Here is a 275,682-nt window from a genome sequence, read left to right as displayed (position 1 = left end):
GGAAACAGGTGCAGAGGCACAAGAATGGAGCTTCGGAGAAAGAAAGCCAAGGTACACGCCTGGGGAAGGGGCGGGGCCAGGCACAGGTGTGCTCCAGAGGGAGAGAGCCACGCTGGGTCCTTCCTCTTCAGGGCTTTTATCTGAGGTCTCAGGGAAGGTCTCAATAGAACAGTGGTTCTCAAACTTGGCTGCACATCAGAATCACCTGGGAATCTTTTTAAAATCCTGATTTCTGGGCCTCATCCTCTGGAAATTCTGTTTCTTTGTTATGGGGCGGGGCCACAACATTAGTAACAAAGAAACAGAATTTCCGGAGGATGAGGCCCAGAAATCAGGATTTTAAAAAGATTCCCAGGTGATTCTGATGTGCAGCCAAGGTTGAGAACCGCTGTCATAGAACGTTCATCAGCTTCCAGGTGTGTCTCCTCAGGGTCGTGGTCTCCCCTGATTGGCCGGTGCTTGGGCCGGCACTGATGCCCATCAGTCAGTGCAGCTGGGCCTGATGCCGGCCACGGCCTCGCCTTGTCTGGTTCCGCTGCTCTTCTGGGCCTGGAGCTGAGACACACTGAGGTCTAGATGTTACCTCTCGTTTGACCAAAACCCCGTCTCTGTGGTCAGCAGACCCGCAGCTCTGTTCCTCTGATGATGTGATGTGGGTCAGAACCTCACTGTCCCGAGGGCTCAGTGCTCAGGGGAGGGTCCTACAGGGGCTTGTGTGGGAGTCTGTGAGGCTGTTCCCGGCCCCCTGTCCTCCTCGAAGGGGTCTACCACATGGCCAGAGACATGCCAGGGGAGGGAAGGCCACCTGGGCTAAGGTCCTAGCCTGTGATTCATGTTTTCCCATTTTGCCCGTTGCTAGGCACCCAGGACTTCCTGCCCCGCGGACACTCCTCCTGGGCCCATTGTGCCTGCCGTGCGCATGCCTGTCCAACTGCCCCCTCTGCCCACTAACACTCCCATGGAGACCTGGCAGACCGGTTTACAGATGATTGCAGGCGTGCTTTACAGTCGAGGGCGCTTTTGAGTGAGGAAAACAGTATGAAAATGTCACACTTTCACTTGGGTTTTCTTAACTCCACACAGGCCTCCTAATGAGCGTGTTCGGTCGCCACTAAGCGTCCTGTTCGCCGGCTTGGACCCTGCGGTCAGGCGCTGCTCGGGCAGGGTGTCTGTCTGCACTGGGCTTGCTGGGTTCTTCCTGCCCGGGTCCCGCGCCGGCCCGCTGCCGTCTTAGCGCCCCTCTGCAGTCTTCAGTCTTCGCAGTGGCTGTGGGAAAGTGCCACCGGGGGTGATTCTCAGGTCCTCACCCAGGGCAGCCACCGCTCCCGACCCATCTGTCCGCCCTGAGACCCGCGGTCCTCCGCGGGCAGAAGCCAGGAGGGCCGCGCAGAGCCAGTCAGACCGCACTGTGCAGGTCACCTATGAGTCCTGCTCGGAAGTCTCCCCGGGGTTTGCTCGGGGCCTGTGTGCTCCACAGTGTCATTCGGAGGCAGACGCCAGGGTAATGGTCCTCCCCCGGGGACAGTGCTGTTGCGGAGGGAGGGTGTGGGCCGCGTGCTGTGCTAACGGCTGCTTCTCCTGCTCCCGGAGCCGGGATGTGCATGGCTGTGCACGGTCCCTGCTGCCACCGGCCTCACCTGGAGCCCGCTCCCCGGGGAGGCGATGCTAATGGCGTCTCTGCAAATCCTCTCCGCCCCACCCCCGCCCTGAGGGATTGTGGAGCCAGTGCCCTGAGCCGTGTGTGTTCTGCTGTCTCGTCCGGCAGCTGCTGCCAGCCCTCCTGTGCTGAGGGTCGGGGACAGCGGAGAGCAGGTCATATGCCTCCCTCCACCCGCCTCCCACACCCAGGCGCTCAGGCCCTCAGCGGCCCTTGGCTTTGCCCTTCGGGAGCCTGAGGGCTCCTAGCCTGACCGCCCCCCTGTGGCCTCTCCAGGCTGCAGGTGGGAAACAGGCTCCCGGAGGACACGCCGCCGCCACCCGGTGGTGGAGCCAGGCCGGGCTCTGGTAGCCCGATCCCCAGAGTTCACGCACCCTGGCCCCACGCTGTGCTGCGTGCTGACCCCATGACCCCCCTCAGTGCAGGCTTCTCTGGGCTTCAGTTTCCCCAGCTCCATGGTCGGCAAACTGCGGCTCGCGAGCCACATGCGGCTCTTTGGCCCCTTGAGTGTGGCCCTTCCTAAGCCTTAGGGGTACCCTAATTAAGTTAATAACAATGTACCTACCTATAGAGTTTAAGTTTAAAAAATTTGGCTCTCAAAAGAAATTTCAATCTTTGTACTGTTGACATTTGGCTCTGTTGACTAATGAGTTTGCCGACCACTGGCCCAGCTGATCTCCACAGAGTCCTCACCTGTCAGCGTTCAGGTTTGGGGGCAAGCCCCTGCCTTCCCGTATCTGGAGTCCCCATGAGACCGAGGGGAGCACAGTGGCTGTGTGTGCTCTGGGGGGCTCTGCACGGTCCAGTGACCGGGACTGTGCCGCCCTCAGGGGCAGAGGGAGGGCGGGTGCACTGCGGGACCAGGACGTGAGAGGAGGGAGGGAGTGGAGAGCCTGGGATGGTCCCTGGGACCCAGGGAGAGAGAGGGAGCGGAGTTGGCGGTGGGAGCGAGCCTCCTGCGCCATCTGGGCCACACTGGTGCCCAGGGAGTGGTGCTGGCAGGGGAGAGGCTCGGTTGCTGAGTGTTAAACAAAAATTACCAGCAATCTGGCTCACTCTTCCTGGCTGTCTCGGGGGCGGAACAACGCCTCATTCACTCCCCCCTATTCTCTCTTGGTCACGCGGAGGTGTGGCTCCAGGAGGAGGTGTCCTATAACTGGTGCTGAGCCAAGAGTCGGCTCCTGAGGACACCCCTTCTGTCCTCACCGTGACCCCTCAGAGGCGAGGCATAGGGTGTGTGTGTGTGTCTGTGTCTGTGTCTGTGCCATTCTGTCCTGGCTGGGAGGGGGGGCACGGCTCGCGCCCTCCCTGGCGGTGAAGTCCCTGCAGGCAGGTGCACAGTTTTCTGGAAGATTTAAGTCTGGGAGCATGCACTCTGAGAGCACAGGGGCTGGGGCTGGGGCGGGGACAAGAGACCCTTAACTGTGAGTTGCTTCTGGGCCCTGAGAGCAGAGCAGCTCCTCTGCCCCTGCCCTGGCCTCCCCGCAGGACACGAGGGCATGTCTCACGTCTCTGAGGGCCCGGTGGGCCAGGCTCAGGGCGTGGCTGTGCACGACCCACACCCGAAGGCCCTGCTCCATCACCCCCAGGCCTGCGAGGTCAGTGAGGCGGCGTGAGGGGAGAGAGGTGCCAGGTTGTGCCAGGTTGTGTTGGGATGGAGGGACGCCAGGGGGCCGCCCTGGCCCGGACGAAGGTTAGCTTGAATGACGGAGCAAGCTCGCGGCTCAAGGGCTCTGGAAGCGCAAGGTTAGGGTGTGATAATGACATAGAGATACTAGCGCCTCCCGTTTCATTTCCCATCGGTTAGCAGAGACCCGCCGCCTTCCCATGGGATCGCGCCCGCTCGTGAAGTGAGCAGAGCGCACAGCGGAGGGTAACGCTCCTCCAGACGTCCTTTCCCCGAATCGGCAGCGCGTTTTGTTCCCATTTCCCAGAGGTGCCTGAGAAGTAGCCCCAAACAGAGGAATACACACTGACACTTAAAATAAACAGCCACACGCCCGTAAAACACCAGAACGTTCAGGGCTCTTTAGTAAATTCGGGCACTTTAAACGCCCAGATGGACACACTCATTTCAAGGGCGTTTTATGAAATAATTGACTCTCAGGCTGGTTTGAATAATTGTACCAAAATAGTCCATAAACACAGTACATCAGCGTCCATCCCCCGCCAGCCGTCCTGAAGGCCCCCCTGGAGCGTGTCCTGCATGGGCGCGTCCTCCGTGGGCGCATCTTGCATAGGCGTGTCCTCTATGGGCATGCCCTGCATGGGCGTGTCCTCCGTGGGCGTGTCCTCCGTGGGCGTGTCCTCCGTGGGCGTGTCCTGCATGGATGTGTCTGTCAGTTCAGTCGCCGTCGCCGGGCAGACGCTCTTGGCGCAGTTACTGGGCAGAAGGCCCGCGCCTCTCCCTGTGATGGCCGCGTCCCTTTTGGAGAAGCGGCGCCCTCAGACACCGCACTGCACGCAGCATTACCAATGATTACAGCCGACGCACTGGCCCACCTTCCATTCCTTCACCTCACACATTAGCATCTTAAACGGCGCTCGCTCCGTGTTTGTACGCAGACGCTGGAATAGAAGGGACCGTGTGCCACGCTCCCACCCGAGCCGGAGCTCCAGCGCCCACTGGGCGCCCGTGGGGGGAGGTGTGTCCCCTGTTCCAGGAAGCGCCTCATCTCTCCTGCTGTCGGACCTGGTTTCTCTCTGGGAGCCAGTGTCCCCCGGGGTCTGAGTCCTGGCGTAACTCGTCCCCGGGGGAGGGAGTGCAGGGTTAGGCCGAGGAGGTGGCGTGGGGTCTGAGTGGACAGCTTGGGTCCCAGCCCCTCACCTGCCTGAGCTGTGAGCTTCCGCCTGCCTCTCTGTCCCACTGGAAGGGGTGGCGCGAGGGGACTGCGGGTTGGAGGAGAGGAGGCGCCGGAGGGATGCTGGTCCGAGGGACCCGCTGCGTCCGGTTCCTGAGCTGCTCAGGAGGATGGAGTCAGGACAAACAGCAGCGTCCTCGGGCTCTGGTGTGGACGTGGCGGGAACCTGCACGGTGTGGCTGCCGTGTGCGACCCTGGCCCTGACCGAACCCCCGGCCTTCGGGTTCCTGTTTAAAGATGGAAGCCGTGACACCTGCCTCGTAGGACCTTCTCCCGGCAGCGCCCTCGGCCTGTGGTGAGATCCATAAATTCTGTGAGGGTCTACGTCGGCGGTTCTCAGCCTGTGGGTCGCGACCCCTTTGGGGGTTGAACGACCCTTTCACAGGGGTCACCTAAGACCATCGGAAAACACATGTATAATTACATAGTGTTTTTGTGATGAATCACTATGCTTTCATTATGTTCCATTTGTAACAATGGAATTGGGGGTCACCACAACATGAGGAACTGTATTAAAGGGTCGCGGCGTTAGGAAGGCTGAGAACCACTGCTCTACATGCTCCTGAAGGCCTCCCGTCTGCCCCCGTCCCTGCGGAGCCACCGTCCCTGGGATGGAGACCTGCGTTCCCGTCTCCCCACAGGTTTGCTCACCTTACCCCAGTCTCCCTGTGCCCGGTCCCCCCGCCGGCCGCCCCACCGCATGCGATTTCTGTTCCCAGAGGTTATTGCTACCTGCGCATGGAACTCCGCCTGAGGGGAGGAACACAGCATTTCCTCTTTGGTGCCTGGCTGCTCTCACCCAGCCTCGTACCTGCGAGATTCTCTAGTGTAGTTACGAGAATCACCTGTTCCTCTATGTTGCTGAATATCCACGCGGGTCAGCACACGGGTGGCGTCCAGCTAATGAAGACGGCTGCTGTGCGTGTTGGTGTCAGGTCTTCTGTGGCGTGCGTGTCTGTGACTCTTGAATAAACGCGGGCGGGGGTCGCTGGGCTGCATGCAGAGTGCACGCTTCACTTTCTAAGAAACTACCCGAGTGTTCCCACCGGGCCATAGACAGCATCAGAGCTAAGACACGAAAATCCTAGAAGGAAACAGGGGAAAGTCCTCACGACCTTGGACTAGAAGGTTTCTCAGACAGTTATGCTGTCGCACAAAGTAGCTTTTAAACCTTGCAGTTGGAGTTCACAAAAACTTAAAATGCTTTTCAAACAAAAAAACCTGGGAAATGTACCAAGGCGAGTCACAGATTGGGAGAAAATAGATGTGAAGTGTACTTGGGGAATTACTTGCATCCAGAATAGATCAGGAACTCTTAGAACTCAACAATAAGGAAACATCTAAAAAAAAAGCCAAATATTTGAATAGGACTACAAAGGAATGACCATAAAGCCGGAAAACATGCTGCCAGCCACTGGCCCTGAGGGAAATGCGGATTAAACGCTGGTGAGCTCCCTCTTCACACCCACTGGCAGGTGGTAAAGAGAGGAAGCCCCAAGGGTCCCCGAGACCGCAGAGCCTGGAGCAGTGACGCTGGAGAAGAGTGGGCAGCTCTGTGTCAGCTAAACACGCACTTACACGCCACCAGCAGGGCCTCTCCCGGTAACTGCGCGGAGAAACGCAGGCGTGCGTCCCACAGAGCCGTGGGCACGCGTGCTCTCAGCAGCTTCGTCTGTCATCATCCACACCAGGAGGGACCCCGGTGTCCGTTAACCCCCCGCGGGGCAGACAGCGTGTTCCACGCCGTGGGGCATCAGTACTCAGCAGGAGGGAGGCACAGACGTCATGCTACAGACACGGGAATGTGTGTGCCAGGCTCCACTGATGTAAAACCCTAACAGACCGCCCGCCCGTGTGGCTCAGTGGTTCAACATCGTCCATGAACCAGGAGGTCTCGGTTGGATTCCCGGTCAAGGCACATGTCCAGGTTGCGGGCGCGATCCCAGTAGGGGGCGCCCAGGAGGCAGCCGATCCATGATGTTTCTCTCATTGATGTTTCTCTCTCTCCCTCTCCCTCTCCCTCTCCCTCTCTGAAATGGTAAGAACATATTAGAAAGATAAGGAAATGTCTGCAGTGGAGTTCCGTGCAGCGGGAGAGGTCATTGGTGGAATTGGGAGCCACCTAATAACGAGGCGATGGTGAGCGCGGGCCCCAAAGACAACTGTGCCAGCATCTCCCGGCAGGTGGGGACACGCCTGCCTTTCTGGCCACATTCAGGTCACCATGGTCACAACACCGGAGGTGGCGCCCTGGAACCTGTATTGCAAACCAGATCCCCGGGAAGGTTTATCTGGACGAGATTACTGCCATCTGGGAAAGTCGGATCGGCGCCAGGGACCAGGAGCTCCCATTCCAGTTCCCTGGGAGTGAGAGCTCTCGGCCCCCTGAGGCTGTGTCAGTCCTGTGCTGGCAGAGGATCAGCGGAGGCATGGAGAGCTTGAGTGATTGCCCAGTCACCTCCCGGGAAGTGGGGAGGCTGGGTGGGAGCCCTGCCTGCCTGCCTCCAGATTCCCTGAGCCCTGTCTTGTCTTCTCTCGTCTGCTTTGCACACAGAACATACTTTACGCAGCCTTTTTGGAACACAGTTTGACAAAATCTATTTTTTAAAAAAATAGATATTTTATTGATTTTTTTACAGAGAGGAAGGGAGAGGGATAGAGAGAAACATCATGAGAGAGAAACATCAATCAGCTGCCTCCTGCACGCCCCCTACTGGGGATGTGCCTGCAACCAAGGTACATGCCCTTGACTGGAATTGAACCTGGGACCCTTCAGTCCGCAGGCCGACGCTCTATCCACTGAGCCAGACTGGTCAGGGCTTGACAAAATCTGTTGAGTGCAACACGCCTGTTCCCTGCAGCCAGCACTTCCATTGCAAGGAGGCGCCCTGCAGAAATCTCAGGCCTTAGCACAGAGACACGCAGACGTGAACACTCGCCGCAGCGCAGCTGTCGCCCAGCAAGGAGGGAAGGTCAGCGATGCTGCGTCCATCCCAGGCGCAGCTGCAGCGGTGAGGAGGGTGCTGCGTGTCTCCAGAGCAGCCTGGAGTGCTCTCGGACACATGGTCACGCGGAAAGGCGGTCCAAGTGAAGGAGTGGAGAAGCAGTTTACGGGACAAAGAAGACTCTGTGCGTCTGTGTTACAAATCGGAAGGCGTAGAAAATACCCAGGAAGTCATATACTAACTTGCAAATGGTGTGATTTTTCCGGAGGTGAGAGGTAGGTATGTCAAGTGGATGCGGTGGCGATGTAGTCATTCATTGTTTATTCATTGAGTATTGAGTCTTACATCTGCGCCGTATTAAATTTTACTGCGAGAATTCAGGCGTGAAGGGAAATTCTAAAATTTTTTTTAAAAGGGCCAAGCGTATAGCCAAGTGCTCCCCGCTCGCTGGGGCTGGCGCACGGCTGCGGGCTGCAGGTCCGCGGAGCAGACCGCTCACACGAAGCGCCGCAGTTTCTCGCTGTGCGTTACGTTCCCTGCCTAGTGGGGAGCTGGTGTGCGTGTTTTTTAATCTCAAATCAGAGCTGTGAAGTATAAAATTATAACTCGGCACAACTGACAAGTGCAGCCCGTGCTGTGAAACATCCCCGTGCCCGGTGGTGCCGGGCTGGTTGTAAACGAGTCATATTTCATTTTATGCTCAGTTGCTCCCAAGTTTTAATAAAGACCCTTTATGAACGGGCTCTTCCCAAGGGAATTTCGGAATCTCATCAGAACGTGTACAAAAGAACGAAGACGAGTGGCACGCCGCGAGCTGCCCTCCTCCCTGGCGCAGCGCCGGGCACGGCAGCCCCTGAGCACGCGCTCCCCTGTGTCCTGTTTGAGACGCTCAGGCGGCTCACGCTGGGCGTCCCAGAGCCACCTTCCCGAGGGGCTGTCGCTACAGGTTTGCGCTGTAAATGACTTAGACCTCCACCAAGAGCCTGTGCCCGCGGACACGCCCCGATGCGGCCTCGGGCGGCGGGAGGGCAGCTCCCCACCACGCCCTGGCCAGCGGTGGGACGGCCATAGTCCTTCTCGGCGCCGGGGCTCTGCTTACCCTCAATGGGCTGTCTCACTGGTTTCATGCTCTTATTTCTGGTTTTTTAGAAGCTGTATTGTTGAAAGTATTACATCTGCCCCCTCCCCCCCATTGACCCCTCTAGCCCGCCCCGCCCCCGCCCCAGGCCCCCACCACCCTGCTGTCTGGCCATGGGTTAGGCATGTGTGCACACAAGGTCTTTGGTGGTGTTAGTCCTTTTCCGTGCTGTGTGGCTCTGTCCCCGCCGAGCTGGCTGACCTTGTCGTAAGTCACCCGTCCGCTCTGAACCCCATTTCTGGAAGGAAGGAGCTGCCCAAGGTAACCACGCATGTCCTCACTCTGGAACTCAGAATTTATAACTTCTCCCATAGAAAGGCCACTGGGGCCCTGGCCAGGTTGCTCAGTGGGTTGGAGCATCGTCCCGTACACCGGAAGGTTGCGGGTTCGGTTCTCAGGGCACGGACCTACATTTTGGTTTGATCCCCGGTCGGGGCCTGTGCAGGAGGCGGCCGATGGATGTTTCTCTCTCTGGAACAATGCAGGCTTCAGCAGATGGTTCCCAGCCAGGAGCACCCTTCCCTCCCTCCTCACCCCGAGCTCCAGCCCTTGCTGAGTCTGGGAGTCTGCTCTGTTCCGGGAGCTCTGCCTCCTGCTCGCAGAGGCGCGGGGGGACCAGAAGTTAGTCACACAAGCCTGGCGTAGCGTTTGGAATCTGTCACTTGACCTTCAGCCTTCTGTCTGCGGCGCCTGGCAAGTTCCCTTCACGTGGAGACAAGCGCTTTCCTGAAGGGCGCTGGGGGGGGGGGCGGGGGGGGGAGGGGCCCAGCGTCACCTGCTCCTGCAGGGAGGGAGGGAGCCACTGGGAAGCACAGCAGGGCCCCTGTTTACATGAGGACCTGCCTCAGCTCCTGGGGGTAAAACTCACAAAACCGTGCCGCCCGCCCCCTCCGCCCCGCCCCTGCCCTGTGCCTGGGTCCCGGCCGTGTAACTCAGACCGGCCCACTCTGAGCCCAGGAATGTGTTGGAACCGTTCAGCCCCCCCCCCCCCCCCGCTGCTTCCGAGGGAGGCCCTGCTTGTGAGCAGTGCAGTGTCCGGCCACGCCTGCCCGTGACCTCTTCTTGAGCTGTTGCCGCTTCACTAGGCCCAGCTCCATACCTGTCCCTGGGCGCAGGGACAGCTTAGGCGCTGGACCCACAGAACGCGGTCTGTTTGCAACGAGTGCCTTTATTTAGGTGAAAAGGGAGCCCGAGTCACAGGACGTTATTGGGTAACAGAACAATCGCTGTTCTAACAGCTTCAGCTTAGAAAGCATGTCTGGGCCACGGTCAGAGGGGCCGGACCACCTTCTTGTTGGTCTCAGCTCTTAGATGAATGGCCGCCAGGATGCCGAGGCGGCTCCCAGCCACAGCGTCCACCCCCGGGCTCGGCACCGGCTCTGGCGGGGCCGGCCCCTGCTGGCTCACACACCGAGGGCAGCCTGTCTGGTGTCCTGGCTTCCTGGGAGCACGTGTCCCTGAGGTCACTGTGCAGACCCTCACCCAGGCCTGCCCTTCTGTGCCCTCCCCGCCGCTTCAACCCCAGCACCCCTCCTGCTCCCTCTGGGGGAGCTTCCTTCCCCTCCCCGCCCAGCCCACAAAGCCTCCCTGCACATCCCTGAGGCCCACCTGGGCACCCTGGTCCCGTCCACTTCCCTTTGGCGCCTCTGCCTGCCACCCCTCCCAGCGATGTTCCGGAGTCTGACCTGGGAGGGTGGGAGAGGAGGGCCTGGGTCAACGGACATGGATTCCAGTCCTCAGTGCTGCTCCTGATGGGAGTGTGTGTGTGAGTGTGTGTGAGGGTGTAGGAGACACACTGTACATCCCTGTGTTCCCTGGAGTGACCCTCTGGACTTGAGGCTGTTCTGAATCAAACGCCCTTTGCCCTGTCACCACCTGGCCTCCATCTGGGAAGTGCCCACTGTGCTCTTCTGAAGAAGGGCACCTCCCATCAAGTGGGGCAGAGCCCAAGCCCTGTCCCAGGACTGTGGCTCCCACAGCTCGGCTCAGTGGGCTGCTTCCCGCTCACCCCTGGATGCAGGCGCAGCTGCAGCGCAGGCCCGCTCTCGGCAGCTTAGCCTCCCAGCGAGGGACCCTCCCCCGGTGCCCAGAGCCTGCCTGGGCCTGACTTGCTGCAGGCCGTGCCCCGGCCAGTCAGGGAAAGACCTCAAACTGGAGGGCCTCAGCCTGGGCCGCGTCACCACAGCCTGTAGCTTTGGGTGCGTGCCTCCCCCAGGGAAGGCGGGAGGGCTGGGCGCCCTGTCCCCTCCGTGGCCTCCTCGCTGCCTCACCCGGCCCAGCTGCGCTCTGCTGGCATCTGGAGGAGGGGGAGCAGGAGATGCACGTTACATTTCCCATTGGAGCCCCTTCTTGCTCTGGGAGCCTCTGTGTTCCCTGAGGGCCAGGGCTGTCTCTTCCCTTTGCCCCTCTCCTCGCCCTCAGTGACGTGCACGTAGGAGATGCTCAGGAAGACCGGCTGAACTTGATGGCAGAAGGAGAAGCCTGAAGGAGAAAGTGAAGGAGCAGGGCGGGCCCTCCTCTCAGCACTGCGTCGTCTCACACGAGCCCGTGGTGGGCACCATGGGGTGGAGGGAAGCAGAAGATGGGACCATGGGTGCTGGGCTGGGCTGAGGGCTGAGAGCAGAGACGATGCTCCATCTTGCACCCTGCCGGGCGGTGGGCAGGTCCAAAGCCCTGTACCCCCTCCTCCTCAGCGAGGCCCTCCCTGCACCCCCTCCTCCTCAGCGAGGCCCTCCCTGCACCCCCTCCTCCTCAGCGAGGCCCTCCCTGCACCCCCTCCTTCTCAGCGAGGCCCTCCCTGCACCCCCTCCTTCTCAGCGAGGCCCTCCCTGCACCCCCTCCTTCTCAGCGAGGCCTGGGCTGCGGAGGGGCTGCCGGTGTTAATTAGGCAGAACTTCCCTTTACGTGATGGCATCGGCGCGGCTGTGACCATCCGTACAGCGTGGGCTGTTCAGACGCGGTGTGCTGTGTCGCAGCTCCATCTTAATCATATTAATTGCAGCCTCAGAGCAGATGGGGTTCCTCTTCCAGCGCTTTATTACATTTCATTAGAGTCATGTGAATGGCAGGCGCTCTGGGCACCACGGCCATTTCTGACGGCTCCTCTGGGCTTCCTGTGCCGGTAACGCGAGTGCTCACCGGCCGGTCCGGTTTCCCGCGGGCGAGTACGCCTTCCCCGTGTCCGGAGAAAGTTCCCGACCTCAGATGATGTTACAAGCCCACCGTCTTCCTGGCTTCCAGGGCCCTCGGTCTAGAGACCTGGCTGGTCCTAGATCCCAAATTGTCTCCCCTCCCTCTCTGCCTCCCTCCCTCCCCGGCTATTCCAGATGGATTTGAAGGGCTTATAAGTCACATACGACAGGGTAACGGTAGGTAAGATGGGTGCAAAGGGACCCTTGAATTCAGATCCTGGCCCCGTGGCTTCCTACAGCAAACCCCTCGGGGCCCTCGTCTGGAAGACGTCCGAGTTCTGTCCTGATGGGCTGCTGTGAGGTTCAGTGCCGGTGCTGGGTGGCCTGCGGGCTGTGGGGGGAAGGTGGGGAGGAGCTGGGCAGCTCGGTGCGTCCCTGAGGCCCACAGTGGCCCTGGCTTTATCCCCGCGGGGTGCGGTGGCCCTGGGGCTAGGGGGGCTGTGAGCATCACCCACAGGGGGCCCGGCCGGACCTACGCTGTGAAGACCCCCTGGTTGTGGTGTGCAGAGTAGCTGTGCACAGGCGGGGGCAGGGGCCAGGGAGGAGGCTGTCATGGCGGATGGCGGGGCTTGGACCAGGGAGGTAGTGTGGGTGGGATCCATTGTAAAGGGGAAGCCACCAGGGTTTGCTGCGACACAGGTGGGGACGGCGGGAGAGCGAGGAGCCCCGGGGGTGGGATGAGGACGGACGAGCTCAATAGGCATCGCCTGGTCGCCAGCCTGTCTGCCCCGCGCCTGCTCTGTCCTGAGAAGATGCAACCCCAGCTTCTCATGGGCAGGGCCTGGGCCACCCGGGCGTGTGAGAGGGCAGGCTGCAGCCGGCACCCCAGTCGGTGGGGCATGGAACTGACTAATAGCTTGTGTTGGGTATTGCTTTTCTTCTTTCCAATGCTTTCCCTCAGCTTCCCGCACTGTTCTCGTGCACTAGATAGAGGTTACATTATCCCATTTCACAGGTGAGCAAACTGAGGCTGGGGAAGATAGGGATACACGCCCGAGGGCACACACCTAGCCGTTCCCATGTGAGGACCGATGAAATTCAGCTGTCCCCCCTTATCCGTGGTTCTAGTTACCCACGGTCAACCACAGTCCGAAAGTAGTAAATGGGGAACTCCAGAAATGAACAAGTCACGACATCGACATTTTGCGCCGTTCTGAGGAACCTGATGAAATCTTGTGCGTCCAACTCTGACCCCCCAGGACCTGAATCGTCCCGTCCAGCGTCCCCACACGGTGGACGCTCCTGCCGGTGGTCCCGGAGCAGCCTCCGGTCATCAGGTCTCCTGCCCCGGGACCGCAGCACGGCTCTCGGACATGTGGCCAAAGCACCACTTTCCATCTTGGGCGCAGCGTGTGTTAGGCAGCCTGCGCGGCTGGTGGAGGCGGCCAGCGCTCCCCGGGGCTCCCCCGAGGATCCTGCAGCTGGGAACGCATCCCAGTTGTCAAGCCTCCGCCTTGTCATTTGTCAGGCGAGCAGGCGATGTCACAGTAGATGATGCTGGTGTCGAAGAGAACATCCCGCTGGAAACGCCTGAGGAATGCTGCTCCTCAGAACGAGGAGTGAGTTGGAGGAGCGAGTGTGCTGGGGAGGCCTGGTCGGCAGGCGGGGAGGTCAGTGTCCTCCCCTGGTGACACGGGCGGTGCTCTGTGCCTTGGTCACGGCATGGGCTTCTCGAAAGACGCCCGGTGACTGCACCAGGGACAGCCTGGGACGTCCTGTGCGCCAGGGACTAGCCAGAGACGAGAGGCTTGAATCCGAGGCCGCACACCAGCCTCCCTCGACGGGACGTGGCCCACTGATGGATGGGGTTGGTTTTTCTGGGACGGGCTCAGTGTCTTAAAAAATATTTAAATTGTGACCTAAATAGGAATTACCAACAAAATTTTAGAATTTTGGCTTTTCTGCGAGGATCGGGAGATCTGGCGAGTCTGGGCCGTTTTCAAATGGGGCTGGCGGAGCCGCATGCAGCTGGCCCTGTAGCCAGAGAGCGGGCCCTCCAGAGGTTAGCGATTCACTCGTTCATTTAACCACCTGCCCAGCGCTGTTGGCGCTCCAGCTGGCCGTCCTGATGTAAGTGTGGGGTCCCAGTCCCGATCGTTAAAGGCGCTCCCTAGTCGCTCCTTCCTTTTAAAAAAATGTTTTTTAATTGACTTTAGAAAGAGGAAGGATAGAGAATCATGGATCGGCTGCCTCCTGCACGCCCCCTACTGGGGATCGAGCCCACAACTCAGGCATGTGCCCTGACAGGGTAATGGAACCGTGACCTTCTGATTCGTAGGTCGATGCTCAGCCCCTGAGCCACACCAGCCAGGCATCGCCCCTTCCTTTTGTAACTGTCCCTCCCCCCTCCCCCCCAATACCACCCGGGGGCACACCCCTGAGGGTCAGCTTTTCATCTCCCCAGAGGAGAATTTCCCCCACCCCAGTGGCTTTATAAACAAGAATAACAGTTTTCAAAAGGTCCCCATGAGTACAGCAGAGACCCCCCCCCCCCCATTTCTTCGCCTTCTTAGCTGATCCTGAATGAGAGGGGAAATAATTTTGAAATGTGAAGAGAAGCTGTTTCGTATTTGTTTTGAACTGCGGCTATGGGAGAAGCACCCCCGCCCGGGCTTTCTGCTTGCTCCGTTCTAATAGCAGGGAAGGCGGCTCTGTAATAATATCTCCCTGGAATGGCTTTTTCATGCACGACTTCCTTCTCATTTAAAGGGCTTGGGAGACGCGCTTCATCTCTTTTTTCCTGCTGTGGGAATGATGACTGTTTTCATTGCCAGACACGTTGCTGTCAGAACTCACGAGCTGATGGTCAGGCCGGTTCTCCCGCCGAGTCCCGCCACGTCCCTGAAACACCGGCTCTTGTCAAGGCAGCCACGGTGGCTGGTGGCAGGTGCCGGCTGTCCTGGAGTGAAGAGGGGTGAAGGCTGGGCCGACTCTCTCCCTCATTTGATCCTCACAAAAACCTTCTGGGCCCGGCCGGCGCGGCTCAGTGGTGGAGCATCGACCTATGAACCAGGAGGTCACGGTTCAATTCCCGGTCAGGGCACAGGCCCAGGTTGCGGGCTCCATCCCAGTGTGCGACGTGCAGGAGGCCGATCCATGATTCTCTCTCATCCATGTTTCGATCCCCCCCCCCCCCAAGGGACCCCTGTCCTTCCTCCGTGGCGGGTGAGGCGTTCACTGGCTATCTCAAAGCGGGAGGCAGGCACTCTTAGTCCCGGACGTGGTGAGAACTGGGCGTGAACCTTATAAAGAATCTCCGAACACACGGGGAAGGGAGCATGCCCCACAGGGAGCCCCTGCGCGCCCCAGTGCGGTGGCAGCGGCAGCACCCGGATCTGGGAGGAGGGGCTCAGGCTCCCGTCCACAGAATGTGTCTGTGCAGGCTCTCCCCGGCCTTGCTCCGCACAGGCTGCCCGGCTCACCGGGCTATTCTGAGCTGCCACCCCAGCCACCCCAGGCTCCTCTTTCACTCTCAGCTCCTCTGTTCTTCAAACGGACCTCTGTTCTGTAAAAATGTGTTCCGTCCTCAACGTAATGGGCTGAGGCTGGGCTCCTGCCGTCCGTCCTCCGGGTCGCCTGCGCCGAGCTGGCGTTCCCACCCCCTCACGGAGCTTTGATGTCCGTGCGCGAGGAAGCCCTCCCGGCCTTCATCCCACGCTTGAAAGGACAGAGCGGCCGGTCCCAGCTGCGCGGCGGCAGGGCAGCTCAGCCCGAGCAGATGGGCTTTTCATTAGGTGCGCACACTCCCCCACCCCCTCCCCGGGAGCCCACCTCCTCGCTTGAGAGAGAGCTTTGATTTCTGCAGATAATTACTCCCTTTCTTGTTTGGAGCCTTGGATCCAAGGGGACCCACACATTCAGATCCTCTGTGCTCGCCTCCCGTGCTGGGCTGGAGCGCCGGCACAGGGCGGATGGCAGCTTTCCCTCCAGCAGCCTGGCGTGGCCTCCAGGCGAGACTGAGGTTTCTGGTGTTTGGCGGGGACTGCCATGCAGAGCGGCTGGTATTCCTGCCCATGAACCACCGATGGCAACAGATTCATTCCTGCCCATGAACCACCGATGGCAACAGATTCATTCCTGCCCATGAACCACCGATGGCAACAGATTCATTCCTGCCCATGAAACCACCCTGGCAACAGATTCATTCCTGCCCATGAAACCACCCTGGCAACAGATGCCCTTTCTATTGCTCTTGGCAGCCTGCGCAGCAGGGCTCCCGGAGGCCCCGGTGACCCCACACTGACATCCCTTAACACGCTCCCTTCCTGGTTGCGGTTTCCTTCCCCCCGAGCATCATGCCTCTCCTTTCCCAGGTGTGTCTTGGCCTTTAAATTGCGAGGAAGCCCAGGGGTAGTCCAGCCCGTCTTCCCTGCCCATTCTTTAATCTCTTCTTGTGAATTCCACCCACGTCCAGGCTGTGGGCTGGAACCCCAGTGTGGGGCGTGCAGGAGGCAGCCCATCAATGATTCTCTCTCATCGTTAATGTTTTTATCTCTCGCTCCCTCTCCCTTCCTCTCTGACATCAATAAAAAATATATTTAAAAAAAGACAGCCATTGAGGCAGAGGAGGGTCAGCCCGTGTCACCTGGGAGGCACAGAGGTCAGGGAACTACCCTGTGGACCCATGCAGCGGGGCCGCCCGAGTGACCGCTGCACGGGCTGCTCTGGGAACGGGCAGTGACGCCTGGGGACACCCAGCCTCGGCCCCGTGTGCCCTGAGCACTCGGCACCGCCGGCCGGTCTCTCCCGTTGGAGTGTGTGTAGCTCAGTCACTTATCACACACTGTTCCTGGCTGTTCCAGGCGTTGCCCTTGTCATCTGAGGACAGTGGGAGGTAGATTCCTTTACAAAGGAAGGGGTGTGGCTGTCTGTGTTCCTCTTGCAGCTTTCACAGCGCCCGCCGCTCCCCACTGGAAATGTTAAGAAATGAACTGACTGCATGCTCGCTCGCTGGCTAAATGAAGGATTTAATTTTTAAAAGCAACCGTGGAACACGGTTGATTGGCTCCTATGGCTTCTCATTCCTTCTCCCCCGCTGAATTCTAAAAGAGGACCTGAGGAGGATCGCAGCAACATGAACGATTCAACAGGGTGAGAGCAGGCGAGCGAGAAAGCGGCAGGGAGGGGATGCATAAGCCCAGGCTGCGGCGTCCTGGCATTTCTTGACGGGCGCTTGTCAGCAGAGAGCCGAGTGAGACCCAGAGCCTTGGCCAAGAACGGCGTCTTATTTCTGTGAATGTCCCCGGGCTCCGAGGGGACACAGCTTGGATCTCGAGGGAGGGGGTGGGGGGAGAACAGGGGGGATCTGGGGCGTTCTCTGGCCGGTGCCTAGGAGAGCGCTGCTGGGCCTTCCTGGGACCCAGGCCCCCGACCTCACTGTACAGAGTCCTGCTCTCCGAGTGGAGGGCCCCGCCCTGCGGCTCAGACCGCGCCCTTTCTGGGTCTGCCTCGCCCCTGAGCTCCGAGCTCTGCCAGCATGTCTGGGCGGCTTGGCGGAGCCTGTCACCCCTCTGCTCCCCTGGACTTGGGGCACATGAACAAGGGGCACAGGGTCCTCGGGAAACGGGGTGGCAGCACGAGGTTACAGGGCTGCCCGTGGGGCTGCCCGCCCTCCCGTCGAGCTTGGCCTCTGGGTACAGTGACCTCGGGGAGCAGGCCTCTGCCAGGCCGCACGCACCCGTGCAGCGCCTGGCGCACTTGATCTGGGCGGGGCCAGGCATCCTTATTGACAAAAACTCCTAAAACGACATAGATAACGTGGGAAGGTGGGGCTTGTGGGACGTGGGGTATCAGAGGGCTTTGTTCACCTTGAGAGGAAGTTGTGTTTGAGAGGGAAGTACAGTGGGGCCTTGACTTACGAGTGTCCCGACTAACGAGTTTTTCGAGATACGAGCCGTCTCTCGGCCGATGTTTTGCTTTGAGTTGCGAGCTAAAAGTCGGGTTACGAGCCAGCTTCAGATACCCCACCGCTAGTTGGCGCAGCGGACGTCACAGTGAACGCCACCACATCAGCCTAGGCCCTAGCATCACGTGTCTCCCTCGTTCACTTTTTGATTTGACAGACGAGTAATTTGAGTTACGAGCTCCCTCACGGAACGAATTAAACTCGTAAGTCAAGGCCCCACTGTACTTGGAAACACGGAGGTGAATAGAGGACAGGCGGCTGAAAGGGTTGAAGGCAGTTCCTCTCAGAACCCAGTGCGGGGGGGTCACAGGGCGGGGGAAGTAGGCCTGCCCTGGCTCACAGGGGAGCGCAGGGAGCGATTAGTAAATCCTGACACAACAGTGAGCTCTGCTTCCTGCGCTCACAGCTGTCACCCCTTCCTGCCCTGCCCCGGGGCTGCTGCTTTTCCTTAGAGGCTGTTCAGCACTGATGTGAGTTGCCTCCTTGGGAAGTGAGAGCGAGGGAAGGCACGTGCTTGTCTGTGGAATTTACGAGTTGGCTTGTGGGAGGCGGGGGGGTTGGTCCGCAGCCAGAGGAGCCCAGCGCTTCCTGGTTGGGGGGGGAGGGGGGCGGGCTCTGGGCTCCGCTCCAGGAGCCAGGTCTCCACGTGGGTTCATGCAGCCGGATTCTCGGGGACCCGGTGCCGACCCGCCCTGGCAGCGGGGTCCGCGTGATGAGTCACCTGCACCGTTGGTGAGAGTCTCCTAGCCATCATTTCAGCCAGGAAAGTGCGAGTGCCTGCTCTGTTGCCATAGAAACAGTGCTGTGCTGGTCTCTCTGTTGCTTTGGTAACCCACCCCCAGCTCCTCCCATCACTACCCTTGGGTATTTTGCTACCAAGATAATGGTCTCTATTGTGGATTGAATGTTAATGGGGTGGCCTCTGCCCCCGTTTTGGAAGGCCTGGTCCAAGTGCGTCTCAGCGCGATGAGGAGCACACTCCAATCCGACAGAGAGGGGCTGGTGTTTGTGGTGGCGGGTTCCTTCTGAAGGAGGAAGAGGAGTTCAGCTCCTGATTGTGAGCAGGGAGGGCGGTGGCTAGAGGCCTCGCTGTGGGCTGAAGGGCCTCAGGTCGGTAAGGGAGGGTGATCCTGAGTAAAGCTTCCTGGCGATGACTGCTGGGCGCTGGGCTGTGCCGGACGCTCACTCAGTCCCCATTTTGCAGAAGCGGAAAGGGGTGCGGGGCCTATTCCCGACCCACAGGTTCAGAACGCCAGCCCAGAGGCGCATCTCTGCTGAGCTGCTCCCACTGAAGGCTGCACAGGACCGGCTGTCAGAGTCCTTGCACCCAGAGCTCACGCTTCCACTGGGAAAAGAAAGGCCTCCCTCCAGGATATTTTTCCATTGATTTTATTTTAAGAGAGAGATTGGAGGGGAGGAAGAGGGGGGGGGGGAGAGAGAGAGAGAGAGAGAGAGAGAGAAACATCGATTGGTTGCCTCCTGCACACACCCTGACTGGGCCGGGGATTGAACCTGCCCAGGTATATGCCCTTGACCAGAATCGAACCTGAGATCCTTTGGTCTGCAGGCCGACGCTCTAACCACTGAGCAACCAGCCAGGGCTGGAAAAAGAAATTTAACACAGAAAAAATGAGAGGGTAACGCCTCACAGGGTGTGGTACGTGTGAGGTTGGGCCCTGGTCTGCCAGCAGGCTGGGGCGAGCACATAAGTCACAGCAGACTCTCCAGGGACGGACCGGGAAAGGGAGCCGATGCGGGAGGCACAGGAGAGAATGCTGTGCCACAGGCCACAGGGCCAGGTCCCGCTCCAGCCCCAGGCGGCGCTTAACCCGCGTCACCTCCCTCTTCCTTCCTTGTCCTCAAGCCGCAGGAGATTCACACTCTGGGTCTTTTACTTTGACACACACACAAAAAGGAAGTTTCATATAAAATTGTTTTAAATTTTATGGTTCTCAATTTCACAAGCCAATAATTCTATGTGCTTTCCAAGTAAAAATTTTGTTAGCCATCTCGAGTCCTCATGGCATTAAGTGGAGTATAAATCTTAAGAAATAGAGTTTTTATGGTGTCTTGATTTTTTAAAAATCAGAATTATAACACTTAGACTCGTCCCCGCGTGTCTTCTGATTGGCCCCACCCCCTCCCTTCCACCCCCCAGGCGGCGGCCGGCGCCTGCAGGCTGGAGGGGCCCCCCTGCCCCACAGAGCCCGAATGAATGCACGGAGTCTCCAAGGCGAACTCAAGGGCAGGCGTCCACCTCCCCGTCTGTGGGGCCTTTTAGGCCCAAAGCAATTGAGTGATTCTCAGTCCAGAGCTCTCTCCAGTCATCTCAGAGGACATAAGAAATGCTCCGCTACCAAGGCCAAATGAATATAAACTTGTTTTTAATTTTAACACATGTGGGGTGTGTGTGTGGTCAGGAAGTCTTAGAGGGGAAGGTAGGAAAGGCTCACCCCGCTCCCCCCTCCCCCCTCCCCTCTCCCCTCTCCCCTCCCTCCCAGCAGCTGTGTGCCCTGAGGCAAGTCACTTCTTAGTCTTACGCCTCGCCTAGGTGTCTCATGTGCAACATGGAAAGTGTTGGCAGTCCTTTCTGTGCAGATGAAATGAGGCGCCTGGCCCATGGGCTTAGCGGACTGAACAGCTTCCATGCCTGGGAGAGGCAGGTGTCGAAGGTCTGGAGGAAGAGGCCTCCCGCGCAGGGCGGGAGGGCGTCTTCCCAGCGGCCGTAGCGTTGTGGCGTGTGAAGCTGGGAACTGTGGAGTCCTGCCCCCACAGACGCCCACAGTTATGCCAGTAGTTCCGTGGGGGCAGGACATCTGGGTGCAGTCCCTGCCCGGAGCCCTAGGCTGCCCTGGGCCCCAGGAGAGTCCCGGGTTGGCTTCCTCCCTCCGTGGTCCTGAGCCTCCCTCTGCGAGTGCTCCTCCCTCCCGGGGAAGAGGGCGGTAAACAGGAGCAGTAATTTGTCAGATGCTCTTGCTGGCGCCTGAAGTGATGTTTTTGCCGTGGCCTGTGAGGCCTTGTGACTTTCCAGAAATGGGTTTGGGTAATGACTTGCCATTATGAGTAATTAGCATTTGGGGGATCTGAGGAGACCTGTTGTTTTTTAGGCTTTGGGATCTTTATTCCCCTCGGGCGCTCCTGTGAGGGTGCACATTGGTAAGGGTGAGGTGGAAGCTGGTTGCCCATCTGTGAACCTTCACCACCCGGAAAGGAATGAGCGTCGCATTTCCCGGTGTATTCCAACTCGACCAGCTTCCCTTTAGACCCTTCCAGGTAGAGCCAGAAACTAGAAGTCGGTATTTGGAAGCAAAGAAGAGCTGCAAGTTTTATTTATCGTTCAACGTGTGATCACGCACCAGAGGGCCGAGCGTGCTGGCTGCCCCGGGTCCTGATTTACAAGGTGTTGGAAACGGGGTGACCTGAGGTGTTTCCGTGTCCAGTCCTCTCCTTTTAGAGATGAAAAAGATGAAGTGTTTTAACCCCCAGAGTGCCGGGGAGCGCAGTCGCGCTCCTGTCTTTCGCCAAAAGTGCTGGGAGCGCTATCGAGCTCCTCCTGCAGTGCCCAGTTCTCAGTCTGCCTTGATTAGTGATGATGACATTGCTAAATATGTCACTTCTTGCCTCTGAAGATGATGATTTTGTGGAAGATATTGAATATGTAACTTCATTTACTTGCGATTCATAATTTTTTTCCTAAACTGCTGTAAAATCAGCAAAAATGCCTTGGCAATTTTAGCATAGTTCCTAGGATATTGGTTGGCACTCAAAGGGTTAACCCACAGTTCACCGTTTGGAGGTTGAGCTGGATGACCTTCCAATCTCCCCAAACACCCAAACTCCAGAGCAAAGGGTTGTAAGACTCGGCACTTGCAGGGGTTTGTGAGCTCACAACAGTGTTCTGTCCAGACAGGTCCTGGCATGTTCACCCTGGGTCGCCGCGGTGTGGACACAGGAAGCACCGTGTCTGTGCTGCTGGGCTGCGCTGCGTTGGGGTCCAGTTCTAAAAGGCGTGCTCATTTCAACAAAGGTGAGACCCTGGGCTGTCAGGCGTGCCCCTCTGACTCCGTCACCTGTAGCTACGCAGCGTGGGGAGCTCCTCTCCTCCCTCGGGGTCAGCTGCCTTCTCTGTGAAGCCGGGTAGGGCTACCTCCTGCTCAGAGATTGTTACAATCATCGCAGGAAATAGTACAAACACATTTTAAAACGTGCTCAGTAGTTTTAAAATATCAGCTCTAAGAAAGCAGAGGTTTTTGTCCGATGGTTACGGCCGAGTCCCCAGAACCTGGGACGCCGCCAGCTCACTGCAGGCCCTTGGACAGACATAGATGAATGACTTCTGGTGACTCAGTGAACTTGAGACAGCGCAGCGCGTTCAGGTGTGGCCTGGCCACGTGACGGCGCGCCCTGGCCCTCCCCCTCCTCCGGGCCGTGGGCAGGATAGCCTTGTGCAGCCACTGAGAGGTAATACATGGAAAGTTCTCGACCTTGGCTGACAGTCGAGGACAGTTACGTTATTGGCTAGAAGCTTAGAAGCTGGAGGCAGCATTGCCCATGGACACAGACAACACGGTGGCGAAGGCCTGGGGCGAGGTGGGGACCAGGTGGTGGGGGGCAAGGGGAACAAGGGGGCACATCTGTAAACTCTCAACAGAAAGATTAGAAAAAACCTGAAGGGAGAAGAAACAGGAAGCTCAGGGCTGTGTGCTGGAATCACAGACACTTCTGGTAATTGGATGGAATATGACAGACCTGCCAGAAAAAGAGCACACATGTGCGTATTACATGTAAAGTATTGGTCGGACCTCGGAGTGCATCCTCAAGCCATCTGTGGGCCTGTAGTCACTGCCTTTTTAAAGTCGTGATTAAAAAAAAATAGTACATGATTGGGGTAAAAAAATGCAAACAAGACAGAAAAGAACAAATGCTGAAGCAACAAATTAGCTAACCCACTGCCTCGAAATAGCCGACACCACTCCGCGGTGAGCGTGTCCCCACGCATCGCTGAGTGAGTGGAAATGTGGCGGCAGGGGAGAAGTCTGGAGGGGTCCGTGCTAATGGGGAGCAAATGTTTCCATTTAATTTTGCATTCATTTAATAGAAGGAAAAGAAATGGATGCAAAATTGAAGGAATTTTTGCCCGGCCGGTGTGGCTCAGCGGTTGAGGGTCAACTTATGAACCAGGAGGTCACGGTTTGGCTCCTGGTCAAGGCACATGCCCAGGTTTCGGGTTTGATCTCCAGTGGAGGACGTGCAGGAGGCAGCCAATCAGTGATTCTCTCTCATCATTGATGTTTCTAGCCCTCTCTTTCTTTCCCTTCCTCTCTCGGAAATCAATAAAAACATTTAAAAAATTGAAGGAATTTTCAAACTTGTATTAATGCTTTTATTACAGATATTGTTAATTCCCAAAAGATTCATTAATTTGCAAAAGATTCTTCTACAGCCAAGAAAGTATAAGCCTTTAAGAATTAACTCTCTTGCTCATTCTGTTTCCGTCTTAGAGGTGACTTTGGTTCCTCCTGTGGTAGACGAGTTACTGGTTCTGTGCATGTTTTTGCCTCCTTCCTCCCTTCACCACTCAGTTTTGCTGGCTTTAATTGATCAGGCTGCTGTTTATGTTCTGTGCTGGAACCATGACCCTCTCAGGAACGTAATGTTTGTTCTGTGTTCACGAATTCTTGCCGGTTTTTTATAGTGTTTATTCTGTTTTATTGCAAGTCAGGTTTTATTGGGGGGGGGTAATAGATTGGGGTGTCACATTATAGACACTGTTTTTTCAAGTGGTCTTGAGGGTGCATAATGTTAACCCAAAGTATTGGGGCCACTGGACAGGAAGTTGGGATGTCACCTGAGCCAGTGATGGAGGGATGCAGGCGAGGGGCTGGCGGCAGGCCTGCTGGGCAACCTCGTGGGCGGCTGCCAGCTCCCCGGAGAGGACCTCCCTTCGCCCCAGCCTCAGCCTCTCCTGAGCCGGGGAAAGGCTGTTCTTCATGGCTGAGGAGCCTGCGGGCTCCTCTAGTCTGGCTCACGGTCAGAGGCAGGCAGATCTCTCCTCTTTTCTGCAAATGCCGATAAGATACTTAAACGAGGCCGAGTGGCCGGTGTGGGGGTCACCGCGCCCACGGCCACGCTCCAGGGAAGCGCCTGAGGAGCCCAGGGGTGAATTTGGCAAACCACTTCCCAGGGGACGTCCCGGCTGCGTGCTCAGTCCTCCTCACTCTGCAGGATCGCAGCTGGGACGCCCACATCCTATTCGCTGTGTCCACGCAGCGCGGCTGAAGGGGCCATGCGCAGCCCCACCCAGATCCAGAGAAACGGGGAGGTGTTCCCGTTGGTCTCAGCAACTAGCAAAGGTCAAGCCTGTGGTGAAGGCTCAGCCTTGTACACACTGTGACTTAGCCAGATGGTCTGAGGTCAGGCGTGGGCCTTCCTCTGCCAGACCGAGGCCGGAGGGAGGGGGAGGGGGAGAGGGAGAAAGAGGGGGAGGGGGAAAAGGAGGGGAGGGAGAGAGAGGGAGGTGGAGGGAGAGGGAGAAGGAGGGGGAGGGCGGAAGAGAGAGAGGGAGGGGGGAGGGAGAGGGAAGGGTGGGGGAGGGGGTGGGGGAGGGAGAGGGAGAAGGAGGGGGAGGGCGGAAGAGAGAGAGGGAGGGGGAGGGGGAGGAGAGAGAGGGAGGGGAGGGAGAGGGAGGGGTGGGGGAGAGGGAGGGAGAGGGAGGGGTGGGGGAGGGGAGGGGTGGGGGAGGGGGAGGGTGAGGGAGGGGTGGGGGAGAGGGAGGGGTGGGGGAGGGGGAGGGAGAGAGGTAGAGGGGGGAGGGAGGGGGAGGAGAGGGGAGGGAGCATCTCCCTCGGCCACGTCCAGGTTCTTTAACAGCGAGCTCGTGCTGGGGAATTAGAGGAATTCCGGTTAAGCCCTTCCATTTTGATTTCTCATTAGACCCTTAGAATATCTGCGGGAAATTAAATGGAGCCGGGACCTCCAGCGGGGACTTACCTGATTTCATGTGTGAAGGAGACTTATTATCTTGTCAGGAATAATCCGAGAGTCCAAATCAGAGCAATTGAATCAGCAGAACTCAGGCCTGGAGAGAACGCTCCTGCTTACCACCGCCCGCAGCACTTAAACCGCTGACCTGCGTTTCCAGGTGCAGCTCCGAAATGGGTCCTTCCCACGCCCTTCCCCTCGTTCCCAGGGCCGAGTGGGGGCTCAGACCGGACGCCAGGAGGGGCACGCCCTTGCTACCCCGTGGGAGACACTTGTCTGAGCCTGCGGAGCCCGCGGTGACCAGGGGCAGGGCACCCGGGGGCAGTGTCCCAGCATCCCCTCCCACTGTCCTTCCCCTTCCCCCCCCCCACCCCAGGCACGGTGCCCCAAGGAGGAGCCTGCCTGTGAGCAGGGCTGAGTGTGAGAGCTCCCCGAGAAGCTGAGAGCCCGAGTCACAGAGTCCAGTGGTCCCTGACGGGCAGGAGGCCGGGCTGGCGCCCTGGGGGGCACGCGGGGACGCAGCGCTGGGAGAGGACGGCATCTGGAGAGGACTCGGGGCAGAGCAGAGGTGTTTGAAGGAAACAGGTGTGGCCTTTGGCACCGGCTGAGAAATACAGTCCCCTCCTTCCCCCACGACCTTCTGGAACGACCTTGTGGGTTTGGGCCTCATCGCTGGCGTTGGGATGGGGTCGAATCTGGCCTGTGAGGCTGAGCCCGAGGCGGGGTGGGCATGGCGTGAGGGGCGGGCTGTGCGCAGGGCCCGGCCACCCCCCCTCCATCTCCGCCTGCCGCCCCGCCTCGCACCCGAGTGACCTCAGCGGGTCATGTCTTACCCTCCGTCTCCTCTCCTTCTTCAGGGGGGCGTCGTGCTCCCTGTGAGCTGCGTTTCTTTCCTTCACGCGTATTCCCGGGCGGACAGCCCCGGCCGGCTCCCTGTGCCCGTTCCAGATGGTGTCCCTGCGAGCCCCGCTCCCCGGCCCTGTACTCCACCCTCCGCACCTGGAAATGAAAGCGGGTCTGCGCCCCCAGCCCCCCTCACAGCGAGGGAGCTAGAGACTCCGACGAGGGGGGCTGAGCTGTGCGGGCGCAGGAGGGACTGAGTCCCGCCCCAGGATTGAGTGCAGAGGCGCTGGGAGAAGAACGGCGGACTCATACCCTAGGGCGGAGGAACATGGGGGGCAGTGCGTTCCCGAGGCTGTGGAGCCCGGCGTGGAGGCAGCTCAGGTAGAGACGTTCTCACCTGATTCCGGACACGATCCTGCTGAGGCGGGTTCAGGGGACCCACACGGAGCTGGGGAGCCTGCTGGGCGCCTGAGTGCGCAGTGGAGCTCCGCGGAGAGCAGGCTGGACGCTCGGAACCCATCGTACGGAGCTGCTGCTTAAAGCCCTGGAAATGCCCATCGTTGCTTAGGGCGCGTGCAGGGGAGGAGTTCCTAGTGGTGCCAGTGAGCCGTCAGGCCCGGCCCATGTGGCTCAGTGGTTGAGCATCAACCTATGAACCAGGAAGTCAGGGTTCGATTCCTGATCAGGGCACAGGCCCGGGTTGTGGCTCCATCCCCTGTAGGGGGTGTGTAGAAGGCAGCTGATCAATGATTCTCTCTCATCATTGAAGTTTCTCTCTCCCTCTCCCTTCCTCACTGAAATCAATAAAAACACATAAAAAAGTAAATATCAGATATAAATCTTTACGAAGTAAGCACCTAAGCAGGGAAATACATATAGTAGAAATGTAGGAAGAGTTTGATGGAACTGTACTTATACTGGGAGATTTTAATCCAGTTCTCTTGAAATTTGACATAGCAATTAAACAGACCATTAAGAAGGTATAAATGATGTGAAAAACACAGTTGACAAGCTTGAACTATATTTGGTATCCTACACATTGGGAACACACGCCCCGCCTTCTGCACACATGCTCACGCGTGCACCAGTGTGCAGAGGAGTGTGTCTGCGTGGTGGACGGGATTGCTCTCCTTCGGGTTCCACTTGCAGGGAGTGTTTCCCACCCTTGGTTTCCTGCCTGCACGTCCTCAGCTCTGTAAGGAGCACAGAGTCATCCCTCGGCGTCCGTAGGGGGTGGTTCCTGGACCCTCCGCCAACGCTCCCGTCCCTGGGGTGAACGGGGCAGGTTTGCACGTAACCCACGCACAGCCCGCGCTGCTGTAAGTCATCTCTGGCTGGTGTCTAACGCCTCCTGCGCGGAAAACGCCGGGTGAGCCGCTGTGGGGAGGGGTTGTTGAGGGACTACGGGAAGAGGACGGCCTGCAGGCTCCATACGGGCGCAGCCTGGCTGCAGCGTCCGGGCCGGCAGGAGCGGGATGCCTCGGCCCCCGTGCTTTCTCCCTGAGATTGTGTGGGTCCCGGATCCCGCCCGCCCTGTGTGCTCCACGGACCCCTCGTACTGGCATGCACTGACTTCCTTTCATTTCCTTTTATGTGAACTCTTTGGATATTTCCATTGTGGTTACCGTCGTAATCACTCAAAACTCCTTAAAGTTACAGCATGCTACTGTGAACTGATAGAGACGTCATCCCAATCACATACAGAACTCTGTTTTTTATAGTTCCACCCCTCCTCTCCCACTTTATTTGTGGATGTGACAGTTCCATCTTTATATGTTGCATGGCCGTTCACATAGATTTTGCCCGCGATTCTACGCACCAGCCCTGTAATAATACAGTTTGCCGCCGTCATCCATGTGTTACCTTACCGGTTAACTTACCGTCCTTTTGTTTAAAATCCAAGGGCTGCCTTTAGCATTCCTGGCAGGACAGGTTCATGGTAATGAACTCCCTCAGCTTTTAAAAATACATGTATGTGACTGCTTTCAGAGAGGAAGGGAGGGGAGAGAAGGGAAGGCTTTTATACAGCACCGTGGAGGAGGTTTGTGTTGACAGCACGAAGAAGCGTGGCATTCATGGGCGGAGGGAGCGCACTTGACAAAGCCCCCCGCCCCCGTCAGGTGCGTGCCCCACCAGTGCCCCGCCCGCCAGCCCCGGCCTCCCACTAACATCCCGGTGGCAGAAAAATGATTTCGTTTTACCAAGTGGGAGACGCTATTAATAAACGCAGAAGTGAAATAAATCACCTTAATGAGAATGTGTCTGCCGGGCTCGGAGGGGAGGAGGTTCGCGAGCTGGCGCTGCGTGTTGAGGAGTGAGAGCGGCCCTTGTGTGTGTCGCGCACCCACTGCTGGGCCCTGCCTGTGCCGCCCTGCGCAGGTTCCGCTCGACAGCATGCTTAGCGATGGGCTTGGGCGAAGGCACGAAACAGGCTACGTCTCAGCCGTTAGCCCTCGAGCCCGCCCACATGGCCCTCCTGGGCCCCCGTGCGCTGCTCCTGGCTCGCTTTGTCCTCCGGCCTGGTCCCAAGCCCCTGCCCACCTCCCCACCTCCCCACCTCGGAGACCCCTCGTTGGCCGAAGGGATGAATAAAGACCGGAAGGGAGCGACAGAGACAAACCTGGACGCACGTGTGTGCCCCTCAGAGCCATGTGGAGGGAGATGTGCGAGACGGGCACTGGTTTAAGTGCAGTCAGTGCGTAGAGCAGCTGGGCAAGGCCGCAGGGCCTGTCATTGCCCGGTTCCTCCCGTGGACTCAGCCCTCCGTGTCATCCCCGCGAAGGGCTGCCATCGAAGGGCTGCCGTGCCTCCAAGGAAGCCAGGGCGGGGCTGTCAGCACCTTAGCCCGCTCTGGGCAGGGCTGTGAGGGCGACGGCAGGGATGGGGACGGGCATCTCAGCACAGCCTGGTCCAAGGACCCTGGGGACGTCCGACCTGAGACCTCAGGCGGTGGCTGAGCCTCGCCCGTGGGGAGCTCGCGGGTGGAGGGGAGCATCTTTCGGGCTGACGGAGTTGGGGGGTTCCCATCAAATGGGGGTGCCTCAGGCCTGGTCCACAGCAGCCTCTTTTTCAGGGCGTGACCCCCGTCAGGACTGGGCGATGCCACAACAGCCAGCAGCTCCAAAGCGGAGGGAGGGAAGAGGGGGCGTGTGGGCCTGGCCTCTGAGCTTCACTCCCGCTGGGGCCCCTCCTCTGCGTCCTGTTTTCCGAAGTGCTGAGTGGTTCTTGTGAAGAAGGACGGGAGGTGGGCGTGGAGGGGCTGGCGCTGAGAAACCCTGCTGTCTCTGATCCTCCACCCGAGGGGCGCTCCGGCAGCGACGTCCCGTGTGCCTTGATGTGTGGTGGGGGGCCCCGATGCCCAGGATCCATCTTCAGTCTCCCCCCTCCCCCTCCCCCACCTCCACCCCCGGTCTGAACCCACACAGCCCTTTCTTCATGGACCCGCCACTCAGCTTGTTACCATGGAAACGGCTGCCTGTGTCAGCACCTCAGAGAGGGTAAGAGGAGGCCTGAGCAGTTGCCATGGCAACGCACATCTCCCCAGCAGCGGCCCTTGCTGGGTGCCATCTTGATTCTCAGGAGGGAGGAGTGATCCCAGGGGATGCTCGTTGCTCCCCTGCTGGGAGTGGGACTCGAGTATCTGATCCTTCTCCGTCGTGCAGGCAGCTCTCCCTGTGGGGGAGGGGGGGCTCGGAGAAGCCCATGCCAAGTCCTGAGCGGCCCCTGGGCCAGAGCCCACTGAGCCACACTTCCCCACCAGGGCACACACTGTGCTGGTACGATACTAGTTTTGATGCTTCTGGGAACCTTGTCCTTACGACTAACCACAGAGGCCCCAGGAGGGACAGGAGGCAGCCCGGCGAATCGGCCTCCCTCCCTACGAAGGAGCACGCGAGGGTTTTGGGGGAACAGGGGACTCTTCTAGAAGCGGTGGCGCTGGTGGCCGCTTCGGCTCGGCCAGGGAGGTGGCCACGCGCCAGTTTTCCCAGCAGGAGGATGCTGGGACCCGCTGGCCTGCACACCCCTCCCTGACAGAGGGCACACGGGACCCTCCCTGCGCGGGGCTGTGACAGGAGGGGGTCTGCCCCTGCCAGAAGCCCAGCTCCAGCCACACGCCTCCGCGAACACTGTGGCGTCGGGTTCACGAACCCCTTCGTGCCTCCGCGAGGCAGGTGGCACCCGCCGCTCAGCTTGGGGAGCCAGCACCCAGCCTGTCTTCTCCGCTCTGTGCCCAGGGCCCGTCAGCTTGTCCCACGGTCCCCGCCCAGTTGGAAGAGGGGGGCAGGAGGGTGGGGGGGGGGCACGTGGTGGCTGAGATGGATCGGTTTGCTCGGCAGCTCTTCGATGGCAGCCTTCAAAGCAGAGCAGGCGGGCTCTCCCTCGGCGCTGCTCCGGGGCAGGCGCCCGGCTCCAGGTCCCAGAGCCAACACCCGCTGCCTCTGTCCGTCCTGGGCTTCCCCGGTTCCCCGCCCGCCTCCCTCTGCGAACCCTCGGTTTCCTGCTGACCTGCCCAGCAGCTGGGCTTGGGCGTGGAGCCCCTGGACTTCCGTCACTGCTGAGCTACAAGGGCCCCGCACGGCGCCCCACACCCCCCTCCCAGCGCAGATCCCTGGGGCCCTGCACAGACCTCGGCTCAGGGCCTGACTGAAGGGACATGTGCCACCGGCCGTGTTCTCCGGTCGGCGGCACAGGCTCACGTGGTGACAGCAGTCACTCACGCGCACCTCTGGCCTCTGCTTGTAGCCCCATCTGCTGCATCTCATTGGCCAGAGCAAGTCACATGGGCCAGCTCCACAGCAAGGGGCGGGAAGTTCACTCCCCCCGTGGAGATGGGTAGGGGAGGTATTTTTTAAGAGCCGTGAATCTGCCCCTTTATCTGGGCCTCCACACTGTGGGTGTCAGTGACTGCTTGGCCAAGAGTAGAAACACGTGCTTAACGGTAACACTGGGCTTATTCCTGACTTAACAGTTAATGCTCCGCCAGATGTCTCTTCTGGTTAGCTCTCTCCTCTGGTTAGCTCTCCCCTCTGGTTAGCTCTCTCCTCTGGTTAGCTCTCCCCTCTGGTTAGATCTCTCCTCTGGTTAGGTCTCCCCTCTGGTTAGCTCTCCCCTCTGGTTAGCTCTCCCCTCTGGTTAGCTCTCTCCTCTGGTTAGATCTCCCCTCTGGTTAGCTCTCTCCTCTGGTTAGCTCTCCCCTCTGGTTAGCTCTCTCCTCTGGTTAGATCCCTCCTCTGGTTAGCTCTCTCCTCTGGTTAGATCTCTCCTCTGGTTAGCTCTCCCCTCTGGTTAGCTCTCTCCTCTGGTTAGATCTCTCCTCTGGTTAGCTCTCTCCTCTGGTTAGATCTCCCCTCTGGTTAGCTCTCCCCTCTGGTTAGCTCTCCCCTCTGGTTAGCTCTCTCCTCTGGTTAGCTCTCCCCTCTGTTTAGATCTCCCCTCTGGTTAGCTCTCTCCTCTGGTTAGCTCTCTCCTCTGGTTAGCTCTCTCCTCTGGTTAGACCTCTCCTCTGGTTAGCTCTCCCCTCTGGTTAGCTCTCTCCTCTGGTTAGCTCTCCCCTCTGGTTAGCTCTCTCCTCTGGTTAGCTCTCTCCTCTGGTTAGATCTCCCCTCTGGTTAGCTCTCTCCTCTGGTTAGATCTCTCCTCTGGTTAGATCCCTCCTCTGGTTAGATCTCCCCTCTGGTTAGCTCTCTCCTCTGGTTAGATCCCTCCTCTGGTTAGATCTCCCCTCTGGTTAGCTCTCTCCTCTGGTTAGATCCCTCCTCTGGTTAGATCCCTCCTCTGGTTAGATCCCTCCTCTGGTTAGATCTCCCCTCTGGTTAGATCTCACCTCTGGTTAGATCCCTCCTCTGGTTAGATCCCTCCTCTGGTTAGATCCCTCCTCTGGTTAGATCTCCCCTCTGGTTAGATCCCTCCTCTGGTTAGATCTCCCCTCTGGTTAGATCTCCCCTCTGGTTAGATCTCTCCTCTGGTTAGATCTCCCCTCTGGTTAGATCCCTCCTCTGGTTAGATCTCCCCTCTGGTTAGATCTCTCCTCTGGTTAGATCTCTCCTCTGGTTAGATCTCTCCTCTGGTTAGATCTCCCCTCTGGTTAGATCTCCCCTCTGGTTAGATCCCTCCTCTGGTTAGATCTCTCCTCTGGTTAGATCTCCCCTCTGGTTAGATCTCTCCTCTGGTTAGATCTCTCCTCTGGTTAGATCTCCCCTCTGGTTAGATCTCCCCTCTGGTTAGATCTCCCCTCTGGTTAGATCCCTCCTCTGGTTAGATCTCTCCTCTGGTTAGATCTCCCCTCTGGTTAGATCCCTCCTCTGGTTAGATCTCTCCTCTGGTTAGATCTCCCCTCTGGTTAGATCTCTCCTCTGGTTAGATCTCCCCTCTGGTTAGATCCCTCCTCTGGTTAGATCTCCCCTCTGGTTAGATCCCTCCTCTGGTTAGATCTCTCCTCTGGTTAGATCTCTCCTCTGGTTAGATCTCCCCTCTGGTTAGATCTCCCCTCTGGTTAGATCCCTCCTCTGGTTAGATCTCTCCTCTGGTTAGATCTCCCCTCTGGTTAGATCTCCCCTCTGGTTAGATCCCTCCTCTGGTTAGATCCCTCCTCTGGTTAGATCTCCCCTCTGGTTAGATCTCTCCTCTGGTTAGCTCTCCCCTCTGGTTAGATCCCTCCTCTGGTTAGATCTCCCCTCTGGTTAGCTCTCTCCTCTGGTTAGCTCTCTCCTCTGGTTAGCTCTCCCCTCTGGTTAGCTCTCTCCTCTGGTTAGCTCTCTCCTCTGGTTAGCTCTCCCCTCTGGTTAGCTCTCCCCTCTGGTTAGCTCTCCCCTCTGGTTAGCTCTCCCCTCTGGTTAGCTCTCCCCTCTGGTTAGATCTCCCCTCTGGTTAGCTCTCTCCTCTGGTTAGATCTCCCCTCTGGTTAGCTCTCTCCTCTGGTTAGATCTCCCCTCTGGTTAGCTCTGTCCTCTGGTTAGCTCTCCCCTCTGGTTAGCTCTCTCCTCTGGTTAGATCCCTCCTCTGGTTAGCTCTCTCCTCTGGTTAGATCTCTCCTCTGGTTAGCTCTCCCCTCTGGTTAGCTCTCCCCTCTGGTTAGCTCTCTCCTCTGGTTAGCTCTCTCCTCTGGTTAGATCTCCCCTCTGGTTAGCTCTCTCCTCTGGTTAGGTCTCTCCTCTGGTTAGATCCCTCCTCTGGTTAGATCCCTCCTCTGGTTAGATCTCCCCTCTGGTTAGATCTCTCCTCTGGTTAGATCCCTCCTCTGGTTAGATCCCTCCTCTGGTTAGATCTCCCCTCTGGTTAGATCTCTCCTCTGGTTAGATCTCCCCTCTGGTTAGATCTCTCCTCTGGTTAGATCCCTCCTCTGGTTAGATCTCCCCTCTGGTTAGCTCTCTCCTCTGGTTAGATCCCTCCTCTGGTTAGATCCCTCCTCTGGTTAGATCCCTCCTCTGGTTAGATCTCCCCTCTGGTTAGATCTCCCCTCTGGTTAGATCTCTCCTCTGGTTAGATCTCCCCTCTGGTTAGATCCCTCCTCTGGTTAGATCTCCCCTCTGGTTAGATCCCTCTTCTGGTTAGCTCTCTCCTCTGGTTAGCTCTCTCCTCTGGTTAGCTCTCCCCTCTGGTTAGCTCTCTCCTCTGGTTAGCTCTCTCCTCTGGTTAGATCTCTCCTCTGGTTAGCTCTCTCCTCTGGTTAGATCTCCCCTCTGGTTAGCTCTCTCCTCTGGTTAGATCTCCCCTCTGGTTAGATCTCCCCTCTGGTTAGATCTCCCCTCTGGTTAGCTCATTATTTCCCCCACCTGCGTCTCCACAGGTCAAATCCCACCTCTGATTGGATGCCGCTGGCCAGTGTGTAAGTCCCATTTCCCTCACTGAGCTGCACCAGTCCCACTGCAACACCACAGAGTGACACTCACACAGCGCTGGGAGCGAGTGCCACGCCATTTCTCCTGGGTGAATTCGTCCTGAAAAGGGCTCCTTAGGAAATCTGTCGCTTTCCCGTGGCCTTCCAAGACCTCAGAGCTTGGTGCATTTCTAAGAGGCCGCAGGAACTCGGCTGCGTTCGGTGGTGAATGAGCTGGGCGTGTGGATCAGCCAAGTACCCATAGCCATTTAGGCACCGGCTCTGCACGGGCACTGTGGCAGGGACATGAGGACGGAGCAAGCGGTGCGAGGCAGAGCCTGCCTCCAGGAGCTGGGAGTCCGGCTGACAGGCCGGCCGCGTCCGTGTTACGGGGTGTGTGTGGTTCACGTCACGCTGTCGCCGAGAGGCTCAGCCGGGAGCCAGCACACTCGTGAACGTGCTGCTCAGGCCCCGGATCTCCGACCCCACGGGAACGGCGGTCTGACGTTACTGACCGGCCGCACTTGGGCTTCTCTGCGGTCCCTCCGGCTGAATGCCTCGCCTCCTCGCGAGTGGTGATTTTTAACATCAGTTCAGGGGAGAAGACTAAGTTTGTTTGATAAAAGTAGAAGCCCTAGATGCAGGCATTCTTCTCGCGTTCACGTCTGTGTCATTATGCATTTCCACTGCGTCGGACGCTCTCGCATTCGCAGCTCTTCAGCTCCGTCATTTTGGAGTTAAGACAGTAATTTGCCTGCAGATTTGACAGGAAGCTGGGCAGTGCCGGGGACCCACCGTGCAGCTGTAATTTGCCGCCGCTGTGACCATCTTAGTGAAGCGACCGATGATGCCCTCCCTCGAAAAGGGGAAACAGTGTCACACTGTTCACAAATGGCTAACCTTTGCTTTGTGCAGCTCAGAGCCTGGTTTCTGACAGTGAGTCCTGGGGACACTGAGCCCCTGCCCTCTAATCACTGATTCACTCAACAAATGCCCATGAACCCCCTGCCCTTTGCAAGGTGCTGGCTGAGTGTGAAGTGGAGGGAGGAGGAGAGGGGAAGGGAGGCAGACAGGAGGGTCCCAATGTGCAGGCGCCGTTCCCAGGCTGCTGACGGGGCACAGAGGGCTGGCCAACAGGAGGCCGGTGCCACGCCGACTCAGCTCCAGTCGCCTGTCACCTTTTGCAAAGGTGAGGTGATGTGGTGTGGCCTGGTCATCTGAGTTTTCTGTAGAAGCCAGAAACTGGGCATTCAGCAAAACCTCCTGGAGACCTGCCTAGGCTACTGACAGGGAGCCCAGGGAGAGGAGGCTGGCTGCACTCAGGCAGCAGAGCAGGCGGCCGTGGACACAGGTCACTTTGGCACTAAGCAGAGGGAGGCCAGTGGAGTGATGGATGTGCCTCCAAAGTACTGGAGAAGCGGGGGGGGGGGGGGGAATGGGGAGGGTGGAGCCCCGTCCCGGCCTCCGGTCCTCTTGTATGAGACATCAGTGAGCCCAGGCACGCTCTCCTTTGAAGACCTCCATCCAGGGCAAGGCCATCGTATTACAGGTCACTTAGTTCTCACACGAAATGCAATGCCATGTTGTCAACGTTTGTTTTAAGGTGTTTTTGTTTTTCAGTGTCATGTTTTTGAGCTCATTTCTTCCCCCTCCACTGCAGGTTCAAACATTGTCAGAGGCTCATGAAACCTCCTCGGGCCTGGCCGGTAAAGTCCCCGTGGGGCCAGGAACGGTGCCAGAGATCTTGAAAGAGAAGGGTGTGCCCACCAGCAGAGAGGGGCTGAAGGGCTTCCCAGAGTGTGCACGGGGGTTCTGGAAAGTACTGTCGGTGGTGCTGTCCGTGGTGCCATCCATGGTGCCGACTGTGGTACTGTCCGTGGTACTGACCGTGGCACTGACTGTGGCCCTGTCCGTGGTGCTGCAGATGGAAACCTTCGAGGAGGTGGAGCTAAATCAGGACTTGAAAGAGGGAACCTCAGCAGCGGGTGCAGCCCCCACCTGCTGCCTGCACGCACTCTGCCCCCGCTTTTCCTAGCTCCTCCTTGTCGCCTCCATTCTCAAGGCCCCTCGCTTCCCTTCCCCCAGACCGTGTCCTCTCCTCCCCCCTGCTCCCCATCCTGCCGTGGCCTTTCTCTGACCTTCCAGAGCCCACGTGCTGTCCGTGGGGAAGCCCTCTTTCTACCACAGAAGGATTGATCGCATGGACCTGCCATGCTGAGGAGCCGTTAGAGGCCATCACTCTCCCTCCCCTCAAGTCTGTCTGAAGGAAGCGGTGTAGACAGGAAAGGTGACCGTGAGGCCGCCAGGATCAGAGCCAGCACCTGCCCCACGGGCGTGACCTGGGGGCTAAAGGCCGGCTCCGCCCCAGCGACAGCAGCGTCCAGGCACCAGCAGAGACACAGTCTCTCTCACGTGTTCTCTCTGAACTCGGCTGGCGTCCTCGGAGACCGTCCGGGAACACTGGTTCCTGGGCCCTGGGCTTGCGGCCAGACCCCGTGGTCCGGGGCCAGGTAGACGGCTGTGGGTGCTCTCCACGGTTCTGCAAGGCGGTCCCTCATTTACTTGTGTTTGTGACCTTTTCTCGTCAGAGCGAGTGAAATCAGTGTTGGGGCTGACGAGCCCCCTTTCCCCGGCCCTCCAAGGGGAAACGTTTGGCCCGGAAATAGCCACTGGTCCAGGCCGCGGTCTGTCCTTGGCCGCGAGCTTCCTCAGTCCTCTAACCTGCCTGCCCCACCACGTCACCAGGGAGGGCCCTAGGCACCGGGAGCTGTGCAGGGAGTCTGTACTTGTCTCTCAGAGAGCTTTACTTCTGGAACCTTCCACGCAGCCTGTGAGCGGCAGCACAGCTGCCGGAGATGGGCTGTCGTGGGGGCAGTGGCGTGCGGCAAACGGCCGTCAATCCACCATCTGGACCTGCCTCATGCACCCTCTGCCGTGTCTCCAGGTGCCATCCCGGCCCTTCCCAGAGCCCTCCAAGCCGGGAGGCGCCACACGCTCGCCCCGTGGCCTCCCCGTGAGGCTTCCCATTGGACGTTCACCACGCTGACTCCCCAGAACTGCATCCCGCCCATATGTGTTTAGTCCTTTCCTGTCTCAGTTCCATCTCAGAAACACGCAGTGGCTGCTCCACTTTGTTCCTTATCTGCTTGCAGGCAGCCTTGTGGCTTTTGAGACGGGCCCCGAGGCCTCAGGGGTGAAGGCATCTTGGAGGGAGGGCTGCCGGGGACTCGGGGCCCAGGTGCCCGCCGGCTCGGTTCAGACAGGGCCCCTGCTCTCTGCGGGGAGCTGGCACCTGTTGCCTTGCACACCGCAAGCTTTCCCGTGTGCGAGCCTGTGCTCAAAGCTCCTAATTAAACAATAACGTTCCCTCCGCTTCCTGGAGCCGACCGCCTCTCCGTTACCTCCTCTCCTGAAGCCCAGATTACAGGTCTGTCACTTCCTGGGTAAATGCTGGCATTACATCGCACCTACACTCGCCCATTAGTAACTTCTCTTCGTGGTGGGTGTTTAAATGTCTTACCGCGATCCCTTCAACTTCCCACCCTCGCAGAATGCTAACGGATTCCACCGGGCTCTAGAGTTCCCGTCTGGTTTTTCTCCTCACTTCTTGCTGTACGAGGATCTGATGTTTGTAGAGTTCTTTCTTCCTTCTCTTTGGGAAAGGAAAAGGGAACATCTCTCTTGAGCGGAGTTACCATCTTAGTTGAAGGGGAGAACCGGGAGGGGGGCATCACCTTCCCGCTTTCAGGTTCTGCTTTGAGCAGAAGTGCAGACAGATGGGGCCCACCCTCTGGGGTTCTCCCTCTCGCCCCCCCCCCCCGGGGCTTTAATCAGTTTTGCCGCTCGGTCACACTTCAGTGACAGCACTTATGCCTTGGGTGCTTTATACATACTGACTCATTTCATCCCCACAACCTGATGTGCCCATTTTGCAGATGAGGAAACTGAGGCAAAGAGATTCCTGAACTTCCTGAAGGTCACACGGCAAGTGTCAGATGCAGATGGCAGCTGAGTGGTCCGGCCCCAGAGTGCACTGTCCGCCAGGGTTTTTCCGAGTCACAAGGGAGAGAAGCTCACCACCCAGCAGAGAGGGAGTGTAGGTTTCCTCAGAAAACTAGCCTGGGGCAGACCAGGGAGGAGGCTGCTCTCTGGGTGGCCGAGCTGAGTTCACTGCCCTGGTGACTCACTGTCCCTGCCTCCAGCTGGCTCCATAGTTGCTTCAGGCCGGCTTCTTCCCCGAGGCTGGAGGCTGGAGGCAGGGCCACCAGTTATTTCCTAGTGACTCCCTCCCAGTCTGCAAGGAAAAGAAGGTGCTGATGCCAGGACCCTGAGGGGCCGCTTTGGGCCCACTTGCCCAGTCCCTGGACCAATCGCTGTGGTCGGGAGAGTGAAGGACCAGCATCATCCAGCCAGCCAGCTTGGGCTGGGCCAGGTGCGCGTCCTGGGAGAAGTTTAGTCTCCCCAGGAATAAAGTCGCTTCCGGTAAGTCACATTTTAGAGCGAGGGAATATGAGAGAAACAAAACAGCTCCCTGAGAGAGGGGAAGTGGCGCCGCTGTGACACGGGAGTAATTGCCGCCAGTGCATGCGTCAGGAGCGACAGTTATGTTCCCTCATGTTTCCCTGGGAGTTTTATTCCTGAAACAGATGGCGCAGAACCACAGGGCGGGGCCTCCAGCCCTGCAGCCCCCCGTCAGCGGGGCTGGGGACCAGGGTCTCCAAGTGGGTGGGGTGGGCACCGTCCGCTTTGCCAACGCCGCCGCCAGCCTGCTCTGCTCCTGTCTGTGGGCCGCGGCCCCTGTAGGCCCCGGCGCTCGAGGCAGGTGGACCAGGGAGTCACCAGATAGCAGGTCCTGTCACTGGGGCGACCAGCGAGAACATCCGTGTCCCCAGCGCCTTTGGCCAGCAGCCACGAGGGCTAATGCCCGAGGAAGGCAGAGGCAAGGCAGGGGACCTGGCAGGTAGAACAGAGCTTTCTTGACAGCCCGGCTATGGGGTGTGACAGGGCTTTCCACGGCGCAGGAAAACAAGCGTGACAGCAGGCTGTAAGCGAGCTGCGGAGACAGGTCCGCACTTGCACAGCCCGCCACGCCGGCCTTTGTGCGCGCGGGGGCTGGGAGGGAGGCCTTGCTCTCCCTCCTCCTCCTCTGCCCAGAGCTCGGGCTGCCCTCTGCAGGTGGTTGAGAGAAATCAGCAAAGCCATGTCCCTCTTAGTTTAAAAAATACATTTTTATTGATGTCAGGGAGAGGGAGAGAGAGACATCAGTGATGAGAGAGAATCATGGACCGGCTGCCTCCTGCACGCCCCCCACTGGGGATCGAGCCTGCAAGCAGGGCATGTGCCCTGACCGGGAATCGAACCGTGACCTCCTGGGTCATAGGTCAACGCTCAACCACGGAGCCCTGCCGGCCGGGCCCTGTCCCTCTTGTTTCCACTCGTTCCCAGGGCCCTCTGCCTCGGCGTCCCTTCCTGAAAGGCCCAGCAGCTCCGGCAGCCGCGGCCCTGGGCTTCCTCGGTCACCGAGCCGCTCAGGCTGTGGCCCTGCGACTCCTCGCCGCCGCAGCAGGAGGTGTTTGCTGGCAGGCGCCCGCCAAGAGCCGTCTAGAGCTCAGGGAAAGGCTTCCTTTCCTGGGGCGGGGACACAGGGCGGAACATGAAGCGGGGCCTTCATCTTCGTTGTCTCCGTGTCCAGAGCTGCAGGAATGCAGCGGCCTGGTGGGAGGAGAGCAGTGTCCGGAGCCGGCTGTCAGGCAGCAGTGGCTGCTCCCGGCCCCTCTCGCTGGGCCAGGGCAGGCTCCTCGGTCCTCCTAGGAGATGGTGGGTCCATCCCTCCTGGGGTGGAAGCCCTCAGTGCTGTGACTGCCCGGCTCCCTCGGCCGTCATCCCTCCCCAACAAAACCCGTGCCTGTGCAGAGGCCTCAGTGCCCCGACTGCCTCGCTGCCCCTCTGGGCACTGCTGCCCTCCCTGCAGCCTGTGTGACATGAGTCCCAGCCCCGTTCGCTGTCCGGCTGAGACCGCCGTGTCCACCCGCATCTGGGAGTTAAGAAGTGCTGCTTTCGTCGCCGTCGGCCATCGGCCAGCAGTACAGGGAATGCATTTTAACTCTCTCTCTTTTTAACTTTATAATTAACAAGTGGTTCTCTCTCACCTCAGATTAGTCATCCACCCACCCGCCCTGCCAGCCTGCCAGCCATTTCTCATTCATCTTTTCATCACCCATCCAGCATCCATCCATCTACCCACCCACTCAGCCGTCTCTCCATCCACCCAGCCAGGCATTTAGCAAAAATTTTGAGGGGTGAAGTGTGTGCCATTTCTGAACAGGTTTATTACTTACTCTTCCCAGCAATTAACATTCAGATAAAAACATCAAATCAAAGACTCATCTCTTTTGGTTTCAAATCTGTCCCGGGACCATATGGGCTCAGACGCACCAACCACCCAGCATAGCTTGTGTCACTGATTCCCAGACCTTTAAAGGCAGTTTTTAGTTCTGGGAGAAAAGCAGGACTCTATTTCCTTAAAAGAAAAAGAGAAGGGCCGAAGCCGGTTTGGCTCAGTGGATAGAGCGTCGGCCTGCGGACTGAAGGGTCCCAGGTTCGATTCCGGTCAAGGGCATGTGCCTGGGTTGCGGGCACTTCCCCAGTGGGGGATGTGCAGGAGGCAGCTGATCGATGTTTCTCTCTCATCGATGTTTCTAACTCTCTATCTCTCTCCCTTCTCTCTGTGGGAAATCAATAAAATATATTTAAAAAAAATAAAGAAAAGAAAAAGGGAAGGAAGGAAGGGGGAGATGAATCGAGGAGAGGAGAGAGAGGTGAGAGCCCTGGCTAAGGTCCCTGTGCTCCCCAGGCCCCAACTTGGGCCCCTCCCTTCTCCCTAAGGCCACTGTTCTGAGGTGAGATCTGCAGGCCTTTGTAGGGGCATGTATAGAAATACGTGATTGTATGATGCAGTTTATATGAAAATGCACAAAATAATGCCGCATGTTTCTCCACGGGCAAGTGAAAACTCACGCGCTCTCGGACGTTTATGACAAGGAGTTTCAGAGATTGCCCATAGTTTCTGTAGGAGTGGGTGGGATACTTGCGTCATTTCTTCCTTGCTTTTTAAAAAAAGTATATGTTTTTTAAATTTACTTCAGAGAGGGAGGGAGGGAGGGAGGGAGGGAGGGAGAGAAACATCAGTGATGAGAGAGAATCATGGATCGGCTGCCTTCTGCACGCCCCACACCGGGGATCGAGCCCACAACCGGGCCTGTGCCCTGATAGGGAATCGAACCTCAACCTCCTGGTTCATAGGTTGATGCTCAACCACTGAGCCATGCCGTCCGGGCATCTTTCTTCCTTGCTTTTTTGGTCTAAATTTGAAAGGCGCTGGGCAAACACTAGTGCTGTTGATGACAGGAATAGCTGAGCTAAGGCCAGAGGTTGGCATAAATTTGGAGAATTGTAATTTGTCCAGATCAATTAAAATATAAAGGCACCCACTGTTACAGAAGGCACTGCGCCATCAGCTCTCCCGGGCGCCTTCCTGAGGAGAAACGGCCTTTCATCACCCCGGTTTCACAGGCCGCCTCCCCCCACAGCCCACCTGCTCTCGCTCACGCTCACGCTCCCTGAACTGAGCGCAGACAAATGGCCGCCCAGGGAGACATAACCTGAACGCGAGAGAGAGCCATAAAGCTCGGAGCCGTCACTAGGTCCAGCCCAGACTGGAGGCGGTGGCGGCACACGCCCCGGCCTTGTCGCAGCGCTAAGCCGGCTGTCCCCACGGAGCCTGTCCTTGCGGTCATCCTGCGTGCGTGGATTTATTGTCCACCCACATTGCCTCGCCCGGTCCTACGGAGCATCATAAATTCCTTTGCCTTTCACACAGGCGCCCACCCTTCACCCTCTGCTCCAAACATGTCACCGGCTCTGCACCCCAACGTGAGTTAAGGCAGCCTGGGCGTCATCCTTCTGCGGTGACATAGCCAGATCCGAACACACCGAGGCTTTCCAAGTTGCAAGTCTTTAAGCTTTAAAATTATGCGTCCAGCCCGGCTGGCGTGGCTCAGTGGTTGAGCGTCAACTGATGAACCAGGAGGTCAAGGTTTGATTCTCGGTCAGGGCACAGGCCCGGGTTGCGAGCTCCATCCCCAGTGGGGGGCGTGCAAGAGGCAGCCGATCTGTGATTCTCTCTCATCATTGATGTTTCTCTCCCCCCCCCTTCCTCTCTGAAATCAATAAAAATACTTTTGTGAAAATATGTATCAAGCCCTGGCCCATGTGGCTCAGTATTTAGAGTGCTGGCCTGCGCACCAAGGGGTCTCGGGTTCGGTTCCCAGTCAAGGGCGCTCACCAGGCTCCGTCCTCACACTTCCCTCCTGCTCATTGCGCCTGTCGTTGGAGAGCAAAGGATGACAGAGAGCAAGAGGTGGTTCCCGATACGTGAACCTTCCTCAGGCCGCTCCCCCGCCCCTCTGCACACAGGGCCTGACCTGGACGGACGAGGTCCACAAACCTCCCACTATCTCTGGGGGCCGGACAGACACCCAGCATGCCCAACTCCAGGCCTCCTGCCCCACGAGGAGACTCTAGCTGTGTGTCCCTCCAGCCCCTGTGCCCCGGGGAGGGCTGTGGAGCGGGTGCGGACTCCTGCCTGGCACCTGGTGCCAACCCCCGAAGGAGCGCGGAGCCCAGACCAGATTGCTGCAGCCTGGAGACCCCATGACTAACACTGCTGATCCAGGGCTTTTCAGTAGGGGAGGAATCAATTGTTTCAAATTGAAAAGAGCTGAATCGATCAGCAGCCACGCGAGTCCTTTGTGGACGATTGCTCACGCTGGCAAAATGTCCAAGATGAGAATGACGAAAACAATAATAATAGCAGGGCCACCCACGGCAACCTCTCAGCGACACCGAGAAGAGCTCTCTTCAGCGGGCCCGTTTCTGCAGGAAAGAAAGCCTGCTCCCCACCCTGCAGCCCCAGGCTTCCCCGCCCCCCCCCCCCCCCAGGTCCGCTTCCTGGAAAATTAAACGGCTGCTGCGAGCTTCGCTTTCCAAAGCCTCCCGCTCTGCCCGCCCCTGCCTCCACGTCCTTTCGGCTCACCGAGGGTTGCTGACCGAGAGGGAGGGCTCCTGCACACAGCAGGTGCCCAGTGAAGGCTGTGCGGGGTCAGAGGCCTTCATTGGCAGCTCCCTATCTTGGCCTCAGCCCCACGCAGCATTACCGAGTGTGGGGAGAAGCGCGGATCACCCCTCGCACCCCCAGCCCGGTTTGCTCCTGTCCATGTTCATCCCTCGCCGTGCACTGGGGGCCCCACCCCACTCTGAGCCTTTTCTCCCTGAGCGCTGGAGGGGGGACGGGCGGGGGGACGGGGGGGGGGGGGGGCGCAAGTCCAGTCCAGCCCGGCCGGCCACCGGGGCCTGTGCCTGTGGCTCAGAGGAGGGGACATTTAGGTGGGGCCACCCTGCAAGAGAGGAGTCGCCGACTTGCCAAGTGGAGGCCGGGGGCCAGCACCCCGCGCCCCCCTCCCCCACATCGCAGAAACACTCCGAGGTGAAAGAGCCAGGGCTTGGCCTGCTTCCTCTCTCCCTCTTGGTAAACAGCTCTCTCTGGGCTCTCCGCCCTGACCACAGCGGCCCCTGGCGGCCGTGGCGGGAGCACGCAGCCCCGAAAGGCTCCCAGAGGCCTGGACCGGGTGAGACCCCTCTCCAGGCGGCACCAGGGCCTGAACCTCCTGCCCGCCCGACCCCGGCTCACCCGCCAGCATCTGGCTTTTATTACTCGGGCCTGAGGCAGCCTTCTGGTTCTCACACACACAGATGTGCTCACACGGGGGTGGGGGGGGGGACGGGGTGTGGGGGAGGAGAGGGCGTGAGTCTCCACAGATTGCCATGGTCACTGGGCCGGTGACGCGAGACGGGCTCTGCCTTGATTTTGTCCAGAAGAGTCCGCTGTCAGGGAGGGCGAGCCGCCAGGCCTCCCCCGGGGGCACATCTGCTCTTCCTCTGGGGCAGCGCCCCGGCCCAGGTGCGGAGGGCGTCGGGGCCCCTTGAGAAGGCCCCCCCCCCTCGGGCGGACGCCTCCTCTCTCCCCCAAGCTCCCGTGGATGACAGTGTCGCCGCTCTTCTGGGAGAAAACCTCAGTGCAGACGCTTGCTGGTCGCAGCGCCCAGGGAGTCGATGCCCAGCCCCAGGGGGCTTGCCCTTAAAGGGGCCTGAGCAATTCCTCCTCCAGTCAGCCCCCTGGGGCCGGCCCCCTCCTGGCTGGTGGAGGCTGGGGGCCTGCTTCGTGCGGACCCTGCGGTGCTGATTTCACCAACAGCCCCTGGGCCCACGGAGAAGGGCGGCCGAGGAGGCTCCGGGAGGGCGGGGCTGAGCGGTCCGTCTGCAGGGGGCCTGGCAGACTGAATCGGAGCCGTGATCGTTAACACATCCCGGCAAAGCCAGCAGAAGGGCCTTTGGGTGAAGCTGAAGAGACGGGAGAGAAAAGCCAGCCCTGTGATTCCTGCTCTCAATCTGACAGCGTGGCCGGGGCCTCCCCCCGGGGACCGATCCCAGAGACTCAGGGTGCTCACCCGAAGCAGCAGCCCCGGAGGGCGCTGTGTCTGGGAGGAAAGTGTGAACGGGTCGTGAGGGGCCGGAGATCCTCTTACCCGTGTGCCAGGCCGCTTGAAGGATGCTGGGGACCTAGGGTTACCCAGGCCAAGAGCAGGAGGGAGGGAGGCCTTCCCAGAACCTGAGCTCCTCCCCTCGGGGCTCCTCCCAAGGCCCCAAATGTACCATACGAGGGCTGTCTCCCCTCTTCCCGCAGCTCACCTGCCGGGTGCCCCCCCCCGCCCCCCCTTCCGCTGGTAGCATTGCGTTGTAAGTTGGCATGATGAGCTTTGGGGTGTTTTCCGGTCCATTTCCCCTCCATCTTGGGCTGAGCTGGTGTTAGCCAGTCCTTGTTGGCTTCTGCACCCACAGCAGGGGCTCCCTGCCACGAACCCCTGCCCTCTGGTCGTGGAGGCGGGGCTCTGGTGAGAGGACCTAGCGGCTTCCCAGCCTGTGATGTCTGCGCCTGCGTCCCCCCACACTTGTGAGGAGCTTCCCCAGCTGCTCTCCGTCCTGCCTCGTACCATGCAGACATGCCAAACGAGGAAACACGTGTCCTTTAGACGTGCAAGTCCGCAGGCCTCAAACGCCACCCCTTAGGCACCTCCTCCCTCCAAGCACCCTCTCCCAGGCTCCCTGACACCGAGACAGCAGCACCCGTGGAGCTGTTGCTCTGAGCAGGGCCCGGAGAAGGCCGTGTCTCATCACCTGTCACCTTCCCGGCTACCGTGCCGAGCCAGTGCTCTGAGCCCACTCTACAGATGGGGAAGCAGATCCCAGAGTCCAGCTCACCTGAGCAGTGGGTGACAGCGTTAATGTCAGACCCGCCCTCCCAAAGCCTCCATCCTCCCCACCCTGGCCGCCTTCCCATGTGGTTAATGGCACCGCCACTCAGTCAGCCGCCGGCGGGAGCAGTCCTATCTCAGGGGCCACTAGGACCTGTTGACTCTTCCTCTGTCTTCTTCTGTCTGCGCAGCTTTGTCTTGGTCAAAGTTCTCATTCCTGAGATAACACAGCCGCCCTCTGAATGCCCTCTTTCCCCCACCCTTCCCGTCCTCTCCAGCGCCCACCACGTCTCATCACATTACAGATCCAAACCCCGGTGAACGGAAGTCAGAAATCTCAGCGCTCCTCACTCGCCTGCTCAGAAACCAAGCTCCTCCTTACCTACAGGGTGGAGGCCAAGCACTTAGCTCCGGTCAAGGCCGTTGTCTTTTCTTAAAAACCACTTTATTGAGACACAGCTGAGGTCCCGAGGCCTGCACGTTGAATGGATAGGGTCTGATGAGTTCGGCATGTGCACACCCCGTGCGACCATCACCACAGCCACATTTCCTATGCCCGCCCCCCCTATTTTTCGTGGCAAAAAATCTAACAGAAGATCTACCTCCTTAACAAATTTCCCATTTCCCAGTGCACAAGGTAACATGGCATTGCTGGCTGTAGGCTTTGTTCTCCATCGCTGCAAAGGTCAGGGACCCACAGCGAGGCAGTTCTAGAAATCTCCCACGCAGCAGGCTCCGGGCCATTGTCAGTGCAGGCCTGCTGACCCCCACTCAGTCAGTCCAGCCTGCATCCCGCCCCGCTCCTGGGAACCACAGTTCCGCCTGCCTTCCCGCAGCCGTGAGACCACTTCAGCGAACGGCCCCCCCGCTCTCTGAGTTCCTCCTCTGTTTCCAGTCTCCCCACAGAGCACTCAGCCTCCTCATGGCTCACGTCTTCTGAACTCTATCCCTTCCACTCCCCCTGCAAGTCCTCTCTCTCTCTCTCTCCCTCTCCCTCCCCCCTCCCCCTCCCTCCCTCCCCTCCCCTCCCCTCCCTCCCCCTCCCCCTCCCCCTCCCCTCCCCTCTCCCCCTCTCCCTCTCCCAGTAAGCGCTGCCCTGAAACGTCTCCTGCGCTGCTGTTTTATTTCGTCATTCCCACGGGTCGTTACTGAACTGCACTTCATCTCCCTCCCTGGGCAGCGAGTGCCTGGAGGCCAGGCCTTCCCGTTTCAATCCCCACCGTTTCCAGAACACTCCGTGCGACAGCTCTTCTGGCGCCGGCTGCACATCAGCGTCTCCGGTGGAGCTTCTTCAAAACACATGAGTGCCGGGTGCCACGGCCAGGGCTGGGGTGTAGTTGGTTTGGAAGATTAATTTCAACCAGATCTGTGGGTCCCTGAGGGGCGAGCCCCGTCTTCTGGTCTGTGAACCAAGTCTCCCCAGGGGAGCCTGCGCGCAGCCAGGCGTGAGAATTGAGGGGCCACCACCCCCGGAGCCTCGGAAGATGCTTGGCTGGCTTTTGCCGGGTTGGCCGGAATCCGGATGTGGGCCCTGGCTTCCCAGCCAGCTGCTCCAGGGTACGTGCCACGGAAGCCAGTGCCCGCCCGGCCCGCGGGCTCCGTGAACCCTGTCCGGGCGGAGCGGGAGGGGGGCTGATGGTGCGGGTGACCAGGGGGGAATCAGGGCCTGAAACAGCCGCGCTTCGTGGCGCACGGGCAGTGGCTCCGGGAAGAATTCGGGTCAGCGCACTTGGATCTTGGCAGACTCTCTCCTTCCCTACAAGGCGCCTGGTGACTTCCCAGCGGCTGCAGGCGGGGTTCTTGGCAGGACGGACGTGAGCAGAGCGCACTCTCTGGGAATAACCCAGTTCCTCCGTGTCCCAGGCCACGCTGCATAAAAGGCCCAGTTACTGTGTCGTTCTGGGGCGCTGTGGCCACAATGATTCTTTCCGTAATGAGGCCCGGCCCCCGGGGGACTGTGGGGACGCGGCCTTTGAGTCTCTGGCCTAAAACGTTGGAAGAAACGGGCTTTGCGCTGGTGGTTGGCAGCAGTTGTTGAGACTTTTGCTAATGAGGCTGGTGTCCTGGCCCCATCCCTTGGGAGTGATGAGCCTGACTGGTTCCGAGCGGAGCCCCCAGCCTCGCCAGCACCTTGCCGAGGCCCACAGAGCCTCATGTGGATGTGAGAGTGCAGGTGGCTCGTCCCTCTGGGCTGGGGAAGCATCTGTCTCCGTGACGCAGCCCACGGACGCGGCCCACAGTCACAGCCGAGCTCCAGCCCCGGGCCGTTTCTGCCATTTACGCAGCCTTGACGAAGGAGTGAGCCTGGTTAGAAGGCACAGACACCTGGGTCCAGCTTCCGCTCACAGCCGAGGCCGGCAGGGGGGGCTGAGGAGACCAGGACAGGGCCGAGGGCCGTGCTTACGTGGTGTGGGCCGAGTGGGGATCTGTGGAAGGGACGTGTGGGCCGAGTGTCAGGATCGGTGGAAGGGACGTGGTCGGAGCACAGCCCCTGGAGTCGTGACCTGTGTGCGGGCCCCCAGCGGCCGTCCGACGCATCCCCCTCTCTCGGCTCCGTGTCCATAATAATAGTAATAGTGACGACCCCAGAATGTTCTGGCTCAGGGCAGGGGGAGTCCTGGGAACTGTGGCATCGAGGGCCTCTGTGGCTTTTGTGATCGTGAGTTTGAGCCAGATCCGTGCTCCTTGCAGCCCGGCCTGGGCAGGTCGCTTCTCGTCGCAGAGGCCAGGGATCCCCAAGCCGCAGGCAGAGCACTGCTCCCATCAGGACCCGTCGGAACAGCAGGAAGCGCCAGGTCTTCCAGGCGGGAGCATGTAGCACGGGCAGGGGAACGCGGACAGTGCAGGAGCCGGGACGCCACGCAAAGGACGGAGGGAGCAGAGGGAGGAGGTCACTATCTTCTTAGGGGGTTAGGGGGGGCCTCTGCAGGGTCCGGAAGCCCGGCCTCCGGGTGGAGCGGGACCGTGGCCACTGCTGGGAAATACCTGGAACAAGGTGACGCCCTGGAGGAGCCGCAGCCCCTGTCAGAGGCAGAGGGAGAAACACTGGCTCTTCTCATCCCTCCCAGGGAGCAAGGGAGTCTGGGAAATGTAGTTTTCCGTGGCGCCGAGTGGGCTGGAACACGCAAGAAGGGGATGTGCGGGAAGCAGGAGGCCGACAGGCACAGCCTCCTGTCCTCTTCCCTGGAGCCAGTCCAGAGCTGGGACCCGGTGAACTACGTGCAGAAGGGAAGGGCGTTCTCAGCCCGGACCTGCCGGGGGCACCAGGTCCCGGGAGCACCTGCACCCGGGCTGAGGGTTGCCAGAGGGCAGGAGCGGGAATGCGGGGTTCAGCTTGCGTGGGGGCTTTTGCTTTTGTTTTTTCTTTTCTGGCAAGTGCCTCCGTTCTTTTCCCTTCTAACCTGGGGTTTTCCTTTCATGCTCTTCATGCGTCTCTGAGAGATGGATTTAAACCAAATCTGTAGGCTCCCAAGGGGCTAACCCAGGCTTCTGCTCTTTGAACAAAGGGAGAAGCTCAGCTCTGAGGAGCCCCAGGCCCTGCCCCCGCCCATCTGGAGGCTTGTGACATGGCGGGGCTTCAGCTCCAGTTCCCAGGGGCGCCCCACAGCTCACCCCCACGGCTTCCTGCCTCACTTCCCCGCTCATTCCCCACCCCTAGGAGTCGGGAGACTGTGTCAGTAAGTGCTCTTGGGAAACCCAGCCTTGACCCTGCCAACGTGCACTGCAAGTCTCCAAGCAGGGGCAGTAGTCTGAGGCCTTTCCCCGTGAATTTAACTTGCCTCCCCGTTCATCTTGAGGGACGAGGGTTCCCGAGAACACTCTTTGGGAATCACAGTTCTAATTCCTGGGCAGGCTGCACTTGGCCTCCGTCTGCCAGGAAGCAGGTGACCGGATCGTCTGCGTCACAGGACCTGCTTGGAGCCGCTGTTCTCCCACTGCAGGTGCGGCGTGTGGATAAGCCGATTCCCAGGGGATCACACCTCCCAGAGACAGTGATATGCATCGCACTGGGGGGCGCGGGGGGGGGGGGGGCTGGGGAAGGCGCCAACCTCCTCCAGCTGTGAGACCAGAGGCAGAGGCACCCAGGCCCGCAATTATGTCAGGAAACTCAGCGCTGAGATGAATGGAAAATGACAGGAGTTTTTTCTAAGGACGTGGCTTGAGCAGGATCGATTCCAGAGCAGGAGGCATTGAAGCGGCGCAATGCCTGCCGGGCTAGACAACAGGTCGTTTCGTAGGGAATCTAAGGTGCCCCGACCGCGCATCCGAGCAGGCGCTCATCAAGGGGGTGAGGATGCACCACAGGCCGGGGCGGGGGTCAGCCGTGAGCACGGGGCTGGACGTCCCAGTGGCAGAGAGGCACCTGAGAACTTGGGCCTGGGCCTGGGAGCCGTGGAATGTTCTCTCTGTCCCCATGAAGTTCCGCAGCAGGCAAGGGCCTGCCAACTGGGCCTGCCCACAGATTCCTACCGTCCAGGAAGGAAAAACCCCACTTCCCCTTCGTTCAGCTCAAGTCCTGGTTCCATTCTGGGCCCAGTGGCGTGGCTCAGTGCTTGAGTGTTGACCTATGAACCAGGAGGTCAGGGTTCGATTCCCAGTCAGGGCTACTGGTTTTGGGCTCGATCCCCAGTGTGGGGCATGCAGCAGGCAGCCGATCCGTGACTTCCCCCCTCATTGATGTTTCTCTCTCCCCCTCTCCCTTCCTCTCTGAAATCAATAACATATTTTTTAAAATGCCGCCGCAGTAGGGAAGGTGGCGAGGCGGCAGAACAGCGTTTCCCGTGCAGAGCCGTCCGCGGTGCCATGCGCAGCCTCCTTGAGAGAAAGGCGAGGCCGGAGCACAGGGCAAGGTGCCCAGTCACTCGGCGTGAGGCACACGGTCACGGCACAGCGAGGCCCTCCCATGTCCCGGGTGCCGCACAGCGGGGGACATGCTGACAACCCTCGAGGACACAGTGCTAAGGGGAGCGGCCCCGTCACGAAAAGGCAGGTGCCTGGGGCGTCCACTTCCAGGAGACAGGACGTAGAATCACCGTCCCCGGCGCCGGGGGAGGGGGGGCTCATCGTTCCCCCGCAGATGAGATGATGAGAAAGATCTGGAGATGGTGGGGGTCAGTGCGTCCCCCGCCCGACTGCGGCGCGAAGAGGGTGACCGTGGGGGGCTGTGTGTTAACATAATGAAAAGATTGTGAAGGACACGTGAGACACGGAGGTTCCCCGGGTGTGGCTCCCCGGGTGGAGGCGGCCCGGGGCCCAGAGGCGCCTGGCATTGAGGGGAAGGCCAGCCTGAAACCACGGAAACGACCTCGGTCTGGCCCTTTGATGCCGGTCCCGCCAGAGGGGCCGTTTCTCAGCGGGAGCAGGAACGTGCAGGTCACGGAGTCAGGCCTTCGTGTGCGGGTGTTAGGGCCAGATTTCGCCTCGCCCAGAGGCGGCCCTCATCCGGAAGAGAAGGGATTTCTTGGCTCAGTGCGTCTGCCCCCAGCGACCTCCTGTCCTTTTCAGTTCGTTTTAAATCCTGCTCTTCTGGCCAGTGTGATTCCAGCTCTTAGCAAAGAGCATTTTACATTTTAACCAACAATCCTGGGCCGCTTTCAGATCTGTTAACTTGAGGGCGAGTTCTTTCTGAGGCCTCCTGACCGCGGGCTGCAGGGGAGCGGGGGGAGATATTCCTCAGTGCCGTGCACCTTTGGGGAACCCTTGCTCCCCGGGAACCAGGGCTCCTTGGGCCTTCGATCCTAAGGAGAGAGACGGTCCCTGTGGCGGCCCTTGGTGAGCACGGCACAGCCCGTCCGATCTGTTTGCTTCTGTCCCAACGTCACCGTGAATTAGCGGCTCCGTCTCCCGGGCTCCTGGGAACATGTCGGCCCTGCCTCCGTCACAGCCAACCGTGAGGTGTGGGAAAGCGGTGGGGTTCCTGCGGAGCCCGTGGAGAAAGCAAGGGTCTGTGAGAGACGGGGCTGCAGACGCCGGAACCCGCAGGGAAATAATTGCAAGGCGGCATTTCGGGGTGGGTTCATTTCCTACCGCATTTTAATGACCCACAGAGAAGCCATAAAAATGTCATTTATAGAGGAACTCCAGCATCTTGTTCTCCGGGTTATTGTCATGGATCAAATGGCACATGCAATATGATTTTTTTAAAGGTTTTCTGCTAAACACTGTAATCCGTCTTTCGTGCTACAGACCCGCGTGGTTACTGCGCATCTCACACTCAGGGACGTGTGGACAGAAGTCAGACGGGAGGAAACGCCGCTTTCCCCTCCTGACAGCAAGGCAGGAACCTTTGCACACTCCCTCCCAGGAATTTGCCCGTTCTGTTTACTTTGACCAGTTTTTAACTGCAAGTGGCTATTTTTCAGGCACGGAGGGGGTGCTGATGAGGATAGTGAGGGGCCCTTGGGGTTTCAGGGTGTGAGGGGCAGTTGTTAACCCTCTAGTTTCATCTACCTCTGTTCACCACCCAACCAGCCCAGGCTGCCCAGTGAGGTCAGGAGGCGTGGGCCTCTGCTCAGCTCGGCCTGTGTCGGGGTGGGCGGGCCGTGGCCAGGGCTGCCTGCGAGGATGAGGGCCCTCCTCCCGCAGGCCCATCCAGGTCCTCCTCCTCCTCTCAGCCCACTGGGCCCTTTATGCTCGGACTTTGTTCTCCGCTGCGAGGAGCATTGCGAACGCAGAATCTGGCTTCTCAGCAAGGACTTCGGGCTTGTCGAACTCGACCACCTGGAAGTCAGGGAAGGAGAGCTGCGTATGTCAGAGAATATCCCCCCCGCCCCCCCACAAGAGCCCAAACCACTGAAGCCAGGGGATGCCAATGGCCGGCCACCGTACCTTCCCGTTTTCCATGACCAGGACGAGGTCGCAGTTGAGGACCGTGTTGAGGCGGTGGGCAATGGTCAGCACCGTGCAGTCTCTGAAGGCGTCTTTGATGGTGTTCTGCACAAGGCTGTCGGTCTTGGAGTCCATGGAGGCGGTGGCCTCATCTAGGAGAATGATCTGTTGAGGAAGAAACGTGGTAAAAGCCACAGTAAGCCAAAGCTGTACCTAGAGGTACATTCATAGTCTTATCTCGATTGATTGATTGATTGATTGATTTAGAAAGACTGAAAAGTAATGTACTACGTATCCATCTCAAAAGGTTAGCAAAGGAATGGCAAAAATAAGAGTCACATCACACCACCTTCATCTTCTTCAGAGGGACTGGCTGGGGAACAAGATTGTAGTCTTAACTCCTCGTTGGAAGTGGTTTATTCTAATCCTGCAAACCGGTAGGAAGAAGCACCCGGGACTGTCTCCCACGCTAACAGCGAGTCAGCATGCAGTTTAACAACAACACTCACATGAGCTTCCTACTATTACAAATTCACACAAACTCAGAGGCTTAACACAGCACAAATGCATTATTTCACAGCTCTGGAAATACAAAGTCCCACAGTCACGGTGTTGTCCGGCCGCGTTCCTTTTGCATGCTCTCGGGAGGAAACCGGGCCCTTGCCTCTCCAGCTTCCAGACGCAGCCCACGCTCCTTGCCCGCGGCCACTTCCCGGCACCCTTCTCACCTCCACCCCCTTGTCAGATCTCCTCCTCTCCCGCCTCTTATGAGGCCCGGGGTTGGGGGGGGGGGGGAGGGAATCCGGGAGACTCTCCGTGTCTCAGAACCCTCGACTAGTGGACTAGGCGGCGCCCCTTTCCCAGTGAGGTCACACGGTTCCGGGGGTCAGGGCGTGGGCCTCTTGGGGGCTGGGGCACGATCCTGCCTCCACGATGCCAGTCTGCCCGGCCCTGGCTACAGCACTCAGCTTCCGGGCTCTGGTGGTTTCCCTGCGTGGCGGTCGGCCCTGAGGGGCTGCCCCTCCTGCCGTTAGCGCACGTAGGGAGCACACCCAAGGCTCCACTTCGCCCAGGGCCCAGGGATGAGAGACTAAGGCACCAGCACCCCTCCTTCCGCCCGCAGGCAGGGCTGGCCCCATCCCTACGCAGAACCAGCAGGCATCTTGCCATCCTCAGACCCTCGTGCTCCTGACTGTCCCGGGCCCTGTGTACAGGCCCCGAACCTCAGGGACAAAGGGAAGACGCTGGGAGGGAGCTTTCTCAGACCCGGACAGCGGGGGACGGAGAGGGTCCCAGAGCGGGGCTCCCGGGAGCGACCGGCCGGAGGGGCAGGTGCCGTTGCGGAAATGCTGCTCTCGCCCAGTTTTCCCTCTCGACTTGGTCTTAAGAAAAAGGGGTCGGTTTTCCAAGGGCTCAGGGCTCTCTCTTCGCTGAAGGACACAGATGCCCCCCCGCCCACTCCGGGTGGAGGGCGCTGCGGCAAGTGCCTCTGACCCAACGCGACCTTCCCCCGCGGCCCCTCACTTTGGAGTCGCGGAGCAGGGCCCGGGCCATGCAGAGCAGCTGCCGCTCCCCGACGGAGAAGTTCTCGCCGTTCTCCGTGACTTCGGCCTGCAGCCCGTCCGGGAGCCGCATTATCTGTAAGACAGGGGAGGCCGTTGGCGCTGGAGACAGTGGAAGCGTCCTGTGCCGTCTGTATTGATCGCCCCTCCTCCTGCGTCCTCTGCGGCTTCATTTTACGGCGGGAAAGAAAGCGAAAAACAGCAGTCGCTCAGCACTGCAGGCGGCTCCAGGGGAAGACGGGGAGTGGGCGGACATTGATCATTAGAATCGCCACGCCTGGAGAATGCAGATGAGGCCCGATGGGCCGAGGAGCACAGACAGGATTAACTCCTTCCAGGGCTTCCGCTTCCGCGGACGGAATAGAAACGCTGACGGCCCGTGGGCTGCACAGGCGGCCACGCCAGCCTCCTGCCCGCGGCCCCTGGCGATGCCACGCCCTCTCCACCCGGGCTTACTGCTTCCCGAGGCAGGTGAGGCTACGGCCCAGCTGCTGGGCCCTCCCTTGGCTCTAAGTCAGGTGGACCTGGGTTCGAGGCTCCATTCTGCCACTCGCCAGCCTGCACCTGACCTCCCCGAGGCTTCCTTTCTGCATCCCTAGAGGAGGCGGCAGCCAGGCCCGTGTGCTGTGACAGGTGGAGGTCCTGGCTGACTCCTGGCAGAGACCTAATCTTGCCTATTGCTGCTTTTAATCGTAGCACGTCGACAAGGCGTGTATCCCTCACATGTGTGGGGCCAACAAATAAGCCTGGCCAGACGCTGGCCCAGGGCTTGTCGCGTGTCAGCCTGGGCCAGGTGCCGGGGGCGTGGGCGAAGCAGACTCGCCGGGACAGCCCGAGCCTTACCGTGTCTCGCATGAACGTTCGCTCCAGCACCTGCCAGAGCATCTCGTCCGTGTGTCTCTCGAAGGGGTCCAGGTTGAACCTGCGTGAGGAACGGAGAGGCCTGGGGAGCAGGCTCCGCAGCTGGGGTAGGGGGCAGCGGGGGGCGGGGGAGCAGGCGGCGGTCAGGGCCCAGTGGCTCTGGGGCAGGGCTCACTTAGCCCCGGGCGATGGCCCATCAAACACCAACCTCAGGCCAAGAGACCCGGGACCCACAGAGCCCACCAAGGGGGTGTGAGAGCGGCCTGGCCCCAGCCCCAGCGAGATCGACCTGCAGATTCCCGGCAGACAGGAAGGGGAGGGAACAGCGTGAGGGCCATTGCGTCCACTGCCTGCAGTCCCGGGCTGCCAGAGGCGGGCAGCCCATTTGTGGGTGGGAGTCTGTGCAGGGAAGGTGTTTCCATACAACACTAAGTGCGGCCGCTGCGCTCAGGGGGCGAGACGTCCCTCTCAGGAGAGGGTCAGCGCTCGCAGGACCGAGAGAGGGGCCGGCTGAGCCTGCACGCCGGCTGGAACCCGCAGAAGCTGCCGCCTGCTGTGCTTGTCCGGGAACTTCATTCTGACACAGTTCCGGGTGGATAACCGCTGTGTTAGTGCCCGGACCGGGACTCCTCAGAGTGGCTGTTGCCAACCCTGATAGGACGCTGAGCTGCAGGCATGAGCCAGGATTCTGCTCACCTCGTGTAAGCGTCCTGCTTGCTAGCGACGGGTCTGTAAACTACACGTCGTGTTCAGGGCCCTGGTTCGCGGCTCCTCCCAGGCCTCCCTGGGGAGCCAGTGCCAGCCCCTGGGCACGCTGCTCCCCCGGGCAGAGCAGCCTGGCCGGCCGGCCTCGCCATGGGCGCCTCCCACAGTTCCTTGCGGCCTGATTTCACTCTCGGAAAATAGGGATGCACAGCGATCCAAACAGCTACCTTACTGTACCTACAAACAGCACGGGGTCCTGGGGGATGGCGGTCAGCTTGGTCCTGAGGTCCTCCAGCCCCACCGAGCAGATGTCCACCCCGTCGATGAGGATGGTGCCGCCCGCCGGCTCCACCAGGCGGAACAGGGCCATTCCCAGCGACGACTTCCCTGGGGACGGGGACAGTAGGTCACACACCGGGTTACGCTCCCATCGTGTCCAAGTATCTAGTCTGGGCGTCTTTCAGGCAGGGAACCACCATGAGGGTGCGCAGCCAGAAACTGCCTGCGCCCGGGGCCAGCAGTGCCCCAACACGGCTGACCGCCCCGACACGGCTGACCGCCCCAACACGGCTGACCGCCCCAACACTGCTGACCCGCCCCAACACGGATAACCCGCCCCAACACGGATAACCCGCCCCAACACGGCTGACCGCCCCAACACGGCTGACCGCCCCAACACGGCTGACCGCCCCGACACAGCTGACCGCCCCGACACGGCTGACCGCCCCAACACGGCTGACCGCCCCAACACGGCTGACCCGCCCCAACACGGATAACCCGCCCCAACACGGATAACCCGCCCCAACACGGCTGACCGCCCCAACACGGCTGACCCACCCCAACACGGCTGACCGCCCCAACACGGCTGACCGCCCCAACACGGATAACCCGCCCCAACACGGATAACCCGCCCCGACACGCTGAGCGCCCCTGCCGCGGTGGCTGTGCACACGGCTCCTCCTCTGGGTCTCGTTTCTCCAGAATGGTCCTCATGTAATTAATTAAAAAACTGGTGTGTGTTGGCTTCCAACTCCACACACCCATCCAACCCGGAACCGTATTCACAGCAGAGACCTGAGGGGAACCCGGCCCGTCTGCGGCTGGGGCGCCGCCGTGCGTGCAGGGACCGACCTGGAAGCGCGGCGGAGCCTGTCCTCACCAGAGCCTGTTCTTCCCACGATGCCCACCGTCTGCCCGCTCCGGATGTGCAGGTCCAGCCCGTCGAGGACGAGGGGCGTGCCGTCCCTGTACCGCATCCGATAGTCTCGGAACGTGATCTCCCCGCGGCTGGGCCAGTCCTGGGGACAGGGCCCCGCTGGGAGGGGCTGGGCGCTTTCAGGAGCACAGGTCTGCAAAGCAGGGGACGTGACGGCTAATACACGCCTTCGCTCCTCCATTCGCTCCTCCATTCGCTCCTCCATTCGTTAGCACGGTTCCAGGTACGAGAGTTCACGGCCGACTGTCAATAAGGGCCCGGCACTCACGAAGCTCCCCTTCCCGTGGGAACGAGGTGGTGAGGAGGAAAGGACACGGCACGAAGACAGAACAGGCGTGTAATGGAGTGTAGGATGCGCGCCCCAGCAGGGGCAGGGGGCCTGAGAGCAGGGATGCTGAGAAGGCGCCGCCACGCCACACGGGGATCTGACAGGGTCTCCCGTGCACAGGCCCGGCGGCCAGGACAGACTGGGGCGCGGGGAGGAAGAGAGAGAACCGTCGTGGCTGAAGCTTGGAGAGTCGCTGGGCGACTACAGGGGACACCTCATGGGGTCCCGGGGGCCGGGGCACATGTCCGCAGCGCACCCTCACGGCCTGGAAGCTAGGTCACCCAGGGGACACGGGCCGCCTGGAGGCCTGGGAGTTCCCCCGACACAGCCTCTGCGTCTGTGAGTCCACACGGGGTCGGAGCAGGAAGGGGGCAGGAATGCAGCGTGTCGGTTCAGAGGCCGTTAGAGTCCGTGCAGTGTAAGTAGGGACAGAGCGCCCCGCCCCCGAAGCTAAGGACTTCCCGCTGGAGGTGAGAAACAGGCCCCCAGGTGCCCCCTGGGGTGGCGGCCAGCCCGAATTCCTGGTCCACGAGCAGCAGTCAGCCAAGGAGACGGCTGTGTTTCCTCACGGTGTTTGGAACCCATGGAAGATGTAGGATTAACAGTTAAAGTATTTCAGAGAAGCAGCGTGTCACAGTCATATTTTTAGTTTAAGGAATCTGAATGTTTGGTGTTTTAAGGTTTCATAATATTAGTAACATTTGGACCTGTGACTCTAACTGAAAATCATAATGGAATCGTTTCTTTAAACATGATTGTAAGTTTATATATAGCATTGGGATTGTTGGGCAAAGTCAAAGCTGTAAGTGAGTTGCCTAAATCCACATTTCTTAGCTGTGTGTAACCTCAGGGGGCGTGTTTGTTAAGTCAGATAACTGGGTACTTAAAAGGAAAGGTAATTGATTACATTTTAAAATGCAGTTTTTAAGTATTTAGTTATGTTTGTAAAGGGGCCAAATGCTGTTGAAAGGCCTTTAAAAGCGATCGCTAGACTCGACTAGCCTTCTTTTCATTTGTAAGTTGGGCATAAAAGTTTTCTTAGAAGAGTGAGTCTAAGGTAAGCCACCGACTTCTCTCTTCTACAGAAACAGCCCTGAGCAAACTGCTTTTAAGAAAGAACCTCTCTCTCCACATCAGGGACCTCGGATGGTGTTGTAAACATGGGTTTTGAGAGGTTGTGGTCCGAGTTCAGTTTTTAAAAAGATCCCTTCACGTGTAAAAAGATCAGATGAGCCCAGGAATCTGCCGGTGAACACGTTCCACCGGCCTCTTACCGAGATGTACGCCCGGAGTAGCTCCACGGAGGTGAACTTGGCCTGGGTCTCGGTCCCCGTGCGCACGCACACCTGCAGCAGCCCGCTGAGCTGAGGCGAGAGCAAGCAGCCGTCAGGCCCCGCGGCCCCCAGCCCCGCCCTCCCAGCACCTCACCCAGCAGCCTGGTTCCCAGCCAAGTGCCAGCAGTGAGGCTCGGTGGTGGGTGTGTGTGTCTTCAAACACTTCCTCTGTGTTTAGAAACATGGTGCTTGCTTTTCCCTGGCCTCCAGATGGTGACAGCCAGCCCCCCACCTTCCACCTGATCACCGCCTCCTGGTTGGAGCGGCGGGCTGGGAGCCGGATTCCCAGGCTGCAGACAGCCGGCCATGGGCCCCTAGCTGCCCCGGGGTGTCCCGTACCTCCCTGCCCTCCCTGCCGTACCACCACCACCACCACACACACACACACCCCACCCCACCCCCCACCCCCCGCAGCCCGGAGGCATCACAGGGGATCAGGTGCAAGTAAGCACCAAGCCCCGCTGCTTGCTTCCCAAGTGGGAGAATCTGGGCCCAGACTGGGGGTGTGGTTTCATAAGGTCACCCACAGGCACCCTGCCCACGGCTGACACCTGAAGGAGGCCAGCCTGCGAAGACCCCTCCAGGCCACACAAAAGCAGGGGAGCCCTGAACACCGCCTGCCCAGCCCTCCTCCTCAAGCACAAACGGATCGAGAATCCTACAAATGCAACCCACGGCACAGACGCGCAGGGACCGGGTAAAGAAAAGAACCAGCCCTGGGAGGGAGGGGCCTCTCGTTAATACACTCGGGGACATTAAACATACATAGGCAGCCGCCTAAAAGGGGGTTCTTTCAAACACTCCCTGAGAGTGGGTGGAAATTGAGCATCTGGACATATGGTTGCCATACGCACAAGTCAATGGAATGGCCGAACGGCCAGGCTAAGGCAAGTTCCCAGAGGGGAGATGAAAGACAAGAACAGGAGACTCTGATACAAGAAAGGAAACGGGAAACGGTGGAGGCCCACTCAGTCGCCAGGCCTTTGAGTGATGCGAGCCGCTAAGTGCTCTCCACTGACCCCATTCCAGCTTTGCTTTCTCTCAGGCCCGCCCGCCCTCGCGCACTCTATGCGAGAGCCTCCAGGCCAAGCCCTCCCCTACACCAGGCGGTACCTGGATGATGTAGGACAACGACAAGCCTTTGGACGCGGCGCTGACGGAGAAGAAACTCAGGGTCACCATCAGGGCCACGATGAAGGTGACGATGTTCATGAGGACGTCCATCCTCAGGGCGAACCAGCGCAGGGCGCAGTTGAAGTACAGGAGGTGGCTGGAGTTCTCGTCGTTGAGCATCTTAAACCTGAAATGAGGAGACGGGCAGACGGGGTCAGGGGGGCGGCCATGGATCAGGGTCCTGGTTTCTGGAGAAAGCAGGGCAGGCCAGGGCGTTCCTCAAGGGCGAACGCGCTTTTACAGAAACGGACATCTGTCCTCGCTCTTTGAAATCTGCTGTCGTGGGCACAGGGGTGAAGGGAGAGGGTGTGTAAGAGAACAGACCAGGTGCTTCCCAGCTGCCCTCCCCCCCTCATTCCCCCCGCCCCGCCCCCTCCGTGCCGGACACGTGCGCTCAGCACAGCCTGACCTGGCCCAGCCCTGGGGAGAGGGGGCTGTGTCTTTCATACATTCAGGAGGGAAATTTTAACCGAACTGAGCTAACCGTAACCAAGAGAGACATGGGATCCAGTTGCCACTGACGTTTCCCTGACCTGCGTGGGACAGCTGGCAGAAACTATTGGGGGGAAATGAAAGCCTTTCAACATTTATCCCCCCCCCCCCACCCAGAGCGCTACGGCCCCTCCTGTGGCTCTGCTGCTCCCTCCTGTCCAAGGCTGCTCCCTCCTGTCCTAAGGATGCTCCCTCCTGTCCAAGGCTGCTCCCTCCTGTCCAAGGCTGCTCCCTCCTGTCCTAAGGCTGCTCCCTCCTGTCCTAAGGCTGCTCCCTCCTGTCCTAAGGCTGCTCCCTCCTGTCCAAGGCTGCTCCCTCCTGTCCAAGGCTGCTCCCTCCTGTCCAAGGCTGCTCCCTCCTGTCCAAGGCTGCTCCCTCCTGTCCTAAGGCTGCTCCCTCCTGTCCAAGGCTGCTCCCTCCTGTCCAAGGCTGCTCCCTCCTGTCCTAAGGCTGCTCCCTCCTGTCCTAAGGCTGCTCCCTCCTGTCCTAAGGCTGCTCCCTCCTGTCCTAAGGCTGCTCCCTCCTGTCCAAGGCTGCTCCCTCCTGTCCTAAGGCTGCTCCCTCCTGTCCTAAGGCTGCTCCCTCCTGTCCTAAGGCTGCTCCCTCCTGTCCTAAGGCTGCTCCCTCCTGTCCTAAGGCTGCTCCCTCCTGTCCTAAGGCTGCTCCCTCCGGTCCAAGGCTGCTCCCTCCTGTCCAAGGCTGCTCCCTCCTGTCCAAGGCTGCTCCCTCCTGTCCTAAGGCTGCTCCCTCCTGTCCAAGGCTGCTCCCTCCTGTCCTAAGGCTGCTCCCTCCTGTCCTAAGGCTGCTCCCTCCTGTCCTAAGGCTGCTCCCTCCTGTCCAAGGCTGCTCCCTCCTGTCCTAAGGCTGCTCCCTCCTGTCCAAGGCTGCTCCGGGGTTCTCTTCCGAGGCCCCTCTGGCCAGCCGGGCGGGGTCCTGCGGCCCCTCCTTCTGCCGGTCCCCAGAGCTTCGGCCAGAGATGCTTGCAGACACCATGGTGTTTCTGTGGTGTCGCTATACAACCTACAGACGCCACTGACAGCTTCAGGGACTTGGCCGTCGTCACCCGGGGTCTCAGCTGTGAGGGTGGGTAGGTTTGCAGATGCAGAATCCCTGGCAGGGATCAAAGTGGAGTCTGACCCCACGCCTCTGGCCCATGCGTGGTTAGCATGTCTGTCTGTTAGCAGAAGCAGCACTTTTCCCAGAAAGGGCTCCAGAAAGTTCACGACAGGCCAGAGGGTGTTGAAAGAGGGGAGACCCGTCAGTCACGCAGGGCCCCCCCCCCCCCCCGAGCCTCGCCGAGGCCTTGAGGACGCGGGGCTGGGGCCTGTTCCGTTTGTTGGGAGTCGGGAACGGCGCCTCGGACAGACACTGGGAGGCCCCCTGTGTGGTGCGGGCTGTGGACGCATGACTCTCAGTCACGCTGGTGGCAGGACTAGCTGATGACTGAACCAAAGACGAGGATGCCAAGCCCCATGGAGATCCTGGGTGGCCAAGGGCAGGGAGGGAAAGAGAATTAGATGCAAGCGTTCAAGTGTGTGTCGGGCCTTTAGGGAAGGAAGAGATAAAAAACAAAAACTCGTCACCCAGGATCTTGTGAAGAGCTCAAGAAGGCCCTCAGTACCTGTTGGGAGTCAGAAGAAACAAAACCACCAGAGATCTAAGTGACAGAGATGGCTCTAGATTCACCAAACTCCGTTTTCTGGTCTGCCAATGGACACCATTGGACTACATTTCCCAGCCTCCTTTGCAGTTAGGTGAGCCCATGTGACTGAACTCTGGCCAGTGAATGTGCAGAAATGATGAGCATCTTCACTGGGGTTGGACCAATAAAAATGTCACCTGGGTCCTCCACCCAGATCTCTCTCCAGGACCCTGGGGACTATGCCCAGAGCCCTGGCGATGGATGGAGAAGTGCCCCTGGAAGGAGCCGGTGTATGGAGCCCGGAGCACCGCCCCTCCCCTGCATGGACCCCACTCATTGCGACTGGAGGAGGAGCAAAGCTCCGAGAACTTGGCTTTGCTGTTCCCACAGGGAGGAACCGTGATTGGCACCAGCGCTCACCTGTGATTTCCTTGTGTTTTAGAAGTTTGGCCCTGCAAGACGCCCGAGAGACTTTCTGATCGGGTGCCCCCACTTTATAAGGCAGGACACTGGTCTGCCCACTAAGTGCCTTTGAAATGACCTTGACAAGGACTGTGCCATAACATGAGAGAGGAGAGGCTGCTGGAAAATAAAAGCTGCCAAAAGTGGTCGTGAGCATTCCAGGAGGAAGAAGAGACTGGAAGGAAATGCGTGACGGTATTACCAGGATTTGGGGTGCGGGGGCCTGTGCTTGGCTTTCTATTTTTCTGTTTCCTGTTGTCTCCTGGCTTCCTGAGTTGAACACATTTTGCTTTCAGTGTGAAAATATGTCACACACCACGCCGAGGTGGTCACTGAAGGAGCTCACATCTTTGGGGCCCCAGACGCGGGGAAGAAGGGTGGGTGTCTGCCAGGGCTCCTCCTCCCTTCTGCCGCCTCTTCCTCCCCGGCGGGCCCCCAGGCGCCCAGAGCAGCCCTGCCTGCCTGGCTGTGACCTCCCGTCGGGTCAGGACTCACTTGGTGATGCAGTCCTCCCGCCTGTCGTAGGCGTGGATGATGCCCAGGCCTTGCATGGACGAGGTGATGTGTGAGAACCAGGGGGAGCGGCTCACATTCTCCACCTTCTTGATCTCCTGGACTCCTCTGTAGAAGACGCTGCGGGGAGAGCAGAGGGTGGAGGGCGGCTCAGGGGTCCCCTCATCCCACCCGGATTCCCCCCTTCTCCAGGAGGGGCCGCTCTGTGTGTGTGTGGCGGGGGTGGGGGTGGGGGGGCTCTTGTAAGTGTGGGTCCAGAAATGAGCACCATCCCCCGTGGTCTCAGTTCTGTGTGCTCCTCGGTGTGAGGCTCCCCGCACGAGAGATGCCGCTTAGTCTTAGAGAAGCATCTTTCCTACGGCGCAGCCTCTAAATATAGCCGCCAGCGAGGGCGTGAGGGAAAGGGATCTTTCCCAATTAGGGAGGAAGCGCCCTGCGCCAGCCGGTGTGTGGCTTCTGAAGGCAGCGGCGAAGGTCGTGCTGAGCAAACCTTCTGGTGGCCTTGGGAGCCGGCTTGACTTTTTATATATTTTTTAATTGATTTCAGAGAGGAAGGGAGAGAAACATCAGTGATGAGAGAGAGTCATGGACCAGCTGCCCCCTGCATACCCCCCACTGGGGATCGAGCCCACAACCTGGGCCTGTGCCCAGACCGGGAATGGAACCGTGACCTCCTGGTTCATAGGCCGATGCTCAACCCTTGAGCCACGCCAGCCGGGCAGGAGCCAACTTTAAAACTGAACCCTCCACGGGGCGCAGCTGCCCTGGGTGTGGCTCCAGGACACAGGACGCAGCACTGCCGCCCACGACGGCCGGTCGCTGTGTGGCAGGACCAGACCTGAGTGGTCGGCGTGCTCCTCCTCGGAACGCGGCGCCTCCACCTACCATAGAAGCACCAGGAAGCCCACGGCAAGGCCGGCCAGCACCAGGAGGACAGCGGGGAACACGGCGGCCAGGACCACGAGGATGAAGGCCACGAGGGAGATCTGCTGCAGGAAGCTCTCCGTGTGGAAGGGCAGCCTCACGTCCAGCTCGTCCATGTCCTTGGAGAACTGGTTCATGAGCCGGCCGCTAGGCGTCATGTCGAAGAAGCTCATCGGGCTCTGCGAGATCTGCGGGCGCCGCCGTGGGAGAGTCTGGGGCTGGGGGGCGTGTCTGTCACACCTCGCCCCCCTGCTGGGCTGGGGTGGTGAGCGCAGGGCCCCACCCTCCTTCCAGGGCCCACATGAGGCGGAGGCGTGCTGGGCAGGGGAGGGTGCCCCCTTCTGTGGCCTCCGTGTGCACGCAGCTCCCCTCCAAACCCGGCGCAGCCCGTGGCCCCTTTGGAGGAAGGAGGGATCTTGTGCTCGGGGGCACAGGAAGCTGTTCCCCTTAAACTTGCCCCGGCCAGGCCCTTCCTGGGGCTTTCGATGGACCAGGGCTCTTTGGAGCAGGAGGCGCCCTCTGGCCCTCTCGTGTCTGCTCGGTGCGGCCTCCTCGGGGATCCTCCTGGGCACCCCCAGCCTGGCTGTGGGCCCATGACACCCCCCCCCCCGAGTTCCCTGGGGTTTGCTCCCATGTTGGTAAGTAGGTCCTGGGAGGCGCTTCCCAGGCGCACGGTCAGTTCCCTGAGCCCAGCACAGCGCCCGGACCCGCCGGTGCTCGGTGAGCCCGTGGCTGACCCCGCGGTTACATAGGGGCCCCGGGCGCACCTTGTCAAACATGCGGTCGTGCAGCGAGGAGGACGCCATCAGGGTGGTCTTGGTGAAGGTGAAGCCCTTGGTGATGCCGAACGCCAGCACGGACACCATGCTGCTTGCGTACACCCACAGGTACACGCCGTGCCCGGTGTCGGCCAGCACCGTGCCGATCTCACACGGGCCGTTGCTGGTCTGCGGCCCACAGGTCGTCTTTGGAGAAAAGCGAGAAGAAAATCCCCGAGCAGCGGTGAACGGCCAGGGGCGTGGGCGTCTCCCAGAAAGCGGGGATGAAAGAGAGGCTGTTACTGTGGAGAGTGAGTCGGGGTGAAACCGAGTCCGTGCCCTTTGGGGGTGCCTGTGCTTTGCACGGGTCCCCAGGACCCCAAGGGGCACCTGGCTTAGGAGGCTGGGCACGGTCCGGGGGAAGGCAGACCAGCCTGGCAGGCTCAGGGCGGCTGTCCCAGAAGCCAGCTGAGCCTCAGGACGCCGGAGGTGACGCCGGGCCAGGAGGGGGACAGGAGCAAGGACATGTGCCCCCTCGCAGCTGCCCGGCAGGAGCCAGCAGGCCTTGGGGAGGCCCCGGCCCTGGGCAGGCAGGTCTCGGGTCCGGGTCCGGGTGTGGTAGGCCAGCGCCAGGCCCCTCCCCTTCCTGTGCTCAGGCCTCTGTCCGTCCTGAAATCCCCGGTGCATGGCCAGGGAGCCCGCGTGGCTCCATCCGCCAGGGAGAGCCCCACGTCTGCAACAGTTCTGGGGAGAGGCCATCCGTCTCTCCCTCCGGAGACACTGGCCGTCCCGCTTCTCTGCGAGCCGCGTGTGAAAGGCACGCCTGCCTTTGGGGGGCAAAGGAGCATCTTTCTCCAAAGGCTGCTCTGCGGGGGACAGCGCCTGCGGTGTAAGCCAGAGGGGCCGGCACCCCTCAAAGCAAGCGCACCCCGGGGGCTAACAAAGGAGAGGCCTCACGGTGCCTCGGCTGGGCCCCACGTGTGGGGGACGGGCAGACACGGGTCTGCTTTCTCTGCCTGCTCGGTCAGCCACTGGCACTGCCCAGGAGGAGCCTGCCCCGGGCCCGCCCCCCCCCCCCCCCGGGCTCTCCAGGGAGAGGCTCTCTAGAGCGCCAGGCCTGGGAGGGGCTGCAGGGCTGGCTTTCCAGCAGCACAGAGCGGCCTCCCCTGCTGCTCCCCTGGGAACGGCCGACTCCAGGGGCTGCCACGCCTCTCTCTGCCCGCATCCCCCAGTGCCTCCTCACTGGTTGTCACGGCAACAGGGCTGTGCCCAAATGTAACCTTGGCAGAGGAGCAGGCCACCCCATGGCGCCCCCTGGGCTCCAGGAGAGCTGGGAGGGCGTTGGCTGACAGTGGGCGAGCTGGAGCGAGAGCAGGCGTATCCGTCCTCCCCAGGAGGGGCCCGGCCCAGATGACAGCCTCGGAGGCAGAGACCCCCAGGGGCCTGCGCACCCCCAGATGGACTTTGGGGAGCAGAGCCAGGGAGGGTGGAGCCTTCTGCACGGGGCCGGGTCCACCACACGCTGCCAGTTCCCCTTCGGAGGCAGGAAGACCTGATTGAGGCTTCCAGCGCCCTCTGTGGCCCTTACAACTGAGGCTGCAGAACGGACCCTGTCCTGCACCTTCGTGACCCACCGACCTGCTGGTCTGCCTCACACCTTCTCGGCCGGTCCTTTAAAGATGGACGGTGGGCCCTGGCCGGTTTAGCTCAGTGGATAGAGCGTTGGCCTGCGGAGCGTAGAACCTCCCGGTTTCTATTCCGCTCAAGGGCACATGCCTGGGTTACGGGCTCCATCCCCAGTGGGGGGCGAGCAGGAAGCAGCCCATCCATGATTCTCTCCCACATTGATGTTTCTCTCCCTCTCTCCCTCTCCCTCTCCCTTCCTCTCTGAAACCAATAAAAATAGATTTAAAAAGGAAGACGGAAGGTGGCACACAGAACCCCGATGCCCTTTGTCTTAAAAAGTGGAAGGGGTTTCAGGTTCTGAACCGCGCGGGGTGAGCAGGAGCCACAAGCGGAGGACGAGCTCGCGTGGCGTCGGGTGGGGTCCGGCTCCCGGGAGCCACCTCCTCAGCGTCTGCCGGTGCCCGAGGGCCACTCACCTCCGAGGCCTTGTCCAGCCAGAAGCCCAGCCACCAGTTGCTGAAGGCGGTGCTGCCGATCATGAGGAGGAAGAGCGTCACGGTGAAGAGGGAGAGGAGGTAGCCTGCAGGGAGGAGAGGCCGCGGTGCCTGCCGGGCGCAGCCGGCTCCCTGGGCCCCGCCTGATGGAGATGAAGCTGCCGGGAGAGGCCCCGCCCTGGGAACCACCCTCAGGCTGGCGGACGGGTCTGGGGGTTGCACCCCTGAACCCACGTGGGGGCACCTGGCCGCCTGGTTGGAAAGTAGGTCCAAGTTGTTAACTTTTGGAAAAACCATCAATATGCACTAACATAGAAGTGACTCTGAATTCTTTAGGGACAAGCAGGGAGCGCCCCGTCTTGCTGGGAGCGAAGGGGGATGACTGTCTAAGTGCTTTGCGCCCCGAGCTGATGTGGGGAGCGCTCAGCGACGGAGAGGTGGCCACGGAGGCGCACCGCTGGGGTACACTGCCGCCCCCCATTTCCTTCCCCCAGACAGAGCCCAGCAGCCTGAACAGCCATAAAGGGCGATGCTGTGGGAAAAGCCGTATTGTCCGACTTGATATTCTTGGGGGGCGGGGGGGAGTGTGGGGGGAGCATTGATAAACAGCCTTCGCCTAACGAGTCGAATCATTAAAGAAATCGTAAACATGTGAACCCAGGCGTCTAAGAAGGAGCACTTTTAAATGCAAAGTACATCAGGAAACCTGTTTGATGCCAAACCTCCAGCCGCCTTAATGTACGTGTGATACGTCCTCCAGGTCACGGCTCCTTCCCGGGAGGGCTGGGTCTGGACAAGCTGGTGCAGAGGGGCTGTGGGGACAAACACCAGTCCTGGGCTCCCCTGGGGGAGGGGGGCTGTGGGCCAGGGGACCCTCCCGATTCCCCAGGCCTCCCCCAGGGCAGGCACCGCCCCTCCTGCCCTTTCCCTGCGCCTTCACATTCCCAAAACACTTCCGCTCCTTTGATTTTGTTTGGTAGCGCAGCCAACGTGGAGGCGCGCAGAGCTGAGGGAATGGGTGGCACGCACCTTTGACGTCTATGAATTCTGAGTACGTGTCGGATTCTTTTCCTTCCTCTTTCTCATCGGGAGCCAGAACTAGGGTGAGAAAGGGAGGGGTCTGTGCCCGCTGAGCCCCAGGTAACACCAGAGGCGTGATTCCAGCTCAGCTCGGACCGCACCTTCATCTCTGTCCGTGGGGCCCTCCTGCAGGGCCTCCACCATCGCCGCGTTGTAAATGTGCTCAGGGTCCTGGGGACAGAACCAGTGCCTTCTGCAGGCGCAGCGAGAGACCTGCCCCAGCCGGACGCCTGAGGGGAGGCCCGATCCGGGCGCCCAGGCCCCGTGCCCCAGGTCCCCGCAGGCCGCTACCTTGAACTGCAGCCCCCGGAGGTTGTGCACCAGCTTTGCGTAGCGCCCTCTCTCCTCCATTAGCTCCTTGTGGGTTCCCTTCTCACAGATCTCTCCATCTTCCAACAAAATGACCTCGTCACAGGACTCCAGGAACTGTGGGGGGGTAAAGCCACTGCAGTGAGCGCCGGCTGCCTGAGAGCAGCCACGTGTCCCTGGCCCTGCTGCCTCCCTGACTGTCCGGCTGAGGACAGCCCAGGGCTGGAGAGGAGACCGCAGCGCCGGTGCCACACCCATGCCAAGGGCGTCCGGTCACCTGCAGCTGGTGTGTCACCAGGACGACCGTCTTGCCGCGGAGCGTCTTCCGGATGCACTCCTCGAACACGTGCTGCCCCACGCGGGCGTCCACGGCCGACAGCGGGTCGTCCAGCAGGTAGACCTCGCGGTCCGAGTAGACGGCGCGGGCCAGGTTGATCCTCTGTCTCTGCCCCCCCGAGAGGTTGAGGCCCCGCTCCCCGATCTGCGGACGAGGCAGTGCTCCTGCTCATCACCATTCCCCCAGCTCCCCCCTTCCCCACAGGGACCCCAACAGCACCCAGGCGCCGGGGGTGCTGGGAGCCCGTGGGCAGAGGTGACTGGGGCACAGCTCTTCCCAGCACCGAGTGAAGGGCGCCTGGCTCACCGTCCCAGGTGCAGGCCCATCGGGAGGGGCTGCGTCTGGATCGCTCGCCCCAAGAGAGTGGAGGGCAGGAAGCTCGGGGAGGGGGGCAGGCTCCCCGGAGGGAGGCGTGGCTGGGAGCAGAGGGACCAGCATCTGGGCAGTGTCTGGAGGGGACCTGGTCGTCCTGGGCCCACAGAGGCAGTGAGGCAGAAAGGGGCCCTTGAGACCAGCCACAGACCAGCACCTGGCCCCCCTCCTCAGAGGATGGGGCTACCTGGGGAAGCGGGCAGTGTGAGATTGACGTGCTCGGCTGCCAGCAGCAGGACCCTTGGCTGCCTCTCCAGAGGAGATGGGAAGTGGTCCCAGGGGCGGCCACGCTGGAGCCAACACAGGTGGGGTTGGTGCCACCTCCGCTGTGACATCCCCCAAGCACAGGCCCAGATGAGAGTCCGAGACGGGGGACTTGACTTTCCCGCATGTCCTGGCACCGTTCTGGCCGCAGGGCATCGGGTGTGGACAGAGCTAGGCTGCCCTTTGGCCCTGGGCAGTCGGGCTGCCCGATGCCGCCGTGGGGCCGAGCCCACCCCGCTCACCTCGGTCAGGTCCCCGTAAGGCAGGCTGCTCAGGTCCTCCTGGAGGGCGCAGACTCGCACCGTGTGCTGGTACCTGTGGGCGTGAGGGTCAGAGGTCAGCGCAGTGAGGAAGACCCGCCGCCCGGGCTGCACCGGAGACACCGCTGTGGTCCCTGGGTAAGGGAGGGCGTGGCCAGCGCTTTGTCCTGAATGTCCAAGGGCAGCTGCCCCCGGACCCTGGGCCCACCTCCAGCTGATAGAGGGGATCGGACTGCCCTTTCCTCAGGGTTCCCACCACGGGAGGGGGGGGGGGTGGACGCCAGCGGCCGGCACTGCTCCTGGGAGTCAGAGGAGGGGCCTCAAGCCTCCGCTCTGCCCTTCAATAGCTTTGACCTTGGGCAGGTCAACGTTCCTCTCTGGGCCCCAGCCTCTTCCTGGGTGAGAGACGGGGATTCGCGGCCAGGATCCCCCTAAATGGGTGGTTCTGGAACTCCTGAGAGACTGGACCGGGCCGCCCCCCAGACTCGGTGAAGAACCCGGGGAAGCAGAGCTGGGAGGCCGGGGCCCCGGTGTCTGCAGAGTCAGGACTCGAAGGTTGCGCTCGTTCCCTTCGGCCGCTGTGGGACAGCAGCAGCAGCAGGTCCCGTGGCCCACGGCCAGGTCCCTGCTCAGCGCTGCTCGACTTCAAGCCACGTCGTGGGTCCTTGGCCCCACGCGGAACGGCCAGACGGACCTTCCTACAGCCGGACAGCACGTGCAGAGACGGAGCCCGGGAGCCCGGCGCCCATTCCACGTGTCCTGGAGCGCGACCCAGGCCTGCAGGGGCGCCTCCTGGACTCGGGTCAGGGAGGGGACCACCGGCGCCCGTGCGTCCAGTCCGGTCGGCTCCCGCAGCGGAGGGCCCCGAACGGGGCGGCTCCTGCCCTGCGTGAGCGTTACCTCTGGTGGTCGTACTTGGCTCCGAACAGGATATTCTCCCTCACGCTCCCGTGGAAGATCCACGCCTGCTGGGACACGTAGGCCAGGGTCCCGCTGACCGCCACCACCCCCTGCTGCAGCTGCATCTGCAGGCACAGAACCAGGGCCCTCAGAGCTGACCCGCCGACGGCTCCCGGGCCCATTGGATGCCTGCGCCCCTTCTCCCGTGAGCTTTAATCCTGAGGGCGCGAGAGGGGGACACTATCTCATCCACGGGCTGCAGAGCCCGACCGTGCAGGCCGAGGGCTTCGACGTCAAACACCCGCAGGGGGCCAGGCAGGAACGTTCTGGAAGAGGCAGCCGAGGGGCCCGCTGCTGGCTGCCAAGCACATCAGCCTCACGAGCATGACCGTTCACTCTGTGCCCGGCTGCTGGGGCCGCTGTCCTCACGGACCCAGCACACAGCAGCAGGGGCCCTGACATCGCGGCGTGCCCCCCGCATGGCTCACCTGGCCCAGCAGGGCTGCGAGGAGGGAGCTCTTCCCGCTCCCAATGTTCCCGCAGATCCCCAGGACCTTCCCCTGCAGAGAAACAGGAAAGAGACGCTGTTGCTCCCCTGTTCTCACCGGGCCTGGGGACAAAGGTGTCGCCTCCGCACTGTGCAGGTGGGGACCACGGTGGCTCCAGGTGGTGGTGGTGCAACCCTAGACCCAGCCGGACTCAGCCGGGGAGGATGCAGGGACCCGAGTGTTAGTGAAGCGCCCCCCGCCTTGCGCCCTGCCGGCGCCGGGAGGGCCTGGAGATGCCCGCTGCGGGCACTGGTGCGGAGCAGCCTCGCGCTGGCCCGGGACACACTCCCTGGACGCGCGGCTTGTCCTGCGCCCAGGCTCCAGGAGAGGAAAGCTAATCGAGGTGATGCTCGTTGGGGCGGACAGTGAACAAGCAGAGTAGGAGAGGTTCGCAGCGTGTGGGGTGCACACCACGGGAACGCGGGACGGGGAGCTGGGGAAGCCTTCCCGGAAAGACACCGGTCTCGGGGGGGGGGGGTCCTCCCGGACACGGCCCCGGCCAGAGACCCACGTGGAAGCGGGGGGTGCGGGCACCAGCGGGCCCAGGGCACCCGGCCGTTCTGTGAGTCGTGCCACCGCTTGGGGCCGTCTCAGTGCCGTTTCCTCCCTGTCCTCGGCAGAGAGCCCCTGAGGCCTGGGCTTCTGATGAGTCACTTGTTAAAAATAAAATACAGACTCCGTCTCGCAACCTACGGGCGGGCAGCGCCCCGGGCCCTGGCTGGCCTCCCAGACTGGCTGCGTGTGGGTCGCACTTTGCTTTTAAGCGGAGCAGCACTACAGGGCGGCGAAGAGCAGGCCCGGCCAGGCGCCTGGGGGCTAGCTGCCCGTGCCTCAGGCTCCTGACCATGAGCCGGGTAGCCGTGGCGCCCACCTCGCAGGGTGAGGAGGTGTCGAAAGAGTTGAGTGTGTACCTGCTCATGAACGCCAGCTGTTGTGAGCCGCCCGTGTGCCCCATGTCAAAGTAAGAGCACGACTGAGAACGCTTATGGAAGCCCGTCCGTTTGAGCCCGACCACCTGCTGGACGGTGTAGTCCACGTGGACGTGGGCTCCAGGTCCTTCAGGGTTTGCAGGTCGGCACTGACATAGCCGCCACCTTCTCTCAGCTCGGAGAGGACGACTCCGTTGTGCGGGTCCATAGTTTTAACATTTCGGGAAGTGCCCTGGCCGGTGTGGCTCAGCGGTAAGAGTGTCGGCCTACAGACTGAAGGGTCGCTGGTTCAGTTCCCGTCAAGGGCATGTACCTGGGTGGCAGGCTTGATCCCTGGGGTGTGTGCAGGAGGCAACCAATGGATGTGCCTCTCACATCAATGTGTCTCTCTGTCTCTACCCTTCGTTGTGGGGAGCGTCCACAGTGTTTGGACAGGTTCAAGCCTCGGACTGAGGAGAGGGCACAGTCCTCTCATGGCCACGTGCAAGTCCCAGCTTGGAGGGCAGGGCCCTCCCAGCACAATTACAGCCAACAGCTGTAGTTGTAAGCTTGACCGTATGGTCCAAACGAGGCCCCGTGTGCCTGAGTGATGTGGGCTTGATAGAGTTCAGGTGCATGTAATTGAGTAGGATTGAAACCACGAGAATGTTGTAAACATCTTGACCACGCCCTGACTTTGCCTCATGGGATCTGCTATAAAAAAAAGACACGGCTTGTAGCCCATGGGGCTGTCTCTCCATCGGGAGCAGCGTCCCACCCAGACCCAGCTTTCTTCTCTTGCCTGTCTTTTCTAATCCTTCACCGCCCCCTCTCAGGGCCAATGAACCAGGCTGAGCTGGCGGCACATAAGGCGCCCTGGGGCTGAGTATGCCATGGCCGTGCCAGCCCACCACACCTCCCTTCCACTCTCTCAAATCCAATAGAAAAAATATCCTCGGGTGAGGATTAACAAAACAAACCAAGAAACAATAACAACAAAAATTCAGAGAAGAAAGCCACCTGGTTAAAGACATCCCGCCCCGCCTCCAGCCCAACCTGAATGCCCCGGGGCCTTGCGAAGGCGTGGCTGTGTGTCGCCCAGCCCAGCGGAGGGACGGGCCAGCCTGGAGGTCCGGACCCACCTTCCTCACCACGAAGCTGATGTTGTGCAGGACCGACTTGCCGCCACCTCTCGGGTCCTCTGGGCCCGCGGCGCCCGCGGCCGAGGCACTCGGCCTGTACGTCTCCGACCTCTGTTTCGTGAGAAGACGCTTTTCCTGCTTCTCCGCTTTCTTTACGTCGCTTTCCCGGCCGGCCTCTTGCTCCCACGTCAGGGTGGCATTTGCTAAAAGCAAGACAGTGTCTGTGCCTTCTGGTTGGGTGATGTAGGAGGGGGGGCTTCTGGCTACGAGAATTCTCTAAGATCAAAGAAACAGAATTAACTGGGTAGACGCCATCCGTTGGCAGGAATCATCCCAGGACACCTCTAGGCACCTCCAAGCACACAGTCTCTTCGGTTCTACCCCGGACGTCCGGGGAGGGCGACTGAGGCTGCTCCCCCAGGAGGACCTGCAGCTGAAGGGGTCCCCTGGCCCTGACCACGGAGGACGGTGGCTCTTTAACCACCAGGCCTGTGGGGGTCACCCGCACGGAGAGGGCCCCTCCCAGCTGCGTTTTACCCTCGCGCACACGGTAGCAGCTTTTAAAAATATTTTTTTTTATTGATTTTAGAGAAAAAGGGAGAGGGAGAGAGAGAGAGAGACAGACACATCAATGGCCAGAGGGATGACCGACGTTGTAACAGCTCTGGGGACCTGGCGCCCTGTGACCGGGAGTGAGGAGGACAGAGTCGGGGAAGGCGCTGGTCCCTACGTCCCTGCGATAGTCCAGACGAGGTGATGAGGCATTGAGTGAAGGTGGGGGTCTGGGGGCCAGAAGGAGTCAAGAGAGAGCAGTGCCCTCTGGTCTGAGACATCCGGTATCAGCATTAACACAGGTCACGGGACGGCGTCCATTCTTTTGGTCAAAAAGGGATCATTCAACAGTGTGCCTTCTAGGCAGTCACACCCGGCGGCTTTTTAAATAGGGGACTACGTGGCCAGGAGATGGGTCAGCAGGGCCCTCGGGGGCAGATGTGGACGGTGAGGGAGAGAGGGATACGGACACGGGCACTGAGTGTGCGCAGGTGGCCTCTGGCTACAGTGAGTAAGGTCTCTCCATCCGTTTGCAGATATGTGAGCCTGCTGCGTTCTCTCTCTCTCTCTCTCTCTCTCTCTCTCTCTCTCTCTCTCTCTCGTGTCCTGGCCACCTCTTGGTTCATGGGTCACCACTCAACCACTGAGCCACCCCGACGGGTGAGCCTGCTGCTCTCTTGACCGGACGCCCTCACCTCAACACCACAGCCACCGTATCTGCCCTTCCCGTGCGCCACGCAGCCCCGCACCGTGTACGGCAGGCGCTGGGGGGCCTGGTCCTACACTAGGCCAGTCCAGACTCACTCTCCTATGTCTGTGCGTTCCCACAATGCCGTGCGTGTGGGAAGCACAGTCAGTCTTTGATGAGCAAATAAATGAGTGAATAAGGTGGCTGAGTGCTGGGTAAATAGGGTGCCCCCATCACTCCCAGCACCACACTCCTTGCAGCACAAACCAGACGGGGGGCGGGGGGGGGCGCTGTGTGCACACCCAGCCCCACTCCTGGAACCGCCTCAGGTCCACGGCTTGGACAGGAGCGGGGGCACAGTGATCGTCTCTCTGTAGAGACTCCATCTCGTTTTCCCTAAAACGGGGGCCACCTAGAAGCACGGCCCGCGCCCTCCTCCACCCGCAGGTGTGCACCCCACCTCCCTGGGGCCTTCTCCCCAGTGGCTGGGCTCGGCTTCCCTTATCTGGGAGTCTCCCCCCCAGAAAGGAGACCTCTCTCCCCTACTCACCCAGCGTGAGTTATACCTTCATTCTCCTCAGGGAGACGCTGGCTTCGGCCGCCGCCTTGACGGAGAAGGGCAGGATCGCGATGGAGAACCTCATCACGTTGAACATGGCGATCACACTGAATGCCTGACAAGCGGGGTGGGGGGACGGGGGACGGGGGGTTAGGGGGGAACCGGGGTCAGGACGGGTGTGTCCTTGGCCCGGACCGTGACGTCCCCGGGGCCCGCCTCGCTGAGGGCGGGTGAGGAGGGGGGGTCTCCGAGGAACAGCTTTTTCCATTTCGTGGCGCAGAGGTCACAGGTCGGCAGATCGGATAGCAACATCTCAATCTGTTTGCCTTTTGGGTTTTCACCAAAATGGTGGGAGCCGTGTCCCAGCCTCTGCCAGTCTACAGGGGCGGGGCGGGGGAGGGTCGCTCACTGATGCCCTGGGAACTCTCCACCCAAACACAGTCGCACTCGCCAGGACCACCCAGGTGTCCCCCTCCCCCTCCCCCTGGCTGCTGCAGGAGCCCCTACCCTTGGAGCTCCAGCCGCCTTGCCTCCAAACCCTCACAGCCCCAGTGTGGCCCCTGCCCCCTCCCCCAGCACGCCCAGCCCTCCCCCTGCCCCTGCCCCAGGCGCCTCGCCTTTACCTGCCTCCCTCCTCAGCCCCAAGGGCCTTCCTCTGCCTCAGCAACTTATTTCCTACATCGGTTCCTTCTATGAATCTCTTCCGCTACCCTGTGACTTCCTAAGTAAATGTCCTCTTACAGTTTGAGTCTTGGCTCTGAATTCTTTCCCAGCCGGAACTCAAGTTTTTAAAAGAGCGAAAGAAAGAAAAAAGAGAAAGAAGTCTCCCAGCTGGGGGTGCCCAGGCGTGCACCGGCGCCGTTCTCAGCGCCCCCGCCTCTCTCAGCGCCCTCTTCTCGTCGGTCCAACGTCTGATGGCAGCATCGTCAGTCCGTCTGTTAGGAGAGTGAGGGAGGATGCCGCCTTCCTCACATCTGGTCCTAGATCCATCCCCCCACAGTGCTCAGTGCCCCGGCCCCAAAGTGGGGTCTCGGCTCAGGAAAGGGCCTTGGCTCAGGCGACAGAGCCCCAGCCGCTGGCGGACCCCCTACGTGAGGCGCTGAGCAGGCGATTCCGATCTGCGAAGTCCAAGCTCCGCGCCCAGGGACCCGTATCGGCCTCGCTTCCTTCAGAGCCTCGTTTTAGACAAGTGAACTGGTCACTTCGCTTACAGAGTAACCTGCTTGGCGAGTTGCTGGGGGAGATGTCCTTGTTTGTTTGGGGATCATAAGGCCGCGCAATAGCGGGGGGCGTTCTCCTCAGGCCATTGGGGCTCCTGCCGGTCGAAGCCCCGAGACTGAGAGAGGAAGGTGGCCCAGAGAGCCGTCTCCCAGGGGTGCCCAGGGCGGGGCAGGTCCCCAGCCCCCGGGTGCTCCTGGGGAGCAGCCACCTGTCCATCCCCGGGTTCGGTGCCGTTCCTCCCGGCTCGCACCCTGTACTTTTTACTTTCTTTCTCTCCCTTTATCTTTCTTGCTTTTGTTGACTCCTCCCCCCACTTCCCTGGGACAGCGGCTCGTGCTGTGGCTGTTGGTGTCTGTCCCCGCCGGGCCGTCTCCCTCCGGCTGGGAGCTCCTTTGCCTCTGAGTGCACAGGCCCCTGCGGACACTGAGCACCTGGCCTGCGCCCCCTGCCCCCTCCCCGCCCCCCCCCCCCCCCCCCCCCCGTCTCCCCGTCTCGGCCGGCCTCCCAGCCACAGGGCCCCTCACCCCGTTCACAGATGATAAAACCCAGGCGTGAGGAGCTCATGATTCGGACCCACAGCTCCACCGCCCGGCGAGCACGGCAGACTCTCCGGGTGTGGGACCGGGAGTCGGTGTGAAGGAGACCCCCTCCTTCCGCACCAGCTGTGCGCGTGGCTGCCCGAGCGGGGATGCTAACGCAGAGGCGAGGCCCAGGGTCCGGTCAGGACCGAGCGGCTGCCTCAGGGGCGGGCTTACAGTGTCACCCGCACCCACTGGACACGCACAGACCACACGGGTGCAGGCACAGCCCGCCCCGCCCTGCCCTCAGGGCCCGCGCGACCGGTGAGGGAGAGAAGCCGGCCCGCCACAGCCAGTGCCACCGGCCGGGGGGGCTGTGGCAGGAACCAAAGGGAAGGGCACGAACGTGTGGCGAACTGGGAACCCCTGCTCGTGCTCGGCGGGGGGCTGAGATCGTGGGCCGCTGCAGGCAACCCCCCGGCAGTGGCATGTGCGGCCTGAGTGTGGGTTTCCAAGTGTCAGGTTGTGTGGCCACGTTAACTGTGCCCCTTGCCCCGCCGTGGGCCCAAAGGGTCGCTGTGAGCCTGCCCCCCGCCATTGGGCGGTCAGTGCCAGGGCAGGCCAAGGCGGGGGAGCCGCCCCGTGGCACCGTCCTTACCACGGGGGCCGTGAGCTTGCGCCGCAGCAGGATGTGGCCGGTGAACGTGGACACGATGGCGATGGTGGAGACGAGGGGGGCCAGCGCCGAGTTCCCGCTCTGGACAAAGCCCGCCTTCTCCAGGAGCTTCCTCTCCCTCCTCCTGATGTCTGCAGGGGGAGCACAGGCCCGAGGGCAGTGGCACGTCCAGCCCCTGCCGTCCTCCGGGCACAGGGGTGAGGGGTCCCCGCCGCGAGGTGCAGATGGAGGGAGCACCGAGTCTGGGCACAGAGCCGGCCTGGGAACTCGGTGCGGCCATGGCCGGGGGCGGTCCTGGGGGACTTCCAAGGTCACTCCCCGCCCTGCGTCTCGGTTCCCACGGGGGCCAGGCAGGCGCCGGAGTGACGGGTGTGGCACACAGGAGCCCGGAGGGAGCGTGCGGAAGGAGGGCACCCGGATGGCCTGTGTGTTTCGGTGAGAGGGGCGGCCAGGGTCGCAGGGCGTCAGCTGCTCCGAAGTCCGAGATGTGGACTGGGGTGAGCAGCAGACCGAGTCCACACACTCTGGAGTACACCCAGCAAGCTTATCTTTTAGCTGGTTTTTTTTTAGCTTAGCTCACCCTTCATCTTTTTTTTAAAGACTTTTTAAAATTGAATTTGAGAGAGAGAAGAAGGGAGAGGGAGAGAGAGAAACATCGATGTGAGAGTGAAACGCCCACCAGCTGCCTCCTGCACACCCCCTGCTGGGAATCGAGCCCGCAGCCTGGGCATGTGCCCTACGGAATCGAACCAACCACCTTTCAGTGCAGGGCATACACTCGGCCACGGAGCCATGCCAGCCGGGCTCTCCTCTGTCTGAAAGGCTGATCATGTGTGTGGTTTCGTGGCCTTCTGCACAGGAGCAGCTGGGAAATATGTGTGGACTTGACCTGACCTGACCTGTGTGGGGTTGAATCAAGGCGCATGGAACCACATTTATTCAAATCAAGGCAGTGTCTTGAAGTGAGTTCGGGGGTGAGGAAGCTTTTCTGGGTCCTCAGTGTGGGTCCCCAGGAGCAGGTCCGCAGCTGCAGGCCCAATTACACGCTGGCCGGGAGTGTAATTGTAGACCCGGGGAGTCCGCTGTAACGTGGCTCAGGTCATTAACCGGCCAAGCACCTGAGGCTCCGTCAGCAATTATGTAAATGTTCCCGCAGTTAATTTGCATTTATATTTGATCGGAATGGGTTAGTGCCGTCTTTAGGAGAGAAGCGGCCTGTGTCGCCTCTTACCTGCGTGAGGCATGTCAGCCCGAGGGCCACCCAGGGACAACGAGGCTCTGCAGGCACCGAGGGATTTATGTGTGCGTGTGGGGGGTGGGTGTATGTGAGAGAGTGTGTGCATGAGTGCATATGAGCATATGTGGGTGCAAGTGTGTGTGTGCGAGTGTATGTGAGTGTGTGCATATGAGTGTGTGTATGAGTCATTGTGGGTGTGCATGTGTGCGTGTGAGTGCTTATGAGTGTGTGTGAGTGTGCATGTCAGTGTGTGTGTGTGTGTACAAGCGTGTGTATGTGAGAGAGATGGTGTATGAGTGTGTACATGAGTGCATGAGTGTGTGCGAGTAGGTGTGTGTGAGTGTGCATATGTGTGTGTGTATGAGTCTGTGGGTGTGGGTGTGCATGTGGGTGCTTAGTGTGTGTGTGTGTGCATATGAGTGTGTGTATGAGTATGGTGGGTGTGCGTGGGTGTGTGTTTTGTGTGTGTGTGTGTGTGTGAGTGTGCATATGAGTGTGTGTATGAGTCTGTGGGTGTGGGTGTGCATGTGGGTGCTGTGTGTGTGTGTGTGTGTGTGCGCATATGAGTGTGTGTATGAGTATGGTGGGTGTGCGTGGGTGTGTGTTTTGTGTGTGTGTGTGTGTGAGTGTGCATATGAGTGTGTGTATGAGTCTGTGGGTGTGGGTGTGCATGTGGGTGCTTAGTGTGTGTGTGTGTGTGTGTGTGTGCGCATATGAGTGTGTGTATGAGTATGGTGGGTGTGCGTGGGTGTGTGTTTTGTGTGTGTGTAGAAATCTAAGGAAATAGCTTGAGGCCGCTCTTCTGCTCACCATGGTTGGTGGGTTCTCTCTGTGGAAGGGAACTGAGTGGCCAGCGCCAGCACCCACACGCCGGGCAAAGGCTAACCATACGGTGCTCGCCTGCCGCGCCCGGCTCACCAGCCAGATGCCGTTTCTATGATGAAAGCTCCTGAGCCCTTTGAAGCGCCTGCAGGGCCGCTCAGGGGGCCCGTCTGGAACGCCCGGTGCCGGGAACCTTGCGAAGCCCTTGGGAAGACCCCGTGCCCCGGGGCAAGTCTTCCCCCCCCCCCCCCCCCCGCGGCGCCCGCCTACCTCTGATGGTCTGGGTGAAGGGTTTCTCCCAGGCGTACATCTTAATCAGCTTGATGCAGGTCACAAACTCGTTCATGATCTGCACCCGCTTGTCCGTCATGGAGATCGCTGACCTTCGGAAAGCCGAGTTGAGCTTGGCCATGAACACCTGAGGGCGAGGTACCGACCTTGTGTTCCGGGTGCCCTGCGGGCAGAGCTGGCCTGAACACCCCACCCCCACCCCCTGAGGCTGGAGTTGGAGAGCAGGGACAGGGCCTAAGGGAAGCTGGCACGGTTCTCACTCGGCCAGCGTGGTCTGGGGGCACCAGGGCCAGGGCCGGCCATGGAAATACGCGGGCCACCAGACGCAAACGCGGTGTTGGCGACTTTGACAAACTGGGGAAGCGTGCCCTGCCCCCTCCCCAGGGCTTTCAAATTCAAGTTTGAAAAACCACCAGACTGTGCCCGCCCGCCGTGGCTCAGTGAACCAGGAGGTCAGGGTTCGATTCCCGGTTAGGGCACAGGCCCAGGTTAAGGGCTTGATTCCCAGTGGGGGCGTGCAGGAGGCAGCCGATTGATGGTCCTCTCCCTATCTCTTTCTATTTCTCTCTCCCTCTCCTTTCCTCTCTGAAATTAATAGAAATATATTTTTTTACAAAAACCTGACAGGGTGCCCAGAAAAGCTCGCACATGTGTGGGCGCCCCTTGGGGCCGGGCAGACAGGGTCACCTGGATGGGGACGAAGATGATGTAGACAGATATGCCGATGAGTGCTGTGGGCCCCAGGGTGAAACAGGAGAACACGGCACAGACCACCATGAGGATGGGGATGGTGGCCGGTAAGGGGCAGAACAAGGCGGCTTCGAACAGGGAGCAGCTGTCGCTGGACAGCACGTTGAGCACCTGAAAGAGAGCCCGGGGTCCGGGGGGACAGGGGGCGGCGTCACCGTCACCGCGGCTGAGGGTCTGAGCGGAGAGAGATGCCCCTCGGAGGGGCGGGGGCATCGGGAACCAGCACTGTGAGCTCCGTGGGGAAGGGGCCCGTCTGTGTGCACCGAGGCGGCCGAGGAGGAAGGCCAGCGAGAGCAGCAGCAGCACCCGGGCTCCGCTGTGCCGAGGGCGGCGGCCAGCCAGCCAGCCAAAGACCAGAACGCTCAGTGGACACCGGGTGCTCACACCGCTGGGGGTACCCGGGACGAGCGGGCTTTCCGGTGTACGTGGTGAGGACTGCGTTGTAAGGATTAAGGGCGTAAGAAAATGTCCGCTCGGGCCCTGGCTGGGCGGCTCCGTGGGTTAGAGCGTTGTCCCGCCAAGGATGGTCAGGGCACATGCCAGAACCAACCGATGGCGGCATCAGTAGGTGATAAGTGGAACCACAAATCCATCTCAATCCCTCCCTCCCTCCCTCCCTCCTTCCTCTCTCTCTAAAAATCAATCAATGAATTTTTTAAAAGAAAGAAAGTGTCAACTCTGAAGGCCCGCAGGCACAGTTTCATTATGGCTTTGGCGCCCCAAACACTACACCAGTGGAACCGCCGGGTATATGGGCCAATCAGTTTGATCCATGACCGTAGCCGGCTCTGTATCGCCTCTGTGTCCTCACTGTCAATCAAAGCGAAGGGACGAGGGGACCCCTGCGTCCAGCTGGACAGAGACGACCCCAAGTCCTCCAGCGTGAAGGGGCCTGCTGGCGCCTCCTTCCCCGATGCCTCAGCGCTCTGAGTCTCCGCTCACCCAGCGGGGAGCCCCCATGATGTCCCCACCCGGCTCCAGGAGGCAGACTTTTTCATTAATTTCAGCGGGGCGGGGGGGAGGGGGGAGGGCTGGTGGGCAGGACCGGACACAGGGAGGCGGCTGCTCCGTCCAGAGGCACGTCTGACCCACAGCGCGCTCAGGATGCGCCCGGCCCGCCCTGCCCCGCCCGCTCACCTCGCCCACAGAGATGCGCGTCAGCGTCTTGAAGGACACCAGGTTCTCGAACACCAGGGTGGACACGGCCACTTTCAGCCGGATCGCCGTGCGGTAGTTGATGGCCCAGGCCAGGGCCCAAAAGAGGACTTTGGTGAACTCGGTGGCAAAGAGGGCCACGCACAGGCCGACGCCCACCCAGACGCTGCGGGCGGCGCTCTCCGTCTGCCGGAGGATCTGGTGGATGAGGACCATCTGCAGAACAGCAAGGGGAGGGGGGAGAGGAGAGGGCCGCTGGGTGAGGATGGGCGGGCGGCCCCCATGATGTCCCCACCGGCTCCAGGAGGCAAACTTTTTAATTAATTTCGGCAGCTGCCGCTGTGCGTGGCGAGGACTCGCCTGATGGAAATTCGCCCCCAGGAGCTCAGCGATCAGGGCAATGTCGCAGAGGAAGGAGCTGACGATTCTCCCTCGGTCGGGCCCCGGGACCAGGCAGAGGGCACCACTCACCGGCCCGATGGCGGCCATGACGATGCACAGGATGTTGACCACCGTGTCCATCAGGACCCGCGTCCTCTGGAACTGCCAGACCACTCGGCCCAGGGAGGCCTTCTCGGGGCCCGCCCTCGCCACCTCCTTGTCCCAGAGCACGCGGAACCTGCGCGGGAAGAGGAGGAGGAAAGGGCCTTCGGTGTCCGCTGGCTGCCCGGAGCCTCTCCGGTGGGCGAATCTCTAAAGGGTGCGTGGCAGGCCCTGGCCAGGTGGATCAGTGGGTAGAGCACCAGTCTGCGGACTGGAGGATCCCAGGTTCAATTGTGGTCAAGGGCACATACCTCAGTTGCAGGCTCCATCCCAGGCTCATGTGGGAGGCAACCAATCAATGTGTCTCTCTCACATCGATCTCTCTCTCTCTCTCTCTCTCTCTCTTTCTCACCCCTCCCTTCCATCTAAAAATCATTGGAAAAATATCCTCGGGTGAGGATTAAAAAATAATAATAAATAAATAGAAGAAAGCGTTCATCGCAGGACCCTGCCCTGGCAGAGGTGGCTCTGGACCAGCCGCACTGACGCTCCGTCTCCCCTGACAGGGCCGCTGGGATGTGGGCGGGGCCGGAGAGAGGCCTGGGCGCCACACGCTGCCGCCTGGCATGGGGCGCCCTCCGCGCCCTGCCCCCTGCCCCCACTGCCCACGTCTGCGCACAGTCCCAGCCCTGATGAAATCCAGGGCACAGCCTTCTCCGGGGTGAGGAGGAGTTTGTCCCTGTCAAACACGAGAAAGGAGGACAGTGACGGGTGGGGAGGGAGGGGCCGGCTGGCACGGCGCCCGAGGGCGGCGCTCACGGGAAGGGGTTCAGATCTCACTCCAGGGCCAAGGACGCCGCTGAGGGCTTTGCAGCCGCCACCTGACACGAAGACAATTCGTGTCTAAAACCTGGTTCTGGCTGCCGGCGGGGGAGTGGGTGGCGGGGAAGCAAAGGCAGGCGCGGCGAGACCCGGTAAGAAAGGGGGTGTCCAGGTGAGCGTAGCTGACACTGGGAGGAGGGAAATGGGTTTGAGGGAAGATGGACGGAGAGAGGACCACAGTCCCTACTGATGAACTGACGTGAGTGTGGAGCGGGCGGGGGCCGGGGGGCGCGGTGGTGAGCGGGGCCCAAGGAGCCCAGTTTTCTGTGTTGGCCAACGGTGTGAACAGAGTTTGGGGAGATTTATCAATGGGGTCGAGGATCAAGAATGTAGCTTTGCTCCGGCCGGTGAGGCTCAGTGGTTGAGCGTCGACCTATGACCCAGGAGGTCTCAGTTCGAGTCCCAGTCAGGGCACAGCCCAGTTGCGGGCTCGATCCCCAGTGTGGGGCGTGTAGGAGGCAGCCGGTCCATGATTCTCTCTCATCATTGATGTTTCTCTCTCTCTCCCCTCTCCCTTTCTCTCTCTGAAATCAATAAAAACATATTTTTTAAAAACAGGATGCAGCTTTAGGAGGTAATTTAGACAGAAGGTCACCGTGCAGCGGCCCGATGGGGTCTCCCCAGCACAGAGCACAGCGGGATGCTGGCCGCTCTTGTCCCGAGCCAGGGCCCCTGCAGCCCTGCGGACACCCAGCCACGTGGCCGGAGCCTCGGGCCGCAGCTCCCAGGCCGTCCTGTCTCCCCACCGGCTCTCCCCAGTCCTCCCCTCCCGAGACACTGGACCGAGTCAGGCAGCGCGGCCCACGTCTCCGCCACCGAGAAGGGCCACCAGGACCCGCGGGTGCCGGTTTCCACGCCTGGGAAATGGGAACTCCCGAGGGGCTCCGGCCCCCTTCCCGGCCGCGCTCCCCTCCTGAGGTGACCCAGGGGAGTCCTGGTACCGTTGGGCGTTGGTGTCGGAGGAGTCGTACGGCGACAGTGGGGGCAGAGTGTCCACCGTCAGCGTGTGCCTGTAGCCTTTCACCATCAGTGGCGTGAACCAGGAAAACGTGGCGAAGGAGAGCAGCCCCGCGTCGTCCATGGGGTTGGGCGCCAGCCTAGGACAACAGAGGCGCCATGTTCTCGGACGCCGGGCCGGGGCCCTCAGCCCCTGGCGTACATTCCTAACAAGGGCGGTGCCCACAGCCGTGCTCAGAGCCGGTGGGCGCGCCCAGCAGTCCTCTGAGCAGCAGTGCGATCGGACCAGCTCGCGGGAGCTGATTGTGAGCCTTCCAGGAGCCATGCAGGTCGGCTGTTAAATAGACGGTATTAGAAACCACGTGACATCCATTTAGATCAGTCACCTTACAGACAAAGGCAGTGAGTACCGGGAAGGCATCACCTCCTAATCATTGTATTGGATGTTACCAGCATCTCCGCTCTTTGGATTATGTGAGTCCTGTGTGTCACAGGGAGCTGTGAGCACCTCCTGAACCGCAGCTGTGTCCCCTCTCACCCAAGGACAGGGGGGGTCAAGGAGTGAGGGCTCCACCAATGAATAACGGTGGATGCCTTGATGGGTGGATGGGAGGGTGGGTGGGCGGACGGATGATGGATGGGTGGATGATGGATGGGTGGGCAGATAGATGGGTGAGTGGATAAATGGAGGATGGATGTATGATGGATGGGTGGACAGGTAGATGGGTGAGTGGACAATTGGAGGATGGATGGATAGGTAGATGGGTGGATGGATGAATCACGGATGGATGGACGGATGGATGGATGGATGGATGGGATGGATGAGTGGATAATTGGAGGATGGATGGATGATGGATGTGTGGACAGATAGATGGATAAGTGGACAAATGGAGGATGGATAGATAGATGGATGATGGGTGAGCAGATGGATGGATGATGGATGAATGGACAGATAGATGGATGAGCGGACAATTGGAGGATAGATGGATGATGGATGGGTGGGTGGATGGATGGATGGGTGGGTGGATGGATGGGAGGATGGATGGATGGGAGGATGGATGGATGGGTGGATGGATGGGATGGATGAGTGGACAATTGGAGGATGGATGCATGATGGATGGGTGGATGATGGATGGGTGGATGGATGGGTAGATGGATGGATGGATGGGTGGGTGGATGGATGGGTGGATGGATGGGATGGATGAGTGGACAATTGGAGGATGGATGGATGATGGATGGGTGGATGATGGATGGGTGGATGGATGGGAGGATGGATGGATGGGTGGATGGATGGGATGGATGAGTGGACAATTGGAGGATGGATGCATGATGGATGGGTGGATGATGGATGGGTGGATGGATGGGTGGATGGATGGATGGGTGGGTGGATGGATGGGTGGATGGATGGGATGGGTGAGTGGACAATTGGAGGATGGATGGATGATGGATGGGTGGATGATGGATGGGTGGATGGATGGGAGGATGGATGGATGGGAGGATGGATGGGTAGATGGATGGGAGGATGGATGGATGGGAGGATGGATGGGTAGATGGATGGGAGGATGGATGGATGGATGGGAGGATGGATGGGTGGATGGATGGTGGACGGGAGGATGGATGGGGAGACAAAAGGACAAGCATACAGAGCCCAGCATGGAGAGCAGGGGCAGTGCCCACTCTCCTGATGGACCAGAAACGACTCTTGGCAGCCTGACCTGCCCTCCCCGTCCTCCTCGCTTACCTCGCGTACGGCCTCATGGGGATCATGGTCTTCAGGCTGTGGTCGTATCTCTCTGCAAAGGACCGCCGCCGCCGGCTCCGTTTGTCCAGGTCGGAGATGAGGTAGGGGCCTTCGCCCACCATCCTGCTGGCGGTCCGGAGCCCTGGGCTCGCGGCCGAGGGGCACCGTCACTGCAGAGAGACGAGAGGCTCCCTGGGACCAGGACACTCTGGGACAGCATCAGGCAGCCCCAGGCCCCCAGCCAGCTCCCTGGCCCAACCCTCCGACATGGGCTTACCCACCAGCCTTCCACATTGACGGGGGGGGGTGGCCAAAAAGACACAAAGAGGTTGAAACTAACAGGACGAAAGAAGGAACGCCACAGTAACCATCAGGATGAGGCCCCGAGAGCCTTCCCGTAGCACCTCCACTGGCTCTTCAGTTACCAGCAAGCCCTTCACAGCCCCTCCCCCAAAGTGCTGTGCCCCGGCTTCCCTGGATTCTCTGCAGGAAGGTGGGGGGCTGCCAGCGCCTGCAGGGGTGCTCAGACCCAGAAAACTAAGAAAAGTGGCCTCTCGCCCTTGGCGGGTCCTTGGCTCCCTGAACAGACACAGTCCAGCTCTGGCCAGAGGGGCAGGCGAGGGGACCTGGACCGGGCCCAGGCTGGCACCCACGGCCTCTCTCCCGCTCCCCGCCCGCCCTGTCCCTCCACGGTGTGGAGCGTGGACAGCCCAGCCGTGGCCGTGCCCTGACCTGCCTGTGGCTTCCCACTGCTTCGGGCCCTTCCCTGGCCGCAGTGCCCCGAGGGCTGCGCAGAAGGTGAGCTGAGGGAAGCAGGCGAGCAGGCTGAGAAGAAGGAGCTCATGGCAAGTTCCGAAACCCAACTGGATCCTTTAGGGGAGAGGGAACCCCAGGACCCGAGGATTCCAAGAATCCAGGAAGGCACTGCAGGGCGCACCCGGCGTCCCACGGGAGGATACCCCCTGGCCAACCAGACCAGGCTCCAGGAGCTCAGACGCGGACGAGACGGCCCTCCCGCAGGGCTCCCACCAGCGGCGGGACCTCCGTCCACTCTGAGGGAACAGCAGACAAGCCCAGAGGAGCGTCCTACAGAACACCGCCCCGCGCACCCCAGACGTGTTCGTTCCACGCAAGACACGGGGAGGAGGGGGGGGCGCATCCCACAGGAAAGGCTGCTAAAGAAACGTGACAGCTGAAGCAGCACACGGTCTGCGTTCAGTGCTGCCCCAGGAGAAACAGGAAGGATGTCATTGCAGCCCCAGCCAGTGTGGCTCAGCGGCGAGCGAAGCAGCCTGCAGACTGAAGGGCCCCGGGTTCGATTCCCAGTCAGGGCACAGGCCCGGGTTGCGGGCTCGATCCCCAGTGTGGGGCGTGCAGGAGGCCGCCGACCCATGATTCTCTTTCATCATTGATGTTTGTCTCTCTCCCTCTCCCTTCCTCTCTGAAATCAATAAAAAATATATGTAAAGGATGTCATTGCAACAGCGGGGATGTCTGCACATGGCGGCAGGTTAGGTAACCCATCCCATCCGAGTAAACTATTCATCTTCGCGGCTGTGCGGTTTGATGCTGACGCCGTAACCATCCTGTGTAAGGGAGCAGCCCGTTCTCGGGAGCCACACGGGGCAGCACGTGGAGATGATGAGCAAGGCCTGCCTCTGCTCTCACCGGTCCGGAGAGCCACGCTGCGCCCCGGGAGCGCGACAGGCCGCAGGGTCACTGCGGGTGGGTCGGAGTGGGCGCCGGTGAGGACCTCAGCGCCATTCTTGCTTCTTTCCTGTGGCTTTGGCCTCATCTCACAGCAAGAAGCTGGCGCTGTTTTAGAGAGGTGGCCCTGCAGGGCGGGTCGCTTTCCTCTGGGGATCCGCACGCCGTTTCCCCCGCTCGGTGCCAGCGGCTGCCGCTGTCTCGCCCCCGAGCTGGGCCCAGCCCCCGGAGGCGCCCCGGTCCAGCTAGCCGTCCCCGGACCCTCCATCCTGCTCCTCCCAGGCTGGGCTCCCCGTCCGGGAGGCCGCTCACCTGTGACTTCTGGTTCCCTCACTGTTTTGTGTGAATCCTCACCCCAGGATACTTCCCCCATTGCTTTTCAGAGAGAGCAGGAGGGAGGGAGGGAGGGAGGGAGGGACGGAGGAGTGAGAGGAGAGAGAAACATCCATGTGAGAGAGACACACGTCGATTGGTTGCCTTCTGCATGTGCTCAGACTCGGACCAGGGATCGAACCTGCAACCCAGGTACATGCCCTTGACCGAGAATCGAACCCACAGCCGTTTGGTATGCAGGCTGAGGCTCTAACTGCTGAGCAACACTGGCCAGGCTGATTCCCTGGCTCGTCTCCTGGCAAAGCACCCTGGCAGCAGTGGGCTGGCAGCTGCCTGGAGGGCCCGGATCCGAGATGCCTGCACAGGGGACAGCGTCCCTGGCCAGGTCCTGGAGTCGAGGCCGGACTCGCCCTCCGACACTCCCGGGGGGCTGGACCCTGTGGTGGCTGGCGGCGCGGCAGCTGGGACGCACGCGGCTAGATTCAGCAGTCCCGGGGGAAATGCAACCTTATGCCGGGAAAGCTGCTTGCGCCAACCTCTGTGCCATCTGTGTGCCAACCTCTGCCAGGAGCGAGGCGCTGCCTGGAGTGAGAGTCTGCTTCCTGCGGTCGTGGGGCGGGCGGGGGCTCCTGATGAGCTGGGGGGAGCGCCTGAGGCCCCGACCGCATCCCCAGGACCCTTCCTGGCCGGCCTCCTCCGCTGGGAGCACCTGGGCGGGGGGGAGTGGGGGGGACAGGCCCCGGCATCCTCTGCTCACCGGTGGGGTCCTCACCTGACAACAGGCTGGACAAGCAGACACGGCAAGGTCTCCGCTCAGAGCAGAGTACAAACTGGCACATCTCGGACCCCATGCAACTCCCAGTCCATGTTCTTTGGGCTGCACATATTTTTAAAATGTCTTAAATTTGAATTAGGAGATACCACAGTAACAGAAAAAACAGACCCGTGTCCTGTGTCCGACACCCGGGAGCACTGTCTGCCCCTGCCGCTGCAGGCGGCACGTGCTGGGCAGCGTCCACCCCTCTGGCAGGGCACGCAGGCTCCGGTTTGCCGCAGGCCCCACCCTTCCCTATTGTCCCCCGACGCTGGGGTCTGGGTGGCATGGCCCATCTGCCAGGGGACATTTGTCATCACGTTTGCCATACTGTCCTGAGAGCAGATTCGTTCTTCTCTTTCCTTGATTCGCTCCAAAGAGGGAGGGCCGCTGGCACCCAGAGGGCGTTGCAGGACGAGAGGCTCCCACGGCTCGGAGCTGTGCTATTTTTGCCTCTAACCCAGAAAACGGGCCGCGAGTGCTGTCGTGTTTGAGGACTGGACTCCGAGTTTCCCGCCGCCCATCGTGGACACCTTTCCAACCAAAAGCAAGTGCACTTTCCACCACAAACCTTCCTGTCCCTTTAACTAGTCTGTTCTCAATTCAGAGCCGCCCAGATTGCCAGGATCTGATGGTCTCAGGCCTTCCCCCCCTCACAGCCCCTCCCCCTTCATGGAGCCACCCCCCCCCCTGCCCCTCAGAGGGGAAGCTGTCCGAAGTCCCCGTCCTCACCGCCCCACCTCCCCTCCAGCTGTCCCCGCACCCACGTTGGCATCAGACCCCCGGGAAGGGCCCTGATGTTGGAGAGGGAGGAGGGGGAAGGAGCCAGGGGAGGCTGCAGGGGGGGACAAAGCCTGGGCTGCAGTGGGGAGGGGGCTCCACTAAAGTGCCCTCGGCCCCAGAGGCCCCCACGGTAGCAGTGATGGGTCCCCATGAGGGCACCCCTCCAGCTGGAGAGGTCGGGGCGAGACTGGAGGAGGGGAACTGCTTTAGACCTGACCCTGCGAGCCGCACAGACGTGGGGCCGCAATTCAGGATTTTTAACAATAAATCACGTGATTAAATCGGGAACAGGACAGTGTGTGAGAGTGAGTGACTGAGAGGTGTGTGTGAGTGTGAATGTGACTGTGAGGGAATGTGTGTGAGAGAGAGAGAGAGAGGGGCTGTGAGGTGTGACTGAGTGTGAGTGAATGTGTGTGAGGTGTGAGTACATATATGTGTGTGTGTGTGACTGAGGTGTGAGTGTGTGACTATGAGGTGTGTGCTGTGTGAGTGTATGTCTGTGTGAGTGTGAGTGAATGTGTGTGAGTGTGTGTGTGAGTATATGTGAGGTGTGACTGTGAGTGTGAGAGACTGGGGTGTGAGTGTGAGTGTGAGTGTGCGGTCCCAGTGGGAAGCCCGCTGGCACTGCTGCCTTTCCGTGGACGAGGCCGAGGCTGCGAGGGGAGGAGCCAGGCCATGGGCTGGAGGCGTCCCACGTCCCCCCTGGGCCAGGGCCCTGCAACGGAGGCATTACCTGGGCAGAAAGGCGGGCAGAGGGCAGAGGGCGGCGGGCAGAGCTCGGGCTCCCGGGGGGCCCGTCCCTCTCTCCACCGCTCACACTCGCTGGCCTCCGCTGCCTGGAGTCCCCTCCAACTGCCACTCAACTGCCGCCCCCAACCCCGGCGGACGGAACTCTGGGGCCCAGCATTCCTTCTGCCGCGTTAAAGGCACCATCCCCCGAGGGCCACCGGCCTGTCCCAGCCCCTGGGGGAGGAGAGGCCCTCCAGCCCCATCCTGCGCGTGAGGAGACCCCTGCCCCCTGCCCCCTGCACCTGCCCCCTGCGCCTGCCCCCTGCGCCCAGAGCAGAGGCCACCAGGTCAGGGTGCGGGGAGGCCACTCCTCAGCACAGACTCCTTCCTCCCTCCCGCTCACTGAGCCCCAAGCAAACGGCCATTTGAGCTCCAGTTTTTCTTGTGAAACGGAAGTCGGGGGCTGGGACTAACGCTAACTCTTGACCATGAGCCGGTCCTGTGGGCCTCATGTCGCCCCCTCGCCCGGGGCAGGGGCCTCTGCGGTCTCCGACCCCCACGTGCCTGCCCGGCCGCCCAGCACCTGCCCTGCTCAGAGCCGGAAAGGAGCGAAACCTCTGGATCCAGATAGAACCCGTGATCTAGTTTTAAGCACCACTTAGACCCTCGGAGGCCTCTCCCTCCCGCTCGCGGGCTGACAGCTCTTCGGGAGCGTGTAGAGCCACCCGATCCTCTCCTGCTCGCACCCTGGCCGCGGCCTCCCTGCTGGCGTTTCTGGGGATGCAGTTCCCAGGGGAGGAGGCCCGCGCCGCTTCTCTCCCGGCCCAGAGGCGGCGGGAGGGGGAGCCGGCCCTGTCCGCGTGGAGCACAGGCCGGCCAGGAGGTCCGGAGGCCTCCCGTTCTCGTGTTCTCAGAACAGCGTTTCTGACCGTAAATGAAACTCACCGGGCGGCAGAGCTCACGGTCGCCCTGAAACTGGGTCCTCAAAACAGGCATCGGAAGCAGGCGTGGGCCCCGGCTGCTGGAGTCCGCGGCTGAGCTTGGGCCCTCGGACCCAAGGGTCGGGGTTTGGTGCCGCTCAAGGGCACGTACCTGGGTTGCAGGCTGGATCCCCGGCCCTGGTCGGGGTGCGTGCAGGAGGCAGCCAGTCGATGTGTCTCTCTCACGTGGGTGTTTCTCTCTGTGTGTCTCTCCCCGTGGGAATGGGGTCCCTTTCCTGCCCTGGGCCTGGAGCGTGAGCGCGGTCCCTGGTGGATTTCCGTGGATCTCCTTCCCGCATTGTGTGGGGGGAGGCTGCCACCTGCTGGCCACTGCGAGAGCAGGTGTTTGCAGAGCGCTTTCTCCCCTGGGCAGCTCTGGGAGCGGACAGGGCAGGGGAGCAGGGGCACCTCCAACCTGCAGACCCTGCAGGGGTGAGATGAGGGGGGAGGGCCAGGCACTCCTCGGGGCCCAAGAAGGAAAGGCAGCACCGAGGGGAAGGGCTCAGCCGGCACAGGGACGGGCCCTGGGGGGGGGGGGGGGGGGCGGGGGAGCAGGTGCTGTCCCAGCAGCCGGACAGGAACAGGCGTGAGGCAGCCTGTGAGGAGCCAGGCTGGGCTTTCCCCTCGGTGGGTCCTGCTCCGCCTGGAACAGTCTTTCCTTTCCCGAGCCGTTTCATCCGAGCACAGGTCTGTTCCTCTCTCAGGTCTCAGCACCCGCAGCCTCCCCTCCGCCAGGAAGCCCGCTGGGACTGTCCTCGCCCCCCGCCCCCTCCTCGCCCCCTGCCCCTGGTTCTGTTCACTCGTTTGCTGTTGACTCACGCTCACCAGGCAGATCCCATGAGGGCAGGGACGTCTTGCACCCCAGCACCCCCTCAGTGCAAGAAGCAGAGCAGGAAATCTTTGTGTGCGGAACTGCTTTTCTCGTGGCAGAACCAGACACTGTCAGCTGAAAACAAAGAAAATAAAACACTTTGAAACCTGTGTCCCCACAATGAAGAGGTCTCCCCAGAGGTAAATTGAAAATAATTACCTTTATTGATGCATCTGTAACCGCTGTGTGGGGTCTTCTTTACAGTCATCATAGGTTATGAATGAACTCTTTACTCCACCCACCCATGCTCTCACCAGGAAACAAGCAGACAGCAGGCAGACAGCTCCTGTGTGGGGCCTGCCCCGCCTCCCATCCACGCCTCCTTTGTGTGGGCGGAGCGTTTATTTCGGAGAAGCGACCTCTTCCGTCCTCAGTGTCTGCGACTGGGGCAGCTGAGCCCATCCCGGGCCCGGGTGTGGGCGCGTGACAGGCCTGCCAGCAGCCGAGCGCGTGATGGGCTCATGGCTGAGCACGGGACCCACGTCAGCCCAGAGCTGTGGCCTGGAGCCTCTGCGGGGATCGCCGGGGGTTCCCATCGGGAGCCGGGCGGGTGGGCCTCGAGCCCAGGGCTGCTGGCAGCCACGCTGCGCCGCGAGGAGGGCGGGAGGCAGCCGTCCCGCCCGGCACCCCCTGAGCTTCCCTCCCGGGGCCGCCGAGCCCCTTTGCCGGGAGTCAGTGTGAGGCCCTCCCCGCAGCTGACGCAGAGAGCAGAACGGGGCGACTTTTTTTACTTTTATTCTTTTTTACAAAATCAGTACATCATTGGCAACACTTCGCACACAGGCCGGGAATCACAGCCTGGTGAGAGCGCGCCACACGCCCGTGAGAGACACGCGGACCCTCGCCCTCGCGGTCTCGGAGGACGCTGGGGTCTCAGGTTTGGGGGCCACAGAGCGGCCGTCCAGGCTTCGCTCCCGTCTCCTATTCCATCCCCGCTGCGCCCCTCTGCCACGTCCGCCCGGCTCTGGCTCTCTGCCGTCTCTGCCCCCGCAGGCCGCGGGCTGTCCGCTGGGGACCCGTCGCCCTCAGCCCTGCGAAGTGGCCGTCCTCAGCAGGGCTGCGAACATGGACCCCGGCTTCCGCTGCAGGGCCTCCGGCCGGTCGAACTCCACAACCTGGAGAGGAGGGAGGGAGGGACAGGGCACCGCTGAGCCCCGGCCCAAAGGGCCCGCAGGCCTCCCGGGCGCCGGCCGAGGGGCGCCCTCCCTGGGGCCCGGGACGCCCGTCACCTTCCCGTTGTCCATGACCAGGATGCGGTCGCAGCCGAGCACGGTGGTGATGCGGTGGGCGATGATGAGCACTGTGCAGCCCCGGAAGGCCTCGCGGATCGTGCGCTGGATCAGCGTGTCGGTCTCTGAGTCGATGGAGGCGGTGGCTTCGTCAATGAGGATGATCTGGTGGCGACAGAACCGGTGGCAGCAGGGCTAGGCTGGGGTGGCTCAGTGGATAGAGCGTCAGCCTACAGACCGAAGGGTCCCAGGTTTGATTCCCGGTCAGGGCACAGGCCTGGGTGCGGGCTCCATCCCCAGTGTGGGGCGGGCAGGAGGCGGCCGGTCCATGATTCTCTCTCATCATGGATGCTTCTCTCTCTCTCTCTCCCTTCCCTTCCTCTCTGAAACCAATAAAATAGATTATAAAATAAATAAAAATTAAAAAGAGCAGGTGGGGGCGGCCTCGTGGGCCCGAGACCGGGTCCGGTCCTGCGCCGGCCACCAGCTCGCCAAGACACGGAGAGCTTTGGGCTGAGTCCGGGCCCCGCTGGCTCCCGTCACTGGTGACCCCGCAGCCCCGCCCGCCGAGAGGGACATGCTTAGCGGCGGCGGCGCGCGGGCAGGTCTTGCTCTAGGAACCGCCTTCCTCTTTGCGGGATGGACGCAGAGCAGTGTCCCCCCCCCAGGCGGGCACCCCCCGGCCATTTGTTGTTCTTGCCACAGCACCGCTGTGTGTGTCTCCCCGGCACGCACGGGAGGCGCAACCAGCCCAGGGGGAGGGGCTTCCTGGGTGCCGCTGGTTACGGTCAGGCTCCGTAGAAAGAGGGCGTCGCGAGTAAACCAGCGGCCACGGGTGTGACAAAAGCCACGCATGCACGTGTGAGTGTGCAGGGTGTGCCCGTGTGTATGTGTGTCCCTGCACGTGTGTGCGTGCTTCTGTTTGCCTCTGGTTTGCTTGTGAGAGAAAGCACTCTCCCAAGAGCCCACGCAGCCGCGGTGAGGTGACGGTGACATTGTCTGGGAACAGTGATGGCGTTTCAGACCCAGGGAGCTCCCCGGACGGCTGACGCGAGTCCCCCCTAAGCAGGCCCATGTTTTAAGGGGGTCGTGTGGTGGCAGCTGCGAGGCTCTGGCCTCGGGCTTTCTGGTTCTGGGGCAGACGTACTTCAGTGTGGGTGCAGGATGTGGGGGCTGAGGGCCCGGGCTGAACCCCGCCACGCCTCCCCCCTGCCACCCCCACACACACACACACACGCACGCACACGCAGGCCATGGCGCCGGGCGCCGCACCTTGGAGTTGCGCAGGAGGGCGCGGGCGATGCAGAGCAGCTGCCTCTGCCCCACCGAGAAGTTCTCGCCGTTCTCCTCCACCTCCGCCTGCAGCCTTTGCGGAAACTTCGTGATCTGCGAGTCGGGCGGACAAGGGAGGTCACGCGGGCCTGCGGGCGCGGCGGGCGGATCGGATCGGGCGGCCCCTGTGCCTGGCGCCCCTCCTCGTCTCTGCGCCGCTCTCCTCCCCACCCACACCGGCAGGATCCCGCAGCGCCAGTGCCCTGTCCTAGAGGCCTGGCCCTGCCCCTGGAGCCGCTGCCGGTCGCAGGCCTTTGCCTTTCCCCCTCCCCCACCTCTGCTGTGTCCTCAGCCCACACTGAGCCTGCCCCCTGGTGTCCCGGTGTCGTCCCATCTCATGAGACGGGTCCTCCGTGCGGAGCGCGTCTGTAGTGCCGGGTGGAGGCGCCTGCGGGAGAGCGGCCAAGCCCGGTCCCGGCTCCGCTCACCGTCCTGCTCAGGAAGGTCCTCTCCAGGGCGCCCCAGATCTGCTCGTCCGTGTGCCGGTCAAAGGGGTCCAGGTTCAACCTGCCCAGGGAGGAGGCCGTGCTCGGTAACCACCCGACTGGGCAGCCTGTCCCGTCCCCGGCAAGGGCGAGGGCCCGGGGTTACAGACGCCACGGACCCCATGACGGGCATTTCCTGGGCCGGGTGGTACCTGTCCCTTCTGCAGGCAGCAGCCGGGTTCTGTTTGGGGCCACCTGTCCCCCAGCCCCCAAGCCCTGGGGCTTAGGTGGGGCTCTCTCTCGGGGGTGAGCAAGTCAGCACGCGGCAGCCCCCGGCCACAGGCAAATCCCGGCTGCGGGGACCAGCCGGGTGGAAGTCACCACAGAGTGTGACTTGGGATGGTTGGGGCGATCCCTGCAGAAAGGTTTGCTGCTCCTCTGACTGACAGGAGAGGCTCAGCCGTCCCCCAGGAGGGACGCGGGGAGTCCCCAAAACCCTCGCTGAGGTCCAGAGATGACTGGGCCTTGGACCAGCCTCGGCCTCCCCGGGATCGCAGCTGAAAGAGGACTTTGTAGCTTAGCCGTTGGCGGGGTGTGTGTGTGTGTGTGCGTTGGTTAAAACACACGTGACATGTTTGTCCTTGTAGCCGTCTGTGAGCCTACAATTCAGTGGCATTAAACACATTCCCCATGTGTGTGACCACCCCTGACATGCACCGTCCTCAACAAACACCCCGCCTCCGACAACTGCCCCTAAAATCTTAAAGAACGGATTTACTTCTCTCAGAAAAAGCGGGGCTGCTACCGAACGGGCGTGAGGACATGGTGTGGCCTGGTGTTTGGCGACAGGCCGCAAGCGGTGGGAGGGCAGCGCTGGGGCGTGTTCCTGCGAAAGCGTGAGACCAGGAGAGCGCCCGGCCGGCAGGCCTCGGTGGCTGAGCATCAACCCGTGAACCGGGCGGTCACAGTCCGATTCCCGGTCAGGGCACAGGCCCGGATTGCGGGCTCCATCCCCAGCAGGAGGCGCGCAGGAGGCAGCCGGTCCGTGATTCTCTCTCATCATGGATGTTTCTATCTCTCCCTCTCTCCTCCTCTCAGAAATCAATAAAAATATATTTAAAACAAACAAACAAAAAAACAACACCTTGCAAATGTTCGGGCATCGAAGTCCACCAGGTGGATACCAGGGTCTCTGGATCTTCAGACGCCGCTCATGAGGTGGGCCAGGTGGGCACGAGGGGCCCAGAAACGGACAGCCCTCCAGCCCTGACCTCCGGTCCTCTCCCCCGGGGGGCCCAGGCCAGCACACACCTGATGGTCCCCGAGAACAGGACGGGGTCCTGAGGGACGACGGACAGCTTGGACCGCAGGTCCTCCAGGCTGACGCCGCTGATGTCCACGCCGTCGATGAGGATCCGGCCCGCCGCGGCCTCCACCAGGCGGAAGAGCGCCATCCCCAAGGAGGACTTCCCTGTTGGGGCGGGAACAAGCAGGGCGTCGCTTCCTGAACCCGCCCGGGGCCGGCCCAGGGGACCCCCGGCGTGCACACCAGCGCGCTCCCGCCAGCCTCCTGGGTCCTTCGCGACGCTCCTCACCCCTGCAGTTCCCTCCTCTGTTTCCCTGTCTGATGACTCGCCCGCCACGAGTCCCTCCCCGAGGCCCACGACAGCAGGGACTCCGGGTGCTACTGGCTGGTGTCTGGGACAGGACCCAGCATGACGGGAGGGTCAGCGAACCCCTGCGGGGTGCCTGCGCGAACCCCTGCCTGAGAACAGGTGGACACCCTGAGGCCCAGATGGAGGAGGAGGTGCCCAGACAAGCCGCTCACCGGAGCCGGTCCGGCCCACGATGCCCACCACCTCCTGGCCGTGGATGGTCAGGCTGATGCCCTTGAGGACGATGGGGGTGTTGTTGCGGTATCTCATCTGATAGTCCTGGAAGCAGACCTCCCCGCGCTGCGGCCACCCGGCCGGGCAGCTCACGCCTCCCACGTGCGGCGGAGCCTCGGGGACGCACAGCTCGTGTTCGAGGAAAGAGAAAGTGGCCGGTCGTTACCACCTGCCTCTGCCCAGCCCTGCGGACCTCGGCTGCGCCCCGAGCGTGGGACCGCCCCAGCCACCCTGCCTCGGGGTCAAGCCCCCGGCTGTGTGATCAGAGGGACACCCCAGGCCATCCCTGCCCCCAGCTCTGTCCCCAAAGAGGGGGACGCCCTAGAGCTGCGTCCTTGCTGTTAACACGGAGAACTCTCTAACGCAGTGCCCGGCGTGCGAGAGAAACAGAACCAGAGCAACGCCAGCCCGGGCAGCGGGGCGTCCCCGCGGGGCGCGTCTCAGCGCGGAGCCCCGGCCCTCGCGGGCTCCCTGTCCCCGCCCTGCGAGCTGGGCTTTGTCAGACGCGTTTCACAGGCTCGGACAGCGCCAAGGACTGGCTCGCGACAGCACAGCTGGCGGGGGGACGGCGTGGACTCCGGCCCAGGCTGCCTGAGCCACGTGCCCGACGCCACGCCAAGCGCAGCGGGCGTGTTGGGAGGAAACAGCGATGGAGAAGACGCAGGGCCGCAGCTGCGAGCCACAGCGCCCGGCTGCCCGCACGGTGCCACCACAGCGCCCCTCGGGGTGAGACCCGGCTGTGCGGCTCACGCGTTCGCTCACGGAGCAGGCAGGGCACCCGGCCTCGGAGGCCTCGACCGCCCGGCGGTGTCACCGCGAGCAAGTGCTCCGCCGGCAGAGCCTCCGTGTCCTCCTCCGGGCAACGGGGCCCAGCACGCGACGGCCTCCCGCGGGGCCGCGTGACTCGTGAGATCATCTGTGCGTCGTAGCATCGAGCCTTTCCTGGGGCCGGGCCGGCCAGGAGCTGCCTGTGTCCATGTGTTAATCTCTGCAACCACCAGCGGGGGAGCTACTGTGACCCGTCCCATGTCAGAGGCCGCACAGCCGATTCGGTGGCAAAGCTTAGACCTGAACCCGGGTGATCTGGCCCCCAGGCCTGCGCCCAGCTGCTGCGGCACAAACAGACGCGGTCGCACGCCAGGCCTCGCTGTCGTCCCTGCTCTCCGACGGGGCAAGCTCCCATTTCTACGAGGGGAAGCTCCCTCCCTCCACATCCGGGATGCTGGCCCGCAGAGAGGCCGGCGGACATGAGCCGCCAGGAGTGGAGGAGCCCCCAGGAGAGAGGAGACACGGAGGGCGGGAGGGGAGGGCGGGCGGGAGGCCGGGCCCCAGGGGCCTCCCGGGAAAGCCTCGGGGCCCCGGGGACGGGCAGAGACCTCCAGGGGAGCCCGGCTCACCGGACCCGGGCCCGCGCCCACCTTCATGTACTGCAGCATCCGCTCCACCGCCGTGAAGTAGGCCTCCGTCTCCGAACCCACGCGTGTCGTGGCCTGGAAGTTGGACGCCAGCTGGAAGGGAGGAGACCGGCAGTCGGGCGACCCGCCCTGGGAACAGGAGCGCTCCAAGCTCTCGGTTCCTCTCGCAGCGGTCCGGGAGGGCTGGCGTTCGTCTGGCGTGGATTCCGCGTGTCTGACATGCACCGACCCCCACGTTCACACACGTGCCTCCCACGTCCACGCTCCATTGCCTCCCGGTGCAGACACAGTCCTGGCACAGGCGGTCACGGACTGGCCCAGAGTCGCGCCGCCCGTGTGGCAGAGCCCGGGCGACTCACGCATCCTGACCACACGTTCTTTCTTATTTTTTCAGATATTTTATTGGTTTCAGAGAGGAAGGGAGAGGGAGAGAGAGACAGAAACATCAATGATGAGAGAGAATCATCCACCGGCTGCCCCTTGCTGGGAATCAAGCCCGCAACCTGGGCCTGTGCCCTGACCGGAGAGTCGAACCCTGACCTCCTAGGGCAGTGATGGCGAACCTTCTGAGCTCGGCGTGTCAGCGTTTTGAAAAACCCTAACTTAACTCTGGGGCTGTGTCACATATAGACATTTTTTGATCTTTGCAACCATAGTAAAACAAAGATATATTTTTGACATTTATCTTATAGATTTAAATGCCATTAACAAAGAAAAATCAACCAAAAAAATGAGTTCGCGTGTCGCCTCTGACACGCGTGTCATAGGTTCGCCATCACTGTCCTAGGTCAGTGCTCAACCACTAAACTACACTGGCCAGGCCCGACCACACATTCTTAATCACTGCTGTGCCCCACGGGGCGTGGCAGGAACGCAGTGGAGCAAAGCCCAGCAGGCACCTGGCTCAGCATCGGCCCAGGCCCAGCTCCCAGTAAATCCCTCTGTGGTCGCACCGGCCCGCTGAGTGGGAGCACCACACAGCCATCCGCGTGGCCCGCGCATGGGGGCAGGTTCTGCACACAGGCCCGGATGAGGGTGCGTGCCCGCTTCGGGGCTCACCAAGGGGCCAATGGGGCCCTCTGCTTACCCGGAGGAGGCGTCAGCCTTGGGCGCACAGCTCTGAACCAGCGAGAGACAAAGCCATGCGAACACAGGGGACGGTCCATGAACCCCGGGGAGAGGCGCCCAGGCCAGCAGCCAGCGTTCCTTCGAGTCAGCCTCCCGCAGGCGTCTGTGGCCGTGAACCTGACCAGCCATCCCTTCCCCCCCGAGCCCGGGAGGGACGCTGACAGCACATCAGGACCCCCTCGACACCCTGATTCAAGCTAGATTCCCAGACCCCGTGCTCTGGAGCGGGGTCAGCGGGCTGAGGAAGCCTGCAGGAGCAGGGACCCCTCCCTCTTCAGCCGCCTCCCCACATCAGTCGGGAGAGTGACAGCTGGGTCAGGGTATGACAGCAACATGAAGCGACACCAGCCAGGCAACCGAGAGGCCAGCGTCCTTGGCCTGGCTCTGCTTCTAACGCTCTGTCCATTCAAACAACCCCTCCTCCTCTCTGGGCCTCAGTTTCCCCACCCGCGCGTAGAGGCTGGACCCTGCCGTCCGCTCGCCTTCAGTTCCTACGTCCTCTGCCTCGGGTGGTCTTTCATGCAGGCGTCCCCGCTCAGAGGGGCCAAGGAAGCCAAGCAGCAGATCCAGAAGGCCCAGCATGTGGCTCACGTCACGTGGTCTCCCGTGGCCAAGTCCCAGGCAGAACCACCATCCTGCCCGCGCTCACCACCCCGAGCCCGCTGTCCCGCCCCCGCCCGCCCCCTCACCTGCAGGATGAGGCTGATGGTCAAGGCTTGGAAGGAGTGGGAGGCCGAGGACATCCCGAGGGCCACGAACAAGGCCACGGCCAGGGTCACCAGGTTGGCCATAAGCTCCAACCTCAGCGACACCCAGCGTGTGGAGAACAGGAACATCAGCTGGTAGTTATTGTGCACGTCGTTCAGCCTGTTAAACCTCGAGGGAAGGGACACGCGGAGCCACCGTGTTGGTCTGTCCAAGAGCTTCCCAAGGTCACCCCTCGGCCGCCACTCCCACCCACCCACATAGCCTGACCTCCCTTTTTTTGTCGCCTCCCCCCCCCCCCTTGGGTATTGTTTTCATTGCTTTTCAGGGTGGAGAAGGAGGAGCGGGAGGGAGAGAGAGGAACAGCGACGTGAGAGAGACACATCGATTGGTTGCCTCCTGCGCGCACCCCGACCAGTGCCGGGATCAAACCTGCAACCCAGGCGCGTGCTCCTGATGGGGAACTGAACTGGCCACCCTTGGGCGCACGGGCCAACACTCGAAGCTCCAAGCACGCCAGCCAGGGCACAGCCTGACTTCTCTCTGGGGGATTCCCCCCTCTCCCCTTTCTCAGCCATGGAGCTGACCAGACCCCTACTCTAGGCCCTGAGCCCCTCAGGCCCACCATCTACCCCTGCTCGCGCCTTCACTGGGCCAAGGAGAGTGAATGAATAAATGTGTGAGCGGGTGGAGGCGGTGATGCCTCCCTCTGCACCTCCGCCCGGGGGCTGTGTCCCCCGTGGGTGCTGAGCATCGACGGCTCTCAGTGCTGACTACGTGCCAGCATCGCTCCCGGACCCCGCGGCCCTACCGTCCTCACTGTCCTGGGGGGCTCTCCAGGGCCACTGGAGAGCTGGTGCCGGGCTCATCCACATTCCAGCTAATGAACACACACCATCTCCCACGCCCCGTCTTACCAGGCTCCGAGGCCAGCTCAGACGCCACCTCCGCCCGAGAGCCTTCCGGGATCCCTCCCTGAACTCTGCTGGCGTTTTACCGGCTCCTCTCCCATGCCGCTTGTCACACCCCACCCCGGACTATTACACAAACATGTCATATTTCTGTGTCTCCGTCTTCCACCCGCCTACGAGCTTCTTGTCAGTCCCTGTTTGGCCCTGACAAGTCGCTAAGGTCCTCGGACACAGTTAAGTTTTGCTTGTTTTAACAAACATACAGAAGGTACACCTATGGGTGTGAATGTAATAAAAGAAAACCTGTTACTTAGAAAGTTCCTGGTCCTCATTTTATGAAAATTCGATGCCTGTTTGGAAGGGAAAGAAAAAGCAACTGCCCGGCCGGCTGGTGTGGCTCAGAGGCTGAGCGTCCACCTAGGACCCAGGAGGTCGGGGTTCGATCCCCGGTCAGGGCACAGGCCCGGGTTGTGGGCTCCATCCCCAGTGGGGGGCCTGCAGGAGGCAGCCGGTCCACAGTTCTCTGTCATCACTCATGTTTCTCTCTCTCTCCCTCTCCCTTCCTCTCTGACATCAATAAAAATATATTTTAAAAAATAAATAACGTAAAAAAAACTAATGAAAAAGTGCTGGCCCGGACGCTTCTTGCTGTGAGCTGCAGTAGCAGGTGGGTGCCCTGCCCAGGGCCCCAGCTCTGCATTTCCTGTGTCGCCTCCACTCTGTCCCCAGGGGATCGCCTTACAGAGGAGGCTCTGGGCTCCCCAGTGAGCGGAGTGAGGCCGTGTTCCCCTGGTTCCCAGCACCCTGCTCCCGCTGCCCCACGGCTCCGCCGCCCCCAGCCCCCCCCTCCTGCTCCACGGCCCCGCCGCCCCCAGTCCCCCCCCTCCTGCTCCACGGCCCCGCCACCCCCCAGCCCCCCTTCCTGCCCCAGGGCCCCGCCGCCCCCCAGTCCCCCCCCTCCTGCTCCACGGCCCCGCCGCCCCCCCCAGTCCCCCACCCCGCCCCACAACCCCGCCGCCCCCCAGTCGTCCCCCCCCCCCCATCCCGCCGCCGCCGGGCTCAGGGGACTCACTGGCGGACGAAGTCCTCGGTTTTCCCGTAGACGTGGATGGAGCTGAGCCCGCGCAGGGCGGTGAGGATGTGGGAGAAGAGCGGGGAGCGGCTGTAGTTCTCCAGCCTCTTGAACACGTTCAAGGCCCGCTTGAACTTCCTGCGCCGCCGCCGCGGAGGAGGAGAGGGTGACCGGCCGCCCCCGTCCAGGCGGGTCCCAGCCCCGCGGAGGCCGCCCTCCCGCCCGCCCGCCCGCCCGCCCGCGGGCAGAGAGACCCGCTCACACGAAGTAGAGGAGGCAGGTGGCGAACAGGACGATGCCGATGAGCAGCACGTAGGGGGACAGCACGCTGACAATGACCATGTTGATCAGCACCACCAGGACCAGCAGCAGGAACTGCTCGGCCACGATGGGCAGCAGCTGGTCCAGCTGGTCCAGGTCCCCCGTGAAGCAGTTGAGCAGCCGGCCCGTGGGCGTCGTGTCGAAGAAGCTCATGGGGCAGAGGGAGACCTGCAGGGAGCAGGCGCGGGCCTGAGGGGGCGGCGGGCCGGGCGGGGACCCTGCTCACCCCAGGCCGGGAGGGCGGGGCGCTGCGGGGGGCGGGGGGGCGTCGGGGAGGCAGCGGGCCAATGCTGGGCTCCCCAGGCTCCAGCGTGAGGACTCCTCCGCCTACTGCTGTGTGGCCCTGGGCAAGTGGCCTCCCCCCTCGGAGCCTGTCTTCTTGTCCGTCGCCCTCAGCAGATCCTGAGGCCCAGGAGACCCAGACCACACCTGCGTTGTGTGCGCGCACCATCACAAGCCCGACGCCTACCACGTGGCGCACGGGAACATGCGAGAGAGAGCCGTGACATCTCTACAACGTCATCGGCTGCCACCCCAGGGGATGGACAGCCCAGACCACTGGGTATTCTCACCGTGACACCTCGTGTCCCACGGCCACGTGAGGGAGAGACCAGGGCGCTGCCTGTGACAGGGCTTAGCCCACCGAAGCCAGCACCGATGTGACCACTGACCCTCCAGCAAGGGACAGTGAACGGCTAGGACCCCGCCTCCAGCAGCAGGTGTGACCAGCCCCCGTCCACCTGGGGGCCTGGTGACCACTTACAGCCTTGGGACACTCGGACAGGCAAAACCACGGAGACAGGAAACAGATCCGTGGTTGTGGGGTTGGGGGGAGGGAGGGGTGAACAGGGACCCCGGGGGCGGTCAAGGGCTGTGAAGATAGTCTGGTGCTAAATGGTGGGTACATGTCAGCATACATTTGTCAAAAAAATAAAAATAAACGAAGAACGCCCCAAGACGTAGCGCCCGTCCCAGCCTGCCTTGCTTCCCAGCTGGGCCTCGCCTGGGCACTTCCTGGCCCGATACCAGTAGCAGCGATCTGCAGATCTCTCCGTAGCTCCTGCCTGGTGGCCTCAGAGCCAGTGACCCCGGGGAGAGGGGGGCAAGGGGAGGGGGGAGGGCCATAGAATGTACACCACCCAGAGGGAACCTTCGTGTAACTGTGGGCGTTAGGTAACGATGATGATAAGAGACCCGTACGGGCGTCGGCTGGGACACACGCCCACACGCAGGCAGGGTGCTCACGTGGGGGCTGGTGAGGGCCGGCGAGGACGCTGTGCTCTCCACCCACTGTTCTTGACCCAAACAGCCCACAGCGCCTAGCTGTTTTCTAAAGGGGGCGCCGTCCGGCCTGGCCCGGCCCGGCCTGCGCAGGCCCCGCACCCACCTTGCTGAAGAGGTCGTTGTGCAGCGCGGTGGATGCCGTCCTGGTGACCCGGGTGAAGGCCGCCGCGGAGCAGACCCCCACGCAGGCCAGGCCCAGGGCGCTGAGGCCCAGCACCGCCTCGTAGAAGGGCAGGGCGGGGTTGTCCAGGATGTCGCCCGGGTCCGAGGCGGTTCCGTTGCTCTCGCAGCTGCTGTTGGTCTGTGAGAAAGAAGGAGGACGTGGTGTGATGATGAGGACCTCCGGCCCCTGGCCCCGGCTCCTGGCCCCGAGCCCCAGGGGTGCCCTGAGCAACGGGACTGGGAGCGTCCTCCGCTCGCACCCGTGGCCTCCGGCGCTGCTTCCAGACACTCGGGCCTCCGAGACCTGGGAGTCCCCTTGCAGCTCGTGCGGGGCAGGTGGCTGGGCCGCGAGTGACGGCTTGGAACCTCCCGCCCACCCCCATCCTGCAGGGAGAGGGCGGGGGTGACATCAGGCATTGCATGCGCCTCCGTGAGGAAGCCAGGCGCTGGCGGATTCGAGCGCTTAAGGCGTGTGCCGAGGTGGCCCCGGCCCAGGTCCACCGCCTGCCTGCAAAGCTCAGGGCTGTGCGGAGCATGTCCTGAGGGCTCAGCCCGCACCCGCTCCCTTTCTCGCTGCTCCCTAAGCGGGGCTCAGGGTGAACCCGGGCATCTCGCATGGACCTGAGAGCCCTCCCTCTGAACTGTCCTCATCACAGGACGAGTCCCTAGAGCAGCCGTGGGCAAACTACGGCCCGCGGGCCGGATCCGGCCCGTTTGAAATGAATAAAAATAAAAAAAAAAAAAAAGACCGTACCCTTTTATGTCCTTTTATGTAATGATGTTTACTTTGAATTTATATTAGTTCACACAAACACTCCATCCATGCTTTTGTTCCGGCCCTCCGGTCCAGTTTAAGAACCCATTGTGGCCCTCGAGTCAAAAAGTTTGCCCACCCCTGGACTAGAACCTGCTTCCCGCCCCCCAAGTCCAGCAGGTCTACCTTCCTGTGGCCGCCCAGCCCGGCTCCCGCCCAGCCAGGGGCATGGAAGCCTCGCGGATGTGCGGAACCCGGCATGCCTGGGCCAGAAAGAAATCTCTTGGTTTTGTCCCCAAAAGACCACAGGGTGACGGTTCAGTCTGTGAGCACCAGGTCGCGCCAGGCGGAGGCTCCCAAAGTCTGGCTCCCAGAGGGCCTCCCTGGGCTCCGTCTGTCACCAGGGCAGTGGCAGGCGCTGGGCTGGTCCCGGGGTCCCCAGCCTGGGCTCAGCCCCCAGAGAAGCCACTCCCTCCGCAGGGGCCATGGGCACGCCCCCCCCCCCATGCCTAGGGCACTCACCCCTGAGCCCTGCCCCAGCCAGTAGCTCAGCCACCAGAAGTAGAAGGCAGAGAAGGCGTTGAACAGCAACATGAGCAGGAAAACCGTGATGGCGACCGCGTACCCTGGGGAGGGAGGGGGCGTGACCGGCGCCCAGGGAGGCGCACAGCCCCTGACCACGCTGCTCGCTCCCAGGCCCTCGGGTCCCCTGCCCCCTGAGAGGACCAGGAGGAGCTGGGTTCAAACCCTGGCTCTGCTGCTGACAAACAGCGTGGCCCTGGCAGGGACCGCATTCTACTGCCTCTGCTCTGAGGTGCCCCGAGATGGCATGTGCCCAGCACCCAGCCCGGTGTCCGGCCCACGAGCAGTGGGATCTAGAGAAGTCATTCCCCTAAGCAGGGCCGGGGCCGCCGCCTGTGCTAGGGGGGCACCTGGGCGGGGGTGCCGAGCCTGGTGCTGGGGACGCGCCTTCTCGCTGAGTCAAGGACGCCTGCCCCTCGCGCTGAGTCTCCACGGGGGCCCGCCTCACCCAGGGCTAGTCCCAGCGCCAAGTAAAGGGTGGTCAGGGGTCACAGTGACTCAGACACCTCTGCAGTCACCCCCAAAGTGCAGAGATGACGTGGCGTGGGGGTTCTGCCACCGTGCAGTGATGTGCGGAGGCCACGAGGCCGAGCTGGGGAAGCTGCTACCTGCCGCCGCCCTCAGAAAGACACGCCAGCGCCGCCGCCACGACCGCTGCGCCCGAGTTCCCACGCACGGCGCTGAGTGTGCGCCCTAAGCCGCTCCTCTCGGCGCTGAGCACACGGCTCACCGAGGCCACAGCTGGGCCGTCTGGGAGCCACTCGGCTACGGCCCCGTGTGAACCGCACTTCCTGCGTCCTTTGCCCTGATGCTTGGCGTGGGGACCCTGGTCCCGCGAGACCCTCTCCCGGGGTCAGCTCATTCCCAGGGTCAGCTCATTCCCAGGGGCAGCTCATTCCCAGGGTCAGCTCATTCCAGGGCTGGCCAGTGACTGCCGTGAGCTGACACCCACCGCCGCCCGCCACCCACAGCCTGGCGGCCTCAGCAACCACACGCCCACACAAGCCCGTACTCCCTGCCCCAGTCACCCCGGGCCAGGTTCTGGGCAACTAGGAACCCCCATAGCCAGGGCCCCCGGAATCACTCCACCCACCCACCCTGAGCTTGCTCAGGGCACCCCTGCTTGCCCACTCTCTCCCAGGAAAACCCAGGAAGGGCACGCTCTCCCCTCACCGCCATCTGACCCCCCTGGCGCCTCCCCGTGGCCCTGGGGGCATGGCCTGCCCGCAGCTGGCAGGGTCTCCCTCATGGCTGTAGCGCCCGTCTGCTAGTCTGATAAGACGCATCTCGGGGGCATGGTACCGCCAGCGCCCCTGGGGACGTGGTCCCAGCACTGGCTGTGGCGGGGGAGCTGCCGTCACCGAGTGGCGGGGACAGTGCAGGGTGAGCCTCCTGTGGGGCGACCCGGGGTGCCCTGGGCCTCCCATGACCTCACACCTCCCTGGTGACCCGGGCTCGGGGCGGGGCGGGTCCTGGGGGCTCCCGGCAGGCGTGGGGCGCAGCCCGCACCTCCGGTCGCCCGGATGTACTGGTGGTAGACACGCCACATCAGGGACCCTTCTTCCATCTTCTCCTTCTGTGTGAGCTGGTTCTGCAGCCCTGGATGGGGAGGAGGAGAAGAAGGCGTTCTCCCGGCTCTTCCCGGCGCCCAGCGGCTCACGGCGAAGCTTCTGCGCCTGCCCCCCTCCCGCTCCCTCGCCTCCCAGCGGCAGCGCCCGCCCAGCCTGCCCCTAATCCACGGAAGACCCTGGGCCCCAGAGCCTGGAAAGGGGGTCCACCCCCAACTATTCAACAAGCCCCGAGGGCCTGACGTCCCACACGCTGGACGGGTCAGAGGGGCGGCTGGAGAGAAGGGGACAGAGGTGACCTAGGGCCAGGATCCTGGTTCCTAATTGTCATCACGATACTGTGCAACCTGGGGAAGTCACGCAACCTCTCTGTGTCCTCGTCGATGGACAGTGAGGTGCTCTGCAGCAACACGCTTCTGCGGCAGCTGCCCCAAAGCCGCTGGGACCCCAGCCAGGCAGGGCCGGGCCCAGCGTCCTCACCTTCACTGTCCCCAAGAGGCTCCTCCTGGAGGGGGCGCTGGGCCGGGCCGCCCACCTGCGGCTCTCTGGCCACCTGGAGTGTGTTCTGGGGGAAGCAGGGCTGTGAGCGAGGGGGTTCCTCCCCGAGGGGGAGGGGCGGGGGCGGGGGCGGATCACCTGTGTGGCCTCCCCATGCATCATCTGGATGAGGTGGGCGTATCGCCCCTTCTTCTGCATCAGCTCACTGTGAACCCCCTGCTCACAGATTTTCCCGTCTTCCAGCAAAATGACCTGGTCGCAAAACTGCAGATACTGAGGAGCCAGAAGAAATAAGATCTTCAGTGAGCACACAAAGAGCTGTTCAGCCTCACTATTCCACAGGAAACCTGAGTTCAAGTCGAGATACAATGTTATTTTATACTAGAGGCCCAGTGCTGGGCGGGGGGCGGGGGGGGGACGGGGCCCTCAGTCCAGCTTGCGCCAGGAACAGGCCTAAGCAGGCAGGCGGACATCCCCCAAGGGGTCCTTAGTGCTGCTGCGGAGGCGGGAAAGGCTCCCGTCACCACCGCAGCGCTCCCAGCCGTGAGCCCAGCTTCTGGCTGAGTGGAGCTCCCCCTGTGGGAGCGCACTGACCCCCAGGGGCCAGCTCCAGCGTTGAGCATCTGCCTCCTGGTGGTCAGTACGTGTCATAGCGACCGGTGGTTCCGCCTTCCTGTTGATTTGCATATTTAGGGTTTTATTATACAGGATTACCAGGTTGGCATAAATTAAACGATGGACAACCCCAGGTGCTGGCCGTGACTGGGAGGAAAGGGAACACTCGTAAAATGTCTGGGCGGGCGGTAGATCGGCACAACTCCTTTGGAAGGCAATTTGACAATGTCACGTAACACTAAAGGTTTCTGAAGAATTATGAACCAACAATTCAACCCCTTAAAACTCTATCCTAAAAAAAAATCTCAAACGACCATAGACGCACGCAGACTGATGTACATTGAGGCGTTTTTTGTAAAAGTGAAAAGTGAGGGGGAAGGCCCTACGTGCCCACCCTCGGGAATAAATCCTGGGGCATCGGCGATCGGAGCCCTGTGACGTGGCGGGAAAAGGCAGGTTAGCACCGGTCACGGGAAGTAAAGCAGCAGCGATGTACAGGTTAGGACATGGGGAAGGAGACTTCACTGTGTCTAAGGCAGCCGTGGGCAAACTACGGCCCGCAGGCCGGATCCGGCCCGTTTGAAATGAATAAAACTAAAAAAAAAAAGACCGTACCCTTTTATGTAATGATGTTTACTTTGAATTTATATTAGTTCACACAAACACCCCATCCATGCTTTTGTTCTGGCCCTCCGGTCCAGTTTAAGAACCCATTGTGGCCCTCGAGTCAAAAAGTTTGCCCACCCCTGGTCTAAGGAGTCACCCGGATGTGGAAGGGGAGGAAGGCGTGGGCGGGCCCCGTGCACAGCAGGGCAGGAGGGGACGGAGGGTCCACGTGTGATTGGGTCGTCGGGGTGCTGGACACTGGGTTTTCACTAGATCGCCCCCGAAACCTTGTTGTGGCTGTTAATCCTCAGCCGAGGATATTTTTCCCATTGATTTTTAGAGAGAGTGGAAGGGAGCGGGGGAGACAGAGAGAAACATCGATGTGAAAGAGACGCATCGATGGGCTGCCTCCTGCACGCACCCTGACCAGGGCCAGGGAACCTGCAACCACGGTACATGTCCTTGCCCAGAATGGAACCTGGGGCCCTGCAGTCCGTGGGCTGAATGCTCTATCCACTGAGCCACACTGGCCAGGGCCCTTCCTAAAGCTTCTTAAGCCTTTTTTAAAAATATATATTTTATTGATTTTTTACAGAGAGGAAGGGAGAGAGATAGAGAGTTAGAAACATCGATGAGAGAGAAACATCGATCAGCTGCCTCCTGCACACCTCCCACTGGGGATGTGCCCGCAACCAAGGTACATGCCCTTGACCGGAATCAAACCCGGGACCCTTCAGTCCGCAGGCTGACGTTCTAGCCACTGAGCCGCACCGGCCAGGACCCTTCCTAAAGCTTCTTATGCCTTTTCTTATACCAGAAAGATGGTGAGGCTCAGCTAGAAGAGGAGGGAGAAATAGCGACAGTGTCTGAGGCCAACGCCAAGGATGAGTGTCCAGGGGAGAGGGGAGGCCGGCAGCCCACTCCGCCCTGCTCTCAGGGGAGACTTGGGGTTTTCCTTCCAAAGCACCGGCCCCCCTGCCCTGTGGAAGGTGAAGGGGACCCTGAACTTGGGTTTGGGTGTTCGCCAGCCTGTCTCCTTCTCACAGCAAGGAGAGGAGGGCCAAGTTCTTCACCACACGCCCCGCGTGGGGGGTCTAGGCTGAAGGGAAGGGCCAGGGGAGCCCGTCTCACGGGCGTCCGGTCACCTGCAGCTGGTGCGTCACCAGAACGACCGTCTTGCCTCGGAGCGTCTTCTGGATGCACTCCTCGAAGATGTGCTGCCCCACGCGGGCGTCCACGGCCGACAGCGGGTCGTCCAGCAGGTAGACTTCGCGGTCCGAATAGACGGCGCGGGCCAGGCTGATTCTCTGCTTCTGCCCCCCCGAGAGGTTGAGGCCCCGCTCCCCGATCTGCAGGCGGACAACCAAAGGCACCGTGGCCGGAGGGTGAGCACCGCGGGAGGGCAGGGGGGGGTGGCCTGGACCCCTCAGGGCGCACCCCGAGGCACCTAAGGATGGGGCACCCCTGGCCTCAGCACTCGGTGCTCCCACGTGCGGGAGAAAGCGCCCCTCGGGGGCGGCGTGGGTAGAGCAGACGTGGCACGTGGCACCGCGAAACGCCGCTCACTGGGAAGGCTGGCCCGGGCCACCGCGGCCACGGGATCGGGCTCCAGGGCGCCGGGCTCCCGAAATAAGGGGACGGACGAGCACCGCCTGCTCCCCTCGCGCGGGTGTCAGACAGGAGCCGCGAACGAGTCAATAAAGAAGGCAGTGCGGACGCGGAGGACAGCAGGCGCCTCCCAGGAGGACGGGGCTGCCTCACCTGAAGCGAGGTGCGCGGGGCGCTAGACTGGGCTTTGCCCGTGGAACGTGGCCACGGGCTGCGCTGCGATCACAGTGAAGTGGGGACAGCACTGCCCCTTCTCTCGGGGGCCAACGACGGCGAATTATCAGAAACGCAGCCGTCAGGACGACTTCCCGTCCTGGGGCCTTGGCTATGTTCCCCCTGAAGAGGGGGTGCTGGCTAGCGAGGGACGGGAGGGGGGCGCACAGGGGCACGTGGGAGGTTCCCCCTCTCGACTTCCCTCCCTCGATGGGGGGCTGGGAGGCAGCCTCGGTGGGGGCCGCTCTGTGTGCCGGGAGGCAGCCTGGGCCCGGGGCCCACAGGGCGAGCTGCCCGCCTCCCCCTCACCTCCGTCATGTCTCCGAAGGGCAGGATCTCCAGGTCGCGGTTCAGGGAGCAGCAGTGGAGCACCTGGCGGTACCTGCAAGGTTGGGGGGCTGAGGGACACGCCGGCAGACCTGCACCCCCCAGGTGTGGAGGGGGAGCGCTCGCACTGCCGGCTAAGGAGACTGCCCGCGTCCTCCTGCCTCTTCCCTTTGGATCTCGCGCGCACGCGGTGGACATGGGAGCAGAAATGGAAGGAGACGGCGCAGCGAGAAGCGCGTCTCTGGCATCTGTGGCCCTCAGGCTTTTTGTTGTCCTTGTTCATCCTCCCCCCAAAAGGATATTTTTTCAATTGATTGTTAGAGCGAGTGGGAAAGAGGGAGAGAGAGGAGCATCAATGTGAGAGAGACGCATCGATGGGTTGCCTCTTGCAGGGTCAAACCTGCGACCCAGGTACGTGCCCTCGACCGGAAGCAAACCCTGGACTCTTCAGTCCTTGGGCCGGCGCTCTAGTCACTGAGCCACACCGGCCAGGGCCCCTCAGTGGCTTTTCTTAGGAGCAACTGCCATTACAGTTTCTTATGTATTTATTCAGGAACAACCCATTCCTGTGGGCCCGTGGGCAGCTTACATGGTTTAAGGGTCCTGAGTATCTCATCACACCCTGCCCACGGCGGCGGCGTGAGTATGTCACGTGCCCCAGGATGGACATGGGTAGTCTCTCCAGTCCGTGGCTGCTGTGACCATGTGCCGTGTGGACACTCGTGTGCACAGGTCTCCGTGTTCGGTGAGATTCTCTGTGTTGCGTGCCTAGCAGCGCCCAGCCCGTGTTTGCTTTGGACAGATATTTCGAAAGGGCCCTGAGTCCCATCGGTGTGCGGGCAGAGCGGTGGTCAGATGAGGGCTGTGTTAGGACGACGCCCCTGGGGGTGGACACGGGGAGAAGCGGGAGCCAGGGCGCCGGGGCAGGGCCAGGGAGCAGTCCCGGCCAGAGGGCGCAGCGCAGAGCTGGCCGCCAGCGGAGAAGAGAGGGGCGCAGAGATGGAAGGAGACAGCGCCGTCCAATGAGAAGGGGGCTGCGGGAGGAGGCGGCTGGCTCTGGAGAACCATCGCACCGATTGGGCAACTCGGGGACCGGCCAGCAGCTCACCAGTTGGCATTGGGCCTGGCCGGCTGGAGCTGGCCAGTGTGAACCCCTCCAGGCCTGGGCCCTCGGGGCTGTGACTCAGGGGGAGGGGCCGGTTGCAAAATCAAACAAAGTCAACAGAGGCCAAGTTCCCTGAACCGGAGCCCAGCTGTGGCCTGCGGGCACAGTTCCCCGAATCCTCTGCCCCACAGCCACTCGTGGTCACCAGGGGAATGTGTGAGCAGGTCACCCCCCCCCCCCCACGAACCCAGCTGATTCCTCCACATTGACAACCTCGTCGCCCCCTTGACCTCCCTCTGACTTTGAGGTCAGGAAGGGGTTCATACAAACACCCGTGGAGCTAACCTTTCGGAGGGGGAGGCCCATGGACCAAAGTAGTGAAACCTGGAATTGCTGACAGCCACGGGGTTCGGGCCCAGCGGCATCAATCCCACCAACTTTGGGCACGTGACTGACCCTCTTGGGGCCTCAGCCGCCTGGCCTAGAACACGGAGAGGACAGTGGCCTTCCTCTCGCAGCCAGGAGGGCGGTGCTGGTGCCTGAAGGGAGCCCGTGCGGGTGCCAGCCGCTCTCAGGTGGCCACTCGCAGCGGGGGGTGGGAGGATGGGGGAACCTTCCCCAACAACCCCCTCCCCCACGTCCTCCCTGCCCCTCCCAGAGGCTTACCGGGCCTGGTCGCATTGGCTTCCCATGAGGATGTTGTCCCTGACGCTGCCCGTGAGAAGCCAGGCCTGCTGCGGCACATAGGCCAGGCTCCCGTGCACGCCCACCGAGCCCTCCAGCAGGTGCATCTGCGGGCGTGAGTCAGCCTCAGGGCGGCGCCCAGGGGACATCCAGGGCCCCGCCGGCCTCTGGACCCCGAGGCTCGCCTATGAAATGGGTCTTAGGATGACATGCTCCTGCCCGGCCGGCGTGGCTCAGGGGTTGAGCGTCGACCTAGGAACCAGGAGGTCACAGTTCGATTCCCGGTCAGGGCACAGGCCTGGGTTGCGGTTCAGTCCCCAGTGGGGGGCGGGCAGGAGGCAGCTGATCCATGATTCTCTCTCATCATGGATGTTTCTCTCTCCTTCTCCCTTCCTCTTTCTGAAAAGCATGTTTAAAAAAAAAAAATGGAACCTCAGTTGTACAACCACAAGGACCTGAATTTAAAAAACAAAAGAACAACATGCTCCCTCCAGCCCCACCCGTGAGTCAGGGTGCGGCCCCGAGAACGCGGAGCTAAACCAGGATGTTCTCCACGGGGACGAGCAGGGCTTGCGAGGAAGACACCCATGCTTTTCCCGCTTGGTTTCCAGCCCCTTTGCGTGGATGGAATGCCCGGGCCCACCCTGACCTGCCCTGGGTATCCCAGAGCTGCTCCTAACGTGAGGACGTCGCCGTGGATGGGTGGGGCGTGGGCCTCATGTTTTGGGCGTCACTGTGGGGAGCCGCTACAGTGTTTTGGACAGATTCAAGCCTTGGACTTAGGAGAGGGCACAGTCCTCTCGTGGCCGCGTGCAAGTCCCAGCTTGGAGGGCAGAGCCCTCCCAGCACAATTAGAGCCAACAGCTGTAGTTGTGAGCTGGAACCTGTGGTCCGAACACATGGCCCCACGTGCCTGAGTGATAGAGTTCAGGTGCGTGTAATTGAGTGGGACTGAAACCCACGAGAATGTTGTAATCATCTTGGTCACGCCCTTACTTTGCCTCGTGGCATCTGCTATAAAATAAAGACACGGCTTGTGGGCGCTGGCGCTGTCTCTCAGAGAAGCAGCGTCCCACCCAGACCCGGCTTTCATTCTCTTGTCTGTCTTTTCTAAGCCTTCCAGCCGCCCCCTCTCAGGTTCACCCTTGGCCGTGCTGGCGCGGCACAGGTCACCGCCAAAGAGTTAGTGGAAAAGGGCCACCATCGCTGCCGTTTAAGGCAGCGCCACAGGAGATGGTTCTACGCAGACGCGGCCAACGGCAGCCCCTGCCGCGTCTGGTCATTGGGCCTACGGGTCCGGACCATCGATGGTTTTCTTCCTGCTTCTCAGTGAGAGAAACTTCAAAACTCACCTCCCCCAGGACGGCTGACAGCAGGCTGCTCTTGCCGCTCCCGGTGCTGCCGCAGACCCCCAGCAGGGTCCCCTGGAAAGCCCAGCACAGACAGGCGTCGGCACAGACGGCCCTCCCTCTCCCCCAGCTGTGTCCGGGGTTTGAACCCAAAATGGCCAACAGAAAACAAAACAACCACGCACACCCCACAGCCACGCGGGCAAGCGCATCTCCAGGGGAGGTCTGAGGTCGGTCTGTAGGGGGCGGCCTCCGAGGAAGGCGGGCGAGTGGCGATGGCGGAGGGGGTGTGGTGGGTGGTCCTGTTAGGAGAGAAGCCCATTCCAGACCCGCCTGTATTCCCTGCACCTGTTTCTCCATCTGTGAAATGGGCCACAGAGCAGCTTCCCAGTGTTCACGCATTCATTCGTTCGTTCGTTCGTTCGTTCGTTCGTTCATTCATTCATTCGCCCATCAGAGAGTCCTCTGAGTTTCTCCTGTGCACCAGGAATGAAGGCAAGGCCTCTCGGGCAGCTCATGCTGGTGGGGAGAGACCTTGCCATAAAGAAGCCCACACATCCTCTCAGGGTGAGGAGTCACATGCAACCAGCTACTGTATCAGAGCTGGGGGTGGACGCCGTTTTAGATGGGTTGCGTCTTAAAGGGAGGTTTGGGGAGGACAGATTTTAGCCAAGGAAACGCCAGGCCAGGCTCCCATCCTCAGGCCACACCCCCGGCCGCTGGCCCGCCCGCCTGGCAGGAGGGGGCTACCTTGGACACCGCCAGGTTGATCCTGTGCAACGCCGGGGCCAGGCCGTCCCCCGTGTCCTCGGGCCCGAGGGCGCCTGGCTGGGGCTGAGCCCCGGGCGTCCCCTCGTGAGCGTATCCGTTCCTCTCCAGCTCCAAGGCCCCGTTGACCACCCCGGGGCAGGCCCTGCGCCAGGACAAGGTGGCCTTCTCCAACACCAGCGCTCTGCTGGGGTCCGTGGCCGGCTGGACGTACAGCACGGGGCTCTCCTGCAGGAAGAACCTCTGCCCGGGCGAGAAGGGGGAGGGAGAGGCGTTCAGGCCGCCGGCCCAGGAGGAGCGTGTCCCCCTGCGGCCGGCCGGCCCCGGGTGCTGGTCTGTGAACGAATGAACAGCGAGCGTGGGAAGAGCCGCCGTCCAGCGAGGGAGGCTAGTTCTGTTGGTGGATTTCCCGAGTTCACACCCCTGGGCCCCTTTCACCTCGGACACTCCCCGTCCTATTCCTCACTCTCCAGTCTACTGTACAGTGACGACAGCCTGACCTATGCCAGCCTCATCGTCAGTGACAGCAGCTGTTGAGTCATAGTACCGACGTGTGGTTTTTCTGTTTCATTTATAACTTGTAAAGGTCAAGAGGTCTGCCCGGCCGGTGTGGCTCAGTGGTTGAACGCCGACCCATGAACCAGGAGGTCACGGTTCGGTTTGCGGTCGGGGCACCTGCCCGGGTTGCGGGCTCGATCCCCAGTGTGGGGCATGCAGGAGGCAGCCGGTTCATGATTCTCTCTCGTCATTGGTATTTTTATCTCTCTCTCTCTCTTTCTGAAATTAAGAAAAGAAATGCCTCTGACATCTATATGACTCGGCATTAAAAGAACAAAAAGAGGGTCAAAGTCTGCCCAGGTACCACCGTGTGGGAGGTGCCGTGTGGCGCCATCTACTCCTCAGTCCCTTGGCTCTGCGTCCACAGCGCCCTGTGTGTAAACTTCAGGCGTTAAACGACGTGACCTTCAGCACTAAAGGGGGGGTGGGAAGTGCATCCCTCCGCAGCGGGTCCCCGGAGACCCGCTCAGGGTGAGGGCTGGGTGGGAACTGGTCTGGACGTGGTTTCTGTCCAGGCAGCGGATGCGGAGTCATTGTTATTCCTGCGCCTGTCGGTGGCGCCTCGACTTTTTACAATGAGCACCTAGCATTTTACTAAAATAAAATAAGCCGAAGCCGGTTTGGCTCAGTGGATAGAGCGTCGGCCTGCGGACTGAAGGGTCCCAGGTTCGATTCTGGTCAAGGGCATGTACCTGGGTTGCGGGCACATCCCCAGTGGGAGTGTGCAGGAGGCAGCTGATCGATGTTTCTCTCTCATCGATGTTTCTAACTCTCTACCTCTCTACCTTCCTCTTTGTAAAAAAATCAATAAAATATATTTTAAAAATAAAAATAAAATTAAATTAAAAAGCTATTTTCAAAAGAAATGAGAGGAAGTCTGTTTCTTCATTATTTAAAAACATGGGCCGCAGGCCTGTTTCACCGGATGAATAACAACGTCAGGGCCAAGGGACACCATCGTCGTCATCGGGAACTGCACGGCCCTTTAGTTTGTGAGCTGAGTTATTTTTAGTAACATGATGAGCAGCCATGAGCCCCACCCCCAGAGCCATACCCTGTCTGTACCTGCCCATGGGTCCTTCCCCATCTCACGCTCCACGCCCTCCAGGCTCCCCCACCCACACCCGGGACCCACTGTCCGCGCCCCGGAGCCACTATCCCGCGCTCAGGAGGAACGCCCGGGGCTGGAGGCGGGTGACGCCCACTGCCAAGCGCCGGGCAGCCCGCCCTGACCGCTGACCTTGAGCCTCTCTGCCGCAGACTTGGACTCCGTGAGGCCTTTGACCGAGAAGGGAATGAAGAACACCGACAGCCGCATGGTGTTCCAGATGGCCAGGACCGTGAAGGCCTGGTGGGGACGAGAAGAGGTGGTGAGGGTGGCAGCCCGACCCCCCGCCCCCATCCCGGGAGCCCCCATCCCTGAGCCTCGAGCCACAGCGCCGGACCGTGCAGCTTCCCCCAGCAGGTCCATCCTTGGGCAGTGGCCCAGCTGGTTTGGGGGAGACCAGAGAAACCGGTGAAAAAGAGCCGCTCTTATGAGAGTCCCTGAGTCTGGAGGCCGGGTCCCTCTCGTCGCCTAGCCAACGGGGAGCTCTCGCTGTGGGCAGGCCAGCCCCCGCCCAGGCTCAGGGTCCCCAGGGGCACCGTGCCAGCCGGCCTACATGGAGGGCCTTCGGGAGCACCGGGACACGGCGGCTTTGTGCTGTCAGGTGCCGCACGGTTGTATGGCTGCTGTGGTCATCTTCCTTCTCCTTTGCCTGAGATGTTCTTTCTGTTACTGAAAAATCTCCCTCCGCATCGCCTGGCTCCCACCTCACTCCCCCCGAGAGCACGTCCCGGCTGCCAGCAGCCCACCTTCGGCCTCTGGGGTCCCGGGGTCCCGGCTTACGAGCTCCTACAGGCGCCCGGGTTGCCAGTGTGCTCCCTGTGCCCTGGCCAGGGTGCGTGTGGGAGGCAAGCAGTCCATGTGTCTCTCATGTCAATGTTTCTCTCTTTCTCGCTCTCTCTCTTTCTCTCTCTCTCTCTCTCTCTTCCTCCGCCCTTCCAATCTCTCTTTAAAAAAATCAATGGGGAAAAATATCCTCACGTAAGGATTAAAGTGTATATATCAGGGGTCCTCAAACTGTTTAAACAGGGGGCCAGTTCACTATCCCTCAGACCATTGGAGGGCCGGACTATAGTTTAAAAAAAAACTATGAACAAATTCCTATGCACACTGCACATATCTTATTTTGAAGTAAAAACACAAAACGGGAACAAATACAATATTTGTATTTGCATGTGGCCCGCGGGCCGTAGTTTGAGGACCCCTGGTATATATGATCTGACATAGACATTAGACATTAGACATTAGACATACACATACACATAGACATAGACATACACATACACATACACATAGACATACACATACACATACATATACATACACATACACATAGACATACACATACACAGACATACACATACACATAGACATACACATAGACATACACATACACATACACATACACATACACATACACATACACATAGTATATGATAAACTCCAACCAGCCGGCATGCTTTGGCCTGACTCTGCCTGCTGTCAGCACTGTGTGACCTCAAGGCCTGGGCCAGGCAGAGGAGACTGCTGCGTGGAGCACGGGTGAGCCCTTGGCTACAAACCCCCATGATGCCCTCCTGCTTTGGCCACAGCCTCGGCCTCCCCCGCTGTGAGCCCACGTCTCCAAGATCAGGCCCTGCCCTCCTCTCCTCAAAGACGGATCCATGCTCCATCCCAGGGCCAGGGTCAGGCCCCAACGGGAAAGACAGAAGGAACCATGCCTGTTATTTAAAAGTGTATTGGGGGGGCTCTATTTTGGTCACAGAGAAATGCATCCATTTAGGGTTCCCAATCACTGGGGTGTGAATGACACATTCCAGCTCCCTAAGCCCCCAGACGATGGTCACCCCTCCCTCCCACAGCTGTGGCCACAGGGATGTCTGTTCCTCACAGGGGTCGACATGGAAGGAAAACCAAAATCCAATCCTAGTACCTACTTGCAAACCATTGAAGTCTTTGAGGGGCACACGTTGGAAAAGGACAAATGAGAAAAATTCCTGTCCGTTCAGAGGGAAAAACAAAACACGCAGACACGTACCAGGGAAGCTGTGAGCTCCAGCTGGAGGCCAACGTGCGTGAGGAACATCACCAAGGTGGCCACGGTGGGGGCCACAAACAACAGCACCGTGCCCAGGCTCTGGACAAACCCATTCTTCTCCATCAGCTTCCTTTCCTTCCTTCTCAGGTCTGGGGAATAAATGAGAAGCCCACCGAAGTCAGCCACAGGAACATCCTCCACAGACAGTCCGTGGTCAGCCACGGGAACACCCTCCACAGAACACAGAACAATCCGTGGTTGGCCACAGGAACATCCTCCACAGACAGTCCGTGGTCAGCCACGGGAACACCCTCCACAGAACACAGAACAATCCGTGGTTGGCCACAGGAACATCCTCCACAGACAGTCCGTGGTCAGCCACGGGAACACCCTCCACAGAACACAGAACAATCCGTGGTTGGCCACAGGAACATCCTCCACAGACAGTCCGTGGTCAGCCACGGGAACATCCTCCACAGAACACAGAACAATCCGTGGTTGGCCACAGGAACATCCTCCACAGACAGTCCGTGGTCAGCCACGGGAACACCCTCCACAGAACACAGAACAATCCGTGGTCGGCCACGGGAACACCCTCCACAGACAATCTGTGTTCAGCCACAGGAACATCCTCCACAGAACACAGAACAATCCGTGGTCGGCCACGGGAACACCCTCCACAGACAATCTGTGTTCAGCCACAGGAACATCCTCCACAGAACACAGAACAATCCGTGGTTGGCCACGGGAACATCCTCCACAGACAGTCCGTGGTCGGCCACGGGAACATCCTCCACAGAACACAGAACAATCTGTGGTTGGCCACAGGAACATTCTCCACAGAACACAGAACAATCCATGGTTGGCCACGGGAACATTCTCCACAAACAATCCATGGTCGGCCATGGGAAAATCCTCCACGGAACACAAAACAACCCATGGTCAGCCACGGGAACAGCTTCCATGGAACACAGAACAATCCATGGTCGGCCACGGGAACATCCTTCATGGAACACAGAACAACCCGTGGTCAGCCACGGGAATATCCTCCATGGAACACAGAACAATCCATGGTCGGCCACGGGAACATTCTGCACAGAACACAGAACAATCCGTGATCTGCCACAAGAACATTCCGCACAGAACAATCCATGGTCAGCCACGGGAACATCCTCCACGGAACACAGAACAACCCGCGGAGCACGAAGGAAATGCCCAGAAGGTGGGTGGCGTGGCCCACCGGGACAGCCATAGGCTCTGAGCAGGAAGCAGTTGCTCTGTACCTTTAATTATGTGTGCGAATGGCTTCTCCCACGTGTACATTTTAATCAGCTTAATGCAGGTGAGGAATTCACTGGTCACCCGGATGCGCTGGTCGCTGACCTCAGAGGTTTGCTTCTGTCTCTTCACAAACATGAGGGTCAGGAGCGCCTGCAGCCGGAGGGGGGGCGGGGGGGGCGCGGGGAGAGGCGGTCAGAGGCGACAGGCGAGGGTTCCCATGGGAAACACCAGATGCGGACGAATCGCTGGTTAATTGCACCGGGCGGCCCATGAGACCAAGCGCTAGGTCCCTGCTGAAGGCTTTCAGAGGTGCCCCCTCTAGGTCCCTGCCTCTCGGTCCCCGCTGTCCTTCCTGGGGGCCCTTCTCTCCTGGGGCCAAGCCAGGCTGTGGCTGACACAGCAGAGTCCGACTGCTCTGCCTTTGGGAACCCAACCCTCTAACAGTCGCAGGCCCCTTTCCGGGGACCGAGGGAGGAGACCCCTCCGTTTGCATGACTCAGAGCACGTGTCATCCAAGCACCGCTTCCTGTTTTGCCCAATTTGTTTTCACCTGCAACTTAAGCAGCCAATGTGCCCCCTCCCCCCACAACCCCGAGAGGCCACGTGTCCGGTCGGAGGTACCCCCATGACGGAGCCCGGGCGCGCGGGGGAACGGCCAGCCTCACCATCAGCAGTAAGATCAGGAGGTAGAAGAGCGTGCCGATCAGCGCGGTGGGTCCGAGCGTGAGGTAGGAGGCGACGCTGCAGGTCAGCAGCGACGAGCAGCTCAGGAAGATGAGGGGGCCGTAGTACACGCCTTCAAACAGGTAGTTGGTGTCGCTGGTGAAGAAGCTGATGGCCTGGAAGACAGCGAGCCCGAGGCTCGGGGTCACCTCTCCAGTTGCCCCGGGCCTGTCTCTTTTCTTAATATTGTCATTGATTTCAGGGAGGGTGGGAGAGGGAGAGAGAGAGAGAAACAACAATGATGAGAGAGTCCTGGATCGGCTGCCTCCTGCGCGCCCCCTACTGGGGATCCAGCCAGTAATGCGGGCCTGTGCCCTCGCTGAGCATTGAACCGTGACCTCCTGGTTCATAGGTCGACTCTCAACCACAGAGCCACGCCGGCCGGGAGAAGGTCCGTGTCTTTGGAGGGGGCTCGAAGGAGGGGGCAGCCAGAAGTGTGCGTGGTGGGGACTGGTGTGGGCCGGTGCATTTGAGGGCTGGAGGCCATCTGGCCAGGCGGGCGCGGGAGGCCATCTCGGGCTGGAGGAGGCTGGAGAGGGGCTGAGGCCAGGTCCCGAGCGGGTGGCTTGATGATAAGGGGCCAAAGCAGAGCCGCCTTCCCGTCACTCTCAGTGGCCCTCAACAAAAAAGTCACCGTGAGCCCGGCCGGCGTAGCTCGGGGTGGTGTCTACCCAGGACCCAGGAGGTCAGGGTCCGCTTCCCGGTCAGGACACAGGCCTGGGCTGTGGGCTCCATCCCCAGTGTGGGGTGTGCAGGAGGCAGCCGGTCCATGATTCTCTCTCATCACTGATGTTTCTCTCTCTCTCTCCCTTTCCCTTTTGCTCTGAAATCAATAAAAATTCATTTTTTAGGAAAAAGACTTCCTTAAAAAAAAAAAAAAGTCATCCATGTTCCTCAAGCCACAGGAAAGCAGGGAGATTGGAATCCTATAGAATAAAACCTTAATATGCAAATTGACCGAACAGCAAAACGACTGGTCGCTATGACACACACTGACCACCAGGGGGCAGACGTTCAATGTAGGAGCTGCCTCCTGGTGGTCGGTGCGCTCCCCCCGTGGGAGCACCACTCAGCCAGAAGCTGGTCTCAGGGCAGGCGAGCACCGTGGTGGTGGTGCAAGCCTCTTCCGCCTCCACTGCAGGCAGGTGGTGATGAGTGAGAGGTCCCGGACTGCGAGAGGGATGTCCCACTACCAGCCGGGAGCGGGCCTAAGCTGGCAGGTGGACATCCCCCGAGGGGTCCCGGACTGCAAGAGAGTGCAGGCCCGGCTGAGGGAAATTTCATGCACTGGGTCTCTAGTTAAATATATAAAATCCCAGTGTCCCCCACGACTACGGGCCACACATTGTCACAGCCCCTCCCATCCCTGTCAGTGTCTGTGTGTCCTTATGTGGCCAGGGGAGCAAGACCAGGCCCCCCCCCCTGTCACCGAGGGGAGTGGGCACCCAGGGAGCCCTCGGGATTGCTCTTCCCTGGGGGCGTCCCTGGGCCATGAAGTCCTCCCACACCCTCCTCCCTGGCAGGCGTCCCCGGGGGCCCAAGCAGGCCGCCCCAGAGCAGGCTCAGTAACTGCAGCGGAGCAATGGAGGGACCCTCTCTCCCGGCTCAGTGCTGACCTGCCCGGGGACCCCAGCGAGGCTGCTGATGGCCATCACCCCCCTGGGAATCATTCCCTCTCCCTCCCCTGGCCCCGGGCAGCGCTGGCCGGCCGCCCCGGCACTGACCTCGCCAGTGGTGATGTGCGTCAGCGACTTAAACTGCAGCAGCTTCTGGAAGGCCAGGGAGGCGGCGGCTGCACGGAAGCGGATGCCCGTGCGCTGGCTGACGACCCAGCACGCGCACATGCTCAGGGACTTGAGGCACTCGACGGCAAACAGGGCGAGGCACAGCCCCACGGCGTACCCGACGCCCCCGGACTGCTCCCGGGAATATTCCAGGATCCTGGGGATAATCAGCGCCTGCAACAAGCGCGGGAGCCGGGCTCGCTCAGGCCTGCCGGTCCCACCGAGGCGCCATGGGCTCACTGCGAACCGGCACAGAGACAGTGGACACATTGCCCAGGGGCACCGGCCGCGAGGTTGGAACCCAAGCCCTGGCTGCGCAACTCACACTTATTATTAGCTCCCCTGCCCCCAAAGCGGGTCCTGTTCAGAGCAGCAGTGGGGAGACAATACATCCTGTGGGGACTGGTACCCATTCCCCCACAGCTCCCATGCCCACCTCTGGCCACACCCCACATCCTGCCACGCCCACCTCCCACCATGCCCCACCTCCTGCCACGCCCAACTCCCACCATGCCCCACCTCCTGCCACGCCCAACTCCCACCATGCCCCACCTCCTGCCACGCCCACCTCCCACCATGCCCCACCTCCTGCCACGCCCACCTCCCACCATGCCCCACCTCCTGCCACGCCCACCTCCCACCATGCCCCACCTCCTGCCACGCCCAACTCCCACCATGCCCCACCTCCTGCCACGCCCAACTCCCACCATGCCCCACCTCCTGCCACGCCCAACTCCCACCATGCCCCACCTCCTGCCACGCCCAACTCCCACCATGCCCCACCTCCTGCCACGCCCAACTCCCACCATGCCCCACCTCCTGCCACGCCCACCTCCCACCATGCCCCACCTCCTGCCACGCCCACCTCCCACCATGCCCCACCTCCCACCATGCCCCACCTCCTGCCACGCCCAACTCCCACCATGCCCCACCTCCTGTCACGCCCAACTCCCACCATGCCCCACCTCCTGCCACGCCCAACTCCCACCATGCCCCACTCACCGGCCCCAGCACACTCAGGATGGCGAAGCAGGCGCCCAGGATCGCGTCCGTAATGGTCCTCGTTCTCTGGAACCTCAGCATCACGCGGAACACGGAGGCCTTTTCCAACCCATGCCTCGAGACTTCTTCTTCCCAAAGCAGGCGGAGCCTGGGAAAGAGGAAAACGGCCACGTGAAATCTCTTCGCACGTGTCACCCCGACGTCCCAGGTCCTGTAGCAGCTTCATTACAGAAATTTTCAAACATAAGGAAGTGAGCAGTGTAGGCATCGCCCCCAAACACGCATTCCCCAGGTTCGAGGACCACCCACGTCTGTTTCATCTCTCCTCCCTTCACTTTTTCTCTTTTTTTCTCTATTTAAAGCAAATCCCAGACATATCATCTCATCTCTCAATGCTTTAGGGTGTATCTCTCCTAGATAAGCCTTTAGAAAAACACCACAGTAACCATAAAAACAATAGTTATTAATAATAGCTATAGTTATAAACAAGTTATTAACATAGTAACAAAAATTTCTTAATGATATGGCATATCCAGTTTGTATTCAAATCTCTCTAATTATTTCAAAAATACATGTTTATAGTTAGCTTGCCAAATCAAGGTACAAATAAGTCCATCCTATATAATAAAAAGGTAATGTGCAAATTGACCGTCACCCCCTTGCACAAGATGGCCACCCCCATGTGGTCACAAGATGACCACCACAAGATTGCCAGCAGGGGAGGCAGTTGGGGGGACCAGGCCTGCAGAGGAGAGTAGTTGGGAGCAACCAGGCTGACAGGGAAGGGCAGTCGGGGGTGACCCGGCCGGCAGGGGAGCAGTTAGGCATCGATCAAGCTGGCAGGGGAGTGATTAGGGGGTGATCAGGCTGGCAGGCAGAAGCGGTTAGGGACAATCAGGCAGGCAGGCAGGCAGGCAAGCAGTTGGGAGCCAGCAGTCCCGGATTGTGAGAGGGATGTCTGACGGGGATCGGGCCTAAACCGGCAGTCAGACATCCCCTGAGGGGTCCCAGATTGGAGAGGGTACAGGCTGGGCTGAGGGACACCCCCGCCCCCCCAGTGCACGAATTTCATGCACTGGGCTTCTACTATGTTATATATATTTATTTATTCTATTTTTATATTTATTTTTAGAAAGAGGAAGGAAGGGGGAGAGAGAGAAACATTGATGTGTGTTTCGCTTATTTATGCATTCGTTGGTTGATTCTTGTACGTGCTCTGACAGGGGTGGAACCCACAGCCTTGGTGTATAGTGTGGCTCGGTGGTTGAGTGTCAGTTTATGAAGTAGGAGGTCATGGTTCGAATCCCCAGTCAGGGAACATGCCCAGATTTCAGGCTGGATCCACAGTAGGTAACATGCAGGAGGCAGCCGATCCATGATTCTTTCCCATCATTGATGCTTCTCTCTCTCTCCCTCTCCCTCCCCCCCACCCCTGAAATCAATAAGACAATATTTAAAAAATAAAAAAGTGCTTTCAGACTAGAGGTCAGCCTCTTGCTACAGAGGAAGAGCCCGCAGTCCTTGGTTGTCTGAGGAGGGACCAACCTTCCCTTCTCTGAGCATCTCTGGTCACCATCCCCCCCACCAAGACCTGGTCTTAACCGGCCCCGCGGCTTGCCCAGCATGACGGTACCTGTGGGCACTGCGGGTGGAGGCGTCCTGCGCTGACAGCGGGGGGATGGTGTTCTCATCCAAGCGCTTCCGGAGGCCTTGCATCATGAGGGGGCTCAGCCACGACACCGTCAGGTAGGAGAACAGGCCGGCGTCATCCAGGGGCTGAGGGGACGGGAACCTGGAAGTCACAGGCAAGGTGGTCACGCGGGCACGCGGGCGCGGGAGGGGAGACGCGGGGCGGGGCAGGATTTTGAGATGATGAGTCACGGCTATGCCAAACCACAGCACCGTCAGCCAGAGGCACTGCTACGTGTGTGCGTTCGCGACTGTTACCTGTGTGATAGTCAAACGTCAGAAACAACAGCAGCGCCTATGAATAGGGGAGCAATTTTAAAAGAAAGGAAAGAGCCGGGCCGGCGGGGCTCAGGGGTTAAGCATCAGCCTGTGAACCAGGAGGTCAGGGTCCGATTCCCGGTCAGGGCACAGGCCCGGGTTGCCGGCTCCATCCCCAGGGTGGGGCGTGCAGGAGGCAGCCGGTCCATGATTCTCTCTCATCATGGATGTCTCTCTCTCTCTTTCCCTCTCCCTTCCTCTCTGAAATCAATAACAATATATTTAGAATAAAGAAAAGCAGTGCGGCCTGTCCGTTCTGTGGGAAACAGCACGGAGGTGTCCACGGTGAAGCTGCCCTTCGTTGCCCTTGGTGCCGGGTGGGTTCCGCCCTCCGCCCCGGCAGGACTCACTCGGGCTTGCGGCGGAAGGGCAGCAGCATCTTCCAGGTGTCATGCTTCCCCCGAGGCGGGGCCGCTCCGCTCCCAGGCGGCTCAGGCTCCTGAATTTGTGGGTAACCGTCTTCAGGGGTGTATGTTCTCTTGGGAAAGAAAAAACGAAAGAGCGTCCGTTTCAGACCCATAAATGCCACCGGAGCGGGCGTTAGGCCCAAGGAGGACGGATCCTTCCACATCAGCTTCCTCGCGGCTCTGGAGTCAGACAGAGAAAGACAAGTACCCCCGTCCTCACTGGCATGTGGGACCTTTTCCTATCCTCACCCCAGGATATTCCCCATTGACCTTTAGAGAGCAGCAGGGAGGGAGGAGGGGAAGAGAGAGAGAGAAACATCGATGTGAGAGAGACACATCAATGGGTTGCCTCTCGCTGGGGCCCGGATAGGGGTGGGGATGAACTTGGAACCCGGGTACATGCCCTTGACCGGGATTTGAACTCGTGACCCTTTGGTCTGAGGGCTGACGCTCTAGCCACTGAGCAAACCAACCAGGGCAACATGTGGAATCTTTTAAAAAAGAAAAGGGAACTCATAGACACAGAAAAGAGATGGGTGGTTGCCGGAGGCAAGGTGGGTGGGTGGACGGGCAAATGGGTGAAGGTCAAAAGGTACAAACTTCCAGTTACAAAGTAAAGGGGTGCTGGGGCGGCAGCCACAGCTTGGCGACTGCGCTCAGTCACGCTGGGTTATATGTTTGATCGTTACTGCGAGAGGAGATCTTAAAACGTCTCATCGTAAGGAAAAGAAAGGCGTTGCTCTGTGTGGTGACGGATGTTCCCCAGACCTAGTGTGGTGATCATTTCACAACGTATACAAATACCAAGTGGTATGCTGTGCACCTGAGACTAACATTCGGTCCATTACATCTCAGTGTAAATAAGTCAACAAACAAATGAGAGGATCCACGGGGAAAAGGTTCCACATCGTGGTGCCTTCAGGGCGAGGAGACCAACAGCTGAGTGTGATTGTCAGGGGCCAAGCTGGTGTGTTAGCGATGGGTCCAGAGGCACTTAGTCTCTATATAAAAGCCTAAGCAACCGTTCGACCGGCAGCGATGACGCACACTGACCACCAGGGGGCAGATGCTCAACGCAGGAGTGGAAACCACAGGCATGGAAACATGGAACAGACTGATGAATCTCAGAGGGAAGTGGGGAGGGGGAGAGCAGGAAGAGATTAACCAAAGACCTTATATGCCGACTAGAGGCCCGGTGCATAGATTCATGCACCGGTAGGGTCCCTCTGCCTCGCGTGCGGGGATCGGGCTGAAGCCGACTCTCTGACATCCCCCAGGGGGTCCAGGATAGCGAGAGGGCGTAGGCCAGGCCAAGGGACCCCACTGGTGCATGAATCCGTGCACTGGGCCTCTAGTGTTATTTTAAGTGCATACATAGATGAATAGGTAATAGAGAATTCATGCACATGCATGAGCCACGAAGGCGTGTCATGACCAAGGGTTATGATTCATCTAATTACAGAAGCGTGAGGTGCATTTGCAAAAGTCAAGGTTGAATAAATATGGGACAGCATTCCTTGAGCTAATAATTGGTGACCATGGGGAAGACCCTCCCCTGCAGCTCCCTGGGGCCTTGATGCGAAGGAGATGGACTCACGTAGCTAAGTCCCGAGACCATGCCGTCACCCACATCAAAGCCGAGATTCACGACGCCGCCGCCGGAAGAGCTGGGGACCCAGCATATCTTCCTCCTGGGCATTTTCAGTTGTCCTGCAGATCCTTCGTTTTCCAAAACCAGAGACTGAAAAAGCAACAGGCAGGAGCGGCTTAGACTCAGCCCCACGCGGGCAGGAGAGGAGGCCGGCCCCCTGCAGGGAGCATGCGGGGCCGGGCACGGGGTTGGGCCCTGCTCTTCCCTCTACCTGGGATGGACTTGGCTCCCTATTTTTATTTTTTAAAATAGGTTTATATTGATTTCAGAGAGGAAGGGAGGGAGAGGGAGATAGAAACATCAATGATGAGAGAGAATCATGGCTCAGCTGCCTCTTGCACGCCCCCTACTGGGGATCGACCTATGAAACAGTTCAATTCCCCGTCAGGGCACATGCGCGGGTTGAACTGTGACCTCCTGGCTCATAGGCTGATGCTCACCCACTGAGTCATGCCAATCGGGCTAGGCTCCCTACTTTTTCACGTCCTTCACTGCCCCAGCCCGACTTCATCTGGGGAAACCCTTCTCCAACTCCCCACTCCCCACCCCACCCCCGTGGGCCAGGCCAGTCTCCTTTCATATACCAAGTCTGCCCACAGAACTACGCCTCTTCTGCCCTGCCCGGTGGCTCAGGTGATTGGGCATCGTCCTGTGCACCGAAAGGTCGCCGGATCGATTCCCGGTCAGGGCACAGGCCCGGGTCGCAGGCTCGACCCATGATTCTCTCTCATCATTGATCTCTCTCTCCCTCTCCCTTCCTCTCTGAAATTAATACAAATATTTTTTTAATAATAATGATAAATAAAATAAATTTTAAAAAATCCTCAAAGGAGGATTGTGAAAAAACAAATCATGCTTCTTCTCTTATCCCAGTTTGTAATTGTACATTCACTGTTTGTTCACTGTTTGTCAATTGTTCACTGTTTAATTTGATTCACTGTTCAACTGTCGATCACTGTTTGTTCCGCGTTCATTTCCCGGCACTAAACGGAGGCCAGGGACCCGCCTGCTTTGCTCACTGTCGAGTCCCTGGGCCTGGGGCCTGGGACTAGGAGGGCAGCCAGGTGCTCGCTAAGTAAACAAGGGAAGGCACACCATGTTGCCATTTTCTGACGCCTGGTTTTCAGACTCTGGCAGTGGGTCTGGGCAGGACCTAGGGCAGTGGTTCTCAACCTTGGCTGCACATGAGAATCACCTGGGAATCTTTTTAAAATCCTGATTTCTGGGCCTCATCCTCCGGAAATTCTGTTTCTTGGTTACTAATGTTGTGGCCCCACCCCATAACAAAGAAACAGAATTCCCGGAGGATGAGGCCCGGAAATCAGGATTTTAAAAAGATTCCCAGGTGATTCTCATGTGCAGCCAAGGTTGAGAACCACTCACTTAGGGCCTTGGGTCACCAAGTGTATTTCATATGCCTTTTGCTTTCGCCTTTCTGAATGTGTGACTCACTCACTCCCAGAGCAGCCGCTGCCTGGGGTAGGAGAGGGATGGTAACGAGGAGTCTTTCTGAAGGAACGGAAAGAGAAAGTGGGCGACTCAGTGGTTCAGCGTCGACCTATGACCCAGGAGGTCACGGTCTGATTCCCGGCCAGGGCACAGGCCCAGGTTGTGGGCTCCATCCCCAGTGTGGGCCGTGCAGGAGGCAGCCGGCCCATGATCCTCTCTCATCGTGGATGTGTCTCTCTCTCTCACTCCCCCTTCCTCTCTGCAATCAATAAAAACGTATTGAAAATTGGCGTGATTCCGTAGAGAGAGGCCCTGGGGAGGCCCGCGTGTACCGCTCTTCCGTTTACTCATTACGCAAAGCTCCCGGCGGAGGGCGCGGGGGTGGGGAGCGTGGAGTCAGCAAGTTCCAGATCGCAAGTCATGCGCGCTGGCACCGGGCTGCACGGGGCGCCGACCTCTCCTGGCAGCAGAGAGGGAGGAATGTGGCCTGACAGCCTGCTCCGTGCTGACGGGGAAGAGGAGACAGAGCGGCAAAGGGGAGGCTGGTCGGACCTTCACTCATTGCCCATTTCCCGAGTACCTGTGCGGAACAGTTTGCAGATATTGAGAGAATGCTTCCTCATTTTTCTGTCTCTTCACAGCGTCGGGGCTGTGGGCACCACGCACGTGTCAATTTCACCTGCGTTATTAGCATTCCTGCACTGACTTCTTTATATATATATGCTTTTGTTGATTTCAGAGAGAGGAAGCGAGAGGGAGCGATAGAAACATCAACGATGAGAGAGAACCAGGGGTCCGCTGCCCGTTTATCCACTGTGATTAGTGGCGAGGCCATCCCTGCTGCTGGGTGGGACCAGGACTTGCCTGGGAATCAGGCCACCTGGCTGCTCCAGCCATCGCCGGGGGGCCAGCGTCATGGCGGTGAACTTGGTTCAGACCCGGGCTATTTGCAGATGGTGAAACGGCCTGGGAACTGGAGGGGGCCCTGGAGCAAGGCAAACGGTGGCCAGTGTCCAAGCCAGAGGCGCACGGAGGGCAGGGAAGGTGCCGGGGGCAGTGGGGCCAAGCCGCCTGCCAGGCCCCAAAGGCGGCTGACATCAGCCCTTTCTCTTCCGTCTCCGTCCAGGCCGCCCATTCCCCGCTGGTTAACTTCTTCCTCCTGCTGGTTTCAATAGCTTCTGGGGCCATCGCGGGCTCTTCACTGAAGGCGAACCCCCCGCGCTCTCCTGCCGGCGTCTGGCACAGCTGGCCCCTTCTCGAGACTCCCTCGGGTCTCCCTCAGCTCACACCCCACCTCCTCACTGACCTCCTGCTCTCCTCTCCAGCCCTTCGACGCCATTCCTCACACAGCAGCTTTTGAGAACGTAAGCCAGGCGATGTGATCCTGCCATTGGAAACGAGGGGCTGCGTCCTGGCCCTCTCTAGCCTGACCCCGCTGACCTCCCAGCTCCTTGGGACCGAGTAGCTCAGCAAGATCCAGGAGCTGGTCCCCAGACATCCCACCGGCATCCCAGCCACAGGGTCTTTGCAAGCGTTGCTTCTCCTGCCTGGCGTCGTGCCCTTCCCGCCCCCACCCCTGACCCCTGGCAGTGCGAAGCTCGGTTCAAGCGCAGGGCCTCCTCTGACCCTCGGAAGGACTTTCCGCTCCCCGTCCACACCCCTGTTGTGGGGAGCGGCCACAGTGTTTGGACAGGTTCGAGCCTCGGACTGAGGAGAGGGCACAGTCCTCTCGTGGCCACGTGCAAATCCCAGCTTGGAGGGCAGAGCCCTCCCAGCACAATCATAGCCAACAGCTGTAGTTGTGAGCTTGAACCTGTGGTCCGAACGCGTGGCCCCACGTGCCTGAGTGATGTGGGCTCGATAGAGTTCAGGTGCATGTAACTGAGTAGGGTCGAAACCCTCCAGAACGTTGTAAACATCTTGACCACGCCCTGACTTTGCCCCGTGGCATCTGCTATAAAATAAAGACACGGCTTGTAGCCCGTGGCGCTGTCTCTCCATCGGGAGCAGCGTCCCACCCAGACCCAGCTTTCTTCTCTTGTCTGTCTGTCCTCCGTCCTTCACCTGGGGCTGAGCATGCCATGGCCGAGCATATGGGTCCCACCCCACTAGACGGTCAGGTCCATGACAGCGGCAGCCTTGTCCACTGATGGATTGCGGGGCATTCCATAAAACAAGGCATCGAAACACCGAAAGCACCAGGCTTTAAAAAACAAACAAACAAACTGTAATAATGGAGGAGTCATCACAACTAACGGGAAAGCCGGATCCGGAGCAGAAAAAAGGGACATGAGGGAGGAAACGGGCAACTTTCAGGTCCGGCCTGTAGGTCAGGCGGCCGCGCTAACTCCGTGGCTGTCACTGAACGGATGCTGTGAGCCCCTGGGGGAAGCCGGGCGGAGGGTGGGGACCTCTCTGCCATGTCCTTGCCCCGCGTTTGCACACCTGAGCTGGTCCGCACTGCAGGTGAGAAGCATGCCAAGCAGCTGTAGTTTTCCCCATCTTCCTTCCCGACACAGCGCGGGGGGTGGGGGTCGCTGTGTGAGCGAGTCCCAGGGAAAGTTGAGGTGCTGAGCAGGCCCGGGCGCGCGGGAGCCCTGCATGTCTTTTCGCGTCATTACGGCGCGCGCCTTACCGCGCGGCTCCGCCAGGGGGCAGCGCGAAGCGGCGGCGTTTGAGCCCGGGGGCGGCCCGTCGCGCTGGACCGGAAGTGCCGGCGCGCCGGCGGCTCGGAGGTCGGGGCGGCCGCGCGGGCGGCGCACAGCGGTGAGCGCAGCTCAGTCGGACGCCGCCGCCATGTCGTCGGGCAGCCCCATCCAGATCCCCAGCCGCCTGCCGCTGCTGCTCACGCACGAGGGCGTGCTGCTGCCCGGCTCCACCATGCGCACGAGCGTGGACTCGGCCCGCAACCTGCAGCTGGTGCGCAGCCGCCTGCTCAAGGGCACGTCGCTGCAGAGCACCATCCTGGGCGTCATCCCCAACACGCCCGACCCGGCCAGCGACGCGCAGGACCTGCCGCCGCTGCACAGGTGGGCCCGGCGGGTCGCGGCGGCGGCGGGACGGGCGCGGGGGTGGGGGGGGCGCAGCCGGTTCTGCCCCTGACGCTGGGCACGGGGGGCCAGCTGTCTGCCTCTAACGCGGGACACGGGGGGCCCGGTTCTGCCTCTAACGTGGGAAATGGGGGCCGTTCAGTGGGAGGACCCAGGAGGCAGGGAGCCGGACGAACTGTCATGGTAGCGAGTTGCCCTGAACCCCCTCGGCGCCCAGGTCTGAGCTCTCCAGGCCGCTCCTCCCCGCCCCCCCCCCTTCTCCCTGTCACTCTGACCTCTTCGCTGGCCGCTGGCCACCGGCCACCCGCACATTTTAGTGTTTTTCTATCCCGCCCTGCACCGCACCCCCACCCCCGTTAGCTTTTGGGGGCCTTTCTCCCACCCCCCGCCTGCCCCTCGCCTCCCCTCGCTGCCGGTTTCCCCCCCTAAGGGCCCTTCCTGCCCCGCCTCCTGTCCCGGGGCTGCCCTGGCTCCCTCCTGGTCTCCTGCTGGTATGCGGGCCCCCGCGGGCCGAGCGCGGGATCTGGGTGAGGCCCCTGTGCCTGTCTGTCCGTCCCCTCCTGTGATCCGGGAGCTCAGCCTCCGCCTGGCAGGTGTGCCTGGAAGGCAAAGGGGGTGATAGGCAGGTGCGCCGACCAGACCGTGGCCAGGAGCCGCCTGTGGCCACGGAGCACCGGCCGGTCGCATGGAGACCCCGGAGTGGCCGATGGCCCCGGTGTGCGGGGCACCCTCCTGGTCTTGGCACTGAAAGCCCCACGTCCCAGACAAGCCCTCGCCCTGACGTGCTGCCGGGAGGGCACAACACACACGGGGTTTTGAAAACTTGGACTGAAAGTGGCTGTGCCGGTTACTGAGTGGTCACCTTTTGTGTCGGTTTTGGCTCTTTGCAGTTCAGGGAAACATTAGCGTTTTACCTGTTTCCTTTTACTCTATAACGTGGGCGCTAAGATTCCGCGTGTGGCTCGCGTTGTATTTCTGTTGGACTCTGGGTACACGGCTCGCTCTCGGCAAATGCTGTCTCAGACGCACCTCCCAACCCCTGCCTCCTACCCTTAATCCCTCGAGATGTTTTCAGCTTCGAGCCCCTCGTTCTCAGAACTGGGGGTTCCTGGCCCAGTGGATTTGGGGAGGGTTAGGAAAGCCTTGTTTTGATCCCAAACCGGGTGGCTATATACATTTTTAAAAGGAGATTCCGGCCTTAGCTGGTTTGGCTCGGTGGCTAGAGCGTCGGCCTGTGGACTGAGGGTCCTGGGTTCGATTCTGGTCAAGAGCACATGCCCAGGTTGTGCATAGGTGGGTCAGTGAAGTGGGACGGGGGGGGGAGGCAGGCAGTGGGGAGCATGCAGGAGGCAACCGGTCAGTGTTTCTCTCTCTCTCTCCCTCTCCCTTCCTCTCTGAAATCAATAAAAAGAAATGTTTGTTTTTTTTAAAAAAAAGGAGATTCCATAGCTTTCTTCAGATTCTCAAAGGAGCCTCTCCCTGCCCCTCCTAAAACAAAACAAACCAAAACCAACAACAAAAAACCCCGCCAGCCCATAGTCCACATTGCGACAGCCTGGCTTTTCTCAGCGTCTTGGCCCCCCTCCGACCGCTCTGGCTGGAGTGGAGTTGGGCACTTTCTGAGGGTCAGCGCTGACACGCTGCCCTGGGCCTGGTTTCCCTCCCCAGGACCCCCCCCCCCCCGCCCGGGGCTCCGCTCACGTCTCCCACCGCTTTTCCCGCTCTGTGCCCGGGCACTTAGCCGCCTGTTGAGCCCAGTGTGGCCATGACCAGATTTTTCCTTTTCTTCCCACCGTGCGTAGCCCTGGTGACCGCCCACAGGCAGGCTGTGCGTCTCAGGGGTTTAGTCAGCCCTGGCCTGGTGGCTCAGTTGCTCGGAGCGTTGTCCCAGTCACCAGGGGGTTGTGGGTTTGATTCCTGGTCGTGGCACCTCCCTAGGTTGTGGGTTTGTGTCGGAGCTTGGGGCAGCTGATGGATGTTTCTCTCTCCCTCTCCCTTCCTCTCTCTCTCTCTCAAATCAACAACAAACACCAAAACTACATCCTCTGGTGGGGGGTGTTTTTAAGTGGATTTAGTCCTATTTTAGGTGTGAGTGCCCCCTCATTGGCATCACGCTGGCAGATTGGCAGCGTGTTTCCTTCCCCGTGCAAATCCCTCCGAAATGACAGTGACTGTTACTCTAGCCCAGCCCAGCCGTGGGCAAACTACGGCCCGCGGGCCGGATCCGGCCTGTTTGAAATGAATAAAACTAAAAAAAAAAAAGACCGTACCCTTTTATGTAATGAATAAAATACCTGTTTACTTTGAATTTATATTAGTTCACACAAACACTCCATCCATGCTTTTGTTCCGGCCCTCCGGTCCAGTTTAAGAACCCATTGTGGCCCTCGAGTCAAAAAGTTTGCCCACCCCTGGGCTAGCCTCTCCGGCCAGAAGCACCCTTGCCATCCATTCAGGTGGTGGGTGAGCTCATCCCGAGGCTCCTGTCGCTGCCCTGGCTTCACTGAGAGCCCTGGGAAGACCTCATCGTCCGAGTTAGAAAACACAGCCCAACCATCCCCGCCCCCCCCATTCTGTTTTTAAATATGTTTTTATTGATTTCAGAGAGGAAAGGAGCGAGAAAGGGAGAGCTAGGAACATCAATGATAAGAGAGAATCATGGATCAGCTGCCTCCTGCACGCCCCCTACTGGGGATCAAGCTCGCAACCTGGACATGTGCCCTTGACCAAGATCAAACCCGGGACCCTTCAGTCCGCAGGCCGACGCTCTATCCACTGAGCCACACCGGCCAGGGCCATACACCGACCATTCTTTATAGAATCCCAGCATTCTTAGGGCCCCACCCCGGACCGTGCCGTTTTCCTAGAAATACTGTTTACTCCTTGGAAAGTCTGGGTAGCGAGACCCCCCTGCATTCCCCCAGATTAGCAGCCGGTGTCTTTTTCCTCTAATATGACCTTAAAGCGCACTTTCCTTTGAAAAATGAAAACCTCCCATAACACAGTTACCGAGTTGTTGCTAACATGACTCTGTGCTGCTACCCATATCTCCCCCGGCCAGTTACCTGCTCTTCCAGGCGGCGTGGTCTGCGGGGCAGGCGCAGGCTCTCTCTGCTGCTGTGTGTCCGTCCCACCGTCCAGGTGGCACTGCCCGGTCTTCAAGGAGCAGCCGAAGCCGGTTTGTCCCCGGGCTCCTCGCACCGCGGGAGCAGGGCCAGGTGTTGACTTCCTGCACCACCCCCTCTTTTGCATGTCAGTGCGCAAGCCTGGCCCTAGGGGCTCTCCCCGTAGGTAGAACTTGGGGTAGGTCCTGGCCCCCGGCCAGCTCAGGACACCTGCTTACCCGGCCCGCACGGGTAGTGGCTCCTGAGGGGCGCTGGTTCTCCGAGTGGCAGTGGTACTGACTCAGCCCTTCCTGGGCCCTGTCCTTCCATGCGCCCAGGCTGCTCCCCCCCCCCCCCCCCCCCCCCCCCCCGTCAGGCCATGGCTCTGTGCATGCGGCCTCAGCCCGGCGACAGCCCCCCTGTGGGCCACGTGGGCTCCTGCTGGTCCCCCCTTATCGTGTGGCGCTGCTTCATCTCCCCGGCTCCACATGCGTTTCGTTGGCGTTTGTCTAACAAAACAACACACAGTGGCATTTGTCAGCAGAAAGTGAATGTTGGTGGAGAAAGGGCCTGTGCAGTTTATAATCGGGGTCAGCGCTGTCTGTGCCGCTCCTGTCTGTTTCCATTAAAAGTGCGACCCCAGTGGACACACGGACGGTAAGAAGGGAACCAGCCCTCCTGCTGGGACGGAGAAAGTCTTAGGGGGCGGATAGGGGCTCACACCAGCCACCGCCTTCCCCGAACCCAGAGCCTAAACGTGAGCGAGGCCCTCACGCCTTCCGTTCCGTGCGGGCTGGGAGGGAGGCGGCTGCCGAGGAAGGTGAAAGCTGGCGGAGGGGGCTCCTGCGGGTCCAGGGAAGACGCCGTCTCCGTCATGAAGGTGCCGGAGGCGACAGTGACTCAGGAGCCCTGGCCGAGGTGACCCCGCGGGTGGCTGTGTCAACAGCAGGTCGTCAGTGGAGACACAGCCTTCTCTTGGAAGACGATGCCAGCCAGGACTCTGCCAGAGGGGAGAAGGCAGTGCCAGGCCTCTGTGCGCCAGGACAGGCTGCCCCTTGGGGGCTCACGCCGCTGGTGACTTTTCAGTTGAGGCCAGTGTGCGTCCACCTACCGTTCCAAGATCCCCAGGGCCCTTGAGACTCATGGCAGACCCCCTCCGCCCGTGCCCTGGGAATGCGGCCTAGCGCGGACGACAGCACCCCTGGGTGCAACCGGGGTTCGCGCCCCCTTTAAGCCCGCTGCGGGCACCTGTGACCTCATGGACAGTGCACCTCGGCACCCAGGAGGCTGATGGGCACGGCTAGCAAACCCTTCATGCCACTGACCCGCGCCCATCTGCAGCCCCGGGCCGAGGGGGCATGTCGGCCTTTACGGCTCACTGTTCAGGAACCACCTTGCGTAGATGTGGCTCCTCCGGTGGATCTGGGCAGCGTGCCTGTAAACCCTTCGGGAAGGGGTTCCCACCTGATGCCACCAGGAACCCGCCTGGGAAGAGGCCCCAATGTCAGCATTGGTGGGAGTTTGGGAGCCGGCGAGTCCCACCCTCGCGGGTGACCTTGAGGGCCTCCGTGGAGGAAGCACGAGGACTAGAGTTCCGCGTGGAGCCCGAATTGGGGGCCGAGCTGCTGCCATCTCCTGGTCAGACTGGGACCGCTGAGGACGTGCTTCTGCGGACGGCCAAGAGAGTGGCGTCTTGAGATGGAATCTGCCCGGGAAGATGCTGGGAAGATGGAGATGAGGACAGGATTTAGAATGTTCCGGAAGCAGTTGAAGCCGCGGCGGGGTCTGAGAGGACGGGCTGCAGCTCTGAGGGGCAGCGTGGCGGCTCAGGAGATGGCTCGCATTGTTATCAGGAAAGGGTTTCTAACGGAGGCCTCTGCCTTGTTTTTTAAGACCTAACGCTGCGCCGCTTAATAGACCACGGCACAGTGTGAGCGTGACGCTCGGACGCACGGGAAACCGAAACACGCGTGTGACTCTCAAGTGTCTTTCCCCAGGTGGCTTTCTGGCCCCCTGCCCCTTCCCAGGCCGTTTCCCTTTAAGGGGTGCGCTTGAGTCCACTGTAAGGGGCTCAGAGGAAGAGCCGTGACGCCCGTAAACCTTGGCAGGCTTGTCTTCCGGAGCCAGGCCCGCGCTCACCGCCTTCAGCTCGGACGCCTCCTCTCCGGTTGGCGGAGGTACGTGTTTGCTCTTCGAGAAAACTCGGCCTCACCTGTGACGGTGACGCCGCCCAGACAAATACACCTGCCGCCTCCCTCTCCTCGTCCCAGCGTGGAAACCCCTGGGCCAGGGATGCAGTCTCCGCTCCGCCATTCCCGTGGCCGGAATCATGAGCTCGTCGGGCCGGGGCGCTCAGGCCCTAGGGTGGCGCCCTGTCCCCGGCCCGAGGGGAGCGGACCTGCCCCGAGGCGGGAGGGAAGCAGCCCGTGGCTCCGCACCCCGTCCCGTTTAAGTTACTGCTCACATCGGTTTTTACCCCTGTGCACAGGTCAGGGCTGAACGGTGGTGGGGAAAGGTGTGCAGCTCAGAACACACTGAGTGGACAGAAGCCAGGGTCACACGAGCCTGCAGGAGGGACCTGTGAGCAGCGCTCCAGTGAGCCACATGCAGAGGCAGGCAGGGCCGCTGAGACGATTGCGTGCTGTCTGTGTGCTGTCTGTGCTGTCTGTGTGCTGTCTATGCTGCCCTGTGTGCTGTCTGTGTGCTGTCTGTGTGCTGTCTGTGTGCTGTCTATGCTGCCCTGTGTGCTGTCTGTGTGCTGTCTATGCTGCCCTGTGTGCTGTCTGTGTGCTGTCTATGCTGCCCTGTGTGCTGTCTGTGTGCTGTCTGTGCTGCCCTGTGTGCTGTCTGTGTGCTGTCTGTGCTGCCCTGTGTACTGTCTGTGCTGCCCTGTGTGCTGTCTGTGTACTGTGTGCTGTCTGTGCTGCCCTGTGTACTGTCTGTGCTGCCCTGTGTGCTGTCTGTGTGCTGTCTGTGCTGCCCTGTGTGCTGTCTGCGCTGCCCTGTGTGCTGTCTGTGTGCTGTCTGTGCTGCCCTGTGTGCTGTCTGTGCTGCCCTGTGTGCTGTCTGCGCTGCCCTGTGTGCTGTCTGTGTGCTGTCTGTGCTGCCCTGTGTGCTGTCTGTGCTGCCCTGTGTGCTGTCTGTGCTGCCCTGTGTGCTGTCTGCGCTGCCCTGTGTGCTGCTGCCCTGTGTGCTGTCTGTGCTGGCCTGTGTTCTGTCTGTGCTGCCCTGTGTTCTGTCGTTGCTGGCCGCCTTGTGCTGCTGCCTGTGTCTGTCCTGTGCTGCCCTGTGTTCTGTCTGTGCTGCCCTGTGGTTCTTGTCTTTGCGGCCCTGTGTGCGTGTACGTCTGTGCTGCTCTGTGTTCTGTCTGTGCTGCTCTGTGTACTGTCTGTGCTGCTGTGTACTGTCTGTGCTGCCCTGTGTGCTGTCTGTGCTGCTCTGTGTGCGTGTCTTTGCTGCCCTGTTGCTGTCTGTGCTGCCCTGGTGTACTGTCGTGTGCTGCCCTGTGTACTGTCTACTCTGCTGCCTGTGTACTCTCTTTGCTGGCCCTGTGTAGCTGTCTGTGCTGCCTGTGTGCTGTCTGTGCTGCCCTGTGTACTGTCTGTGCTGCCCTGTGTACTGTCTGTGCTGCCCTGTGTACTGTCCTGTGCTGCCCTGTGTAACTGTCTGTGCTGCCCTGTGTACTGTCTGTGCTGCTCTGTGTGCTGTCTGTGCTGCTCTGTGTTCTGTCTGTGCTGCCCTGTGTACTGTCTGTGCTGCCTGTGCTGCCCTGTGTACTGTCTGTGCTGCTCTGTGTGCTGTCTGTGCTGCTCTGTGTGCTGTCTGTGCTGCCCTGTGTGCTGTCTGTGCTGCTCTGTGTGCTGTCTGTGCTGCCCTGTGTGCTGTCTGTGCTGCTCTGTGTGCTGTCTGTGCTGCTCTGTGTGCTGTCTGTGCTGCCCTGTGTGCTGTCTGTGCTGCCCTGTGTGCTGTCTGTGCTGCTCTGTGTGCTGTCTGTGCTGCTCTGTGTGCTGTCTGTGCTGCTCTGTGTGCTGTCTGTGCTGCCCTGTGTGCTGTCTGTGCTGCTCTGTGTGCTGTCTGTGCTGCCCTGTGTGCTGTCTGTGCTGCTCTGTGTGCTGTCTGTGCTGCCCTGTGTACTGTCTGTGCTGCTCTGTGTGCTGTCTGTGCTGCCCTGTGTACTGTCTCTGCTGCCCTGTGTACTGTCTCTGCTGCCCTGTGTACTGTCTCTGCTGCCCTGTGTACTGTCTGTGCTGCGCTGAGGGGCAAGGGCGGGCTCTTGTGTTGCTGTTTCCCAGGCGTCAGGAGCCCTAGTCTCCTCCCTTCTTTCCTGAAGGCATAGCCTCTCCCCTGGCCAAAGAGAGAAGGGCAGTTCCCTTGGGACCTGAAAGTGTCCCTGGAATGTTGACCTTTCCGTGTAGGTACCGTGTTGGCCTCCCGTGCAGTGTACCGTGTTGGCCCTCCCGTGCAGTGTACCATGTTGGCCCTCCCGTGTAGGTACCGTGTTGGCCCTCCCGTGTAGGTACCGTGTTGGCCTCCCGTGCAGTGTACCGTGGTGGCCCTCCCGTGCAGTGTACCGTGTTGGCCCTCCCGTGTAGGTACCGTGTTGGCCCTCCCGTGTAGGTACCGTGTTGGCCTCCCGTGCAGTGTACCGTGTTGGCCCTCCCGTGTAGGTACCGTGTTGGCCTCCCGTGCTGTGTACCGTGTTGGCCCTCCCGTGCAGTGTACCGTGTTGGCCCTCCCGTGTAGGTACCGTGTTGGCCTCCCGTGTAGGTACCGTGTTGGCCTCCCGTGTAGGTACCGTGTTGGCCCTCCCGTGTAGGTACCGTGTTGGCCTCCCGTGTAGGTACCGTGTTGGCCCTCCCGTGTAGGTACCGTGTTGGCCCTCCTGTGTAGGTACCGTGTTGGCCTCCCGTGCAGTGTACCGTGGGCTTCATCTGGGTGCCGCTTCCTCTCTGAATGACGCTCGGATGCTGCTCGGTCTGCACTGTGTTTGGATGCGGTGAAACCCAGCTCTTCAGCTGTCGTTAGGGGGTGACCAGCCGCTAGAGGTAGTCTCCACCTTCTGGCAGGGCCTGTGGGTCTGGGACTGTCCTCAGTCCCACACAGCGTGGCCTGTGCCACTCACCCCGCGTTTGGAGGCTCAGGATCCGAGAGCAGTGAGCCCCGTCCGGTGCCTGGTGTGGAGGCGGGTGCGGAAGCTCGCAGACCGCGGGAGGCTCGGTGTCGGCAGAAAGCCGTGCTGGGCCCCGCTTCGGAGCTGGCTCACGCCTGCTGTTTCCACGTAAATCCTTTTAGAATGCTAATATTCCGGTGCCAGCCTGCCCCCTGCCGCGCGGGGGAATGAGCTGACACCATGTAGTTGTCAGCTGCTTGTGCCTGTAGCGACGGTACCGGCGTCACGGACCAGACCCCGGGGCTGATGGCGGCAGCCGGTGCCTGCTCCCCGCGTGCCCGCCTCGGGCCGCCGGCGGGAGGTGTGAGGGACGTGTGGCGTGTGTTGCAGGATCGGGACGGCGGCGCTGGCCGTGCAGGTCGTGGGCAGCAACTGGCCGAAGCCGCACTACACCCTGCTGGTCACGGGCCTGTGCCGCTTCCAGATCGTGCAGGTGCTGAAGGAGAAGCCGTACCCCGTGGCCCAGGTGGAGCAGCTGGACCGGCTGGAGGAGTTCCCCAGCGCCCTGCAGACCCGGGAGGAGCTGGGCGAGCTGTCGGAGCAGTTCTACAAGTACGCGGTGCAGGTGAGCGCCCGCCTTCTCCTCAGCACGTCTCCTTCGGCGCCTTCGCTGCCCTGCGCTGCGACGGGCTGGCTGGGGGGTGCCGTGTTCGGGCTGCGTGTGTCCGAGTGAGTTAATAACATGCCATAACGTGTGCATTCAGTGTGCCTCGCCTCTGGGGGTGTGCCTCAGTCTTCCTAGGACACATTAGCCAACCCTTTCTCACATGTTTCCTGAAAGTACTTCTAGAATTTTTCTTATAACTTCTGGTGTCTCCAAACCAGACAGTTACTAAACACGTTTTAAAACTTAAAAGCACTGCCATTGTCACTAGACTGTCTGGGCACCAGGTTATGTAAGTCACGCTTGTCACCGTGGAGGAGGCGATGAGCCCGCAGTGGCGGTTCTGAGTGAGGGGCCCGCGGGTTGGAGGTGGGCTCGGGACAGGCCCGCCACGTCCGGAGCAGGAGACGGTGGCCCCCCCCGCGGCTCTGAGCGCTCCCACCAGAGCAGCTGGCGCTCCCTCGTGTCTCAGGGCTCACAGCCACGTCTGTGTGAGAGGAGCTGGGAAGCAGCCCGGCCACGTCCAGACGGGGGCGCGGCCTGTGTCCAGCCCGTGGACCCCAGTTACTGAAAGCGCCCCTAACTCCATTCTCTCATAGAAATCATTCCCAGTCAGCACTCAGATTCTCAGAATCCGAGGGTCCTGCTGAGAAGCAGTGTTTCAGTTCCTGGTTTGCTAGCAGGTTAGCCTCAGCTGTGCGGCTTTCCAGCGCTGGGCCTCCCGCTGGGTGACGTAAGAGGGTGCCCTGTGCTTCAGGGCAGGGGCCGCGATGCCTGCAACTTCCTCAGTGATGGTGTGTGTGTGTGTGTGTGTGTGAGAGAGAGAGAGAGAGAGAGAGAGAGAGAGAGAGAGAGAGAAAGCAAACGGGCAAGAAGTTAATAATTGGTGAATTTAGGGGAAGAATATATAGTTCATTGTACCATTGCAACTTTCCAATAAATTTTAATTCTTTTCTAAATAAAACCACAGATTTATATACATTAGTATTATCCACGTTGGAGCCCTTTCTGCTTTTTATTCTGTTTGGCATGTTCCTCTGGGGCCCACACCTGAAGCCCGCGCGGCAGTAACGCCCCCCTCCCCTCGCAGCTGGTGGAGATGCTGGACATGTCCGTCCCCGCGGTGGCGAAGCTGAGGCGCCTCCTGGACAGCCTTCCCCGGGAAGCCCTCCCCGACATCCTGACGTCCATCATCCGCACGAGCAACAAGGAGAAGCTGCAGGTACGGGGCCGCGGGGGCGGAGGCCGGTGGTCACGGCTCCGCTGGGTCTAGAGAGCGAGGACACGCGAGCCTTCAGCGAGGCTGCTGGCGGCTCCCGGAGGAGCGAGAGGGACTCTAAAAGTGACGGCTTTTACCCGCGTCATCAGCACCCTCACTCGTCAGCTTGTGGAGAGAGTGAAAGCAGAGAACAGTAACACAGGCAGATACTTCATCTAACTTAAACATAAATATACTCCGTCCGCTGTTTTTAAACGCGTGGAGCCGCGCCCTTTCCCTGCGTGGGCTGCTTGGGATTCGTGATGTTTCTTACGTAAAACACACCGTGATGCGTTACCTGTAATTTTCCATTTCTGTTTCTTGAGAGAGAAATGAGTTTTAAAGACACTTGAAAAATCATCAAGTTCAAGATCTTAGATGTGCATGTTTTCCCCCAAATCGTGAAAGTTCTCTTGCAAACTTACTTTCACAGTATTTTTAAGCAGCCTGCTTTGTTGAGTCTTCCCAGAACCTTTAAACTAGTTTTCATTTATATTTTAAAAAAATACGTTTTTATTGATTTTTAGAGAGAGAGGAACGGGGAGGGAGAGAGAGATAGAAACATCGATGAGAGAGAAACGTCATCGGCCAGCTGCTTTCTGCACACACCCCACTGGGGACCGAGCCCACACCCTGGGCGTGTGCCCTGACCGGGAGTCCAACCAGTGACCTCTCAGTTCCTGGGTCGGTGCTCAACTGCTGAGCCACACCGGTCCGGCTGAACTAGTTTTTATTGAAATCACCCTCCTTCCTTTATCAGTTTATTTAATACTTAAATCCAGCTGATGTAACAGGAAGTGCAGCTGACGCCAACAGACTGGGCTTAAGCAGGGATCCAGTCCCCGGTAGGAGCGGGCGGCGGCAGGAGCGCCAGCACCTGCTTCGGGCGCGAGCAGGGTGCCAGTTACCCTGATGTGTCCGTTGCCGCCGCACGGGCAGGGGACGGTGGCGGGAAGTGCTTCTAGTCTCTCGTGTGTGTAAAACGTCAGTGTTCTGAGCCTCGAATTTGTTTAGACCTGATGTGCAGACACGTTCTAGGCTTTCGGAGATTAATTCCCAGAAGGAGTGGCCATACCGTGTGTGTTCTGTTCTTGCTCTTGGGACAATACACGTGGCCTCATTTTTAAATGGAAACTCAAGATGCTCTTTGGTCTTGCTTAGGGTTCTGGGATCCGTGCCAGACAGCCTTGCCGAGTTCATACAGTTACTGTGGTGGTGTTGGCCGCAGGGAGCGGTGACCCCTGGAAGGAGGTGTCTGACGGTGGACGCTGCGCCTCTGCCCGCCTGGCCGGGGAGCGCGTGCTTCTAGTAACGGGCTCGCTCTCGCTCTCGCTCCTTCAGATCCTAGACGCCGTGAGCCTGGAGGATCGGTTCAAGGCGACCATACCGCTGCTCGTCAGGCAGATCGAAGGCCTGAAGCTGCTCCAGAAAACCAGGAAGCACAAGCAGGACGACGAGAAGCGGGTCAGTGTCCTCGGAGCTCGTTTCTTCAGGGGCCCTGTCTTCATCGGCCCGGAGGTGCCGTGTGGGTGGGTGGGTGGGTTGGTTGGTTGAAGAAAAACATGGGGTCGCCGGGCCGTCGTGGCTCAGTGTCTGAGCATCGACCCAGGAACCAAGAGGTCACGGTTCAATTCCCCATCAGGGCACAGGCCCGGGCTGTGGGCTCCATCCCCAGCGTGGGGCGTGCAGGAGGCAGCCGGCCCATGATTCTCTCTCATCATGGATGTTTCTCTCTCTCTCTCCCTCTCCGTTACTCTCTTTAAAACTCAATAAAAACATTAAAAAGGGGGGGATGATATACCAAGCCGTTTTCTTTTTTTGCCAAATATTGTGTGTTTTCTATACTTTGAAAATTAGCGGAAGCCTGCTGTAGGTTGAACTCTTTTTCGGGGCGTGATGTTAAAAACAGGCGAGGACTGGTCCGGACGCTGGGCCAGGGCTTGGCTGATGTTTCAATTTGCATTTAGTCAGACTTCACCTTCCATCTTCTCAGCCTTGCGTCCTCATCCTCCGAGTGGGAAGACAGCAACTGCATTTCCCCAGAGAGCTTTTTACTTGACTCAACACCACCATTTTCTCTCTTTTAAAAAATTTCATCTTTATTGTTGAAAGTATCGCAGATGGCCCCTTCTTTTCCCCACTGACCCCCTCACCCCCCCCCCCCCCCATCGATTTGTGATCCCTTCACTATCACACATGACACTCCATGGAGGGTAGGCCCGGCTGCAGGCAGCCTCGAGCGGCTGGTTCACGGTGGTGTGCGGGCAGGAGGGAGGGGAGCGTGGGAGTGGGGCCTCCCCTGGGGGGCCTGCGGGAGCAGCAGTCGCGGACGCTGAGCAGGAGGGAGAGGAGCCCTGGTGCTGATGCCGCTCCCTCGCCCGCCCTCGGCCTCAGGTGATCGCCATCCGCCCCATGCGGAGGGTCACGCACGTCCCCGGCGCCTTGGAGGAGGAGGAGGAGGAGGAGGAGGACAGCGACGACGTGGTCCTGCTGGAGCGGAAGGTGCGCACGTCCAGCATGCCCGAGCCGGCCCGCCGCGTCTGCCTCAAGGAGGTCAAGAGGTGAGCGCCACGCCTGCCCGCGCGCTGGCCCCGTTCACAAGGGAGGCCCGTGCAGCCTCCCCAGCTGGACGCCGAGCCGCTCGCTGTGTGGCTCAGTGGATAGAGCGTTGGCCTACGGACTGAATGGTCCCAGGTTCAATTCTGGTCAAGGGCACAGGCCCAGGTTGTGGGCTCCATCCCCAGTGGGGGGCGTGCAGGAGGCAGCCGATCCATGATTCTCTCTCATCATTGGTGTTTCTCTCTCTCTCCCTCTCCCTTCCTCTCTGAAATCAATAAAAAATATATTTTAAAAAATGATAATTCTCTATAATAAAAGCCCAGTGACCGAACGGCAGAATGACCAGAACGACCGGTCGACCAGTCCTGTGATGTGCACTGACCACCAGGGGGCAGACACTCAGTGCAGGAGCTGCCCCTGGTGGTCAGTGAGCTCCCACAGAGGGCCGATCCCCGCAGGCTACGCCCACCCCCACGAATCCTGTGCACTGGACCTTTAGTAAGAAAAATAAGAGAAAATACATAATTGCGGTGTAACACATGGTGAGGCACTTAGATCTTACCCTGAGGAGGACCTGGTGGTGCCACCTGAGGCCCCGGGGGTCCTTACGCTGACCAGGCCGCGTTTTCAGGGCAGAGTCAGACGCGGGGTCCCCACCCCTCCCCCCAGCATGCGGGTGTTGCTTTAATTTTGTAACGTTCCTTCAGAGCAAAAGAAATGTGTCGTTAGCCAGATTTTAAAAAGACTTTTTCAGATTTATTTAACAAATACAGGGTGTTCCCCCCAAAATGTACATACACTGTAACGCTGATAGCTCAGTTTTGAAACTGAAATGTATTTTTTTAAAAAGATGTATCTTTATTGATGTCAGAGAGGAAGGGAGAGGGAAAGAGAGAGAGAAACATCCATGATGAGAGAGAATCATTGATTGGCTGCCTCCTGCAAGTCCCCCACTGGGGATCAAGCCCGCAACCCAGGCATGTGCCCTTGACTGGAATTGAACCTGGGACCCATCAGTCCGCAGGCCGACGCTCTATCCACTGAGCCAGACCAGCTAGGGCAAAAACTGAAATGTATTTTAATAAACACTGCCTTTATAATTATTCAAAGTGCGTGTGTACATCTTTTGGGACGCCCTGTATATATGATATGTCTGACCAAGCCATGGAGGTCAGCGTGGTTTTTCTGTGTTAATGGAATTCTTTATTCTTGAACACGTTTGCTATGTATTCTTTCTCCACAGACTCAAAAAAATGCCTCAGTCGATGCCGGAATATGCTCTGACCAGAAACTACTTAGAGCTCATGGTGGAGCTGCCCTGGAACAAGAGCACAACCGGTGAGCCCCCGCCCAGCCCGCTGTGTGCCTGCGGCGCGGCCACGCACCCCCCCAGCGCCCCGCGGAGCGGCCTGCTCTCACCTTCGCGCCGTGCAGGTCGGCCGCAGACTGAGCCTGTGTCACCACGGTCACGGGCTTCCCGAGAGTCCCTGGGCCTGATTGAGAGAAGGGGGTTCTGTGGTGGGTGAAATCTCGGTCGGGGGGCGGGGAGGGCTGCCCTCAGCTCCCGCCGCTGCAGGGCCCACTGCTCCTGGAGAAACTGAATCTTCTTAAGCAAAAGAAAGCCCAGTCCCAGGCTCCCCAGAGACTCACATAGAAGGAGGCAGCCATGCTCTCATCACTTCTAAGCTATTCGGGCTCCCGCCGGCCTGGGGAGGGGTTCCCACTGACGAATCCCAGGTGCCCAGACGCTCTCTGGGGGTGACCCGACAGACCGGCTGGACATCCGCGCGGCCCGCGTCCTCCTGGACAACGACCACTACGCCATGGAGAAGCTGAAGAAGCGGGTGCTGGAGTACCTGGCCGTGCGGCAGCTCAAGAACAACCTGAAGGGCCCCATCCTGTGCTTCGTGGGCCCCCCCGGGGTCGGGAAGACGAGTGTGGGGAGGTCCGTGGCCAAGACGCTGGGCCGTGAGTTCCACCGGATCGCGCTCGGAGGAGTGTGCGACCAGTCCGACATCCGGGGACACAGGTGGGTCTCCCCTCGCCCGCCTGTTCTTCTCCTTCGTCTCGGTTGGCGAGACCCCCCCAGAGCACAGCGCAGCGCCCCTCTCTTTCTGAAAGGGCTGTTTGGGATGAGGGGGAGGACGTGGAACCTCGCCGGAGGGCACCCTCCGCCCTGGGGTCTCCGTGGCGTGACTAGTGGTGACCAGGGGTGACTTGGTGTCGCTTTGGGCCAGTGGCGTTTCATAGATAAGGACCACACCCTGAGTCCAGCTTGGCCCCGCGGGAGGGGCCTGAGAGGCCCATGTGTCAGGTTGGCAGCTTAAACTGCTTTTAAGGAGGCTGGTCTGGGGGGGCTCAGTGGGTCAGAGAGGGGGACGTCTACAAGACGTTCAACAGTAAAGATGCATTTTCAGAAGAGAATGCTGGCTGACGGCAGGGTAAGAGGTATGAGGAGGAAGGTTAGGGTCACTGTGGGGCTGATCCTTGCGTTTTTGACACTTTTTCTATAAAAGTGCCTGCAAGTCTAAGACCTGAGTCTGGTCGATGTGACCGTGGGGTCAGACTGGGTGCTACGGTCACGTTCGGTCTGTTCTCTGTCGCTCAGGCTGGGAGGCGTCTAGGGAAACGTGAGCCGCGGGCGTGGGGTCCATGCCGTCGCGGCTGCAGGCCGGCTGCCGTCAGTGCGCGTGCGACGTGTTCAGGCTGCGGTGGGGCCTGCGCAGGAGCCTGACTCTGCAGCTAAACTGCAGCTGCCCAGCGTCCCGGCAGAGGCATGGAGCGGAGGGGAAGCTTCTGTCCTCAGACCAGCCCCGGGGGGTGGTTAAGGATGCCATTTTCCCTGGCGGCTTCGAGTCACAGCGACGGCCTGAGTGTGGGTGGGACTTGGTTGTGGGGGAGGGAATATGCTGCTTTTACATCATCTCCTTTTCCATTTGCCCATTGCCAAGGTCACTGGCCTTCGGCTGGGCCAGGAAACTTCAGGAACTTGCATGAAAGTCGTCCTTTTATTCTTTTTCTTGCTTGTTTGCAACTCTTCTGCATGAAAGGAGAGTCACTCCAAGACTTCAGTAGATGCAGTGGGGCAGGGAAGCCGTGTCAAGGACACGCTTGTCCCCTGGACTGTCCTGCCCTCGCCGCGCCACTAGAGGCTGCCGTTGGCTCGGTAGGAAGCTGGCTCCTGGGCCCAGGCTGGAGCCACGGAGGCTCTCACCGGCCGCGGTTCGCGCGCGCTCGGGGTTCTGTGTGATTCCTCCCTGTCATCCGTGGCCCCGTGTGCGTCGGCCTTGGATGGGAGCTGGAGAGCGACTGTGGGGTTGTCACGTGACATTAAAGTCACGGGCAGGTAACGCGTCCCGTTTCTTTCCGGCTGGAATTGCCGGCTCAGTGAGGCTTGGAAAGTGCCCCTCGGAGCCCGGCGAACGGGCAGCGCCCATCACACAGCTTTTGTTCCTATTTCACCTCTGGCTGCTCAGGGGCCGGTTCAGGTCCGCACGTGTCAGTGTGCTTTTCATAAAATCCAATCTGGTTTGTAAACTGTGCCCCATAGCCCTGTTCTCGCGTGATTACTCGTGGGGCAGAATTGTGGGGAAGGGTGTTTTCATGATGCCGTGGTGGGCAGCATGGGGGGCCTGGTTCTCAGCACGCCTCCTGGACATGGGCCGGGCCAGGGGTCGGCAAACTCGTTAGTCAACGGAGCCAAGTATCAACGGTACGACGACTGAAATTTCTTTTGAGAGCCAAATTTTTTAAACTTAAACTATATAGGTAGGTACATTGTTATTAACTTAATTAGGGTACTCCTAAGGCTTAGGAAGAGCCACACTCAGGGGGCCAAAGAGCCGCAGTTTGCCGACCACGGGGCTGGGCTCACCCTCCGCTGGAAGCTCCTGGCGCTGACAGGTAGCACCTGCGCGCACTGTGTCACGTGAAGACACTTCCTGTGTGACTGTCCTAAGAAAACGGAACCCGAAGGAAAGAAGAACTTGTTTTGTAAAAGAAGGTTGTGTTTTTGCCTGAAACACGGGAACTGAGCTCTCGGGTGCGGCCTGGATAGAGGCTGTGGTCCCTGCGGGGAGAGGCGCACAGCGTTGTCGGGCTCGGTCTGTGAGCTCTAAGCCTGATTCTCGGGCCCCTCACGGGCACGCCCTCCCTCGCCATCACCAACCAGGCGTGTGGTCCATTCACCACCAGGGCCACCGGCCCGTTTCCCCGAGGACTCACTGCCCGCCGGCCCTGGGGTCATCGCAGCCTGGAGAGGAGGTCACTTGAAAACCTGTGGGGAGCGGGAGGAGGGCGGGTGGGTTGCTGGTGAAAGGAGAGGCGGGGAGCCCAGTCCCGCCTGGGACAGAGCGCTGGTTGGGTGGGGAAGGGGAGGGGGCCACAGAGGAGAGACAGGATCAGCGCGACCTGGGTGGCGTGGGTGGGAGGAGCCCCCCACGGGACAGCTGGACCTTTGGGAGACGCCCTGAGCTTGGCATTCCAGTGTGGTCACGTGCTCCCAGGCGGGTTCGCGGCCTGTTTTCCCTGCCGCTGAGTAGGCCCCTGTTCTGCGGTTTAAAATAGCCGAGGACACAGAGCGGCTCTGTGCTCTCCCCTCCGCCTGCGGGCCCCTCCTCGTTCCCCAGGCCTGGGCTCCAGCCTGCGCCACAGCCTGGGGGTGTGAAGGGAGCTGCTAATGTTAGAAATTGACTGTAAGAGTGACCGAAGAGTTCAGCGATCGCGAGGTGGGAGATGGGGAGGAAAAAGCAAGGCTTGGTTTCATTTAGATCGTAGACGGGGCGAGCAGTAGTGACCTGACTAGACGCGAGGCCGCGATGAAACGGGGTGCCTTGCTGCGCAGTGACGCTCGCTGGCTTTCCCGAAAAGGGTCACACAGGCGACCCTCATTCTGACGTGGCAGAGCTGCCTGTGACATCGTTGCGCCTCCCAAAGCAGCGCTGGGCTGGGCTGTGCAAGGGAGCGTGCAGGGTGGGCAGTCCAGTCAGTGGCCAGGAGGGGTGGGTTTCCATGTGGATGCTCTTGACCCCAGGCCTCTGACTACCAGTAGTGACAGCTGCCTGCCTCTGAAATGGAGGAGTTTGGAGTTTTTCTTTTTGGGGGGCCAGGGGGTCTGCATTTTGAGTGGCTCCTCCCGCCGATTCTGACTTCCTCATGACGACGAGGAGGCTATACCAGCGTGTCCCTGTGCAGATGTCGTGCTGGGGGTGGGGTGGGTGGGGTGCCGGAGGGTGCGGCCTGGGGATTGAAGTCAGGGTTGGGGCATCTTGGAATCAGGAGTAAGAATCGTAACTGTGCGACTTAAGTGTAATGTTTTCAGTTTCACTAAGTGGCCAGCACAAGGTCCGTGGCTCCAGTCCCGTGGATGCTCGCACCAGACTTGGAGAAGAAGGGACCCGGTGACTCGGATGCTGTGGGCCTCTCAGGGCTTGGCTGCCTCCCGTGCTGGCTCCTGGGCTCCAGCGGCCCTGCTCCTGCCTCCGGCCACCCGGGACCCATTCGCTTGCTTCCCACAGGCGCACCTACGTGGGCAGCATGCCCGGCCGCATCATCAACGGCCTGAAGACGGTCGGGGTGAACAACCCGGTGTTCCTGTTGGACGAGGTGGACAAGCTGGGGAAGAGCCTGCAGGGCGACCCCGCCGCCGCTCTGCTCGAGGTGAGGCGGGCAAATCGCTGTCTGCGCCCCGCGCCCCGGCGAGACCAAGGGGACTCTCCGATCGTGTGCGTGTGCATATGTGCGTGTGTGCGTGCGTGGCGGGGCTTAGGCCCGGAACCAGGTCCGTGCAGACTGAAGTCGGAAGCAATTCGAGATGTAAATTAAAGTGTCTGAGAGAGCTTTCTTTTTCCAGGACTTCTCATTTTTTCCTAGTTTATTTGCATCAAAGAGTTCGTCAGAGCCTTGTGCCTGCCTTTTGCTTAGAGACCGCTAATTCTGCAAGGTTATTAGAAAGGCAGCCCGCCTCCCGCCAGGGCCCAGTCCTCTTCTGCGCTGTGGCTCTGCCGGCTCGTCCGTCCTCAGGGCACCGCTGTTTCACTTCCGTTTTGAACCCGTGTGCAGCGCGGTTTATCTCTGCTGATGCAGTGCAAGTGGCCACGCGTGGGCGGCCGGAGCACGAGGGCCGCTCGGAACCTTCTTTCGAGCCTCGTGCAGGCCGCTGCGCAGTCCCGGGGCCTCGGAGCATGAACACGACCAGGGCTCAGCGTCCCAGGAATCTAACTGCCCAGCTGTCTGACGTGCCCAGTTAACACGTCCCCGTTGACACTGACAACCTGCGCGTTAAGCGTCTGTCCTGTGCCGGGTCCGAGGCTGGCGGCCGGCGCGTCCTCACCAGCTCCTCTGGGCCCGCGTCCCCCTTTCACCGGAAACTCGTCCCAGACTCTCTGATAGCGTCTGAGGAGGAGCGTGCGCGTCGCCATGTCCCCTACGAATTCAGAACGCTGCGCACACTCCCTTTCTGCTCCCACGCGGCGGGAGAGGCGCCCCCCGAGGGCACTGGCTCTGCGGGCTGGTAGCTCAGTGCTGGCCGCCCGCGTCGCTGACATCGGTGGAGGGATAAGGCTGAAAGGGTCATTGGTGCTGCTGTGAGCTTTTATGTCTTCCAAAGTGTGACACAGCGTGTTTCTTCAGAGTGTGGGCGTGCGAGGGAGGGTGCAGGGCTCAGTGCTCCCCCCGGGCCTCCCCAACCAGCCACGCCGAGCAAAGCCAGGGCCTCGCTGCCGCGGCCGTATTCGTGCCCTGGAGCTGCCGCGACGGTTCCGTGTCGCCCTCCCCGCAGGTGCTGGATCCGGAGCAGAACCATAACTTCACGGACCACTATCTCAACGTGGCCTTCGACCTCTCCCAAGTCCTCTTCATCGCGACTGCCAACACCACGGCCACCATCCCGGCGGCCCTGCTGGACAGGATGGAGGTCATCCAGGTTCCAGGTACGGGGGCACAGGGCGGTGCCTGATGGGTGATTCTGCCTTGCCTCTCTGAGCGCAGCCCTTTGCCCTTGTGGAGCTGTGGGGTCTGCCCACATGTGACCTTCCCACGTCCGAGTCTCCGAGCGAACCTGCTCCTGTTTGACTCAGAGTCGGGAAGGCAGACATGCACTTGTTTGCTTTCACCCTGACAGATAAGGCATCTCGGCAATAAATTTTGCAGAGCAATTTCAGATGGAACTTGGCATGAAAGAATGATCCGTTTTTTAATGAAAAGACACTTTCCTTTGAAGCAATTTCTAAAATTACAGAAAAAAACAACTTTTTTCAAAGTAAGTCAAGAACAGAGCTTCACATGGTCAGTTTAGCCTCCTGTCCGTCATAGCTTGACGTTTCCTTCTCTGGGAAAGTGAGCACTCACTCCCGCTGAGCAAGAGCGGCAGCGAGGCGCTGAGCCGCTGAGCCGCTGAGCCGCACTCTGGCCGCGCTTTGGACCCCACGGGGTGGTCTGCCTGCGCCTTGTCATTGCAGCCGTCAATAGGCTTTGGGGTTTTTTTGCAAAAACTCCTTTAGTTACTAACAGTAAATAAATCTCAGTGTTTTCACCATCTTAACTGCTCAGAATCATTTCTCCCTGGGAGACATGTAATATCAGTGGGCATTTGTTAAAATGGAAATAGAGTGGAATCTAAACATATCTAAGTCTAAATATATCTAGATTCTCATATAAGCTCAGTGTGTATTTCATATCGATCTGAAATATAATTCTACCAAGTGGATGATCATTGGATTTCTTCGTTTTCTGTGAGTCCTGCCCGCTCCTATACTTAAAACAGGACATAGTTTTAAAGTAGGATGGAGTGAAATATCGCTTTGTGCATATTTGAGACTAAAACAAGTAAGTCACGTAACTAACTGCCTAGAACTCCAACTGAGGCAGACAGTCCGTAAGCCGCGAGTGTGGGGGCGGCCGTATGCTGGCTCCTCCTTCCTGCCGGCCCTTATTTCCTCTTCCTGCTCAACAGCTGTCTTCTCAGTTCATCTTTTTTTTTTTTAAATATATTTTATTGATTTTTTACAGAGAGGAAGGGAGAGGAATAGAGAGTTAGAAACATCGATGAGAGAGAAACATCGATCAGCTGCCTCCTGCACACCTCCCACCGGGGATGTGCCCGCAGCCCAGGTACATGCCCGTGACCGGAATCGAACCCGGGACCCCTCAGCCTGCTGGCCGGCGCTCTATCCACTGAGCCACACCAGTCTCTGCTCAGTTCATCTTTTTAATGTTTGCTTGTTCCATGGAGGGGGCAGTTAGTTTGGTGGGAACTTTTCTTACAGGTTTAAAGACAAAGTAAACCTATACTCATTGAGGCGTTTAAATAAGTAAGAGTGTACATCTTTTAAATGTGTCAGTTACGTATACAGCTCCGACCTGGAGGGGCAGCTTGGTTTGGGCGGTTTTGTTGCTAAAATTTATGCGCGGCTCCTCCCCTAGAACCCGCTGCTTCTTCAGTTCAGTCTTGTTGTGCTTTAAGTCTTTTCAGTTATGATTCAAATTATAGTAAAGGAAAGGGATGCGTTTCCTACTAAATAATAGAATAGAAACCCAGCTCTGAGCTGAGGAGGTAATTGCCTCCGAGCTCTCACGGAGAGATATTTTCCTCTTTGAGAGACAGATTTATTCAGAAGATTTCAAACGCTGTGCTTGGCAGATGTTTGTTTTGTTTGGGGAGAAGTTGGAGGTCTTAACAGTGGTTGATCGGAGAATAAGCATCCTTACTCTGATCAGAGGATCTCCTCCTCCTCCTCCGAGTGGAGGTCACGCTCCCATCCGTTCTAAAAAAGCGTGGCCCTGGGAGCCCGGGCCTGACTGACAGCGGCCCTCCTCCAGGGTACACGCAGGAGGAGAAGATCGAGATCGCCCACCGGCACCTGATCCCCAAGCAGCTGGACCAGCACGGGCTGACCCCGCAGCAGCTGCAGATCCCCCCGGCCACCACCCTGGGCATCATCACCAGGTCAGTCCACGGTCCGCGGCTCCTTTAACACTGGAGTCCGATGAAGCGACCGACCGCATCCGTTCCCGCCAGCGGGTCGCCAGCGAGCATCTCCATGATCCCTGGTTTGCACAGGCTCGGGATAGGCAGGAGCCCATCGGGGCAGCAGTGAGACATCTTCATAGCACAGGACTCCACTCGAGCCAGAATGGCCGCTTCCCCCCGGAGCCGTGTCAGGGGTTCCTCTGATAGGTTAGAACCCAACTCATGCAGGTACTGAGACGCGGCTTCCGGCCCGGATCTGAGAGCTCAGCCTCTTGCTGTGGAGCCGCCGCTTTCAGACTCCTGTCCTGAGTTATTTCCCATTTCCTCCCCTTTCTGAGAGGCTTGAGTCCTTAGTGTTCATCTTCAGGAATTGGCATGGAGCAGGAGAGAAGGGAGGGGCCTTCCCACGTTCGCTCCCGCGCTGAGGCCTCGGCTGGCAGCACAGGAGCTGCTGGGCGACTGCGTGGCCTGGTTTCCGGGCTGCGTGCCGAGTGGAAAGCGCGGCCTGTTGGGAATGCTGTCTGCAGTGGCCTCGCCATTCTCCTGGGTCTGCCTTGCGGACGGTTGCATCACCGCCCGCTGTGTGGCGTCTACAGGCAGTCCCCCCCCCCCCCCCCCCGGGAACCCCTCCTGGGAACCACGGTGGTTCGGGAGAAGCGGCTCCCTGTTCTGGGTTTTGGCCTAGCATTAGCCAGCTGGCGGCGTGGTGGCCTCCCTGGCCGCTGGGAGGGCGGTGTAAGTTCAGATCCAGCAGTGAGACCAGCTCTGACCTGGAGCTCCTTCTCTGAGCCGGGGGCCTGCTGCGTGGGTGACGCAGGAGAGTAAGCGAGGGATTTGTCGGCCAAGGTCTCCGCAGCGGCCCCATCAGAGCGCCGCCGGCCCCGGGGGGCGCTCCGGAGGAAACCGCCTGCTGACCGGCCGGCGGTGCTGTCCGAGGGAGAGTAGAGTCGCCGTGGCGTCTCTGGACCTGGATCGGGGCTGACGGGAAGTTACCACCGTCTTTCCCAGGTGTCGCCTGGGGAGCGAGGTCTTTCTCATCAGATGCCGTTCTGTGCGCACTGGGCGGTCGCAGGGAGCGTAGATGTCCCTGCCGGTCCCCGACGCCGTTCTGTGCGCACTGGGTGGCGGTCGCAGGGAGCGTAGATGTCCCTGCTGGTCCCGGACGCCGTTCTGTGCGCACTGGGTGGCGGTCGCAGGGAGCGTAGATGTCCCTGCTGGTCCCGGACGCCGTTCTGTGCGCACTGGGTGGCGGTCGCAGGGAGCGTAGATGTCCCTGCCTGGTCCCGGACGCCTTTTGTGCGCACTGGGTGGCGGTCGCAGGGAGCGTAGAGTCCCTGCGGTCCCCGACGCCGTCTGTGGCACTGGGTGGCGGTCGCAGGGAGCGTAGATGTCCTGCGGTCCCGACGCCGTTCTGTGCGCACTGGGTGGCGGTCGCAGGGAGCGTAGATGTCCCTGCCGGTCCCCGACGCCGTTCTGTGCGCACTGGGTGGCGGTCGCAGGGAGCGTAGATGTCCCTGCTGGTCCCCCGGCCACTGTAGCAAACTGGTTTTTTCGTCTCGCTGACCATCAGGACGTCAGCTTGTGTCCTCTCCGTGGCATCTGTGGCACCTCCATGACCAGGTCACTGAGGAGGAGACGGGCCGTTCTCAGGACCCAGCGACACTTCCTCTACAGGGTCAAAGGGCAAATAGGGGCGTGTCTGCTTCCTGCGGCCGGTGTCGCCTGGTGCTGTGCGCTGGCTCCGGTTCTGCTCTTGTTCAGAACGCCCACGTGAGCGGTTCCTTGTTGCCGTCCTGGGGGGTGTGGGCTCACCTGGCTCCCGCGGCCGGGTGTGCCGTCGGTGCGGCTCCCCGTCAGCTTCCTCAGTCCCTCTCCGCCTCGGATGCCCGTCGGGGGGCCGCACTGGGTCTGGGTGGTGGTTGTGTTGGTTGTTTACGGTAGACACCTCCCTGTTTCCTTACGAGGTTCTATGCAGGTGTAGAACGCGGGCTTGACCTGACAGCCTCCTGTCCTCGGTGGGAGTGCGTGTAGCCAGCAGCTTCTATGGGTCTTTTCTCGGGGCTAAAGCCTGCTTCCCTGCGTCTGGAATAGTCTGACTGCCACTCACATCCAGCTCCTTCCAGAAAACCGCACCGCAGGCCTCATGCTGCCCACACCCCCGAAGCCGGGCCAGAGTGGCTGGACTGTGCAGTGGTTTGTGCAGCGGCTCCCGGAATGGAAGCTGAACGTGGAGGTTGCCTGAGAGGCTCCGCTGAGGCCCTGGAGGGCGCCCGGAGGGTGGCTGCGCCGTCACGGAGCTCGCGGCCTCAGCGGCCTCCTCCGGGCTCACCGTCCCGGCAGGCGCGAGGTCTTTGTGCTCGATCGTTCTTGCTTTAGTGCAGGTGGAAGGTCTGGGGGTTTGGATTTTTTCAGCAATACTCGAAGTGTAATAAATGCGTCTAGATTTCTCTTAAGGTGACTGATTTTGTTGAAGAAAGCACGCACACATCCTCTCAGAGAGAAATGCCGTTTTACGTGCTGCCGACGTAACATTGAAGAACCAGCGATTCATTTGTAGCCCAGGGCAGTGTGTCAGGAGAATCTGTGTACAGGGAAAGGTGTGGCTGCAAAGACACCATTTCAGAAATGACGGGACTTTTATAAGGAATTTAAATGTGAGGGACTCCGTTCTCAAGAAAATGGAATGAGCGTTAGAATGTGCACTGCGGACGCCTGCGGTGTAACTGCCGGTCACTCTGTCTGCCGGGGGGGGGGGGGGGGGGGGGGGGGGGGGGCTGCAGCCCGAGCTAACCCTGTTCTCCGATGGCAGGTACACCCGGGAGGCGGGGGTGCGCTCCCTGGACAGGAAGCTGGGGGCCATCTGCCGAGCAGTAGCCGTGAAGGTCGCCGAAGGGCAGCACAGAGGAGCCAAGTTGGAGCGCACCGACGCGCTGGAGGCAGAAGGTGTGTGGCCCTCCGCGGGGGGGGGGGGGGGGGGGGGGGGGGGGGGCGGGGCGGGGCGTCCTGGGCGCTGGCTCATGCCTGGCAGCGCGTGCGGGAGGCAGACTGCCCTCGGGAGGGACTGCGCCGCCGGCTCTCCTTCAACAGACGGCACAGCGTCGGCCTCCTCCGCCCCTCACGCCATAAGCTGGTCACTGACGTTCTGCAGCGCACCAAGAGGAATACTGTATTTTGCTGATCCGACAGGGAAAAAGGTGTAATTTTGATTGATTTACAAAAAATAATAATAGTAGCCGAAACCAGTTTGGCTCAGTGGATAGAGCGTCGGCCTGCGGACTGAAAGGTCCCAGGTTCGATTCCGGTCAAGGGCATGTACCTGGCTTGCGGGCACATCCCCAGTGGGAGGTGTGCAGGAGGCAGCTGATCGATGTTTCTCTCTCATCGATGTTTCTAACTCTCTGTCTCTCTCCCTTCCTCTCTGTAATAAATCAGTAAAATATATTTAAAAATAATAGTAATAATAATAGTAATAATAATAGTAATTACCCTTTTCGCTCCAAGTGACTTTTTTAAAAGATCAGGTGCCTGGCTGGTATGGCTCAGTGGTGCAGCCTCAGTCCACGGACCAAAGGGTCACGGGGTTGAGTCTTGGTCGATGTTTCTCTCTCCCTCCCCCCCCCTCTCTCTCCCCCCACCCTTCCCTTTTCTCCCCCCTCTCTCCTTGCCACTTCCTCTAAAAATCAATGGAAAAAATATCCTTGGGCGAGGATTAACAGGAAAATAAAATTATGAAGTCAGGTCCTTATATCTGCACATGAGGATCTCTGCTGCCAAGAGTTAACCAATCAGATGCGACCTCATCACGCGGTGGCTGATAGGACGCAGCTGTTACATGGCCTGTATGTTGATGGTTCAGGACGGGGCGTTCAGAGGGACGGCTGCTGTGCTGACCGCTGTCATGTTTGTATTTGACCGTCTAGGGCTGTGGTTGGCAAATTGCAGCTCACGAGCCACGTGTGGCTCTTTGGCCCCTTGAGTGTGGCTCTTCCTAAGCCTTAGGAGTTACCTAATTAAGTTAATAACAATGTACCCACCTGTATAGTTTAAGTTTAAAAAATTTGGCTCTCAAAAGAAATTTCAATCATTGTACTGTTGGCATTTGGCTCTGTTGACTGATGAGTTTGCCGACCACTGGCCTGGGGGAGCAGGTCAGGGCCGCAGGCTGACAGCCGGAGGCTGCGTGTTGATCATTCTTGCGGCAGTCGGGTGAGAGTCTGCTTTAAGGCTCCAGCCCTGCAGGCTCTGACGTGCCGGTTCTGGGCTTTCCTTCGGGGTCGGGTTGCAGTGCAGTCTTTTGATGCTGACAGCTTAGAAGGCTGTTAGGACAGTACGCGCATCCACGCTGCCCACGGAGACGGGGCAGGTCTCTGTCCTCGGCAGAAATTGGTTTTCTCGCCCATTTTCTTTGATAGCAACACGATTTAAATGTCATTTAAATGATATAATGTGGAGCTGGCGATGGGAAAGAAAGGGAAGGGCTCTGTCACTGGAATTAACCAAAGGTGGACTTTTTTAGAACCCAGTTAACATCGTGGTTTGCTCCGTGGGCCGCTCCGTGGTTTGCTCCCTGGGCCGCTCCGTGGTTTGCTCCGTGGGCCGCTCCGTGGTTTGCTCCGTGGGCCTCTCCGTGGTTTGCTCCGTGGGCCGCTCCGTGGTTTTCTCCGTGGGCCGCTCCGTGGTTTGCTCCGTGGGCCGCTCCGTGGTTTTCTCCGTGGGCCGCTCCGTGGTTTGCTCCGTGGGCCGCTCCGTGGTTTGCTTCGTGGGCCGCTCCACGGGCTGCCCAGACGAGCTCTGGCAGTGGGCCTCGGAGGCAGGACCTGGATATCGCTCGCTCTCCTGGAGAGAGATGCGTTAGCTGCCCTGCCGTGCCACCGTCTTTCTGGAAAGGAACCCAGGCGTGTGGCTGAGGAGCCATGGCAGGTGGCGGGCTGGGGGTGAATGAACTTCCACCTCTTCCCTGTGTCTGTCCTGTTGCATTTAGCAGCAGTGTGGGCAGAAATGTAGCTGTCCCCAGAGCCCTCCTGGGCCCAGCGTGGTTCCCCTGGCCCGGCCGGGCCCTGGGTTCCTCCGCCCCACCCCCCTGGCGTTGGAGCGGGCAGTGCCCTGAGCGTGGGGTCCGGGAGGGGCCTTAGGCTCTGGCTGTTTGTCGCACAGATTTAGTGGCAGCCGACCCTGCACTCAGGGTGAGCGTGTGTGATCTGTGGGCGAGCCCTGCCCCAGGCTTTCCGCTCCCATTTCTTGCGAGCTCCTACCCATCCACTTCCTGTTCCCAGGCCGCGGCTGGCAGCTCTCGCAGCTATTAGCTGCTTTCTTATTCCTTTTGTTCTTGTGGGGTTTTCTTTTATTAAACTCCTTGTCGTTTTAATAGGATTTGGAGAGGAAGCTTTAAGATAAACGCATGTTCGGACCACCACTTTAACAATCTATTTTGTAAAAGGGCCCTGCGTGAGCGCAGCCTGTCCAGCATGCGGGGGGGGGGGGGGGGGGGTAAGAACTGTAAGCTTCCAGCTATAAGACGGGCCATGGAAGTGTGATGTGCAGCGTGGGGAACGTGGTTCACATGATCACTGTGTGGGCTCTAGACTTACCAGGGGGACCACTTCGTCAGGTAGAGAAATACTGTGCCCCTGAGGCTAACATAATCCTGTGTCGACTATAATCGAAAATAGATGTCAGCCCAGCCGGCGTGGCTCAGTGGTTAAGCATCAGCTCATGAGCCAGGAGGTCACGGTCTTTGACGTGCAGTCAGGGCACAGGCCCGGGCTCCATCCCCTGCTCCCCGGGGGCGCAGGAGGCAGCCGGACCATGATTCTCTCTCATCAGGGATGTTTCTCTCTCTCCCCCTCTCCCTTCCTCTCTGCAACCAATAAAAATATATTTAAATAAATAAATTTTAAAAATATTTCTGAGAGCCCGGAAAACAACAACATAAGCATGAGGCCCCGCTGCCGGCCAGCAGAGCATGACGAGCTGCCGCTGCGTGTCCCTGGCCCCTCTCTCCCCGGGCCCGTCCTCAGAAGCCCCCCTGCTCTCAGCACGCCCCCCTGCCCAGCCTCACGCCCCTGAGTGTGTCTTCCTGCTCTTGGCTGTGAAACCGTCCGGCGGAGTGTGAGCGAGTGCGTCTGGTTAACACGCCTTGAGAACTGCGCGCCGGGCGCTGATGGTGTTTTCGACGATGAACGTTCGGGGTTTGCTGTGGCAGGAGACTGGGTGGCGCAGGGCTCGCTGTTCACGTGGCCCATCGGCATGTTCCGAACAGGCCTGCGATCACCGTGGCTATTTAAAGAGAACCCAGAAATATCCAGGAACTTAGGCGGCCTGCGAGCTGCGAGAACACGCGGGGTTTCCTGGTAACATTTATTTGGTTATGTTTTCGAATCCATGATTCGCAGAAAAAATCCTACACGCTAGCGTAGTTAAGTGGGCTTGGGGGAGTCAGGACGTGACCGCGGCATCCAGATGAGTAAGCCATCAGGGGAACGCCTTGTCTCTGAGGAGCGTTTGGTTTTCGTTTTGATTGGAAGCATGTGGCCTCCGGGCAGTTTCCCTACTGTAAGGGCCCGCGAGCTGCTGTCAGTGCCTCTGCCCGGTGCTCTGACCTTGTGCTTGACCTCAGCCGAGCCAGCGGAGGATTCCACAGAAAAGCCCCTCTCGGGGTTCCGTGCCAAAGCTCCGGGGCTGCCTTCGTCACTGGACGCGTCTCCTCAAGAGATGAGCTGTCTAAGATTCCAGTATAAAATGAAGCGGTCGCTTTAGAAATGTCAGGCAGTGCATGCGGGAGTTATTTTTAATGATAAAAATGTTGCTGGACTTGGCGTGCCTGCCAGGAAGAGAAGTAACTTCAGGCCACAGACCTGGGGACAGGCGGGCGGCCCCTGGAGGAGCCTGGCTCTGTGTCTGTGCGGTCTGAGCTGCCGTGAAGCAGCAGAGAACAGGGGCGCACAGGCGGGGGGGTGGGGGGGAGTGGGGGGTAAGGGGGGATGGGATGGCCGAGCTGCTTTGGGGGACGAGTATTTACAGTTTGGGTCACTTCTGTACACGCGGGCAGTACCAGCAGCGCCGCTGGGTTCCTCTGTGTGTTGTTAGTGGATGCAGATCGCCCGGTCCTGGGCGTTCACTGGGTTGAAAGGTAAGAGTGTGTGGCTGAGTTTTTGTGTTCATTGTTGTTGTTTTATCAATTTCAGAGAGGAAGGGAGAGGGAGAGAGAGAAACACCAGTGTTGAGAGAGAATCACTGATGGGCTGCCTCCTGCACGCCCCCCACTGGGGATGGAGCCCACAACCTGGGCCTGGGCCCTGACTGGGAATCGAGCTGGGACCTCCTGGTTCATGGGTCGATGCTCAGCCACTGAGCCACGCCCCGGCCGGTGTGGCTGAGTTTTGTTCTGCTCCTTCCCTGCCCGCCCTGGGGCAGGACAGATGCTCTGCGTCTCCCCGGCCGCACACCTGGATGCCTGTGGGGCGTCAGGCCCGGGGCCTGTGCTCAGGTGCGCGGGCACCATGTACGCCCGTGGCATCCAGTCAGACTTTCCTCGGAAAACATCCTCAGCAAAGGCTTTGTACTGTTTCTCAGGACACAGAGCGTCTCGGTTATTATATTTTTTAAAATGTTTTTATTGATTTCAGAGAGGGAGAGAGTTAGAAAGAACAACGATGAGAATCTTGGATTGGCTGCCTCCTGCAGACCCCCCACTGGGGATGGAGCCCGTAATCCAGGCCTGTGCCCTTGACCGGAATCGAACCTGGGACCCTTCAGTCCACAGGCTGACGCTCTATCCGCTGAGCCACGCCAGCCAGGGCGTCTTGGATGTTTTTAAAATAATAGTATTTACCAGAGAAGCTACATTCAACTTGGTGACACTCAAGATGTTAGTTTCTTGTTCTCAGAGAAGTCACCTGAGAACTTGGTCCGGAAAAGAGGACAGGATCAACGCAAACCCAACACTGACTCCTGAGGTGTCTTGCATGTCATAAGCTGTTCACGTGTCACTCCAAGCAGCACGGAGGCCCGGGCTTGCTGTGCGGGTCTCAGGCCCACACTCAGGACAGCGAGGAACTCGCGGCGCGAGCGGGCACGTGGGACAGTGAGTTCTGTGGCACCGCACAGGCGGGCACTGGCAGGGAGGGTCATCGGGGACCAGCTCGAGGGCCGGCTCTGGCAGGTTTGTGGGGGTTTTTGCTTATTTAAAAGAAGGTTTTTATACATTTCGTTTTGATCAGTACAGCCCCCGTTTCCAAGCGGTGACATAGTTTGAGTCTAAGAAAGCCTTGGGTTGGGGTTAATGGTGGGGGAAGGGCCTGCGCTGCAGAAACAGGGAGAGGAGCCGTGGGGGCCTCGGGGGGCAGCTCAGTGAGACCCACAGCGAAGGAAGGCGCTTTGGCAACAAGGGAAGTGGCCTTTCTCCGTCAGCTGTTCCTGTGGGTTGTGTTGATGTTCTTGTTTGTTTTCTTTGGGGACATACGCGCCGTGTTCACTGTTTTTAGTGAAGCGAGGACGATGGGTGATGTTGTGTTGCTTGCTTCCAGTTACGTATAAAAGTCCTCCAACAGTTTAACCCAAATCTCGTATCTTCCCCCCGGGCTGGAGTTAGAACAAAACAGCCGTTTGTGTGTGCCCCTGAACCCCGACCGCAGGCCAGATGCGGGGCTGTTGGCTGTGGCCCGTCGCGCTGCCCAGAAGTCGGGCTGGCTTCCGAGGGAGGCCGCCTGCGGGGGCCGTGGCGGCCATCCCCGCGGTTGCGGTGTGGGGGCTGCATGCGAACGGCCTACGGAGCCCTCATGTTTACGCAGCGCGACTCCTGACCGTCGTGAATAGGCCGCTCCCGCCGACAGTGAGGATGGCTCGCATCGCCGTGCCCCACGATCGCAGCGGTTCCCGCCGATAGGAATCGCACTTGGTGACGTCGAGGTTGTTTTGTCGCCCCCAGAATAACGAAGAAAATATTGGCAGAAAGGACGTCAAAGACTCCCTTGCTGGTCTGAAGGTTTTTCTGGGCATTCGACCCACAGCCAGTTCCTTAAAAACAGTGAAAGTGCGCAGGGCAGCAGCCCGGCCGCCCCGACAGGAGCCGGTGTCCGCCGCAGTTCACGCTCCCTGGCTGGGAGCTGGTTTTCTGGAAAAGATGAGCCTGGAACTGACAGCACAGATGATGCCGGTGGAAACATTCGGGTTTTCCCGATTTGTTTTGCAGATACTTTTTCTCTTTCTGCCTTCCCAGGAGGGGCTCTCAGACACAGTGTATCCCGGGCCAGTGGCTCTGAGCACATGCTCTCTGTCCTGTAAGAATAATAGCCACTAACGTCTCAGCCCTCAGCCCACTTTTTACGTAGATTCAGCTTCGGAAAAAAACAAAACAACATAAAATCTCAGTCGTTTTTATAAATGCAGCCAGTCTTTCTCTTCACCTAAGCAGACTGGGTCCATGCGCACACGCTCGTGTGCCGGGTGCATGCATACAAGCTCGTATGCTGGATCCATGCGTACAAGCTCGTGTGCCGGGTGCATGTGTACACACTCGTGTGCCGGGTGCATGTGTACACACTCGTGTGCCGGGTGCATGTATACACACTCGTGCTGGAGAGTGAAGGTGTAGACCGTATTCCTCTCATGGGTTCACGCACAGCCTTTCTGCCAAGTAACTGTTAGTGGCCTAGTAACACTCCTCCCACTCCCGCCAGGCAGACAGCCCGCACCCCATCTGCAGGAGCCTGGTGGGATGCGATGCAACTTTCAAGAAAATTGTTAATCGGTTAGTAATAATTGTGTTACGTAATTAACGTTCACTGATGGAAAACGTTAAAAACTGAGTAACTTTTTGGCAGATCCAGGTCGTAATCAGTATTTGGGTGGCCTGCCTGTTGTCCGCAGGTGTAATGAGATGTGGGATAGCCAATTCCCGTCTGCCCAAGGCGCCGGGTGAAATGGGGCGGAGATTCGAGGTCACGTGTCTGGCTTTCATTTTACCCATGAGGACCCGGGCCAGTGTCTTACCCCGACGGTGCTCCATAAAAGTCAGTCTGGGCAGCAGCCCCTCCTCAGCCTGGAGCCCCTGGATTTCCCGAGATGTCACCCTCTGTCCTTCCTCCTCGCCTCCCTCGTGTAGCCCTCTGTCCCTGCTCCCCGGGGCCGGCTTGGGGCCTGCGCTCACTCACCTCGCGTCCCTTGCTCCGGGGAGGAAAGCGGTGGGAGGACCACGGGGTCCTGGCAGCGGCTGGGGAAGCCTCGCCCTTCCTCCGAGGAGGGGCAGCTGTGCAATATCCCTCCTGATGGCCCAGCCGCCGTGGGGCAGGCGCCACGGCCCCGTCCGCAGCCCCATCTGCTGTGCGCAGGGCGAGGGCCTTGCAGGCACTCAGGCGCTTGCCCACCTGCTACCCCAGGCTCCTCGGCCCAGGTGGGACCCACAGGCTGATGCCCCGGGAGAGGGAGGCGCCCGCAGGAGCCTCTGAGCCCGGCAGGGTCAGCTGCATGCGCCCTCCCTCCCGGCAGCCCCTCCTCCAGGGACAGTGGGGGGGGGGGGCGCGAGCAACTCAGGCTCCTCAGTTTAGTTTCCATCCCCTTCCTCTCAGCCTGTTTAAAGCTCTGGCCCTTTAAGGATGTGCTCAGAATACTCCGTGAAGAGGTTTTAGTGCCAGAATAGCGGCCTGTGCAGCGCAGCCTCCAGAATAGCGGCCTGTGCAGCGCAGCCTCCAGCCTGTTGCACCGTGTGAGCCTGTGGCCGCGCTGGGCTCTGGAGGGAAGGGCGTGGAGGGAGGCGGCGGAGCCTGGCGGCTGTGAGTCTCCTCTCCGGGCCGTGGACCCAGGACCAGCCTCGGTACCTGGAGCAGCACCCGGAGGCTCCGCGCCTCCCTCGCTGTCAGGCCCAGGCTGGTTTCCTGTCACTCTCTTAGGGGCCAGGCAGTGCTGTCTTGCTTTCAGTTAAACTTCTCTGCTTCCTGGTGGAGGGTCATCTTGTCAGATGACGACTCACTGTTGAGGAGCCCGGAGAAGGGCTGGGAGGGGAGGGTCAGCTCCCGCTGGAGGCGTGTGGAGCCCTGGCAGGTGGGGGGGCGTCTCAGAGCTGAGCTGTGTTTACGAAGGAGGCGCTGCTTCTGTGGGCTCCGTCGTTTTCAAGTTCACGTTCCTGTCGGGAGGCGGACGCCCGGTGGGACCTCTGAAGAGGGGCCTGGACCGTCCGGGGCCTGGTGACTAAGAATTGCACCAGGTCGGCTGCTGCATCGACTCTCCTGCTCTGAGGCCGGCGGCTGAACGGAGCCAGGCCTTGTTCTTGGCGTGAGAATCTAGAATCTAGTGTTTAAAGACGGGCAGGCCCGGCCGGTGGCTCCGTGGCTGAGCAGCGACCTAGGAACCAGGAGGTCACGGTTCGATTCCCGGTCAGGGCACAGGCCCAGGTTGTGGGCTTGATCCCCAGTCAGGGGGCGGGGAGGGACGTGCAGGAGGCAGTCGATCCATGATTCTCTCTCATCACGGATGTCTCTCTCTCTCTCCCTCTCCCTTCCTCTCTGAAATCAATAAAATATATTTAATAATAAAAAAAGACAGGCAGGGTAGCTGCCCTGTGCACACACGTTAATGGGGAGACAGACAACAATGTCCCGCTCAGGGGCTCCTGAGAGACCCCCCTCTACCCGAGTCCCGGACACTCGGTGGACTCCGAGCCTCGTCCACGGGGGCTGGCCCGTGGGTGCCGGGCTCTGCCGTCCGCTGGGCGCGCGCTCCAGCTGCGAGTGCGAGGGTTTCTGAGCAGCTGCCTCTCGCAGGTGGCAGAGAGCGCTCAGAGGACGTGGAGCCCCAGCCCATCGGTGACAGTGGCGCCGCCGGCCTGGCCCTCCCGCCCGAGATGCCGATTCTGATCGACCTCCACGCCCTCAAGGACATCCTCGGGCCCCCGATGTACGAGATGGAGGTGAGCACCTCTCTGGCGATGCCCTCCGCCTCCCCCCCGCCATCTGCTCTTCCCTGTGGGGCGGAGCCAGGAGCCTCCGTGCTGCCCTGTGATTCTCCAGAATCACGTTTACAATCAGCATTGCACCCCCTGAGCCCTGGGAAGGAGTCAGCGGCAGCGCCGGCCTCTACCCAGCTCAGCCCACAGCCCGCTGCTCCTGAGAAAGCGACCTTGTTTCCCGATGCGCTGGAGGGGCGGGGGGAGGGCGGTGTGCTCAGCGCGCTGACCCGGTGGCCTCTGTGGGTGGGAGATGCCGAGGCCCAGAGGGCCTGGGTCAGCGGGAGCCCCCCGCACCCTGGGCTTTTGTAGCTGGGACACGTTTGCCTAACGGGCTGGTCAGCGAGGCCCACGATCTCGGCATGGCACGTGGAGTTTGCAGTGGCAGGGAGGCCCCCCAGCGCCCAGGGAGGGGCCTGGGGTTCGGGGTCTGCGGCGGTAACAGCCAAGAGGAGGAGCCGGGACTTGCAGGGAGGCCCACTCCCTCAGTGTGGGTTCGAGGAGGCTCCCGCTTCCTGAAACAGCCCTGGCGGCGAGTGCTGGGATCGGGCACGTTACAGACACAGGCTGATAAGGTGGCCGACAGCCGAGACCGGCTGGCTCCCGGGAGACGGGAGTGTGAGATGTGCTCCTGGCTCCACGTCATCAGACACTGTTAGGTACACGGCTCCTGAGAAAGGCCCCGAGAGCTCGGCGTGTCCCGGCAGGAAGCCACGCACAGGCTGTGAGCGTGACGCCCGTCCTGTGGGCGCGGGCCCTGGAGGTGCGGTCCGTGGCCTGCACACTCGCTCGTCACCTACCCCCCCCCCCCCACCCGCAGGTGTCCGAGCGCCTGAGTCAGCCGGGGGTGGCCATCGGCCTGGCGTGGACGCCCTTGGGCGGGGAGCTCATGTTCGTGGAGGCCAGTCGGATGGACGGCGAAGGGCAGCTGACGCTGACAGGCCAGCTGGGGGACGTCATGAAGGAGTCCGCCCACCTCGCCATCAGCTGGCTCCGCAGCAACGCCAAGAAGTACCACCTGACCAACGGTGAGCGGCGGGGTGGGGTGGGCACACCGAGCCGAGCCTGCAGAGGCGGCCGGAGGCTCTGGGGTCGTGATGAGCCGGAGACGAGCAGTGGTCAGCCGCGCCTCGCTGACGGCCGCTGACGTGGGAGCCCGTGGGAGTTCTCGGTCCCCCTTCAGGGCCGCCCGCGAGCGCCTGACCCAGCAGCAGTGCGGGCTGTGCCGTCCTCCCCCACGGGGAGCAGAGCCACACGGCTCGGACGCCCTCGGACGCACCGCCGTTAGCATCGTGAAGGAGTCCTTTCCCCAGAGCGTTTTGTTGTTTTGTTTGTTTTGATCACTTTTGACTTTCTTTTTTAGGAGAAAAAGAAAACAGGTGTAAGTTCCTACATTAACATCCTTCTTTCTTTGTAAGCTTCTGGAAGTTTCGATCTTCTCGACAACACAGACATCCACCTGCACTTCCCGGCTGGAGCCGTCACCAAGGACGGGCCGTCGGCGGGGGTCACCATCGTGACCTGCCTGGCCTCGCTGTTCAGCGGCCGGCTGGTGCGCTCCGACGTGGCCATGACGGGGGAGATCACGCTGCGGGGCCTGGTGCTGCCGGTGAGTCTGAGGGCCAGCCCTTCTGTGGGTGACTTTGCAGTTTTAAATAATCGTAGTTTAAATTTAAAAGTGGTTTGCCTTCTTCCGATGAACACCTTAGTTTTAAATACATAGAAAATGTTTACAGCTGTAATTCATATTTTTAAATTTCATCAAATTCCAAAGCAATTTTCCCATGTTTTTTCTTCTAAGAATGAGGACTTGCTAAGGGCACGTCAGTGTGGTCGTCGGTGACATGGGCTGTTTAGCTGGAGATCCGGGGCTTTGTTCAGCGAGCAAAGTGTTCACTGCACGGCACAGGCGGGAGGTGGGGCGGGGCTGGTGTGACACTCTCAGCTGGTTCTCGCCTCTGGGCCTCCTGGGAGCCTCGGCCCTCCCCCAGAGGTCAGCGGACGGAGCTGGTGGACATGGAGATGAGTGAGCATGACACCTGGGAACTGCAGTGAGGGCTCACTGCTAGGTCCAAAAACTTCCACACATTCTGGGCCTGTCGCTTAAACTACTCATAAAAGCACTGGAAAGCCAGGCTGGTGTGGCTCAGTGGTTAAGCATTGACCTATGAACCAGGAGGTCACGGTTCAATTCCTGGTCAAGGGCACAGTCGCAGGTTGCAGGCTCGATCCCCAGTGTGGGGCATGCAGGAGGCAGCCAATCCATGATTCTCTTATCTTTGATGTTTCTATCTCTCTCCCTCTCTCTTCCTCTCTGAATCAATAAAAACATTTTCTTTTAAAAGCTTTAAGGAAACAGCCGAAACCGGTTTGGCTCAGTGGATAGAGCGTCGGCCTGCAGACTGAGAGGTCCCAGGTTCGATTCCGGTCAAGGGCATGTACCTGGGTTGCGGGCATATCCCCAGTAGGAGATGTGCAGGAGGCAGCTGATCGATGTTTCTCTCTCATCGATGTTTCTAACTCTCTATCTCTCTCCCTTCCTCTCTGTAAAAAAATCAATAAAATATATTTTTAAAAGCTTTAAGGAAACAATAAAATACAGACCCTTGGGAGTATGCGGGTTGTGAGTCATTAGCTGCCTGTTACCGTCTACAGCAGAATCTGCCAGGTTCATAGCAAATGAGGAGTAAAGAGGATGTCAGTGTAGGCGGTGATGGGGAGCAGGTCACAGGGTTGCCCAGTAAGATCCCAGCGTTACCGATGCTCTCGGAGCCCCAGCTGGTTTAGTCACCAGAAGTCAGATGCTGGGCCCGATGATGCCGCCACACTCGAGGGGTGCACTCAGGAGGCTGGTCTCATCCTTGCCGCCCCGGAGCTAAGGTGACAGTGACGGCGGTAACGCCAACTGTGCCCAAATGCAGACGAGCACGGGTTTCAGGACCCAGTCTCAGCTCCCAGGTGCAGAGGTGGAGGAATAAGGGAGCACATCTGACCCTCAGCAGTGAGCGGGGCCCACGCTGATAGCTCAGCCAGCGCCTGGAGGCTGGGGACGTCCTGACGGGGGAGACGGCGTCCCAGCTCCCGTCTGGGAGAAGCGCTGGCCCCGGAGCACAGGAAGGAGCCGGGAGGAAACCCAGGGCACTGAGGTCTCTGGCCCAGCGGCCTCCCCAGCGCCTGCTGGCAGCAGGGCCAGGGCTCCCCTGCACACCCAGCAGAGGCGCAGCGGCTCCCATGAGCCCAGTGTCCGCTGTCACAGGGACCAGCCAGGCAGCAGCGCTGAGGCTGGACCCGAGGCCAGACGGGACTCCAGGGCGAGGCCAAGACAGCTCTCGGATTTAAAACTAGGGCCTTCGAACTGGCCGGCCACTCAGGAAAAATAACACAGAAACAGTCAGGCTGACCCGACCTCTGACTCCTGGGGGTTCTGCTCAGAGAAAGGGATTGGGACTCTCCTTAGCTCGGGAGGCCCCCCGGCAGGAAAGCGTCCCATCCTGGGGACCTCTCAGGCCCGAAAGCTGCCTCGCCCTCTCCCCGGGGACCCGGTGCAGCGCCTTCAGACCCCGAGGGGAAGGATTCACAGCGAGCTTTGTGCACAGGCCTCCCGGCAGCCATGACACGTCACTCCTGCACACAGGGAGTCGTCGGCTCACACGCTGAGTCAGGGGCACAGAAAACCGGGAGGAGGGCTGCAGTGGGTGGCTGATCAGAGAGCCAGCACCAGGCAGTTTGATGGCCATGGCCTGGCAGTATAGTTTGAGATCAGGTAGCAGGATTCCTCCAACTTTGTTCTTCTTTCTCAAGATTGCTGTGGCTGTTCAGAGTCTTTTGTGGTTCCTCGTACATTTTTTTTAAATATTTGCTCTAGTTCTGTGAAATACGCCAGAGCTGTCTTGATAGGAATTGCTTTGAACCTATAGATTGCTTGGGTAGTGGGACATTTTAATGATGTTAATTCTTCCTGTCCATGAATATAGTATATACTTCCACTTGTATCTTCTTCAGTTTCTTTGTTCAGTTTCTTATTTTGCAAGTACAAGTCTTTTACATCCTTGGTTAAATTTATACCTTGGTGCCCTACCTGGTTCGGCTCAGTGGATAGAGCGTCGGCCTGGGGACTGAAAGGGTCCCAGGTTTGATTCCGGTCAAGGGCACAGGCCCGGGGTGTAGGCTCGATCCCCAGGAGGGGGCATGCAGGAGGCAGCCAATCAATGATTCTCTCTCATCATTGATGTTTCTCTCTCCCTTTCTCTCTGAAATCAATAAACACATATATAGATATTTTTTAATTGTACCTAGGTTTTTTGTGGGTTTTTAAGCATGTAAATGGGGTTATTTTCTTAGTTTCCCTTTCCGATCGTTCATTATTGGCGTTGTATCTTGCTTTCCACAATGGTTGCACCAACCAGAATTCCTGCCAAAGGTGCACGAGGGTTCCCGCTCCACATCCTCCCAGCACTTGCTGTTGTTTTACTGATGATCGCCACTGACAGGTGTGAGGTGGTACCTCATTGTGGTCACCGGGTGATTTGCATCTCTCTAATGATAACGCAGAGGAGCACCTTTCATATGTCTGTTGGCCATCGGTACATCCTCTTTGGAGAAGTCCTTTGCCCATTTTTTAAATCGGAATTTTTTTTTTTTTGGTAAGTTTTTAAAATAAATTTTGGCTATTAACCCCTTACCAGGTGCGTCGTCAGCAAATACGTTCTCCATCCAGTGGTTTGTCTTTTTATTGTTGGATGGTCTCCGTTGCTGTACAGGAGCTTTAGTGTGAGGCGGTCCCACTGAGGTGTGTCCCTTCTGTTCCCACTTTGCTGCGTGTTGGTTTTTATCGTGAATGTGCGCTGGGTTTTATCAAATGATTTCCCTGCACCTGTTGACGATCCTGTGATTTCTGTCCTTCATCCTGTGCGCGTGCAGTGTCTTCGCCTTGTTTTGGAGTTAGGGTGCCGCTGGCCTGGTGAACTGAACTGGGAGGCTTCCCTCCTCCGGCATATTTTGGGAGTGAGGACAGGTGCCAGTTCTTTGAAAGTTTGCTAAAACTCACCTGTGAGCCACCTGGTCCAGGGTTTTGTTTGTCGGGAGCTTTTAATGACTGCGTCCGTTTCACTAGTTGTAACTGGTCTGTTTCAATTCTCTGATTCAGTTCTGGAGGATTGTATGTTTCTAGGAGTTTATCCATGTGGTCCAGGCTGTCCGAGTTATTGGCCTATAGTTCACGTTTCCTTGTACACCCTCCGTATTTCTTTGGTGTCGTCGTTACTTCTTTCATCTCTGGCTTCATGTGGGCTCTTCCCTGATGATCTGGTTGAAGATTTCCCTTGTGAGTCTTCTCAGAGAACCAGCTGTTGGTCTCCTGGGTCTTCTGGTCGGTTTTTCTTTTTTACTCCCTTTTGTTTACTGCTCCTTGTTTCTTGTACTCACTTTGGGCTTTGTTTGTTGTTTTCAATTCCTCTCCGTGTACAGTTACATTGAGCTCTTTCTTTTTGCTCACAGTAGGCCTGTAATGCTATGAATTTCCCTTAGGACTGCTTCCACTGTGCCCCATAGATTGGGTTGTGCTCTCATTTTCATGTTTCATGATATCTTTTCTTCCTTGATCACATTGCTCAGCCTCCATGTCTTTGTGTGTGTGGGTTTTTGTGGACATCTTTTAACCACGGAGCCGAGGCCGTGGGGACCTGTGTCCTCCCGGGGTGGCCCAGCGGTCCTGCTCTGACCTGTGCAGCGGGGTCATCCTGGCGCACAGCTGAGCTCTGCGGGCGGGTGTCAGGTCGACGATCACTTTTTCCGAATCAGCCCCATCGGCCCGCAGGCGCCGTGACTGCAGAGACTGAAGTGTAGACCCTGACAACAGGCAGGAACAGGGACGGAAGAAAACCGGCACCTTCCCCCGTGAAAGGCGGGACTAGAGCACTAACTGAAGCGAAGAGAATTCTCTACTTACTGACCTCCTCACGGGCTCTCCCCGCTCCTGTGCCGGACGGCGGTGGCCTGGCGGTGGCAAAGCAGCGGAGCTGCTGGGCCCCAGGTCACGCCGCCGCCTGCCTTCCTCCGCAGGTGGGCGGCATCAAAGACAAGGTGCTGGCCGCGCACAGGGCGGGCCTGAAGCGGGTCATCCTCCCGCAGAGGAACGAGAAGGACCTGGAGGAGATCCCGGGCAACGTGCGCCGCGACCTGAGCTTCGTCACGGCGAGCTGCCTGGACGAGGTCCTGAACGCCGCTTTCGACGGGGGCTTCTCGGTCAAGGCCAGGCCCGGCCTCTTAAATAGCAAACTGTAGGCTCGGAGCGCGGCTCAGGCGCCGTCCTGAAGCCCCGAGGCCCGCCGGGCTGGCTGCTCACACCAGCGGGTAAGCAAGACGTCCCTTCCCCGGTGAGCTGGTCGGCAGGCGCGGGCCTCACCGCGGGGCCGCGGGGGCCACAGAGATTTTAATAAACGGATAGCACTGACTCCCGTCTCTGGTCATCGTCTGTCCCTGGGAAGGCGGCTCACGGTTCCCATGGGGCCCCAGACAGAACACCTGCCCCCCGAGAACTTGCTAGAAACGTCCATTCTCCAGCCCCACCAGAGACTCCCACCCACTCAGATCTGTTCCCCGAGCCTCGGGCGACTCAGACGCCCAGGCAAGGCCAAGACAACAGGTAGAGACCATGACCTCAGACCCCTGTCGCTGCGGGAGAGGCAGTGGGCAAAGCTGAGAACACAGCCGGTGAGTCTCTGTGGATGTGAAGTTTCAGGTTAAGTACCGCGTGAGGAGGCCCACACGTCCCAGCACACGCAACATCACACAGGCAGAGCGGCCCCGGTGAGCACACGTCAGTCAGAAGCACGCCGGCCCGAACGCCTGTCCCCTTACCAAGCCCAGTCCCCAGGGGGAGGCCGCCAACCTTTCCAGGCTGGTCCCCACGCTCGTTATCCGGGCCCCGCCGCCTCCCCCTGTCCGTCCGTCCCCGTCTGCGGGCCCTCCACTTCTCGTCCCGACTCACCCAGGGTTAGGACAGCAGGTCAGGCTGGGGCTTCCAGGGTCATAGCTTTCCTTACCCAGCGCCCGCCTTCCTGCCACGCCAGTGTGGCTGTGGAGACGGAGGACGCGACGGACAACCCGTGCCCCCCTCCGGAGCGCTCTTCCAAACTGAAGCACAGGTATGTCGGGCGCTGCGCGGTTTCTTGGATGAGAATGGGGCCTGCGAGTTACAGGCGTGCCTGGCCCTGCTGGTGAGTGCCGGCGCTCCGGGAGGACGCGTCGGACCTGGGCTCGCTGTGCCTGTGCCGGGGCCTGCGCTGCGCTGCGCTGTACTGGACAATAAAACTCTTGCATTTCAAAACTGCACACTGCTCTCTGCTGTAAAGCACAGAATCGGACAGGAAAACAGCTTTGGATTTTAATCAAACTTAGAGCTAAAGCAACACAAAGAGTTTTCAATTTGCCAGATATTCTTTTAATGAGAATTATAAAAGACCAAAAAACATTTTTTTGCAAACTGCCTTTTTTAAAACAAATGCTTTGCTTTTAATTACAAATACTGTGAGATGATGCCTTCTTTTGCAAAACCAATAAATATGAGAACAAATTTTAAACATGTGATTTGTCCAAGATATTGGGGGGAGGGAGGGGATTTTTCAATATTTTTTTAAAAATCAGTATATCCTACTACCTTTTAAAGAATAAGTTTGAAGGCGTGACTCAACTGGAAAAAAGAGAAAAAGACCGACCGACCAACCATCTTCTAGCTGCTTTAAGTAGCTTCTGATCTTTCTTCCGATGTTACCTCTCCTTTCTGGAACTCGTGTCTTCACAAGAGGCTGAATATAAAGTATTTCTAATGAACTGATTAATGGGGAGAAAAAACATGTATGGAACACACATGTATAAACTTTACCATAAACAAATTATGCATATCAAAAAAACACTAACTTTAAAAAGGTACAAAAAAAAATGGGAAAAGCTTGAATTACAGAAAAGAAAGTCAAATTTATTTAATGAAAAACTAGAATTAATAAAAATTAGCAAATACACACAAAAAATATATACACACACAGCAGCACTATGTATTGACTCAAAAGAGGGGAAGCAGTGGCCCAAGACCACTCAACATGGCTTGTCAGTTAAAGGAAAAAACCCAAGCACACGCACACGCTCCCACACACTCACGCAGAAACAAAAACCCAGTATTTCTCAATAGTACACTCAATCTACAACACAAATTCAGAATTATTTTACAATGCTTCCTTTCTTAATACAAAAGATGCCCATCTTGGGTGTATATATATATTTTTTCAGTGGTTTACTGTTGACTTATTTTAAATATATTAGTGTTACTACATGCAACCGCTTCCTGTATTTAACAGCCTTTCCATTTATTTCCCTTCATGTGACTAGCTCCACCTACCAAAAGTCTCGGGGGGCAGGCAGAGGGGGCCTATTCTCTGTGAAGTTGAACGCAATGGTTTTAAACACTGGCCAGAAAACGTTTGATCGCCACTTCAACACATGGAAATAGTGACATTGATGCCTAGATTGCCATTTTCTGCAAAAAGCTGTGCGATGCTGGTGTCAAAGACTAGACAGTCGCTATTCATAATGGCCGTTGCGATTCCCTCATGAATCGATCGGGGAGTAGCTTCCCAAGTCAATCGCCGCCTATGGCCATTTAGCTCGAGTCGATAAGCAAAATTTTCCGCCTGCTTGCGCGTTCCTATCAGCTGGACGATCGCGAAGAACTGCTGGTGCCCGTCGTACTTCTCCTGCTTCTCCAGGACCAGCATGAAGTGGAAGCCGAAGCAGGACTGCATCATCACCCAGTCCACCGCCCCGGGCAGGTTGATGTCCGTGGCGAGGAACACGATGTCCTCCCCCTGCAGGGTGGTGATGGACTTGTGCTGGTGCATCAGGTGCGGCATCACGGCATCCAGGGAGCCCTGCCACTTACAGGACGCGCCGGGGCAGGGGCAGGAGTAAGGCCGGAACTCGCAGAGCTCCTCGTGGTCGGCTTTTTCCGTGTGGGGCAGAGTGACCTCACACCCGGAAGAGGCGTATTTACAAGGGAAAAGTACCGAATTGGCCACTTTCTCCATCGCCAAGTTGCGAATGGAGCCCAAGGGGCCCCGGCAGGTTGGACAACACGTGAGCTTTGGGCGACAGTTGCTACAGACAAGATGGCCGCTCTGACACTGAAGAATGGGTGGCAACACATAGTCAAAGCAGACAGGACACTCAAAGAGACTGGCCAGGTCATTGTTGGACGCGGTGGTGCCCGTGAGGGCGGGCACCCTCTGCGACGGCGTGCACTTGGAGGTCCCGGTGGGTAACGCGGTCGCAGTCTGGCGGCTCATTTCTGTAACGGAAACAGAAAAGTCAGAGGAGGAAGGAGAAAAGTGATCATCGTAACTTGTTTCCTAAAGCCATGTGGTTCATGCAAAAAAAAAGTTAAGATATTTTTATTGATTTCAGAGAGGGAGAGAAACATCAATAACGAGAGAGAATCATTGATCGGCTGCCCCCTGCAGGCCCCTACTAGGGATCGAGCCTCCCACCCAGGCATGTGCCCTTGACCGGAATCGAACCTGAGACCTTTCAGTCCACAGGTCGATGCTCTCTCCACTGAGCCAAGCCGGCCAGGGCTCATGCAAATTTTACTGTGAGCAGAACAAGAGAAACAAATGGTTAAGAAAACGTAATTGCATAAAATATGCATTTTGATCATTAGGAGTTATACGCTGGATGAAATCTCTTCAAAAAGTTCCAGAACACAACAGAATTCCCTTTCTTACTAAAGAAAGTGAAATCCGGCCCTGGCTGCTCCGGTGGAGGGAAGGCTGAAACACAACTTGGACCCCAAGCAACTGAGAAACTGCGAAGTCGCTGAAGTCCAAGAGGAAAGATGGGGGGGGGGGGGGGGGGGTGTCCACAGGTGAGGCGTTCTGAGCCCTCGGCCACCACTGCTGCTGAAACGCCCGTCACACCAAGCCCTGAGACAGAGCTGTCACCCGGAGAAATGACCAGCAGTGTGACCGACACTCGGGCAAGTGGACGATAAAACGGCACCTTCCCCAGGAACCCACCTGCGCAGACTCTCAGGCCTTAGAGCGCAGACCCATTAACTACATCAGCCATATTTCTACACAATTAAAATTTAATGCCTCCAAGTTAATGTCTCAATTATCATTGTTATTCTGTTGCAAAGAATTTACCTTTGAAAACACAATGCTAAAAGAAAAGGGGAAAATACACAATGCCGGCTACCAGTGTGACCGTGTAAATGCAACCCGGGCTCTACGTTACCCAATTCTACACCTTAACGGGCTGAGGGCGCCAGAAGAGATCAAGCCCACTGTCACGAAAATATCCTCAAGTTCAAGGAAAAAAGAGTAGCAGGATCCCAGCATGGGCGGCCGCCACGTGGAGTCGGGACATGCGATCCGCGCTCTTTGAGGCCCCAGCCGGGCAGGAGTGCGTGCCAGGAGGTTCCAGTGCCCGCGACGGCCGCGCGGAGGTCACGCGTGAGCAGTGGTGGCAGCATCGCCCAGGTGCCCAGGAGCGCACGAGCCTGCTTTGCGGCCGCTTGCGCTGCTCACCTACGTGAGTCTCGGGGTCACGGACAGTGGTTCCTTGGGGGGACGTGTAGGCCGCCGGCGCCGTGCACATCGCCCAGCGGAGCCGCCGGTCACAGCGGGGTCCGCACACGGCGTGTGGTCCACGCGATGTCAGGACGCAGGGAAGACCGGCACTTCTTGGCCTCCAACGGCGTAGCAATAGTTCAGGTTCAGTTCCAATAGAGCCGATTGTCATTCCAGACGACTTACACTCCTAGTCAGTGTGAGGCGGGGACAGGCCGCGGTCCGTGAAGCCAGGCAGCGGCCAGGACCTCCGCAGCTGCGCCCCCTGCGCGGGCAGCGGACCCCAGCGCCGGGCGCTCCGCGGAGGGCGTGGTGCACCGGGAGGGGGCGCTAGTGAGCCGAGGGTGCTGCAGCGCCCCTCCGCTTAGGGCCCGCTCACCGCTGCCCCGCTGCCCGGCTCGGTTTCAGCAACCCAGTCCTCACAGGCCAGGCTGTGCCTCCTTTTCTCCTCCTCTCCCGGGCCGGCAAACAGGTGAGCAAGACGCCCCTCCCGTGCAGGCGGGGCGAGGGGCAATGGCCGGGCCTGGGAGCGGGGCGGCGGCAGCGCCCTGAGCAGCTTCTGTTCCTGCGCGGCGGGCGGGAGGCGGTCAGCAGGCCCCGGGCAGTGCCCGCTGCACCCGCTCCTCTCTGAGCGCCGGCCTCTCCGGCCCCAGCAGTGGCCGCACCTCCCCAGCTCGAACTCGCCTGCGTCCCCAAACATGGGCGCCATCGCTGCGCCCCCTCCCCAGACCCACGGGGCAGGCAGGCACGGGCTGGAGGCGGCCGGGAGGAGGGGGAGGGAGGAAGAGGGAGGGGGAGCCGGCGGCGGCCCCAGAGGCTCTGCGGGGCAGGCCACGGAGAGGGTGGGGCGCGGTGGGGGGAGGCCCTTGGCTGCGCCCCGCCCACCGGCCCAGGGCTCTGCCCCGCGCACCCCACCCGGTGGGGCTCAGTCCCTGGACCCCGCTCGCTTAGACTTAGGTTGGCACGTGCGCCACAGTCCGTGTGGCTGCACCCTGAGCTGCACAGACTATGGGCGCTGGGAGGACAGCCCCTCCCCGCACCCGCTCCACCAGTAACTACCGACCCACCGGGCACCGGGCGGTTCCTCAATTCTAACTCGCTTCTCCATTTCTGCCTCGGCCCATACTTCCCCACCCCCCCCAACACTGCAGTGCGAGCAGCCCCCCCCACACACACACACCCCGAGTTAAACTCCCACTCAGCCCCGCCCGGGAAGGCCGTCCTGAGTGGCCTCGTTAAACAGCAGCTTGTTTTGTTCTCAGCTTTGCCCTCGCCCCGCAGAGCCCGAGGCTGGCATTGCGTCAGCTCCGCCGGAGGAGCCTGTCATTAGAGCAGCCGGAGGCCTCCACCCCCGGGCGGGGCCTGGGGCAGGGCCTGGGCACCACCCACTTTCCCATCAGATCCCAGCTCCCATGGCCACCTCGGCTTCTCTTACTCAGAGAGACATAAACATGCGGAGCAGAACACACTTGTAGGGTGCCGGCAGATTAAGCCATTACTGCCTACGTCTGTTTCCCACATCTGCGTCAGACCAGCCCCGGGTTCCTAAGGCAGGAGACGGTCAGTGCTTTAGGCAGGGAAGCTCTTTCTATGCAGAATCAAGGCAGAACCCAAAGGTGTAAAACAAGCAAAGGGAGTGCTGGTTCCTTGAGCAAAAAGTTTCCCTCTTTCCCCCAACTCCCAAAGGCCCCGCACAGACCCTCACTGCCCGTCCGCAGTCCATCGGGGGCTGCCTTCTCCGCGAGCGCCCGGGGCAGTACCAGCAGAGTGCTTAGTGCTTAGGGTCGCCTACACCTGCATTCACCCCCCCTCCCCCACCCAACTGTGAAACGGGGACATTTCCCGCTTGGTGGCTTTGCCTGGATTCAGGAAGGTGGGGACCTGGCTATCACAGGAGGTCCAAATCCCAAAGAGGGTTCACCTGAGGCCTCCAAAGCCGGTGACCCGCCTGGCTCATCAGCTCAGCTCGCTGGAGCCCCAGACCCAGAGGTCCCGCCTGACCATGGGGGTGCCTTCCGCCAGCACAGGCGACCACCATGTTTGCCGAAGATCAGCCGCCACGTCACTAATGTCCAGTGCAGTGAACCTCAAAGGGATTCCTCAACTGGGAATAACACTTACCGACACGGGCTTTACAAAGAGCCTAACATTTCACCAAACCACATACACCAAGACACGCTAGAGGGGCCAAGGCAAGCAGAGGCCACAGCCGCCCGGGAGCACCTGGCCACCTCCGCTTTCTAGAGAACACCCCCGGCCCCTCGGACGGAGTTTAAGCAGCGTTTCACCTCAACAAGAACAGCTGCGATTCAGCTTTAGTGTTGTCCTAGCGATTTTGGAGCATCAGGCCATTGCTCTGCCTTCCACATGCAGGAGATGGGCTGTCAGTCTCGATTTCATGTGGGAACCTGCCTCCTGTATTAACTGGCTGAGGAAGAAGTTCTCTGATTAGTCACAGCCGCGTGCCTGGCCCCTCCAATAACCATCCTGCTGTGCTGCCATCTCCTGCTCGTCCACAACGCTGCAGCAGCCGGCCAGCCAGGCCCCTCCGAGGGCCGCCTCCTGCCGCTGGCCCTGGCCCGGGAGCAAGTGATGTGACAGCGGCAGCAGGACGCCAACGCCGCGGCTTCCGAGGTCGGCTTCGCCTGGAGGACAGGCCGGCGGGCGTGCGTCGCGAGGCTCCTGCAGCAAGTTCCCAACAGGACCTGCAGGGGAGGCGCAGGGGCGAGAGCGAGCAGGAAGCCGCCTCCAGAAACGGCCGGGCCAGCTATCTGGGCGGCAGGAGCGGGTGGTTTTTAGCTGTTTCCTTCCAGGGGACGCTAGAGAAGCTGCTGTATAAAGATTAGTCTGAGAAATGGGACCAGTCGGTAACATCTGCCTTCCTCAGCGAGTGGAAAGGCCGGCTCAGGCTCGGGAGGGACCTGAGGAGCTGATGCGACACCACCCACAAGTGCCCCGGCAGGAGCCGCAGCAGGAGGGGGCGCAACGGGACCCGCACAGCCCTGTCCTCTCGCCTCTCAAGCCTTTCCATCCTCCCCTGGCATCACCGCTCCCCTTTCTCCTGTGCGTTCCTCTCGCTGACACCGACCCGCTGTCTCCCATCCGCGTCTGTGGCCACACACAGCTGCCTCGGCCTCACCCCTGCCAGACGGCTCAGGCCTCAACTCCACAAATCAGAACCTCAGGCTTTTGTCTCTGCCCCGGCCCACCCCCTCCTAGCCTTTCCTGTCTTGGTAAACAGCACCATGGCCCACAGGTGCTCATGCCAGAAACCACTGAATCCTTCCTCCCTCAGCGCACATCTAACCATCAGCAAGTCCTGTTCATTCTGCCTCCAAAACACATGTCGAGCCCACCCACTCCCTCCTCTTCCTGCCACACCCCACCCAGGGCGCAGGCACCGCCTCCCTGACCAGTTCTCCAAGCAGCCAGGGCTCCAAAGCCACAGGGGGGAGGTTCCTCCCCTCAAACCTCGGTGGCTGCTCAGTGCCCTTCCTCGCCCCTGCCTGGCTCTCCCCTCCAGGGCTCCAGCAGCCTGCTCTTCCGCCACGCCGGCCTTCCCGCCGGCCTTCCCGCCGGGGCCCGCCTGCCCCTCAGGTCTCCTGGGTGGTACACATCACAACTGTACTCCTGTTCACGTCCCTCACAGAGGACGCGTGGTAATATTTAGAGAAACTGAGTCACTTACTCAAGTGGTTTTAGAATTATTTAAGCCCTTCCTTTGCACTGTGCCTTTAGATGCCGAGCAGGCACTGTCCCTGCTTTCCAGGGGCTCAAAGTCACAAACTGGGAAGTGAGAGCCACAGGCCCTTCCAGTCCAGCAGGGCTCACCCTCGGAGCCACTGTCGGGGGACATGGTGGGGGCCACACGTGGAACTGCTCTCAGTGGACACTAAGGCGTGGAGAGAAGCCAACTCCCCGCCCGAGGGGCACCGATGGACACGGAGAGACCGAGGACAATCGCGAGCGAAGGGATGTTCCAGAAACGAAAAGAATCCAGTGTGAAGGCATCAGCCATCCGACCACTACCTCCTGAGCACCACCTGCCTGCCGGACAGACAGGGTCCCACAGGGACCGCCGTCTATTGGGGGTGAGCGCGGGGAGCACAGAGAAACCTCCAGTTCAGGGGAATACACGCTACAGGGGCCACGCGATGAGAGGGCACCTGAGTCAAGGTGGGAGTCCAGAAGGAACTACGGGGGCCCAGGCTGAGGTTACAGAGCTGAGCGGGGAGAGGGGAACAGGGCGCACACAGGCACCTGCAAGCACCCGGGGAAATGGCAGGAAGTAACGAGAGCCAGCTCAGGGGGCTGTCCGTCCCTGTCCGCATGAGGGCCTGGAGCCTCATCCTGACAGCTCTGAGCCGCTGTCTTAGACAGAGACCCAACGCTAAGACCCAACGCAGCAGCCCACGCGGAAGGCAGGAAGAGAAGGGCTGAATGTAAAGGGGGGGGGGGGGGGGGGAGGCAACGCCAGGTTTGAGATAACCCGACGGAAGAAGCGCCCTGATACATAAAGGTGGGATCATAGGTAAACGTGTGAAACTCATAACGCACAACACTGCGCGTGAAGCAGTGTCAGGCGTGGACTTGGGTGACGTGTGTGGGTGCAGTCACAACTGTAACAAACCAGCCCTCTGGTGGAGGCGCTGCGAGCAGGCGGCTGTGTGAGGGGAATCTGTCCCTTCTTTTCTGCTGCGCCTCCAAAACTGCTCCTAGAAATGAAGTCGTTTAAAGAAGATGACCTACAGGCCAGAGAACATGTGAGTCTCGAGTTCAGCAGGGACACGCCCCCGAGTGTCCCCGGCACACGGACAGGAGTCCGACCGAGCGGCAGGCAGAGCCCTGCCCTCTGCACAGAGGCCCGAGACGACACCCCGGACCCACCTCCCGCAGCGAGGTGCAGACATCGCCACTGAAAGGACACGTTCACGAAGCGTCGCGAAGAGGAAGATTGATCCCAGGTTGTCTGGTTGTTGTTTGGAGGGGGGGGGGGGGGGGAGATAGGGTTTCATATAGTAATTACGCTTGTAGTGAGGTCTATACCAGAAACATCCAGAACACTGTACAAGGGGCGCACAGAAAACCCGTAATTGTAGTAAAAGTCCGACAGGCTTCTTGAAGAAAGAAAACCCCATCTTTAGAAACTGAGTCCATCAGCTGCTTTCAAATAGAAGCGGTCAGTCTGCAAAGCTCCTAAACTGACTGCGTTGCCCTCCTTATGTAAGACCTGCTTTCAAACAGGGAAAATAAAGGCCGGTTCTTCAATTATGTCATTGCTGCCACAGCTAAACATTCCCTTTGTAACTCCAATTAATTTTAGCCTGGTTACAATATTCTTAATGACAGAGAGCAGAGTATTGCTCTACAGCAATTTTATAAGAATTTCCCAGAGCTTAGAGGCAACCGATGTGAAGCTAAATTGAAATAAACTTGTTTCAGAATTTGTAGTCTGTGGAATACTTATCCCGAGAAGTTTCACGGCTATTAATTTACTTCGGCTGAAAATATTAGTGCTGCTAAAGCCGCTGGAAAGGCGCCGAGACGCATCACGCAGACCAAGGCTATAATATAAAGAAATATGTGGCAAAGCAAACTCTGGGGTTGCAACTCACCATTCCAGGTCACAAAAGTCTTATCTTTCATTTCCAGAGCCACCACCACCACCAAAAACAAACTACACCCTTTGTTTAATCCACTTTAAGTCTCAGAATCTACTCGTCCCAGAGTCCTCCTCACGGCTGACCGAACCCCCTCGTCCCCATTGAGCCCTCGCCTCCCGGGTTCACCCGCTGGCCCGGACATGGGTCCCCAGGCTCCGCTCTTCAGGAACGTCCCCAAGGGATGGCGCCCCCGGGGACACCCCGCCCCCGGGGACGCACAGCTGCGCGGCGCCGGGGCTGCCTTTCACTCCATGTGACTTGCATCCCAGCGCGCGGGGCCCTGTCCCCACCGCTTCCCAGGGAAACCTCAACTCCCACGTCTCCAAGCACCTGTCAACCTGGTCCTCTCAGCCTCTTGTTTTCGTGTCCGACAACAAAAGGCACCAAAAGGAAAACCCAGGAACTAACCGCTCACAACGTGACCTCACGCGCTTCCCACGGCCCCGCCGGCAGGAGAGCCGCCCAAGTTTAGCAACAGTATCAGCCGCCCCGCAGCGCGCGCGCCCTGCGCCCCCCGGGCCGCCGCTCCCAGCCCTCGGCCCGTCGCATCCCTCTGCCCCGCCGTCCCGGAGGAGGAGCCGCCCTGACCCATTTCTCGGGGAAGGAGAAGGAGGCAGAGCGAGGTTACGTCTCGCGCCCAAGGTCACCCACCGGGGGGTGGGGGGCAGGGCGGGCGCCGCAGCGGGCGCTCCGACCACCGCGCCCGCGCCCCCATCCCGTGCTCTGGAGGGTTCCCACCCGGGCCACGCGGGAGGCGGCCAGGCTGCTCCGAGTCCAACCGCCCGGGCCGCGCAGCCCGTCGCCGTCCGACACCCGCACTCGCGGCGGCGGTGACTTTGACACATCGGCTCGCGACCCGCGACCGTGTCTCCCCGGCGCGCACACCTCGGGCGCCGGGGCGCAGACCCTGCACCTCTCCAGGGGCGGGGACGGGGCGCTCGCGCAGCCCCGCGGCCCAGGGACCCCGCCTGCCCAAGTCGCCACCCGGGGGAGCCGGGGAGGGACCCCAAAGTACCCGAGACGCGCGGCAGGGGGACACCGAGGCGCACGATCAGCAGCCGGAGCCTCCCCGGCGAGCGGCGGGCGCGACCTCCCGCCGACGCCACAAACGAGGGAGGCGGCCGCATCCTCCGCGCGCACAATGCAGGCCGGGCGGCGGGCGGCGGGCGGCCGCGCTCAGCTGACCTCCGCCATGTTGGCCGCGCACCCGGACCCTTCGCAACAAAGGCCGGCGCCGGGCCGCCTCCCCCGCCGGGCCCGCCTCCCGGGCGCGCGGGGCCGGCCCGCGGCGAGCAGGCCCTTCCCCGCCCTCCCGGCCGCGCGGGCCCCCTCCCCACCGCCGCCGGCGGGCCCGGGGCGCGGGGGCGGGCGGGCGGGCGGAGGGAGGGGCGGGGGGCGGCGCTCGGCGGCCGCGGGGCCCGGACAAAGGGCCGACCGGGGGCCGCCGCGCCCTCCCGCCGCCGCCACGGCCGGGCCCGCCGGGCCTGCTCCCCGAGGGCCCCGCGCGGCTCCTCCCGCCAGGCCGGGCTGCACTCACCTGAGGGCGGAGGGCGCGCCTGGGACCCGGGCCCCGGCTACACGCGCCCCGTCGCCGCCGCCGACCCCGCCGCCGCGGGCAGCCCCCGCCTCCGCGCCGCGCCGACACCCGCCGGACTCGCTGGGCCGCCTCCGCCGCCGCCGCTCGAGAGCGCGCCCCGCAACGGCCGCCCGGCTCCCCCCTGGCCGCCGCCGCCGCCGCCCGCGCGTCCTCGAGCCGCCGCGCGCTCCCGCTAAATACCTCTCGCTGCGGCGGCCGCCATGGAGGCGCGGCCCCGCGGCCCGGGGGCGGGGCTTCCGGCGCAGGCGCAGAGGCGGGCGCGGGTGCGCAGGCGCAGGCGCGGGGCGGGGCGGGGCGGCCTCGGCGGCGGCGGCGGCGGCGGGTGCTCGTGCTCCACGCCCCGCGCCCGGCAAACGCGAGGATCGACGGCCGCCGCGGGACCCTGGTTTCCCGCCCCGGGAGCCGGGCTCGCTCCGCGCCTCCCCGGGCCCTGCCCGCTGCCCTTCCGGCGGCCGCCGGGCACCCCGCCCCGGAGGAGGCCAGGTCCACGCCCCTCCCGTGGGTTCGAGCTGTTCTCCCCCCAGAAAGCGGGACTCGTTGCAAAGGTTTGTTGCGGCTGAGAAGCGAGCCTGGGGCCCCCGCCCGGACGCTCACCGGGATCCGCTGCTCCTCTCGACGCCGAAAGGAGTGGCTCTCCCGCCTCTGGGACGGCCACACCCGCCGTGCGCCCCGCGCCGGCGCCGGGCCTGACCCTTGCAAGCCCTGATGAGAGCGCCGCGTGAAACCCTCCGCGGGAACAGTATTCTTCGTGGGGACGAACAAGAGTTGCTTTTTATAGAGAAGAGACCACCCGGGGCACCGGCTCCCCGCCGTCTCAGCCCCGCCACCAGGAAGGCTTCCGCGGGCAGAGGGGCAGCAGGGTGTCCGCGGGCCGCGCGCAGCTGCCTCCCAACCGCCCACGGGCGGCCGGCTGCGCTGACCCTGTTGCTCGTGCCCTTGGCCGCGTTGCTGCTGTTGCTGCTGTTGCTGCTGCTCCTGCTGCTCCCTCCCGAGCACCTGCCTGCCTTCCTCCTCGGGGACCGTTAGCAAAGCCACACAGTGTCTGCTGGGGTCTGGAGAGTGAAGGGCCTCGTGTTCTGCAGCCACGAGCTCTGCTACCCGATAGGCTGACCCCCCAGCCCATTGGGCGAGCTGGGTGCCTTCCTCAGGGTCGCGCAGGAATGGGTGGCCTTACCATTTCTCCAACAACGTTTGCAGAGTCAGAGCACCCGGAGGCAGGGGACAGGGGCCCACCCAGGAGGTGAGCCCCTGAGGAAAACCAAGGAGGAGGGTTCTCCTTAGAGCTGCCATTTGGAGGTTGTTTCCATGACGGTGGGTCTCCTTTGGGCCACCGCTGCCAGGGAGTTGCCTGGTGCTCGGGTGGCTTGGCGGAGGCTGTAGGGAGCTCGGGGCAGAGCGCCACACGCCCGGCGGGTCTGGAAGGAGTGTGGCCCTCCCGCCGGCCGCTTAGCGATTCCTGCCCCGGAGTTCTCTCACCTCTGGGCGCTGTGTGCGCCTGCTCTCTCTGGATCCCTCCTTCGCCTGCTTCGTTTTATATGACACGATCTCATTAATTTTATATCCGTTAAGGTGCACTAGATTTAGATGGCGTTCAACCCGATTGAGTTAATTCCTCCTGAATGAACGGATGGGTGGGCGGACGAATGGCTGAGAGGCATGGGTGGGGCAGAACATCGCTGCTGTACATTGTAAACACTTGGCTCGGTGGTTGAGCATCGCCCCATGAACCAGGAGGTCACGGTTCAATTCCCGGTCAGGGCACAGGCCCGGTTGTGGGCTCCATCCCCAGTGTGAGGCGTGCAAGAGGCAGCCGATCCATGATTCTCTTTCATCATTGATGGTTGTATCTCTCTCTCCCTCTACCTTCCTATCTGACATCAATAAAAAAAATTATTTAAAAAAAAAAAAACAATAGCCGAAACCGGTTTGGCTCAGTGGATAGAGCGTCGACCTGCGGACTGAAAGGTCCCAGGTTCGATTCCGGTCAAGGGCATGTACCTGGGTTGCGGGCACATCCCCAGTAGGAGATGTGCAGGAGGCAGCTGATCGATGTTTCTCTCTCATTGATGTTTCTAACTCTCTATCCCTCTCCCTTCCACTCTGTAAAAAATCAATATATTTTTTAAAAAACACCAATAAATAAATTGTAAGCACTTGAAGGAAAATAGCCCACTGGGTAACACCCCTCGCCGGCCAGGCAGGCCCCTGCTTCCATGACCGGGTGCTCTGCTTGGTGGGATGCAGGGTGGGTGCCAGGTATTGTCAGGCCACATGGGGAAGATACGTCAGGGGAGGGAGCCCTCCTGGTCCCCTGAAGTCGCACCAAATGGCAGTTCCCTCGACTCCCCAGGACGGAACGTGCTGGGCCTGCAGCTGGTCTCCGGAGACAGCGCCCGGCTTTCCTCACGACCGAGGCGGGCACCATGATGGCCTCTGTCCTGGGGGCTCCTACAGGAAATTGCATTCGCTCTCGGTATTTAATGTCGGTCAGAGGTCGAATGCCCACTCACTGGCATCTTCCCCAAATGGCTCTCCTTCCCACGGGGAGACTTCACCAAGAGATGAAGTGGGAGCAGATGAGCTGGGAGGGAGCGTTTCGGCTTCCTGCACTGGCCCGTGAGTTTTAAGTGATGGAGTTAGCCCTGGCCCGTGTGGCTCAGCAGCCTAGCGGCGGGTCCCGGGGTTGATTGTGGGTCAAGGGCTGAACCTGGGTTGCAGGTTCATTCCCGGCGGCCGGGTCAGGGCACGTGTGGGAGGCAACCAATCGATGTGTCTCTCTCACATCAATGTTTCTCTCCCTCCCTCCCTCCCTTCCACTTTCTAAAAATCAAGGGAAGAAATATCCTCGGGTGGGGATTAACAAAAAAGAAAATTTGTATTTTTCCCATCACCATTTATCTCCTCTCTGCTCTCCTCCACCTCCGCCCCTCCCCCAATCACAATATGATTTTTTAAATCCTCACCCGAGGATATGTTTTTTTAATTGATTTTGAGAGAGAGAGAGAGAGAGAGAGAAGCATCCACGTGAGAGAGAAACGTCAATCGGTTGCCCTCTGTACACACCCCAACTGACCAGGGAAGTGAATCTGAAACCTAGGTGTGTGCCCTGCCTGGGAATCGAACCCGAAACCTTCTGGTGAACAGGACGGGGCTCCAACCGAGTGAGCCTCCCCGCCGGGGCTTGGTCTGGTTTCTAACAACGGACCGTGTCTTCACAGAGAGAGGCCACACGATCTTTCACACGGGAATCCCCTACGCACACCCGTGCACACAGCCCCTCTCCCCCGCCTTTCCCGACGGGACTGGCGTTCGCCTGAAGAGCCCTCAGGCCCCTCTCCAGCAGCTCTGTGCGCACATCCGCGTTCTTGATTGAAGAAACATAAACTCGAATTGTACATGAGTAAGAACGTGTTACATTTTATATTTTCTTCATTCTATTTAATGTGTATATTTCAGACAGGTAAGACCTAATCTCCATCTCGTCCGTCCAACGCAACAATGCAATGCAACAGCGACTTCTCAAATGCTCCCAAATCCCAAAGCCCACCTCAGCCCGACTCTCCCTCCTCCCAGTCACCAATGGCCTCCGGCCGGGGCGCGGGGGAGCCCTCCTCCTGCTGCTCCCCCTGGGGGTCCCTGCAGCCCCTGAAGGTGGCCAGGCCCATCTCTCAGACCTCAGCCCCACCAGCCTGCTCCAGGTCCCTGACCCGCCCGGTGAATGGGTCCTGGCCCCTCAGGTTGCCCTGCAGTGGCCTTTGCCAGGGTTACACACAGCCCCAAGCCAGGCCGCCCTGGAAGTCGGCAGAGCGGAGGCTGCCCAGGTGACTTCCCAGGGTCGGGTGTCCATGTTTCGCCACAGACCAGCTCACAAGACCAAACCCAGCCTCCTGGGTCACTCGCAGGCTGTGTGTTTCTAAGCGATCACACAGACCCCTGGCCTAAGACCCCCTTCTGGCCCTGGCCGGTTTAGCTCCACGGACAGAGCGCCGGCCTGTGAACTGAAGGGTCCCGGGTTCGATTCCTGGTCAGGGCACAGGCGGGGGGGGTCGCGGGCTCGAGGCAGCCGATCTATGATTCTCCCTCTCGCCATTCCTCTCTGACATCAATAAAAAGATATTAGCCCGGCTGGTGTGCCTCAGTGGTTGAGCATCGACCTATGAACCCCGAGGTCATGGTTCAATTCCTGGTCAGGGCACGTGCCCGGGGTTGTAAGCTCGAATCCCAGTAGGGGGCATGCAGGAGGCAGCCGGTCCCTGATTCTCTCTCATCATTGATGTCTCTCTCTCCCTCTCCCCTCCTCTCTGACATCAAAAGTATATGTAAATAAATAAATAAAATTTAAAAATAAGATGTGAAATAAGAGAAGAAAGAAACGACTTCTGTCTTCTCTCGCGTTCGGCCAGGAGCCCCGTGTGTCATTCAGCGTCTGAGCTCAGCTCTGCCGTCAGCCAGACCCAGAGCCTTTGGTGGCGGGAAGGCGGAGGGCGCCTCCCTCCGGGAGATGCTATCAGCCTGGGAAGGAGGGCAGGCCCCTCCCCGGTCAGACCCGCCCGAGCAGGACAGAGACGCTGCTTCCCTGGCCAGCAGCACCGTCCGGCAGCGAATGTGTGAATGTGGGCGGCGGCATCCCCAGCCAGTTCTGCCGGACGGACGCGGTGGAGAGGAGCGCGGAGACGCAGCGTGCGCGCCCCAAAACGAGGCCGGGCCTGGCTGCAGAAAGTCCCCGAGGCCGCACATTCACTCTCTTTCTTCAGGGAAAGGGCACCGGTTAACTTTGCCAGAAGCTAGAAAATCATTTAGTTTTTTTTTAAATGCCTAGTGGTCTGTAGGGGTCGGTGATAGTAGCATTTACTTCCCAGGGTCCGTCCAAGTCAGTGGTTCTCAGCCTTGGCTGCACATCAGAATCACCTGGGAATCACCTCCGGAATGAGGCCCAGAAATCAGGATTTTAAAAAGCTCCCCAGGTGATTCTAATGTGCAGCCAAGGTTGAGAACCACTGGTCTAAGTCATCTCAAATGCAGTTTGTACAATCCTTGTCCCCACCCCACCCCCCAAAAACACACATACTCCATGGATCCAATTTTTTTTTTAATACATTTTTATTGATTTCAGAGAGGAAGGGAGAGGAAAAGAGATGGAAACATCAATGATGAGAGAATCACTTATCGGCTGCCTCCTGCACCCCCCTCACACTGAGGATCGAGCCGCAACCCCGGGCCTGTGCCCTGAACGGGAATGGAACCGTGACCTCCTGGTTCATAGGTCGACGCTCAACCCCTGAGCCCGGCCGGCCGGTTCAATTCCCAGAACTCTGTTCCGTTTTCCCTTTGCAGGCCTCCCGTGGCTCACTGACCGGTACCTGCTCCTCTTTCTTGAGAGAATAGCGTGCACTGAGCCTGAGTTGTGGCGCCGCAATGGAACCGGACATGAGGAAGGGAGCGCTTTCTGGGGGAGGAAGCTGGGAGAGGACCAGGCCCTGGGAGGGCACAGGCTCCGGGCGGAGGGGAGCGCGGCCAGGTCGGCCTGGGCCCAGCGCCTTCTCTCCGGCCCGGGCTTCGCGTCAGCTCAGGCCCATGGCCCTCGAAGGGTTTCCGCAGGAATTCTGTCCCATGAGAAATAATAAATACACGAGCAGCTCTCCAAGGAGCCCGAGAAAAGCCCTCCGCGACAGAGTACAGCTCTGATGAGCCAGGGAGTCTATTTTTTCCCTCTTACTCAGAGCAGCGATTCGTCACAGCTGAGCTCTGCAAAGCACTTCGCGATCGCTGCCCGCTGCCAGCGCCGGGGAACCCAACACCTGCCAGCCGGCATCCTGACATCCCTCCCGGGCAGGCCTTGGAAGACGTGCAGGGCCGCCGAGGTGATGGGGGCCACCGGCTTCATCCTCCTCGCCCGCCCGCGAGACCCGGTCATCCGAGCGCTTCCAATGGCCCTCCCCGGGCTGGAGGGGCTGGAGGGGCTGGAGGGGCAGGGGAGCGGCAGCGATTCCCTCAGAGGAAGGACAAAGCCCGTCTGTGTGAGCCTGCGAGATGGGGCCGGTGATCCAGGCCAGCGGCCAGCCCCATGAGAGCCCCATTCACATTCACGCGATGGGTATCCTGGGGCCCTTCTGGGAGCTCGGCTCCCTGGGGCCCGGGGAGAACCGGCAGGTGACGCCATCCCCGCCCCCCCCCCCCTCCCCGCTCAGCCTGGCAGCCGCGGGGGCCACGCGCTGCTCTCTGCTCAGACCTGCTTCCTGCCCAGGGTCTCCCAGGCCACCCATGCCGCCCGCAGACCACCCCAGATTCAAGGGCAACCGCACGGGTGTGACCCTCTGTCTCCCCAGCCGCTCCCCACACCCCATCCATTTGCTACAATTTCTTTCTTCTTTAATATATATTTTTACTGATTTCAGAGAGGAAGGGAGAGGGAGAGAGACAACCATCCATGATGAGAGAGGATCATGGACTGGCTGCCTCCTGCAGGCCCCACACTGGGGATGGAGCCCATAACCCCGGCATGTGCCCTGACCGGGAATTGAACCGTGACCTCCTGGTTCCTAGGTCGATGCGCTGCCCCTGAGCCACGCCGGCCGGCCGTTTGTTGCACTTCCCAGGAGCTAATGTGTCCATGCCATAGGCCAGTGCCCGGGGCCAGGATGATGCCACACCCCAAGGCCTGCTGTCCACAGCCGGTGAGGAACCGGGGTGTCCGGAACCCGCCTTGTGAGTGAGCAGTGTTGGGGGCCTCCTCCAGCCCCAGCCATGCTCTTGGAGGACAGCACTGGCCCACAGCTGGACGGCAACCTGGGGAGAGACTGAGTCAGAACCCCTCTCCCCTGAGCCACTTCCCGCTCCCGGCCCGCGGGGGCGGCTTGAAAACCTCTGTTTGTTGTTTTAAGCTGCTGCCCCGGAAGGGATTCGATACACATCAGCAGGGAACTAATGAAGTCGGCACTAGGAGCTCCTGGCCGGGAGCCACTAGGGTTTTCCCATTTCCAATCATGTCCCAACAAATTAAAACCCCAAAGAGGCCTCAGGGACTCCCAATTCTCCCGCGAGGGGAAGGCTGGGGCGGGGCTCACACGGCCGCATTCCCACACTCCCCGCAAAGTGCCAGCGTGGGCCGCGGCCGGCCTCTCCTCCCTCGCTCCTTTGCCGTCCACGTCCAATCGTCGGACAGGTACCAATTAAGCGCCCCTCCCTCCGTGGCTGGGGACCGCGTGGAGAAGACAGACCTGTTCGCCCAGCTTCCACTGTGATGGACGGCGGCGATGAGACAAGCCAGCGCCCATCACTGCAGACACCTGGCGGATCCGGAGACAGGAAGCCGGGCGGCGGGGAGGCCGGTTGGACTGGGGGTGAGGCTCTGGGTAGAGAGGAAGCAACAGGCCTGCCCGCCTCCGCGTGGCGCCAGACCCAGACCCAGAGCACACAGGAGGGCCCAGGCCTGTGCCTCGTCCTTATAAAGTGTAAGCAAGCCAGCAGACCATTAACCAACATGTCCTATTCTCCCAGGTGGCACACACCCCCACCCCGAATCTGAAGGCCTCCCAGAGCCCTACCCTGGGGCATGGTGGCAGAGCCGCCACCGATATGGTGTCCCGTGTGCATGTGCGTGTGCGTGTTTGTATGTATGTGTGTGAGTGTGAGTGTGTGTGTGTCTGTGTGTGTGTGAGTGTGTGTGTGTGCGTGCGAGTGTGTGTGAGTGTGTGTGTGAGTGTGTGTGAGTGTGTGTGTGTGTGTGCGTGCGAGTGTGTGAGTGTGTGTGTGTGTGAGTGTGTGTGTGTGTGTGTGTGAGTGTGTGTGTGTGAGTGTGTGTGAGTGTGAGTGTGTGTGTGAGTGTGTGTGAGTGTGTGCGAGTGTGTGAGTGTGTGTGAGTGTGTGTATGAGTGTGCGTGCGAGTGTGTGCGTGCGTGTGAGTGTGTGTGAGTGTGTGTGTGCGAGTGTGTGTGAGTGTGTGTGAGTGTGTGTGTGTGTGTGAGTGTGTGCGAGTGTGTGTGTGTGTGTGTGAGTGTGTGTGTGAGTGTGTGTGAGTGTGTGTGTGTGTGAGTGTGTGTGCGTGTGTGTGTGTGTGTGTGAGTGTGTGTGTGTGTGAGTGTGTGTGCGTGTGTGTGTGTGCGAGTGTGTGTGTGAGTGTGTGTGTGAGTGTGTGTGTGTGAGTGTGTGTGCGAGTGTGCGCGCGAGTGTGTGTGTGTGCGAGTGTGTGTGCGAGTGTGTGTGTGCGAGTGTGTGTGTGTGAGTGTGTGAGTGTGAGTGTATGTGTGTGTGTGTGAGTGTGTGTGAATGTGAGTGTGTTGGGGGGTGAGAGCGGCCTCCAGGTGTCCTTCGCCCCCCTGATGAGTGTGCAAGACCCAAAGGAGCATCAGGCGCCGAGACCGGAGTCTAGAGCCCAGGGCAGGGCAGGTCAGCATCTTGTCAAACAAATCGTTCAGCAGCTTCCGGAACCAGCATTGGCGGGTTTTTTTGGTTTTTTTGTGTGTTTTTTTTCTTTTTTAATGGATATTTATTTATTTAATCCTCACCCAAAGATATGTTTCCATTGATTTTTAGAGAGAGTGGAGGGAGAGGGAGACACACACAGAGAGAAACATCGATGGGTTGCCCCCTGCACCCGCTCCAGCCAGGGCCGGGAGATGTGCCCGCAACCAAGGTATGTGCCCTTGACCGGAATCGAACCCGGGACCCTTCAGTCCGCAGGCCGACGCTCTGTCCACGGAGCCACGCGGGTTGGGGCTTGCTTTGTTTTCTTTTCTCGGAAAGAGTATAAGATCTTAGTGGTCCCTTTTTCCCGGGCACTAAAGAACAAGGCAGGACGTGATGCAACCGGCGCCCTTCGGGACCTCGTTGTCATGGCAACGGGGATGGACAAGCATCGACTTCCCGGCACCCAGGGCCTCTAGGTCCACAGGAGGATGCGCCTTTGTGGAACCAGGTAGTGAAAGGAAAAGGCAGATAAACGCTGTCCCCTCCTGCTCCCGGCTGGGGCCACACAAAGGGGCCATTAAACTAATTGGCCAGGCAGCCGGCGGAAGGGGACCAGGCCCAGGTCAGGTTTCTCCCCTCCTCCCCCAGCCGGGATCTCAGATTCCTCCCTCCCTGCCACCGAAGCTGGGTCACAGGGGCCCCACGGGAGGGGCCAGGCCCTGGCCAGGGACCTGGGAGAGACCCCGACATCCGGCCACCGCCCACTGGAGCTCAGGCAAGTCAGTGCCTTCGCTCAGTCTCCCCGTCTGTGATGTGCGGCTGTCGCCTGGAAACACTCCATCGATAGTTTCATTTTAAAAAAGGACAAAGCAAAGCCCTTCCAGGTGAACTGTGCATCCACCACGTCAGCCACTTTATTATTTTTTTAATAAATATATTTGTCCTGATGTCAGAGAGGCAGGGAGAGGGAGAGGGAGAGAGAAGCATCAATGATGAGAGAGAATCATGGATCGGCTGCCTCCTGCTTGCCCCACGCTGGGGATGGCGCCTGCGACCCGGGCCTGGGCCCTGACCGGGAGTCCAACCGTGACCTCCTGGCTCCTAGGTTGACACGGAACCACTGAGCCACACGGGCCGGGCTCAGCCACTTAATTATCTCACATGATCCTCACGACTCCAGCAGGAAGTTTCCCATTTCATCGATTGTCCCCCCACTTCATGGACGAGGAAAGAAGGTTCAGGAAAGGTAACTGGCCCGGCCAAGGTCACGGAGGGCAGCAGCTCATAGCAGCTTCACACTGAGCTCTGGCTGAGTCCAAAGTCCTCGTCTTCACACCTCGCTGCCTCCCTGTCACCTTTTATTTCTGTACCGTTTTCCTTCCTCCTCCCTCCCTCCCGCACTCCCTCCCTTCCTTCCTTCTTTTTTTCCTTCCTTTTTTTTTCTAACAAAAACCAATAGGCAAGCCTGCTTGTTGGATGGCACCGAGGGACCCTCCTCAGGGTGGACTGCAGACGCCTAAAGCTCTGCACGGACCCCCCTCGCCCTCCCCTGCGGCCTCCCCAGCACCCACCTGCACCAAAGGCCCGTGAGTCACCCTCGTGAGTCAGCTCGGTGCTGTGTGTGCGCAATGACCCACGTGCAGCAGCGAAGCCAGGTCGGCCGGGGGTCGGGGAGACCTGTGTGCTTCCAGAGGCTTCCAGAGGCTGCAGGCGGGTGTGTCCTCCCTTCGGCCCCGGGGCCTCGGGTCCCTGTGTCCTGGAGCCTGGGCGTCAGGGGGCTCTCCTGGGGTCCTTCGGAGCTGGAGGCCGAGCCAGGAGGCTCCTCTCCGGTCCTGCCCCTTCTTGGCACCCACACAGGATCAGGGATGGCCTCTGCACCTCCTTAACGCTCCTTACAGACACGTGCCCACACTCAGGACTACCTCCCCCCTCTCCACCCCCCCCAGCCCCCCGCAAGGCGTACACTGGTCCCTGCCCGTGGGACCCCGAGCTAAGGAGGGAAGTAAAGCGAGGAGATTGGGTTGAGCACCGACCTAGGAACCAGGAGGTCAGGGTTGGATTCCCAGTCGGGGCACAGGCCCGGGTTGCGGGCTCCATCCCCAGTGTGGGCCGTGCAGGAGGCAGCGGGTCCATGATTCTCTCTCATCATGGATGTTTCTCTCTCTCCCTCCCTCTCCCTTCCTCTCTGAAATCAATAAAAACATTTAAAACAAACAGACGGTTCCTTAGCGACCACAGCAGCCTGGCCTGGCTCAGGACGCAACCTCCCCAGACAGGGCGCTGTCCAGGGCCGTCCTGCCGCCCGTCCTCAAAGGCGGGGCGGTCGGAGGGAAGGACACGCGTTCCTGGGAAACAACCCCGCAGGGTGGGGTCAGGGAAGAAACAGCTCCAGGGTTGTGTGTGAGGGGAACCCGGTCAGAGAGGCCGTGGGGGCCTGAGGCCTGAGGGTGCATGAAGGAGCTTTATCGCTTGCCTAGCCCCACGCCCTTCGCCCTTCGGATCTCCAGGGCCCGGGGCGGGTGAGTAGCTGCTCCGGAAACAGGTCTCACCCGGCTCCGCTCGGCTCCCACCATCGCGCCTCGTGCCCACCAGGTCAGATGGTGGAGGTCAGCGGGAACTGCCTTCCTGGGGGCCCTTCGGTGCTCCCCAGGCACTGTTTCCTGGGGCCCTTTAAGAGTTCTCAAATGAGCCCTGGCCGGTGTGGCTCAGTGGATAGAGCGTCAGCCTGCGGACCAAAGGGTCCCGGGTTCGATTCCAGTCAAGGGCGCGTAAATCTGTTGCAGGTTCCTCCGGGCGCGTGCAAGAGGCAACCGAACCATGTGCCTCTCACGTCGATGTTTCTCTCCGTCTTTCCCTCTCTCTCCCACTCTGTCTAAACATCAATGGGAAAATACCCTCAGGGGAGGATTAAATGATCCCCCCAATTTGGCAAGTTCTGAACTTAAGTGTTTGATTTAATCTTTTCAAACAGGAGGTGGCTCCTGAGGTTGGCTCGGACCTGGTCCACGGGCCAGTGAGGACGGGGGAGTGGGGGGTTGGCGAGGAGGTGAAGTTTGATTTTTCTGCTGAGGGAGGGGAGGGTCAAGTGGACGCGGTTTGGGGAGGGGGGGACAGAGGGAGGGAGCTGGTTCCTGTGAAGAAACCCCCGCCCCCGGGGAACCAGACACCCGCTTGCCGGGAAATGTCCACGGGAGAGCGGGAGGCAGGTGGGGCACCAGGAGGCGGGGAGCTGGGCGAAGCCGGGACAGCCCGCAGGCTGCGTGCGTCTGCGAGCCTGTTCCATCTTGTGGGTTGGGAGCGTGAGTAACTGGGTCGGATTTGTGTCTGAACAAGAGCATTTGGGCCGCTAAGTCCCTGAGGGCGGGAGGGCGGCAGGGCCTGGGGAGAGGCTGCAAAGGACCCAGGAGAGGGCGTGTGTGTGCGCGCGTGGACGCAGCTCGAGGGTGGAGAGGAGGGGGAGGGGGAGGAGCCCTCGGGACCAGGAGCCCTCGGGAGGGGACAGGAAGGGTAAACACACTGGTGGGGGTGGGGGGTCGCTTAAGCACCTGGAAGGGTTCGTTTCTTTACTGGGAGGCGGGACGATCAGGATGGAGGGACCAGTCAAGTTGGGAACCTTGTAAGGGGTCCCTGCGGCTTATTGTGCCTGCGGCAAGCCAAGGCAACCACAGAAGAACCTGAGTGCTCACGCTACCAGACACTGCTCTCCCACCTGAACCCTCTGTGGCTCCCTCTTGCCTGACGCCTCTGAGTCACAAGTGGGCCCTAGGGCCTCCTACTCACCTTAAGGGCCGGACCTCCCCCAGGACACAGAATTGGCGCTTCACAGGCCCGGTCCTGGGACTTGACCAGTCACTGTCCGTGCCTGCATTTCTGTTGTTGTTTGCAAAAGTAGCATCTGCACATTGCAAAAACTCAAATAATACAGAAAGTTATGTTTTTTAAATTAAAAATCTAAAAAGTGAGAGTCCCTCCTAACACCTCCTCCGAATGGATGCCCCGTGTGTCTCACCAGGGGCTCACTGGCCAGGTCCGGGGAGGGGAAGGGCGCCGTGTCCCTCCCTGGCAGTGCCTGGCCGGGCCAGCAAGCAGCAGCCGGCCTGGGAAACACCCCCATGAGTCACGCGGGAGACCTGGGGCGGCCTGAGATTCCAAGAAGGTTTAGGAATTGCAGCATCGCGGGGAGGGCTGCCAGCCGGCCAGGAGGGGGGGTAGAGGGGGCAGGGGGGGCAGGGGGGGCAGGGGGAGGGGGTGAGGACTGTGCTCTGGGCCTGGGGCAGGGCAGGCAGCAGGGCCACCGGGTGGGGCGCCTCCCGGAGGCCCTGTGGCTAAAGCCCTGAGGAATTAGGGAGTCTGCAAGAGTGCAACTACTTTCATTTTTAATTTTCTTTAAAATCCTCACCTGAGGATACGCAATTTTCATTGATTCTAGAGAGAGGAGGGAGGAAAGAGAGAGAGAAACATTGATGTGAGAGAGAACTGCCCACCGGCCGCTGCCACCGGGAGGGGAGGAGAGCGGAGGTGCAGACGGTGGGGAGGCCCGAGGCAGCCCTTGGGAGGCCAGGACCCTTCTCCTGCAGGGAACACACCCCAGGGGCACCAGGAGCAGAGAGGCCCCACGGCAGGGCCAGCCCCGGTGTCCGGTGTCCGGTGTCCGGTGTCCGGCCGGAGCTCGGCAGACAGAGGAGCGGGCTGGGTGGGGTCAGCGGGACTGGACCGCAAGCTCTGCGGGGCACGATGGCCGAGTGGCGTCCCCCTGGGTCTGCGCCCGACTGGAACGGTCACTTCAGGGACTGAGACGAGGAAGGCAGGCCCGGGGCCTCCTTTTCCGGCCCCAGCACCGAGGGACGGCCACCCGCTGTGCCTCCACCTGCATCCCACAGACATTTCTGTGCAGCAGCTTCTGGTTCCTCCCCCCACTCCTCCCTCCCCTCCTCCCTCCCCTCCTCTCTCCCCTCCTCCAGAGGCGAGGCAGCCTACCGCAGAGCGTGCTGACCTCGCAGGTGAACCTGTGCAGGGACCTGCCCTCGTGGGAACCCGCGGAGGCTGCCTCCCAACCCCGTGCAGCCCGGGCACCTGCAGCCATTCAGGGCGCCACCGCCTGTCCGACCGGCAGCAACCTCAGCGACTGTGACCAGATCCAGTGAAATGTGCCGATTAGCACCTGTCTGGCAGCCGATCCATGACTCTCTCATTGATGTTTCTCTCTCCCTCTCTCTTCCTCTCTGACATCAATAAGAATGTATTTAAACAATAAAAGACGTGTGTCCCAAATGGGCGGTGGAGCAGGCCCTGCTTTCTGGACGCCCCAGTGTGTGGCTCGGGACGTCTGAGGACCCCACAGCAAAGCGGGGGGGGGGGGGCTGCTCGCACCCCAGGCTGCTCTCTCCTCCTCTCGCCTCCCCCGCGCTCCTTTCTGACCCATTCCAAGGAGAAAATGACCCCAGACTCCTCGGCAGAGCCTGGGGTTCCCACCACCTTCTCCCCCTCCCACTGCCGCACCCCCCCCCCCCACCTGCCCTTGGACGCTGGAGCCACAGCCTTCCAGGCCTCAGCGGCACCTTCAGAAGCAGCAGAGGGAAGCAGGTCTCTTAGATCCACCTGTTCCAGTGGCTCCAGGTTATTCGCACCCCGTTCTCTGCTCCTTCACACCTGCTGCTCACGGGCCTCAGACCAGAGCGCCGGCAGGAGGGAGTCAGCCCCGCTGAGAGGAAGGAGAAGGGTCGGCGGCTGGGAGCACCTGGTGGGTGTCTGGCGGCCCAGGGGCAGGTGGTCACGCCTCCTCCTGCCTCTCCTTCCCGCCTGGGTTTTGCACCGGGTGAAGCGGGGCCTTAGCGGGGGGTCTCTTCCCCATCCCCGACTCATGCAGAACCCCTCTGTGTCTGTCAGTAAACCCCTGGCGGCTCCCTCCCTCAGTTACAGCTCCTGCTGCTTCTCAGCATCGGCAGGTCCAGAGGCTCCCCGGACCCCCACCAGAGGGACTGCACACGAGGGGTTGGTGGCACAGAGATGGGAAGAGACCAGAGCTAACAGGGGACAGCGTGGCGACAGCAGGAGGGCCCCTCCCTGGCCAAGGAGCGAGCCCCCAGGTCCCCGCTGGCTGTCAGGAGCCAGACCAGGGCCAGGGCTGCCCGTGGAGCTGGCCACGCAGTGACAAGGGACGTCCAAAGGCGTCCGGGCCACAGAAGGGCTGTCCTCGGCGTGTTGGAGCCACGGGGGAGCCGCGGCCACTGCTGAAGGGACCACCTAAGGCAGAGCCAGAGGGAAGGAGGGAGGCCCGGTCCTCGCCCTTCCTGCGCCCCAGTCCCCCACCGGCTTCTCCCGCCGCCGCCTTCGCACAGAGCCATCCGGTCGCCGCTGGGCCGGGGAGCCTGGGAACCGGGTTTCCTGTGGCGCAGAGAACAATGAGGGGCGGGCAGGGACCGGGAGCAGATGGGGGCAGAGTCTCCCACAGCCCAGGTCGGGACGAGGCAGGAAACAGGAAGGCCGGGCGAGCCTGGGCTGACCCCGAAGTGCGGACACCAAGGACGCGGAGACCCGCACGGGGGCGGGAGAGGGGGAGCCGGCCTCCCTTCTGCTCCCTCCAGCCAGCACCGCCCGCAGCAGGCGGCTCCAGTGCCTCCCGGCCCGCCTTTGCTGATCTTCGCGTTTTCAGTGTGGTTTTTTTTTTAAGAAAATATCCCCAGGAGAAGAGGAAGGAGGAGCAAGAAAGAGCTTCCTGAGCTGGTGGCGGAGAGCTCTCCCCCTGCTCGGCCTGCGAGGCGAGAGCAAGAGGGAAGCGAGCCTGACCCTGGGCGCCCACCTGCCGGGGGTGGGGGGGGCGCGGGGGGGGGGCGCAGGGGGGACGGGGGTTACCCACCAGGAGTCCCGCCCTCGGAGGGTCTCGGTCTTTCAATCTCCAAGTTTCCTTTTTTTTTTTTTTAAATATATTTGGACTGCCCTGACCGGTTTGGCTCAGTGGATAGAGTGTCGGCCTGCGGAATCAAGGGTCCCAGGTTCGATTCCAGTCAAGGGCATGTACCTTGGTTGCGGGCACATCCCCAGTGGGGGGTGTGCAGGAGGCAGCTGATCGATGTTTCTAACTCTCTATCCCTCTCCCTTACTCTCTGTAAAAAATCAATAAAATATATTAAAATATATATATATTTGTACCGATTGCAGAAGGGAAGGGAGAGAGAGAGAGAGAGAAACGTCAATGATGAGAGAGAATCATGGGCCGGCTGCCTCCTGCTCACCCCCTACTGGGGACCCAGCCTGCAACCAGGGCACCTGGCCTGTCTGGGAATCGAACTCTGACCTCCTGGTCCATAGGTCGATGCTAGGTCGACGCTCAAGCACTGAGCCACACCGGCCAGGCCCCACCGCCAGTTCCTTAAGGACAGCGGTTCTCAACCTGTGGGTCGCGACCCCTTTGGCGGTCGAACGACCCCTTCACAGGGGTCGCCTAAGACCATCCTGCAGATCAGATATTTACATGACGATTCATCACAGTAGCAACACTACAGTTATGAAGTCGCAACGAAAATAATGGTATGGTTGGGTCACAGCATGAGGAACTGTATTTAAAGAGCCAGAAGGTGGAGAACGGCTGTTAAGGAGGTTTCTCCCTGCCGCCCCTTCTGGCTCTGAATGTGTGACTCTGTACGGGATCAGCTTGTCCAAACATCACCCGTCACCGCGAACCAGCCTCGTTCCTCGCGTCGATGGCCTCTTTCCGCGAGGAAGGGCCTGTGCTAGCGCTTACCTTGCGCTTGTGAAGTCCCGGGGAGTCGGGTGATGATGCGGAGGGTAGAACAGGCGAATCCGGAGCGGACCCGCTGAGGTGGCCAGGCTTCCCGAGCGGCCCGCTGGCCCAGGCGCCTCCTCCGTGGGCCCGTCCTCTCCCCGGCAGCCTCGGCCCCCGCAGGAGGCAAGGGGCACACGCCAGGGGCGACTCGCAGCTCCCACGGAGAGTCTTTTGGACTTAGGTGCAGACCACCTTTCCCCAGCGTTTGTTTTTGCTTTTTTCTTCTGTTGTTAATCCTCACCGGAGGATGTGTTTCCATTGGCTTTTAGAGAGAGTAGAAGAGAGAGGAAAGACAGAGAGAAACACATCGATTGGTTGCCTCCTGCACGGGGCCCTGACCGGGTACGTGCCTTTGACGGGAATCGAACCTGGGGCCCTTTGGTCTACAGGCCGACACTCTAGCCATGGAGCCAAACCGGCCAGGGCTGCTGGGTTTTTTGTTTGTTTTTTAAAAAATATTTTATTGATTTTTTGACAGAGAGGAAGGGAGAGGGATAGAGAGTTAGAAACATCGATGAGAGAGAAACATCGATCAGCTGCCTCCTGCACACCCCCCACTGGGGATGTGCCCGCAACCAAGGTACATGCCCTTGACCGGAATCGAACCTGGGACCTTTCAGTCCGCAGGCCGACGCTCTATCCACCGAGCCACACCGGTCAGGGCTGGGTTTGTTTTGTTTTGTTTTTAACTTGCTAAGAAATCCAGCAGGTGTGTGGTTGTAGCAAATCTGCTTCCAGTGAATAGTAATGGCGACCATGGGAAGGTGATTTTGGTCATTGGCTAAGGGGTATGCATATTGTTACCGATTCCAGTCATTAGTTTAACTGCCAGGCGTTTATAGAGCACATACTGTGCACTATGTTGTACAGTAGGAGAGAGGCCAGGCGTGTACATGTGCAGGTAAGCATCCGTTTATTCATTCAACAAGTACTACTGAGGTGACTGTGGGCCCACGGCACTGAGGCAGGTAACGGGCAGGGAAGAGTGGGAAGTAGCCCGCCTCCCCTGAATTTTGCCTGACAAGAGGCAGTGATGAAGGCTTCCTCTGTTCGACTGTTCCTCCCTGTGTGAATTCACTCCAGATTTACTCCTTGTTGTTGTTGAAAAAGCATTTTATGGTCTTTTAAAATTGAGGTATAACGGACATATATTAGAGTCAGGTGTACACTGTAGTAAAAACTGTTTTCATACGGCTGCGTCAGTTTACATCCCACCATCCTCAGTGATGATGATGGTGGTGATGGTGGTGATGGTGGTGATGGTGATGATGGTGGTGATGATGGTGATGATGGTGATGGTGGTGATGGTGATGATGGTGATGATGGTGGTGATGGTGATGATGGTGGTGATGGTGGTGATGGTGATGATGGTGGTGGTGGTGATGGTGATGGTGGTGGTGATGGTGGTGATGGTGATGATGGTGATGATGGTGATGATGGTGATGATGGTGGTGATGATGGTGATGGTGGTGATGGTGGTGATGGTGATGATGATGATGATGGTGGTGATGGTGATGATGGTGGTGATGGTGGTGATGGTGGTGATGGTGATGATGGTGGTGATGGTGATGGTGATGATGGTGGTGATGGTGGTGATGGTGATGGTGATGATGGTGGTGATGGTGGTGATGGTGATGATGGTGATGATGGTGGTGATGGTGATGATGGTGGTGATGGTGGTGATGGTGATGATGGTGATGATGGTGGTGATGGTGATGGTGATGATGGTGGTGATGGTGGTGATGATGGTGGTGATGGTGGTGATGGTGATGATGGTGATGATGGTGGTGATGGTGATGATGGTGGTGATGGTGGTGCTGGTGATGGTGATGATGGTGATGGTGGTGATGGTGATGGTGATGATGGTGGTGCTGGTGGTGCTGGTGATGGTGATGGTGGTGATGGTGGTGGTGGTGATGGTGATGATGGTGGTGATGGTGGTGATGGTGGTGCTGGTGATGGTGATGATGGTGGTGATGCTGGTGGTGGTGGTGCTGGTGATGGTGGTGATGGTGGTGATGGTGATGGTGATGATGGTGGTGGTGATGGTGATGGTGATGATGGTGGTGATGATGCTGGTGATGGTGGTGCTGGTGATGGTGATGATGGTGGTGATGGTGATGGAGGTGGTGATGGTGATGGTGGTGATGATGGTGGTGATGGTGATGATGGTGGTGATGGTGATGATGGTGATGGTGGTGGTGGAGATGAAGATGGTGATGGTGGTGCTGGTGATGGTGATGATGGTGGTGGAGATGATGGTGCTGGTGATGGTGATGATGGTGGTGGAGATGATGGTGCTGGTGATGGTGATGATGGTGGTGGAGATGATGGTGATGGTGATGATACTTATGGTGCTGGTGATGGTGGTGATGATGCTGGTGATGGTGGTGCTGGTGATGGTGATGATGGTGGTGGTGATGATGATGATGGTGGTGATGGTGGTGATGGTGATGATGGTGGTGATGGTGATGCTGGTGATGGTGGTGCTGGTGATGGTGGTGCTGGTGATGGTGATGGTGGTGATGGTGATGATGGTGGTGCTGGTGGTGCTGGTGATGGTGATGATGGTGGTGGTGGTGATGGTGATGGTGATGATGGTGGTGATGGTGGTGGTGGTGATGGTGGTGGTGATGGTGGTGCTGGTGATGGTGATGATGGTGATGATGGTGGTGATGGTGGTGTTGGTGGTGATGGTGGTGGTGGTGATGATGGTGATGGTGGTGATGGTGGTGATGGTGGTGATGGTGGTGATGGTGGTGATGGTGGTGATGGTGGTGGTGATGGTGGTGGTGGTGATGGTGGTGATGGTGGTGATGGTGATGGTGATGGTGATGGTGATGATGGTGATGATGGTGGTGATGATGGTGGTGATGATGGTGGTGATGGTGATGATGGTGATGATGGCGATGATGGTGGTGGTGATGGTGGTGATGGTGATGATGGTGGTGATGGTGATGATGGTGATGATGGTGATGGTGGTGATGATGGTGATGATGGTGATGATGGTGGTGATGGTGATGATGGTGGTGGTGATGGTGATGGTGATGATGGTGGTGATGATGCTGGTGATGGTGGTGCTGGTGATGGTGATGATGGTGGTGATGGTGATGATGGTGGTGATGGTGGTGATGGTGGTGATGGTGGTGATGGTGGTGGTGGTGATGGTGATGGTGATGGTGGTGATGGTGGTGATGGTGGTGATGGTGATGGTGATGATGGTGGTGATGGTGATTATGGTGGTGATGGTGATGGTGGTGATGATGGTGGTGATGGTGGTGATGGTGGTGATGATGGTGATGGTGGTGGTGGAGATGATGGTGCTGGTGATGGTGATGATGGTGGTGGAGATGATGGTGCTGGTGATGGTGATGATGGTGGTGGAGATGATGGTGCTGGTGATGGTGATGATGGTGGTGGAGATGATGGTGATGGTGATGATACTTATGGTGCTGGTGCTGGTGCTGGTGGAGATGGTGGTGGTGCTGATGCTGGTGCTGGTGGAGATGGTGGTGCTGGTGGAGATGGTGGTAATGATGATGGTGCTGGTGCTGGTGCTGGTGGAGATGGTGGTGCTGGTGATACTTATGGTGCTGGTGCTGGTGCTGGTGGAGATGGTGGTGCTGGTGGAGATGGTGGTAATGATGATGGTGCTGGTGCTGGTGCTGGTGGAGATGGTGGTGGTGGTGATGGTGATGATGGTGGTGGAGATGATGGTGCTGGTGCTGGTGATGGTGGTGGAGATGATGGTGCTGGTGATGGTGATGATGGTGGTGGAGATGATGGTGGTGGTGGTGACGATGGTTATGGTGCTGGTGCTGGTGGTGGTGGTGATGATGGTGATGGTGATGATACTTATGGTGCTGGTGCTGGTGCTGGTGGAGATGGTGGTGGTGGTGATGATGATGGTGATGGTGATGATACTTATGGTGCTGGTGCTGGTGCTGGTGGAGATGGTGGTGGTGGTGACGATAAGCCATGAGTGGCGGAGAAGCCAAGCTGGCCGTCTGAAGACGGCGAAGGCTGGAGCCAGTGGACTCAGACGACGAGTCCAGCCCTGGACCCGAAGGGATGCCTCTGAAACCCACAGGCAAGGGGTGCTTCTCTGCTTCTCCCTAGTCCACCCGTCCCCAGGTCCACCCCACGAGTCATCCCGGACCTGCCAGGGTGGGGCTCACCAGAGGGTCATGGTGGGGGCGGCCAGGCTCTGGGAGCAGATCTTTCCTGCTCCCTCGGTGGCCTGGCTCCCGGTGCTCCTGGGGGCGAGTGTGGGGGGGGGGGGGGGGCTCTGTTTATCCTTCAGACGACGGGCAGGAAGGGCTGCGTGTTTGCGGACAGGAAGTGCCGGCTCTGCTGCCGTTCCGCGGCGATGCTGTTCCTCTCTGTTCCTGCGGCTGAGACCCCCGGCATTTCCCTCCTCACGTCCTCCCCGCGCGGGGCCTTCTTAGTTTAACATCTCGGTTCCTGCCGCCAGTGTCTCCAGATTCCCGAGGCCACGGGACAGAGCCAGCTGCTCACAGAACAGGTCGAGCCGACGCTCGCTGAGGGCTGGCTGTGAGGCAGGCACAGGGCCCTGAGGCAGGAACTATCAGCGTCCCCACTTCACGGATGGGGAGACTGAGGCTCAGGGGGTGCAAATCAGCTCTTCAAGATTGGGAGGCTGCGGTGAGCCGTTCTCCACTCCCTGCTTGGGCTCCTGGCCTGACCGGCCGCTCAGCGACACTGACAGCAGCATCGAGGGCAAGCGGCTCAGCAGCCTGTCCTCCGCTCATGCCCCTGCCCCCGCCCCACCCCACCCCACCCCACCCCACCCCTACCCCTACCCCCACCCCCACCCCTACCCCCACCCCACCCCCACCCCTACCTCCACCCCACCCCCACCCCCACCCCACCCCACCCCCCCACCCCCACCCCCACCCCACCCTACCCCACCCCACCCCCACCCCCACCCCACCCCCACCCCACCCCACCAGCCAGCCCTGGCGAGCAGCCCCTGCTCTTTCAAGATTTAGCTCAAACAGCACCTCCTTTGTGAGGGTTCCCCAGGTAAGGCTCCCCCATTTCCTTGTGACCTCACTGAGCCAGGTCAGAAAGTCCTGCACCATTTTAGTCACCTGGGAGGGAGGGAGGGAGAGAGAGAGAGAGAGAGAGAGAGAGAGAGAGAGAGAGAGAGAGAGAGATATTAGAGGAGGGGGAGGAGAGGTAAATGGAGGGGCCATCAAACAGGGCTGCTCACGATGTCGCCTGTGGAAAGGTGTTGATGGAAACACCAGCGTCACCGGCACCGTTATTCCGTCCACGCCAGGCGATGGGAACAGAAAGCGGAGCAGGAAGCCGGGACCTCGGCGGGCGGTGAGGGCGCTGTAGAAAGGGGTCGTGACCAGCCGACACGATCTACACGCGCTGGGCGCTGGCCTCGTAGCTCATTTGTCCTTAGGTGGCAGCGTTGGGGGGGGGGGGGGGACCAACGTTACAACCTTCAGTGGGAGCGAGAGCGAGAGCTCTAGGGGTAGGTGCCTGGGGGCCTGTGAGCTCCCCGCTGGGGCCCCTGTGGTCTCCCTGGAACCAGAGCCCTGGGACCCCTCCAAGCAGGAGGCTTTTCAGCAAAGCTGCTGCTCCTGGCTGTGGCCCGGGGCCACGGATGTGGGCAGGGCCAGGGCCGGGGCAGCTGCTGGAGGCCTCCAGGGCCGGGCTGGGGAAGCCCTCCTGCCCCACCTGCGATGCCTGCCGTCTCTTAGCAACCGCGGTGGCGCCACCGCGGGGCTGCCGAGTGGGGCTGGGTCCCGTTCCAGAGCCTCTGGTCTTGGGAAGGGGCCCCCTTCTCCTTGCCAACTGGGTGTCCCTGAGCCCAAGGTCAGCCTTGATGCGCAGGCGGGGTGGACCCTGCCCCTTCTGCAGGGCCGGGGCATGGGCAGCGGGCGGTGAGTGTGTGTGGGGTGGGGGGGGGGGGGGAAGCCGCTCCTCCCAGGCCTCGTTGCCGGGCGCCAGGGTGTGAGGCGTCAGGTCTGGGCCCCACCCCCCCCCGGCACCCTAATCCACCCAGCGTCCAGGCAGGTGCCAAGGCTCGGGTGTCAGGGGGATGACCTCAGAGCTTTGGCTGTCGCTGGCAGGCGGCTGCCCAGACTTCAAGGCCCCGGCGGGCACCTGTCACCCGGGCTGGACTGTGGCCCTTCCCCTGCCTCGGACCGTCCAAGAGGGAGCTGAGGGTTCTGGGAGAAACAGGCTTCCAGGGTGCAGCCTGGGATCCCAGGGCCCCTTCCATGCCTGGCCCCCTGAAGCCTGCACGGGGCTGTCCTGTGGGCCAGCCGGGGAAGGCAGCCTGCTGGGGGGGGGGGGGGGGCGGGGGTGATCAGTGTGGGCGGCAGACTCCCTCCTGCCCCCGGGACCCACCACTGCAGCTCTGGGGAGGAGAGGCCCACATGAGGCTGCTTTGCAGGCTGAGCGCCCTTCCGGGCCTGTACCCTTCCCTTCCCGCCCCGGGAGGACTGTGGGAGGAGCATTATTTACAGCAGAGAAGGACCGGGCCAGGAAGGTAATCTGTTCCCGGCTGGTGTGGCTCGACCTATGAACCAGGGGGTCCCGGGTTCAATTCCCAGTTCGATGCCCCGGTTGGGGGCTCGATCCCCAGTGTGGGCCGTGCAGGAGGCAACTGAAGTTCAAATGTCGGACACGCCTCTCCCTGGCTGTGTGACCTTGACCCACACTTCAGCACCCTGGGCTGTGGTGAGAGTCAGGAGATAGGAACTCTCGGGGAGCCTCGCCCACGGAGCGCCCTCCAGGCTGATGAGGGTGATTCCTGGGGCCACGTGGAGGCTCAGGGGCGTCAGCCCTGGGCCCGGCCCTTCGGGACCCTCCTCCCGACTGCCTCCTGCTTCGTCCTGGGTCTTTCAGGTCCAATTTGCTTTCTAACTTCGGTTGCTAAGCAACAGTGCCGCTTCCCCCACGGCCTGAACCTTATAAAACATGTACAGAAACTGGCGGAGCCGGCCCGGGCCCAGGGGGGCTGCTCCCCTCTTTGTTCTGTAGCAGTGAGGGTTTTTGTTGTTGTTGTTTCCTGTTTTTAATCAAATAAACAAGCCGGCCAGCACGCTCCGGTCTCACCAGGCCCTCGCCGCCGGAACCGGGTCTGACTTCCCGGGGGCCTGGAGCTGAGCCCAGTACCTGGAGGGGTGGGGCCCGGCCTGGTGGCCAGGATGCCGACGCCCCTGAAACCGCTGGTGCTGGGACAGGTGACCCCCAGGCGGGAGCGCCAGGCATCGGCCGAGCAGAGCCCGTCGGGGGGAGAGCACCTGCCGCCCCCCTCCGCCGCGTGACTGGCCGCTGCCCTCACCGGCGCGTTCCTTTCCGCTCACGGGGACCAGTGTTGTTGGGGCGTCTTAGATGCCCCCCAATAAAGGCACCCGGGGCCACACACTCATGACCTGTGTGTGCGTTCCCAGGAGGGGGTGGGAACGGTACGATTGTTCTTCTTTTTCATATATTTTTATTGATTTCAAAGAGGAAGGGGGAGGGAGAGAGAAACATCAATGATGAGAGAGAATCATGGATCCTGCACGCCCCACACTGGGGATGGAGCCAGCAACCCGGGCCTGTGCCCTGACCGGGAATCGAACCCTGACCTCCTGGTTCACAGGTCGACGCTCAGCCACGGAGCCCCGCCGGCGGGTGAGACTGTGCGGTTTCCTGCTTCACCAGCAGCCACGGTCATGGCGCACCGGCTGCCTGGCTGCGGCGCCCGGGCCAGGTTTCGTCCCAGCGAACGGTGTTTGGGACTCGCCAGGCGGGAACACAGTGTCGGGGTGAAGAAAGCTGCCCTCACGCTGTCTGTGAAGACGAGGGGCGCGCCATGTGTTCCAGGCATGGAACCCCGAGTCTGTTCCCGTGCCCTCACTTCCCCCTCACACACCCCCGTCGGCAGGGCCCCCCGATTTAGTCCGGCCCTTGGCTCCTTCACGTTCGCCGGTGGCGGATCCCTCCTCTGTCCACCAGACCCCCGTCGTCCCCAAGCCCGGGCCGGACCCTGGCCACCAGGACGCTGTGCAGCGGGTGCTGAGCCCGGGAGCCCCTGTGACATCCGCGAGGTTGGTAACTCGGGGCGCCGGCCGCCTCTCCGGCCTCCTCTGGGGGTTTGCAGAGTCCCCTGCACCGGCCGAGGGCTGTCAGCATCGCCCAGACAGCCCGGGGGTCACCTGCCCGCCTCCCGCCGCCCCGCTGGCTCCTGTGCCGCCGGCTGGAGGGAACGGCAGGTCCGGGGCCCCTGGTGGCAAGGGAACACCTTTCAGACGGAAACGCGTGATCCCGCAGGACGGGGCCAGGCGTGCGCACAGCTCACACGCACAGCGGCCAAAGGCGGCACGACAAGTGGGCGGGCAAACACCATGTGGTCCCTCCGCACAATGGATTGTTATTCAGCACAAAAGTGAGGTGCGGGCTCCATCCCCAGTGGGGGGCGTGCAGGAGGCAGCCGGTCCATGATGCTCTCTCATCCTCTCATCCATATTTCTCCCTCTTCCTTCCTCTCTCTCTCAGGGCAATACACACACACACACACACACACACGCACGCACACACACACATTAATGAAGTGCTGATACAAGCTGCAAAGTGGATAAACCCTGGAAAATCATGTGAAGTGAAAGTGAGAAGGCAACCCCTATTTTTGTAAAAACTACTGTTTGAAACTCTCTGCTATTAGATGATCCCTTATTCTGTGAGTCAACTGTTGTTTGTAGGCGGCCCCTTACTCTGTGAATTAACCTGGCTTTCTAGCTGCTTGAACAATCGGGAAGATAAACTTGGCTGTCTCACCTTGCAGGCCAGCCGCCTGACGTAAGGTCCGGAAAAGCCCTGGTTTGGGAGACAAGGGGGTGGGAAGATACGAATGGGAAAGCTTCCTCCATGTTTTTGCCCAGACATTTGGGAGTTGTCTTCCTCCGGCCGCCGGCGAATAAACGGTGTAACTCCATTCCTCTGGGCGCTGCTTGGTCTGTCTCGTCTTCTGTGCATCATTCCTTCCGCAACAAAAGAGGCAGAAAAGAGAAAGGCAGACGACTGATGCCCAGGGGCTGGGGGGTGGGCCAGCTCGGAGTGGATGGGCTTTCCCATCAGCGTGATGAGAAGGTCTAGAACTTAGCTGATGACTGCATGACGCTGTGAGCGTACTAAGTGTCACTGACAGAGAAACTGATGTCATGTGTCCACCCCCGTCCATCCCCTCCCATCCCTGTCCATCCCCGTCCACCCCCGTCTGAGGCTGTGCTCTTGGGCCCCAGCTCACACTCTCTTGGCCTCACCTGGTTCCGGGCTGCAGCCCCTCGTTCCTGGAGGCCCCGGGGGTCACCCCTCCTTATCACAGTCTCGCCTCCCGGGGCCACGTCAGCCCTGGAGTGACGGACCCAGCGGGCACCCAAGCAGCTCCGCACTCAGAGGCCCTGCCTGGGCCTGGGCTCGGGGTTCTGGCCTCTGGGGCGAACACCTGCATCCTCGGAGGCGGTTGTGCTGGGGACACGGAGCCTGCGTGCGAGTGGTTCCCACAGGCCGGCACGTAGTAGATGCCCAATAAATCCAAGCCTCCCCAGCTGCAGGGGCTGGTGTGCGGGGAGGAGGCAGCTGCTGCCTGGGAGACTTCCTGGAAGCTGGGGCCTGGGGGACGGTCCCCCACCTCCACCTCCCTCAGTGCTCTTCCCTCGCGGGCCAGGGGCAGGTGGACTGGCTTGTCTCACATGCTGAATGCGACACCCAGCGAGGGGAGGCCCAGCCGAGGGATCCCCAAGGAGCTGAGACAGACCGGGTGACCGTGACCTGAGAGGGGACAGGTGGGGTGACCTTGACCTCAGAGGGGACAGGCATATGGTGGGAGAGTGGGTTCCTCCCTCGCCCCCTATGGCCCCGCCCTGCTGTGCGGGATGCAACACCACATCCAGGGCACAGGCCACCAGGAGCGCCCCGGGGCCTCCCCCTCAGAATGGGGGTGAGCACGGGTGCCCCTCCCCCATCTCCGAGGGGCTGTCCAGGGCACAGGGACCTGCTGGCCTCGGGGACACCAGTTTGAGCAAAGCAGCGTCCGCAGCTCCCGGCCTGCGGGTGGCCCTCTCCTTCCTGCGGCCTTTTTTGGTGGCTGAAACCCTAGCCTGAGCCCAGAGCCAGACAGGCCGGCAGACAAGCACATTCTTCTCAGGGGAACCCCCCCTCCTCTCCTCCCGCCTCCTCCTCTTCTTCCTCCTCCAGGGCCTGCCCAGGCCTGACCCTGGGCTGGGTTGCAGGCTGTGTGGCCTGCACGGGGCTGCTCCCCGGGGACTTGGGGTGGGAAGGACCCCCGAGGCCCTGGGCTGGGCTGGGAGTCCTGCGGGGGGAGCTGACTCCAGGGCCCCTGGGCGTCCGGATCCAGCACTGGCTGTGGGCCCTTCTGCCCCATTTCTGGGCAAACCCCAGCTTGTCCTGACTCAGTTTCCCCAGTGACTGCCCCAGATCCTGGAGGTCAGAGGATTGAAACTTGAGCCCCCAGGGTCAGGCTCAGGCTCAGGCTCAGGGCGGGGAGCGCCCAGGTGAAGGGAAGCCTGGTTTGAGGCTGTGGGGCTCTGACGCTGTGTGACGGGGTGGGGAGTAGGGGGGGTGTCTGCACTGCCCTCAGGGTCTTTCCGACAGGAGGTGCCCCCCCATTTCTCCTGCTCGGGCAGGACAGTGGTGCAGAGTGGACCCCACTCCTGACTGAGGAAGGTGGAGGGCAGGGAACTTAGAATCCTGGGGCGCCTGCCCTGGCTGGTGTGCTCAGTGGGTAGAGCATCAGCCTGTGAACTGAACGGTCCCGGGTTCGATTCCGGTCAGGGCACAGGCCTGGGTTGCAGGCTCGATCCCAGTGGGGGGCGGGCAGGAGGCAGCCGATCCGTGATTCTCTCTCCTCATGGATGTTTCTCTCTCTCCCTCTCCCTGCCTCTCTGACATCAATAAAAACACATTAAACAATAAAAAAAGAAGCCTGGGGCCTGGCCTCAGTGGAGCAGACGTTTATTGGGCACCTAAGTGCAAGGCACTGGGCCAGGTGCCGGGATACAGAGCGACACAGACGTCCCTGCCCCGCGAGGAGCTCACAGTCTAGAGGGAGCGAGACGCGTACAGTCGGCGGCAGTGACATCAGCTGGCGCTGCAGGTGCGGAGGCGGGCGGGGCGGCGGGTCCCGGGACGCGGCTGCTTCGGGGCAGCGCTGGGCGGGGTACAGCATGGGCTCCGGCCCGAGGGGGGCCATCGGGAGGGGAGGTGCCCACCGAGGCGGGGCCCACGGAGGCCGAGGAAGGCGCGGCTGCAGCGGGCATGGGCGGGGCTGTACCAAGTGGGCGAACACGGGGGCCGGGGGACACCAGGCACGCGGGGGGCTGAGCTGGGTGCTGGCCTGCGCCTCTGAGCGCCCTGGGCGGGAAGAGCTGCCTCTGGAAGCCAACCAGGACGGGGCCGCGGGGGCACGGCTGGTGGTCACATGGCAAGAAAGGGGCAGAGTGGACGGGGCCTGGGGGGCACAGAATTAGGGAGGAGCGGGGAGTCCTAAGGTAACATTGGCGAGTTTCTCAAAATGTGGTCGGAGGGCCGCCTGCCTGGGCATCGTCCGGGGAGGGGCTGAAGGGGCACGCTCCTGGGAACCCAGCCCTGGGGACAGTGCCCGGGCACCCCCACCGCCAGCGAGAGCCCCTCCCGATCGAGCCCCACCCCTGCTCCCAAGTCTGAGGGGAAAGAGGGTGGTGAGGCCGGGCCCCAGGGAAGAGAAGGGGAGCCATGAGGAGGCTCAGGAAGGGCCCTGGCTCACAGCGAGAAGGTCAGCGGGTGGACGGCCACGGTCACTGAGGCTTGAGGAAGGGCGGCCCTGCAGGGACCCCACACCAGTCTCACCTGGTGGGCGGGGCCAGAGGTGCAGCCGGGAGGTGCGGGGAGAACGAAGATGATCCTTCAAGGGAATCGGGTTGTTACTTTCATGGAAAGGAGCTGACATGTGCAGGGTCACGAGGAGGTAGATGCTGACCGGCAAGAGGAGGAGCAAGGGAGCGAGGCAGGGAGGACGGGGCGGTGCGGGGACGGGCTGCCAGAGGCAGGCCCAGCTCCGAGGTGTGTGTGTGGCGGGGAGGCTGGACCTAGGGGAGTGGCAGGGCGGGGGGTGCTCAGAGCATCCCAGAGAGCAGCGCCCTCCAGGTGCAGATCAGATCCACAGGCCACAAGCCTGAGCCAGACGGAGGCCCTCCCTCCTCCCCTCCCTCCTCCCCCGGGGCTGCACCTGCGAGTCCCCACCACACAGCAGCGGGCGCTGACCGGCCGCCACCAGCGGGATGGCTGGTGCCTTCTCCCTGCTCTTCAGCCTCAAGGGTCTCGCACACAGGCCGTGAGGTCAGACCAGCGCCCTCCCCGGGAGAGAGCCTGGGGCCTGGGGCAGAGCCCGCCCGGGAGTCAGCACCACCCACACCCTCTGAGCAGCGGACAGCCTTCTGGGGGGCGGGGGGATGGCGTCCTGCCCTCGCACCCACTCCTGGGAAGGACGGCTGTGGACAGCAGGACGCAGAGCCGCTGGGCACGAAAGCTGCCCCCAAGGCGGGCAGGCCACCGAGAAACATTCCCGTCAACCCCGGGCCGAGATCGAGGGGAAGCTCAGGACAGGTGGGGACTGTCTGTAATGGTTTGAAAACTGAGGTTTCAAATACGAAAATGAACGAAACCTGATGGGTTTCGGAAAGACAGGGAATCGTCTTTCCTGCTGTGACGTATCAAGACACCTAAGGAGTGCTTTTCTGTCCTCCACAGCCTGGCGTTTTCCCTTCCCGCCCCCGAGAAAGGGGCAGGCGGAGCCCACAGACCAAACATCACCCACAGGTCAAAGGTCAGGCTGCTGCAGGAGCGCAGCCAGCTCCACCTGGCAGCAGGGAGGCCCCGCCCCTTCCAGGTGCGCCCGGGTCCTTCTGGGAAACGGAAGAGAAATCTGGGATTGCCAAGGCCGCCGGGCCAAGCCTGGACCTCGAAGGTCAGGGTCACGGCCAGACAGTCTAGACCAGTGATGAACCTTTTGAGCTCGGCATGTCAGCATTTTGAAAAACCCTAACTTAACTCTGGGGCCGTGTCACATATAGAAATTTTTTGATATTTGCAACCATAGCAAAACAAAGACTTACATTTTTGATATTTATCTTATATATTTAAATGCCATTTAACAAAGAAAAATCCACCAAAAAAATGAGTTCGCGTGTCACCTCTGACACGCGTGTCATAGGTTCGCCATCCCTGGTCTAGACCTCACACACCTGCTGCTCGAAGTCACTGCCTGGCCCACCTCAAGGGGCTCACCCGGGCACCTGCCCCACAGCAACAGCTGACAACAGTCCCCACAGACGCCCCTCGAAGGCATCCAAGAGAAAAGGCGATGGAAGAAGCGTAGCCACCGGAGGGAGCGGGCGTCCCGGGGGCCACGCCGCCTGCCCGTGGCCGGCAGAGCCCCTCACCAGGAAGGACAAACCATCCCGGGGGGGGGGGTGGGGAGCCTCCGGGGGCGGGAGAGGGAGGTCCGCAGGGACACAGGGACCTGACCGCGGCGCCCGGGAGGACGGGTGTAGAAGACAAAGCCCTTTGAAGGTGGGTTCAGGGAACAGCAAGACTGGGAAGGAGCTGCCGGGAGAAGTCACCGACAGGAACTGGGCAGCTGACCACACGATGCGAAGCTATCGAGTCCGAGAAAGGCGCGCGGGAAGGGCCGCTGAGGACAGAGACAACAGCGAACGTGAAGGCAGGGTCGCCCCGCGGAAGCGGCTGGTGCTGACTGGCTGGGTCGCCTGGAAAGCAGACACCGGTGGGTTTTGGCAAAGCTGCACAGCGTCGCAGGGGGCGTGCCCCGTGGCTGAGGACACAAAACCTCCGCAGCGAGGGCTGTGCCAGTCCTCACGCCCGCCGTCCTCCTCGGGGGCTGGACGTGACGTGGAGTCAGGTCAGGACAGCCAGGCCTGTGCTGGCGGGAGCGGAGCCCGGGACCGGGAGGCGGCCCCACCCACCGGCCTGCACAGCGGGCGCCTGGGCGTGGCCAGGGCGGGCACAGAGCCCGGTCCCCCACCGAGGCAGGCACGAGGTGCCCTCTAGTGGCGCCCGGCCTCTCTAACCAAGGATTCCGGCGGGGAATCCCGGGAGGCAGAGGCGCGGGGAGGGCACACTCCAGGTTGGCGGGCGTGACGGTCACCTCAAGAAAATATACTTTAAGGATCTTGCTTCCCTAAGGAAGCAGCTCTTTTTTTGTTTTGTTTTGTTTTATTTAGAAAGGCTAATCATATTCATTTGTCAATATTTTCAGCTTTAAGGAAAATAGTTTAAAAAACATAAAAATGTCATTACACTCGAGTCACTGCTAGGAAACAGTCTGAGCAGGCAGAGAATGCAGACTCTCCTCCGACAGGAACCGGTCCTCTGATAGCAGCATCATTTATGTAGAAAAGAGCTGGCTTGAAAACCCAGGGCTTATGCACGAATCGGGGTCCGCTCCCCTCCTGCGCGCAGCGGCTCCCGGCCGCCTCCTCACAGTGCGCGGGCCGCGCTCAGTCCAGCACCATGGCCGACAGCGCGTTCAGGTCCTTCATGTAGGGGTGGGCCGCCAGGATCTGGTCGATCTTCAGCCGCTGCTCCGAGTCGGGGAAGATCTTCAGCAGGGCCCCCCTCAGCTCGCTGGTCTCGGCCGAGGACCGCTGGGCGGGCAGGGGCACGCTGGGCAGGCCGGGCAGGCCGGGCCCCAGCGGGAAGCGGGGCTGCTGGGGCAGCCAGTGGCCGGGCGGGGGGCCCTGGACCCGGGCGGGGGGCTGGTGGCCGGTGCCGGCGGCCGGGGTGCCGGGGCCCCGGAAGCTGGGGTCGAACATGCCCACGGCCGGCAGGGCGGGGAGCAGGGGCTGCAGGTCCCTGTGAACGAAGCGAGGCCTGGTGAGCTGGGTGAGGAGATGAACAGGAGACCCTTGGAAAGGACCTGCTGCTGCCCCCGAGCCCGGTGCTGCCCCCTGGTGCCTGACGGCGGGACTGCGGGCGGGGCGGGGATGTCCCCATGCCACCTCCAGACTTAGTGGGGACAGGATGACAGCGCTTCAGAGCCACTCCAGCCCGGACAGTGTAACTCAGTGGCTCCACCCCCAGTGTGGGGCGTGCAGGAGGCAGCCGATCCGTGCTTCTCTCTCATCACTAATGTGCCTATCTCTCTCCTTCCCTCCCTTCCTCTCTGAATTCAATAAAAAAAGTGTGTGTGTGTTTTTTTAAAAAGAGCCACTCCATCTGCAGGTCGGCTCTGGGAGGACTGACCCCGCCCCTCGGTCTGGCTTGGCACCGCCTGGGCGCGTCCAGCCGGCCTGAGGACGGAGGGTGAGACTCTGATGCTGTACGGGGGGCCCTGGCTGGCAGGCCTCAGAAAAGGGACCCCCATGAGTGGACGGGCAGCTCTCCCCGACGTCTGGGTGCGGCACTGGCACCCACAACTGTGTGCACACAGGTGAGTGTTTAACTTCCTTATCAGCCGGCCGAGCCTGCTGCGGGCGGCGCCGGCTGCGGGAGGAGCCAGAGAACATTCCTCCGGCAGCTGGGCCGCGGACCGTGAGGCCAGTGAGGCCTGCACACGGGCCTCGGGTTCAAGTTGGGACGCCGGGAAGGAAGTGAGAGGTGCGAGAGGTGTGGTGTGGAGCAGGTGGGTGCTCAGCCCGCGTTTGTGTCCTGAACACCAAGGGCTCGAAAGAGAAAGGATGCCCAAGGCCGGGAAGGGGACCACCTGGCCCTGCAGGCGACCCCGCTGTGCGAGTCACCCCCACAGCCAAGCCGGGAACCCCCAGGGTCTCCTTGCAAATGGAAGCGAACCCCTGACCGCCTTCCTGCTGGAAACACACACAAGTGCAGCCTGTTTCAGTTTTAAAGAGAAAAGGTCCGTTGCTGGGTCAGTGGTTCTCAACCTTCTGGCCCTTTAAATACAGCTCCTCATGCTGTGACCCAACCATAACATTATTTTCGTGGCTACGTCATCACTGTCATGTTGCTGCCGTGATGAATCGTCATGTAAATATCTGATCTGCAGGATGGTCTTAGGCGACCCCTGGGAAAGGGTCGTTCGACCGCCAAAGGGGTCGCGACCCACAGGTTGAGAACCGCTGGGTTAGAGGCTCTGCGTCAGGCACACAGAACACTGTGGTTAACGACGGAAACAAGAGCCAACCTGAACGGCGACTCGCTAGGATGTGGCGCCCGCAGTGCCTGCTTTGTCCTTTCAGACCCACAGGAGGCGCCTGGCTCCCCGCTCTCCACGAGGAGCTGGTGTGGCTCGGTGGGCAGAGCACCAGTCTGAGGACTGAAGGGTCCCGGGTTCAATTCTGGTCAAGGGCTTGGACCTGGGCTGCAGGCTCGATCCCCGGTCGGGGCTGGTGTAGGGGGAAACCAATCGATGTGTCTCTCTCACACGGATGTTTTTCTCTGTCTCTCCCCCTCCCTTCCACTCTCTCTAAAAATTAATGGAAAAATACCCCCAGGTGAGGACTAACCAAAAAACCCCAAAACCAAAAGGACCACAAATGAAGGTTTAGTCTTTCGGGGGCACTTGCTTGATTAGTTTCCACGTAGACAAGATCCGCACTCAATCTAAGACCATTGAAATGAAATAAGGAGCCCTGTTTAGCTTCCCGGGACACGCCTGCTCTAAACCTGCACAAAGCCCGGAAAGACACGGGTAAGCACGCGGCCATCTGGAGAGGAAATACCTAAGGAAGACTTCCTTCCGAAGAAACTCTTCTAATCGGGGTCCACTCCTTCCCAGAGGGTCGTCGGGAACCATGAATATGTCCCCCACGAAGGTGTACTGGAGCAGCCTGCAACAGAGGGCAAGGGGGGTGTGGAGGGCGTGGAGCGCGCCGGGGCCGCGGCAGACAAAGGCCCCCAAAGTCCTAGCGCCGCTCAAGGCCCGAAGGCCGAGGCGGCCCGCCCACACGTTAGCGCCTCCCCCGGACCCCAGTGGAGCCGAGCCGGCAGCTCTCAGCAGCTCCCCCTTCTTGCCGAGACCTCGGTGTCTGTCTGAGCCCGGGGGCAGCTGCACCCAGCGGGCTCACTTTCAACATCCCTCCCAAGGCCAGACGCCCAGACTCGCCTGGACACGGCGGGTGCCGACGAAGGTTTACATTCGAGTGGATGTGGGGGACCCCGAGGTCCTCAATCAAACCACAGCCCAGAGTGGAGCCAGGAGCGGCGGCGAGGGCCGCGGGGGCTAACACGTTCCTGGATGCGCTCGGGCTGCTCACCTGCGGGGCTTCCCGGGCTGCCTCCCACGGCCAGGGAGCAGGAAACAGCTCTTCCTATGGCACCTGCCCGGGGCCCCGCCCCTCCACACCACGCAGGGCTGTCTTCCCCCAGACATGACGCACAGAAGCGCCGGGGAGCCCAGGGCTGCGCGCTCTTCTCCCTCTGGCCCTGCGGCTGGCGGCTCAGACTCCTCGCCCAGGACCTGGCCCTCTCTGGGGGGCTCATGGCCTAATAAACCCTTTCTTCCCGAGATTTCAGCTGTGAAAGCTGTTGTCCACTGGCAAACCACTGAAGACACCTTTAAAAAAGGAAGCCGTGAGCCCTGGCTGGTGTGGCTCCGTGGATAGAGCACCGACCTGGGGACTGAAGGGGCCCAGGTTCGATTCTGGCCAAGGGCACAGGCCTGGGTTGCGGGCACATCCCCAGTAGGGGGCGTGCAGGAGGCGACTGATCAATGATTCTCTCTTAGTTGATGCTTGTATCTCCTTCTCCCTCTCCCTCCCTCTCTGAAAGCAATACAAAAGAAAGACATGTACTTGACGAAGTGAAAGCAGAGGTTAGCTGTGTTTAATTTATCAACTTTTGAGAAAACAAAAGTGCCAGTTGTTGGACCGGGTCCGGGCCTTGTTTTGTGTTTCTGACGTTGGGCCCGGGTGGGCTGAGAGCGATCGGCCGGCGTGCACACGTCTCAGTGCCTTCGGGCTGCGTGTGGACATGGACAGTGTCCGGGAAACGCCGATGCGGGCCCAGGGCCAGCGTCCAGCAGGGACTAGCCCCAGGAGATCCGTGGCTCGTGAACTGTGCCCAGAGGTCAAAGCCCAGTTCGGCTATCGACAGCTTTTTAACAACACACGGTCACAGGCATGGAGTCACTCGCTCTCACCTGGGCCTCGGCAGCGACAGGCCATTTTCCTGTGACCCCTAATGGCTCAGCAACGGACACACATCCGCCGTGGGAGCTGGGAGCCCACCGAGGCGCCACCTAGTGGGGCAGCGTGGGCAGCTGTGTAGGTACCAGTCCGCTCCTTTAGGTAACTGGTCAAGTAGCTGTCGGATGGCGCTCTGTCCTGGGTGTCTGTGTGTGTGTGTTTGGGGGACCCCCAATCTGGTAGGACTGAACCCTGAACCTGGGATCCGAGCCACCTCCAGGTAGACAGCATCAAAACTGAGTTGAATTCTGCCCGGCCAGCGTGGCTCAGTGGTTGGGCATCGACCTATGAACCAGGAGGTCACAATTTGATTCCCAGTCTGAGCACAGGCCCGGGTTGCGGGCTCCATCCCCAGTGTGGGGCGTGCAGGAGGCAGCCGAGCGATGATTCTCTCTCATCATTGATGTTTCTAGCTCTCGTCCTCTCCCTTCCTCTCTGAAGTCAATAAAAATCCTATATAATAAAAGGCTAATATGCAAATAGACCGAACAGCGGAACAACTGAACAACTGACGTGCGCTGACCACCAGGGGGCAAGCGCAGACCATGGTGGGCGGGCGTTGGCTGCAGGGGGATGGTGGAGCAGGTGAGCAGGGGCGCCAGACCGAGGCGGGGCGCCGGTCGCTGTCATCGGGGCGAGCCTCTGGTGGTTACTGAAAACTCTTTGCTCCCACAAGCTGCAGTCCCACCTGGTGCTCACACCTGCGGCCGGCGCCAGAGCCACCACTTGCACCCGCTGCCAGCGCCCAGCGCCGGTCCCTATCGCCGTCAGCGGGTGCACACGGAGGCTTCCGGCCCTGATTGCCCCGAGGGCTTCTCCACCTCCCCCTGCTCCTGAGGGGCGATCGGGGCAGCAGCCGCTGCACACACCCGCTGCCGGCACCGGCCCCAATCGCTCAGCGCCATCAGTGGGTGCAAGCGCGGCCGGCGCTGTCAGTGTGTGGGAGCGGCAGCGGGAGTGGGGCTGCCGTGGCGGGGGGTGGGGGGGGCCGGGCGAGGGCACAGAGGATGGGGCCGAGACCCGCCCCTGTGCCCACTGCAGCCCACAGTTCCTTTCAAGGTGCACGAATTCGTGCACTGGGCCCCTAGTATATTTGTAAAATAGAAAGAATTGAGTTGAATTCCTAGACACCATGATGGTGGCTGAGAATTGTTTGTTGACATGGGAGAACCCCACCCCTCTCCCCTGCATTGGAATTGGATTCGGGAACCCAATTTACCAGCAACGTTTATGTTTCATGGCTAACATGTGAGGCCGGTGATCTGCAGGAGCAACCTGGGCATCGGGGGGAGCCAGGAGGAGGCACTCCTGCCGCATCCCACAGCTAACAGTAGTAGCGCCCAGATGTGCCCTTGCCCGCAGGGAGCTCCGGGCTGAGCGGTGCCTGTGGGCACCCAGCCCCCCTTCACCGTCTGGGCGCACAGTCCTAGGACCTGGCTCCCTGTCTTGCTCTCTGCAGGGCAAGGTGAGCACAAACAAACAGCAAACAGAACCGAAGGATGAACCACAGCACGTGTGGCCAAGGAAGGACAGGGAGGGACGTTACCTCTTTGTAATAATTTCTCTCCAGGACACCGACTCGGTCACAAATTCTCTGAAGTTGTCATTCGTTACGATGATGCCACCAGTTTTGTCCGCTAAGTGTAGCAGGAACCTGTGGTAACAGGACAGAGATTAAGAGGGCAGGCGGCCCCCGGCCCCCCGGGCTGTGCAGTCAGATGCAGGGCTTCCTCCCTCTTCACAGGAAACCCCAGGACGCAGCTGAGGCCGGGGACAGAGAGGCCTCGCCCGGCCAGCTGAGGGCCCAGGAGACGCTGAGTACCTCTGAGGAGCCTAGTAGATTGGAAAGGGGCCTGGTTCTCACACAACCTGACTCTCTTTTTGAAAATGGTCTCAGCCACATTCACACCCACAGTCACACGTGCTGCAGAGAACCGCCCGGTCAGGAGGGGCGTTAGGGGTCCGAGTGGGGTGAGTGGGGGCGGCAGGGAGCCGAGGGGGGTGAGTGGGGGCGGCAGGGAGTAGAGGGGGTGAGTGGGGGCGGCAGGGAGCCGAGGCGGGGCACCCAGGCCGGGCTGAGCCACCTGCGGATCCCTGTGGTTCTCGGCTGTGCACCGGGAGCTCTGGTGCCAAGACCAGCCGGTTGGCACAGGCAGCCTTGCCATCGTTGTCCCCACAGGGTCACGTTCTGCTCTGACTTAAGGAGCGATGCTCAGCTCTGGCCTGTGGCCAGTTGGCTGGGCACCGTCCTGGGCACCAAAAGGGTTGCTAGTTCGATTCCCAGTCGGGGCACAGGCCGTGGTTGCGGGCTGGATCCCCAGTGGGGGGCGTGCAGGAGGCAGCCAGTCCATGACTCTCTCATCATTGATGTTTCCCTCTCTCTCTCCCTCTCCCTTCCTCTCTCTGTACAAAGTCAATTTTAACCAGTTAACTGCCACGATATTTTGAATTTAATTTAAAAAGGTCCGCCGCTTGCATCTATAGACGCTTAGGACATACAAATGGTTAAAAAAAAAAAAAGCAGCGATGTTCAGAACTGCCGTGCCGCCTCGTCCAAGTAGAGACTCACTCAACCCCCAGCTGTGGAGAGACAGGCGACGGGGAGGTGGGGGCGCCGGGCGCTGGGCAGGCTGTTCCGTTGCTGGAGATGCTCAGGTCGCGCTCTTACGGGAGGTGGGGACGATGGTGGGCTACCCCCCAGGCAGGTCACCACACAGACACGGGCTCGGGCATCACGGTGCAGGTCACGGCCCAACAGCCAGGAGACAGCGCGAGACAAGAACACGCACTTTCAACAGCACCAGCACCAGCACCAGCACCCCATCCAACGCGGCTTTCCTGCCGGATCCGCCGGCTTTTGTTTAAAAAGACCTGGGTGCCACGCTGCTTCCCCGCGGGCACGCTTGGGAGGCAGCCAACCGGGAGGCAGCCAATGGATGCGTCTCTCTCGCATCCATATTTCCCCCTCTCCCCTCCTCCCTCTCCAAATCAATGGAAAAACTATAACAACAACAAAGAATGAGGGCCCAGGGCGGAGAAGTGTCCCTCGGAGCAGGCCCGCCCGCCCCGGGCGCACCCAGCCAGCAGGGCACCTCCTACCTGTCGTCGTGGGAAGCGATCCGCTCCCCGAAGACCATGCGGGCGGGGGTCAGGGACAGGATGCCCAGCTCCTGCAGCTGCGTCAGGAAGTGCTGCTCTGTTCGGAGGGAGTGGGGCACAGTCAGCAGGGCCGCCCCCCACGGTTCCACAGTGACCGTACCCCAAAGCCGCGCTGGCGGAGCCTCGGGAAACCTTGTTCTCTGCCGACTCAGGGACACTCGGTTGTGCTGACTCACGGGAAGAAAACAAACAGCCAGCGAGGCACAGACGAAGGCAAATGCAACGTGGAGCCTGACTTTAGCAATTTTTGAGCATAAAGAAGTTCAGCTCGTTTGCTGCTTAAACGCACAGGAGTGAACCACAAACCTGTGTGCGAGGAGCCCTACCACCCAGGACTTCGCGGCCGCGTTACCCGCAGCAGAGCACAGAGCGCGAGGGCCACAGTCCCCGGGGAGCGGGGAGGGGACCCCAGGAGCGCTGCTCCCCGTCTCCCTCTGGGGCACCCGACTCAGCCTCTGGCCGTCGGTGCGAATGCGCACTGACTGTCAGGGGTGCGGGGACTCCGGAGGACGGAGGGCCGAGCCACATTGCAGAAAACCAGTGACGGGGAAGAAGAGGCCAGAGCTCCGGCCTGGGGTGCCCACACCTGCTGGAACGCCGTCACCGCGCTGCTGTCCCGGAACGCACCGTGCACAGCCTTCCAGACTCCTCCAGGGCCCGCGGCCATGCACCAGGAGGTCACGGTCCATTCCCGGTCAGGGCACAGGCTCAGGGTGCGGACCGATCCCCAGAGCGGGGCGTGCGGGAGGCAGCCGACCAATGATTCTCTCTCATCATTGATGTTCCTATCTCTCTCCTTCTCTCTGAAATCAATAAAAATAGATTTTTAATAAAGAGAGGCTGGAAATTAGAAGAAAAGAAGACCCTCCAGGGAACCAGCGCAAAAACAGCTGTAAAACGAGCAGCTTCGCTGTTCCCCAGACCCTTCTCTCAGGACAAACGCGCCCCAAGTGAGGGAGCTGGGACTTACCGCCCACCTGACAGTGGCTAAGCCTGACTTCCTGTGTGATGCTGGGCACCTCAGGCCCCCCACCCCCACCCCCGCCCCGTCTGTTTCTAGGTGCTCAGGGGTCCGCGGGAAGCTGCCCGAGTCAGCCCTTCCCGGCTCCTCCCACGACGGCCCTCAGTTTCTCTGGGATATTTCAGGATTATAAGTTCAAGCCTGGGTGCGGGGCCTGCAGGGCGTGTGATCACAGAAATGATGTGATTCGCTCCAGGCAGACCATTAAAAGGCCACTCGGCCCCGGCCCCTGTGGCTGCTGGCTGGGCGGCGTCCCGTCCCACGCACCCGTCCCTCCCCGGTCAGGGCCGCGCCCAGGCTGCGGGCTCCCTGGTCCGGGCGCGTGCAGGAGGCTCACATCCATGTCTCATTCTCTCTTCCTCTCTCTAAAAACCAATTTAAAAATCTTAAAAAATATATACATGCTATTTGAGGGCTCTAAATTTATCAAGTGACCACTTTCAAAAATAATATGTAAAGAGGCAGAAACCCAGCCTGACGAAAGAGAAACGGTCAAGTTTTTTTTTTAAAAAAAGACATCTAACCTCCGTCTACATAATGAACTCCAATGTGACTTCCCGAGAACGGGCGCCAGGCCCCGCCCGCGCCTGCAGCCCTCTCTCCGGGCTTCTGTGCCCCCTCCCCCAGAGCTGCGCCTGCCCACGGGGGCGCGAGCGGCCATGACTCGGACCCGGGCCGGCTCACCCGTGACGTTGGGGTCGCGCCGGGTCCTCCACTGCGGCACAAACACGGTGATGTTGCGGTTGCCCAGCTTCCAGAAGTACTCGACCGCGATGGCGATGCCGCGACAGGAGAAGAACTTCTTCAGCCCGTGGCTGTGGGGACACAAGCGCGACTGTGGGCAGCGGCTGGGGGAGTGACAGGCGGTCACCCCAAGGCTCCCAGAGGCGGGGCTTCCTGCTGCGGGGGGTCCGTGCCGTGGGGGGCTGCAGAGCACACCCCCTGCAGCTGGAGGACAGACTCCACGGACACTTGCGGGAGCGACTCAGAAACGCCCGAGGCCCAGGCACCGCAGCCACAGCGCGCAGCCGGGCTGGTGACGGCCAGAGCGATGGCCGGACAGGGCGGCAGCGGCCTGTCCAGAAGCACACAGGCGGCGAGGAGGCAGCCACAAGCCATTCGCTCCAGGAAACAGGCTGCGGGTAGTTCTCATAGAAGCGGGACAGGTGTGTGTGTGTGTGTGTGTGTCTGCGTGTGTGTCTCTGTGTGTGTGTGTGTCTGCGTGTGTGTCTGCATGTGTGTCTCTGCGTGTGTGTCTGTGTCTGTCTGTGTCTGTGTGTGTGTCTGTCTGTGTGTATCTGTCTGTGTGTGTGTCTGTCTGTGTCTGTGTGTGTGTCTGTCTGTCTGTGTCTGTGTGTGTCTGTCTGTGTGTGTGTGTGTGTGTCTGTCTCTGTGTGTGTCTGTCTGTGTGTATCTGTCTGTCTGTGTGTGTCTGTCTGTGTGTGTGTGTCTGTCTGTCTGTGTCTGTGTGTGTCTGTCTGTGTGTGTGTGTGTGTGTGTGTGTCTGTCTCTGTGTGTGTCTGTCTGTGTGTATCTGTCTGTCTGTGTGTGTCTGTCTGTGTGTGTGTGTCTGTCTGTGTCTGTGTGTGTGTCTGTCTGTCTGTGTCTGTCTGTGTGTGTGTGTCTGTGTGTGTGTGTCTGTCTGTGTCTGTCTGTGTGTGTCTCTGTGTGTGTCTGTCTGTCTGTGTCTGTCTGTGTGGGTGTGTGTCTGTCTGTCTGTGTCTGTCTGTGTGTGTGTCTGTGTGTGTCTTTTTTTTTAATCTTTAAAAAGAAAAAATGACTTGGCAGGCGGGGCTCAGTGGTTGAGCGTTGACCTAGGAACCAGGAGGTCACGGTTCGATTCCCGGTCAGGGCACAGGCCCAGGTTGTGGGCTTGATCCCCAGGTGGGGGCGTGCAGGAGGCAGCCGGTCCATGATTCTCTCATCGTTGATGTTTCTATCTCTCTCTCCCTCTCCCTTCCTCTCTGAAAAAAAAAAAGAAGAAGAAGAAGAAGAAATCACCCCAGTCACTTCAGCCAGGAAGGCCAGAGCTGATGGCAACCGCAGCCAGAACAAAACACAGCTACGTGGACCCCTTGGTTCTCCTCAGAACCAGGTACAGGTGGGCCCCGGGGAAGGACAGCACCTTAGGGAAAGGCACTGACAAAGGCTGCAAAGTGCCTCCCTCCCTCGCTCACTGCTCGGGCACAGGCGTGTGGAGCCCTTCCCCTCCTCGCCTCTAAGGCTCCTGACGCAAAGCGGGGACCCCGAAGGGAGGGGACCCAGCCCACCCCACGGGGCACCGAGGAAATGGCCGGAAACACAATCAGATGGCATTCTGCCGCCCCGGGCCCCTCACGGCTCAGAGGGGAAGCTTGGAGGCAGTTCTAGAAACATTAGCTCTAAACTAATTTCCAAAATGTCACCCTCAGTAACGAGATCACACCACCTGTGGGCACCTGAAACATTTGGTGGAGAACACACAGACTTACCCGAAAACAAAACTACCGTCCTGCAAGCAATACAGCAGGTCCTCCCCCGCCCCCACCCCCCACCCCGAGCCCCGACCAGGCAGCTCTGTGCGGCCCTCGCTGCCCCCGGGCCCGCCTGCCAGCCACCCGGAGCCTGGGGACAGGCGCACCCAGACCAGCTGGCCACGCCGACCCAGACAAGGCGCCGGGCACAGCGACCCTCTCTGACCGCAGAGAAGGCGACGCTCAGGGCTCACAGTGCCAAACGCAAAAGGAGTGGGCACTGGCCCGGGGCAGGTGTGCGGGCTCGCAGGGGAGGCCCAGGCCCGGCAGCCACCTCCCTGGAAACGAGCTACGTATCACCTGGTGGTCCCCACACTGTCGCAGGCAGCCAGCCAGCAGGACGCGTCCAACGCAGGAAGGAGGTGGGTGACGGGGGATGAAAACGAATGACAAGGGCCCTGGCCAGTGTGCTCAGTGGTTAGAGCGTCGGCCTGCAGACGGAAGGGTCTCGGGCTCGATTCGGTTCAAGGGCGTGCCCCTCGGCTTCAGGCACCGTCCCCAGCCCCCTAGTCAGCGTGTGTGGGAGGCAACCAATGATGTGTCTCTCTCACATCGATGTTTCTCGCTGTCCCTCCCCCTCCCTCTCCCTCTAAAAAAAAAAAAAAAAAAAAAAAATCAAAGGGAAAAATATCCTGGGGTCAGGATTATCAAACACAACAACAAGGAACCCGATGGCACCAGCGGGGAAAGTGAAACCTCTCCCAGTGGCCCGGAGAGAGCCGCTTCCGTCTGTGGCTCCGCTTAGCAAAGAGCCGGAACCCGCCGCGGGGCGACCGGCACGGACAGGGTCACACACAGCCGGCCGGCCAGCGGGGGCGGCCGCAGCCCCGAGGAAAACCCGCCCAGCAGTCAGGTGCTCTCACGCGGGCCGCCCCGCAGAGCAGCGCCGGCCCCACTCGATGCTGGGGACTCACCGCAGCGATTTCCATTGACTCATCCTTTGAGTCACTCACGGCGACCAAGGGGAAAAACCAGGTACAGATCTGTGTCACCCGCAGCCCGGGAGGGTGCTGGGAATTTCTCACGGGGTCTGACCTGCGGGCAGAAGCTTGGCGACGGGTGGGGTCCCAAGACCCTGTTGCTAAGGACCCAGATTTCCTGGTGAACGAGGCCCCCAGCGGGCGGGGTGAAAGGAGGTGCGCTCGGCAGGGCGTCAGCATGAGCATCAGCATCGCCGTGAGCATCCAATGCTGCCCAGGCCCCAGCCCCGCCTCCATTTCCACGGGCAGAGGCAGGGCGCCCGGAGGGCAGGGACCGTCGGGGCCGCATCTCATGCCTGTGTCATCTTGGACAAGATTTCCAGGCCACTTTATGTTGTGCAAATTCCGGGTAATCTTCACCTCACAGAGCGGGTGTGAAGTTTGTTTTGAAAGATGAAGTACAGCCCTAACCGGTGTGGCTCAGTGGATAGAGCATCGGCCTGCGGACTGAAGGGTCCCAGGTTCGATTCCGGTCAAGGGCATGTGCCTTGGTTGCGGGCACATCCCCAGTGGGGAGTGTGCAGGAGGCAGCTGATCGATGTGTCTCTCTCATTGATGTTTCTTTTTTTTTTTTTTTAAATATATTTTTATTGATTTTTTTTTTTACAGAGAGGAAGGGAGAGGGATAGAGAGTTAGAAACATCAATGAGAGAGAAACATCAACCAGCTGCCTCCTGCACACCCCCCACTGGAGATGTGCCCGCAAACCAAGGTACATGCCCTTGACCGGAATCGAACCTGGGACCCTTCAGTCCGCAGGCCAACGCTCTGTCCACTGAGCCAAACCGGTTTTGGCCATTGATGTTTCTAACTCTCTATCCCTCTCCCTTCCTCTCTGTAAAAAATCAATAAATTAAAAAAGAAAGAAAGAAAGAAAGAAAGAAAGGAAGAAAGAAAGAAAGAAAGAAAGAAAGAAAGAAGTGCATGCCCTGGTCGGCGGGGCTTAGCCGGCTGAGCGTCATCCCCGGGCACCCAGGGGTCGCCGGCTGGATTCCCGCCAGGGCCTATGCCCAGGTCGCAGGTTCTACCGATGTCTCCCTCTCTCCCTCCCCCTTCCTCTCTCTCGACAACTACAACCCATAAAAACTTTAAAAAAAAAAAGATAAATGATAGTACCTAACACATATCAGTTTCAGCTTTAAGATTCCAAATACTTGTTAAATTAAATATATGGCCTCAAAGTTTAACCTGAATTGATTATTGAAATAGCAACTGGAATTGCAAGTTATAAATGGGTGGTGAAAAGTCACTTAAAAAGTCCTAATCTTTTCTTTTTTTTAAAAAAACAAACAAACCAATTTTAAAGAGAGAGGAAAGGAAAGAGAGAGAGAGGAAGAGAGGGAAATTGTTGTTTCACTTAGCTATGCATTCCTGGTGGATTCTTGTATGTGGCCTGACCGGGGATCAAACCCACAGCCTTGGCATATCAGGATGATGCTCTAACCGACTGAGCCACACCCGCCAGGGCCAAGAAGCCTCATCGTTAACAACCTCCTCTCTCATTCATTCTTCCTGTGACAGCGTCAGGTGCCAGGCACCATGACCTTGGGAGGCGTTCGGAGAACAGACCAGACACGGTCACTTTCTTCATGGAACTCGGAGTCTATAGTTCACATTTCATGTGAAGCAGTTAATTTAGAATAAGGGTGAATGTTTTCCCAACGCCTAAAAAATGTAGGTGAGATAAACAACAAAAAACCATCATTTTAAAGTGAACAATTCTGTGGTGTTTAGGACACAACCACCGCTTATATCTTGTTCCAGAACATTTCCACCCGTTAAGCCGTTTCTCTCCAGAATAAGTTAATTTTAATTACTGACAGTTTCAAATCCACCTACATCAAGCTGTAAGTCTGTCTTCTTTGTGAAAATGGTGCTTTAAAAACTGAGACATCTTGTGAATTCAGAGAAAATGGAAACCCTCCCAAAACTATCAGTTTTTTAAAAATTCGCAGAAGTCAGCTTGTGGTTTCCCTGAGAGCACTGATTCAGAGGTTTTCAAGGGCAGGAGGGTACACTAGGGCGTTAGGGAAACCCTGGGAGTGTGTTGGGCTGTCACATGACGGGGGCAGAGGGGAGGCATTCTGGCCACAGTGGGAGGGGCCAGATATGCCAACGTCCTGTCTTGGATACACACACAGCTCCAAGCCCCAACAGCCCCTCTGAGAGATGCACTACTACTCCAAATAGGTTTTAAGGGACGTGTCATTGCGCTGGCTGGTGTGGCTCAATGGATAGAGCACCGGCCTGTGGACTGAAGGGTCCCAGGTTCGATTCTGGTAAACAGCACATGTCCAGGTTGCGGGCTCGATCCCCAGTAAGGGGGTGTGCAGGAGACAGCCGATCAATCATGCTCTCTCATCACTGATGTTTCTATCTCTCTCCCCATCTCCCTTCCTCTCGGAAATCAACAAAACACACACACACAAAGTGTTGTTATCAACACTTATCCTGGGTTCATTTGCATTTCTTATTCTTTGAACAGCAATCTGGGAGATCTTTCCACATACAGAAAAATGACGAAGGATTAATGTTACGATCGTGACCTGCATTTTATGTCATCATTTGGCTCCAAACGTTGAGACAATGAGGAACTGGTGCTGGCGGCTGTGGCTGCAGCCGCACTTACGCTTTCCTTAGATAACGCGGCAGCTGTGGCCATTCGCTGGGCTTCCCCGGAGGAAGTGCCGACAGCACAGCGAAGGACAGCAAACACACTGTTTGGAATCAGACACGTTCACGCATCTTTTTACTGCCTCGCCTCAAGCTGTGAGTGCAAGGCTGGCTCTTTCCTCTTTCCTTTTTTATTTTTTTGACAGCAAAGGACAAATCAATAATTCATTCAAAAAAAATAAAAAGAATCCTCTTTAAAAAAAAAAATAGATATTAAAATAATTGTGGATGAAATGACATATTTGAGCCTGGCAGGGGTGCTCAGTGGTTGAGCGTCGACCTATGAACTAGGAGGTCACGGTTCCATTCTCAGTCAGGGCACAGCCCCGGGTTGCAGGCTCGATCCCCAGGTGGGGGTGTGCAGGAGGAAGCCGATCCATGATTCTCTCTCATTATTGATGTTTCTTTTTTTTTTTAATATATTTTATTGATTTTTTACAGAGAGGAAGGGAGAGAGATAGAGAGTCAGAAACATCGATGAGAGAGAAACATCGATCAGCTGCCTCCTGTACATCTCCTACTGGGCACATGCCCTTGACCGGAATCGAACCTGGGACCTTTCAGTCCACAGGCTGACGCACTATCCACTGAGCCAAACCGGTTTCGGCTCATTATTGATGTTTCTATCTCTCTCTTCCTCTTCCTTCCTCTCTGTAATCAATAAAAATACATTCTTTAAAAAACTACTCATTAAAAGTCTCTGCACTGCTTATCACGTGGCAAAGCGATGTGAAAAGACACCCTTTCCATCATTTCCTGCCCCCGAAATGCAAGGCCCTCAGGTGGACCAAGCGATGACTCTAGAAGGTGGAACAGCAAGGCTTCCCACCCAGCTGCTCCCTGCAGGGAAGCTCAGACCGACTAGACACACACAGGACCGTCCCCCCAACGCACGCAATCCTGGGGTGCTGCTGGGAACCAGTGTGGGCGGCCGCGTGGACTTACGTGATGGCGACGTTGCTCCCGTCGATGACGATGTGCTTCAGATCCGTCCTCCCCGGCTCGTTCTTCAGCTCCAGCTTGTAGGGCACCTTCAGGGTGTCTCGGAACCTCTGCACCCCCGTCACCGAGGAGTCGATGTGATCGGAGAACCCGGCCGAGAGCCCCAGCGGGGGCAGCGGCGTGGCCGGGAGGGGCTGGCAGTTCGGCCTGGACTGTGGGGAGCCGAGGCAGCCGGCCCGGCTCTCACAGGCCGACTTGAGGTGGTTGGGGAGCAGGGCCTCTCCGTGCGGCTGCACCCCATTCTCGGGGAAAACCGGAATCCTGGGCTGGTGACCTGACACTCCCCTCGAAACAAAACTGGGGCTCGAGGGGGCGACGGAGGGGGCAAAGCCATCGATTTCCAGGTCCATGTTCCCGCCGTAGTTGGGGTGCGGCCCCCAGGGCTCCGGCCTCTGCTCCATCGGCCCCGTTTTGTAAGCGTTCATTCTGCAGTTTGAGGTACACGGTTTTGATTCCGCTTTGAACGGCAGCGGAGAAAATTTCTTCACCGTATTTTGCTGTGCGTGAGCTTGCATTTTCTTTGGGGTGGCATCCACGGTGAACTCGTTGGTGCTGCTACAAACTCCCTTGTGTTTGGCTTTGCTGGTCTCGGGGTGCCCGGTGGCAGGCGCCGACTCCCGCTCCTCCTGGCTCCGCCGGTTCTCCTTCTCGATTTCCTCCAGCAGCAGCAGGGGCTCGGCGGACGGCCCGTACTCCCGGATGACCCTCTCCACGATGTCCTGCGAGTAGCCCATGGTCTTGAAGAAGTTCACCAGGATGTTGTGCTCCATCTCCTCGGTGGTGTCTTTCACGTCGGGGCTTAGCCCGTCTGGCTCGCCGGGCGCCTCGGACAGGTCGGCGAGGACAGCGGCGGCGGCCGGCTTCGCGTCCGGCGCCGGCTCGGCCCCCTCCACGCTTTCCAGAGAGAACTGCTTCTTGGTGTGCCGCTCCTCGGAGTCGGAGGACCGCCGCTTGTGGCAAGCCCGGCCCCGGCCCGGCTCGTCCTCGGGGGCCAGGCCGTTGACGGGAGGGAAGAGCGCGTCTTGGGCGCTAGAGAACACGGTGTCCATTTGTTTCGTGAGCTCGGAAACGGGGGTCCCGGCCCCGCTTCTCGCCTCCTCCCGCAGAGCCGCCCCGTCCACGCTCAGCCCCGCGGCCGCGCTCGGTGCGCCCGCCGTCGCCGTCGGTTCAGGCCCTCTGATCTCAACGACGTCATCGTCTCCCGCCTCAAACAGGGTGTCCTCCCCGAGCGTGAGCGCCAACAGCTCCTTCTTCAGGGACGTGGGCAGGATCAGCAAGTCCATGGTGTAGTTGTCGGCGCGTGCCTCCACGACCTGCCTGAACTCCCTCTTCACCTCCGACTCCTTCTGGCAGCTGGGCAGGCTCTCGCGGCTCTCGAAGAGCTTCACGAACTGCTGGACGTGGCTGCGGGCCATGACCACGGCCTCGGCGCTGCCGCGGATGCCCAGCAGCCCCACGTCCAGCACGCAGAGGTCGGCGCAGGTGTCCTGGATCAGGCTCTTGAGGAACAGGCCCTGCGCGCCCACGAAGATGCAGTGCATGGCCTTGGGGTAGTGCTCGCGCTCCTCCAGCTCGGGCTCGCAGACGCCCTTGATGTACTCCTGCAAGAGAGGAGAGGGTCAGCTCACAGCGGCTCCTCCGCGCACGGGGCCAGAGGCCGGCCGTGCACAGGGGAAAGCAGGCATACCTGGGGACAGGGCGTGATTCAAACAAAGGGTGTAAAGCAGGGGTCCTCAAACTATGGCCCGCGGGCCACATGCAAATACAAACAGTGTATTTGTCCCCGTTTTGTTTTTTTTTACTTCAAAATAAGATATGTGCAGTGTGCATAGGGATTTGTTCATAGTTTTTTTTTTTAAACTATAGTCCGGCCCTCCAACGGTCTGAGGGACAGTGAACTGGCCCCCTGTTTAAAAAGTTTGAGGACCCCTGGTTTAAAGTAACCATCGTGAGCCCAGCCGCGTGGCTCAGTGGTTGAGTGTTGACCTATGAACCAGGAGGTCAGGGTTCGATTCCTGGTCAGGGCACAGGCCCGGCTTGCGGGCTCCATCCCCAGGTGGGGGCGTGCAGGAGGCAGCCGATCCAGGATTCTCTCTCATCACTGATGTTTCTCTCTTACTCCCTCTCCCTTCCTCTCTGACATCAATAAATAAATATATATATTTTATAAGAAATAGCAGTAGATTGTTTAATATTTAGGTAACCATCTGAACAAGAAGCTAGAACCAGTAAAGTGTAGTTGCCCCTAGAGGTTGGGGGGCAGCAGTGAAACTGCAGCTCCGACTACAGAAACCTGGGAGCCACCTGACGCTTGTTTGCACCCGGGGCACACCTTCTAATTTTAACAAGCAGTGAGCGAGGAGACCACGGCATTCCCGACGCTGCCGTGGCGACAGCTGGGCCCCGACCTCAAGTTCTGCCCATTCCTGTTGGAGGTGAGGAGCCCCAGCAGCTATGAAATACCGGGTGATGCATCTTTGAGACAATTATTTTCTACTATTTCTGTTGCTTTTCTGGATTAGTGTAATTGAAGAGTATTCTGCAAGAAGATCTGTCCAAAGACTAGCACATCTGTAGCTAATTAGCCATACAGTTTAGGACGCCCTCGATCCTACACAACCACAGAAAACGTAACATTAAACTGGATGCCGAGGCAGACAGGTAACTGCACAGATGAGTGGAAAACCCCGACTTTGAGTTGAAAAAAAAAAAAGACTTTATTTTTTAAAGCAGCTTTAGGTTCAGGGCAGAATTGAGCAGGTACAGAGATTTCCCACATGATCATCACAGAAGTCCCCGTTTCTATCACCTTAAGTCAATGTTCTCCCTTGGAACCCACAGAAAATACCCTGAAACTGCCGATCGGATCTGTTATTTACAAAGACTTTACGTAGCTTCTACAATCCTTTCCAGCAAGTGATGCTCTCCGGGATGCATCCAGATACATACTATTTAGATTCTTGTCTTTCGGAGAAAAAATAATCAAGTTAATGCTGGATCCCTAAGCGCCATGACAGTGGGGGGCAGGGACGGGGGGGGGGGGGGGGGGCGGCTGGCAGAGAAACCCACGCAGCGGAGCTGTCTGGCGTCGCCCCCAACAACCAAGACCAGGGCTGCAATGCCAGCTGCAGAGTTGGGGTGTGTGTGTGTGTTTAATGTTTTTATTGACTTTGTTTTTAGAGAGAGGAGGGGAGAGAGACAGAAACATCAGTGAGAGAGGGACACCACTGATTGGCTGCCTGCTGCACGGCCCCGACTGGGGATCGAGCCTGCGAACGAGGTACGTGCCCTTGACCTGAACCGAACCTGGGGCCCTTAAGTCTGCAGGCTGGCGCTCTAACTACTGAGCCCACCGGCCAGGGCCAACGGCATAGTTTTTTTTTAAAGATACTTTTATTATTTCAGAGAGGAAGGGAGAGGGAGAGATAGAAACATCAATGATGAGAGAGAATCATTGGTTGGATGCCTCCTGCACGCCTCCTACTGGGGATCGAGCCTGAAACCTGGGCCTGTGCCCTTGACCGGAACCGAACCCGGGACCCCTCAGTCCGCAGGCCGACGCTCTATCCACCGAGCCACACCAGCCAGGGCGAACAGCATAGTTTTGAGTTGTGTGTGTGTGTGTGTGTGCGCGCGCATGCCCCAAAAGACATGAGTGATTTGTCCCTTCAGAATTACTCAATTTTTTTCATTAATAATTGACTCTTGAGAATTACTAAGTAACAACAATTGATTTTTTTACTCAAGTTCAGAGGTGAGCAATAAAATATACAGTATTATTCCATTCTAGGAGACGTCTGGCCGTCACGTGGACGGACAAGAAAGATTCTGTGGACCCAAATAGCCATCATTTGCATTTGGCTGCATTTGCTATCTGATCATTTGAATGTTAGTCAAAAACTGTCTCCCCATCCTGCAATATTCATATCGTGTTTTAAAAAATCTATTGTTGCCCTAACCGGTTTGGCTCAGTGGAGAGAGCGTCGGCCTGCGGACTAAAGGGTCCCGGGTTCGGTTCCGGTCAAAGGTATGTACCTTGATTGTGGGCACATCCCCAGTGGGAGGTGTGCAGGAGGCAGCTGATCGATGTTTCTCTCTCATCGATGTTTCTAACTCTCTATCCCTCTCCCTTCCTCTCTGTAAAAATCAATAAAATATGTTAAATAAATAAAAAATAAAAAATAAAAATCTTTATTGTTGAAAGTGTTACATATGCCCCCCTTCCCCCCACTGACCTCTTCTAGCCCTCCCACCCCCCACCCAGGCTCTCACCGCCCTACTATCTGTGTCTATGGGTTACTGTTGTTGTTTTTTAAATTGATTTTAGAAAGAGAAAGGGAGGGAGGGAGGGAGGGGAACATCAATGTGAGAGAGCAACATTGATTGGTTGCCTCCCATCAGGGACTGAACCCGAAACCTGGGCCTGTGCCCTGGCGGGAGCGGAGCCCACCACCGTTCCCTGTACGGGATGATGCTCCACCCACTGAGACACACCGGCCAGGGCTTCCTGTTGTTTACATTACTCAGGAGTTTAAGAAAAAAGGGGGGGGGGCATATAACACATATGACAGCCTCCCTTTCATGTGCAAGGTGAGTCTCTATTAGACCACCCTCTGCCGTCTCAGCTCTTCTCAACTCGCACATCATGTCACGAACCTGGAGGGCCGCAAGCTAGGACCAGGGGGACCCACGGGGCCGTTGGAGAGCCTGCAGGCTGACTCAGCACCCTCCCACCACCTCCCACCTCCTCCCCACCTCCCACCTCCTCCCGCCTCCTCCCGCCTCCTCCCACCACCTCCCACCACCTCCCATCTCTGATCACGCACAGGCAGGAGGGGCCTGCCAGCTCGTCCCCCGACCACGTGTGGTTGGCGACAGGCGCCTGGACGTGCGGCGAGAACAGCACGGGCGGGGCCCATGAAGCACCCGATGGCACAGGCACAGAACAAGCTTGACCGAGCCGGAGGTCAGAGGCCGGAGAGACCCGCTCACTGTCATGAGCGCGGATCTGGCCGACGTGGGCGGCTGCCAGGAGGGGAGCTGTGCCCGGCACCAGGCGGCGGCAGACATGTGAGCCAACCGCAGACGGTTGAGGAAGAAGCCACACAGGCCAGGAGGGTCTCGGCACATGGCAGGGGGTCCCTAACACGGCCGCTCGATGCCACACTAGGCTGATGCCACACTGGGCTGATGCCACACTGGGCTGATGCCACACTAGGCTGCGGGCTCCCGGCATTTCTGAGGCGCCTCAAACCCACAGGTCCCACTGGTCCCACAGCTTCCCGCCTGCCCCGGGGCCAGTCCCTTCAGTGCGGCCGTGGCTGTGGCCTGGAATCGGCGCTCCCCTCTCACCATGGGGCCTCGTGGACCTCGGTTCCGTGACCACAGGAACCGGCTCTGCACGTGTCTTTCTGCTGCCGGCTCGGCCCTCCGCTCCCCTCCGGCTAGTGTCTAGGCGCCGGGAGCCAGCGCACCGGTCGCACTCCCCACGCAGACACTCCCTACGCCCCCGCTGAGGCCAATGGGGGTTCGAGACCCCCAGGCCCGCACTCAAGTCCTCGTGGTTTCCATTCTCACATGCTGCTCATTTTCACAGCCCGATCTGACCTTGACCTTCCACCTCTGATCCACCGTGGTGGCATCGGAAACCAGAGCATCTACGCACCTTCACCAGACAGAGAGGGCCCTGAGCAGGGAGAACTCTGCGGGGGGCACTGGCCATGTCAGGGCACAGCGTGGGGGTGCCCCTGGCGCCTCAGGGGTAAGGCTGGGCACTCTGCCAACACCCTACAAGGCCCGGCACAGCCCCCACCACCAAGTGCCTCTGACCGAACCGTGGGCAGAGCCACGGTGGGGACACCTGGCCGTTAATGCCTGACAAATACACGTTGAGGCGGGAACCGGAAGGTGGGGACAACCGATAGGACCCTATTCACCGATGTCGCCCCAATAAATGTAACAATAAAAGCAGCAGCGTGGGGAACACCAGCTGACTCCGCTCGGTACTGACGATGCGGTGCCACTGTTTACGAAAGGGGCTAAAATGGCGAGAAGAGGCGTGCGCGCCAGTAATGAGTGCGTGCGGTTCAGGAAAACGGTCCAACTCCTAGGAGGCGGGAGGAGCCTTTCTGTCCCAGGGAGCACGCCTGGCCCGCCCCAGACGACGCGATGCTCTGGGAAACGTATTCTGACTCACCTTTCGTTGCTGTTTTGGGCCAGGACTGCGAGGCCACGTGCTAACACATGGGCGCTTGTCCAGCAGAGGTGCCCGTGGCCTCGGTCTGGGAGGAGAGAGAGCCCAAAGGTCATGGTTTCACCGTCTCCAAGGTGCTAGCCAGTTTGTATATAATCAGGCAATTGTAACCCACCTCTCTCTCTTTCTCTCTCTCTCTCTCTCTCTCTGATAAAACTCGGATTCTCTGCCCTGGCCAGTTGCTCAGTGGTTAGAACCTGCGCACCTAAGGATGCTGGTTCGATTCCCGATCCAGGGCACGTACCTGGGTTGCAGGTCCCATCCCGGGTCCCTGTCCAGACGTGTGCGAGAGGCAACCAATCGATGTCTCTCTCGCATGGATTTTTTTCTTGTCTTTCTCTCCGCGCCCTCCTTCCCTTTCACTCTCTAAAAAGCAAAGGAAAAAGTGTCCTCGGTGAGGATTAACCACACACACACGCGCGCACACACACACACACACCACTCAGACCCTCAAACGCTCTCTGAGCCTTACATTCCTGCTGGTTCCCTCACCCACCAGCTACCACCTGTGAGCGTCATGCCTGTTACTCGAAAGCAAGTGCTGACCCGGGCAGTGTGGGCAGCTCTGAGGGACCTGGAGGGTCCGTGGAGCCCACCCGCGTGGAGCTGCCACCCGCATGGACCTGTCACCGCGTGGACCTGTCACCGCGTGGAGCTGTCACCCGCGTGGAGCTGCCACCCGCGTGGACCTGTCACCGCGTGGACCTGTCACCCGCGTGGAGCTGTCACCCGCGTGGACCTGTCGCCGCGTGGAGCTGTCGCCGCGTGGACCTGTCACCCGCGTGGAGCTGCCACCGCATGGAGCTGTCACCCGCGTGGAGCTGTCACCAGCGTGGAGCTGTCACCGCGTGGATCTGCCACCGCGTGGAGCTAGCACTCAGCGGCCCTGCAGCCCAAGCACATTTCATCTTGGCGCCGAGCGGATCCCAAGCGGAAAGAGAACCTACAGCGCTACTGCCCGCTGCTCCTTGTTCCTGGCTCTGCCTTTGCTGTTCCCTGGCTCGGACGGGGCCAGGGCAGCCTCCCCTCCGCCAGCCTGCGGGGATCTGACTCTGCGGATCCGCCTGTCAGGGAACAGGGACCCACCCGTTCTCCATGCGACGGGACCATAAGGGACCGGGCTGGGCTCTCCGCGGTGCGGGCGCCTGTCCCAGGGGGTGAGGGAAGCCCTTGCAGCCGGAGCGCTGGGCCCGGTTGTGCTTTGGGGGTCGGGGGGCGCGGAGCGGGATTTACTTTTGACTGAGGCTGAGACTGTGGGGGACAAAGAAAGCCGCAGCTCTCTGCATGTCTGTGCCTAAAAAGAGAAAAGCCTTACTTCTCATGGTGTGAGTGGGAATACAGTCTGTCTCAAGGGATACTAATAAGTTAGATTATGATGTTTATTTTCTTTTAAAAAAATACATTTTATTGATTTTTTACAGAGAGGAAGGGAGAGGGATAGAGAGTTAGAAACATTGATCAGCTGCCTCCTGCACACCCCCCACTGGGGATATGCCCGCAACCAAGGTACATGCCCTTGACTGGAATCGAACCTGGGACCCTTGAGTCTGCAGGCCGATGCTCTATCCACTGAGCCACTGGTCAGGGCACGATGCTTCTTAAAGAAGCTTGGTTCTAACTGGCTCATAGAGAACAAGCCTTGGCCTAGCTCTGTGTTCCTAGAATTCCCAGCAAATAAAGAAACGATGCAGCTGGTACTGACGTGTGAGCCCTTCCAGGACTCCGCCCCCGCCCCCCCTGAACCTCAAAAGTCACAGAAACAGATGCTTCGAGAGCATTTTTATTTTTATTCATGTCCTCAAAATAACCCTTAGAATAACGGATGGAATTTGATCAATTTAATGCTAATTTTAAAACAGAAGTCCTCCCCCTGAGGTTACTACCTTGGCTATGATAACAAAGTGATAACTTCACGTCTTCACCTGAACAACACCAGGGCTGACCAGGAGACACTGCGACCTGAAGGTGCAGGCGCAGGCAGGACGAGGATGCTGGTGACCGGCGGGCGGGGAGGCCCAGCCACGGACGCCAGCGCAGCCGCCGCTCCCGCGGACACGAGGGGCCACGCAGCCCGCGCTCAGCAACACGGCGAACCACGAAGTGTCAGCCCCAGACCAGCCAAACCTCCCTGTAGCGGAAAGGAACCCCTTAAAGTAACAGCGGAAAGGAATAATCCCGTTCCTTTAAACAAAAGCATTTTCCTAGGTTGTTTCCCTAAGACATAACCTTGTTTAAAAAAAGTTCTTTAATTAATTATATAAGGACCCCCCCCCCCTTTTGTTCTTGGATCGCAAACCTGCGAGCTGTATGCAAGGCCGTTAATTTAGTGCAAAGGCGGCGTGGAGCAGTGGTCCTTGATCTGATGAAAACCCGGGACACTCGCTGGTAAGCGGACAGGGAAGGAAACGAGTCATGAGCAGTCACCGCCCCCCCGCAAACTCAGGGAGAGAACCCCTTATTTCCACATGCTGGCACAACCCCAAAGCAGCAGCCCCACCAAGGGCTGGACAAACCACTGCTTCTTCAGAAGACGGTTTTCACAACCAGGGCGAGTAAAAAATACCATTCCTGGAAATGCAGAAGCGCCGCCAGCCTCCCTTCTGGTAAAATCAAAACAAAAACCCGACGTCGCCGCCCAGTATGACATCGACCCGTTTCCGCCGCGGCCAGGCCCACTGCTCAAGAACCCATTCAGGAAACCAGGGACCAAAAAAATTAAACAATCAACCAGAAAAGGCGTGAGCAGAAGGAGAAGCGGGCACCAGGCTCTCGCGGACGGAGACGAGACCCCTGCGGCCGGAGCCGTCCAGGCCCCCCCACAGGCCGCACCTCCCCCCCCTCCCTCTTGCTGCACAAAAGTGCCGTCAGGACTCAGAGTGGGGAAAGGACACCCACTGCCTCTTCCTCAGACCCCCCTCCCCTCGTGTGCTTTGCCTCACAAACTAAAAGCTCGTTCCCAGGTGCAGTCATGTTAGTGCTGAAGGGCGACGGTCCTCCCAACTCCTCTCCCGCAAGCTCTCCAGGCGGCTCCGGCCGGCCCCTGCTCTGTCCCCGGCTCCTCGCTGTGAGGCTGGGGCTCCGGGCCGGCCCCTGGCCCCTGCTCTGTCCCCGGCTCCTCACTGTGAGGCTGGGGCTCCGGGCCGGCCCCTGGCCCCTGCTCTGTCCCCGGCTCCTCGCTGTGAGGCTGGGGCAGCAAGCTCAGCGCCTACGGCTCCCGGACACACTGCACGCAGGAGCCGGCCACTCGCTTCCAATTCCTGCTCCTCTGCGAGCCTCCAGGGCAGGGTCCTGGCGCACCAGCTCCCTTGGCACCGACGCCCACGCTGGATCCGGTGCCCTCGGCCCTGCAGCGCCTCCACCCCTCTCTCCGCCTCTCTAAGTGGAAAGGGACACGTCCACCTCACGCAGGACCAAGGAACCCCCCCCCACCCCCCCACCCCTTGGCCCTCAGAATCCCCCACGGCCAAGGTTCTGAGCCCGAATTCCTCTCTCACCACCCCTGGCGGCGTCTCCAGTGCTGACTGAACCTGCCCTCTCTCAGCCCCACTCCCGCGCCCGAGGGGACACAGGCCAAGGTCGGTCCCCACTCACCCTGCATCCTGCCCCTCCTGCCCCCCCCCCGCCCCTCGCAGGCCCAGGTCACTGGACGTAGGTGGTCAGCCTTGGACGGGCTTGGACTGCCCTAGCCCAGAGGCGGGCCTCTCGGAAACCCCGCGGGGCCGGGGCCTTTTGCCTTGTGGGCTGGCGCCCCAACACCCAGTGGGCGACCACCACCCACTGAGCATTTCGGGACCAAGTCCTGCTCCGAAGTCAAGCCATCGCACCGTCCGTGGCCCTCCCTTCAGCCCCCCCACCCCGTCCCCCCCGTCCTCCCACACTCTTCCCAACGCACTCCCACAGCCCCTCCTCCGCATCGCCCCACACAGCCCCCCCCCCCCGTCTCCCAGACCCCCCCACTTCCTGAGACAGGCCAAGGGCCTCCCAGTGCCCACTTCCGCAAAGGAAGCACCCGCCCACCCCTCCTGCCTCGCCCACTACCTAACGGAGGCCCCCTCACCCCCCTTCCCCCCCAAGGCCGCCGAGAGCTGAGGCTGCCCACCTGACGCTCAGCATGTGTTTGGTTTCTTTGGTTTCTTTTCTTTTTAAAGAAAATGTGCAGTTGATCAGACATCACTGGGCCCATTTCACAAGGTGTCACTGGCTCCTACGAGGCCTGGGCACCTGCCCTCTCCCCCAGGGCACCAGCGAGTGCCTGTCCCCCAGTTCCTCCCGACCCGCCAGCACCTCCCCACGCGGCCAGCCCGCCAAGTGCAGCCACCTGGACCCGGGAAACATCGCAACTGGTGGCTCTCTGGTCTAAAGCAAGAGATCTAACTCTTCCCGCTGGCCAGGCAGGCTCCCTCCCGCCTCCTTCCTCCCCCCACTGCCTGGCCCCAGGGTCCCACCTGCTTTGCAGCTTCCATCCCACGACGGAGTGAATGAGGCCTGAGTGAGGCCACAGCCCAGACACTCCACTTCCTCTCTGAAGTTCGTCCACAAACGTCTGTGCCTGCACGTCTGCCCGCCCCCCCCCCGCCCCCCCCCCCCGCCACGGGCCCTGCGGACAATGCCCTCCTCTGGCTTTCCTCTCACTCCGGCCCGGCCTCCCTGGCCCTGGCAGAGACACTGCGTGGCTACACAGGAGGCTCAACCCGCTCCCCAGTTTGTACGACCCCAGCCAGCAAGGCGGGACGTGAATGCGGGCGACGGGCCTCTCCTTGGAGAGGTACGTGAGGCCATCGCTCTCGCTCACAGCCCCCCAGGCCTCCCACCGCCGGCTGCTGGGCAAGTCCCGGCTCCTCAGCGGCTCCAGGGCCTCGTGCCCTGGCCCTCATGCGGCCACTCCCCCTCCCGCCCTCCGCGCTCAGGCCTGTGAGGAGCCGCAGTCTCGCATCATCGCTGTGATTCTGCACCCGCTCTTCTCTCTGGAGAGCCCGCTCACCCCCCGGCGCCCAGCTGGGCAGAACCACCCCCCTCTCCGCTGAAAAGGGCCACGCGGGCCACGCTGCGCGATCTGTTTCCAAGTGTCTCCCCCCGCCCGGCTGAGCTGTCAGGAGGCAACAGTGAGTGCACTTCTCGGCACACTTTCTTTATTGCTTTATTTTTAAATATATTTGCATTGATTTCAGAGAGGAAGGGAGAGGGAGAGGGAGACAGAAACATCAAAGAGAGAGAATCATGGACCGGCTGCCTCCTGCACGCCCCCTACTGGGAATCGAGCCCACAACCCGGCCTGTGCCCTGACCGGGAATCGAACCCTGACCTCCTGGTTCCTAGGTCGACGCTCACCCCGAGCCAGGCCGGCCGGCCGGGCTGGACACATTTTCTTTAAATGTCAGCTGCTGGGCTCCACCAAGCAACAGGCAGTCAAGGCACCCACCATCTTTTCTGACACCAGGGCTGTCCTCTATCCCGGTCCCAGTGAGAACCGTGTCACCCCCTCCCGTGTCGCTCACGCTCACGGGGAACAATGCCCCTTCCACAGAGGGGTCTTCTTGCCTCCAAATACAGATTGTCAGACAGAACCGCCCCCGTGGGGACCCTCAGACTCCCTAACGGGCGCCCGGCTCCCCCGAGGGCCGCACGGAGCCGCACTCGCCCGTGCTTCCTGGCTCCCAGGCCTCTGCTCCCAGCCACCGGCACTGGGATCGCCCAGGCTCTTCACCGGCAGCTGAAGCCGCTTCCTCCATGAGCTTCCCTCTGACAACGGGGCCGATGCGCCTCGGTGACCGCCCCAGGCACCACGGGCCACCCTCTCCTCACCTCGCCAGTCCTGGGCCCTAACTAACTCCGCCTCCATCTGCCCTCTGGCCTGTGCGGACGGGGATGGGCATTTTAAAAGCCCGAAAGCCAAGTGCTGAGCCGCTGGACGCGCCCGGAACGGTGGCCCGCAGCGCCCCGTGACCACGCTCAGCAGCCAGCCTTTCACCCCTTTCCTCCAGCTCTCCTCCCCCCTCCCCCCTCCTCAGGGGACACACGGCAGATGCTGACGTCTGCTTTCCTGTTCCTAACTTCAAAAATCAAGTCAATGGTTTTCCCTCCCTCAAAAGGATGTAAAACAAACTGCAATGCGAGTTAGCAAAAACCAAAGGCCCTTGCATGTGGTACTCGCTTCCCGGGAGCCTCGAGGGGAAACAAACAAGAAAAGGATTTCTGGCAAAGGGGAGGGTGGGACCGTGAGTAACACATTTCAGAGATAAGCGGGCAGGTGACACACGCTTCCAGACACCGCGGCACACCTTCTCCCATGAGCTCACGCCCAGCGGCGCGGCAGGGACGGGGAGAGGACGGGGTGGCGGGGAGAGGACGGGGTGGCGGGGTATGACGGGGGGGGGGGGGGGAGCTGGTGAGAAGGGCAGCCAGTTTTTTCTGTTGTGCCCAAGAAGCACTCTCCGCGCTCAGGGTGAGTCCAGTCGGGCCGAGCTGGAGCGGGCAGTGCTCCAAGCCAGGGAGCCCCCGACAGACCCCAGGGCAGGTTTCCCTGGCGGGCGGCTGAGGCACAGAACGGGGCAGGTGGGCGACTGGAGTGTGTAACGCAGAGGGGTTCAGAGGGAGGGAGACAGACCACGGAGGCCCTAGGACAGGGGTCTCAGCCTCCCCAAGGCCGCGGCCCGTTAACACAGCTCCTCATGTGGTGGGGACCCCCGATTTCATTGTTACAGATTGAACATAATTAAAGCACAGTGATTCATCACAAAAACAATATGTAATTAGGTATGTGTTTTCCGATGGTCTTAGGCGACCCTGTGAAAGGGTCGTTCGACCCCCGCCAAAGGGGCCGCGACCCACAGGTTGAGAACCGCTGCCCTAGGAGTTCCCAGGGCAGGAGAGGAGCTTTTGTGAGGGCTGGGACGAGAAGAGGGGGACGGGAGTGAGGCAGTGATCAGGGGGCACCCGCCCAGAATGAGGGCTTATCTGCAGCAAAGGTGCGGGAAGGGGAGGTGGTGGCGGGAAGGGGAGGTGGTGGCGGGAAGGGGAGGTGGTGGCGCAGGCGGCAGGCTTTCCTAAGGAACCTCAGGGCTCCGCGAGGCCAACCTCTCGCCCCGGGACGGGGAAGGGCGGATCCGTTGTCCAGAGTCAGACAGACGGTTCAGAAACGGCAGGGCAGGAAAGCACGCCTGCTCCGACACCTGCTGCGTTTCCAGCCGCGCTGCGGAGAGGACTCACACAGTTAAGTGTTCTCTCCTCTCAACATGCGGAAAGCAAGCCGCCGGCTTTTCCATCCAAGAAAGTAGGGCGTCTCAGCGAGGCTTCAGGCGCCATGGCATTTCCGAAGTCCCGGGAAGGTTCCCCGAGCCCCAGAAGCTCCCCGCTTGGGAGCCAGGGCTCTGGAAGCGAACTCTGGAAAAGCCTGGAGAAGCTGGCACGTGGGAGGGGGCCAGCGAGGGCCGTTCCCTGGCGGTTTGGGCTGGAGGAGGGAGGGGCCCGCTGGCCGCCCCCATCAGGTACAAGAGGAAAACGCTGATCTAGAAGGTGAGTCACCACCTCAAAAGTTTCAGTTTCCCCAGCTGTGAATTCACTAGTAAAGAGAGAATAAGATCGGCCTCATCGGATGTGTAAGGTGCGCAGTGCATTTAGCTCGATGTCGGATGTGCTAGAACAAGACGGTAAATGCGAGTCCTACCTAACATCACAAGAAACGATGCCGTTTTTAAACATTATCATCAAACATCCGCACCTCTTCTGCATACGCCTTGAGTCAGATCTTCAAAGGGGACTGAAGCCCCCAAAAGGTCCAGCCCGGCGCACCTCCCAGGGGCCACCTGCCCCACACCCCCCCCACACCGGCCCCGCGCACCCCCAGTCCCACACCCCCCCACCGGCCCCGGGCACCCCCACCGCCCTCCCCACACCTGCCCCGCGCACCCCCAGCCCCACACCCCCCGCACCGGCCCTGCGCATCTCCAGCCCCGCGCACCCCGGAGGGCGGGGGAACCATAACAACAGGCAGCGGCGTGGCGCGCGCTCAGGGCCGGCCTCGCTCCGCGACAGCCCAGGTAGGTCGGCGCTTTCGTCAGCGCCCCGCGCAAATGGGGAAACCGAGGCGCCGGGATGAAACCGTTAGCCAAGGTCACACGGCCCGAGGGCTGAACACGCAGGTCGGTGCGCTTTAACCCTCACGCCGGGCCGGGAGGCGGAGTGGGGCGCCCAGGGATAGAAGTGGAGCGCCCAGGCCCCGATCATGCGGGGCCCGGAGGCGGAGCCCAGGCCCCGATTGCGTGGGCGGGGGATCGGAGTGGGGCGCCCAGGGACCCCGACCGCGCGGGGCCGGAAGGCGGAGTGGGGCGCCCAGGCCCCGATCGCGCGGGCCGGGGATTGGAGTGGGGCGCCCAGGGACCCCGATCGCGCGGGCCGGGGGTCAGAGTGGAGCGCCCAGGCCCCGATCGCGCGGGCCAAGGATCGGAGTGGGGTGCCCAGGGACCCCAATCGCGCGGGCCGGGGGTCGGAGTGAGGCGCCCAGGCGCCGATCGCGCGGGGTCGGGAGGCGGAGTGGGGCGCCCTGGGTCCCCGATCGCGCGGGGCCGGGAGGCGGAGTGGGGCGCCCAGGCCCCGACCGCGCGGGCCGGGGGGCGCACTCACCTTGGCGCTGTGCACCGCCTCCTGCGCCCCGCGCAGCTGCAGCCAGATGCGCGCGGGCAGCGGCTCCTCCGCGCCGAGCGCGCCCAGCACGGCCAGGCTCACGCCGAACAGGCCCTCGATGCGGCCGCGGCTCCGCTCCAGCAGCGCCGCCTTCTCCGCGGGCGCCGTGAACTCGTCCAGCACCAGCCGGGCCGCCATGGCGGGCGCGGCCTCCCGCGGCGGCGCCGGGGTCGGGGCGGCGACCCCCCTCCGCGCGCGGCCGCTGTCCCCGAGCCCGTGGCGGCGCGGCCCTGGGCCCTCGCCCCGCGCGCCCGCCGCCCGCCGCCGCCCGCAGGCCCGGCTACTCCATCGCGCCCGGCGCCGGGCTGGGCCACTGGGGCAGGGCCGCCTCCGCCCCTTGTCGCCGTCGCCGCGGCCCGCGCCGCGCATGCGCCCCGCGCGCTGCCGTCACTGGGGCTCGCCGCCCGCGGGGGGCGGGGGGCGGGGGCCGCGAGGCGACGGAAGGCGACGTCACCGCCGATGCCATGTTTGTTGAGGGCAAAGCCCGGGCTCGTTCTTTGGGGAGCACCTCGCGCTCACGTGGACGCAGCGCCCTCCCAGGGACCAGGGGGTCCTGGTTCGATTCCCGGTGGGGGCGCGTGCCCGGGTGTGGGCTCCACGCCCAGGAGGGGGTGCAGGAGGCAGCCAATGGGCGTGTCTGTTGATGTTTCTCTCTCTCCCTCTCCCTCCCTCCCTATCCGAAAATCAATAAAAACATTTATAAAAAATAAAGGAGAATTTACTCTTTAAAACAAACAACAAACAAAAAATGCTTCCGGATGACCTGTTGGATGGTGAACTTCTGGTTTTGCAGGTGGGGAAACTGAGGCTCCGAACGAGGAGGCGGGACTGACCCAGGGGCAGGCCAGGGATCTGCTGGCCTTCAGACATCCTGACCCCGGCACCAGGGCGCTGGAGATTGGGTTGGGCTGTCCAGCTTCTCATCAATGGATGGGCACGGAGTTCTGGCAGAGGGGGCAGCTGGACAGGCACAGGCACAAAGGGCCAGGGAGGAAGGGCCGCAGGGCAGGAAGTCTTGGATGCCTAGCAACAGGCAAAACTGGGAAAACAGGCTAGGACAGTGATGGCGAACCTGTGACACACGTGTCAGAGGTGACACGCGAACTCATTTTTTTGGTTGATTTTTCTTTGTTAAATGGCATTTAAATATATAAAATAAATATCAAAAATATAAGTCTTTGTTTTACTATGGTTGCAAAGATCAAAAACTGTCTATATGTGACCCGGCACCAGAGTTAAGTTAGGGTTTTTCAAAACACTGACACGCCGAGCTCAAAAGGTTCGCCATCACTGGGCTAGGACCTTACCCCCGGGAGGCCTTCCCTCCCCTGGCATGTGGCTGGCCATGTGGTAGACCCCTTCGAGGAGGACAGGGGGCCGGGAACAGCCTCACAGACTCCCACACAAGCCCCTGCAGGACCCTCCCCTGAGCACTGAGCCCTCGGGACAGTGAGGTTCTGACCCACATCACATCATCAGAGGAACAGAGCTGCGGGTCTGCTGACCACAGAGACGGGGTTTTAGTCAAATGAGAGGTAACACCTAGGCCTCAGTGTGTCCCAGCTCCAGGCCCAGAAGAGCAGCGGAACCAGACAAGGCGAGGCCGTGGCCGGCATCAGGCCCAGCTGCACTGACTGACGACCTCCTGCCCTAGTGCCAACCCATCCGTCAGTCCGTCTGTCCGTCTGTGGAGACCAGGCCCTGAAAGGACACACCTGGGAAGCTGATGAATATTCTCTTGAGACCTCCCCTAAAATTCCCACCTTCAGAAAATAGATAAAAACCCTTAAGACCAGGGCCCCATGTACTCGCTCCCTCTCCTCTCCCACGCCCTCCCTGTTCCCCCTTCTTTCCTCAGCTGCCGACTCTTCGATTTCCTTCTCCTAAGCTCCCAGGGCCCTTCTCTCCTCTGTAACTTGTTTCCCGAGTCCACGAGGCCCAGCCGGCTCACTCCTTCCACCTCTGACTTTCTAAATAAACTTCTTGCGTCAGAGTTCTTGCTCTGAATTTTCTTAGGCGAACTCAAAAACAAAGGTCTAATACATCATTGTTAACAGTTCCCCCGTTCCTCTGTCTCTCTCTCTCTCTCTCCCCCTACCCATCGCCCATCGCTCTCTCTCTCTCTCTCTCTCTCTCTCTCTCTTTTTATATATATTTTATTGATTTTTTACAGAGAGGAAGGGAGAGAGATAGAGAGTCAGAAACATCGATGAGAGAGGAACATCGATCAGCTGCCTCCTGCACACTCCTCACTGGGGATGTGCCCGCAACCCAGGTACATGCCCTTGACCGGAATCAAACCTGGGACCCCTCAGTCCACAGGCCGACGCTCTATCCACCGAGCCAAACCGGCTCCGGCCCTCTCTTTCTTCTTTTCTTTCCTTTCTCTTTCCTCTTTTCTTATCTCCCCCCCCCCTTTTTTTCTTCACTAAAAATGGTAACAGAAGCCCGGATGGCATGGCTCAGTGTTTGAGTGTCGACCTATGAACCACGAGGTCTCGGTTAGATTCCAGGTCAGGGCCCAGGCCCAGGTTGTGGGCTCCATCCCCCGTGTGGGGCGTGCAGGAGGCAGCTGATCCATGATTCTCTCTCATCATTGATGTCGCTCTCTCTCTCTCTCTCTCTCTCTCTCTCCCCCTCTCCCTTCCTCTCTGCAATCAATAAAAAATATATATTAAAAAAATGGTAACAGAAGAAAAAACTGGAAATAATAAGTATGGAGAATTGAAAAGCAAACAAGTGGTTGAGAAAAATCCGGGAACACGCTTTCTTTGGGGAGGGAAGGAGGAGGGTGTGTTAGAGGAGAGGTACAGAACGCGGGGGTCAGGGGCTCAGCCATGGTTGGACTGTGGGACTTGGGCACATACACCGGGAGCCCTGTCCAGTTCTGTGTTCCCGTCTGTGAATCCAGGGTTGTACTCGGCAATCTCTGAAGTCCTTCTCACACCTCGGCAATCTCTGAGTCCACGGAAACAGATGGTGGGAGACAGAGGGTTGGTTTCCTCTCTCTGGGCTAACTGTAGTAGACAGAGCAGACACGTCTGAATTCCTCATCTGTGAAATGTGGTTAACAATAGGACTTCCTATTGTTGTGAGAGTTAGTACAGTCCCCAGGAGTCGAGTGAAGAAATCAGAGTCACTGCCATCAAGCAGTTACATGGCTGAAATCGGTGTTTTAGTTCAGCCCAGCCCCGCGGTCGGCAAACTGCGGCTCGCGAGCCACATGCGGCTCTTTGGCCCCTTGAGTGTGGCCCTTCCTAAGCCTTAGGAGCACCCTAATGAAGTTAATAACAATGTACCCACCGATATAGTTTAAGTTTAAAAAATGTGGCTCTCAAAAGAAATTTCAATCGTCGTACTGTTGACATTTGGCTCTGTGGACTGATGAGTTTGCCGACCACTGGCCCAGTCAGAATTCAGAGCAAGGGTTCTGGTAGGTCGAGGAAACAGTTCGATTCCTGTTCTAACTAGCTCCGGAACGCAAACGTCAGAACTTTCCAGTCCCGTGTTAATGCCTGAATACACACACACCGAGCCCCGGAGAGCCTTCTGATGACAGGCTGTGTATTTAGGCCGCCAGCTGGTGAGAGGGCGAGCATCTCAGACCAACCCAGAGGCTAACACGCAGCACCGAGTCTGCTCAGGAATGTGCTCTTTTTCTGTACGAACCCTCAGCTTCTCTCTCTTCTTCAGAATGCTCCGGGCCTGGCCTGGTTGTGTTTCCGGTTTGCAAACCCTCAGACCCTCGAACAAATCTTTTCCCTTTATTTCTAGCCGAAGCCCCTGACTCATTGACGCCCACTCAACAGTACCTGGGCACAGTCAGCGATGACTGCATAAATGTTCGCTGTGATTGTTGCTCCATTAGCCGTCTACTTAAGGCTCCATTGTCACGGAAAAGCTCGGTGTGGCTTATGCAACCGCAGCACCGAGCGTGGGGGCCAGGGAGCCCCCTCCCTCTGTGCCGATTCCCCTGGAGGGACAGGCGGGGATCGAAAGGTGTTGCCTCTGGAAATGCCAGCGGGGAATGGTAGAGGGATTACCCGAGGTCAGACCGCTCAGGGATGCCGGCGCTGGGGGTTTCCATCAGCCTCAGAAACCCAGGCAGGTGTGGTCCTGGTGCCCCGCCTGGGGATGACTCAGCGGGAAGAGAGCCGCTGGCCTCCAGGACCAACCCTTTCCTGCTCCCGGGGGCATTCCCTGGGCGTCCACACAGCCGGCAGCCTCCCCCTTCAGGCGGATGACCTGAGGTTGGCTCCGGCGGTTCGTGCAGGTGGGGAGCCTGGCCTGCTGACAGGGTGCCCCCGGGGTGGACAGGCGCTTTCCTGCCTCCCCGTTGCCCTGGCATTCCATGGAGCTGCGGTTGGCCAGGGCTCTCCCCAGGGCGGTACCTGCTTGCTTCCCTGCCTGGGATTCCTAATTGCTTCACTGTCAGGGGTGAGGGGAGGCTGCCTTGAAAAGCACACAACAGCCACCACCCCACCGCAAACAGAACCCCGCCCTCAAGCAACCAGGTAGTGCCTGCATACACCCCGAAAGGACGCCGGACCTCGATACTGTATTCACCCGCATCGAGACACGCCGGGGTTTTTCCTCTGCTTCGAAGCCTTGCCAGTTCACATCTGGTCAGCATTTCCCTTTAGGAAACTCTCAAGATTTCCTGAGTAAAGGGAACCAGGGGAGAAGGGGAAATAGAGAAATCCCCTTTTAAGAAACTCCCTTGCTTCATGCAATTGCTCAACCACAACTTCCCTCAGGGGCCAGCCTCCCCAGCCCAGGACGGCCGCTGCCAGGGATGTCCGCTTTGCAGAGTCTGATCTCCATAGCAACCCTGTGAGCCAGTGTGGAGGCGACAGGGGCAGAAAGAGAACGCGGGGGGGACCAGCTATAATGGTAAGAACTACTAACCAGGCTCTGTCTTTATTCCGATGAAAGAAGGCACATTCTCACCTGCCGGGAGGGAGTCGCACCTGGGGCTTGGAAGCTCCCCTGAAGATGCAGGTTTCCATGGGAAGATGGACAGCCTTGTTGCAGAAGCCAGAATCGCCAGCCCTTTGAAGACCCCCAGCCCTTTGCATACCCGCAGGCCTCGCAAATACCTGTAAATGCCCACTTGGCATCCCTCCTCCATGGAACCTTTGTGCTTCTACCCAATAGAAGCAGCAGCTGACGGTGGGGGCCAGAGCAGATGTCTGTGGCTGACCTGCTGCGCCCCCACGCTGCCAGCAGGATTAGAATAAACGCTCAGGTGATTCAACCCTGTTCGCTCCAGTAGTGACAGGCAGCCCGGACCCCCTGGCTGTCCGGTTTCAGAGGGAGTCACTTCCTCCTCCTCCTATTTCCATGGGGGAGATGGGTTTCTGAGGCCTGGTCCCTGCACCGACTGGTCCCATGGTCCCATGGCCTCCCACTCACTTCCCCAGGACCACAGGTGACTTCTCGGCGCTGGGCCTGGCCGGACCCCCTGTCCCCGGCGAGGGCGTGTTCCTCCCCGCTGTCTGCGGTCGCTCTCTGTGTCCGCGGCTGCCTGAGGCCTTTTCACCTCAACCACATCCTCCAGTCCAGCCTGGTCGCCTCAGAGGTGGCATTTCGGTCTCTACCTGTCTGGCACCTGCTTTTGCTTCTCAGTCCTGAAAGCCAGAAGGGCAGGAGAGGGGTTTCTCTGGCCTCCGAAAACTCCAACTCCAGCAGCGGTGGCTACTATTACCACTCCCATGACAACGATGAGGCAACAGGAGCACAGAGAGGTTCTGGAACATTCCACAGAGCTGGTAAGGGCAGCAGTAGGAACAGGCATGTGAATCCAGGCACGTGCGATGCCATGACAACAACCCTTTATGTGCAACCAGCCTGCTTTTCTGCCCTTTCACAAAAGTGAGCAATAGGAGGCAATATGTCCTCGTGACCAGCCCCCTAGCGCTTGGGGCCTGCCGGCCTGCGGACGCTGTCACAGCGGACGGACCTGCCTGGCCGGCGTGGCTCAGTGGTTGAGCATCGACCTATGAACCAGGAGGTCAGGGTTTGATTCCTGGTCAGGGCACAGGCCCCGGTGGCGGGCTCCATCCCCAGGGTGGAGGCGTGCAGGAGGCAGCCGGTCCATGATTCTCTCTCTCTCTCCCTCTCCCTTCCTCTCTGAAATCAATAAAAAAATATATTAAACAAACAAACAAACAAAAAGCAGACGGACTTGCACACGTAATGTTGCTTAATACACCGGCCAATCTGATAAACAGACCCGACGCGTCCCGGCCGGCAGTCCTTAGGATGGTGTGTCTCCCCGGCTTCCTCGTCAACGGCATCGAGGGCTTTAGAGCAAGAAACAGGAATGCAGCTGTGCTCCGGCCGCACACAAGTTTTAGTACATTTGCCAACAGCTCGGTCTCTCCTCTCCCCGGTCACCAGTCCGCGCCGCCGTCCTCTCTCCCTCGGGGGCAGTGGGGTCTCCCCACATTCTCTCCGGCCTCTCTCTCCCTTGCAGGAGCTGCAGCTGCTCTGAGGTCCGAGCAGTTATTACCACGTCAGGACTGAGCCAGAGTCAGCGCCTCGCGGCCAATGTCGCCAGGCCAGCGCTGGCCCGAGGCCCTCCGGGAGCGTCTCCTTAGGCCCAGAACAGAGTCCGAACCCCTTGGGTTGTGGCCTTGCTAGGCCTGTCTCCTGCCTACGCTCTCCACCTCTCTACCCGGCCAGCTTACACGGCTGCCTCGCGTGTTTGCACATGCTGTTCCTCCCTCCTGCTTTCCTTTCACTTCCCTCACTCCTGCTCATCCATCGGATCCCAGTTCAAGAGGGACTGTTCCCAGGAGTCCTTCCCTGGGCTCTCTGATGAGTCAATCCCCTCGTCACAGGCTCAGGTGCGTGTGCGTGGGGGTGGGGGGGGCCCTCTCACTCACAGCACTAGGGCCAGCTTTACATATGCTTGCTTGTGTGACATGATTGATTGTGTCCATCCCAGTTATCATCAGACCGTCAGCCCCTGAGGGCAGTGACCTGAGGCTGGATGGAGCCTGAAGTATTGGGGGGGGGGGTGGTGGTGGGCGGGGGAGGAGTGCCCACCGGGAGGAGGAGCCCCTTCCCGGCACTGTGTTTTATCTTAAGTGCAGTGGGAAGCCTTCCCAGGTTGTTTTAAGCAGCAAGTGCACCGTTTCATTTGTGCTCTGAGATTGCGGGCCTCCAAGATTCATTGTTAGGGTGACTCTTAGCTTCCGCTTCCTTCCTCTTAGGGTACCTGCTCGTGGAGCAGTCCTGTTTGGAACCCAGTGACCAAGCCGAGAGGAAGCCCAGACAGACACGTGGAGGGGAGCCAAGGCCCCCACACCCCGAGCGGACAGCCCCCCGAAGCTCCCAGCTGGTGGCCGGCACCAACCAGCAGCCGTGGAAGGAAGCCGCGGAGGCTCTGCAGCCGGCCCGGCATTCTGGCTGACAACATGTAGAGCACAAGAACCATCTGGTCGACCCACAGGCCCGACGAGAAAATAGTCAACAGTTAATAGTTCATTCAAGCTCCTGAATTTCAGGTGAGCTGTTAGGCAGCAGTAGATAAAAATTCACAACCAGTGGACAGACCCACACAGGAGCCAGGCAGGTGTTTAAAACCGATAATGTTGCTCAGGGGACATGGCTCGTTAATGCTCTGCTCTCGAACGAGACCGTGCCAACAGCTCTGCACCCTCAGGCCTCCTCTCCCCCTCTTCCTCTACCTTCCTGGGCAGGTGGGGAGGCCCTTTCCTGGGAGGCAGAGCAGACAGACCATGCTCTCTGCAGGTGTGCCGGCTCCCCAGGAGAAGGGGACGGAGCTGAGTGTCTGCTCCCAACCTCACCAACCAGACACTCAGTCCTCCTGTCGGAAAGAGGGAGCTAGTCCAGGAGAGATGGGTGGGCGGGTGTCCCTCCACGTGGGAATGTGGAGAACGGAGAGAAAGGGTGTCCCCACAGTGACAAGGACTCGGAAGTGGAGGTGTGTTTGTGCTACTTATTTTTATTTTTTTAAAAAAATATATTTTCATTGATTTCAGAGAGGAAGGGAGAGGGAGAGAGAGAAACATCAATGATGAGAATCATGGATCGGCTGCCTCCTGCATGCCCCCACCTGGGGATCGAGCCCGCAAGCCGGGCATGTGCCCTGACCGGGAATCAAACCGTGACCTCCTGGGTCATAGGTCAACGCTCAACCACTGAGCCGCACCGGCCGGGCTGTTTGCACTGTTAGACAGGCTGGGCAGGGAAGGCGGCTGAGGAGCTGACACCTGAGCAGGGATGGGAGTGGAGCCGGAGCCGTGGAGACATCTGGGGAAGACCTTTTGGGCAGAGCGCGTGTGCGTGTGTTTGCAGAAAAGCAAGGTTGTGCGTGCTCAGAGCTGGGTGAGCCAGGCGAGGAGTCGCGGTCGGAGGAGGGCAGTGGCCCGAGCCTGGGGGCCTCCTGGGCCTGGAAGGACGTGGGCCTTGGCTTTACGTGCGGTGGGACGTCATGAGGAGGTCGTCACTGGCCTTGGCAAGCAGACTCTCCGAGCCACAGGGCTGCCAGGGCTTGAGCGCCCTTGTGGTCAGGTTTCCTGTCTGTGGTGAGCGCGCTGGAGCTGGGGGAGGGGCCGGAGGGCCCATGCGCGTGGGTGAGACGCGGAACTGGTGTGAGATCCCTGAGCTCAGCTGTGTGTGCTGCAACCCGTCTAGCACCTGGCTGGCTAGACGCTGTCACCACAAGATGCTAAACCCACAGAAGCCGGCCGCCGGTGGGATCTCGGGTCTGAGCCAGCGGACTTGCAGGCAACAGGCTTCACTTGAGGGCCTGGGGTAGGCAGGGGGTTCTACGGGCCCTGGCCAGGGTGCGAGGGAGGGCATGGCGACGAAGGTGGGCGCCGATTATCTTTCTGGAAGAGGAAGGGATGGAAGATAAAGTGTCCGTGATGAAAGGTGGAGTGCTGTCACCAGCACAGGGGACAGCAGTCACGCTCCGAGGGGCGGTTAGAAGACGCAGAGACCATGGCAGGACGGGGATCGGATGGAATGGCGGTGGCACTGGAGTGCACCCTATAAATACGCCTCTCTGTTCTGGGTATTGCTCCCCCAAACACCCCTGCCCACTTAGCCCTAAACACAGCAGGGGGTGCTCTGAAGGTACTGATTCGCTGACTCTATGCAAACGCTCACCTAGCCCCACAGACAACCACAGGAAGTAGGCACCACACCCATTTTATAGGTGAGGAAACGGAGACCTAGGGCGGTTAAGTAACTTGTCCGAAGTCCCCTCCACGAGGAAGGGTGGAGCCAGGGCTTGCACGGCAGGCTGAAGACCAGAGGGTGAACTTGAACTCTCTCATAGCCAACCATGTACCAGGCTAGTCCAGCATGAAACTGAAGGTCTCTGTGCCTTCGATTGAACTTAGTTTTAAATCCTACTCCAGAAATCTCTATATATACACACCCCTCAGAGACCCGGCCTCCCCCTCCCCGCCCCCCCCCCCTAATCAGCAACCCCCGAGGCAGCAGAAGACAATAGCCCGGGCCTGACTAATGGTCACATGGTCCGACCTCTGCAGGCTTAAGAGAACATTAAAAGATATACGAGAGGAAGGGAGAGGGAGAGAGGGAGACAGGGAGAGGGAGAGATAGAAACATCAACAATGAGAGAGAATCATGGATCGGCTGACTCCTGTGGGGATCCCAGTAGGGGATCCATCCTGCAACCTGGGCCTGGGCCCTGACGGGGAATCCAACTGTGACCTCCTGATTCATAGGTCAATGCTCAACCATTGAGCCACACCGGCTGGGACTAAAGAGGACATTTTGATATAAATTAAGTTCCAGCTCCTGAGCCCTAAGCTGGAATGACACCCTCTGGCTACTTTCCTGAGAGAGAGGACAGACAGATGCCGGAGCAGACCTCAGACCCGAAGAAACGGTTCCTTACCCTCCTCTCCACTCCAAGCAGTGAGCTCCCAGCACCTCCCCACCCCGAACCCGGTGCCCTGTGGCTGCCCCTCTATGATCGGTAACCAGGTGCCATCAGGGAGTCGGGTTTCTCAGAGCATACGCCCTCCACCTCCGCGTGGGCCCATTGCACATTCAACTGGTTTTAAAATGTCCGGTCTGCAAACCCTGCCGGCTCGCTTCTTTGGGCCAGTGCGTGCGGGCATCTTTGGGCCAGTGCGTACGGGCAGACGCAGGAAAAGGCCTCGGGCTTCCGGTAACAGCGGCTCCCCGGGACCAGCCACTGGCTCCTCTGGACCTGAAGATCTGTAGGACAAGGGGGCGCAAACGGCCCCCCACGTCCCAGGGTCGCGGGGCACAGACAGGGAAAGTCTGCCTCCCCCTGTTAGAAAACGCCTTTGGGCCTGGGGTGGGCATGACTCAGTGGTTGAGCGTCCACCTATGAACCCGGAGGCCGAGGTTCCATTCCCGGTCAGGGCACAGGCCCGGGTGGTGGGCTCCATCCCCAGTGGGGGGCGTGCAGGAGGCAGCCCATCCATGCATCCCTCTCATCATTGATGTTTTTCTCTCTCTCTCCCTTCCTCTCTGAAATCAATAAAAATATATTAAAAAACAAAACAATACTAAGCTCGGACAAACCTCCTTAATAACAGGCTCGCTGAGGCTTGGTCTGAACCGGGCTGCTTCCCCCTTCTGTCTCCATTCTCCGCCCCGCCCCGCGACCCCGCCCACCACGCGGCCCCGCCCACCCCGTTTACGCCCCGCCCACTGTCGGGAACGCCCCGCCCACTCAGGGCACGCCCCGCCCCTGTGGCTGCCTCCCAGGCTGGCTGTGAGCAGGGGGCAGAGGCAACCAGAGGCCCCGCAGGAGGTGGGGGGTCCGCCCGCCGCTGCCGGGAGTTCCTCTCCGGGGTGGGGGGAGGGGGGGGGGAGGCGGGTGCCGGGGAGCCCAGCCTCCGCCCTTCGCCTCAGCTTCCCGGAGGAAAGAACTCACTGGCTCTTTCCGGAGGTGTGGTCGCTGCAGCCCCGGAGCGCCAGCGCCAGCCCGGGCCCCTTTGTTCTGCTCGGGGTGAGAGCGCAGCCGCCCGCCCTCTCCCGGCACCGCCTCTGGGCGACCCGCCTTCCGAATTCCTGGGGGAGGGGTTGTCCTGGATCCCAGTTCCCCCAAAGGGTGGAAAACTCACCGCCCAGGACATGGCAGATGCTTTTCCTCGGAAAACAGCCAGACTTGCTTTTTTTAAATTACAAAGTTCTTTTTTTTTTTAAAATATGTATTTTATTGATTTCAGAGAGGAAGGGAGAGGGAGATAGAAATATCAGTGATGAGAGAGAACCATGGATCAGCTGCCTCCTGCACGCCCCCCACTGGGGATCGAGCCCACAACTCCGCCCGTGCCCTGACCAGGAATAAAACCGTGACCTCCTGGTTCATACGTTGACGCTCACTCACTGAGCCACGCCGGCCGGGCCAGACTTTTGTTATATATTTATTTTTACAGTCCTGTGTTTTGATTTAAAAATGAAAACAAAAAACCAGAAGCAGGGCCTCCCGTTATTGTAGCACTGAAATGGTCCCCTTTTGATTATTTTTACCTTGAAAAAGTGTTAGGAAGTAGAACTGAATTGAGTAAATGTGAAGATACAATTGACCCGATTTGTCAGTCCATGAACTGGACGGCACTCACCACAAGTCGAGGGCTGCTCACGGGGCTGCACCACACAGGACGGTGTCCCAGGCCGCTAGCGGGTGGGCAGGGAGGACTCAGCAAAAGGCAGGGAAGGTTGTTTTAGCCCTGAGGGGGGGGGCGGAAGGACGGCCTCACTAGTGCTAACCAGGAGCTTCCAGGTGGTCTGAAGAGAGAGGTGGAGGTTACAACATGCTGGGTTTGCAAGTGACTGGGGGCAAATGACTCCATTGTGGAGGAATTCTCCCTTCCTTCCTTCCTTCCTTCCTTCCTTCCTTCCTTCCTTCCTTCCTTCCTTCCTTCCTTCCTTCCTTCCTCCTTTTCTCTTTTCAACAAAAGTGGGCTGGTTTTCAGAAAAATATCAGCCTGCCTGTGTGGCTCAGTTGGTTGGAGAGTCCTCCCGTGCACCAAAAGGTCGCAGGTTCGATTCCCAGTCAGGGAGCATACCCCAGATTTCAGGATTGATCCCTGCTTTGTGGTGTGCAGGAGGCAGCTGATCAATGTTTCTCTCTCTCTCTCTGTCTCTCTCCCTCATCTATATATATAAAAGCATAAGTGACCAGAACAACTGACCGCTATGATGCACACTGACCACCAGGGGGCAGACGCTCAACACAGGAGCTGCTCCCAGCCCCCGATTGCTGATGGGGCCGGCTGGCTAAACTCCTGGTCCCTTCCCCCAGCCGGCAGGTCCCGATCACCTGATTGGGGCTGGGCCCTGGGCTGGGACAGGGGACTGGGGGTGGGTCGCCGCGGACGCGGGTGGCAAGGGAAGGAGGAGGCAGGGAGGCGGGGAACCTGATGGGCCCTGATCGCCAGCCAGGTGTAGGGACCCCACCTGTTCACGAATTTCATGCACCGGGCCTCTAGTATATATATTAGAGGCTCAGCACACAAAATTGTGTGCAGTAGGGTCCCTAGGCCTAGCCTGTGATCACAGCCATCTTCCGCCGGTTTGCCAGTCCCCAGTCCTGCCCCGACACCGACATCCACCCTGGTTCCCCGTGGTTCCCGGATAGCCATCCAGCAATGGAGCCTGCGGCCGGGGGAGGGACCAAAAGGTCTGCCTTGCGCCCACTTGTCAGTCCCCAGTCCCACCCCACCGCCACCCACCCCAGTTCTCCATGGTTCCCCGTGGGCCATCCAGTGATCTCGATTGCGATCTGAGCCTGCCAGCCGGGGGGAGGGACTGAGAGGTGGTCAATGCACCTCATAGCGACTGGTCGATCGGTCGTTCTGGTCCTTACGCCGTTATGGTCGCTGGCCTTTTATTATGTAAAAAACTCCAGGGTCGGGATACTCCCTTGGTTGGCTGGGCACCCCGTACATTGTCCCTTAGGCAGGGACGTGCCCACAGCGCGCATCTTTGGGAAGGGCCGTCCTGGGTCTGAGGGCGCCTCCAGGTGGGCGGAGGACCCGGCAGGTCAGGGGTCCGGGCTCTGCCCTTCCCCGTGGGTGCCTGGGTGGGGGTGCCCCATTCTGCCAGAAGAGGTTCAGCCTTCCCAGCTGACTACCTCCTGTCCGCCGCCAGCTCTGGAGCCCAGCCCAGGAGGCAGGCGGAGTGTAATGGCAGACGATTCCCGTGTCACACGCGCACCTATTCCCTTACCAAATATTGATCGTACTTCTCGCGCACCGGACACCTCCTCTCTCTAGGAAAGTCTGCTCCTCTGGGGTTCCCGTCTCGGCCACCGAGGTCGGGGCGCCACCTGCTGTCCCTGGGGCGTCAGTGCAGCCTCCGGAGCCGGTGGGATCCCCATCCGGCCCCCGCCCCCCCGCCCCCCAGGGACAGTGAAGTCCCCGGGAAATCCGGGACGCAGATCTCTCGGGAGCAGATGGCCAGGCCACGCGCGGAGGCCAAGTGCGCGCATCTGTGTGATCGGCAGAAAGGCCTCCCACGGAGGGCGGGGCCTCGGAGGGAACCGGGAAAAAGCGGGCAAGTTGTTGCAGCTGCTCGTAGCCGCGCTTTTCTCGGACGTACGGGCTCCCCACGGGCGGCTCCAGGCAACCCGGGGCGCCGGGTCCGCTCCCCCCACGTCGCGGGGGTGCAGGGCGGCGGGAGCTCAGTACACGGCCTATGAGGTGAAGCACCCGCGCCCTCTTTCTGCTGTTTGAAGGGGAGGACGCTGGTGCCCAAGGTTCGTGCAGGCAGCACCCCCCCGTCCACCGCCCCTCGCTCCCACGCGTGGGGGGCGGCTCCCCCGAGCGCTCTTTCTCCGCAGCCTCGTGCTGAGGCCGGTTCGGTGTGCCCCGCGGGCGCCTGCGCCCCGACACTGCCACCTGCTGGAACGGGGAACAGATAGCGCCAAGCCCGCTTAGGTTTTGCAGCAGGAGGCCGCTGGGGGGGGGGGGGGGGCAGAGCGGGGGTGTGTTCCTGGGACCCGCCCTCCAGGCCTTAGTTGGTGTCTAGCTTTGGTCTTTCTGAGCTACAGGCAGGGCGGTGCGGGTCAAATAGGAGTGCGCAGGTCCCACCCCAGCAGATCTGTGCATGGGTTTGGGGTGGGCCCTGGGCATGTGCGCGCGCGCGCGCGCGCGCGTGTGTGTGTGTGTGTGTGTGTGTGAGAGAGAGAGAGAGAGAGAGAGAGAGAGGAAGAGGAAGAGAGAGAAACATGGATGATCAGCTGCCTCCTGCACGTTCCCACTGGGGATCAAGCCCGCATCCCGGGCATGTGTCCTGACCTGGAATAGAACCAGCGACCTCGGTGCTCAACCAACCAGCCGCACAGGCCGGGTAGGCAGGCGTGTTTCTAACAGGCACCCTGAGTCTGGTCCTCCAAAGGTTGCAGGCCACTGCACTGGCATCAGAGGACTCCTTGGTCTAGCCTTCTTCCTGCAGCGAAGAAGTCATAGTCCTTGTGCACTGTGAATTTGGGGCTAGTCTGTCTCTCCCCCCCGACCCCCCACCCTTACCCCCCTCCTTCCTCTCTAAACATCAATGAGGACATCCTCGGGGACAGATTTAAAAAATGTCCGAGAAGCCCTGCTTCCAATGACCCTTCTCCCTCAGACGCTCAGGCCCGTTCCCCTCCCGGCCATGGTGTGTGGGGCAGGGGCCGCCCACCCAGTTTACCAGCCCCTTCGCCTGTTCTGAGGCCTGGGGCCCCCCAGGTTTGGAGACACAGAAGAGGCAGCGGAGACGAGGAGCGAGGCAGCTTCTGCCCTTGTGAGGTGACGGGGAGGACGCTGCCCCCCCTGCAGCACCCAGACGGGCTTTGCCGGCTCTTTCTGGGTCCACCGTCCATCCTGGCCCCTCCTGAGGGTTTTGAGAAGTGAAGCTTTAGTGACTCAGGCAGGAAGGGCGGCCAGACACGAGGGTGCCACCCTGTGGCGGGAGCGGGCATCCCGCCCAGACGCAGCTGTAAGCGCGAGGCGGGAGAGGGACCCGCAGGCGGGAGAGGGAAGGGCGGCTGTGATGGGCAGCAGGAGCTGAGTCTTATGGAGCCTTCTTATCTGCCGGATGCAGGCCCAGCCCTGCCCACGGGCTCGTTTATTTAAAACACACAAGTGTGGAGGAGGTGCCCTTGCCATCCCCGCACCCCAGGGCTGGGGGACAGAGAGAGAGGAGCCGGGGTCCCTGGGCAGTGAGGCTCCTGCTAGCCCCCAGTCTAACAGTCTTGATGTATTTCCGCAGCGGCAAGAGGAGCCCTTTCTGGGGCAGACCCCCCACTTTCAGGCTATTTTAATTTTATTTTTAAAATATTTGTATTATTGATTTCAGAGAGGAAGGGAGAGGGAGACAGCAACACCAATGATTATTGATCAGCTGCCTCCTGTATGCCCCCTACTGGGGAGCCCACAACCCGGGCATGTGCCCTGACCGGGAATCGAATCGTGACCTCCTGGTTCATAGGTCGATGTTCAACCACTGAGCCACACCAGCTGGTCTTAAATGACCTCTTTTAAAGGGACTTAAAAGGCAGAAACAGAAGCTGAGGCATCAGAAGGCAGTGACCGCAGGAGCAGCGGGTGGCTCGGGGCTTGAGGCAGCAAGTTAAGGCGGGGAGGCTGTAGGGACCCAGAGTCTTGGAGGCGGCCCGGAAGCTGGCGCCGGCTCATCTGGGCGGGTGGGCGGAGGCGGCCAGGTAATTCCCGGCGAAGCTGGATGAGCCGGAAAACGGGACCCACGGGTGCTGCTGGGTGAAGGGCCATCGCTGGGGACGCCAACAGGAAGCAGCGCCAGGTAGGAGCGAGCCTCTCTCTCTCCCCCAGTTCCTGGTCCCCCTTCAGTGCTTCCATCAGCAGCACCTGGCAGGAAGCCAGCGGGCGAGGGGGATGTGGGTTTGCCCATCTCAGCCCCCGGGCGCCCAGGAGAGTGTGGGGCGCGGCTCTGTTGCTGAGAACAGTAGCGTAATAAGCTGAATACTGGAGGCCATGGTGTCCTAGGCCGTGATCAGGGCGCCGAAGGACAGCCCCACCTTTAGTGGGGTCCCCCTTAAGACCAGGGGTCCCCTAAAGCATTGCCTGGAACCCAAGGACAAGAGCGTAGGAGGGACCCCTTGCGATTTTGTTTCCTTCCTCTCTCCTCCGTGGCCTTCGCCCCCTGCCTCCTGCTCCCAACACTGGCCAAATCGGGCCCACTGTGTTTTTTAAATAAAGTTTTATTGGGACACCCCACTCCCCGTCCCACCCCTGGAGGAAGCTGGAGCTTGTGGCTAGCACACTTTCTCTCTCTCTCTCTCTTTTATTTTTAAAATTTGATTTCAGAGAGGAAGGGAGAGGGAGAGTGAGAACATCCGTGATGAGAGAGAATCATGGGTCGGCTGCCTCCTGCACGCCCACCCCCAGCTGGGGATGAAGCCTGTAACCCCGGGCAGGTGCCCTGACCGGGAATTGAACCCCGACCTCCTGGTTCATAGGTCAATGCTCAATCACTGAGCCACGCCGGCCAGGCACTCTCTCTCTTTTGAGAAACTATCAAAAACCATTTGCAAAATAACTGTGATTCTGTGATTGCTTTAAAATGGGGGGTGGGGGGCGGGGGGAGAAGCAGCACATTTTGCAATCACAGCGGGTGACTGCCCGGCTCGTTCAGTTCACGGCGAGTGCACGTGTTTGCCGAGGCCCCTGGAATGCGTTTTCTGGGGGTCCTGTCACCAAAGCTCAGGCGCACGGGCGGGGGGGCCCCGTGGAGCTGGGACGTCTCCCAGAAGGGAGGGTCTTTCTCCATGTGAATCCGGAGTCGTGTGCTGATGGGCTCATGGTAAAGTCCCCTTCCCCATGCAGTCCGTGCGTGGTGGTGTGGGGAGATGGGATCGGCTCCGTTCGGATCGTTGGCAAATGGGATAGAGACGGAAGGGACCAATTTTCATCACGACAGACACTTGTCAGCGCCAGACCGTTACCGAGGGCAAGTCATTTGCGCGCTGTCGTGAGGAGGCGGCTGCCGGCTGCCGGGTGTTGCAGGCAGACACGCCTGCAGGGGGGTGGGGGGGTGGGATGCTATCCTGTAGGGGGGGGCGGGGGGGGGAGAAATGCCACTGTAGGTGTGACAGGGCGGAGCCCCGGCGGGAGGGAGCGGGCTCCTGTCCCCAAGGGAAGATCCGCTCAGCGATGTGCATGTGCCCAAAGGATTTACTCTCCTGCCAACGGGGCGCTCTGCCTGTTCCTGTTCACACACAAAACCGGGTTGTCTTAAAAAATATATATGTTTTTATTGATTTCAGAGAGGAAGGCAGAGGGGGAAAGAGATAGAAACAGCAATGATGAGAGAGAATCATGGACCGGCTGCCTCCTGCACGCCCCCCCACTGGGGATGGAGCCTGTAACCCGGGCCTGTGCCCTGACCGGGAATCGAACCAGTGGCCTCTTGGTTTATAGGTCGACGCTCAACCACTGAGCCACGCCGGCTGGGATGTTGTGTCTTCATGCAGTAATGATCATCTCTGGATCTGAGAGACGATGTTACCGTTCGAAAGGGCTCAAGGCTGGGTTTAAAGCGTCCATGGAATGGAGGGGGAGGGTGTTGGAGGGTGCAGTCCCAGGAACTGCAGCGGGAATTGGTGGACTTCGGCCCAGGGGCCAAGTCCGGCCCACTGTGTTTCTTAAAAAAAGTTTTATTGGGCCCTAACTGGTTTGACTCAGTGGCTAGAGCATCGGCCTGTGGACTGAAGAGTCCCAGGTTCGATTCCAGTCAAGGGCATGTACCTGGGTTGCGGGCACATCCCCAGTAGGGGGTGTGCAGGAGGCAGCTGATCGACGCTTCTCTCTCATCGATGTTTCTAACTCTCTATCCCTCTCCCTTCCTCTCTGTAAAAAATCAATAAAATATATTAAAAAAAAGTTTTATTGGGCCACACCCACTCCTCTCGGCTCACGCCTGTGGCTGCTCCGGCCACGCTGGCAGGTTGAGTAGTTGGACTCCGTGGCTTGCACAGCCTGAAATATTTACAACCTGGCTCTTTGCAGAAACGGATTGCTGACCCCTGGAGGGTGGGGACAGCGCAGTCACCTGCGTAGAGTCAGGGGAGGGGCTGCGGTATCTGGGCTCCTCTTAAAGTCTATTGTTATTGATTTCAGAGAGGAAGGGAGAGGGAGAAACATCCATGATGAGAGAGAACCATGGACCGGCTGCCTCCTGCACGCCCCCCACTGAGGCTCGAGTCCACAACCCGGGCCGGTGCCCTGACCGGGAATCGAACCGAGACCTCCTGGTTCCTGGGTGGACGCTCACCCGCTGAGCCACAGGGTGTGGGCCGTACCGTGAGATCTTATGAAATAGATGAATGGTTAGGCTGGGTAGACATGGTTATACTGAATGTTCGCGTTTATATGCCAGAGGAGGGGGAGATTTCGAGTGGTTGTTGTCAGCGAAGGCGCTGGAACAGCTGGGAGGGGCTTGAAGGTAGAGTTTCAGAGGAGATGTTTCCCTGACTCTCCGACAAAGCCCGCCCTTGACTCTCGCTGGCTGAGCTGTTTATGTTCCTTTCCCGAGAAATAGAACATTCTTCTCCCGCTACTCTATGTGGAAGCCTCTGTTTTGACATAAAACCAAGAAACATCTCCACTTCTTACACTTTAGTTTCCCCGCTTCTCAAAAAAATAGATAAATAAATAAAATGATTCAATTAAATATCACCGGAGGGAGGGCTCCTTCCAGGCGGAGCCCTTTGAACACTGTTCTTCGAATTTAGAAAAGCATGTTGCACGCCCCCCGCTGGGGATGGAGCCCACAACCGGGCCTGTGCCCTGAGCGGGAATCGAACCGTGACCCCCTGGCTCCTAGGCCGATGCTCAGCCCCTGAGCCGCACCGGCCGGGCTTGGCTTTTTCACATTCACCCCGGTGACCGGGACATGGATTCTCTTCCGTGTAGAATTGTCATGGCCAAGTGTCTGTCCGTTCCAGACTTGCTGCCCCAGGTGTCGGGGGCCGGCTCAGTGGGTCACGGCTTCTCCTTCGGGAAGAAGCCACTCGAAGGGGTGGGTGCTCCTCTCTGATGCTCACGCGGGAACTCGCTACAGGGGTCCGCGTGGGGACCTCTGAGCGGGAACGTGCCGTGGGCGTTGGGATCAGAGTGGCTGGTGCACCAGGGAGGGGCCTGGGCTGCCGACCTCCCCACGTGCCAAAGGAGCAGCCTTGGGCCCTCACACCGGGCCCAGCAGTTCCTCCATTCAGCCTCAGTTTTGCAAATGCAAACGCAGCTCCAATGCTATGGGGTGGGGTTAGGGGTGGGAGGGTAAGGGGGACCCAGTCCTTTGCTCCTCACAGAGCTGCTCCCGCTCAGCGTGGGTCTCCCTGTGGAAATGCTCCTAGTGGGAACCTGTGCGCCTTCCGCTCTCCCTGTACCCACGGCCGGCTCCGGTTCTAGTTGCTACCAGCAGGGGTCCCCATCTCCCTTTTGCAATTTTTGTAATTTCTGGCTGCCGGTACCTTCCCAGGCCGAAGGGTATTTTTCCTTTTCCTGTTCATGGCATTAATCCTGAGGTCAGAGCCGCGGCGGCGAGCAGTAATAGTTTAACCTTTCACTCTGGGCGCCGAGAGGTAATGGATCATTTGTGGTCTCCTTTCCAGGACCTGGGAACCGCGGTGCGCTCCAGGCGCCGGGAGACGGGCGAGCCTGGGCTTCAGTGACTGACGTGCTGGAGAGAGAGCGAGGCTCGGGTCTGACGGCCGTGTCTTATGAACTCCGTCCCGCTCATCTTCACTGAAAAGCCAACACAGGTCTGTTTCCCACAGAGTGATTTGTTACTTAACATCTTACACCCACAGTCGGACCCTGGGAGGGTAACTTCCCTTCGAGGGCACATTAGTGTCCGTTGGTGAAAAGCCGTGAGGCTTTCTGCATCGGGCGTGAAGGAGGGATGAACACTGAGCCCTGACCCGAACGGAGGCCGGGAAGTACGTCCCGCACAGGCCCGCCGACTGCCCCCCCATCGGCTCGTTGCTCTAGGTCGGGACAGCGAGGCGAACGTTCCATGCGTTTTGGTCTAAGCCAGTGGTCGGCAAACTCTTTAGTCAACAGAGCCAAATGTCAACAGTACAACGATTGAAATTTCTTTTGGGAGCCAAATTTTTTAAACTTAAACTATATCGGTGGGTACATTGTTATTAACTCAATTAGGGTACTCCTAAGGTTTAGGAAGAGCCACACTCAAAGGGCCAAAGAGCCGCATGTGGCTCGCGAGCCGCAGTTTGCCGACCACGGGTAAGCATCAAGGACCACCTCTGGCGGATTGACAGTCCCCGTGACTGTGGATGGAAGGCCCGCTCTGTGGCAGGCACACTGTTCACCACCGACATCCCCTAATCTTCACACCCACGGGAAGCAGGGTCACTAGATTAAACACAAATGTTCTATTGACTTCAGAGAAGAAGGGAGAGAGAGAGAGAGAGAGAGAGAGAGACGTCAATGATGAGAGAGAATCATCGACCAGCTGCCTCCTGCACGCCCCCCACTGGGGATGGAGCCTACGACCTGGGCATGTGCCCTGAGCGGGAATCAAACCCTGACCTCCTGGTTCATAGGTCGGTGCTCAACCACGGAGCCACACCCTCTGGGCTGCAGTAGCATCTTGCCATTGGGTGGCATGAGGGTTTGGCAGCGTTTTGAGAGGGGCTTTGAGAGGGAGTGTCTGATCCCAGTCCTGGAATTCACACTGACCTTGGATTCCCAGTTGATGACATTCACACAGCAGCCAGTTGCCACATAGTCTATAGCAGCTGGGTTTAACCACTGCTGTGATCCTGGACTTCCACCTTTCTTTGTTTACCAGACTGATGTCCATTTATCTGTCAGCCGTCTATATGGGTATCTATACGTATGTATGTATCTATCATCTATCTATTTATCTATCTATCTATCTATCTATCTATCTATCTATCATCTATATCATCTATCTATCTATCTATCTATGTATCATCTATCTATCTATCTATCTATCTATCTATCTATCTATCTATCTATCATCTATATCATCTATCTATCTATCTATCTATCTATCTATCTATGTATCATCTATCTATCTATCTATCTATCTATCTATCTATCTATCATCTAAATCATCTATCTATCTATCTGTCTGTCATCTATCTTTTGAGTGATATTTAATTCTTACCAAAACCAAAATCTGTTTTCACTATCTTTTTTTTTTTTAAATATACCGTTATTGATTTCAGAGAAGAAGGGAGAGGGAGATAGAAACATCAATAATGAGAGAGAATCATTGATTGGCTGCCTCCTGCATGTCCCCCACTGGGGATCAAGCTGGCAACGCAGGCATGTGCCCTGACCGGAATCGAACCTGGGACCCCTCAGTCCGCAGGCTGACGCTCTATCCACTGAGCCACACCAGCCAGGGCTGTCTTCACCATACAAGAGCATGTCCCAGCCCGTGCGTGGAGATACGAGCCCGTGTTCTGGAGTTGGGTCGGTGGAGTTCACATCTGAGCCCTGCTTCCCATGCGCTGTGCGGTCTTGGGCAAGTGAGCTGGCGGCCCCGTTCTCCGGTTCCTCAGGCTGTGAATGGGTGGCACGGCGTGGGCACCCATGGGGACCAGCTGCACGGGAAGCCTTCGGGCAGCACCTGTCCGTTCCCAGGTTCACAGACGTCGCTGGCCAGGATGTCTGTCGGTCTGCGGTCTGAAGGGGCGCCATGAGGCGTCACCCAGGGGAGCCTGGGCCAGGGCAGAGCCCCCACATGGAGGGCTGTGCACCCTCAGCTGAGGGTGCTCCGGTCAGATGAGCTGTTAGGTGGTGCCTGCGTGTGCCTGTGGCCCCGAGGCAGAGTGACTGCCCAGAGGAGGTGATGTTTAGGATGAGCTATGAGGGTTCAAGGTGGGGAAGGGTGTCCCGGAAGAGGAAACACCACGTGCAAACCTCCTAGGTCATGACCGTGACCTGGTGGGGAGGGGTTACCACCAGGGATTTGGAGCTGCCCTTCCAGGCCACGCACAGGCCCTCTGGACCCCGTGGAAGAGCATCCTGACCCCCGTCCTCTGTGCGGAGAGGGTCTCTAGGGGAAACCTCTCTGTGCTCGCCCTTCCTCGCTGTCTCTCTCCTTAAAGAAGAAAAGACTTTTCTCTCCAACACTCAAACTAGATGAGCATGCCCGGCTGGCGTGGCTCAGTGGTTGAGAATCGACCTATGAACCCGGAGGTCACAGTTCCCCCTTCAGGGCACAGGCCCGGGTTATGGGCTCCATCCCCAGTGTGGGGCGTGCAGGAGGCAGCTGGTCCATGATTCTCTCTCATCATTGATGCTTCTATCTCTCTCTCCCTCTCCCTTCCTCTCTGAAACCAATAAAAATATAGTAAAAAAAGAAAGCAGCCTGTTACGAGGGGGAGGGAAGTCCAGAACGGAGAGGAGACAAGGGCAGCCGTTAGGACCCAGGCACCCCCTTGCCCACCTGCTGGGAGTGTTGGTGCCCGGCCGCCTCCGTGAGAGAGCTGCCTTCCCCAGGTCCTGTCTCCTCCCAGGGGCAGCCTGCACCCGATGGCCAGCAGCGCCAATGTTCAGAGCCCCGGCCCCTGGGCTCAGGGTGGCACAGCTCTAGGGGCCACCCCGCTCCAGGGCTCCCGCGGGGTCAGCTGAGGGCTTGGTGTGAGTGTATCTCAGCGTAGCTTCTCCCTCCACTGGGTCCTGTTCCTGGCACCCCCACCCCAGCCCTGCAAGTGCTGGTTCCGAGAGCGGCCCCTGGGAACTTTCTGCAAACAGGTCCCCACCTCAGTCCGTTTCCTGGAGAACCGAGCCCCACACAGTGAGGGGTGATGGGAGAGGCTTAGAGGCGGGGAGCTTCCGGGAGAGGCCTCGCTGGCGGGTCTATAGAGCTCAGTCCTGAATGGTGTGTGTGTGTGTGTGTGGGTGTGGTGGCAGCTTTGAGGGTGCCCTTGGGGAAAGTAGCTTAGGAATAGGGGGCGGTGAGGACAAAGTCTGTCAGATGGGAACAATCTTGGTGAAGTCAAGGCGCAGAAGGAAGGCCTGTGCGGCTCAAGCGGGTGGGGGTGGGGGGTGGAGGAGGAACGCGGGATAAAACGAGAGAACCGGGACAGGGCCAGGCCTTGCAGGGCCTTACGGGCTGCGGTGAGGAGTTGGGGCTTATTTTAAGGGTGATGAGAAGTCATGGGGAGGGGATCAAGCAGAGGAATAAAAAGGATCCAATTTACATTTTGAAAAGATCATTCCGAGGACCCGTGAATTCAATTTCCCCGGGAAGACAAGACTAACCGACACGGAAAATCAGAGAATGACCTCAAAGCAGTGGGATTCCGTGTCGAGAAAGGGCATGCATCGGGCCCTTTGACATGCGTGTATCTCGGGACATGGGCTTGTCACTCAAGAATAATAACAGCGAACCCCTGTCTTACGCCAGGCACTGTGCTAGGCTCGGGGCCCAGCAAACAACCCAGCTAAACCTCAGGGAACTCCCGTTCACGGTGAGAGCTTTGATAACGAGCTCCCCTGGGTGGCGGGGGTTTAGAGCAAGCCCTTGGGAACGACGCTAAAGGGAAAGAGGTCATGGAAAAGATGGGACGTCTCAACAGTTCCCATCTATGGAGGCCTTAGCACGTGCCAGGCGTCATGCTAAGAATGTAGCGTCTGCCCGGCCGGCGGGGCTCATTGGTTGAGCATCGACCTATGAACCAGGTCACCGGTTTGATTCCTGGTCAAGGCACAGGCCCAGGTTGTGGGCTCCATCCCCAGTGGGGGCCGGCAGGAGGCAGCTGATCCATGATTCTCTCTCATCATTGATTTTTTAAAAAAATATTTTAATTGATTTCAGAGAGGAAGGGAAAGGAAGAGAGAGATAAAATCATCAATGATGAGAGGGAATCATGGATCGGCTGCCTCCTGCACCCCTCCTACTGGGGACCGAGCCTGCAACCCAGGCATGTTCCCTGACTGGAATTGAACCCAGGACTCTTGAGTCTGCAGGCCGACACTCTATCCGCTGAGCCAAATCAGATAGGGTGTGCACACTGATGTTTCTATCTCTCCCTCTCCTTTACTCTCTCTGAAATCAATAAAAACATATAAAAACAAAATAAGGAATCTACAGTAAAAATCAAAGAGTGAGCAAACAAAAAACTTGACATTTGTCCTAGTTATGGTGAAAATATGATATTGGAAGATGGGGCATGGGAAAGGGAGAAGTAAAGACAAAGAAGAGAGCTGGGCGAGGACAGAGAAGAGGAAGCAGAAGTAGAGAGAGAAGATAAAGAAGCAAGAAGAGAGACTGAAGAAGAGAGAGGAAGTACCCTAGGAGAGGGCACAGGGAAGGAAACGAGGTGACTTTTAAAGAAGGTCACTTCTAGCCCTCGCTGGTTTGGCTTGGTGGGTAGAGAGTTGGCCTGTGGACTGAAGGGTCCCGGGTTCGATTTGTGCCCGGGTTGCGGGTTCCATCCTCAGCGGGGGTGTGCAGGAGGCAGCTGGTCAGTGGTTCTCTCTCATCATCGACATTTCAATCTCTCTCTCCCTTTCCTTCCTCTCTGAAATCATTTAAAAAACATTTTTTTTTTTTTTTAAAAAGGTCACTCCTAAAGGTCCCAGCAGATAAGACTCCCTAGCTCGACTTTCCCGGAACTCACCACACGCAGCCTGTGATGCCGAAAGACACTTTCCTGGCCTGGCACCGGCACCTCTGGCCCACCAGCCTCTCACCTCTCACCCCTGCGGGCGTTCTGAGTAGATCCGGCAGCCCGAGGTTCGGTGTCAAACCTGAGCTCAGCTGCCAATCCAGCCCTTAAGGAAACAGCATTGCTTCCTGGCAGCTTAAAAAAAAAAAAAGAAAAAGAAAAAGAATAAGGAATGAGGGGTAAAGGTTACGTCGGCAGCGGACGACCTCAGCTTCAGCAGCTGGATGTGAAGATGGCAGCGGCGGGAGTTAATTGGACTTGGTTTCTCCGCTCCCCACCTCCCCATCCTCTCCCCCCCCCCCCGAGCAATTAGCTTGCAAACGGGTGATGGGGAAAGTCAGAGGAGTCTCGGGGCTGGTAACGGGGTGGCGGAGGGTAGGAAGGAGAAAGGCCCCCTTCAAAGCACTTTGGTCCTAACGGGCTTTTCAGCGGGCGGTGCTCGTCAGGACCACGGACAGCCCCAGCCGCCGGCCTTGCGGGAGGGCCTGAGGCCAGGAGGCGGCTTTAATGGCGCGAGGCAAGGCCTAGAAACTCCTGGATGGCTGTCTCCTACCGCCGGCCGCGTTATTGAATTATGCAATAATCAGCAACCTTTACATTTTAATTAGGGAGTCGCCGTAATGAAGCCATCCTGCGTCTGCCCGGGCAGGCCTGCCCCCTCTCTCCGCTCGCACTAATTGGCTGTTTGGTCTCTCCATCTTGACAGGGCGAGGTGGGTAGCGATCCCCTCGCCTTCCTTCTAACGCGTCCGTCCTCGGGTCTCCTCGCCCTCCTCCTTTTGATTTGCCTAATGAGTGCTAATAATTTAAAAGCTTTGAGGCCCTCTTGAGCTTGCTGTCGGTGGCAGACAGGGTCACTCCATTAGCAGGTATTTCATAGCGGGACTTCGTGGTGACACACAATTCCAGCTTGGGACCCCAGGGCTGCCTCACACAGACATACGTGCGTGTGCACACACACACACACGCACACACGCACGCACACACACACACACACACGCACACACATGCGCCATCCACTTGATTCCTGGAGAAAAGTCATTCCGGGCGGCAGCCACCGCTTAGGGCCCCGTGTCTTCATACCAATCGGAGGCCCCTTGATTGTGGGCTGGCATTGAAACCACATGATTTATTCCCCGTTTCAGGATTTTAATGATTAATTCATGACTGTATCTGCAAGAATGCCAAGGTCTCCCAAATAATGAAAGCGCCCCTCTAACCCCCCCCCCCCCGGAGTTGTTTGTTTTCATTTCAAATCAAAGCAATCTGTCTTGAGCATTCATTTCTCTCCCCGTCACTCCCTTCACCCTGAAAAGGAAGGAAAAAAAAAAAAGGAGCTCATTTCATTGGGGTCTTGATAACGTTTTGACAAGTAATAGAATTCATTTACATGTATCAAAATAAACAGATAAGTCTTCCGTCTTCGGCGGTGCAGCTGACACGGACCCGTCTCTCGCCTCCAGCGGACGTCGGCGAGCGCCAGGGCTTGTGCAGCGATTCATCTGCGTGTGCCCAGACCGCCGACATTTGTGTTGACATGTAAAGGGCGCTGAGGCTGAAGGAGCTGGACCTCCCCCACTTTCTGGGAAGGCATACCTTGTGGCTCTCGCTCTGGCCTGGGTTCATCACCCAGAGCCCACATGTGCTGACTTAAAGGCAGTAGGACTCCATGGTTAAGAATCGTGGGCCCGGCCAGCGTGGCTCCGTGGTTGAGCATCAACCTAGGAACCAGGAGGTCACGATTCGATTCCTGGTCAGGGCACAGGCCCGGGTTATGGGCTCGATCCCCAGGAGGGGGCGCGCAGGAGGCAGCTGATCCATGATTCTCTCTCATCATGGATGTTTCTATCTCCCTCTCCCTTCCTCTCTGAAATCAATAAAAAAAATATTAAAAAAAAAAGCTTAGCTCAGATGGGGCATGGCAGCATTCAGCCCCGAGAAGGAACAGCACGTCCGTTCTTTGATTTGGTAGGTTATATCCCACACTAGCTGGGCGGGCGGCACCACTCCTGGCACCGAGGACTCGCTGTTGCCTCGACGGAGGCAGCCCGGTCGTCTTTTCTTTTTTAATCCTCACCCACGAGGATATGTTTTCATTTATTTCATCTATTTTTTAATTTCAATGATGAGAGAATCATGGATCGGCTGCCTCCCGTACGTCCCACACTGTGGATCAAGCCCGCAATCTGTTCATGTGCCCTTTCCCGGAATTAAACTGTGACCTCCTGGTTCATAGGTCGATGCTCAACCACTGAGCCTTGCCTACCCGGCTGTTTTTACTGATTTGAGAGAGAGAGAGGGAGAGGGAGAGGGAGAGAGAGATATGAGAGAGAAACAGCCATCAGTTCACCGGTTGCCTCCTAGACACACCTTAGGTCAATCATCGTACATAGGATGTCTCATAGGTGACATCAGCTCCACCTCGCAGACGAAACCGAGACCCAGTGAGATGAATGACTGGCTAAGGTCACGGAGGCAGGGTTTGGCCTGGTATCTCGCCTGTGGGCTCATATACGGGCGTCCTGGCAGCAGTGGCCGCCAGTGTCTCCTGCCTCTGGAGTGTCCCCTGGCTCCCGCCGGGGAGTGGACTCAAGTGGAATCCTGTCTTCACAGACTCGATAAAGAAAGCGGACAGGGCCACGGCGCCTCCTCCCGTGGGCTGTGCGGAGGCAGCGGCTCTGCCAGCCTCTGTCCAGTGGCCTGGGGCTGACGTCACCCCTGGCCAGCCTCAGCCTTCTCCCCGTGGGATGGACGGCCGGGCAAGGGCCTTGGGACTCCTTCCCGCTTTGACTTCGGAACCAAGAGAGATCGTGTCACCGCGAAGGGAAAGTGACGATGTTTCATGCTCCGTGGGTACGTCCTGCCTCTCAGCTACATGATACGGAGCGTCAGCGTCGCCTCGGCCATCAGACGCCGTGGTAATAAGCATGCAGTTTGCGACCGCGGTTCCCACCCTGTGGCAGGAACGCATTTGCACGAGGTGTTGTTTTAAAGTGCGTCGCGTCGCTTGTAGGCACCTGCCAAGAGCCTGCTCTTCCGTGATGATTTCCCCGCGGGGTCAGAGCAGGTGCCCCGATGTAAGGAAACCATCAGGGGCAAGTTTCCAACACGGAGGCCTCGTGCCACTCTGGGGAGGGGCATCGCATCCACGTGCGTGTGTGTGTGGGGAGGACGGTCACGACTCTCCCGTGTTCACACACGATGTCCCCCGCTCGGCGGAGCCAGGTGACGGAGACTTTTCTGACAGGTGCTGTCAGATGCTGCCTGGGGGCGGGGGAGTGCCCACCAGGCGAAGGGCTGCCGGCTGAACTTGGAAGCTATCAGTGAGCCTGCAGGGCCAGGTCCCCGAGCGTCCCATTCGCCGATGCATCATCTATTTGATTTTTTAAAAATATATTGTGATTGATTTCAGAGAGAAAGAGAGAGAGAGAGAGAAACATCAATGATGAGAGAATCATGGATCAGCTGCCTCCTGCACACCCCACACTGGGGACTGAGCCCGCAACCCAGGCCTGTGCCCTGACCGGGAATCGAACCGTGACCTCCTGGTTCCTAGGTCGACGCTCAGCCACTGAGCCGGGTGGATGAACCCTTTAGGTAAGAATTTGAAGGCACATAATTGAAGGGCGGGAGCCGACTGAGGGGGAGGGGCGTCCAGAAACAGGCCCTCACCGGGTGAGGCTCTTACTGTCCGCTCGTCTCTTGGAAAATTGGTTCTTGTGCCAGTTAGCTCTGGACGAAATGACTTTTGGCGAATCGGTCTGTTTCTGAGCGGTGAGTCCGGCCGGGGCGAGGTCTGAGCTCTGAGCTTTCGGGGCTCTGATGCGGATTTGGACGCACCTGCTCCGCAGTCTGCAGCCACGGAGAGCACGCCGGGTCCAGCTCAGCCCCGGGAGAGAGCGCGATGGTAGCAGGGCAGGTGGCACGTGAGCGGCTCGTCTGCCTCACGCACCCCGAGTGGGGAGGATTCTAGGGCGTCTTTCTCCTTAATTCCGGCAGGAATGTGGGGGCCGGGGAGCAGGGCCAAGCACCAGCTCGTGGGACACTTGATCCTCTCGCGGCCGCCAAAGCCGTGCCGCCAGCCAGCCCATCCTGCCGCTGCCCCGGCATTCTGCTGCCGGGACTTTTAGAAAACTCCCCAGCAGAGCGCAGCGCCCAGAGGCCTAGGCCGGGGGCGTGAGGACGCGTCTGGATGGAGCGTTGAGTTAGACGCTCAGTCCAGGTCTGCACCGGGACACGGCTGGCTGAGAAGAGGCTGGGAGGTGGCCCCTGTTTGAAACCCTCCCCGAGGTCACTCATCCGCTGGGGTTTCTCCCTGAGCCTGGCCTGGCCGCGGGGGCTCAGCCTTCGGCTCAGGGCTGCAAGGCCCAGCCGCCCAGAGCGGCAGCCCCAGGGCCGGCCCCGGGCCGGGCTGGGTGCAGAGGCTCCGTGAAGGTCTGTAGCCGGGATGGGCGGCCAGCAGGGCGTGGACTCGCCTCCTCCCACCCCGGCTACTTCGTCACTGCGGAGGACTTTCTCGGACAAAGGGTTTCTCAGGCCTGTCATGATGCTGTCAGGTCATGCTCTTCGCCAGGAATGCCCTCTCCTGGTCTGCACTGGTCCTGCTCCGGCCCCCAGCTCAAAGGTCACGCTCCCCGGGAGACGTTCCCAGCGCCGCCGGCTCAGAGGACCGGCCTTGGGATTGTTTGTGCGCATCAGTGTCCCCGCTGCTTTGGGAAACGTCAGAGACGCACTCTTCATCTCTGTCCTCATTTATTTTTTAAAAAATATATTTTTATTGACTTTTTACAGAGAGAGACAGAGAGTTAGAAATAGCTCTGACCGGTTTGGCTCAGTGGATAGAGCGTCGGCCTGCGGACTGAAGGGTCCCAGGTTCGATTCCAGTCAGGGGCATGTACCTTGGTTGCGGGCACATTCCCAGTAGGGGGTGTGCAGGAGGCAGCTGATCTATGTTTCTCTCTCATCGATGTTTCTAACTATCTCTCTCCCTTCCTCTCTGTAAAAAAATCAATAAAATATAGTGAAAAAAAAGAGAGTTAGAAATATCGATCAGCTGCCTCCTGCACGCCCCCTACTGGGGATCAAGCCTGCAACCAAGGTACGTGCCCTCGACCGGAATCGAACCCTGACTTCTCATTCCATGGCCTGCCGCTCTATCCACTGAGCCACACCGGTGAGGGCATGTTCTCATTCATTCATCACTGGGGTAGCGACAGCGTGACAGTGCTTAAGAGCACACAGCACTCAGAGGGGCCTGGCTGAAAGCCTAGGTTCCCAACTCATTGGTTATGTAATTCATAGCGAGTGACTTAACCTCTTTCCTTCTTAAATTATTTTTTAAAAATATGTATTTTTAATTGATTTCAGAGAGAGGAATGGAGAGGGGAAAGAGACAGAAGCAGCAACGATGAGAGAGAATCATGGATTGGCTGCCTCCTGCACGCCCCCCACTGGGGATCAAGCCCGCAACCCGGGCACGTGCCCTGACCGGGAATCAAACCGTGACCTCCTGGTTCATGGATCCACGCTCATGCACTGAGCCACGCCAGCTGGGCTGTAGCTCTAGCTCTTAAAGTTTCCCTCATTTCTGCTCGTCATTGGCCAGAGCAAGTCACGTGGCCCTCCGTAACTTTAAAGGTCGAGAGTTGATTGAAACCCTGGCCTGTGCCCCGAAGGAGGGGGATCAGGGCATCTGGGAGTGTCCCCGTGACTAACGTGGGCTGGACGCTGATGGCAGTTTCCTGACTGATACACGACCATCTTCGGCCTAACAAAGAACCCCCAGTTCCAGGTCAGTATCAGCACCCCCCCCCCCCCCCCCCCCCCGCTCCCCTGCTTCTGCTTCGGGGCTAAATTTCCAGACTAGGCCTTTTTCCTCTTCTCGCGTCCCCGCTCAATGATGTTTTAAGCAGAAAGAAAGAAATGTATGTAAAACATCCCACATTCCAATTAACTTTCTCGACTCAAGGTCTGAGCTTGGATGCTGATTTGCACCTAAAAACAATCAAAACAGAAGCCCTGATTCAAGAAAACGTGCAAAATGCTTTCACGTTCTCTCCTGGCTGACATGTAAATGAAAAAAAAAAAAAGGCTTTTATTTCTCCCCATGACAACACCTTTGTTTCTGTTGCTCGATGGCTTGGAACAGGATTCTGCTTAAAGACGCTGGGAAGCAGCTTCTAAATGCGGACCCAGTGCCGCAGCCAGGGCGGGAGGAGCCTGCAGGGTGCGGCGGGCAGACCTGGCTCAGCCCGAGGCCCCGGGACACCATCCTCACCCCCCCCACACCAATCCAGTGAGGGGGTACCCCTCTCCCACTCCCGTGTCACAAATAACTCCCACACTAAGGTCAAGAAACCCGGACGATTTCGCACGCTTTGGCTTCGGAGGGTCAGGAAGCGGGAGCTGCTCGCTTGGGTGGTTCTGGCTCAGGGTCTCTCAGGAGCTGTGGCCGCCCTGTCGCCTGGGGCGCCACCTGAATGCTGGGCTGGGGCTGGAGGGGCCCTTTCCTCGCTCACGCACGTGCCTGCTGGGTGGCCTCCGTGTCCCGCGAGCTGTGGGCCAGGGGCCTCAGTTCTGTGCTTTGTATTCCTGTCCATAGAGCCGTTCATGACATGGCTGCTGGCATCCCCAGGTGGTCAGGTAGATAGGTAGGTAGGTAGATAGGTAGGTAGGTAGATAGGTAGGTAGGTAGGTAGGTAGATAGGTAGGTAGGTAGATAGGTAGGTAGGTAGGTAGGTAGATAGGTAGGTAGGTAGGTAGGTAGATAGGTAGGTAGGTAGGTAGGTAGGTAGATAGGTAGGTAGATAGGTAGGTAGATAGGTAGGTAGGTAGATAGGTAGGTAGGTAGATAGGTAGGTAGGTAGGTAGGTAGATAGGTAGGTAGGTAGATAGGTAGGTAGGTAGGTAGGTAGGTAGATAGGTAGGTAGGTAGGTAGATAGGTAGGTAGGTAGGTAGATAGGTAGGTAGGTAGGTAGGTAGATAGGTAGGTAGGTAGGTAGGTAGATAGGTAGGTAGGTAGGTAGGTAGGTAGGTAGGTAGTAGGTAGGTAGGTAGGTAGGTAGATAGGTAGGTAGGTAGGTAGGTAGGTAGGTAGGTAGGTAGATAGGTAGGTAGATAGGTAGGTAGATAGGTAGGTAGGTAGATAGGTAGGTAGATAGGTAGGTAGGTAGGTAGATAGGTAGGTAGGTAGAGGTAGGTAGGTAGGTAGATAGGTAGGTAGATAGGTAGGTAGGTAGGTAGGTAGGTAGATAGGTAGGTAGGTAGGATAGGTAGATAGGTAGGTAGGTAGGTAGGTAGGTAGGTAGATAGGTAGGTAGGTAGGTAGGTAGATAGGTAGGTAGGTAGGTAGGTAGATAGGTAGGTAGGTAGGTAGTTAGGTAGGTAGGTAGGTAGGTAGGTAGGTAGGTAGATAGGTAGGTAGGTAGGTAGGTAGGTAGGATAGGTAGGTAGTAGGTAGATAGGTAGGTAGGTAGGTAGGTAGGTAGATAGGTAGGTAGGTAGGTAGGTAGATAGGTAGGTATAGGTAGGTAGGTAGGTAGGTAGTAGGTAGGTAGATAGGTAGGTAGATAGGTAGGTAGATAGGTAGGTAGGTAGATAGGTAGTGTAGGTAGGTAGGTAGGTAGGTAGGTAGGTAGATAGGTAGGGTAGTAGGTAGGTAGGTAGATAGGTAGGTAGGTAGGTAGATAGGTAGGTAGGTAGGTAGATAGGTAGGTAGATAGGTAGGTAGGTAGATAGGTAGGTAGGTAGATAGGTAGGTAGGTAGGTAGGTAGATAGGTAGGTAGGTAGATAGGTAGGTATTAGGTAGGTAGGTAGGTAGGTAGGTAGATAGGTAGGTAGGTAGGTAGATAGGTAGGTAGGTAGGTAGATAGGTAGGTGATAGGTAGGTAGGTAGGTAGGTAGATAGGTAGGTAGGTAGGTAGGTAGGTAGGTAGATAGGTAGGTAGGTAGATAGGTAGGTAGGTAGATAGGTAGGTAGGTAGATAGGTAGGTAGGTAGGTAGGTAGATAGGTAGGTAGGTAGGTAGGTAGGTAGGTAGGTAGGTAGGTAGGTAGATAGGTAGGTAGGTAGGTAGATAGATAGTAGGTAGGTAGATAGATAGGTAGGTAGGTAGATAGATAGGTAGGTAGGTAGATAGGTAGGTAGGTAGGTAGATAGGTACGTAGGTAGGTAGGTGGATAGGTAGATAGGTAGGTGGATAGGCAGGCAGGTAAATAGGTGATAGATAGATGGGTACATAAATAGGTAGGTAGATAGACAGACAGACAGACCACAGTGGGAGGCACTGCCTTTTACCCCTGCCCTTGGAAACGTACACCATTTCTGCTAAATTTTGTTGGTCACACAGACTGGCCGGTACATTTGGGAGGAATGTGCCCAGGATGTGACTCTCAGAAGGTAGAAGGCATTGGGGGCTGGTCCACAGGATGGACACACACACACACACACACACACACACACACACACTGGTAACCAGTCAGCAAGAGAACGAACTTGCTCTGCTGAGGCCAAGCCTGGGCCAGGTGACGGACACAGGCCGTCTCCGTCCTTACAAGAACCCCGCAGGGTGCTGTTATGAGGCCCATTTCACTGACAAAGAAACGGAACATCCAAGAAGCTGAGTAGCTTACCGCTGTCGGGGTAGGAAGCGGTGGAACCTGGCTCAGAGCAGTCTGCCCCGTGCAGAGCACTTCCCGCAGCCCCGTGACTCCCGGGTGGGGCAGCGACGGCAGAGCGCGACCTTGAGTGACCTTCGAGGTTAGCC

General features: G+C 59.7%; 5 protein-coding genes and 3 long non-coding RNA genes across 19 annotated transcripts; 2 read left to right on the top strand and 6 right to left on the bottom strand.

Annotated features, from left to right (window-relative positions):
* Positions 1-48,755: 48,755 nt before the first annotated feature.
* ABCC12 (ATP binding cassette subfamily C member 12) lies at positions 48,756-90,758 on the bottom strand. 4 transcript variants are annotated; one of them, XM_036346500.1, is made up of 31 exons: positions 90,653-90,758; positions 90,448-90,568; positions 84,277-84,446; positions 82,520-82,675; positions 80,685-80,832; positions 80,196-80,429; positions 78,996-79,169; positions 78,288-78,435; positions 75,941-76,089; positions 73,551-73,658; positions 71,745-72,020; positions 69,635-69,706; positions 69,147-69,271; positions 68,229-68,301; positions 67,291-67,494; positions 66,996-67,130; positions 66,806-66,875; positions 66,654-66,722; positions 66,347-66,436; positions 65,607-65,710; positions 63,514-63,711; positions 62,708-62,934; positions 61,805-61,942; positions 58,654-58,840; positions 57,481-57,570; positions 55,822-56,011; positions 54,890-55,049; positions 53,940-54,018; positions 53,059-53,172; positions 51,535-51,699; positions 48,756-51,447 (listed from the first exon to the last, which is right to left on the bottom strand). In XM_036346500.1, exons 3-31 carry the CDS (start codon positions 84,396-84,398, stop codon positions 51,334-51,336), a joined length of 4,119 nt encoding a protein of 1,372 aa, XP_036202393.1. In that variant the 5' UTR covers positions 84,399-84,446; positions 90,448-90,568; positions 90,653-90,758; the 3' UTR covers positions 48,756-51,333. The 4 variants fall into 4 exon arrangements, 3 of the variants coding, with proteins under 3 accessions (XP_036202393.1, XP_036202395.1, XP_036202394.1); XM_036346502.1 differs by having other exon boundaries at positions 48,756-51,426; XM_036346501.1 differs by lacking the exons at positions 90,448-90,568; positions 90,653-90,758 and adding an exon at positions 84,617-85,529.
* A 454-nt stretch (positions 90,759-91,212) lies between these two features.
* On the bottom strand, positions 91,213-133,369 carry ABCC11 (ATP binding cassette subfamily C member 11). 2 transcript variants are annotated; one of them, XM_036346425.1, is made up of 30 exons: positions 133,164-133,369; positions 125,546-125,689; positions 123,892-124,019; positions 123,168-123,326; positions 121,535-121,682; positions 120,473-120,706; positions 118,691-118,864; positions 118,028-118,175; positions 116,745-116,893; positions 114,842-114,949; positions 113,026-113,286; positions 112,279-112,350; positions 110,909-111,111; positions 109,120-109,192; positions 108,135-108,338; positions 105,907-106,041; positions 105,751-105,835; positions 105,212-105,301; positions 103,643-103,746; positions 102,308-102,505; positions 100,862-101,088; positions 100,600-100,737; positions 98,601-98,787; positions 96,787-96,876; positions 95,308-95,497; positions 94,791-94,950; positions 93,483-93,561; positions 92,995-93,108; positions 91,723-91,887; positions 91,213-91,608 (listed from the first exon to the last, which is right to left on the bottom strand). In XM_036346425.1, exons 2-30 carry the CDS (start codon positions 125,645-125,647, stop codon positions 91,519-91,521), a joined length of 4,215 nt encoding a protein of 1,404 aa, XP_036202318.1. In that variant the 5' UTR covers positions 125,648-125,689; positions 133,164-133,369; the 3' UTR covers positions 91,213-91,518. The 2 variants fall into 2 exon arrangements, with proteins under 2 accessions (XP_036202318.1, XP_036202320.1); XM_036346427.1 differs by having other exon boundaries at positions 110,909-111,033; positions 133,164-133,366.
* On the top strand, positions 129,752-170,150 carry LONP2 (lon peptidase 2, peroxisomal). 2 transcript variants are annotated; one of them, XM_036346429.1, is made up of 15 exons: positions 129,753-130,077; positions 138,703-138,937; positions 140,067-140,198; positions 141,576-141,698; positions 142,629-142,795; positions 144,037-144,131; positions 144,564-144,822; positions 148,310-148,451; positions 149,572-149,722; positions 151,611-151,737; positions 154,571-154,704; positions 163,518-163,663; positions 164,520-164,727; positions 165,118-165,308; positions 169,760-170,150. In XM_036346429.1, exons 1-15 carry the CDS (start codon positions 129,845-129,847, stop codon positions 169,979-169,981), a joined length of 2,565 nt encoding a protein of 854 aa, XP_036202322.1. In that variant the 5' UTR covers positions 129,753-129,844; the 3' UTR covers positions 169,982-170,150. The 2 variants fall into 2 exon arrangements, with proteins under 2 accessions (XP_036202323.1, XP_036202322.1); XM_036346430.1 differs by lacking the exons at positions 148,310-148,451; positions 149,572-149,722; positions 151,611-151,737 and having other exon boundaries at positions 129,752-130,077.
* Positions 170,151-171,117: 967 nt separating this feature from the next.
* Positions 171,118-242,299, bottom strand: SIAH1 (siah E3 ubiquitin protein ligase 1). 6 transcript variants are annotated; one of them, XM_036346436.1, is made up of 2 exons: positions 242,179-242,299; positions 171,118-173,036 (listed from the first exon to the last, which is right to left on the bottom strand). In XM_036346436.1, exon 2 carries the CDS (start codon positions 173,032-173,034, stop codon positions 172,186-172,188), a length of 849 nt encoding a protein of 282 aa, XP_036202329.1. In that variant the 5' UTR covers positions 173,035-173,036; positions 242,179-242,299; the 3' UTR covers positions 171,118-172,185. The 6 variants fall into 6 exon arrangements, with proteins under 6 accessions (XP_036202329.1, XP_036202330.1, XP_036202326.1 ...); XM_036346437.1 differs by lacking the exon at positions 242,179-242,299 and adding an exon at positions 183,055-183,076; XM_036346433.1 differs by lacking the exon at positions 242,179-242,299 and adding an exon at positions 181,519-181,671.
* On the bottom strand, positions 211,977-242,576 carry N4BP1 (NEDD4 binding protein 1). 2 transcript variants are annotated; one of them, XM_036346428.1, is made up of 7 exons: positions 242,179-242,576; positions 227,250-228,907; positions 220,823-220,953; positions 219,058-219,154; positions 217,505-217,612; positions 214,495-214,602; positions 211,977-212,668 (listed from the first exon to the last, which is right to left on the bottom strand). In XM_036346428.1, exons 1-7 carry the CDS (start codon positions 242,374-242,376, stop codon positions 212,314-212,316), a joined length of 2,655 nt encoding a protein of 884 aa, XP_036202321.1. In that variant the 5' UTR covers positions 242,377-242,576; the 3' UTR covers positions 211,977-212,313. The 2 variants fall into 2 exon arrangements, 1 of the variants encoding a protein (XP_036202321.1); XR_004973658.1 differs by lacking the exon at positions 211,977-212,668 and having other exon boundaries at positions 219,058-219,149.
* A 2,405-nt stretch (positions 242,577-244,981) lies between these two features.
* LOC118674532 lies at positions 244,982-246,164 on the bottom strand. The gene is made up of 2 exons (XR_004973660.1): positions 246,051-246,164; positions 244,982-245,255 (listed from the first exon to the last, which is right to left on the bottom strand). It is a non-coding gene; the product is annotated as an uncharacterized LOC118674532 (long non-coding RNA).
* A 563-nt stretch (positions 246,165-246,727) lies between these two features.
* LOC118674531 lies at positions 246,728-252,702 on the top strand. Its single transcript, XR_004973659.1, has 5 exons — positions 246,728-246,863; positions 247,174-248,009; positions 248,717-249,089; positions 249,459-249,752; positions 252,034-252,702. It is a non-coding gene; the product is annotated as an uncharacterized LOC118674531 (long non-coding RNA).
* On the bottom strand, positions 250,364-255,599 carry LOC118674533. Its single transcript, XR_004973661.1, has 3 exons — positions 255,457-255,599; positions 253,848-254,013; positions 250,364-251,102 (listed from the first exon to the last, which is right to left on the bottom strand). It is a non-coding gene; the product is annotated as an uncharacterized LOC118674533 (long non-coding RNA).
* Positions 255,600-275,682: the final 20,083 nt, after the last annotated feature.

Source organism: Myotis myotis, unplaced genomic scaffold (genome assembly GCF_014108235.1).
Source record: "Myotis myotis isolate mMyoMyo1 unplaced genomic scaffold, mMyoMyo1.p scaffold_m19_p_19, whole genome shotgun sequence".
NCBI lineage: Eukaryota > Metazoa > Chordata > Mammalia > Chiroptera > Vespertilionidae > Myotis > Myotis myotis.
The sequence above is the reverse complement of the archived record's forward strand: the minus strand, read 5'-3'. Positions and strand labels throughout refer to the sequence as shown.

What these genes read in the sequence shown, in the direction of transcription:
- ABCC12 (XM_036346500.1), bottom strand. Translation starts at nt 84,398, where the DNA reads ATGGTGGGCGAAGGCCCCTACCTCATCTCCGACCTGGACAAACGGAGC. An exon ending in GCCAAGTACGACCACCAGAG is followed by an intron (nt 68,302 to 69,146) that starts GTAACGCTCACG and finishes TCACGCCCACAG; the next exon opens with GTACCAGCACACGGTGCGAG. An exon ending in TGGTCATGGAAAACGGGAAG is followed by an intron (nt 51,448 to 51,534) that starts GTACGGTGGCCG and finishes TGACATACGCAG; the next exon opens with CTCTCCTTCCCTGACTTCCA.
- ABCC11 (XM_036346425.1), bottom strand. Translation starts at nt 125,647, where the DNA reads ATGCCCAGGAGGAAGATATGCTGGGTCCCCAGCTCTTCCGGCGGCGGC. An exon ending in ACCTGCCTCCTCTACTTCGT is followed by an intron (nt 100,738 to 100,861) that starts GTGAGCGGGTCT and finishes GCGGCGGCGCAG; the next exon opens with GAAGTTCAAGCGGGCCTTGA. An exon ending in TGGTCATGGACAACGGGAAG is followed by an intron (nt 91,609 to 91,722) that starts GTGACGGGCGTC and finishes CCTCCTCTCCAG; the next exon opens with GTTGTGGAGTTCGACCGGCC.
- LONP2 (XM_036346429.1), top strand. Translation starts at nt 129,845, where the DNA reads ATGTCGTCGGGCAGCCCCATCCAGATCCCCAGCCGCCTGCCGCTGCTG. An exon ending in ACCCTGGGCATCATCACCAG is followed by an intron (nt 151,738 to 154,570) that starts GTCAGTCCACGG and finishes CTCCGATGGCAG; the next exon opens with GTACACCCGGGAGGCGGGGG. An exon ending in TGCGGGGCCTGGTGCTGCCG is followed by an intron (nt 165,309 to 169,759) that starts GTGAGTCTGAGG and finishes CTTCCTCCGCAG; the next exon opens with GTGGGCGGCATCAAAGACAA.
- SIAH1 (XM_036346431.1), bottom strand. Translation starts at nt 174,490, where the DNA reads ATGACAATCGGCTCTATTGGAACTGAACCTGAACTATTGCTACGCCGT. An exon ending in TGACCCCGAGACTCACGTAG is followed by an intron (nt 173,037 to 174,276) that starts GTGAGCAGCGCA and finishes TTTCCGTTACAG; the next exon opens with AAATGAGCCGCCAGACTGCG.
- N4BP1 (XM_036346428.1), bottom strand. Translation starts at nt 242,376, where the DNA reads ATGGCGGCCCGGCTGGTGCTGGACGAGTTCACGGCGCCCGCGGAGAAG. An exon ending in GGGAGCAACGTCGCCATCAC is followed by an intron (nt 220,954 to 227,249) that starts GTAAGTCCACGC and finishes GTGTCCCCACAG; the next exon opens with CCACGGGCTGAAGAAGTTCT. An exon ending in AGAGAAATTATTACAAAGAG is followed by an intron (nt 214,603 to 217,504) that starts GTAACGTCCCTC and finishes CCTCTGTTGCAG; the next exon opens with GCTGCTCCAGTACACCTTCG.